This window comes from Mauremys reevesii, linkage group 7 (genome assembly GCF_016161935.1).
Source record: "Mauremys reevesii isolate NIE-2019 linkage group 7, ASM1616193v1, whole genome shotgun sequence".
In the NCBI taxonomy this organism is placed as follows: Eukaryota; Metazoa; Chordata; order Testudines; family Geoemydidae; genus Mauremys; species Mauremys reevesii.
The window spans coordinates 9,995,954-10,284,311 of record NC_052629.1 but is presented as its reverse complement, the minus strand read 5'-3'; the positions used below and the strand labels follow the sequence as shown (position 1 = coordinate 10,284,311).

At 43.4% G+C, this 288,358-nt stretch overlaps 1 long non-coding RNA gene across 2 annotated transcripts; it reads right to left on the bottom strand.

Annotated features, from left to right (window-relative positions):
- Nucleotides 1-37,861: 37,861 nt before the first annotated feature.
- Nucleotides 37,862-43,621, bottom strand: LOC120369433. Of its 2 annotated transcripts, XR_005583161.1 has the most exons (4): nt 43,558-43,621; nt 42,522-42,682; nt 41,246-41,322; nt 37,862-38,049 (listed from the first exon to the last, which is right to left on the bottom strand). It is a non-coding gene; the product is annotated as an uncharacterized LOC120369433 (long non-coding RNA). The 2 variants fall into 2 exon arrangements; XR_005583160.1 differs by lacking the exon at nt 37,862-38,049 and having other exon boundaries at nt 41,088-41,322.
- Between the last annotated feature and the right edge of the window lie 244,737 nt (nt 43,622-288,358).

The window sequence follows — 288,358 nt, the reverse complement described above, 5'->3', positions numbered from 1 at the left end:
TGCATAGGTCCCCCGAATGCCTGGCTTGCTGTGCTTTTCTCCAGCAATACAGACAGAGCTCTGCATGCTGCAAACCAAACTGTGGCATTAAACCCAATCAGCGATGTGTATTCACAGCAAAGGTGCTTCAAATGCCAACCCAGAGTGAGGGGGAAAGAAAAGATTCTTCCTGTGAAACCAATAAAATGATGAACCAAAGGCAAGTAGAACTAAATGACTCAGCATGACAGGTACTTCAATGACTACTTACTGAAGAGATGCAGGGGAATGAAGGGAGAAAGAGAATGGCACCTGGGCAGCGATCTATCCAGTGGTGGCTGAATGGGCTGCCTGCTTATAGAAGGCACAACAGCCTTAGCCAATGTGTCCATGCACTGTTTGCTGACAAGGGACAAAAATTACTGAAAGGGAGTTGCCTGGAACCTTTTGTGTCACTGAAGAAGTTCAAGATGAGTGGAGACGTATCACGCTGCAAGAGTTCAAGCCTCGTCCTGCAATGATCTCTGCATGGGCAGGCCCTGGTGCATGCTCACAACCACAGTGAAATTGTCTGACTTAAAATCTATTTTATGCCATGGCTTCCGTGGCACCGACTTCAGTGGGGCTCTGTGTGTGGGCAGGAGGCTGCCCAGGTGGGGTTCATTGGAGGGTCAGGGCTTTAAACTGTACACATTTGGGGCAAGGACTCTGTCTTCATCCTCATTTGAAAAACATCTAGTGCATTGTGGGAGTTACCGCCGTAAGAAGTAGTATTTTGCTGGGAAGGAGAAAACTTGTGTCTTGTCTGTAAAGTTGCTAGGGGAGCAGTTTGAAAGAGCTCCAGAGAATAAACAGCAGCAGGATACAAACATCATTTTTATTTGCATTAGATCAAATTATAAAACAAAGACCATTTGATTTCCGAAGCTGCTTTCATGGTCTCGTGCTTTGTCTCTACAAGAAAACACTAGTCTCACAAAAACACAAATTGAATCTATTTCCCCATGTTAAGTATCCTCACACCTTTTTGTCAACTGTCTAAAATGGGCCATCTTGATTATCACTACAAAAGTTTTTTTTCTCCTGCTGATAATAGCTCATCTTAATTAATTAGCCTCTTAGAGTTGGTATGGCAACTTCCACCTTTTCATGTTCTCTGTATGTATATACATTTCTTACTGTATGTTCCATTCTATGTGTCCGATGAAGTGGGCTGTAGCCTACGAAAGATTACGCTCAAATAAATGTGTTAGTCTCTAAGGTGCCACAAGTACTCCTGTTCCTTTTGCGGATACAGACTAACACGGCTGCTACTCTAAAAACAGAGAGCTGGATAAAGAAAGGGAGGGAGGGAATTCAGTTTTTCTGCCCTCTGCCAAGCTTTATTCCAGTCTTCTGCAAGCTATTAAACCCAAGAAACTTGAAAAGGCTTTCTCGTAGCTCAGAAGAACATGGCTAATAAATCTCCACTGTCAGGGACCTTGTGGATTTTTCTTGCTCTGTAGTATTATGCAGAGGTGGCAGGATATATGAGAATGCTCTTGTGGTTAAGGCATAGGAAATATGTGTTCAATTCCCAGCTGTGCCACAGCCTTCCATCGTGACCCTTGGGTAAGTCACTTAAGGTGAGGCTGGCATGTTTAGATTTAATGAGCATGAGCCTCTACTGCCTGAGTTAAAGTCAGCAGTAGACTTGTAAAGCCCTCGGCATGCGCTAGCCACTGGAGGGGGACAGGTTACATTTGCATCCGCCTTAAGGCTAAAAGAAAAATCAGGTCTGAACCTGAATGACATGGATTCAAATTCCGTGGGCTCATGTCTAACTGAAACGGTTGCTCTCAGCTATTGTATGGGCACTCCACAGCTGCTGATTCTGTTGCTCTTGTGGGCACTTGCATGCTATGGTATTTCAGAGCTTGGGAGAATAACTAGCAAAAGTGTTGGTGCCAGCTGCTAGGCAGTAGCCACGCGTAGGTGATTGAGAAGCTTGGCCTGCGCTGTTCAAAGGTCAGTGCCGTAAACAAAACCAAGGCCAGCTAGCTCTGCGCCAGTCAGCGAGAACGCTGGAAACCAATTCTCTCTCTCTCTCTCTCTCCCTGTGAGAAGCAGCCAAGGCGGAGGCTGTAAAACAAGACTTGGAAATTATGAGCTGTAAATCAAGTCCCGTTAACAAGGCTGATGGCAATGCTGAATGCCACCTGCATCCAGTTTAGCAGGCAATCAGGCATGGCTGATAGTAAAGGCTTAAAGTAATCCATCCCAGAAGCAAGAAAGGCATGAATGAGCGGATGAAGCAATGCATCCTCTGCAGAAAGGCTCCTGCTCTGGCTAGCAGAGTTTTGAGAGGTAACCGGAGCTTTTCTAATGAAGTGCTAGAAGAGCAGATGGCTGGATTATGTGGCCAGATTCTGCTATTTCATTAAACACCATCCTAATAATAATTTTGCAAGTAGCAGTATCTCTTTGCTGCGATAATGTGTGACCGCTTTACTTCCTGGTTTTCTAAGCAGCCACAGCCTGTTTCTCCTGTTGAATCTCCAAGGGGGGAAAAAAGGCTATTCTCAGTAGATTGATACTTTAAACATCCATAATTCCTTTCGTTTAAGGAACTTGGATCCCCTTTCAAACAGCCGGTAAGTTTCCCAGCACTTCTGTTCCCTATAAGACCGATAGGTATTGTCAGACGCAGCTTAAAGAGTGGCTAGCCAGGTTGAAGACCGAGTAAGGCTAACGCTTCCAAATGTGGATACCTAAAATTAGGCACCCCTAGTTAAATTCACTCCTATGCAGAGGGTAGGCAAAATCTTTCCACCTGACTCCTGACCAACGCAAACCCTGCCCCCCAAAGAATTTTGTTCCCAGAAAGGAAGAAGTCCCAGAGACTCAAGAAGTCTGGAGACTTTGCAGTTGCTATTGATTGTACATGGAAGGAACTCAGCTACTACCATGGTGGGTGGCAGAATAAAACGCTCCGATAGGTAGCTATGGCCTATACACCACTTAAGTTCTCAGAATAGAGTTCCAGTCAGAGGTCATCAACCTTCGGCACGTGGCCCATCAGGGTAATCTGCTGGTGGGCCACGAGACTTTGTTTATGTTGACCACCCGCGGCACCGCCCCCTTCAGCTCCCAGTGGCTGCGGTTCGCCGGTCCCGGCCAATGGGAACTGCGGGAAGCAGCGGCCAGCACGACCCTGCGACTAGATGATGGTGGGGGAAGGGAGCAGCACAGCACCTGTACAAAAGACAGCTGGAGGCACAGGGAAACGAAGGCAAGTGTGAGAGAGCTACCAGGCATGATGCTTTCATCTCCTAGGGTGCGGGCTGCCTAAGCCAGGTCAGCTCTTAGGTGCTGATCTCCAGGAGGGATTTGTGGTTGAGGATCCTGAATGAAGGGAAGTGCCTGTCTCTGGCCGCTCAGCCACCTAGGAGCCTAAACCCCTTTTTTCTCCCCACCCCGCTCGCTGCCCTTCTTGGCATTTCACTGCTGATTAGCTTGGGCTCCGCTGGCTGACTTCTGAGGATCCCTTCCTTAGACGTCTAACTCTCCCCATGCATTGTAGCAGGAAGCTGGGTGCCCAGCTCAGGACTGTGGATTCCATGTGCTGGCAGGTGACTTCAGTGGGCTTTGCATCGGGCTCCTAATCTTTTCCCCTTGTTCTGGAAATGAGAGCAGAGAATCTGTCGCAGGGGTATTAGGCCACTTCCGAAGGAATTATGTTAGTGAACCTCCAAACTCCAAGTAAAATATTTGAGAATGGGGAGGTACCACAGGAGCGGGGAAGTGGGAGAATGAAAATATTAACTTTGCAGTCATTCTCTGTAGATGCTGGATTATCTTTTTGGCCCCAGCATTCAGTTGAAACATTGGCATTTCAGTAGGGATGTCAGGGGAAGCATCAGGTGTGTGTGTTTTCCCTAGTGCAAGTAGCCAATTTGTTTATTTAAATGTTTAATAAGTGTCTACTGGAGCACTGGCTCCTCTACAGTCATCCGTAAATGCATGGAAAACAAACTAGATCTAAATGAACTCCCAAAGCCGCGTCCTGCCACCAGGCCCCTCCCATTCAATGAGGGAGCTGGCGTTTTACGAAGCGGAACTGATCACATCTGCAGAAGCATTGCACAGGGGAAGAGGCAGATTTTAAGGTTATCGGTTGGCAGCTACAGGCTCAATGTGCCATCTAGTCAGTGGGCAGCCAGCTGCGGTACTAATTTCAGATCCCGAATGACTTTTTAAGGTGTAGCCTTTAGCAAGGCAGCACGGAAGCAGTTAACGTTAGAGCAGCACAAGTGGCTTTTGTGTCCTCTCCCTGCCTGGGTTCAAGCAGCTTGTCTTTCTGCCAGGATTCTGATCAGTCACCTGGATGCACAAGCTGCCACATGGACGCGTCTCCCTTTGAGCCTGTCTCTTGCTGGTTTCAGTATTGAGCTGAGGATGGTTATTTCAAATCAATCCGAGTGAGAATGATTAGAGACTAAAAACAAGTCAGTGTGACCTCTCTGACATGACTTTAGCTCTCCACAGACAGCGGGAGGGAGAAAAGGCTGGTTTGCAAACAGATTTTCTTTTTAGGTCCTATTGGGCTACGTGCTGCAACATAATAGCCCAAATTTCTCAGCTACGAGGGACTGGATGGCTCAGGGTGCTGACAATGGATTAACGAGCCTTTAACTTCAAGGGTCCCAGTTTCAGTGGGGCTGCTTATAGGAGTAAAGCTAAGCATGCGTATCAGTGTTTGCAGGAGTGCGGGCGAGGTCACTGGCTCCCTGAAAGCTTAGCGGCCTGTTCTTGTTTGGACAGGTGTCCACATCACCAAGGGCCTGATCCAGAGCTTGCCGAAGTAAATAGGAGTTCTCGAAAGCCTTAGTCCTAATGGCACCATTGTTGGTCATCCCAGGAGAGCAACCCAGTACTGAATGAGCCTCGAGAATGATGAGCCCTCTCCCAGCGATCCTTGGAGGCACACTGACAGCTCAGTGTGGAGCAGCCTGTGCTGAGCCTTGTTTGGGACTTTAGAGACTAACCTATTTATTTGGGTATAAGCTTTCGTGGGCTAAAACCCGTTGTCTTTGCCAATACAGACTAACCCGGCTGCCACTCTGAGAGTTGTTTGGGACTGACTCAGGAACACGGAGACTGTAGGAATACTTGATGTGGCACTTACTATTGAACGGGATCAGCTTTCTTATCTCCTAAATGCACTTAGAATTAACTTCTACCTTGCTGTTTTTTACAGTTATTGTTTTACAAGCAGCTTCTCCAGACCCTTGACTCCACATGGTGGGTAGAAAGTTCATTACAGCTGTGCAACAGGGAGCCGGCTGCTGGGGGAAGCTTGGCATCACACTTGAAAAACCTTGTCTTTACGGAATACGAGCGAGGTAGGATAATAAAGCAGTGTCATGCTTCTGTGCTCAGCGTCTGCCTCAGGCTGTTTGCTGAATTATATCATATGCCGCTAAATCATTGCACATTAATCAGATCTACACTCTGGAGAATTCCTTCTTTCCCAGCACAGATGAACAGACACCTCCCCCTCCTCCACACACACTCTTTTTTTTCTGTGTTTTTTTTCTGTAATCTAGATGAGACTTGAAAAATATATACATGCTAGTGCCCATCTTTCCCCACTGCGTAAAATACTGTTTTTAAATATTGCCTTTATTTCCCAATTGTAACAAATCTGTGACCACTAAAGGTCTTCATTATTGTCGCTGTGATGCATAATATGGTCATTTGGAACTTCCCAGGACCAGTTCTCCTGGCTTCAGAAGCACAGGCCTCATCCACATCAGCTGAGCAATGCTTGACCACCTTGCTAGCATCCAGGGTTGTTAGAAGGGATGGAGGGGTGCAATTCAATTCCATGCAGTTTATCATGTAAGTGTCATTCAGATTCCTTTAAAAAATCCACTTTTTGTAAGAGGAGGAGGTGTCTCCTGTTGTCCTTGGCTTGAATTTCTCCACTCCGTACTAATGTGTATGGTGCTAGTAGTATGAAGCCATTGGTTACTGTCCTATACCCTACAGGTGGCAGAATTATTGTGGAAAAAATAAGGGAAGGACATGGGTCTTGGACTCACTTGAAACATCATTGACCCTTAAGATTTTGCACTTGTGTTGAGGAGGCTTTATAACAGTATCCATTTTAACAGAGCATCTTAAAATGCGGTATAAATATTAATTAAAATCTCATGCGGTTCCGGTGAATTAGGCCAATATAGAATCACTTCACTGGTGTGGAACCAGACACTGTTTAGCACTTCACTTCACATCAGTTCCATCACTGGTGTGGAACCAGAAGCTGTTTAACGGTGCACAGCGGGACTAAACTACTCTAGCTCAGTGAATGAGAGTACAGCATCTAATTGAAACCTAAGGGGAGGCATTTAAGTGGTCCGATGATACTTGGGTTGGAGTGGCACCAAGATTTACTCCCTTAGCCTTACAAAAAGTGGAATGGGACCTCTTAAGAACCATACGTTGTGCAGGGCTCTTTCTCCCTATATCTTGTGTGCGCGTGTATTGCTCTCTTGCTGTGTGTATACTTCACTAGGGGCAGTGGATTGCCTCCCAAAGGTGAGGGAGAAACGCTGCAAAATCCTATACTTCTAGCCTGCTCCCATGGAGTCTTGAAGAAGAGCTAGGCAACACTTTCTGAGCCAGGGAGCTGGCGGGATAGAGGGCCTGGAATGAAAGGCCTGTGATTCCAGGGGAAGAAGGTAAATTCCCTGTAAAGAAACGGGTAGAACTAAGGTGAATCAATGAGCCCAATGGCGGTTGGAGCTGGGTGCAAGTAGGGAGAGGGGCTGGAACTTGCATTGTGAACTCAGGCAAAAGATCTTTTTGGACAACGGTGTAGCAAGGACTGGGTTTTCCAATGGGGTGGTGGCAAAATTCTGACATCATCATCTGACTTGGATGTTCTCTCAGGGCCAGTAACTAGGGGCCCCTCAGGGTCAGAGTGTCACTCTGAGCCATGCCCCCCTCCTATTTACCCAGACCCTTATTCCTTGCTCTATTCCCACCAATGGCCACCTAAAATAGTGGCTCCAAACATTCACAACTAATTTACAGAGCAGAGTGGTATATAGGCATTGGAATGGAGCCCAGAAAGGGAGCCTGTGTGTTTCACTGGATACATACTATAACATAACTAGATGCCTTAGGTTTCGTGATGGTGCCTGTTCTCAGAGTAGCGCTCTGATGTTCATGAAAGCAGCCAGTTGCACCAGTGTTATAAACAAACTAGGGAAATGCAACCTAGCTGGAGCTACTATAAGGTGGGTGCTAAACTGGTTGGAAAACCCTTCCCAGAAACAGGGCCACCCAGAGGATTCAGAGGGCCTGGGGTCTTCGGCGGCAGAGGGTCCTTCTGCTCCGGGACCCGCCACCAAAGTGCCCCGAAGACCTGCGGCGGGGGCCCCCTGCCGCCGAATTACCGCTCAAGACCCAGCATTTCGGCGGCGGGTCCTGCTTCAGCAGTAATTCGGCGGTGGGGGGTCCTTCCCCCCCGGGGTGGAAGGCCCCCACCACTGCCGAAGACCCGGAGCGGAAGAAACTCTGGGGGCCCGGGCCCCGCGAGAGTTTTCCGGGGCCTCCGAAGCGAGTGAAGGACCCCGCTCCAGGGCCCTCGAAAAACTCTCATGGGGGCCCAGGGCCTGGGGCAAATTGCCCCACTTGCCCCCCCGCCCCCGGGCGGCCCTGCCCAGAGAGTAGTTATTAGTGGTTCACAGTCATGCTGGAAGGGCACAACAACTTGGGTCCCGCAGGGATCAGTTCTGGGTCTGGTTCTGTTCAATATCTTCATCAGTGATTTAGATAATGGCATACAGAGTACACACAAACTTTGCGGATGATACCAAGCTGGGAAGGGTTGCAAATGCTTTGGAGGACAGGATTATAATTCAAAATGATCTGGACAAACTGGAGAAATGGTCTGAAATAAATAGGATGAAATTCAGTAAGGCCAAATGCAAAGTACTCTATTTAGGAAGGAACAATCAGTTGCACACATACAAAATGGGAAATGACTGCCTAGGAAGGAGAACTGCGGAAAGGGATCTGGGGGTCATAGTGGGCCACAAGCTAAATATGAGTCAACAGTAACGCTGCTGCAAAAAAAGCAAACATCATTCTGGGATGTATTAGCAGGAGTGTTGTAAGCAAGACAGGAGAAGTAATTCTTCCGCTCTACTCTGTGCTGATTAGGCCTCAACTGCAGTATTGTGTCCAGTTCTGGACACCCCATTTCAGGAAAGAGAGAGTGCGGAGAAGAGCAACAAAAATGATTAAAGGTCTAGAAAACATGACCTATGAGGGAAGATTGAAAAAATTGGGTTTGTTTATCTGGAGAAGAAAAGACTGAGGGGGGACATGGTAACAGTTTTCAAGTATGTAAAAGGTTGATACAAGGAAGAGGGAGAAAAATTGTTTTTCTTACCCTCTGAGGATAGGACAAGAAGCATTGGGCTTAAATTGCACCAAGGGAGGTGTAGGTTGGTAACTTCCTAACTGTCAGGGTGGATAAGCACTGGAATAAATTGCCTAGGGTGGTTGTGGAATCTCCATCATTGGAGATTTTTAAGAGCAGGTTGGATAAACACCTGTCAGGAATGGTCTAGATAATACTTAATCCTGCCATGAGTGCCGGGGCCTGGACTAGATGACCTCTCAAGGTCCCTTCCAGTCCTATGATTCTATGTTCTTTATGCCATAAGCCAGTGCAGGCATGCTTGATCAATCATATAACAGAGTAATTGAGGGGATTAAGGGCTTGAAGGGAAATGGAGCTTTCACCCCAAGGTCATGTCTCAGGTCAGCAGCTGCAAGTCATTACCATCTGATACCTGTTTGGTGGTCTATGTGGGATAAGTAAACAATCTCTGTCCAATTCCTTGCGGATGGGTGATCACATCGCAAAACTGCCACCATTTGACTTTCTATCGAAGACTGCCAACGAGGATATAAAAAATGGAACAAGAAGACAGTCTGAACTAGTCTTACCCATTAATGGTCTCCCAATGAAACAGGCTGAGGAACAATGGCAGGGCACCATGGAGGGGAGCGCATGGTGCCTGTCCTGGGGATAAGTAGAAAATGGTCAAATTCACCGTAAAACTGAAAGTAAAACAAAGGGAGTGCATAAGCCTGAGATGACTTCACTTCTGTTTCTCAACTCTGATTTATTTCCTCTCCTGGTATGGTACCTACTGCATAATCCCACAAATGAGATGGATGAGGTGCGTTGCTGTAGACCATGTAAAGTGTGCTTGGTCAGACACCTTCATTTGCTCTAGGCAGGTAATAAAACATAGGAGAAAATGGCAACATATATCTTAAAGAACCTGCTCTTCCTCAAGCAGAGGCCTTTCAAGAGTCCTGTGGAGAATTCCTACTGAAAAATACTCTGAGCAGATACTGGATACTGGTGCACAAAGGCCAATCGATCCTTTCAGAGCACCATGCATGCATTTCTATTTGTTGGAATAGAGTCTCTGCCAGCTTATGCCATTGTAACTTCAGATGCATTTCTTATTGCTGAGGAATGTGCGTGGGACATGTGTTCCCATGAAACATGAGGTAGGGAAACAGTGAGCTAGTTCTTTAAAAGATATGCTAAAAGATGCAGCTTTTCTGAAATATCTGCTCTAGGAATTATTTTTGGGAAGTTCTTTGGCCTGTGCTACACAGGAGGTCAGACTAGATGATCACATTGGTCCCTTCTGGCTTTGGAATCTATGAATCTGAGTCTCTTGACGTACAGCTGGGATGTCTATGTAACACTAATACCGCCAGGCAGAAGAAAAATATTTGAGTGCTGTTGTTGAGGATAGAGGTGGAGGAGTATTAAAAAAAAGTCGTATAGAATTGATATCTATAGTTTTTTGAAATATCCTATACAATCTGAGAGAACTTCCATCCTTTCTAATATTCTATGGAATAGTTAAAAAAAAAAAAAGGACATAAATTCATCTATTAACTTCTATGGGGTTTTAGAGTAACTTCCATAGAAATTTCTATGGAACCCTGTTGGTTTTATTGCTATTATAGTTGATAGGTCAATGGCAGAGTTACAGGCATTGTGAAGGTAGAGTGCTACCAGGTGTGCCGTGGGAATGCATGAAGGATCAGAATTTTCTATACCCTTTTAGAAGATGTCGAGTGGGCTCTGTGAAATGCTGGCTCCAATTGCCACCCACCGTGGAAGGGGGATGGAGCTATGAAGCTTGTCTACACAAACATTTAGTTCATGGTAAGTGGAGATATGACTCTACCCCACTCTAGTCTCCCATGGTGTAACTGTCCTTGTGGACTTTTTTGATGCACATTAACAGTTCATTAATGTGCTTTGAGCTCGTCCTGTTTCAATTAGGCCGAGCTCAAAGTGCATTAATGAACTATTAATGTGCCTCAGCAGGACAATTTATACCTTCAAGTCAGTGGGACTGCTATGGGTACCCACATGGCCCCTCAGTATGCCAACGTTTTTATGGCTGACTTAGAACAATGCTTCCTCAGCTCTCATCCCCTTATGCCCCTACTCTACTTGTGCTACATTGATGATATCTTCATCATCTGGACCCAGGGGAAGGAGGCCCTTGAGGAATTCCATCAACATTTCAATGATTTCCACCCCACCATCAACCTCAGCCTGGACCAGTCCACATAAGAGGTCCACTTCCTAGACACTACAATGCTAATAAGCAATAGTCACATAAACAGCACCCTATACCGGAAACCTACTGACTGCTATACTTATCTACATGCCTCCAGCTTTCATCCAGACCACATCACATGATCCACTGTCTATAGCCAAGCTCTAAGATACAACCGCATTTGCTCCGATCTCTCAGAGACAAACACCTACAGAATCTCTATCAAGCGTTCTTAAAAATACAATACCCACCTGGTGAAGTGAAGAAACAGATTGACAGAGCCAGAAGAGTACCCAGAAGTCATGTACTACAGGACAGGCCCAACAAAAAAAAGAACAGAATGCCCCTAGCCGTCACCTTCAGCCCCCAACTAAAACCTCTCCACAGCATCATCAAGGATCTACAACCTATCCTGAAGGATGATTCCTCACTCTCACAGATCTTGGGAGACAGGCCAGTCCTCGCTTACAGACAGCCCCGCAAGCTGAAGCAAATACTCCCCAGCAACCACACACCACCCAACAAAAACACTAACCCAGAAACCTATCCTTGCAACAAAGCCCATTGCCAACTCTGTCCACATATCTATTCAGGGGACACCATCATAGGACCTAATCACATCAGCCACATCATCAGAAGCTCATTCACCTGCGCATCTACCAATGTGATATATGCCATCATGTGCCAGCAATGCCTCTGCCATGTACATTGGCCAAACCAGACAGTCTCTACGCAAAAGAATAAATAGACACAAATAAGATGTCTAGAGTTATAACATTAAAAAACCAGTTGGAGAACACTTCACCCTCCCTCATCATTAAATTACAGACCTCAAAGTCGCAATACTCCAACAAAAAAGCTTCATGAACAGACTCCAACATGAAACTGCAGATCTAGAATTATTTTGCAAACTGGATACCATCAGATTAGGCCTGAATAAAGACTGGGAGTGGTTGGGTCAATACAAAACCTAAACTTAATTTCCCCATTACTAATTTCTCCCTACTGTTACTCAGACCTTCTTGTCAACTATCTGTAATGGCAACTCTCTTACCACTTCAAAAGTTATTTTTCCTCCCTTGGTATCCTGCTGTTAATTGATTTATCTCGTTAGACTAACCTCACACTTGGTAAAGCAACCCCCCATTCTTTCATGTATTTATATCTGCTCCTCTATTTTTCACTTTATGCTTCTGATGAAGTGGGCATTAGCCCATGAAAGCTTTTGCCCAAATACATTTCTTAGTCTCTAAGGTGCCACAAGGACTCCTCGTTGTTTTTGCTGATACAGACTAACATGGCTACCACTCTGAAAGGACAGCTACAGTGCAGCAGGCTGATGCAGGATAGATTCACACTGGCGCTAGCTGTGAACGAAGGGTATGTCTACACTAGCACTTCATCGGCAAAACTTTTGTCATTCAGGGGTGTTAAAAACACCTCCCCAAAGGACAAAAGTTTTACCGATGAAAAGCGCCAGTGTGAACAGTGCTTTGTTGGCAGGAGCGCTCTCCTGCTGACAAAGCCGCTGTCACTCTTGCGGGGTGGAAGTTTTTTTGTTAGCAGGAGAGCTCTCCTCTGCCAACAAACAGCAGCTTTTAGCTGCATGGCTTTTAGCGCCATGTAGCAGTACAGCCATGTCGCTAAAAGTTTCATAGCCGTAGCCTAAATGTTGTGTAAACAAGCCCTTAGCTTTCTGGCTCCTAGTGCTGCTAAAACTGCAAGATGCAGTGAGAAGGACTTTGGGCAAATCCAAATTTTCAAAAGTGGCTTCTAAATTTTGAAGTTGCCCACCTTTAGACATTTAGACTTTATTTTCAGAAGTGCTCACCATCCACAACTCCAGCTGAAGTCAACAGGTGCTATAGATGCTAAACACCTTCGAGTATCGGGCCCCTAAGTTGCCTCATGTTTGGCTCTCAAAAATGGAGGACATAAATTAGTGGGCACTCTGAATACTTAACCCTTAATTTTTCTGTTTGCAAAATAAACATGACAATATTACTTTGGTCTGACCTATTTTCAGCGGTGCTGACATCCCCCAGCTTCAGCTGAAGTCAGTGCTGAAACTCAAGCTGCTTGTATGTATGATTTGTAGCATTTTCAGTAATAAACACCACCTCTTTAAGATGGACTCCATAGATCATGGCACCTTAAATGCTATAAAAAATCTTCTGTTATCAAGAAAAATTCTAATGTACCCTCTAAACAAAAGCATGGATTCATCCTTTTTATTTCCAAGTGGGGAGAGGTTGTAAAGTGAATGGCACATTTTCAAAGTAATTTAAAAGGCCTGTGTACTATACTTGAAACGAACTGCATCAGTTATATAAGTGTGGAAAACAGATTTTTATAATGAGTGCTTCTTGGTAATGGCATCAACACTCCTGATTATGTGCACTTTTGCTTTGACAGTACTTGGAAAGAAAAAACACTGTGGTGAAAGGCACATTAGAAATACCTATAATACAGACTGTAGATAGTAACTGAAGGGCGTCAGGAACTGCAGATGAATGCATCTGTCTCGCATAATTCCTTGGCTTCCTAGCCAACTCTCACAATAGCTCCCAAGTGGATTGCAGTGGAATATTTCCTCCAGGTCTCCAAGCTTTATTTATGGAGGGTAAGATCATCGGCTTTGTTCTCCCTGCCACAGGTGGGCCACACGAATTGGTATATTTCACGTTTTTTTAACTGTTATGGGCGCTCTCGTGGTCCTTGAGCAATGGGCTGTGAGTCAATGCATAGCCCTTGGAGCAGCTTTGCTCTGAGAGTCAAAAATCTAACCCTTGGTTTTCTATGGCTGCACAGGAGAAGTATCCTGCGCCAGGCCTATAACTGGCATGGCATACTGTCTTCCTCCCCCAGCTGTAAGAACCCGGGACTATGGGGGTGCTACCTTCTGACACCTCTGACTTAGGCGTCCCTGGGAGGACGCTGTGAAGCCAGGCTTGGCAGGAAGAACCACCCAGGAGGGCCTGAGTGGTGGGCCCTCATAGCCGACTGATTGGTTGGTACCCATATATAAACCAGGAAGCCATGATGGGGAGCTGTTTGAGTAACAGCATAGGCAGACAGCCTGCTTCTGCTCCAGACCCTACTTGTGATAGACCCTAGATTCTGGCTTCTGAGCCTGGTTTGTCCTTGACTTTATTTGACTGTTCTCTGTAACCTGGGGCCTAACCACGACTTCCTGGTATCCTAACCCAGCTCACTCCTGACCCTTCTACTCATCCCCCAACTGCAACTTAGCAGCTGACGAGGGCCTGGGCCTCACACCAGAATAGCTACGTTAGTCAGCAAGTTAGGGTACAAAGCTTCTCCCATTCTCCACCTCTTTCTAGTCACTTTCAGACTCTTTCCCCAGTGTTTCTACAGATCATCAGGCAGCCAGCTCCAGGAAGGAAAAGGTTGGCTTACATTTCAATTGTGCAGCCAGGTAAACTGGCCCACAATCTGGCCCCATGTGTGTTCATTTTTAATGACTCTCTCCCAGACTGCCAGGCATAAGTCTGGTTTCTTGGAGCATCTAATGATCTTCAGATATGAAAGAGAACCAAGGGATAAATAAGAACTGACCCAAAAAATGTCCAAAATGCAACTTTAGCCCCAAACTGTCAGTTTGAAAATTGTCAAATTAATTTAAGAATTATTTTTCCTTTTCAGGCACCCTCTGACCCAGCCTTTGTCTGGTCCTGGAAGCGGAAGTGCTGACATGTGTGAGACAGAGGCAGACACACATACATGATGTCCTTGCAGGACTCCCCACCTGGTTCTGAAAACAAGTGGTTCAGAGGCTGCAGCACAGAAAGTTAAAATGAATTGTTCAGGTGCTGTAATTTTTTGCTAATTTATAGTCAGTTGAGAATCTGGCCCCTGGTGATCAGATAATGGCTGAATCTTGGCGCACCATGTCTGCATTACAGGCCCAACCATATGAGGTAAGTAGCACAGGGGAATTCACCCTGTATGGAAAGCACAAAGGGCGACCATAGGGTAATATAAACCTATAGTGTCTAATATGTTTCAGGAATAATTTTAAAGCTAGTACAAGCTGATGAGTCCCATGCTTGTACTTGATTCTTGGAAACGGGAGGGTTTTGTTCAAGCTAAGAAGTGGTTCTCAGTGCGAATCCTTTACGTAAAAGCACGTTAGGAATCAACATGCAAATCTCGTGCTGAGTGACAATATTGCACAGTATGGTTGTGCCCGGCATTCAAACCAGAGAAACTTTATGTATACAAAGGAGCAGACAATCCCACATAATCCCCTTTTGGCACATTGTACAGTGCCCCCTTGGGACCTGTCGATGTAACATTGTCGTACTGTAGCTTTTGTAAAGCAGCATGGTCACCCGCTGTCGGCTTTAGGAAAGATTTAAGTCTTCTTTGAAAACCTCAGAAATATGCGGTTCTTGTACCCCTTTATTGCTGTTTAGCTTCATTTCTTCTCTGCCCCCAGAACCACCAGAGCTGTTTCATTATTCTAAAATTAAAATTATACATAAACACACAAACCACTTCATATTAATAGTAATAGCCTTTGAGGAGAAACTCAGTGGGCCAAATTTATCCATAGTGTAAGACCATTGCAGCCTATGATGGTATACCAGGGATGAATTTGGCCCATTGACTTTAATACTGATCTAAAATAAAATGGCTTGGAAGAGCTTCTCTTATTTCACTGTCTCATGCTACATCAAAGTTCCTATTCAGGGAAGGCCCTGTGATCCATTGCACAGGACAGGGAATCAAGCACATGGGTTTTATACCTGACCTGAGCTGCTGGATTGATGTGTCTTTGGATAAATCCCTTAACCTCCCTGAGTTTTGCTCTGTAAATGCCTACCGCTGCGAGATGTATGAGGCTAGTCAAGCACTTCTGAGCTGCTATATAAGTGGACAGCTATATCATTCTGGTCTGTTTCCAGAATAAGTCTGTAGTTAAGAATTTTTTAAGGGTGGGGATTTCTTTTCTTGCAATATTGCTTAAATACTGTATTAGATAATCTCCAAACCCAGGCATGAATCCAAGAACAGGATAGGAGTCGAGGCAGATCTTTTTCTATAGATGCATGAGACAGAGAAGGGGTACGAGTCTACCCCTGTGTTAATGCCATTCTTTAAATACAGTGCTCTTTGGAAACTTCTACATTAACAAAGGAAAAATGAATTCTCTGTCTCTTTAATGGGATCCCGAAACATATCACCATTCTCATGAGCTCCCACTACATCTCTGAGTATTGGGGATCCAGCCCTTCTCTCCTTTCCCCAAACAAACATTCCTGAAGTTCTGGATCTTGATGCAAACGTTGTGGTTAATCCCTGCCCCTTCAGTAGGCCAAAATGAAGTCCCACACCCAAGCCCCGCACTCTTTGAATCATTTGGATTAACATCTGAAGGCAGCAGCTTGGGCCCATCTCTGAGAAGCACATTTCTGATCTATGTTTGTGCCACCAGTTGATTCATTTCTAGAGACAGTTTATCTGGCAAAATGAAACAGAGGGAAATGAAGATTCAGGGACATAAATTGCTTTGTTCAGGATTTAGTGAACCTCAGCAACAAACAAAGCCCTCCTATTTGTCATAGGCTCACTGTTTTTAAATTCCTTAGCCTTGTAGAGTTTGTCTCACTCCTGCAGTCTTTGAATCCCTCCTCTCATGATTGTTAGGGGGCTTATTCCTTCACCCTCTCATTAGAATATCCAGTTGGTTAGTGCACTCACCTGGGATGTGAGAGATAGAGGTTGAAGTCCCGTCTGAAAATTGGGCAAAAACTCCATCCTGGACCTGAGAAACCTTCCTGACAAAAGTGTCACCAAAGTGAGATGCTTCTATGGAAACTTTTTGTTCTGACAAATCAGCATTTTCCAATGGAAAAAACATTTTCTTAAAAAAATCAAATCAAAGTAAGGGTCTGATCCAAAGCCTATGGACATCAACCCTGTTGACTTTAGTGGACTTTGAATTAGGCTCTAAATGTGCACGAGCATGTTCTCCTGTGTCTGTTTCCAGCATCTCTCCCCAGCCTCGCACACAGCCTGAAAGCCAGTAGCATCACAAAATAGTTTCTCTGGATTCCAAGCCTTTGCTCTAAACACTACCCAATAAATCCTTGGCTTCAAGGCACTCTGGACTGCAGTTTCATTATTAAAACTCATTTTATATACTTTCTGGGTAGCACTGCTTGAGAGAGTCCAGGGACCAGTTCCTCCACGGGTGTAAATAGGTGCAGGTCCAGTGGACTCAATAGTGCTGGGCCCACATAAACCAGCTGAGGATCTGTCCCTGTATTTTTTTTTCTCCTCGCTGGTGGCAGTTGCTCAAATCACATTATGACGAACGGCACAAAGGGAAAGGAACAGTCCTGATGAATGTTTGGGTTTTATTACTCTTGTGGCTGTGCAGTTTCTACACCCGCTTTATTAAAGACACTAGATGGAGGAGCAATTTATATTTAAATAAAACTACCCAGGATGTGCAGCACCAAGTCCTCAGGCTGTTCTCTGCCTGGAAAATTCCAGACTTACTGCATGAGAACTTGGGAATTAGTGACACGGGGAGGGTGCAGGGACATGTTTCCTTTAAATTATCCCCCCCGCCACCCCAGAAGGTGCAGAATTAAAGCAGGAGAGATGCTGTAGTAATCAGGCTTAACAATAGGTCCTTCTTAGCCCTCAAGTGTACAATGAAGAAACCTAATAGAAAAGCTAGCTAGATGAGATTTTAAATTAGAATATAATCACTCCCCTTAATAATAAATACACTCTCTTCAACAGCAAGTAGTGCTGTGCCATAAACTCCATTGATTTACCCTCCTCTGCAATCCCTGGTCTTTGTGCTGCATGCCTTACTTTCCCAGGCAAAATTACTGCTGTCCCTTGCATAATGCAAACAGATGCATTCAGCTGACTTAGAATCATAGAATATTAGGGTTGGAAGAGACCTCAGGAGGTCACCTAGTCCAACCCCCTGCTCAAAAGCAGGACCAACCACAACTAAATCATCCCAGCCAGGGCTTTGTCAAGCCAGGCGTTAAAAACCTCTAAGGAAGGAGATTCCACCATCTCCCTAGGCAACCCATTCCAGTGCTCTTAGTGAACTAGTGTGACTTCTAGGAAGTCACATTGTATAATTGCTCAGACCAAAGGCCAGGTCCTGCCTTGTGCTACATGAGTGCATTAATGTGGGCAGTGGGGCCAGGGGGCTTTCCCATTCACTCCTGCACAAGCAGTAGGGCAGCATTCTAACTTAGGAAGATGGCTGGCTCACTTGCTATCATGTAGGCTGGAGCATCATGGACCCAAAGGAGCATGGAGTACTGTCGAGTTGGTCGGCACGGAAAGTCTATTTTCTATGGCAAATTGTGATGCATGTGTTTCCATTCTGGATCAGAGGGAAATGTTTAAACTTTGAAATGTCCTGTGGTATGGAGATTCTGAAAATTAGGTGTAACAACACTGACATGTTAATATCCCAGAAGTCTAAATAAAACAAGTCAAAACTAAACTAGAAACCCCAAACAATTATTTTTGACCTTTTCTCATTGAGACACAGAATAAAATATTTTGATTTTGACAAGACTGCATTTTCCAATGGAAAATTGTTCCATCAAATATTTTTTTTTTCTTTTTGGACCAGCTCTATTCTGCTGGATGGGTAGTGCGGGCCTGTCCCAGCACACTTGCTGGCATCCAGGGCACATGATATTTGAGAGAGGAAGATGTCAGGGAGCATGAACTGCTGCTGCTTTGCAAAGGAGCAGCAATATGAATTTGCCCTTGTTCTGAGCCATCCTGTCCTGGTCCATCCCTAAGACGTGTCCATCCCTCTTGCTCTCCCTTTCACACACACCTGGCTCCTGCATTTATGGGTAGTGTCACAGGGTTACTGGGCCCTTTAAGGGGAGTTGGGGCCTATGCCACAATTAAGTCATTGCTTCCCAGCTTGAGGCGGTGGCGTTAAGGCCAGTGACAGATTCATGGATACCTGGGCCTTATAAAAGGACTGAGAGTAAAATCAGCAGGTATGTTCTCTGAGCTAGGGTCTGAAGGAGGCTGGGTACTTCAGAGGAACCAGCCTTGGGGGCTCAGCGCTCTGTAACAGAACAGGGAATAGAGCCTAGAAGGGGCTGAGGATGGTATTCCAGGGGAACCCAGCCTGGGACCTAGCACCCTATCCTTGAGGCAGAAGGACTTACGCAGATGGCCTGGAAATGGGATGGGCCCGGGGCCCAGAAGGTGGGCTGGAGAGAAGCCCTTGAAGGGCAGAAAGACCTCTGTTTGTTGGGACTTTTTAGTTTGGATGTTTTTGCTACCCTGGAAGGGATTAAATCTGTGTGACTTGGCTGTAGGGCAGAGCCATACCTCCAGCACACACTGGCATGTGGAGAGCTGAGGAGAGGCGCCTAGGGGAAGGACATTCAGGCAGGGAGCACTACTGGCAATGCCATGCTGGAGCAGTGGCAGTGCTATGGTCGGCCATGGTCCACAGCAGGCAGGTTCTCCATTTTAGAGTGACTGGAATGAGAATTTTGCACATCACGCTTAAGAGAACTTGTCAAAAACCCAACAACAGAACTTCTGTTGCCCTCTGCTCCCTTTCTTTGCTCTAGCTTTGCCATGTCTTCAATGAGCTGGCAGCATGTGAATTTCAGGGAAAATAAACAAAGCATCCTGGAGTTTTCTGTGTCAGTACAGCCAGTCCCGTCAGAATATCTTTAATCATGTCCTAGAGGCTTACCATGAACTCCAAAGGCTGTTCTCTGTGTGTCATCTGGCTCTTTTTTTGTTTTCTTTACTTGTCAGGCTGAGCTAGCTTGAAGAGATCCTTGTGCTATCAGGAGCCTTGTATTGTTGCTGAAACCCCATACTGATGAGGGGTTTGGAAAGATAAAGATGCCACATATCTAACACATCATCCATAATGACAAGAATGGAAATACTACGCAATGTTCAAAGACAGCTGGTTGCTCACATAGTGTTTGTTCCTTCCCCTTGCTGTTTGCAGCTACCAAATATCATTTAAAGGGAGTTAAATACACACAAAGTACTTTCTATTCTACATGTCTATTTTAGTGAGTGTGGTAGATGCAATGGGGCTATTAAGAGATAGGGAACGCAAGGGGAAGAGGTCTAGGAGATCCTGAGTGGTGGTGGGGTGGAGGTGCTCATTAGACTCTATTGAACGTGAAGTACTCTTTGAAAAAGTTTGAGGAGCCCTGTGCCAGATAGCCCCTGGTAACTGGTAATAGGGTACGGAGCCTTTCACCTCCCAGTAGCCTATATAAGAACAACTTGTGGTGTCTGTACAGTTCCTGATGAGCATATATCCATTACAATCATCACCTTCAACAGAGTCTACACTGGCACTCTCACTTCTGCTGATAGACCCACTGAGTCCAAACTGAGGCACATTAACTGAGTATCTTGCACAGCTGCTGCCTGTGATGTGTCAACTCTCTGGAGAGATGACAGCAGTGTTCAGCCAGCTACTCTGACCAATAACTAGCCTTTAAAAGAGACACTTTAAGAACAGAAACAAAGGCTAAAGCATTCAAGCAACCTAAGGTATTTGGACATTCAATTGCCAATTAATTATCCCTGAGATGGCTTTGAAAATCCCATCCCAATTGTCTAAACTGCTCAAAATTTGTCATAAAGGCCCAGGTCTGGCATGGCTTGGTTAAGTGCTGGCAGGAGCTATGGGGTTTCAAGATCTCCGAGTCAGGTGGCAAGAAGGAAGATGATAGGTGGAGGTGTTTCACTTTTGTGTGTGTGTGTGTGTGCGTGTAAATGTAAGGCTGAATTTTCAGACTTGCCAAGCCACTGAAATCAAGAGAAGTTTCAGGTCCAGTTATGAGAATGCAACACCTCTGAGAATCCGACCCAAAGTGTCCTTTCATATGTTACTAACATCTTTGATTAATACACTAGAAAAGTTTTAAAAAATATTTTTCATTTCCTTTGTAAAACTCCCCTTTCTACCCCAATACATTCATTTTGGGGGATGGTGGTGGGGTGTTCTAACTACTTTCCTAACTCTGGCTACGTTTCCTTTGGTGAACTTGTGTCATGAGTAAAGTCCATTAATAGTGTTGTGGTCGTAGCTGGAGACCCCAATCGCATCTGGGACACTGTTATGCTAGACACTGTTCACTCACATCAAAAAAGACTGTCCTTGCCCCAAACAGATTATAAGCTAAGTATGAGATGAGAGATAATTGGTGACTATAACGCAGATGAGGGAGCAGAAGCAACAATGAGACCATTAAAAAGTGTACTAAGCAGTGGCTATAATTTAATGCCAAACTTTGAATGACAGCTGCAATATGGAATATCTGGACATCCTATTACAATTTTCTTGTTGCTGTTGCATAATCAACTAAAAGACTCTAGCAATTAATATTAAATACTCCAAGCCCTCTAATGTAGTAATGGTCATGCTCGTTAATTTAAAATGACTGCTTTACTGGAATAACTGAATAGATAGTCTCTAATCTGACCTCCTATTGCTGGAGAAAGCAGGAAAAATAGACATGTTCAAAAACACTCAGCCTAACACAGAGATAAAAGGGGAGAACAAATCTTGAGAAACTTCCTATAGAAATTGTGGGTTTTCCCCTCTAGTCTGCAACACAATTTAATAGGTACTTCTAAAGGTATATTTTGCATTCGATCTTGAAAGACTTATTTTTCTTATGAAAAATTGTTTCTGCAGATTTCAGACTGATCTTCTCTCAGATAAAGTTTAAAAAGTGAAATTGTTTCCATTATTGTATTTGACAAATCTGACGTGCTGTTAGTAAAAACAGAAGAATAAGCCAGCACTTAAATAAGATTGTGCCATGATTGACAGGCAGGGCCGGCTCCAGACCCCAGCGCGCTAAGCGCGCGCGTGGGGCGGCATTTTCCCGGTAGGGCGGCAGGCGGCTCCAGTGGACCTCCCGCAGGCATGACTGCGGATGCTCCACCGGAGCCGCGGGACCAGCGAACCCTCCGCAGCTGCGGGAGGTCCACTGGAGCCGCGGTACTAGTGGACCCTCCGCAGTCATGCCTGCGGGAGTCCGCTGGTCCCATGGCTCCGGTGTACCTCCCGCAGGCATGACTGCTTGGGGCGGCCAAATTCCTAGAGTCGCCCCTGTTGACAGGCCCTAAATATGGCCACCTTGTCTTTAAAAACCAGCAGACTTTTAGGCACACTGACCTCTTGATCCTGAAAAGTCTAAATATCCCCCTATCCTACAGTTGGAACATATTCAATGTTGAAACTACAGTATTTCTTTGTAGAACTTTATAACAACAATCCTAGAATGCTAGATTTTCCTCCTTCAAAACATTGTGAGATGACTAATCACATTGCAAGGGACTGTACAACAATTCCTCTCTAATAAAAATACCCAGCTCCAGATAGCACTTTTCCTCTGTAGATCTCAGAACTGTGGCTTTCTTGTGTATTTCAGAGTAGAGAAGAATGAATAGCATAATAATACTTGACACTTCATTTGCACCATTCATTTCAGGATAGCAAAGTGCTTTGTAAACCTTAGTTGGGCCTCATAACGTGACTTTAAGTGTTTCTATCCCTGTGTTGTTATTTGGGAGCGGAGACACAGAGACGTCAGGTGTCTTGCCTGCAGCTGCACATTAAGACAGTGACAGAGAAAGGACTAACCCAGGCGTTCTAACTTCTAGTCCCCTGGCTATATATCCTCACTAGCTATAGGTCTACCAGCTCTGATAATGTTTTTGTACCTGACAAGTGATGGCTACACATTAGAATGGACAAAACCAATTGGCAGCATCTCCCAGCTGGAAACTGGATGTGTTGTCTTAAAATAGCCAAGACTTTGCAGTCCTTCGGCATCGTCCTAATGTAGGGGGAGATTTTGGCAAACCAGTAAAGTGCCTGAAACCACTATGGCTTATTGGAAAAGCAGCCAAGTCAGCAGGCCATAAAGTGGCCATGTAGCAAACTCAGCTTGACCAAGGCAGGAGGGGAGGGAGTTTTGGGTGCCACAGAAAGGGCAGCTTGACCCCGCATCCTTCCTGATAAGAATTGTGTTGAAGTTGCTGATACATGCATTTTAGAAGAGCAGGAATATCTACTGGCACCTCAAGGCTGCAAACTCTGGGAAAACCCCACACCTGGTTAATCAATAATCAGAAGGAACCTCTTGCTTGACCATTGAAACTACTTGCTTAACAAGTTTTCTTTAAGGGATATGGCATTCTATTACGAATGTATAAATAAGGGGAAAAAGTTTGAGGTAGGGGGACTCTTCAGGACTAGACTCTCCCTCTGGATGCATCTTGTGTTCCCCACCAGCACATGGGCTGCTGCTGTGCCACTCGAGAACCACACTCAGCTTCGGTAATTATCAAGGGTTGGGGGTGTTTTACTAACTTTTGCGGACGTGTGTAAGTGCTTGAGACTAAGTAAAATTTAGCTTTAAGTGAAAGCACTCTCATGTTGTATTGTTTGTGCCAGCCATCTATCGGTTGGGCGGCTATGTCTCCCCTGATTTATTTCCTGACACCACCTCGCGTAGAGTAAAAGTTATCAAGAGCTTTGGGTTGAAAGAACCCCGGGTAACACTAATTAAGCTAGTAGTCACTTTGTTGTGCTTGGCTCGGGTGGTGTTGCACTACGCAAACCTTTCTGAAGAAAACACTTGGTTTAAAGGTTACCGAAGTCTACAGCATAAGAGAAGAAGGATGGGATTGTGGTTAAGTCACTGCAACAGGACTTGGGTTCAGTTGATAGCTCTGGGACAAACTTCCTGTGTGACAACATCTGTACGATCGGATAATACTTAACAAGTCTTAGGTGGATAAATCCACAAAAACTTGGGAGATGCTTAAGTACCCAAATAGGAGTTTCTTGAAATACCCAGAAAAATATTAGAATGAGCTGACAATATATTACAAAGAGGATCTCCAAGAATCTGCCTATTGTGTACATAATATTCTATGATGTCTTATGTTAAAGATCTTGTAATTAATGCACATTAATTCAAGCAGCTCAAAATATACTGCAAGAGCTAATCAATCCAAATACCCTCATGAACAATAATTCAGTCAACTGGCGAACTAATTGAGTGTAGACAATGAAAAATGAAGACTCCCTCCTTTTGTGAACTATTAGCCGGGTTAATTTGCTTTTAATTATCTTTCTCTATTGATATAGTTTAAAAAACAGCATATGATGAAATTCCGGCACATCAAGCATTTATTTATATTAGCGAGGTCTCAGAGTTGCTGTGTTCCTAAAGTTTAAGGTCATTTGTCTTCAGCTTTTCAGCTACGTTATCATCCTTAACATTTCCTTTGTCAAGCAAAGGGTAGAGTCGCACTGTATTGTTATGACTGGCAACACCTTGGGACTATCACTGAGAGGGTTAGAAAATAATAGTTCCAGACACGACATTCTATTGTTCCTTCGGGCCAGGTTATCCCTGCATCAGATACAGTCCCTTGAGCAGCTTCCTTGGACTTTAAAGAACTTCTGCTCTGTTTCTAGCCCATCTTGTGGCTTTTGATCATGAGTCGGGCTTGCGGGGAGAAACAAACGTTAGCTTGGTGCCCCTGTGCAACTGTAAAAAGCTATTATAATTCTGACTTGTCTTCCCATTTATTTTTCATCTAGGGGAAAGCCATGGGCATGGAAGAGGTCTGAATTGTGCTGTGTATCTTTATAACCATAGGCCAAATATTGTTTCATAACCAAGAAAGATAATCTCCGCCTTAAACGTAATGACAGTCTGTTCATATATATGATTAATTACTTGACTCACGGCTCATTTAATTGGTGTACTCTGCTGTAGGCTTCATCATCCATTTTGGCACAATCCATTTTAATGTCTTATGCGGGTAGTTTCTAAAACAAATCCTATAGCTAATTGTTAAGGATTGTTTTCTGGGAGAGAGCTGTGTATGTGGTACCAATTGTGATAATACAGATACCAGCTAATCCCTACTTTATGCACAGTGTGATAATTACCTCTGAAAACAATTTCACATTCTATTGAAAGAGACACAAAGAATTGGTTTTAGATTTGCATTAAATGCACATATTGGGCAGAGAGAGGAGAAGAGAAACGAGCAATTGGCTAGTAGATACAAATGAGCCAAATTAATCCCTGGTGTTGTTTCAGTGACATCAATGGAAATTGATTCCATTGGCATTAGGAAGCTGAATTAGGTAACCTAAAGATGGAGAACAGCTTTTTAACTTCTGTGATTCTTGCACCAGGGACTAATCTGGTCCAAACTCTTCATTTAGAACCTTTGGTCAGCTTTAACTACAGCACATCCTCCTAATTAGAGCACATTATTATACAGGCGAGTCTCATCTTACGCGGGGGTTCTGTTCCACGGTTAGAGCGAAAACCGCGTATAGTCAAAATTACATTGAGTTGAATGGTGGGCGGAATCACCCGCACTACAGGCACAATATTAAAATTGTTATTTTTCTCTTTTTTTGTTTTTGTTTTTGCCGACCGCATAAAGCTGAAATCGCGCATGTTAAATGCACGTAAGATGCGATAGACCTGTAGTTATTAATTTTCATTAAAACAATGCTGAAACCTTACCAAGACTGAGGTCCCTTTGTGCTGGACACTTTATGAACACATAGGGTGCCCTGCTCACAGGAGCTTACAGTGTAACTAAATGAGACATGAAAAGGGAGGCAAAAAAGGGAAAGTGAGTTGCCCAAGGTCACATAGCAGATCAGTGGCAAAGCCAGAAGTAAAACTAAGGTCTCCTGACACCCAGTCAGGTGCTTTGTCCTCTAGACCAGACTTAAATGAACTTAAATGTGATTTTTAATAATCCGCGTATATTTTTTAGAACAAGGCATAGTGGGCTAGTTAATTCTTGTGTCAGGTTCAAGGAAATATAAGTTTCATTATAAACCCAGTCACAAGTAGAGCTGATAGAAATATTTGTTGACCAAGATATTTTCCCTGCTGAAATATTGAGTTTAGTCTAACGAGATTTTTTTTGTATGTGTGGAAAAATTACAATTAAACTTTTTGATTTTTTGTTAAATGAGAACCTTGTAAAGGAAAGATGAAATGTTTTGTTTTGACATGACCAGCTTGAATGTCTTTGAACTTTTTATTCTGGAAATGTTTCTGCATCTCAATTTGTCCCAGTTTGAGATGAAAACAAATGTCAAAACAACAGATTTTTCCCATTAGATGGAAATTCCATTCTCCAGATAAGTCTAGTGGTCAGAGTCAGAAAGGTGACTTGGGATACATCTCTAAATCCAGTGATGTCTGAACTGTTTGGATTTATCCAAGATGTCCCACACCGCTGAACATGAAAGCATGTAGACAACTGTGTCCCTGAATCAAACTAAACCTGGTTTTGGGGTTTCAAAACCTGAACCATCAGTGGACTCTCCCCTTCCATTTCAGTGGCATATCTGCAGTTCTGAATGACTGAGAGGTTCACAAACCTTCCAGCAAAACTGGGCTGAGTTGCAGGTTTGTTAGCCTGATTTCACTGTACAAATTGATTAGTTTAACATACGAGTATCTGTGAGTTTCCACATATGGATATGCACAGTCAGTTCCAGTGTCCATGATGTACACAGCTATTGTGGCAAATAACGATCCCTAAAGGGTAGCCTGAGATGTTATGTGAGATCAGGACTACACCGGGGCCAGGTTATCCACTGGTGTAAATCAGTATCATTCCATTAAAATCAATGGCACTATGGAGATCAATGGCACCAGGTGCGAAGCTGGCCTCCAGCACTGGCCCGGGAGCTGGTGTGGTTAACAGAGCACAGAGATACATTCCCCTTGCCTTTGCTTGTTTAAAAGGACCACTGTGTGCTGTGTCATTTGGAGCTGTGGTTTAATGTATCCCAGCAGACAGGCTATTGCAGTAGTCAAGTTTACAGGTGACAAATGGGTGGATCACTGCAGCCAATCTGCCTCTGACAGGAAAAAGGCGGCCAAAGATGATGCTAGGCATTTGTTTGTGAAAACTGTGCAGCAAATGGAACCATAGTAACTCCCCACTGTTCTGTGATTGATTATGTACTATGGTTTGAGACGTCGTTATGAGAAATGGGCTCAAGCTGCAAAATTCAAGTCTTCATCTGGATACCAAATGCCCCAAAATCCAAGCGTATTTGGATCCATTGTTTACAGTATGACCCATTATACAAACAGGGACCAAATGCAACATTCTGGGGTGTCTGTGAGTTTGTAATTCCAATGTTGCCTCTCCTATCTCAACCCCTAAAATTGGCGGGCAATCAGATGCATTTATGTATTTTGAAACATTCAGTTTTATTTAAAACTTAAACAATAAGAAATATATATAAAAAGAAGAAACCGGAAATGCAAAAATCCCAAGTCAGTACATAAGATGTAAAAGCTTTTATTTATAAGTCGCTGTACTGCTGTTAATGAGTTTTGTTAGAGCTTCAGCCAGTTCACTTTAATTCTCAAATTGGTTTTACAATTATTAAGTGAAGCACACCTTCACCAGGTAATAGACAGAATACAGAAAGCTATTTAGCTGAAAACAGCAATAAAAATGTACAGTAGAGCTTCTGTTTCTTTAATTAGGCAAAGAAAGAACTGTGCAGAACATAAACTAAGAATTCTGGCTGGAAAAGACAGCTGAAACATTTAACGCTTCTCTTAGTGTCAGCGATTCCCAAGGAAGAAGCATGTGGGGCTAAGATTGGGCTACCAGGGTAAGCCCTGCAGCAAGTATAGGGAGAATTTATTCATGTTAATAGGAAAAGTAATTTTAAAAAAGGGATGGGGGCAGCATTAGAAACCAGAGGAGGGATGTGTGTTGAGCAGTGAAAAGAAATGCCATGGTTTATTGTGCTGTAGACTTTCTAACACTATAGACAAGATTCTCCTTCTGCACTATAAAGTAGACAAACTAACCCTAGCTGGCATGGAGTTCCAGTCTTTGGTGGATTGTTGCCAGCTGCTGCAAACTAGAGCAGCCCCCAGGCTACTCCAACTTGCACCCAAGCCAGGGCTGAGGCAGATAATGAGAGCTATAATGAGCTCCCTGATGCCCTCCCTTTGTGTAAACAGCATGAAGTCTGGCCCTGTATCCCTTTCTCCCACCTTTTCCCATGGAGAACTATTTGGAATGTGGTGTATTGAGAAACAAGATGAGCAGTAGCACATTTGCCTCAAGGGCATTCGATTTTGTACTTACTAGTGAGGCAGAAGAAACCTGATGGGTTTTTGTTTGGTGTCGGGGAAAAAACCTTTGTGTTGGCGTAACTCACTTTGCCTTGCCACTGCTACATCTCCAGCACAGAGTCTCTTTCTGCCTCTTTCTGCCCTAGGGGTTCAAAAAACTCACTGGAGTAGGTCAGAAAACATTTTGCAGAAAGTTTTGAGTTTTTGGCACTTAAATGTTGGATTTAGGTATCTAAAGTGGCAGGTAAGCACCTAAGTCCCTCTTGTGAGTCGAGCCCAAATTATATTTGTACTTATGCATTATGGAACTCATTCACACACACGTGGGGAAAAATAACTCTAACCCTACTCTGCTGTTGGAATTAGAGGCTCAGGAGAGTTTCAGTGAAGCACTTCTGCAAAACCAGCAAAATCCACAGGGCTTGGAAATTCTTTCATAAGGGACCAAAGCAAAGGAAATATCTAGCCGCTGTTGTGTTGTTTCTCCAGGCACCTTAGACAAAGCTGACCCTCCTTAAGTATTGTGTTATTTGAACCTTCCCTGATGATTTGTTGGGAGATTAGAGGCAAGGGGAATTGAGAAATGGAGGTGCTAACAGCTGATAAGTGTCACAGAAAAGTAAACTACAACCCTGGTGCTTCTCTAATTATTAGATCTGAGTATTTAATTCATAACACCATTACCAGTGAATGTTGCTACTTTCCTTTTCATTGGGCAGACACAAAAAGTAATTGTCAAGTGCATTAGCTTTTCAATGTGTTTTTAAAGTGAATTTTGTTTACTTTGTGGCTTGCTATTTGAAATTAACCCCTCCGAATGCTGTCTGGTGCTTAATTGTGATTGATTCCATGGTATTGTTTCTTTTCTTTGCCGTCCTTCTTAGCTGCTAAAAATGCCCCTTTAAACTCCAGCTCTTATGCCAATGGTGCCTACCTCAAGAACCTATGTGTCTACTTCTCCCTCTCAATTCTTGGCTCACAGTGTCCATTGTGCTTCATACCCTGAACTAGCAGTAGTAGTGATCAACGGCTTGATGTCAGGTTGGCAGCTGGTATCAAGCGGTGTGCCCCAGGGTTCAGTCCTGGGTCCGGTTTTGTTCAACATCTTCATTAATGACCTGGATGATGGGATGGATTGCACCCTCAGCACGTTGGTGGATGACACTAAGCTGGGGGAGGGGAAGAAGTAGATATGCTGGAGGGTAGGGATAAGGTCCAGAGAGACCCAGACAAATTGGAGGATTGGGCCAAAAGAAATCTGATGAGGTTCAACAAGGACAAGTGCAGAGTCCTGCACTTAGGACGGAAGACTCCCAGGCACTGCTACAGGCTGGGGACCAACTGGCTAAGCGGCAGTTCTGCAGAAAAGGACCTACGGATTCCAGTGGATGAGAAGCTGGATATGAGTCAGCAGTGTGCCCTTGTTGCCAACTGTGGAGCCCTAGAACAGTCTGTGCCATCAAGGCACTCTCATGGGAGCTTTGCCATGCATTGCAATGGGTGCAGGATCACTCGCTGTATAAAAACGGCAGTACCAAGCCCCAGGAATGCAAGGGGGAGTTTCATAGGAAGCTGAGACTTTTCTCTCTCAATTTTAGTTAAAAATGGGTAGATAACTAGTCAGATTTATACCCTCAGCCTTCACCTTAAGAATTGTGGCCCCATATAATTTGAGCTAAAGGATCCAATTCCTTACTTACAGTGACTGTGCTGTTTATATCCTCTTCATAATCCCCCAGCGAGAGACTCTGTAATATAACTCTAATTACAAACTTCATTTTCCAACATATTTCACAGTTTAATCCTGGTGAGAAGATCTATTCTATCCTAGAAGTTTTCAGTCCATTGGGCTGACAACCCCGCACTATTTCCTTTGGAGGAGGGTACGGGTTGGGAAGGTGTCGCCTTTTTTTTTTTTAAATTAATTTTGTTTTATTTGTTTGCATGAGTGATAACTATGGGGATATGCCAAGGAAAATCGTATTCATTCAAGTCCTTTTTAGGAACTATCTGTCTGTTTTGTTTTTCTTTCCATCCTTTATGTTCAGGTGGATGAGAGAACTAAGAGTTCTAAACAGTCTATGTCAAATGCCCCATTTTCTAACTAACTGCTTGAGCAGCTAGCAAAATGAAAGGAGATTTTAACTAGGACATTTTGAGCATTTAATCAAATGGTCTGACCACAGAACACGTGGTTCATCTGTTTCAGGAGTATTCTAGGATTTTGTGGAAAGTGAAAAGAATGCAAACTAGAATAAGAAGTAGCAAAGAATCCTGTGGCACCTTATAGACTAACAGACGTTTTGCAGCATGAGCTTTCGTGGGTGAATACCCACTTCTTCGGATGCATGTAGTGGAAATTTCCAGAGGCAGGTATAAATATCTGCTTGCATCCGAAGAAGTGGGTATTCACCCACAAAAGCTCATGCTGCAAAACGTCTGTTAGTCTATAAGGTGCCACAGGATTCTTTGCTACTTCTACAGAACCAGACTAACACGGCTACCCCTCTGATACTAGAATAAGAAGAGCACCTTAGATAAAGATGAAAGTAAAACCCATAGTAGATATATTATTATTTATTTGTTGTGTGGTAGCACCCAGGCCTTGATCAGAGCTGTGGAGTCTTGTGTTGAGTGCTATACTAAAGAAGTGTTTGCTGTTTAGAGCAAAGTACAGTATACATAGATTAAAACTGATTGTAAAACTTCACACTGAACTAAACTGGATGAAGATGTGGGATGAGCTTTGGGCTGAAGGAGGTTCAGGGGGAACTGAATTGATCTCTGTGGCTTAACTTGTTAATTCCAAAGACAGAATGTGAATTATTTTATGTGAATGCAATATCCACAGTGGGTACATTTGAGTGTTTCTATAAAGCAAGAAATATTTGCTGGGTTAAAAAAAATTGTGAATAAATTTGACTAACACAGCCATGAATTTTTTCATGTATTTGTAAGCAGAAGATGATGCTAAAACTGAATATCTTTTTTGCAAATTGTTCACGCAGCTGTAGCATGTAAGTGTACATGTACAATATGAGAAAACACATTCAACAGTACTGAATATAGATATCCTTCTCCTCTCAAATTGTCAACTTATTCATGAAGCCTTAATTTAACATATTAAAAACAGACTATTCAACATGTTAGTTAAAAAGAAACCCCTGGCCATTGTCCTCATTTGTGAAATGTTTCTATCTGTCTGCAGCAAAAATTCCCTTAAACAGAATTTAATATGTTTCTCAATTATGTTTTGGGTTATTAGAAACATTCAGATGCATTAATATCTACTAGATGAAAAGGAATATGTTAAACATTAGACATAACATATTGAAACACTATATTCTGAGCAGTGGGAGGATGGGTTGTAAGGACATAACAAGCTTACCTAGGGCTTAAGAGAAATAGGATCTGTTCCCCAATAAGGAGCAGTTGCTTTTTTGGGGGTGGGGGGAGCAGAACCAATTTTATGAAGGGGGGGGGGGAATCTAGTGATGAGAGTGGTTTTAATCAAATAGTAATTAGCCTAAGACATTTTTGTAGACCTCTAAAATAGATACACCAAATTATCTGAAGCACACCAGACTCAAGCCTTGTGCATGACCTTAAGAAAATCCTGTTTTAGGCCTAAATAAAGAAATATAAAGTGTGATGGGGGGTTGGAGTCACCTGGATTGGCGAATTCAGTGTGAAAAATATGCTTTCTTGCTAATGGAAAAATATAAGAAGTGTATGTGAGTAATGTCCATAAAATGTACTCAAGACATAATCACTCAGCAAGATTTGAAGAGTGGGAGGCCTTGCTAAGCTGAGTGGTTCAGCAAAAATCTCCCATGGGCTTACTGTGCTGCAAAGAAGAATCCTAGAAGTGTAGGACTGGAAAGGACATCAGTAGGTTATCTAGTCCATTCCTCTGCACTTAAGGCAGGACTACGTAAGAACTAGACCATTCCTAACAAGTGTTTGTCTATCCTGTCCTTAAAAACCTCCAACGATGGAGATTCCAAAGCGTTCCTAGGCACTTTGTTCTAGTGCTAAACCACCCTGACAGTTAGGGATATTACCCGGGCTCTTAGTCCAGATACATGGGATGGGGATAGAAACTTGGCTAGTAGAGTAGCCTACCTGGACTTTTATGCTCCAGCAGTGGAAGGGAGTACTCGAGTATCTAGGCTTTCTGGGTTTGTCCCATTGTTCCCTTAGTTCATCCATGCCAACTCCCACCTAGCTCTTGTCTTGGATGGAACCCCTGGAGATACGTAACACTTTGTGCAGCTTATCCAGATCTTGTAGTGCAGAATCCCTGGGCTGCCAGAGGGACTCTCCATGGTTGTGGATGAAAGGGTTAAATTTGTCTCTAGGTTAAGTTTCCGCTGCACGTGTCTCCCATTTCTCAGAGTCACAATTAAATTACTTTTACCACGTTTCAAGAAAAAATGTGTCAGAGGGAGTGTCCACCCCACACAAGGCCTGGAAGGGTTAAGATGGCTATGTGAGCCAATTAACTGCCCGGGCTGCACCTGGAGAAGGAGACAGGGAGCAGGGATTTAATTAGAAGAGGCTCAGCTGGATGGGACCAGGCAGGGCCTATAGCAGCCAGGGCTGGCAAGGAAGGAGTGTGCAGGGAAGGAGTCTGCAGTCACTTCCTGGGAGAAGGGAGGTGTGTCTGGGGATAGAGGCAAGTAGCCTACAGTTACTCCCCGGGAGGATGGAGCTTGGGCTGGTAAACCCAGAGAAGAGGGAGAGTCAGAGAGGTGGGCAAAATCAGCAAGGTAAGGTTGTCTTTGGAAAGTCTGCTTCCATGGATGGGGGTGGGGTTCATTTCTTGCCTAGGCAGCTGATTGGAATAAGACATCTAGAACAGAGACTAGTCTGAGAGGCGGTGTCTTCAGTGGAAACCGGAGTCTCTCACGAGTGATACTAAACATTCTGGGTGGAATCCTGGAATCAATGGGATGTTGCCTTTCCCCTTCAATAGGGCCAGGACTTCATCGTCTCACCAAAATTGGAGACAGAGCCTCAGTTGGTGTAAATTGTGATAGCTGCTCACTTAAAGGTGCTCCACTGATTTTTATACTAGCTAAAGCTCTGACTCCATATTTAAAGTAATGTGTAAGGTGCCTATAACAACCACCAGACAGGGAAACCTTGCTTCACTGTTCTATCCTGCTTTTGTCTTATCCAAAAAAAGAACCGTGTTCTTGAGCTCAGGTACTGAAGTTTAGAGCCCAACTTTCTGAAATGCTGAGCATCCACTGCTCCCAATGACATTCTTAGCCTCTCTGCAAATCAGATCCTAATGGAGAACACATGATTTGCATTTGAAAAGGAGACACTTACAGGAGTGCTGGAACAACTTGTATAGTGGGGGTGCTGAGCACCATTGAACTAAACTGGAAACCCACTATATGATGGAGACCACCTCAAGCCGGGGGCGCAACAGCACCCCTAGTTCCAGCATCTTTGGAAAATTATGTTTTCAGGATAACTTCCTGGGTTTTCAGACCTGGAAATCTAAACTCACTCACACCAGGCTCCACACACAATTTCTGCAGTGTAATATCCTTTAAATATTAATAAAACAAACCCTTTAAACATCTTATTGGCAATATGCAGAGTCTCAGCAATGATTATGCTATTAAGCTATAATTGCAGTTAAAACTCTACATCCAGATTGCTCATTACTTATCAAAGCAAGCCTGTGCTGATGGTAGACAAAGTATTTCTGCTTATATAACCGCAAAGATATCAAGCATATGTAATTTTGCATGCTGAACTGAATGGGAAGACATCAGCATGGGCTGAAGAAGCCAAATTACTAGCCTCAGATGACATAAAACGTTACAGAAAAAGAATAACTGGGAAAGTTACTAACAGCTGTGAATCATTATCACCTTAGTCGTTCTGGCGTGGGGTGTGTGTGTATAGGATGGGACATAAAGTTTCTCCCTGGTTACCTGCCTGGGTCCACAAAGGTACTTAGGTGCCTCAGTGCCATTGTTTGGCACCACTGCGATCCACCGAACTCTTGCTCGACTGCTGCCTAACCCTGTGGGTGCCAAAACTCAATAACTGAGGTTTTTCAGTACAAGTTCCCTATGTGTCTAAGTTTCTGCCTGGGGGTGTGTGCACTGTTGCCTCCTTCTAGGCATCCAGATGCCCCACAACAATGCACAAACTGGGGGAAGATAGGTGTAGGTATTCCTCTGCCTATCTTCAGTGCCAGGCCTGATCTGATGGGCATGCTCAGAGGCTGTCCAACTCCACACAAAATAACAGGCATTGGGGAAGAGGAGCCCCTCTCTTATAACCTTTAGCCTAGTGGTGCGGGAGATCCCAGGTTCAAGTCCCCCTTCTGTCTGAAGAGAAGGGATTTGGATAGGGATCTGCTGTCTCTCAGGTGAGTGCCTGAATCACTTGGCTAAGGGTTATAAGGCAGTGTGACCCAGGGACCCCTCAGTGTCAGCTGGCAGAGGGGGTCCATAGGGTTTTACAGGAATCACCTGGGCTGGATATATGCATAATAGTTCATTGAAGGGTGTCATGTGCAGCCAATTAATGCACAGATAATGTTTAAGGAGGTTTGTAATATACTAAAAATTGTGTTGTTAAAGTCTTGGAGTTAAGATGGGTCACCAGAAGGTGACCTACCCCAGAGGCTGGAGGTAAGACAGCTATTTCCCTGCCTGGTGGTTTGAGCATGCTGCGCTATACAAACTGTGGGTCAGGACTGCAAAGTGTGTCAGGGCTGGTGTTAGACTGCCCGGGGCCAAAGACGAAGCCCGAGGCCCAACACCTGAGGCCGAAGCCTGAGGCCCACCGCCCGGGGCTCAGGCTTAGACTTCAGCCTGGGGCTGTGGGGCTCAGGTTACAGCCCCACAGCCGGGGATGAAGTGCTTGGGCTTTGTCCCCCACGCCTGGGGCAGTGGGGCTCGGGCTTTGGCATTTCCTATTGGCTAGTTTAGGCAAGGAGCTGCCTAGCATGCTGGCTTTTGTAGATTGTACTTCAAAACTCTTGTCTCTCCCCATTCATTGTACAGGAGGCCTAGGTACCTAACTCAGGCTTTGTGGATCATAGGGTGGTTCTGGTGACTTTTTTTTTTTAAAGCACCTAAAAGCTAGCCATTGCCATACTCAGCATTTCAATACCCATGTTCCTTTGTGGATCCTGGTCAGAATGACTTGCTGAACCCTCTCTAAATGGGTCAGTTTTGATATTAAACCATCATTCCGATTGTATTGTATAAAGTTAGGGAGAAGGTGGAAGGATCTCTATGGGCCAATTTTCTCTCTGTTGTGCCTAATCTTGCTCTGCATCTTCCTCTGTTTGAGTATGAATGTTAACTCAGGAGTTCAGGGCCTAACTTTCAGCAATAAACACCTGTGTCTTGTCTGAAAATAATAAATGTTATTTGTCGAGCATCAACAGTAACGCTTGGTGCTTTGCAAACGTGAGAGAGGCAATGGATGTCTATGTTACCGGCAGTATAGTATAGAGTCTAGGATATTCAGATGCACTGGGTTCGTGATTGACACCAGGAATAAACTATGGATGAAATGGGCTCCTTGGGACATGTTCCATCCTTATGTGAATGTACATTACAACATCGCCTGGAATACTTCACTCAGTTCTGGTCAACCAACCTTAAAAACGAAAGAGCAGAAATAGATGGGGGTTTTGAAAACAGTCCAGGAAGAGGATTACTGACGGGGAAAGACTGAATAGCTTGGGACAGCTCAGTTTACAGAGAGACTTATAAGATGGACCAGGATAGAGGTATATGAAACAATGAAAGGAACAGAGACTGTAAATCAGGCACTTCCGTTTACCTTCTCCGTAGTACAGCAATGAGGGATCCCTTGTTGAAATTGAAAGGCAACAGATTTAAAAGCAATAAAAGAAAGTACTACTTTCCATCATGGATGATGGGCTGTGGAAGTCATTTCCATAATATTTCATTGGGAATTGAAAAATATTAGACATTTCCATGATTATACATTCACAGTGGATAAATACAAATTAAATCTTCATGATTTAGAGCACAAACTGATCACTAATTAATGAGAATTAGGATGATTGTCCACTAGTGTTTTTTGCATCTTCTTTTGAAGCATCTGGTTCAGAGGGGGACAAGATGAGTGCCCTGGTCTGATAGCCATTATGAGATTCCTCAGTATTGTATTAAATTAGTAGGTTACATTGATCTCTGGCAAGTGCCTATTCGTATCAATGGCAGGATAAATCTAGCCCAGTGGCTCACGGGATGGGGTGGGGCAGGGGGAGGGTATATGTGGGCAGGATTAAATCCTGTTAGAACAAGAGGAACAATTGTGAGTCTGAGGGCTGTGACCTGTAAAAGTTGTTCTTGAAACAATGTCCATGATGATTGGATGCACAAGTTAGTTAGCGAAAAACCCCCAGGGCCTCTGCCAATCTGCCCTGGAGGAAAATTCCTTCCCGACCCCAAATATGGCGATCAGCTAAACCCTGAGAAAATCTCAGATTAAAAAGAAAACAATCATGTTGATGCTTTGTTTTCTTCTGGTTTAAGATGGAAGTGGCGGCACTGGGATACATGGGCCTTTCCACTGTATTTCAGCTAAGTCAGAACAGGAAATAGTGTAACTGTCGTAAGCAAATCTGCTTTTGGATGGATCAGCCCAATTTTGCAGCATATTGATGGCTTTGGGTATTTCAGATGAGGTTCATCTAAAACAATCTGAATGGAACCTCTGAAGTCTGCCCATCACTAATACACTTTAAGCTACCAATGGTTATAAATTTTGACACTACTCATAATAGCCATATTCCAGATTTTATAAATGATGTCCAAAAACTGTGACCCACACAGTTTCTCCCACCCCCGCTTTACCATTAAATTAGCCAATTCTAGTTTACATGTAACAAGTAGAGTTTGTCAAAAGGGCAGAAAATAAATCTTTTTGAAAATTGCCATGACCATATTTTGTCAAATTTTGACTTCTCAGAAGATGTGACTACTCCATAAGCTGGTTGCAAAACACCAAATGTTCTCTGCCATGGTATTTTTGAAAATTTAGCAACATTTTTTTTGTTATGTTTGAATTTTTCCACCAGCTCTAGTAATAAGTAATAATAATAATACCTAGCGCTTAGATACCTAGGGCTATATGTGCTGGCATAACATGAGGCACTTACCAAGGAAAAAAATAATATCTTTAGTTTATGTGCAGCATCTGCTTCCCATAGTTTAGATCATTCTCTTCATAGTTGAAGGGTTAACAATCTGAGGGGCAGAAATCCTTTGTGAGTAATAATACCTGGCTCTTATATAACACTTTTCATCAGTACAATCACAAAGTGCTTCATGATCTTTAATATATTTATAACTAAAGTGTTTCTGAATAACACACAACTATTACGTAACCTTTTTCATAAAAGCTATCAATTCCCTTTGTTAGCTAAACACTCTATGTATGGAAACAATGGGTAAAATCTTTGCCTCGTTGAAGTCGGTGGGAGTTTTGCCAGGATTTCATCCAATATTTATTGTGTACCATTTGCGTAGTTGGCAAAAGAAAACACGATCATAAAGGCAGACCTGTTTTCTGCCCCAGGTTGCTTATGTGATGACTGCCATGTTGCTCCACAGCAGGGATAGAATCAGCGACTCTAGAGCTAAAAGTCTTTACAAATTGGGAGTTAAAGAATCAACCTGTGAATTATAACAGACTCATATCTGAGGAGTGTGGGCACAGGGGGGTACACACATGCTGGCCAGTTTGTTATGCTGGAAGCTCAGCCTGAGCTTCTGCGTCCCACAGTCCCTCAAATTACAGGTGAATCGGTTACACTTTACACTACAGAGACCCCCCTCTACTCTGCTTCTGTGATGTGCCATACGCAGGGCACTGTATCAATATTAAACAATAATAGCAACTTCCAGACTATTCCTGTGTTGATGTGTAAATTATGTTATTAAGACTGTGGGGACAGATTGAGAGGTCACATTGAGGCTCATCTGAAAATTCCCAGAGAAAGGCTTCAGGCTTTTATCAATGGGGATGATGAAACATACTACAGGTATAAGGCACAAAATGGATGTTTAGATATAAGGCTCTTCTCCTCCAATGGGACTTGGGTGGGCACAGTGATCCATGCTGGTAGATCTGATTGCAGGACCGAGGCTATATCTTGAGTAAAGATGCCCAGAAGTGAAATATAAAAACATCTGAAAGATTCAGGTTAAGTGAATTAGCAATTAAAAAGAGAGCAATCCCCCACAACCTTCTAGGCAGCAGATAGGATGAAACATTAGATTAAATATAGCTCCCTTGCTTCACAGCTCCAAAGCAAGAGATCAACCTGACCTGCTTTTTGAAAGAAGACATCTGCTCAGTAATCTCATGGCATGGGAAATGTGCTGTCATCCACTTGTGTTTACTGTCATAGCTCTGTTCATACCATGAGAATGAAAGTGTGTTTAGTAGAATCGTTGGCTATTGATTAACTAAAAGTACAGGGACTTTGTTAAATGCCCCTTTATGAAGGGAGCCCAGTCCAAGTTTTACAGTCACTGAAGTATTTGTATCTTAGTTGTATATCCTTTGATATAGGCTACATATGAATCCATGAACTATATGTATGCCATGGGGATAGCTATGAAAACACGTCAATTATATGTGCTCTGCAAAAGGTCTCGAGTGACATCTGTGGCAAAATGGAAAGAGGGTTAATTAGGATGCTTGTAATGGATTTCTTTTACTGTTTTTACAGTTCCCTGCTGTTGTGTTTAAACAGGTGAATTCAAAGGACAGTGAAAAGAAGAGAGATATCTTATCTGAAAAGATTCACTTGAGATGAAAGTCAGTGTATGTTGAGAAACAGTAACTTTTTTTTTTTTTTAGGGCACTGTACTTTAAAGCTTTATGGTCTGTGCTCTGTGTAGAGGTAGCTATTCTGTGTTCAGGTGAATACAGACAGTCACAAGCTGGGACAGGCTGGATCCGAGCCAATCCTTAACTGCTGTGGTTTTGCCAGATCTAAACTATACCCAGGATTTTGCTATGTGTTTTTTTCTTTGTTTGTTTTGGAGGGGAGAAGTGCAGCAGTTTAAAATATAAGTATCCAAAGTTAGCTGTGATGTAACTCGATTGACTTTGAGTCAACCAGGGATGATGGTTAAGATAACTGATGGTATCCATTATCTGATAGACACTTTTAGACAGTAGAATGTTAGTGAAGAGTAATATAATACTTCTCTGCTACATTTCTTTCTGGCAGTAGCTAGCTAGCTATTTTAGCCTTTTGAAGTTGTGTAATGTAAGCATGTTTATGAGCTCGTGAAGTGGTGAGCTGAACCAAGCATCCATATTGTGTGTATGCCAGGCACTTCATCCAACCTATCTGTGGCATCCCTGACTAACTTTTCCAGGATTTGCTTAGACTAAGCTTTAATTCTTGATGTCCTCTCCCTCTATAGAGCTACGTCCAAGGATTGCAAGCATTTGGTTCTGTAACAATTTATTGAAGTCTATATGTAATAATGTTATGAAACTAACAATAATGTGATCCTATATGTCACTACTCTAAGGTAATTAAGTCTTATTTAAAGCAAAAATTAAGTATAGATTTTTTTTCCAGGAGGTATAATTAAAAAATGAAGCTTATTTTCAATCCCTACAGCCATCTATTTTTCTTTTACTGCTTCCCCTCATTAAAAAAAGAAAACATGCCCCCCAAAACTTGTAAGTTACACTGAAGACAGATATTGGATCTCATAAATATTTCCTTTGCATTAACAATTGTGATGTGTTTAAATGCATTTTCCTTTAAGAAAAGTCCTTTCTTCATTAACTCAAATATTGCAGTCCTGAGGGGGTCTTAAACATTCCTGGTGTATACCCAAATGTATGCCTGGCTTTTCACTAAAGTATGTTCTACTCTGAAAAGTGACACCGTACAAAATAGAACTGTGGAGTCCTAGGTTTACTGTCTCACTGGTTTTGTACCAATATGGAAATAAAATGATGGTCCTTTTTTAAATAGCTGGCAAGCCTTCAAATTCTAGCTCAGCCGTGAGAGTCGCACTAGGTTCTTTGCCTCTTATGCATCACAATCAGTAAATTAAATTAGTCCTAACTTTTTTCTCTAATAATATTTGACACTTATAACCCTTCCCTCCCTCAGATGGAAGTTTTACATATTCCCGTTACCGGAGTATTCTGTTTTTATAATGGTACTTTTAAATTGTGGCAAGAAGTGCTGAGAGCTGAGTCTAACTCGTTATTATTTTAGGTTTCTTGGCAGTTCTGAAAAATAACTTCAGTTCAACCCGAATTAAAAAAAATAATTGGCAAATTGAAAAAAAGTTGGAAAAATGTTGTTTTGACTCAGTTCAAACGTTTTGTTTTGGGTATTTTTAATAAAAGCAAATGCAGTAAAGAGCCTGAGTCACAGAAAAGGAACTGGTGCTGCTGCTACTCCCCTTCCATCTCACAGCCCAGCAGTTGGGGAACTCACCTGGGATGTGGGAGGCCCAGATTCAATTCCTCCTCCTGCTTTACAGAGGGGAATTGGACTCAGGTATCCTGGGCGAGTGCCCTAACCATCAGGCAATAGTGTATGCTAGGCTGACCAGACAGCAAGTGTCAAAAATCAGCACAGGAGGTGGGGGGTAATAGGTGCTGATGTGAGAAAAAGACCCAAAAATCAGGACTGTCCCTATAAAATCGGGACATCTGGTCACCCTAGTGTATGCTGGGGTAGGGCATACTCAGTCTCTCTTGTTGAAGCAGTTCCACTTGTGTAGTCATTGAGCAGAGAGAGAGAGAGGATGTTGTCTACACAGAGAAGAAGAACCCATCGCTGACCCATGCCAGCTGACTCAGGAGCAGGCTGCAAGGCTGTTTCATTGCTGCGTGGACTTCTGGGCTCAGGCTGCAGCCTGAATTCTGGAAACCTCCCACCCTGCAGGGTCCTAGAATCAGAAGGAGAGATTGAGACCCACCACAGATCCGAGTGGTTGGACAGTCACTTGGGAGGCAAGAAGCCTAAATTCAAGTCCTTACTCCACAGTGGGGATTCAAGCTGGGGTCTCCCACATCCCAGGTGAGTGCCCTAATGACTGTGCTAAACAGCAGGAAGGGGATACCACTTCATTCTCCTCTTCTTCAATCCCTCTGTGAATGGAGTCCCAAAAATTAAAATGTGTTTTAATGTTGTCCAAATGGTACATTCCGATACTTTCAAAATTTTCTCTTTGTTTTGGCCAAAACAATTAGCTGAAAATGACACACATTTGTTACTTGTTTCGGTCAACCAGAATCTGCCTTTTCTTTTTTTTTTAAATGAAGAAATATTTTCATCCAAAATTAATTTCGTTCTACCCGGAGCAAAGGAATTAGTGTACAAATCAAAATGCTCACATTCAGTTTTTCATGTCAGCTGTGATGCGGAAACGCTAAGTGATTTGTTCTGGGCCACATGGAAGTCTGTCGTGGAGCTAGGAAAAAGAAATTAGATCTCTACATTAGCCATGAAACCATCTTACCCCAGTTTCTACTTTCCCTTGCCAGCTCCCATTGCTAACTCCTGTCTACTCCAACATTTTCTGTCTCTTTGGAAATGGGAATTATTTGACCTTTGCTATCTTATTTATTTATCTTTTCATACCACCTAGGAGCCTTAGTCATAGGCCAGAACCACGTGGTGATAGGCCAGTGTAGCGGGGTCGTCACCCTGCTCCTGCCCTGAAGGGCAGAAAACAGCCCTGGGAGAGGGCTGTAGCGGAGAAAGCAGCTACTAGGCTGATTGGGGAAGGCAGCCACAGCTGGCCCTATAAAAGGCCAGTGAGCCAGGAGCTGGTAGAGACTTACTGTAGCTTTGAGAGGGAGGGACCTGGCTGCAGGGAGCTGAGAGAAGGTACCTGGAGTGGAGCAGGGCTGGGGGAAGGCCAAGGCAGCTGGGGAGCTCTGGCCTGGAAACCCCCCAGGCTGCGGCCTAGTGGAAGGCCAATGAGGTACTGGGGTTGCAGGGGGCAGCCCATGGGTAGGCAGACGCAGCAGGTCCAACCCCCCCTGATGAGTGGCTATGATGAGTGGCTTTTACGCTGCAGTCTGCCCCAGTGAGCGGGGGCTAGGTGGTGACTGGCAGTAGCCCACGACTGAGGCAAGGTGGGAATAGAGGGTTGGGGCACTAGGTCCTGGGAGGGACACGGGGGCCAGCGGTGCGGGACACTGGCCTGCAGAGGGTGCTGCGGAGGCTGGAAACGCTAATTCCCTGAGATGACCAGCAGGCGGCACCACGGTGGTGAGTCTTGCCCCATCACAGCCAGTGGTTCTCAAACTTTTGTACTGGTGACCCCTTTCACATAGATAGCCTGTGTGTGTGACCCCCTTTAAAATTAAAAATGCTTCTTTACATATATTTAAAACCATTATAAATGCTGGAGGCAAAGTGGGGTTTGGGATGGAGGCTGACAGCTCATGACCCCCCACCATGTAATAACCCTGTAACCCCCCACCCCCGAGGGGTCCCGAAGCTGTTTGAGAACCCCCGTGATAGACACTGCATGAGCATGTCTCCATATTTAGTTATGGGCTTTTCAAATATATGCTCAGTTTCTTTGTTCTCTCCTGGCCTTTAAGGTTTTGTCTAGTTTTCATGATACGCTTTAACTAGACTTGAAATGTTTGTACTTACTTGTGCGTGAGAAGTCTGTTCCAATTCAAGTTTGCAGAAAGAGTGAGAGTCTCTGTGTTTGTAGTGAAGTTTGCTCTCTGCTCTGATGGGGGTTTTGTTTGATGTATGCTTCTCTTATATTCCTCTGTTGGCTATGGGCTTTGTTCTCCTTGTTCTTTCCTCTGTGAGTGTGCAGTCAAGACAAACACAAGGGGAGTTTTTTTGCTTTTCTCATTAGTTTCTTTCATCTATATCACAAATGCTATATGATTATTCAGATACTCCGTTGCCTGGGCAGATACACTTTTATGTCCAATGCAGAGTCGAGGGAGCTTTTTACATGGTTGCAAAAAAAAGAAAAATAAAGCATTTCAAGCTGAAAGAAAAGAGCTAAAGTGGTGGATATGCATAGAGAGAGTAAGTCAGAGAGACCCTGGTTTGTACAAATTACTTCAAAAAGGGTGGAACTGGACCATGACTCACTATGTGGTCACTGCCCTGGTGACAGTAAAGCTATTTGAACATCAAACTGCTGTGGTCAGAGGAGATGGTTTTTCATGTCTGAGTATTTGCATTTCAGAGTGTAAAATGCCAATGACGATGTTTAGAATCATGGGCCTTTCACAGTGAAGTGCTTTATTAAGTTGTTAGGTTACTTATCTGTCCTGGATATATACCGATGTGTCACAACACGGGACTCACTGCTGCGGCGCCTCCTTCTGGGTGTCTCAGGGAATTAGCTCATCCAGCCACCAGAGCGCCCTCTGCAGGTTGGTGTCCCACTGCTGCTAACCCCCATGTCCCTCCCAGGACCCAGTGCCCTGTTATCTGGGGTGCAGCCCCCTGGCCATACACCCCTCAGTCTCAGGGTTTACCCTCCCAGGGGAGCCCCTACCCACTATCCCCACCTCACCTCAGTATACAGCTACTGCCAGTCATTGTCTAGCCCCCGCGCCCTGGGCAGACTGCAGTGTCAGCCTACTCATCACTGGCAAGGTTGGGTTTGGACCTGCTGCCTTTGCCTACACCTGGGCTGCCCTCTGCAACCCCCCAGTACCTGTTGACCTTCTGATAGGCTGTAGCCTGGGGCTTTCCAGGCTGGAGCCGCCTCAGCTCCTCTGCCTTTCCTCAGGTCCCTGCAGCCAGGTCCATCTGCCTCTACAGCTAGAGAGGCTATTGAACTCCTGGCTCCCAGCCTCTTATATAGGGCCGGCTGAGGCCTGATTGGGGTGTGGCCCAGCTGCGGCTGCTTCCCCAGTCAGCCTAGTAGCTGCTTTCCCTGCCACAGCCCTCTCCCAAGGCTGTTTTAAGCCCTTCATGGCAGGAGCGGGGTAACCACCCTGCTACACCATGGCTCATAGATCTTGTCTGGTGCTTTCCATTATTTTCTATGCTTAGCCAAAGCCAAGGAAATACTGGAAAAGGTATTTTAAAAAAAATTCCTGATATAATGAGATGTTCAAATCAAAGATGAGCGTTGAATCTTAATGTTTCTCCAAAATCAACCTCCAGATTCTGAACTTTGGCTATCGCTGCCTGTCGATGCTGATTCTCCATTCTGGTACTTCGAGTGTAGAAGGTGGAGCCTGCAAGGATTCAAAAATTAATACTGGCAACTCCAGGCTGGTATTAAACTGCCAAGGTTACAGCTTTTCTCTGACCTTGGAAAGAAAATATATTTGGAACGTAGGCTTTCTGCTAGAATTAAAAGAAAAACAATTACAAAAATTAAGCATCAAGAGTAGCTCTCTTGAGGTCCAGCTTAAAGGTTACAAGCAAAATAAAAGCACCTGGGTTTAGCACAGAGGAGTCCACAAGCCATAAAGAAATAAAAGAGATAAGTCTAGTTGCATTTTCCTAGACATTTCCTGATCTATTTACATATCTGGGGTTTCAAATGAGTAGTTTCTAGACATGATCTGATGATTTTCAATACCTGGCTCAAAGCTTCTTACAGCATTGCTGCTCTGTGTCTCCTCTCCGGGAGACAACCACAGACAGACAAAAGGGGAGTCTTGTTTCAATTTTTAAAAAGTTCTAGCCTTCCCATTGGCTCTTTTGGCCAGGTGCCCATTCACTTCCTTTTAATTATGCATGCAGTCAGACTTTTTAACCCTTTATAGGTAAAGCAAGTAGAAAACAGCTACCAAGAGGGATTTTATAGCTAGCTGGCTGGCTGGGTGTCCATAAAAGGGAGCTATCCCCCTCCACTTCATTTATCACACTGCTAAAGTAGTTTATATACTCCACGGCACAGAATTTTTAGTTTAGTAGGGAAAACACTTCTTATGGTGACTAGATGTTTTGATGGTGTTAATCAAGTCCTTTTTTAATTAAAACACAGCTCAATACTGTGGGCCAGATGTATATGACAAATAGAACAGATTTGTATCAATGTAACAGAGCAGAATTTTCCCTGTTTATCCGTTTCTGTTGTATCTATTAGTGATTTATATTTTTATAATCATGTGTGGGTAAAAATTATAGGCATACTGCAGATAGAGGCCAGTGAATCACTGAGTATAGGTACATGGTTCAGATGACCAATATAAACGTAGGCTTGTATGCTGCTAAGCATTACATATGTGGATTTCCAAAAGTGCTGAGTTTTAACCTGATTCAAACCAATGATAAACCTTCATCAGTTTTAGTGGGAGCAAATTAACCAACACTGAATGTTTTTTGAAAATCCCATCCAACATTTTTCTTATCCTTTTCTGTTCTGGTTGGGTTCCTATTCCATACCTGTTACTGTGCTATTTGAGCCTCTTCCAGTGATGTATTAAGCAACATGACAATCAATTAAGCAACCTGGTAATGCACGTGTGTAATCTAACCTACACTGGGCAGACAACTGATCTGAGTCATTAGTTTTAAAAAAAATTCCCATCAAGCGTCACTCTTGTTTTCTAACCAAGGGATTTCAAAGCACTCGGTCCTTCTTCTGACGAGCATCCTGAAGGAAATGTTCCCTTCACAAAAGGGTCTTAAGCACATCCTATTGTATATTCGTTCTATGTCTCAATCCCCACTGCAAACAAGGTGGTGCGAGCTGCCTTCTGGCCTGCTCCCTAGAGACTCCCATGTAGAGTTATTGTTGAAATTAAATTTGTTTCAGCAATCACGAATTAAAAACATAGAAAGCAAAGAAGAGTGTCTTGCAATTATCTTTGGAGTACAGAGACACGGCAACACCTAATTCACTTGTAAATTAGAAAGGAGCCATTCTACCGATGAGAAACATACCCGCATATTCCAGCAATATGATGAATTGCTAAGAAGTCCTCAGTGTAGTGCATTTGCAACGTCAACTCAAACTGCACAAGGTACTTTAATTAGCACAAAACAATTATTAAATGGTAACTATGAAAACTTTATTTAACAAGCATAAATCTGTATATAATTTATATGCCTTACTATTTTCCTCCCTGGGAAATGGTGCAGAAAATTATCTTACTAACTGCTTCAGAAAAGAGTCACTTTATATTTCTATGTAAGCTTGCCCATCTCTATAGGGGGAGGTATATTGCTGCCCCCTACTGGATGGAACATATCAGACTGGCTCATACTTAATAGATTGATAGATGCAATCGGCCAGATTGTTCATTCGCGGTGCATTTGGAATAGAAGGTAGTGTCTCTTCCCAAATGCTGCACATGTACAATTAGCAGGCAACCGTTCATGAATGCAGCTGCAGACTGTTGTGATGCAAGTATAATAACTGGGCTGCCTCTACTGTAATTTTTGTTCTGCACAGAAAACACAAGGTGAGGGACCGTGTTCCCTAGCAGTGATGCTTTAGTTGCTTACCACATTTACAGTTAAAGCCCAGCATCTGACAGCTCTCCTTTTTAAAATAGCGAAATATCATTTTTCAGTTTTTGTGGCAATAGTGCAACTGGGTAAAATGGGGAGCTGGTTAGAGAAGGGAAAAGAAAAGTGCATGGGGAAGGGGAGAAGGGAAATGTATCTCCAACACAGATAATGCATGTGCATGAATAGTCTCTCTCTGCTATGTTCTCCCTCTTCATCTCTGTGCTTGCAACTCCTATTCAGATACAGCCTGATGCTGAGAGATGCTGAGCACCTGCACCTCCCAGGACTCAAACCCTACCAGCTATACATCACAAAGCCCTTTAGAACTAAGTCACTTCATCCACATCTTGAGGGAGCTAAACCAAGTGCTTAACACAACACAACGAGCATTTAGGATGTAGGTAGGTAGAATATGATACTCAATTGCAGTTTGGCCAGGACACTTGTGTTAGCAACCTTACTTTTTTGAGAACTCCTGTGGGGTCTTTAATAACCACAAAAAGTTCAATTTCCTGTTTGCCATCTCACCAGAAAGACAGCACCTTTTAATAGTGTGGTGCCCTTTCATTACATGTGAGGACACTGGTTCTGGACTGACTCAGAAGAGTGTCACCTAATGAGTCACTAACACCATTTCTTGCAGGATACACAATTTTTGTTTAAAGTCTCCCAGGTGAGAACTGAATCAGCCCAATACTGCTTAGTTTGTGAGGCAAGCCAGATTGATAGTACAAATACTCAATTCAGGTTTACACTAAACCATCCCACCATCAATTCTTGAAATGTTGTAAGATCTGCTTCTGATGATCTCCTGTACATTTTACCTCTATGTGAAACTGAAATTCCTTTTGGAATAATTTGTTTGAAACCAGCTTGGTCATTCTTTTAGTTAGCCCTGGCCTACACTACAGGGCTAGGTCAAATTTAGCCGCATTAGGTCAATTTTAAAAATGACTGCATCCACACAACTAACCCTGTTCCGTCAACCCAAAGGACTCTTAAAATTGACTTCTGTACTCCTCCCCGACGAGGGGAGTAGCGCTAAAATCAATCTTTCTGGGTTGCATTTGGGGTAGTGCAGACGCAAATTGACTGTATTGGCTTCCGGGAGCTATCCCAGAGTGCTCCATTGTGACCGCTCTGGACAGCACTTTGAACTCCGATGCACTAGCCAGGTACACAGGAAAAGCCTAGGGAACTTTTGAATTTCATTTCCTGTTTGGTCAGTATGGTGAGCTCAGCAGCACAGGTGACCATGCAGTCCCCCCAGAATCATAGAGCGTAGAATGTTTCTATGCTCCCCCTATCATCTCCGTCCCTGAGGTTATCACAGATTAGAAGGTGAAAAAAATGCACTCACGATGACATGTTTTCCGAGCTCATGCAGTCCTCCCACACTGATAGGGCACAGCTTAATGCATGGAGGCATTCATTGGCAGAGGCCAGGAAAGAATTAAGTGAGCACGAAGAGTGGAGGCAGGACACGATGCTGAGGCTTATTGGGGAGTAAACGGACATGATGAAGCATCTGTTGGAGCTGCAGGAAAGCCAACAAGAGCACAGACCCCGCTGCATCCACTGTATAACTGCCTACCCTCCTCCCCATGTTCCATAGCCTCCTCACCCAGACACCCAAGAATGTGGGTGGGAGGAGGATCCGGGCACTCAGCCACTGCACTCCAGAGGATGGCCCAAGCAACAGAAGGCTGTCATTCAAACAGTATGATTTTTAGTGTGGCTACAATAAGCAGTGTAGCCTTGTCCTTCCCTCCTCCCACACCCCAGCCGGACTACCTTGTCCATTATCTCTCTATTAATTTTTTTTAAAAAAGCATGGTTTCAAAACAATAGTTACTTTATTTCAAAGTCAGGAGGGTGGTTGGCTTACAGGGAATTAAAATCAACAAAGGCGGTGGGTTCGAATCAAGGAGAAACACACACAACTGTCACACCGAAGCCTGCCCAGTCATGAAACTGGCTTTCAAAGCCTCTCTGTTGGCAGCACATCCTGCTGTGCTCTTCTAATCGCCCTGATTGTCTGGCTGCTCAAAATTGGATGCCAGGTGATTTGCCTCAACCTCCCATCTTGCCATGAACGTCCCCCCCCTTACTCTCACAGATATTATGGAGCACACAGCAAGCAGCAATAACAATGGGAATGTTGGTTGTGCTGAGGTCTGACCTAGTCAGCAAACAGCACCAGCGCGCTTTTAAACGTCCAAAGGCACATTCTACCACCATTCTGCACTTGCTCAGCCTATAGTTGAACTGCTCCTTACTACTGTCCAGGCTTCATGAGCCATGAGAGCAAGGGGTAGGGAGAGCAGCCTGAGGCAGAAGCCTCCAGCTCACATGATATTCCCGGAAAAACAGCATGAAAGATTGTCTGCCGTTGCTTTCATGGAGGGAGGGGCACCTGACAACATGTACCCAAAACCACCAGTGACAATGTGTTTGCCCCATCAGGCACTGGAAGCTTAACCCAGAATTCCAATGGGCAGCGGAGACTGTGGGAACTGTGGGATAGCTACCCACAGTGCACTGCTCTGTAAGTCAATGCTAGACATGGTAGTGAGGACACACTCCACCGACTTAATGCGCTTAGTAGGAACATTCGCAATCGACTGTATAAAATCGGTTTCTAAAAATCAACTTCTATAAAATCGACCTAATTTCGTAGAGTAGACATACCCTTATTGTGATCAAAGAACATTAGAAGGCATTATGTGCAGTAGAGAACATGTTCATCCAGTGATTAGGGACACCATATGAGACGGAGCAGCTTAGGGAATAATTTATAGAACTGACAAACTAGTGTACTTGCAGGTAACGCTGAAGTTTAGAAACACAAATGGCTTTGTGGGAAACTATAGATTTGCCTCTTCAAGAAAAGGCACCAGAGAAATACAGTAATTACTAATCCCCCATGTGACAGCTATTTCTAAGGTTGAATTTGAATTACGAAGAAACAATACCTGAGCATAAATAAATCTTTAGACTTATAAAGCCACGTCTTGAGCAATTTAAAATAAAAGATATAATACTTAGTTCCCAGTTTCAAAAATTATACAAACCTTAACTAATTTTCTTTCTCATCATGAACTTAATACTGAAGCATTTTCTTCATATCCACCTCTGTCATTCTGTCTTAAGAATTTCAATTATGTACACAAGCAATACGTAAGCACTCAAATTGTAAGTAGAGTACTGAGATTAATTGTTTGATTGCTTGGAAGAAGTGGCTTAGGGTAAATAATATTGTAAACCCAAACCAAATATGTACATAGTCTTTCTGTAAAATACACCATCTGGAATACAAGGATATTTGCTCTAACAATTTCACAACATATTTGTGTTTTTAATATTCATGATTCTACACATTTTCCGTCTAAAAATTCAGATTTTGTTTCACACTGTTCTTACCACTGTAGATTTAAAAACATAGGACGTGAGTCTCCTCTTTCTTATAGCAATTTTACACCAGTGTAACTCATTAATGGGCTAGATTCTTAGCTGGTGGAAACTGATACAGCTCCACCAAAATCTGGTTTACATCAGCTGAGTGTCTGATCTATCAATTTCAATGGAGCTACTGTTGCCATTGTGAGAAGGGATCAGGCCTATCCAGTGCTCCTGTCAGCAAAAGGTATGTCTGTCCCTTTGAGCCACACAGGCTGCCAAAGGCCATGATACCAGTTCCACAACTGACTGATGTGTTCAGGAGAAAGAAACATGGAGCTACTTTGCATGGAGACATGTGCCAAGAAGTATTGTAGCTGTCCTGATGGGCAGAGGAGGGACATGAGCCCTTCACCTTTCGTGCCCCACTAATACTGGTTCTGAGGTTGCTTCTTACCTTGTTCCCTAGCAGCCTGCAAGAGCTCTCGGATGAGTGAGGTTGAGTGATCTGAGCCAAGGCCCAATTTCTCAAAGAAACAACATCTTATTATAGGAGTGGGAGACCTTTCTCCCCTTCAGGTTGCTGAAAATGAGTGGTTAGACTGCCTCTATCACTTCCTTGGAGAGAGAAAAGGAGAGGAACAGCTTTGGTTTCACGTAGCAATTTGGACTGACCTCTGGACTTGTTTCTCCCCGGTTATAGTTCACAAACTGTCAGGGGTTGTTGTAGCTGTTTTCATCCCAGGATACTAGAGAGAGAAGGTGAGTGAGGTAATATGTTTTGATTGATGAACTTCTGTTGTCTCTCCCACCAACAGAAGTTGGTCCAATAAAGATATTACCTCACCCACCTTGTCTCTCTAAACAAGGGTATGATAACCATTTAGGTCACATTATCGGAAAATCTTCTCCTGCCTGCCTTGGTGTTAGTGGGCCTCTGTCTGTGATAGCCACAGAAGAGTTAATCAACTTTCAGGAGTTTCTCAGTATGATGAGCTGATGAGATCACATAGGACCTGCTCCACAACCCACTGAAGTCAATGGGAATCTTTCCACTGATTTCACTGGGTTGCATCAGGCCCATAATGCTTCTACCTTGTGTTTCACTGGACAAAAAAAAAATCATTCTCTTTCCAATTTGCTTATGTCGATGCATTAATTTAACCTAATAAGTATACCTCCCCTTTCCCTGACCCTAATATCCCTCTGGACTCTTACATACATATATGGTCTTTGACAGCCTGCATGTATTTTGTGGTGTCAACAGGAACCTTGGAAAGAGGCTGGATGTTGTACTGTTGGTGGACGTGTTGCTTGAAAGGAGTTGGAAATTGCAGTAAGAGCTAAGTGACAACTAGTCTATGGTTTGAGTTTGCTGCTGTTTCTGTGCAGACAAAGACCCACTAAGATTCCACTGTGGAGCAATTTCTGAGGAGGATGTGGTCAACTTCTTTCATGGCTTGTCTAGTGTTTGGAATCCTGGTCCAACAATGGTGGTTGAGGTGCCTAAAATAGGAGCCCATGACAGACAAACCCTCAGCGGCGCAGAGTGTCAAAAGCTGAGTAGTATTGTCATTTGGGGAACCTGGACCAAAGGGACCTATCATGGTTTCATCCCCAGTTTGATCCCAGCCAGTCACAACATCTGAAAACTTGGAGCACTAGCAGTGTATCATGCAGTAGAGATGACTAGATTTTTGCTGCTAGCTCATGGTAGAATGCATCCTTTACCGCAGTTGATGTGTCTTCTGTTGGCATGTAGGCCACTGTGACACTTCACCCCATATTAATTATATTATGATATGATTATGGCATAATTATAATGCATTTTCTACAAGATGGGTCATGTAATGTGTCATTGGAAAAGTTATGATTTGCTGAATATGATTACCCTATTTTATGCATGTATCCTTTTTGGATCTGAAGTTATGAATACTGACTATGTATCTGTATTTCAAATGTGGTTACATCTAGGTAACACCCACTAGACAAAATGCTTCCAGACTAGACAGCTGGGTGTGAAGGGCCTATTCAAGTTAATGGGCCATTAGGGGAACAATAAGCCTTAGGAGAAGCATATGCCCCCACCTGGTGAACCTTCCTGAGAATGCTCCAGACAGCCTATGAGTAATGGCTGCTGTGACTCAGCAGGGCATGTGACCAGACCACATGACACTGATCTCCATTTTGGGTACCTGTATTTTTCTACAGACTGGGCTGGGAACTGTTTTTGGAACAACGGGTAAACGCCAAACACCATATCATAAAGCTATATGACGTGTGTCTTTAAGTGAAATGTCTGGGGAAAAATATATAAACTTGGTTATCGCAAGTTTGCTGCATATTCCTCTCCACATTGAGGGGGGAGCAAATCCGATAATAAATAATAAATTCATACTAGTCGGAGTTTTGACTAGGTCAGGGCGGTACAGCTCTGGGGTCCTAGGCTGCGGAGTGGGGGGTTATTTTGGCTGCAGCCTCTCTATTGTTGGTTCATGCACTGGCCGGTCAAAGCCTGCATGCAACTCCTGCTGGGTGTGTCTCTGCCTGTGTGGATGCTGGTGGGAGTGTAGGATTGGGAGCAATCTACAGCTTATCACAGCAGCACAGTGTGAGAAGGAGCCCAGGCTGGTGAGTCAGAGAGCTCAGTGGTACCCCAATTCCAGGTGGCACCCTGGGGCGAAGCCATCACAGCCACAATGACAGATAAGTCCTAGATGGTGTTGAAGCCAAGCATAAAATAGGCATGGAGAGATGGCATTCCATTAGATTAAGGTCTGGAAGAGGTTGTCTGATAAGTTACACACTGTGAATTGAGTGGAGTGGAGGAAGGTTGCTTTATCCACAGTGACTTCCGCTTTATGGCAGGTGAGCCTCTGTGATGCTGGTGATGATAATCTTGTAGCAACTGAGCTCTTGGAATGGCACTGGATACAAGACCATGTCAACACATCCCATATAGTGACATGGAACATACCTCTGAGGTCTGGTTTGGACTTCTGAGGACTTCCCCCACCCACCCTCCAGAGTGGGTTTGAGTCATGCCCATCATATGCATGCAAAACACATCCCTCCTCATGGAGTTGGTGACAACTGGCTTTAACCTTGCGGCTGTTGTCATGGTCTGTCATAGCTGTTTATTCCTTCATTTCACTCTGCTTCCTCGAGAGTGGAAAGATGCTGAGGGATTTTTTTATTTTATTTTTTTTCTGCGGGAGACCAGCCCCCTTCCCAGGAACTCTTCTGTCAGATGCTGTTGGTTCCTGAGGGTATGGATGACCATTTCATAGATTTAGCTCCTCTTCTGGCCTGTGTGGGGCATCCTCCCACAGCCATAGCTCATCAAGGTTCACCACCACTGAAGACTTGGCCCTTGTTTGCTGTGTCGCTCGTTACCTTGATCATATATGTAACCTCGGTATCCTCTTGGACAACACGGAGATTACCTGTGGTGGTGCGCACAAGCTATATCACTCGCTGCTGCTGAAACAATCTGCTTTAGATGGTCATGCAAGAAACCTTGTCTTCTTGAAGAGGGCTTTGATATGTTAGCAAAAAAGTCAGAAGCATACAAGCGGGGAGATGTACAAGAACATAAATGGTTGAAAGGCATTCTCTGGCGAAGGCAAAATGTGACCGTGAGATATACCTCAACTTCCTGGCTGACAAAACATAGAGGATGACCTAAAGCACAATGATTTGCATGCTGCCTACAGAGCTGTTGCACACCTGGCTGGGAGCTATAAACAGCCTTCTAATATTCCCATCACAAAACCAAGTAGCCACCTCTACTCATCAGTGGAAGAGGCCCTACACAGATGGAAAACATACGATGAAAGCATACTGAATCCTGCACCTCCTGATGATGGTCTTGAGCTATGTAAGCTGGCAAACCATAGGGCTATAGACTCGGGGACAAACACTGATCCTCCATTACTCAAGGAAGTACAATAACTCCTCACGTAAAGTCGTCCCGGTTAACGTTGTTACGTTGCTGATAAATTAGGGAACACGCTCGTTTAAAGTTGTGCAATGCTCCCTTCTAACGTAGTTAGGCAACTGCCTGCTTTGTCCACTGCTTGCAGGAAGAGCAGCCCATTGCAGCTAGCTGGTGGGGGTTTGGAACCAGGGTGGACTGGCAGCCTTCCTATCAGCTCCCTCTATCAGATCCCCGCTCCCCTAAGTTCCCTGTGCAGCAGTTGCCCAGCAGGCTATCAATTGCCGGCAGTTCAGTTGTCCCTCCCCCCCACTGTCATGTGCTGTTCCTGCCCTCTGCCTTGGAGCTGCTCCCCGAGACTCCTGCTTGCTGTGTGGGGGTGAGGAAGAGGGGGGCTAATGTCAGAGTGTCCCTCTCCCCACTGCTCCGCACCCTGCTTACCCCATCTTCCATAGATCAGGGGGGATACACGACAAGGCTCAGGACAGAAGGAGCTTGCTGGCAGCAGCTGTGGTCTCAGCAAGCTGATCTAATTAACAAGGCAGTGTTCTTAAGAGTCGGGTCAGCGTACTTAAAGGGGAAATGTGCATCTCTCTCACACACACAGTGTGTATCTCTGTCTCTGTCTGCGATGCTGTCTCCGCTCCCTCCATTCCTACTGCCTTGTGGAGTGTGAGAGTTAACCTTTGAGGGCTCAGCCAATTGCTAGTTCACCATTTAGCAGTAAGACATTCCCTGGGAAATATCCCACCCTCTGACTCCTCCACCTCAACCAAGCTTCACAATCATCATCACTGTGTACCAGTATTAATTTTTTTGTCTAAAACTTATTGTGTGTGTGTATATATGTATATGTATATGTGTATGAGTGTATAGATAGATAGATAGATAGTCTTTTGTCTGGTGAAAAAAAATTCCCTGGAACCCAACCACCTCATTTACATTAACTCTTATGGGGAAATTGGATTTGCTTAACATCGTTTCACTTAAAGTCGCATTTTTCAGGAACATAACTACACTGTTAAGTGAGGAGTTACTGTATGTAAGGCCAGCTGGAAGTTACAGAATGGATGCACTGCTGGACCTGATGGTATTGCATTGGAGCTGCTCAAAGGTGCCTTGGGACCACTGAGCATTGGGCTGCATCAGTTGTTTTTAAAAATGTGGGCATCAGGCACAGTGCCAGCAGAATGGAAAGATGGCATCTTAGTGTCCCCGTAGAAGGGAAAGGATCCTGCACTGAACGTGGCAAGAATAGACCTGTCTCATTGCTATCAGTCCCTAGAAAGCTTTTTTGCTCATGTTCTGTTTAGTAGAATGCAGTTGCTCTTCAACATTGTCGTCCACAGTAATCAGGTTTCACTGAGCGATTGACAATGGACACTGTCCTTACCTGCTGGCTTCGGGCTGAACTGCACTGAGCATTTAACTATTCATTTCACATGGCATATATTGACATCAAAGTGGCTTTTGACCAGTATTGGGTTTACAATGGCACCGTGGGGCCGGGTCCACACTCAGGAATGGGCCCATAATCCTGGGTCCTGTGTGGGGTTAGAGCGGCAGCTGTCTGTCCCTCAGTTAAAGGCAGAACGTGCAGAGGCAGGAAGCGGGAGGCGGCGTTGTGTGTCCAGCCCCACCTCCCCTCATACTACTTGGCAGTGCTGGGCGGGTGGGGCTTGGCAGGCCCAGTTCAGGGGTTTCTGGCTGCCGGGTGGACAGCTGAGCTCCCCTCATGGCCCCCATCTTGTCCCTGGGCTCTCAGGCCCCCTCTGAGTCTGGGGCAGCACTGGCAGGAGGGTGCTGGGCACACGGCTCCACCATGCCATGCGCATGTCCCGGCCCCATCAATATACAAATGCAGAGGCCGGGGAGCACGGGGGTCCCAGACCATGCTGGGCAGGAGGTGGCTGTGGTGCCCAGCAGATGGGCACCCTGACCAGTGGGTGCTCATTGCACCAGGTAACCCCCGTTGGCCAGGGCCCCACGAAGCAGCTGGAGCCCCATCATGCCATCTCCGCACCAGCTCTCCTGCGAGAGGCCCAGTGCCCCCTGCCCCATCCCCCCACATTGCCCCAGGGGGAGACTGGACCTCCCCAGCTCCCCAGCTCATCCCCTCCACCAGCACCCCAGGAGGAGATTGGGCCTCCCCCATGCTCCATCACCCCACCAATGTCCATGGGGGAAACTTGAGCCCCATGCCTCCCTGAGCTCCCCTCGCCCACCTGTGCTCCAGGCCCAGTGGGGAGCTGTACCTGGCCTAGCTGCAGGCAGGTGAGGCTCTTCCCAGTTCAGTTTGGAGAATGGGGCGAATCAACTGCAGGGGGTGGCTCTGGAGTAGGTTGTCCGAGAGTGGTCTGGCTGGGGATTTGGGGGTGGGGTCTGGTTTGGGAACAGAGGAGCCCTGTTCTGGTAGGCAATGGGGAGGTTTGGGTCAAGAGGGGTTAGTTCATAGAGGAGTCTGCTCTAGTTCTGGCTGGAAGGGGGCCTGGTCCAGCTTGGGGGTTTTGATCTGGGGAGGGATGCAGATCTGGTCCAGTTTGGGGGGGTCGTTCTGCAGAGGGATGTGGGTCTGGTCCCATGTGGGGGGTTGGCCCTGTCTTTTGGGGGCACAGCTGGTCCTGATCCTAGTTTCTGTGCCTCTCCGCCTGGAAGGAAGGACAAGCAAGGCTAGTATGAATAATGACACTGTAAATAAAATGAAGGGTTTTTTTCATATTTTTTTATTTTTAAACTGTTTTAAATCTGCCCCAATTTCATACAAAAATTTAATTCAAACCCTGGTAGTTCATATGAGAAATGTGAAGGGTGAGATAGTGTGAAGGTTCCCTTTTTGTGGCAGCAGCGCAGAGCTGGTGTTTTTGGCGGCTTTGCTTTTGTTAGCTTTTTTTTAACCAATTGTGTTTTATTTTGTATTTTCTCTTATATAATTTATTTTATGTGCATTGTGTGTATTCGTTTTGCCCTTGGGCTGCCATTGCTGGTACCCTAGTGGCAGCCACCTCCATCTGCAACTTAAACTTGTAAATGTTGTAAATAAAATCTGTGCACCTGTGTGTTGTGTCAAAGACAACTTTTACCCTTGCTCCCCATAGGGGCCCACAAATATGTTTGGCACTGGGCCCACAAAAGGGTAATCTGGCTTTGCTTTTGACTCAGTTGACAGGTCAGCATCTTGGCTTGCACTGAAAGGAGATGGCATCCCAGATGTTCAGATAAATCTAGTGCACAGTCTTCATCCTGGTACCGGTGTTAGATTGTGTTTTGGGTCATGTGTTTCTCTATAACCTCAGCTGTGCAACAAGATGCATTTTCACCTCAGCACTATTCTGTTGACCTATCAACTGGATATTAGGACTTGCCGCTTCATGTGTCAGAATCAAGGTTAGTCAAGAAATCTTCACTGACTGAGACTATGCTAACAATGCTGCCTTCATTGTGGAGAAGTGGAGAATTTGGTCTTTGTCCTTCAAGATTTCCAAGATTCTGGCTGGACTACGAGGTTGAACATTTCATGGCAGAAGACCAAGATCCAGAACCTCCGAGCTGGGCCCTCAGAACCCCTGTTGGAGATGGAGTCAAGTAGCATGGAGGGCATTGATGTGTTTATCTACCTACACAAGAAGCAGAATTCAAATGTTTGCAGCAAATGGGATGTCCTCCAAAGAATATGTCTCACTACCATCTGTCTTGCTAATGGATGCAAAAACATCTCTGCACTGAGACTGGTTTGATAGATCCTGAACTTTGTCTGTCAGACTGGTGTACTGCATGTATTGCTTCTTACAGACAGACTTGGAGTATCTAGGGGAATTCCATATTTGCTGTCAGTGCCAAATCCTGACCATCAGGTGGTTTGACTTTGTGTGAAATGCCATACTCTTCCTCCAGTCACTCACCAGGTTCAGGAGCAGCTTTGCATGCTCTTTGGTATTATGTTGCCAGGATGGACAAAAACACTCTAGCACATCATACTCTCAAACTGTCCATTGACACATGCAGGGGTTCACACCTTCACTCTACCTGGCGTCACCCATGGGGCTGCCCCAGAGATTTGTGGATTTGCAGGATTGAGCCAGGTCTGGGAACTCCACTCTATGAAGCTTGGCGTGATGCCATCAACGCTGGTCACTCTGACTGGTCCCACGGATCTCAGTAGACTGCACACTAAATTATGAGTTTACATACCCTGCTATTTCTCCAGTCACAATAGGGGAAGGTGTGGTACTGACTAATGCCACCCACTGTCATAACATCCCTGATTCCAGTTGTCCTACACACGACAATCAGGCACAGCGGACGTAGCTGCTAACTAATGTGGTATTTAGCCACTATCTGCCAAGGAGTGTGGACCAGAGGTGCCCTGCACAGCTCTAGAGATCAATGAAGTCTGTGAGGCAGAGGTCATGGGAGCTGCTTTTCCCTTTCAATTTTGACAGTAGGCCGTTTCCTGCTTTGAGTGATATCTGAAACAGAAGTGGCTATAATTTGGGTTTGGGCCCAAGCCCAGAAAGATTCTTTCCCTCAGCAAACCGATTGGAAATGACACTTGGGTGCAACATTTTGCTGTGCCAGAACATCAAAGTGTCGTTTCCATGAAAATTGTTTTTTACTCGAGACATTTCAGATGTGAAGTGAAAGGAATAACCCATGTGGAAAAATAGATCCAGTTCTGGTACAAGAAGTCCTTAAAATAAAAGTGAGAGGAAAAGCGTCTCTCCCCAGGTGGAGTAATAGACAAAATGCTCTCTTGATACTTCTGTCAGATCAGTATTATGCCGTATTCTAACATCCTGGAGGATAAAACCATTTTCTCTGTGATTGAGACTTGAGTGATGTCTCAAGCACATGCTCTCAAAACATGCCTCCGATTTACACCTCCGTTCTGTTGACTCAGAAGTTTCACTTGCTGCCGTGTTGCAGACCTGAAATGAAACAATACCACTAACCCCCAGCAATGGGGTGTATAGGTGTTCTATGCAGTACTACTGCCAAGTCTTCATGTAGAGTCTGGCTCGTTCCTTTATTGCCCTGTCTACGCTAGGGGGATAATGAGAAATTTCCCCATTGTTGGTACCAGTGGTTCAGCTCCTCTGGAGGTACCTAAGTTGGTAGCCCCAGACTAGATTGGGTGCCATCTGCCACTGGTGTTGTAAACACCACATCAATAAAATCCACTTTGAGCAGGGTTAGGTGACACGGAGCTTAAAATGCCAGCAGCAGATGGTGATGATTGTATATGGCTCTCATTGTTGTTAAACAATGGAGGAAGATGAACTGGTGTTGGCAATGGCTTGAACGTCTAATCTTTTGGGCTAGCCTCAGGTATTTCTTAATCGGGAAAGGGAAGGAACTAATTCTTTCCATCTCTTAAGACACTGTGGCCAAGACTTCCATAAGTTACTAGTGATTTTGGGTGCCCAAATTTGGATGCCTTTAAAGAAGCCTGGTTTTCAGATGTTTCCAAGCACCCATCCTCTCAATCTTCTCTGTAGTTTCCTACCAGTTATGGAAAGTATTTTTTTGGGGGGGAGGGAGAGGATAAGAAAAACATTGTTTTATTTGATCTACTCTCCCTATACTAGTCCCCTGAAAGCTCCTTTCAGACTGGAATCCATTCATCCATAAAAATAAATAATGGATTTCAGTCCTTCAGAACTTCTTATTTCTTCATTTGGGTCTCTCTAAATCAATAATGTAATTTACACTGAAAATACATCTGCAAAAGCAGGGTCCTTGCTTGTCAGAGAGACTAAAATCCCTCCTGTCTCTCATTAAACTAAATTAATGTTTAAGATTTTGGGGGGAGGGGGTTAAAAAGTTGGACAAAAATTCAAGGATACCCTTTTAAGAAGTCTCCCTCTCTCCTGTTAAGTCTGACAAGAAGCAAATGGCTGAATGAGCTCAGTAGAAATGAGCTAACTGATGAGCAGGATAAAGTAAGGATTATTCTAAACCTTCAGGCACATTTTGAGCTGAACCAGAATATTTCTGAGGTTCCAGCTAAAACTTTTCACACCTGTGTGCCCTTCCTAACTTCATCCACCAGGAGAAACAGAAGCGCCACCAGAAATGCTAGTCTAATGATACTGATAACCTGTTAGAAATTACTAGCCATTTCATCCAATAGCCTGAGCTCGTGAGCAAAAGAGATCTGAATAAGCACCCAAACTTTGGGATGTTTTCTTTGCTGGACCATTGAACATTTTGAAGACTATTATCTATTGCTAATGCTATGTGAACTGGACTTTGGGGCCAAAATGGCCAGATGACAGTAGCAAACTACATGCTTATTGCTCATTATTGTAGCAGGTGCTGATTCCAAAATGGGGATAACTCTGAACTACAGTAGGTTTAGGTGGTGTAAAGCCAGATGATTTACAGTCTTCTCAGTTGTCCTGTTTTCACTGATGACAGTACGTCTCAAAAAAGGGGAGATCTTACAAACTGTATAACAGGAGTGGCCAAACTTACTGACCCTCTGAGACGGGGTAGGCAACCTATGTCACGTGAGCTGATTTTCAGCGGCACTCACACTGCCTGGGTCCTGGACAGCGGTCCAGGGGGCTCTGGTAGGTGGAGAATGGGGGGTGGGCTCCGCGAGCCGCACTTTGACTGTAAAAGAGCTGCAAGCAGCTCATGAGCCATGGGTTGGCCACCTCTGCTGTATAAGGTGCTTGGCATCTACAAAATGAGGTGGCAGTGACATGAGAAGAGTTTCTGTGACTAGATATGCATTTGTGGGTTTAAAACAGGCAGATTTAGCTGAGTGTCACTGGGTCATAGAATGAACAGCTTCTAATATTGAACGCTTCTGTTATAGGGACAAGCATCATGATGCTTGATCTGGATCCTTCATGGGCTTAATCTGTCTGGTTGAGCTGAATCATTCATGCTACTTTATTACAACTTTCTTATGGACTTTGATTATAGACTCATAGACTTTAAGGTCAGAAGGGACCATGATGATCATCTAGTCTGACCTCCTGCACAATGCAGGCCACAGAATCTCCCCCATCCAGTCCTGTAACAAACCCCTAACCTATGTCTGAGTTATTGAAGTCCTCAAATTGTGGTTTGAAGACCTCAAGCTGCAGATAATCCTCCAGCAAGTGACCCATGCCCCATGCTGCAGAGGAAGGCGAAAAACCTCCAGGGCCTCTGCCAATCTGCCCTGGAGGAAAATTTCTTCCTGACCCCAAATATGCCGATCAGTTAAACCCTGAGCATGTGGGCAAGACTCACCAGCCAGCACCCAGGAAAGAATTCTCTGTAGTAACTCAGATCCCATCCCATCTAACATCCCATCACAGATCACTGGGCATACTTACTTGCTGATAATCAAAGATCAATTGCCAAATTAATGGCCAAAATTAGGCTATCCCATCATACCATCCCCTCCATAAACTTATCAAGTTTAGTCTTGAAGCCAGATGTGTCTGTTGCCCCCACTACTCCCCTTGGAAGGCTGTTCCAGAACTTCATTCCTCTAATGGTTAGAAAGCTTCGTCTAATTTCAAGTCTAAACTTCCTAGTGTCCAGTTTATATCCATTTGTTCTTGTGTCCACATTGGTACTAAGCTTAAATAATTCCTCTCCCTCCCTAATATTTATCCCTCTGATATATTTATAAAAAGCAATCATATCCCCCCTCAGCCTTCTTTTGGTTAGGCTAAACAAGCCAAGCTCTTTGAGTCTCCTTTCATAAGATAGGTTTTCCATTCCTCGGATCATCCTAGTAACCCTTCTCTGAACCTGTTCCAGTTTGAATTCATCCTTCTTAAACATGGGAGAACAGAACTGCACACAGCATTCCAGATTAGGACTCACCAGTGCCTTGTATAACGGTACTAACACCTCCTTATCTTTACTGGAAATACCTCACCTGATGCATCCTAAAACCGCATTAGCTTTTTTAACGGCCATATCACATTGGCGGCTCATAGTCATCCTGTGATCAACCAATACTCCGAGGTCCTTTTCCTCCTCTGTTACTTCCAACTGATGTGTCCCCAATTTATAACTAAAATTCTTGTTATTAATCCCTAAATGCATGACCTTGCACTTTTCACTATTAAAATGGTAGGTTTCCAGGCAAATTCCAGAGATCCAAATGTATATACCTTACTATGTAGGGAGGCTGCATCTTTCAATGTCCATTCGGGCTAGGCCAGAAAATCTTTTTGTACTAAGCTCCTTGGGTTCCACTTTGTAGGTAGGGCTTTTTGTAATGAGACAGTATGTCTTTCCCCTTAAAAAAACAAACAAAAACCTACTGAATTATTCTACAGAAGAAGCCTCAAAACACTCTTTTAGGGCTAGTGTAATCTGTCATATCCGGAGCCAGCCATGTAAAATACTTGAAATTTCTCTCATTTCTTGAGTTGATCCAAAACACAGCTGGTGCTGCAGGTCTAATTGTAGATCTACCGCTTTTGATAATGTCCCTTCTTTAAAAGGGGGAAAAATAAATTGAAGTAATTAGGAACAATAGCTGGCATGCAACAGCACAACTTGTTCAGCATTATAACTAAAAATGGAGGATAATATTTCCTTGGAAACACTGAAACGCTCTGATATTTTGCTGATCTGCTATCTATCATCCCACAATAAGGTATTCTCTCTCACAGACAGCGCATAACCACTAGATACTCTAGTTACCACGGTGACTATCCTTTTTCTAATAACAATAAATAATTATGTGCAACTGATCAAATCATCGGTTGCTATTGTTTCAGTTTTGTAGAAGCTCTAAAGCTCTCTGGCCTCTTCTATGCAGTCTTGTTTGATAATGCTCAGGTTGTGCCCTCTCTGGAATCTATATCTATATCTCCAGGAGAAAAATCCATTAGGTGAGTTCATGTGGGAGATGCAGTTTAACACATCAGGGTTGTGACTGTAGGCATAGCTCTGAGCAATGTGTGGTGTGAAAGCTGCACTACCCCTAGGGTCACCATGGGGGGGACATAGTGCCTCTGAGACATCCCCTGGAGTCACAGTTCCTCTCCTGATTTTTTCCTTTTCCCCAAATGGTAGTAATTTGTTATTGACTATATCAAGAGATGGTGGAGTGTGCAGACACTTAGATTCCATCACTAGTTGGCTAAATGACACACCTCAGACTATACTGTTCCTAGCAGCATTTGTATAGCACTGACAAAACATTCCCAGATATGTTAAGTTTCCTAGAATCATAAGACTGGAAGGGACCTTGAGAGGTCATCTAGTCCAGTCCCCTGCACTCAAGGCAGGACTAAGTATTATCTAGACCATCCCTAGGTGTTTATCCAACCTGCTCTTAAAAATCTCCAATGATGGAGATTCCACAGCATCCCTGGGCAATTTATTCCAGTGCTTTACCATCCTGACAGTTAGGAAGTTTTTCCTAATGTCCAACCTAAATCACCTTTGCTGCAATTTTAAGCCCATTGCTTCTTGTCTTATCCTCAGAGGTTAAGGAGAATAATTTTTCCTCTCTCCTCCTTGTAACAACCTTATATGTACTTGAAAACTGTTATCATGTCCCCTCTCAGTCTTCTCCTCTCTAGACTAAACAAACCCAACATGCAACATAATAGCAAATAACTGCACCTGAATCCCGAACGAATAAATGTGCAGAGATGTATTAATTATTATTTTATTTTATTATTTAAAACCAGTCAACATAATGGCTTGTGTTTCTCACGGTTACTCCAGTAGAATGTTTATCTGGCTATTTCCAGCCTATTTTGAAAGTGTCTGATGCTTTGAGAATCTTGCATTGACTGAGCTAAGTGACTTCTAAAAAAGGAGACTTTGGGGAGGGAGAACGCAAACAAACTTTACTTGATTGGTAAAATTTGTGTGCCACTTAAGTGTAGGAATTCCCATGAATGACCATATATAATGTAAAGATAGAAGTAGTACATATCATTAGTGGTTTTGCATTTTGGCATTTTTTGCATGTTTGGCCCATCTGAGCGTGGCCAATCACAACTCCCACTGAAAATGTGGGCGTTACAGCCACTTATGCCAGGGCTGAATTTGGCCTTACATGTGGAGGAACCAGATCCTAAGATGGAGTAAACTGATGTGGCTCCTTTGATTTAAGAAGCTACACTGATTTGCACTAGCTGATGATCTGGCCTCAAGGATCCAAGAAGCAAACATTTAGAGCATTGCCTGGCATTTTACTGATAATCTTTCTCAATATTTTCTGAGGGTTTCTCTTGTGTTTCCTATGCATGGCAAATTAAAATTACAGACAAAAACACAAGCTGGCATGCATTGTTTCCCTGAACCGGAGTAGAACACGTGCTCAGTGAACCAAGAACAACATCACCTGAGAGGATTCTAAGGCAGTTTCTCACCTGGATGCTCTTCAGATGCAACTATAGTTTGTCCTGCTGTTGACAGGGTGACTCGTTTACTGAAACTGTGCAAACCAAAATCTTTTTAGTGTTTCCTTCTTTCTATTTTTTTGTCATTACTACAGAACATTTTTCCTGCCCTGGTCTTTAATGACCTCTTCCAACTTTCCAAGAGACCTACCTAGACTGTGTCATAGAACAGGTGGAGAAGAGCTATATATATTTGCATAAAATTTGCATGGTAACAGTATGGAATTTTTTCTTCTTTCACCATTTTGAAGGCACAGATGGTAGCTCAGTCCTTGAGGTAATGAACCTCCCACTCCCTCTAAAGTTCCAGTCTCTGGGTCTCCCCTTTTCTTCCCAATAGCTGAGCCCCACAACATAGAGTTTTTCCTTCTTTTTTTGTCTTTTTTTTTTCTTTCTCCCCTTCAGCTTTCTCTCCTTCTCAGGATCATGCTCCCACCAGAGAATGGATCCTCAGGGTTGATTTTGCTGCTTGGCTCTGCTATGGACAAGCAGTGACTTCCAGGAGAGGGTGGTAGATGATCATTTAAAAATACAATCTTTGCAGCTAGCCAAGAAAATCCAGAGACACGGATGCTGGGCCAGGGAATGGGAGAACTATGTGGAAACCTGGGTCTTCCTGCCAAAAAACAGAGATCTGCTTTTTATGGTCTGTTTTCACATTGGCCAAAGAGAGGCTTGGATGGATGGAGCTCTCATGGACTTGAAACTCATACCGACATTAACAAACAGATATGCTTACAAATTTTACAGTTGCTTTGTTAATGGGATCCCAGGAACCTGATCTACAGAAGCCTTTGTTGGTACCAGGCTTCGGTGCCAGAATGCACTTAGTTCCACTTGAAGCTGGATGAGGCAAAGAATCAGCCCAGCGGGCCTGTTCAGGGTGATAAGGCCTCGGGCCTGTGGTTTAGCAGAGTGTGGAGACTGGTAACTTTTGTTGTTGTTTAATGTCTATCTTTCCAGGGAACAAAATAAGCATGGTGAGTTGCCCTTAAAGTAGTGTTCAGCTCTGCTGTGATGTGAAGGTGATACTAATCTCCAGCACCTGGCATCAGTTGGAAATTAAACTCTGTGTTTTGAGACTGAAGATGGCTGGCTGACTGAGTTGCAGACCCTTTCTGAGTACTGGCAAATGGAGCATTCAGTGTAGAGTCCCTACTTATAGGGACCACTGAAGGAGTGGGATCTCTGGGAGCAGAGTCCCTTTTTGGAGTCTTTCTGAATTGGATGCTTTCCTTCTGGACTGCTCCAGTAGGTGGAGCTTGGGCCGGGTAGCCTCAGAGCAGCAAGTTCTGGTGGAGAAGGAATGTGACTGGAATGTGGCTCTTGACCAAACAGAACTGTGTCCATAAATTAAAGGAATAGGTCAGTCACAAAACAGCCATGGCTTGAAGCCGGAGAGTTTAGGCTCAGGCATTAGGTGAGAAGGTGCCAAGCTGTACTTGGATGAAGGAAAGAGAGAGACTCATTCAAGAAAATGAAAGAGGGGCTGCTAACAAAGCAGAAATGTCCCTAAATGCATGGGCTTTAGCAGGATTACTTACATGCTTAAAGTTAGGCACATGTTTAAGTGCTTTGCTGAACTGAGGTCTGTTTAAGTAGAACAACACATGTCCATCTCAACTGGTATTCGTAATTGTCATGAATAGTTAGTAAAGGGTTAAAGCATAGTACCTGGTGGGCACCTGACCTGAGGACCAATCAGGGAAGAGAATTTGAAACTCCTAGGAGGGAACTTTTTTTCTCTGTTTGGGTCTTTTGTTGTGGCCGGGAGTTGTTCAAGAGAGAGACAGACGAAAGTCAAGTCTACCCTACCACCTTCCTGAAACTAATTTCTTCTTCCTAGAGTAGATAGTAGAGATAGAGATACTTTGTGTCCTCTAATAATCTAATAATTGTGTTTTCTGTGTGTGTTATATGTTATTTTTTATTTCTTTTTGTACTGGTTGTACTGAGGAAGAAGAGGAGAGAGAGAGAAGAACTTAGATACTATACCTTATTATGTGCTATGGGATTCAGAGATTTTCTGATTTTTTTTTCTTTTATTTCTCTCTTTTTTTTTTTTTTTTTTTTTTTTTTTCTCTTTTCCCTTCCTTGGAAGGGGAGGGGAAGGGGGGGGGGAAGTGGGCTTGTGGTGTAGTGTAGAGATCAAAGGCGTCTCTGTCCTCTGTCTCTGGCTGGGGAGAGGGGAGGGGAGGGGAGGGGGGGGGTTCCTCCCTCTGTGTTGAATTGTGTGTTGTGGGGGGGGGGGTGTGGTGTCCTGCCTGGTGGTGGTGACCGGTGGTGAGGGTGGGGGAAGGAGGGATTTGGGGTGGGGGGGGGGGGGGGGGGGGTGCCTCACTTTCAAACCGCCCGCCTCAGGTTCAAGTGAGAGTGTGCAGACCAGGACAGTAATAAATAGAGGGGACTGAATTAAATCTATGGTGTAACACTGAATGAATGATGATGAGTGGAGAACGTGATCATAAATTAAGTGGCTCTGTTAAAAGTGGAACTAATGGAACCACAGTGGTTTAGAATCAGTGTAAGGGAGATCACAATCAGGCCCCCCCAGTGACTTACACAGGGAGCGGCAGAACTGCAGCCTTTAAAATAAAATAGAAAAGATGGGTGAACAAAGTGGTGTGTGTGTGTGTGTGTGTGCCGGGAGTAGGCCCCGGTTTGCAATTCAAATGAACGGTTCTTGGCATCTTTGCTGCATGTTGCCCTGTGCCACACGTTGTTACTACTTTCAGTCATCCTAACGACAGAACAGGCAAGGCACAAATTGGCAATTCCTGGCAATGTTACTCTTGATCATGCTGCTTTGAATTCTTTTCTCAGCCATTTCACCTGAGATTTCATCTGTAATAAGTCTGTTCACAAGTAAAGCCTTGCATTCAGAGGGGTTTTGTTTGTTTTGTTTTGATTTAAATCTTTGCCTTTGCCATTGCCGGGCTGTTATTTCAAGGCAGAGGTTTTAAGAGATTTCTGTGATCAGAATCCAGCCCCACTCACTGGCCATGTCTGTATATTGGAAAGGATTGTCTTAGGTGGATACAGGGCGTGTAAAGGCAATCGAAGTATCGGTTCAATCACACTAGGGACAGATACTGTAGATTTGGCAGCCTAACTCATTTACAAATACCTAAGAAGTTACTGTACATGTCCTTTAGCCTTGAAGCATGTGTTGAGTCAAAATATTTAAAAAAGAATATTCCTAGTACTGATTATATAGTTTCTCTGCTTTTGACAGAGCACACGAACAGCTTGACTCTGAATCTGTTCTGCTGTGTGAAGCTGTATTTCTGTGGGATGTAACAAAAGTTTTAGTGGGAGGCTTCCGGTAATGAGAGATCAAAAGGAAATGTTGATAAAGGGCTAATTAGTGAAACAACTATATTAGTGCTACAGAAATGACTAGTTCTACTGCGCCTTTTAAAAGAACATGAATTTAAAAAATGAAGGAAGGAGGATTGGCTTGAGGATTGGGATTCAGGAGATCCAAGTTCAATTCTCTGCTATTCCATAGATTTCCTGTGTGTCCTTGATGAAGTCACTTAATCTTGCTGTATTTGTTTCCCCCTCTGTAAAATGGGGATGATGGTATTTCCTTTCTCCCATTCATTGTCTTGTTTGCTTAGTTCTTTGTGTCGCGGCCAGCTGCGTGTGTGTATACATGTGTACAATGGCTAGCACAATAGGAACAAAGGTTGGTACCTCTAGAGAATACTAGCATGCTTATACTACACAACAATCAAAATGATTACATTGCAAAGTAATATATTTTGGAAAGGGTTTTAGTAGAAAATAGTTAACCAAAAAGCATTTTTGCCATTTAACAAGCAGATGTACTGTAACTGCTTGTAACACAAGGTTTGACAATAACTATAATTAGCCACTTTTGCTAGAATAGACCTTATAATTTGTCTGATTTAAGTGCTTTTCCTCCAAAAAGAATCCCTGGTGAATTAATGAGCATAGAAAATAGAAGTACCTCAAAGAGGTGACTCTAAATTACTGTAATGGAGATGGTAGCAGCACACCCTATGTCTAGTCTTGAAAGAAATTAAGGTTTATTTTCTACAGCTGACAACCCATCAGCTCCCACGTTGAATACATCCATCATGTAAAAGAAACCTTCAGCCTATAACAGCTGTGAAAATCAACCCGGTCTTTTAGGCTTGGCAAATTTGTTGATCTAAAGTCACAAAGCAGAAATAATTAATCTAAGAGATTTTTCTCTCACTTGGTGACTTATTGTCGTATTGAGGCTGAGACTTTTCCTGTGGTTTTAAGAGGCATAGACCGTTTGACTAATTCTGAAGCTCAATCATATGTCTACAATCTACACAGCTTGAGTGATCCCTGCAGACGTGCACCCTTCACCCTCCCCCATGATCTGCTGATTGCAGCGTGCTCAGTATTTGGAAAGCAGACCTGAAGGAAAAGCCTTATAAGCCTTACTCTCTGTATGTACAAAAGCCATGCTCCGGTATGGCATTGGGGACATTGCTTTGCTGCAAGGTGCTTGATGAAATCCTGACTCTACAGAAGTCAATAACAAAACTCCCATTGAATTAATTGGGGCCAGGACTTCACCAATTGTGTCTCAAGGAGATGCTAATCCAAGGTCCTGCGTGCTTATAATTGAAGACCACATGGGTCTTTTCATAAAGCTGGGCCTGTGTTAACCCCAGAATCCTGGCCAAATTCCAAGTCAGCCTCTCTAAATTCCTCCTGCAGTTTTATTGAGACACAATATTCAGCTTAACTTACCTTTAAGCTATTGTGTAGTTCTGTTATGCACTGTCAGCTGTTTTGTTCTGTCCCAGAAATGGGTGAAATGATTTATTTCCTTTCCTTTCTTAAGCACTTATCCCAAATTCAGGGGATACAATCCTGGCCACATAGATATGAATGGCAAAACTCTCTCAGATTTCAGTAGGGCCAGGGTTTCCCCTTAGAAACTCCACACCAACTTAATGGGAATAAATTTAAAATCTCTTTACACATTCAAATTTTAATAGACTGCTGACAGGGGCGGCTCTACAAAGTAGGCTGCCCCAAGCAGCGCGCGCGCCGCGCCCGCCCCCCCCCCCCCGGTCCGTCCCGTCTTCCTCCCGCTTCCGCATTCGGGGGGGGAGGGGAGTCATTTGAGCTCCTGCCCGCATGCCCGCGGCAGGTCCACCGGAGCCGGCGGCGGCGACGGACGCGCTGCCCTGCCGCCAGCGAGCCGGCGCGGCCCGCGGCGGACCCGACCGCGCGCGCATGGCACAGGCAGGTCCAGGTCCGTCCCTCCGGTCCCGTGGACCGCCAGCAGGGGCGCGGGAGGAGCCAAAGAGCGCCCTCCCAGGATCCCGGATGCCGCCGCCGCCCGCTGGGGCCCTGGTGCGCTGGTGCCCCCTGACTGCTGAGATGAAGACAGAGTTATAGGCATTAGAGAAAAACCTAAGAAGATAAATATCCCCTACCAACAATACCTGTTTCTTTTGTGTGCATGTGCACAAAAGCTTGTGGGGGAGAGGGGGAACACCAAAATTTCCATCCTGGGGGAAATTCAAGATTTCAAATTTTGGTTTAGTCCCAAATTAGGACAAAGTCAGTCTTGGAAATTTTTGGAACTATTCTGAAATGTTTCATTTCTACCTTATCAAAATGTTTCATATTTTATTCTTGCTATAAATTGCAGTACAATTAAGTCAAAAGAAAACATTGTCACCTTATCACTATTTTGTTTCGATCGTTTCCCACAACTTTTTTTTTTACATAGAAAATCAGTACGTTCCCACAAAACATTTCGATTTAGTCAAGTCAGATTTTCAGATGGAAATGTGTTCTGTTGGAAAATGTTTGACCCACTGTAATGTGGACCCACTGGAATTCAGTATAAATGGGTGGGGTGCACCATTCAGTTCTCTAGTTTTCTGTTTGTACTCAGGGATGCGGCCCCTTACTTAGGACTCGCCAGGGAATGCAAAATTGCACATTGGCTTTAATAGTTAAAATTTTGCAAACAAAAAGTCCATACAAGAGAGGGATGGGTGGGGAATGGTGGGGAAAGGACCTGGAAAGGCAGAAGGAGCTAAATAGCTGAAACCAAAATGCAGTTAAGGAACTATAAAGCTAATCTCCAGCTCTTATGCAAGTCAGTTTAGACTCCTGTGTAGGCAGGAACTCAGTCCAAGTAATAGCTTTCTAATATAACCAGTTCTGTGGACTTCCTCCCTTCCTTCATTGACCTAAATGAGTCTATGACTCATAGTCCCCATGTTACCGTTGTCTTAGTTCATGTTCAGGGGTTAATTGCTGTCGCAGCAGGCCAGTCACTCCTGTAGTGGGGGGAACAATGAGGGCTGTACCTCAAAAGTTTAGGGTGAAAAGACTGAGTTCTTTGTGCAGGCAAGGCTCCTGTGGTAGTCCTCTGGTGTCCTGGGGGGAAATATGAAGGCTGAAAGGCACTTGAACAAATCCACTTCTGTGAAAAAGAATGTGCAATAAAAATAGAAGCCTATGCCTGTACCTCCTGACTGCAATTTTGTGATCTTCTGTCCTGATATGGTCTCTGGCCAGTATTGAATCTGAAGGGAAGTGAAGGAAACAGACTTTAAGACCAGGTGAAAACGTTTATCACCGCCTTGTTCTGCCTCAGGCCATGGCTTTAACAGGAACTAGAGTGGAGTTCTCCAGCTCCAAGCAATACTTTGTTTGCTTGGCACCTCTAACTATCTCCTCTTACTAGACAATCTAACTGTCACGCTACAGTGGCACTTGCAGTAAAGAATGAGTGCACAGAACAAAGTGATAATCGACTCAGCAGGAGTATAAATGGACAGGAAACTTAAAGCTAGTCAAATACCATGAGTCATATAATTATATGGCCATTGAACAGTTTGTCCAAGCTGTTTTGGTCATTACCCAGCTTCAGGCTTCAATTCTCTAGATGTGCCCAACTGGTGGAAAGTTGATGGCAATGCCGGCACCTGTGGCAAATGGTACAAAATCTGTGTGCTTAAAACTGAGGAAAGATGGAGGGCGGGGGAATCAATATACTTTTTTCTGTTGTTTTAAGTATATTACAAAGAAATAGAGGAAGTTAAAAATAGGTACAGAGAAACATAGTATGAGCATGCAATTCCAGATGTTAGTCCAGAATTTAAATGGAGCTCAAGGTTTCTTGCAAGCAGAGAATTTATCACTGTTTTCAGTCAATCTTGGGAAGTTGTCTCTGGAAAATGTAACCATTTCCACCAGAGCAGGAGATCGGAATAGAAATTGTACTAACTGTGCAGCAATTTTATTTTTAATATCTATATATTCCACTTACAACAGCAGTAATGACTGTGATGCAGGGCAGTTACTTGAAATGAATAAGCAGCTGGATTTTTGTGGCATAGCCTAGTGAGTCACAAATCTCCCGGGAATCTCTTGTCATCTTGATGATTATTGAGTCAGTCAAGGGCGACTGCAGGAAAAGTACATCTGCCACCAGCAGCCTAACCAAACTCACATGGGCCTGCCTCATTTACACAAAGGCCCTTTAAAGACCACTTAAGACTCCTTTGTATTACCAGGGACCTTGGTATAAACAACACTCAGACTAGTGGTATCCCCCATGGGTCTGTACTAGGCCCAGTCCTGTTCAACATATTCATAAATGATCTGGAAAAAAGGGTAAATAGTAAGGTGGCAAAATTTGCAGATGATACAAAACTACTCAAGATAGGTAAGTCCCAGGCAGACTGCAAAGAGCTACAAAAGGATCTCTCAAAACTGGGTGACTGGGCAACAAAATGGCAGATGAAATTCAATGTTGATAAATGCAAAGTAATACACATTGGAAAACATAATCCCAACTATACATATAAAATGATGGGGTCTAAATTAGCTGTTACCACTCAAGAAAGAGATCTTGGAGTCATTGTGGATAGTTCTCTGAAAACATCCACTCAGTGTGCAGCGGCAGTCAAAAAAGTGAACAGAATGTTGGGAATCATTAAGAAAGGGATAGATAATAGGACAGAAAATATCATATTGCCTCTATATAAATCCATGGTACACCCACACCTTGAATACTGTGTGCAGATGTGGTTATATGTGGAATAGACGACTAAGGTGGAATATGATTGAGGTCTATAAAATCATGACTGGTGTGGAGAAAGTAAACAAGAAAGTGTTATTTACTCTTTCTCATAACACAAGAACTAGGGGTCACCAAATGAAATTAATATGCAGCAGGTTTAAAACAAACAAAAGGAAGTATTTTTTTCACACAATGCACAGTCAACCTGTGGAACTCCTTGCCGGAAGAAGTTGTGAAGGCCAAGACTATAACAGGGTTCAAAAAAGAGTTAGATACATTCATGGAGGATAGGTCCATCAGTGGCTATTAGCCAGGATGGGCAGGGATGGTGTCCCTAGCCTCTGTTTGCCAGAAGCTGGGAATAGGCAACAAGGAGTGGGTCACTTTATGATTATCTGTTCTGTTTGTTCCCTCTGGGGCACCTGGCATTGGCCACTGTCAGAACACAGGATACTGGGCTAGATGGACCTTTGGTCTGACTCAGTATGGCTGTTCTTATGTTCTTATAGTGCTTCCAAGATTCCAAGCATTTAAGAAGCAATGCCGAGACCATTGCATGCAATAGGCTGGAAAATGAGGACACCCTAGGCATGCCCAATGTGAAGAATTTTAAACTGAAAGATAAACATTTTTATTTAACATGTAGGCTTTTCTGTAGCCTGTAGTATCAGCATTTCAGATCCTCAGGGTTCTCTTTTCCACAGCTTACTCCCAGGCCTTCTACCCCTGACAGTCTCAGCAGCAATCATGCCCCCCTTTACTGCAACCTACCTACCTTTCTTTCTTTCTTTCTTATAGTGGAACAGCCTCAGCCAATCTGGCGTCTTGTAATGAGGATTGGCTATACATAAGCCCTCCAGCCCCGAAAGGCAAGTCTCCCTCCCTGTTACATGGAAGTATTTCAGATGTGAAAATTGGAGGAGGCACAGAGAGGAAAAATAGAAGAGGAGAAAAGAGCACCGACAAATGATTTTAAGGTAGTATAAAGCTGAAATGATGGCAATATAAAGGGAGAACAGAAATGAAAAGGACAGAACAATCTGAAAATGGAAGCGGAGTACATTAAAAATCCACAATTTTCTGAGAACCAAAGGCAGCACCTAGACATTAAGAACATAAAGGGAGAGGAAGAGGTAGGGTGGGGGGAGGGGAAACGAGAGAATTAAATTAGACAAAACTGCTCTAAAATAATGTTAATGGTGTAATCTTCCTAGTCCAGGGAATTCAAAGTTCATGTTCAAAGTCTTTCCAAAGGGCGTTGATTGGCATGAATGGCTCCTGCTGATACGCAGGTAAAATTCAGCAGACTAACAGGTATCAAGGCAGCCACTGTGTAATGAAATAAAATAGCTGTATCACCGCACCAGCGGTACAGTATATAGCGAATTAGTGTGCTCAGTACAAGACTTGGTTCAGGCTTTTATCAAAGCCCATCTCTATTTTTATGAGTCTCAGTTAACACTGAAATATCTTCCGATGAAAATGGAGTGTAATCGATGGGATTAAATTTTGGCAGTACAGGGCTTGATACAAAGCCTGCTGAGTTCCATGGGAATCTTTTTCCATTCGCTTTGATGGGCTTTGGATCAGGCTCACGATTGGTTTATCAGACTGGCGTGAATTGGGGGAAAGCAGGGAGGGAACCTAGCAACCTCGTAACTGGAGGGTTACCAGAAAGCTGCTTTATTCTGGAGAACACTTCCACTAACATAGGTTATTTATCCCATTGTGATAGTCTTGGCACCTTGTTTGCACTTAACCCCAGTACGGTCCTGTTGCTGCATGACTGACCTTTTTCTTCACTAAAGTTACATCCACCAGAAATCAATTTGTTGGTAAAAATTCATGATACTTTTGAAAGCATGTACTTTTATGGATAACCTGTTTTCTGAGTTGCCAAAGCAGCTCGGTAATGATATGAATCACAATTATTACTCTACATCTTTCAGAGAAATGAATAACTCTGCAACAATGATTTGACATGATAGAAATAACATAATTGTCCCTTAAGTTCCAATCAGGAAGGGACTTTTCTTTCTTTTCTTTTTTTTAGCACAGTTAATCTTGTATGTGGAGTGAGAATTTTTACAGTGCTATATATATAATAAATGCAATAGAATATTGTCACAGATCAACATCGCCTGCAATGAAGATTGACAGCTCTTGCATGGACAGTAAATCAGTTGTGATTTATTAATAAGCCAGATCATCAGTTGCCAACCAGGAACTCTTGCTGAATTGGAATTGGGGAGGTTTGGGAAGTTGGACACAAATGTTCCCAAATCCCAGAGCTGTTCTGTGATGTGGCTGGTGCCAAAAGTATATAGAAGAAGAACCTTCTTATTCTGGAGTGATGTCCCTTTCTATCAGTGCCCTGAAGTCTGAATCTCCACTTTGAGATGTCGGTAAAAATTGTGCAGCTGGAACACTGTATCATACACTGTTCACACATCAGTACAATCTAATCTTTGTTTCTTTTCATAGAATAGACCAGATCTTGGGCCGTACTAATTCTTTTTGTATTGCTCTGGTGGTTAAGCACCATCATAGGTGCTGGAACTAGGGGTGCTCAGGGTGCGGCAGCACCTCTGGCTTGAAAGGGTTTACAGGTTTGTTCAATGGCTTTCAGTGCCCCCACTATAAAAAATTGTTCCAGCCCCTCTCAGCACCACCAAGGTGACATAAGTGTTTAAGTGCTTTGCTGAACTGGGGCCTTAAACCTGCCCTTTGGGCATGTCTACACCTCATCTGTGAGCAAGTCTGCTAGCCAGGTCCACAGATGTGTGCAAATGCTCTAAAAGTAGCTGTGTAGATGCTGAAGCTGGAACTCAGGCTCTGAAGCATGGAGGGGAGGAGGTAGGCTTGAGAGCCTGAGCTTCATGCCAAGCTGCAAAGTCATAAGCAACATCCACACAGCTATTTTTAGAGTGCTAGCGTGAGCCCTGCTAACCCAAGTCTGTGGACCCAGCTGGGAGGCTCACTCCCAGATGCAGTGTAGTCATGCCCTTAGCAGCCAGCAGATTCCCCTAGCTGGAGAGAAGTTTGACTAGTATAGAGGTGGCTTAATTGACTGTGTGGCCCCACTGGCCCTCTGGCATACAGAGCATGTCAGGGCAGGAGGAATCAGTGACTTCTAGTGCTTCCAGCTAAAGTAATGACCCCTAGGCAACTGTTCCAAGCGGGCGCAACTTGGAGCTACCTTAAAGTGTCTCTAAAAGTCACACAGGAGACCCAAGCAGCCCCTGGCCTGCTGAACCCTGGGGCTGGGGGATTTGCTGGAAGGTGGTATACTCTTACTACAGTCACATTTCCTTCCCTTTCCCCCTATTCTTCCCAGTCCCTGTGAGAACTCAGCCCAGTGCATGTGGTGTTTGTCTGTAAATGTAATCTTCATCAAATCTTAATGATTTAAGAAGAAAATCCTCACGGAAATGTACACATTCATTTTGGATGATCTTTGAACCCATTTCCTTCTGGCAGTGGATTTGATTGTGAAATTTCCTTATCACAATTCACTTTGTTTGTTTATTTGTCACAATGATATCTGAATTCTTTGGATGAAAACGGGAATTGGAAATCAGACACCAAATGTACGCTGCTTATATTTTGGGGAAAACAGTCCATTAATTTTAATTAAATGCCAAAGCCTGTTTCTCTTCAATGTCAAGCAATAATCTATTCCAGCAAATTAAGATGAACCTAGTTTTACATAACCATGAGGCTAACAGGAAGGAGCACATCACTGAGCTAGCATTCCAGAGCCTGCCTCTGCATTAATATTCTTGGAGACGGGTTCCATTCCTCCAATGACTAGACCAGCCTAATTTCAGTTTTGATACATTTCTAATTACCAGCTACTTTAAAGCTGAAAATTGCAGCAGTTCCCTGGAGAACTATTATTTTTTGTTAAATTTCTGTGAAATTCCTCAACTTATTATCTCACACTGATCTTTTGTTCTGTGAGTACAGTGAAGCTTTTCCCTGCATGCTAGGAAATAAGACTTTGATAACTAATCCAACTTACTTTTGTCAATTATGTTAGTGCCACTTACATGCCAATTTTGTTTTAGTCAGGTTGAGCCAATATGATAAGAGGATATTTATGTAAATAAGCTTATTATTTAAAAAAATAGGGCATTGTGTTTTTTTGTAGCATTTACCTGTTTCCCTAAGGTTGTATTGGCTTGTTTTTTAAGTACCCGGGGAATGAGGGGAGTAGTACTTGACATTCAAGGTCGTGTGATAAAATTGCATAGAAATGTAGGCTGCTAATTGAAACTAGATCAGGTTCATTCAGTGGTCAACGAAATAGAGGACTTACAATTTTCCATTAGCAACTTGCTAATAGAGAACTATAGAGCAGTAGCTCAATGTTGACCTTTGGAGGGATGATGTAGAATATGACAGCCTTCCATTTACTCTTCAGAATCTGTTGTTCTCCCTTCTAATTATAGGATATTTATTGGTAATCCACCCACTAATGCATTTTCATGTGAATGAAATCAGAGGTAAATTTTTACCTATGGATAAAGAGAAGTTCTTAGTTTCATATTTATCCTCTGCACCAGCTGATGCTCCTGATATCAGCATTAAAGGATGGATAATGTATGGTAGTAACAATATTTGATGGTGCCCTAAACTTTAATGCAATGAGTTGGGATAACGCGGATGGCAGCCTTGTTTGAGTTTGGGACCCGGTCCTGCATTCCTGCTCAGGTACAATTCCTATTGAAGCCAATGGGAGCTTCTCTTAATGACTGACCCGTATCTGTTTAGGTAAAGCGAGCTGGGCCAGACTGTGATAACCTTACTCCTGCTGAACTGCGAATGCAGCCTTGAACTCAGCAGCTGGTACTTTGGACCCATCCCTGCCATGTGCTGAGCAATCCACACAAGGTGCTTCAACCCTGATTCAGGGCATGGGTTTTATGGGCATTTAGTACTTTACAAAGCTGGGCTCTTAGACACAGCCACATTAAAGGTAGGAAAGAGTATCATTGCTATTGCATCTTTTCATTGTGCTGCTTGTCACAGTTCAGGGCAGTGGCCCCTGTATTTCTCCTCAGTGGCTCAGCAAGGGCATTCAGCCCTCAGGCTTCCAGCTCCTCTTTTGCATGGAGTTGTCTCTCTCTGTGTATCTCTCATCTGCCCATGGTATTTCCAGTATGGTCAGTTCCCTGCCTTCACTGTGTAATTCCCAGCACAGACAATCTGGCTAACCAGATCTGCTTGCTTTCTCTTCAGAGAGGGAGAGCAGTTTAATTGCTACAGATATATTACCACAGAGTTCTTTCTAAGCAAGCCTACATTATTATTAACAAACAAACATTAGAGAAAACGTATTAAGAACAATAAAAGAACCTCCCCGCCTGCTAATAAGCTTACCAGGCATCACCCCACCCTAGGGGTTTCTTTCAGAGATTCAGTTCAGAACAAACACACAATTTATGGGGCCTCTCCAGGCCAAGTCTTTCCAATCCTCCTGTAAAGACTGGGACCCACTATGGACCCTCCAGGATTGTCCTGGAGTCTCCAGGAGTTTTATTGATTCATATTAGTATGCATCTAACGTATGTGAAAAGTGCGTGTTAAACTTGACTATTTATCCAAAGAGAATTTCAGAAGGCAACTTTTGCAATCTCCATTATGTTCATTACATATCCTCCAATCAGGAATCAGAAACAATACTATGTGACTGATGTAATAACAGTATTTTCAATCCCAGGTGTTCAAAAATCATAAAAACATGAGGAACTGGTTACCAAGAGGCAGTATGCTGGACTAGATGGACTAACCTAACCCATGGTGGGAGAGCTTATTTTCCTTAAGAAAATCTATAGATGTTGGAGTTTAGTTACAAAACTCTGGAAGCATTTCATAGGAAAAAAATTATTGCCAAACCTGGAGATCCTTCTCTGAAGCTCTCACTAAGGGTGTGGCTACACTGCAGGATTTATTTGAGGGTGTGTAGCATACATACATGCATAACTCCCTGTACCTATTGGGTTCCAGGATTCCTGATTCCTCCTAAAGGATTCCCCCCCCCCCAGCCTAAGGGGAGGATTTATAGGACCTCAGAAACCCACTAATTTCGGGGGACAACTAATAAAAGAACAGGGACAGGAGTGCGGTCAAAGGGTCATAAGAAGGGAGCCTGACGGGGACACCGAGCAGAGAACCCCGGACAGCGCCCACTGCTCCTCGAAGGCGTCAAGGGAGCCAGTGGACGCCGCCCAGAGGAACTCTGCCTGGATACGTGAATGGACAGAGGATCAGAAACAAGCCCCACAGTCACAGGGGTCTCCGTTGGCCAACCGTCTCTCCCTGGTAGTGTAGATGGCCATTTTAGCCAGGGCGAGGAGGAGGTTGACCAGGAGGTCCCGCGACTTTGTGGGGCCACGGATAGGGAGTGCATGGAGAAGGAGGTGAGGGGAAAAGTGCAGCCAGAAACGTAACAGGATATTGGTGATTAGCCGGTATAGGGGCTGCAACCTGGCGCACTCTAAGTAAACGTGCGCCAGGGTCTCCCTCACACCGCAGAAGGGGCAGGTGTCTGGGACAGGCATAATTCCCTGTAGCGGGGTAGTTACCCGCTCCTGCCCTTCGGGGTGGAAAAGAGCCCAGGAGAGGGCTGTGGCTGGGGCAAGAAGCCTGGGCTGATTAGGGAAGGTAGGCTCAGCTGTGGCCAAGCCCCAATCAGGCCCAGCTGACCCCTATAAGAGGCAGTGAGCTAGGAGCCCAGGCAGTCTCCCTCTGGCTGTAGAGGGGGAAGGGCCTGGTTGCAGGGAGCTAGAGACAGGGTACCTGAGTGGAGCAGGGCTGGGGAAAGGCAGAGGAGCTGGGGAGCTCCAGCCTGGAAAGCCCCAGGCTGTGGCCTAGCATTGGGCTAATAGGTACTGGAGGTTGCAGAGGGCAGCCCAGGGGTAGGCAAAGGCAGCAGGTCCAGGGCTAGATGATGACTGGCAGTAGCCTTATACTGAGGTGAGGTGGGGATAGTGGGTGGGGGTTTCCTGGGGAGGGGAGACCCTGAGAGAAAGGGGTTACTGCCAGGGGGCAGCACCCCAGCTAACAGGGCACCGAGTCTGGGAGGGACACAGGGGCCAAGTGGTAGCGGGACACTGGCCTGCAGAGGGTGCTCCTGGCTGGAAAATGAGCTAATTCCCAGAACAGACCAGCAGGAGGCGCCACAGGGGTGAGTCCCACACCCCCCTAGCCTGGGTATAAACAGCAGTTAAGATGGTGAGGCATGTATTAACACAGTAAAGTTACACTTGAAGGGTGTGGGTATGTACCTGGAGTTGTCTGCTGGACCAAGCCTATCTCCCATCTACTATTTTTAGCAATGTAGTAGTGTCCTGTTACCTCTCACTGCTGGACCATGTTACCTCCTTAGGAAAAGAGTCCAGCAGTGGGGCAGGGCTGCCATGTCCCTGGTCCTGGAGCCCTTCTCCATCATAGGGAAAGGCTCCGGCAGTGGGGAAAGGCTCCTGCAGCTCTCCGCTACTGGAGCCCCATCTCACCACAATAAAAGGCTTCGGCAGCAGGGAGCAGCTAAAGGCTTTCCTTATCGCCTCCCCTCTCCCAGAGCCTTTCACCGATTATGTGTGGACACAGTGTGCTTTTCACTGCAGCATGTAGCTACACAAACGACATACTGCCAAAAGCGAATGAGGCTAACACAGCTAAATCCTAGTATCTTTTTTAGCAGAAGTTACCTAATCCGAAAGCCATGAAGCTTTTGCACAGGATGACAGCCTCCTGTGAGTGTTTGGTGTGGGCTAGGAAACCATTTCATTACTTCCCTTGGTTTAACAGTGAAACTGGAGAAGTAAACAAATTGAGGAAAAAATCTGTTTCACTCGAGGCCCCTAATCAAGCCCTTTATATTCAGTGAACTGCATTTGGAATGATTCTCCAGTCTGATTAAGAAGTCACTGGTAAAAAGGACTTAAAAATGACTATAATTACTCAGTCCAATGGTTCATCTAGCCCAGTATCCTGACAGTGGCCAGTGCCACGTGCTTCAGATGGAATTAAGAGAACAGGGTAATTAGCAAGTGATCCACCCTCCTCTTGTCTAGTCCAAGCCTCCAGCAGTCAGAGGTTTAGAGACACCAAGGGGATGGGGTTGCATTTTGATCATCTTTGCTAATAGCCATTGATGGACCTATACGCCATGAATTTACCTAGTTTTTTTTTAATCCAGTTATACTTTTGGTCTTCATCCCCTGACAATGAGGTCCACAGGTTGTGTGTGTGTGTGAAGGAGTACTTCTTCCTTGTGTTTGTTTTAAAGCTTGGTCTATTAATTTCACTGGGTGATGCCTGGTTCTCGTGTTATGTGAAGGAAAACACACCACTCATGATTTTATAGACCTCTGTCATATCCCCCTTAGTTGTCTCTTTTCAAAGATGAACAATCAGTCTTTTTAATCTCTCCTCATATGGAAACTGATAATCTAATCATCTCTGTTAATCATAGAATCATAGAATATTAGGTTTGGAAGGGACCTCAGCAGGTCATCTAGTCCAGCCCCCTGCTCAAAGCAGGGCCAATCCCCAACTAAATCATCCCAGCCAGGGCTTTGTCAAGCCTGACCTCAAAAACCTCTAAGGAAGGAGATTCTACCACCTCCCTAGGTAACCCATTCCAGTGCTTCACCACCCTCCTAGTGAAAAAGTTTTTCTTAATAGCCAACCTAAACCTCCCCCATTGCAACTTGAGACCATTACTCCTTGTTCTGTCATCTGCTACCACTGAGAACAGTCTAGATCCATCCTCTTTGGAACCCTCTTTCAGGTAGTTGAAAGCAGCTATCAAATCCCCCCTCATTATTCTTTTCTGCAGACTAAATAATCCCAATTCCCTCAGTCTTTCCTCATAAGTCATGTGCTCCAGCCCTCTAATCATTTTTGTTGCCCTCCACTGGACTCTTTCCAATTTTTTCACATCCTTCTTGTAGCATGGGGCCCAAAACTGGACACAGTACTCCAGATGAGGCCTCACCGATGCCGAATAGAGGGGAATGATCACATCCCTCGATCTGCTGGCAATGCTCCTACTTATACAGCCCAAAATGCCGTTAGCCTTTTTGGCAACAAAGGTACACTGTTGACTCATATCCAGCTTCTTGTTCACTGTAATCCCTAGGTCCTTTTCTGCAGAACAGCTGCCTAGCCACTCAGTCCCTAGTCTGTAGCAGTGCATGGGATTCTTCTGTCCTAAGTGCAGGACTCTGCACTTGTCCTTGTTGAACCTCATCAGATTTCTTTTGGCCCAATCTTCTAATTTGTCTAGGTCCCTCTATATCTTATCCCTACCCTCCAGCGTATCTACTACTCCTCCCAGTTTAGTGTCATCTGCAAACTTGTTGAGGGTGCAGTCTACGCCATCCTCCAGATCATTAATGAAGATACTGAACAAAACCGGCCCCAGGACCGACCCCTGGGGCACTCCACTTGATACCGGCTGCCAACTAGACATCGAGCCATTGATTACTACCTGTTGAGCCTGACGATCTAGCCAGCTTTCTATCCACTTTATAGTCCATTCATCCAGCCCATACTACTTTAACTTGCTGGCAAGAATACTGTGGGAGACCATATCAAAAGCTTTGCTAAAGTCAAGGAATAACATGTCCACCGCTTTCCCCTCATCCATAGAGCCAGTTATCTCATCTTAGAAGGTAAATAGGCATGACTTGCTCTTGGTGAATCCGTGCTGACTGTTCCTGATCACTTTCCTCTCCTCGAAGATCTGCTCCATGATTTTTGCAGGGACTGAGGTTAGGCTGACTGGCCTGTAGTTCCCCATTCTGGCCTGTTGCTGCTCTTCTCTGTTTTGTTTTTTTTTCCAGTTCTAATATATCTTTTTGTGAAATGGGACAATCAAATTGCACACATTATTCAAGGTGTGGGCGTATCACGGATTTATAAGTAGCATTATCATTTCTGTCTTCTTATCTATCCCTTTCCTAATGGTTCCTAACATTGTTAGTTTTTTTTGACTGCTGCTGCACATTGAGCAGATGTTTTCAGAGAATGATCCATGATGACTCCAAGATCTTTCTTGAGTGGTAACAACTAATTTAGACATCATCATTTTGTGTGTATAGTTGGGATTATATTTTCCAATGTGCATTACTTTGCACGTATCAACCTTGAATTTCGTCTGCCATTTTCTTGCCCAGAAATTGTAAAATTACTCAAATAATTTTGTATCATCTGCAAATTTTCCCACCTCACTGTTTACCCCCTTTTTCCAGCTCACTTATGAATATATTGAACAGCACAGGTCACAGTACAGATTCTTGGGGGACCTCTCTCCATTGTGAAAACTGATGATTTATTCCGAACCTTTCTTTCCTGTCTTTTAACCAGTTACTGATTCATGGGATGACCTTCTCTGTTATCCCATGACGGCTTACTTTGCTTAAGAGCAAAGCAGGACCTTGTAAAAGGCTTTCTGAAAGTTCAGATATACTGTATCAACTGCATCACCTTTGTTCACATTCTTGTTCACTCTCTCAAAGAATTCTAATAGATTGATGAGGCACGATTCCCCTTTACAAAAGATGTGTTGACTCTTCCCCAACAAATCATGTTCATCTATATGTCTGATAATTCTGTTCTTTACTATAGTTTCAACCAGTTTGCCTGGTACTGAAGTTAATCTTACTGGCCTGTGATTGCCAGAATCATCTCTGCAGCTCTTTATAAAAATCAGCATTACATTATCTATTCTCTAGTCATCTTGTACAGAGGGGAAGGTTACGTACCATAGCTAGTAGTGCTGCAATTTCATATTTGAATTTCTTGAGAACTCTTGGATGAATATCATCTGGTCCTGGTGACTTTTTACTATTTAGTTTATCAGTTGGTTCCAAAACCTCCTGATGCCTACGGATGCTGCACAATGGCTCTGAAATGGCTGTGAAGTAGTAGAGTGGGAAAACGTGCTTTTAGTGATATTGGTGCAAGTCGTGAAACCCTCTTTAAACAGGCACAAAAGATTTAAACCTATTGAAAGAAGAGATTTTTAATCATCATCAGGGCTTTGTGTTTTAGAATCTTTACATGCAGCATTCAGTAGAGCAGTGCCCATATCAAAGTCAAAACCTGTATATCCCCAACCAGAGGGTAAATTTGGATCTAGATTATGCTAGCTCACTAGAAATAGTAGAGAAGCTGTGGTGATACAAGCCAGCTGCCCGAGTAGGTATCCAGATTCCCATTTGGGCTTGTATTCAGGCAGCTAATGTGTGCTGTTGCTTGTGCTGTTCTGGCTTCACTGCTGTTTTTAGTGAGCTAGCTTAATCAAAGCTAGTTCAGATCTGAATGAGCTTAATCAAAGCTAGTTCAGATATGCCTATCTGAGCTGAAATCACACCTTCCCATTGCAGTGTAGACATAACTTAAGCAACCTAGGGCAGGAGGGGAAAATGAATTATATAGGATGGTTCAAGAAATCTACTAAAAGGAATCCATTCTCTATTCAACTATATGAGGTTTTAGAATAATTTTATAGAACCCCATTGTATTAAATTCGGTATGAATTCTCCATAAGGGTAAAGCTAAACAAATAATTAGCAACGAACAACTCAGCTCACAACTCTAGCATCTCTTATTCTGTTCATGGAATTTCTGCAGCTGAATCAGTTTTTTTCAATTAATCCAATATTGAAAAGTATTCTGCGAAGTTCAGTTTAACTTTAACTCTATAGCTTGACTGAAAACACTTCTCTGTACATACACCAAATTCTGCATCGGCTATGTTGGTTAGTTGTGAATGGTCAGTAGTCAGAGAGTTTTGATATTTCAAGTTCATCTGGCATAAATGCTGGCATGTACAATTCTCTCTCTAAACATTTGTACCAGAAGATCTTGTTTATGCAAATGCCTCTAGAAAGAGAACATGATAGGAGGAAGAGCATGGCTGAAACAAATGTATTTAAAAATTAGTGTATTTTGTGGCTCTTTCCCCCCCTTTAGTATTTGCTGGCTCTGTTGATAAACTATCCAGAGAGATGCAGCTGTTAACAGACAAAATGACAAGTGAGAATTCAACTTACTGACCGGAATCTCCTGGACCTGCCAATGGGGAATCTTCCATAACAAGTCATGAAATTCACTTTGGGTTTTTCTTTCGAACTCCATAAATATTTTGCTCTTGAAGAAGAGACCATTAGAAATGTGTAGTGATGTATGGAAATGCAGTGAAAATAGCATGTAGGTTGTTTAGGGAAATGCTCACTGAACCTGAAACACCCACATTCAGTTCTTAAAACCGCTGCCCAGAAACAAACCACATTGTTCTCCATTATATTTCCTTTTTTTTTTAAATGACACTGGCTCACAGTAAAGCCAGGTCCATTAAAACTTCACTATTTTCATTACAAGGCAGAAAATCTCACTTTTTGCCAAAGGCAATTGCACTGGAAGCTTTCAGCTTCTTGAAACTGTAATAGGTTTGAATTTCAGTGGAGGTGGAATGGATGATCAAAGTGCAAGCGCAGCATTTTCCTGATCTAAATGTTACCCTGGAGGTCTAAATGGCTTGTAGCCACAACAAAGAGACCTTGATGTAGGAGTGAAGTGAATTATTCTGGAACAACATGAGAAAATACAACTCTGATCATCAGAAGAAAGGATGGAAGCGGGGTGTGGGTGAGATGAGATGGGAATCTTTACAGAGGGAAAAATACTTTTCTTTTTGAGGATGTGAAGTGACCAGAGGAATGTGGAAAGAAAGGAAATTGAAGGATGTGGGGAGAGATTGAAAAAGGAAGGAACAAAAGCCACCCAGGAAGAAAATAAAAACATTAAAGAACTTAAATTGTTCTCGGTGCAAGGAAAAAAGCAAGAGGCATGAAACAGATTGGGCATCAGAGTTGACTAATAACACCATTAGCAAATCTGTACCCATTCTTGTCTTGTATAGCACTCTCTTCTCTCAGCAATGACATGGAGCTATGGGTTCAAGGCAATGGCAGCACAAGGTAGGAGAATGGAGTTGGAAGGAATTCCTGTTAAAGACATGAGGCTCCCTTTGAAATGAATGGTTCCATTCGTGTGTATGGGAGTTCTGCATTAGATTTTCAACACCCATCCCAGTTTATAGGCATGCATACTAAGGCTCTGACTTCATAAGGAATTTCCTTCCTTAGAGGTTTTTAAGGTCAGGCTTGACAAAGCCCTGGCTGGGATGATTTAGTTGGTGTTGGTCCTGCTTTGAGCAGGGGGTTGGACTAGATAACCTCCTGAGGTCCCTTCCAACCCTGATATTCTATGGTTCTATGATTCTATAAAGGCAGTCTGCACTGGTATAACTACGTGACTGCAGTTATACCACTGTGAATTGCCTCAATGTAGGCAGGGCCTAACTATCTTCATTATAAAAGGTAGATTAACCCCTCTTTGTTCAAACACGTCTTAATTATTTCTGTATCTATAATTCTGAGGTAAGGATAACTGGAGAACCTGGGGCTTGGGCACATGAGGCCTAGAGTAATGTTGTCCTTGGAGAGGGTAGAGAGTTGAGAAAACAACAAATACTGTCTGTTCTTCTTTTAAGGAAGATACAAGTACAAAGAGGGCCGGCTTTAGGGCGATTCCCCTGATTCCCGGGAATCGAGCCTCGCAGCGTCCGGAAGGGGAGCCCCTCACCCTTTGCTGAAGTGCTGCTGGAAACAGCGGCATCTGATTGAGCTGCCGCCGAATTGCCACCGCTATCTTTGGCGGCAGCTCAATTGCTGCTGCTGTCTTCGGCGGCATTTCGGCAGCAGCTCTTTCGAATTGGGCCTCGCATGTCCTAAAGCCGGCCCTGAGTACAAGTAAATGCTTTGGTACATTTGTATTATTTTAAACTCAATGGGGATTTTACTCTCAACTTCAGTGGGAGCAGAGTTAGGCTGAATACTTTTGAAAATGCCATCCGTGGTATTTAGCTTTAACCACCCACAGGCAATATTCAAGCACAAAAAGGATAACAGGTTGTCCATTGATACTCACCCTAACAAATTACAATGCATTAGGCACAACTATTTTCTGCTCTCTAAAATAGAGAGGATTTTACTAAATGAAATAAACAAACAAAAAATAGGCGGAAACACAATTACTTTGGGCAGGGATTTTGCAGTTTTGTTTTTTGTCTCTCAGCAGCTGGCTGTTGCTTAGCTCACTTCCATTTAAGCCTTTCATCAATACATTAAGCAATGAAGCTGAGGGAATTTTGTCAGAAGTAATTGGTTGACAAAAATGAAACATAGTCATTGATGATGATGTATTCCGATAATGCCACTCTATGATGAACTACACTGGATTCTACCAGCCATCACTCAGTTCACTGGACTCATACATTTTATTCTGATGAATTAAGTGAGCGATATTCCCCTGTGACCTTGGAAATAATGCTGATTTTATATCCAGAGAGTTTTCTGTGCATAAATGTGAGAAGCACTCACTTGTTTATGACAGAACACTGTCTTTAATGTGTCAGAATTTTTTCTGTGTAGAATCGTTAGAAGACTAAACAGCATGATTTAAAAAAAAAAACTTCCCCAAAGTAGAGATTGTAAAGTTACAAGCTAGCCCAGAAAAACTCAATCTTCCCTGAGCAAGGGCTGATGGGAGATGGGGAAAGGAGGGGCAATTGTACAGAGGCCCCAGGTTCAGCCTCCTCCTCCTCCTGCCCCATCCCTGTTTGCTTGCAGGATGGGTATACTGAGCGGTAGCCCTTGCTCTTCCCCTTGTGATAAGAACCACAATCGTGGCCAAACGGGGAATAGGGCAGGCTTTACTCCTCTTACGGTCCTGTACAACTGAGAGAAGGCCCAAAGAAATGCAATGCACAGAATGTTTTTGAGGCAGGTTTGGATTTGTTTGGGGGTATTTTTGTTTGTGATCAAACCCCTACATTACTGAAATGAAAAGCGAGACCGGAATGTAAGTATAAGTATCTTTGAATAACACCATTAGCAAAACTAGGCCAACAAACTGTAGGTCTGCTCCTCCACGGGCTAGGTGCTGTCTTAGACCGTAAAAGGGCCTAACTTCAAAGTCCTCATCTGAGGGGAAAACTTCTGTTGACTGCAAGATTGGGCAATACACTATGTGCATAATATCTATTAATGTGACGTATCTGTAAATATGTGAACATAACCTGTATGCATTGGCTACCAATATATTTTAGAAAAACCGCCGCTCTTGATTTAAAAATGGTCAGTGCTGGAGAATCCACCTTGACAAGCTCTGCACAAGTGGGCACCTGCAGTCACGTGAAGCCCCAATTTACTTCAGTGGAGACTTTGAACTGGAGAGGAAGGATGGTCTGATGGTTACAGAAGTAACCCAGAACTCACAGGAAATGCAGATTCAGTTCCCTGCTTTGCCGCAGACTTTGTGTGTGACCTTGGGCAAGTCACTTAGGCCTGGTCTACACTAAAAAATTAGCTCCGTATAACTACATTGATCAGGGATGTGAAAAATCTAACTTCCTAAGTCCCTGTGTAGACAGCGTTAGGTCTATGGAAGAATTCTTCTGTCAACGTAGCTACAATTTTGCTCTCATAGACTCATAGACTTAAGGTCAGAAGGGACCATTATGGTCATCTAGTCTGACGTCCTGCACAACGCAGGCCACAGAATCTCACCCACCCACTCCTGTAACAAACCCCTAACTTATGTCTGAGGTATTGAAGTCCTCTACCAAAGTGTTGATTCTGATTTGTTCATTCTCTTCCCAAGAAGTTCTTTTGGGTCATGAACTTAAAGTTTTGATATTTCTGGGTTTCTTCCTGCCTGAGTTCTCATGTATAATATTGAATTATACACATCAGATTGTTCCATTTAGCCTTTCTCTACAAGTAATAAGCTTCTGTTGCTATGGTCTCTTTTTTCCATTTAATCTCTCTCCGGGCTTGTCAAAAGCACTCTGTTAAAATCCCAAATCCCTGGAATTTGACAGTTTTGGACTTTTTGTAAATTTCAGCAAAAGTTCAAGCGTGTGTTGCAACAACAATGAGGAATCCCAAGCCAGTCCGGACAAATGGATGCGGGCGCATGCACACGCAACGTATAATATCGTTGCCTCCGTGGCTGAGGCCATATCAGAGTTAGAGACTGGGAGAAAGCTAGGGAAGAATTGCAGTGAGATTAAAATCAAAATAATAATAATATAAATGATTACTAATAAAAACCTATGTATATGTGGCAAGAGGAGCAATTATTTTGGGAGGGGTGCTGCAAAGCCTCATACCTAACATTTGGAGGGCCATTAAAGGCAAAATAGACAGTAGGCATTTTACCCCGAGAAGCCCCCAGGTGTGGGATATATTGCAGATAGATGCCCCTTGTCTTTGGCCGAAGATGATAAATGGAATTCCAAAAAATTCAGTCCCACCCTCATTTGCACTGTCATTGCCAACTACTATTTTTATACCTACTTGAAATAACTCCATATACCTCTAAAGTTCTAGCAAGATACAATAACTTGTGATTTGGGCCTTACACCGCACAACATATATGAATGGTCATCCCAGCCCTTTCTTCTGAAGTGCAACCATACTCTTCCAATCAGGAACTCCCCCAGCCCCTCCATTAGTCAAAAACTGGACACCTGGCAACCCTATGGTGAGGATGTTAACTTTTGAGCTACTTGCACGGAATCTGCCTTACAGTTTAAGTGTTGAGTCAGTTCCAAATCCAGGTGCAGCCTTGATTCTCAGATCCAGGCTGGATGTGGCCCAGAATGGCAGAATCTTTGTAAGAGCAACTGTTGGGTCAGCCTCTGAGATTTTTGCCCTGGTGTGGCCTTGAACCCAAACCTTGAATCCCTGCCAGAGCCTCATTCAAACCTTTGTCCCACTTCAAGTATTTCTGAATGATTTGGATTCATCCTGTCCTCCTGCTGTGGCTATTTAAAGAGTCAGGCCAGGTATTTTCTTCTCCTTTCTTTCTGATATTTCTTGAACTCTGTGATAACGATGGGGTATAGTAAATTGCTGACAGATGTCATGCTGTTGGGTCCTTATTTTACTGAAATTCACTTCTTTACCACCCCAACTCTGCCATTCTGCTTGACTGTAACCTGAGGGCAACTGTCATCCTAATGCTATCCTGTCAACGGTATCTGTGTTTCTATCTGGGATATCAGACTAGGAGCCTGCTCCTAGAGTCCTTTCTTATAAAATCCAGGGGAGTTTTGACTATAAGTAATGCAGAGTTGATACTGGACTGTTCTAACTTCAACCTCTGTAGGGGGGAGGATTAAGAGAATGCAGGAGACCAATAAAAATGGCCTTAGAATTACATTACTACATAGGAAGCTAGAGATCTGGGTTCAGTTGCAAGCTGTGCCATAGATTTTGGACAAACCATTTAATCTCCATATGTCTGTTTCCTCACCTGTGAAATGGGGTAAATAATACTTCCTGATCTCACAGGGGTGTGGGAGGATGGTGGTCGTGGGGTGCTCAGATACTACAGTAACAGGGACTAGAGATGAATTTAGATCTGATGCAGAAGAGGATGCAGAGTACAAATGAGTCAAAAAGCAGGACTATAAATCTAATGCCACAGACCTCTTGAGGACTAATCTAGGACACAGACAGGGAAGGGTGGAAAGACCGTTCCAGAAGGAGGATCTTCTCTTGGCAGAAATAACTGAAGAGTTCAACCACAAACAACGTTATATTGCAGAAATGTAGTCTTTGAGAAGTTAATACATTTTATCAGCTTGCATGCTCAGAGAGTTTAATAGGAATTTTTCCACCATCTCAGGAAAACAATTAGGAATTGCTCTCAAGTGTTCCTACAATTGGAAACAGCAGACACCATTTGTTCTGGCTTCTGTCTGGCTAGCTGGCAGGGCTGGCTCCAGGGTTTTTGCCGCCCCAAGTGGCACCAAAAAAAAAAAAGCCACGATCGGCGGCAGCTCCATCGCGCCACTTTCTTCTTCGGCGGCAATTCGGCGGCAGGGCCCTCCCTCCGAGAGGGACCAAGGAACCTGCCACCAAATTGCTGCCGAAGAGCCCAACGTGCCACCCCTTCCCCTTGGCCGCCCCAGGCACCTGCTTGCTGAGCTGCTGCCTTGAGCTGGCCCTACTAGCTGGTCTCTTGTGTCAGCGTTTTAACTATAGGGTAATATTTCTGTTCACAAGGTGTTTCCTCCTGGCAGTTACATCAAGTCTAGTTAATATTTAAAATGAAAAGGAGGCATAATAATTAATAATAATAATAAAGGGAGCTCTAGACATGGTATCTTGATTTTAGTTAGGCTTTTGACGGCAGTCCCACGTGACATTGCCATAAGCAAACTAGGGAAATGTGGTCTAGTTTAGACGACATTATAAGGTGGGTGCACTACTGGTTGAAGAACTGTACTCAGAGAGTAGTTATCAGTGGTTTGCTGTCAAATTGGGGAGGAATGTATCTAGTGGAATCCTGTAGGGGTCAGTCCTGGGACACACATTATTCAATATTTTCATTAGTAATTTTTTTGGATAATGGAGTGAAACACATGCATATAAAATTTGTGGATGACACCCAGCTGGCAGGAGTTCTTAGCATTTTGGAGAACAGGATTAGATTTCAAAATGAGCGTGACAAATTGGAGAATTGGTCTGAAATCAACAAGACAAAATTCAATAAAAATAAATGCAAAATTAGGAAGAAAAAATCAAATGCTCAAAATGGGGAATAAGTGGTGAGGTGGTGGTTCTGCTGAAAAGAATCTGAGGGCTGTAGTGGATCACAAATTTAATATGAGTCAACAATGTGATGCAGCTGTGAAAAAGACTGATATCATCCTGGGGTGTATTAACAAGAATGTTGACCGTAAGAGATGGGAGGTAATTGTCCCACTCTACTTGACACTTGTGAGGCCTGGGCTGGAGTGCTGGTTCCAGTTCTGGGAGCCACATTTTAGGAAAGATTTGGACAAACTGGAGAGAGTCCAGAGAAGAGCAACAAAAATGATAAAAGATTTAGCAAATTTTGACCTATGAGGAAAGGTTAAAAAAAACAAACCCTGGGCATGTTTAGTCTTAAGAAGACTGAGGGAGGGGGACCTGATAACAATCTTCAAAATGTTAAGGGCTGTTATAAAGTGGACAATGATCAATTGTTCTTCATGTCCACAGAAGGTAGGACAAAAAGTAATTGGCTTACTCTTCAGCAAGGGAGATTTAGGTTAGATATTAGGAAAACCTTTCTAACTATAAGGATAGTTAAGATTTGGACTAGGCTTCCAAAGAGGTTATGGACTCCACATGTGGAGGTTTTTAAGAAGATGTTAAACAAACACCTAGCAGGGATGGTCTAGGTCTATTGGTTCTGTCTCAGTGTGGGGAGCTAGAATAGATGACATCTTGAGGGTTCGTCCAGCCCTACATTTCTGTGATTCTATGTAAAAACAGTGCAGTCTTTGGGTACATCCACACTACTATTCTCATCTAGATGCGATAAATCGATCCCCGAATGCACTCCCCGTTGACTCCGGAACTCCATCAGGGCAAGAGGCAGAAGCGGAGTTGACAGGGGAGCCGTGGCCATTGATCCCGCGCCGTGAGGACGGGAGGTAAGTCAAAACAAGATATGTTGACTTCAGCTACTCTATTCTCATAGCTGAAGTTGCGTATCTTACATCGACACCCCCCGCCCCCAGTGTAGACCAGGTCTTTGTATCTTGAGATTTTTATAGCAGACTCTTTAACCTATCGGGAAAAGGTATAACGAGATTTAGCAGGTGGAAGTAGAAACTAGACAAATTCAGATTAGAAATAAGGTGCATTTTTTAACAGTCAGGTTGTTAACCACAGGAACAACTTGACTAGGAATGTGGGGCTAGATTTTCAAGATATAGGTGCCCAAAGATGAAGATAGGTGCTTAGTGGGATTTTCTAAAGTGCCTAAAGCAGGTTAGGCACCTATCCGTATCTTTAGAAGGCAAATACCTTTGAAAATCTGGCCTATGGTGGACTCTGCATCAAAACTGGATGTCTTTTTAAAAGATATGCTATATCTCAAAAAGAAGTTACAAGCTTGAGGCAGAAGTCATTGCGTGGGGTTCTCTGGCCTGTGTTATGCAGGAGGTCAGGCTAGATGATCAGAATGGTCCCTTCTGGTTTTAAAATCGGTGTTCCAGCCCTACTGCACAGCAAGGGTGTTTTTCTTTATTCAACAACATTTGGTTAGCAGGACAAGTGACTGACTGCACATACATGACCACTTCCATCTGGAATTTGGTTGAATAGTTGTTGAGAGGAGAGTTTCATTGCAGTAGTGAGGATGGCAGGTCAGAAATAGTTTGAGGAAAAATAGTCCTTAGGAACCCAGAAGAGCAAACCATGACAGGGCCTAAGATAAGGTTCCTCCACAGTCTTTTCTCTAGATCCCTATCTGGAGGTTATGAGTGGAGTTGGAAAGCCTGATATCATGACTTTGCTGGCCTCAAACCTGGGTCTGTGGGGTTCCCATTCAATTGGCTCCTCCCTGCTCTCTCTCAGTATCTTGCTACCAATTGATGGGGTGGAGAAACCATGAAAACTGAAAATACATTAGGGAGGCCTCTCTTGGGCTCTGATTGGAGGAACACTGGGATATCTGATAGGTTAGGGATTCCTATTTAAACCCAAAGAGAGGCACAGGAAGTTGTCTGCACAACTGGTCTCTATCTGGCTGCTGCTTGTATGCCTTTGCCAGAGGGAGAGAGGTGTGTGTGTGTGTGTGAGTGTGAGAGAGAGAGAGAGAGAGAGAGAGAGCGAGGTGGTTGGGGAGAGTCGAAGAGCTGATTGTGAAAGAGAACATGCCGGAAGGCTGACAAACTCTTTGGGGAGGATTCAGAGTTGGAATGAAGAACCTGATTGGTAGGCATTCCTGATTGGCATTGCATACAGTTTTTTGGATGAATTGTTTATTAGCTGAAAAATGTAGTTTTGGGTTCACTGATACTCTTCATGAATTCACCATGTAGTTTTTTCCGGGGGTGGGGGCTTCAGGCTAGATTCAGAAAAGGACTTTAGGCACCATTCACAAAACTGGAGGAGATGATAGTACCACCCCGTGATGCAACCATATAGCCCTGTTTTAGAGCACTCACTTGGGATGTGGGCGACCTAAGTTCATGTTCTCACTGTCAGATTCAGAGCAGGGACTGGAATCCCAGGGTTCATTTTTCTCTCCCCCACCACCCGCTCCCCAGATGGGTGTCCTAAGCACCAGACTATAGACTCATTCTTTCTCTCTGACCCAATCAATGTTTAATTAGTTATACAGATTGAAAAAGCTTCAGCAGAAGAGATTGAGCCCTACCACACAATACCCTACAGCCTAGTGGTTAAAGTGCTCACATGCAATCTGGGAGACTAAGTTCAAATCCCTGCTCCAAATCAAGCAAAGGGGAACTTGAACTCTGGTCTCCTACACTCTCTGTGAGTGCTTCAACAAGAGACTTGAGGCAGTGGATGGTGGCAACGCCATCACTTGTTTTTGTGAATGGCCATTCCCAAATTTCCTTTGCTTTTAATATACAAGAAAATAACAGTTAAAATGTTCAAAATTTAAACACTTGTTTTGGGTTAAAAAATAAAGTTTCAGTCAACCTGATATAATTTTTGTTTCACCAGGAAAACTGTACAATTTATTTCAGGTTGATCTGAAATTAACTTTTTTTCATTTTTGGGGCAGTCTGTGGGGGTGGGGGCAGGGAAAGACTGATGTGGTGAACTAAAAAAATCAATTATTTGCGCAGCCCTCTTCCTGAGAGGAAGTTGGCAAAGGGATTCCTGATAAGACCAGTAAGGGAGGAATTTTGGCACTATTTCACATTGCTGGCATCCTTTCATCTGTGAGAGATGGTGGGAACTGCAGTCTATGATGTAGATGGGTTGCAATGTCTCATGTGACTCAATGGGTCAATCTGAGATTTGCATGTATGTATGCATCTTGGTTGGGAGCTGCTTGCTTCCTATGGACTCTTTTCTCCTTAAGCTGTAGGAGCCAGCTCCTGTCATGGACTTTGATACCCTGATGGAGACGATGCGCCACTTGTTATGACCACTTGCCAAGATTTCCCATTGGTCAGGATCAATTCCAAATTCCTTCATATCTCACTCGATGTGTCTTTATAGCGAAGCTTGGGATGTCCTTTTGTTCTTGTTCCCTCTGATAGCTCTCTGTATAGCATGTCCTTGGGTATGCGTCTGTCTTCCAACCTACTCAGATGGCCCAGCCAGCGTAGTTGTCTTTGCTTCAACTAAATTTGGTAAATTTGGTAATTTGGTAAATTTGGTAAATTTGCCCTTTGAAGAACCTCTGTGTTGGTGACTTTATTTTGCCGTTTGGTGTTGAGTATGCAGCATAAACAACGTAGGTGGAAACTGTTCAACCTTTTCTCCTGATGAGCATAAGTTTTCCATGTTTCCTCACCATACAGGAGAGCGCTGAGGACGCAAGCTTGGTACACTAGCATTTTGGTCTTGATGGTAAGCTTTGAGTTGTCCCATGCTCTTTTAGTTAGTCTGCTAAAGGTGGTGGCAGCCTTTCCAATGTGAACATTTAGTTCTTCATCGAGTAAGAGGTTGGTGGTCACAGTAGAACCTAAATAGCTGAACTTTTGGACTACTTCTAGCTGATTTGCATGTAAGGTAATTGAAGGATCTTGTGGATCCCCCTGTCCCAATACAACTAATCCATAGCCAATCAACATTAGCCAATTCAACTTGTATTTTGACTAATGGATACTGGCAGCCAACTACTCACACAGTCTGCAGAGCAATTATTATTACCAGAAATTATACTTCCAATAATTGTAACCAATACATTTGAGAGAGGAAAAACAAAACAAAAAGATTACGTTCATTAAATAAATTATTCACTGAGCTATTGGAAGCAGGGTGGGGCTTGGGCTGTTGGCCAGCCTGATATGCATAGACACTGAGGTTCTTCTTGACATAGTGCCTAAATGTCCCCCTTTTCCTGCTTGCCTGCTCTTTATATTGCCGTCCTCTCTTCCAGCACTACCTGCAGTTTCAGTGGTGAGTGCAATGATTTTGGAATATATAAGTTGCAAAGCACTTTGAGAATTTTCAAGTGAAAGGTAATATATAAATGTAACTACTTCTTCCCTCACAATTTAAATTGGATTTGGTGGCATGGATACTGGTATAGCGCTATTCACTACCCACTCATCCATTAGAGCAGGGGTGGACAAACTTTTTGGCCTGAGGCCACATTGGGGTTGTGCAACTGTATGGAGGGTCGGGTAGGGAAGGATGTGCCTCCCCAAACAGCCTGGCCCCCGCCTCCTATCTGTCCTCTCCCACTTTCTACCCCCTGACTAACCCCCTCAGAACCGCCAACCCATCCAACCCCCCCCGCTCCTTGTCCTCTGACTGCCTCCTCCTGGGACCCCGGCCCCCTATCCAACCCCCTGCTCCCTGTCCCCTGAGTGACCAGACCCCATCCACACCCCCCCCTTGACAGCCCCTCTGGGACTCCCACCCCTTATCCAACTGCCCTCTGCTCCTCATCCCCGACCACCTCCTCTCAGGACCCCCCGCCCCTATCTACCCACCAGCATCCCACCCCCTTATCCAAGCCCCCCTGCTCCCTGTCCCCTGACTGCCCTCCTGACCCCCTAACCACATTCTCGCCCCCTGACAGGCCCCCCTGGGACTCCCACTCCCAACCCTCCCTATTCCCCATCCCCTGACCGCCCCCCCAGAACCTCCACCCCATCTATCCACCCCCTCCTCCCTGACTGCCCCCCAGGACCGCCTGCTCCCTTACCAGCAGCAGGAGCTTGCAGCCGTGACACCAGGCCAGAGCCAGCTGCGCTGCCCAGCGGGAGTGACGGGCCAGAGTGCGGCCCGCGTGGCAGTGTGGCTTCAGGGGAGGGGGGACGGGGAGAGAGGCCAGGGACTAGGCTCCCCGGCTGGGAGCTCAGGGGCCGGGCAGGACAGTCCCACGAGCCGGATGTGGCCTCCGGGCCGTAGTTTGCCCACGTTTGCATTTAGAGCATTTAGAAGCCAACTTTGAAGTACATAACTAGCAATATTATGTATTTATTTTGGACAAACAATTTCTTTTGTAAATGTTAATTTATTCCAGAGAAACTTGTCCTTGGTATTTAAATTTCAAATTGTTTGTTCCTTCCTCCCCACTTCTTTCTGTCAGAAACCATGAGTGTTTGCTGCTCATTTTGACATCCCACAACCTTTTTGTTAAACGAAATTTGCGACCAGAAAGATGAGGAAATATGGAACAAATGAGGCAGAATATGAAATCAAAACACTATTCTCCATTTGAGTGTTGTAAGGAGTTCTAGTAGAGCTGCTTAATTTTTTTCTCATTAAATGTATTATTAGTGGGTATCTAGGGTGACATGATCACCTTGTTAGATGATCGAATGAGTAAAAAGCACACTTAGACATCAGTATTAAGTATAGTATTTGCCTCTAGAGAAGATGCATTGCATTTCTGGCTGTTCTCCAGAAAGGAGTGTATATAATGGTTGCACATACTGTATTTGATGGTTAAGAGGCAGTCAGTTTTATTTAGGACCATGATTTTGTAGAATCACGCATGATATTCTCAAGCATTTTTGGACAAATTTCTGTGGTATGAACAAAGTTTGGGACAGCAAATGTCTGTGAATATCTATTTGAAATATCCATGCATTCCAGAGATTCTCCAGAAGTCCTTTTTTTTTTTTTTGCCCAAGGTCTTGATTTTGTTACATGGCTGAAACCTGAGTCCAAGTGTTTCCTTAGCCTGGAGAACCTGTGTCTACAGTTATTGCAAAAGGCTCAGTTTGGTTGGGACTTGAGGAGAAATAAAGTTACTGACCTGCTTAATGAAACAAGGCTCAGTGCTCCTGTTTCAGTCCAGGTGCACGCTGCTGGCTTAATTAAGAAAATGGAGCAGCACTTGGAGGTTCTAAGAGGCAGAGATGACCTGTGTCTGCCAATAGTGGGGGGTAGAGTGAGGGCAGCTGGCTTCAGCAGAGTTACTGAGCATGCTCAGTATAAGCCAAACAGCAAATCCCGGGGGCGGGGGAGGGGGCAGAGGACACAACCCTGCATGCCCCGACCCAGCACATCCCCTTTGATAAGAGGCCTGGTGAGCTGGGGCTGCCCCAGGGAGTCAGAGTGGATGGTTTCAGTCAGGAAGAGCAGGAGATGAGAGCTGTCACAGGGAGAAGATGGTTCCTGAGGGAGGGCTGAAGGCAGGAGAGCGGCAAGGGGGTTGTTGCCCCAAATCAGAGAGAGAGGCTGGAAAGAGATGAAGGCTGGAAGAGCAGCAGAGGGAGATGCCTGCTGGCTTTGTGCTGGAGAGCCAGAGCGAAGGGCCAGAGAGGGCAGAAGGAAGAGGAGCAGTGGAGGGGCTTACCTGCTGGGTCTCCTTGTCAGAGAGCTGGGTCCCAGAGGAACCATGAGAAGCTCCCAGTGGAGGGGTTGGGAGAGTTCCTGGTAGGAAGAGTGGGGTTGCACTCCAGAAGAAAGGGCTGGGATGGCCATTCTGCCAGAAGGACAGAGGAAGACTGAAAGACTCCAGGTCTGGCAGAAGACACTAGAAGGCTGAGAACGGAGCTGGTTTTTTAAAGATTGCTTGCACAGGGTTGATGTGGACCATGCCATGGGAATTTTGTGCCAGGTCTTTTGCAATGAGTTTTTGTTAATGGAGGATAAGCTTGTATGGATTTATAGGAACCCAAAAAGGAAAAGTGAGGCAACGGGCCATGTGCAGGGCTGCCCTGAGGGGGTGCCATTTGTTTACATTGCCCTCTATGCTTTAACCCCTAGGATAGGTATACCCTACGTGGCTCTCTTCATGCCCATGCAGTTTCTTACACATCTACACTGCTATTTTTATCAGTGTAGCGTCCTGCTGCCTCCCTGCTTCTGGAGCCTTTCACTGTGGCGTATAGCTACACATGTCGTGCCTGTACTCTGTATGGCACATAAGCATAGACATAACCTTGGAATAGAAGCCTTTAGACCTGTGTAATTCTCCACTCTGATCAGTGCAATGCATTTAGGAATCAAGAAGCTCTCAGTTTGTCTTAGCCGTGAAATATCCAGTAGAAAGAACTGAAATAGAATCTTGGAAGTAAAGCCGGTTGAAAATTTTCTGACAGAATGTTTTTTCCAGCAGAAAATGCCATTTCCTGGAAATAAAAACTTTCTGTGGAAACATGTTGATTTCAGTGAAATTTCATTGGGTGGGGGAAAGGGGGGAATGCATTTTGATCTTATTGAATGGAACATTTTGGTTTTGTTTCCAAATGACTTCACTTTGAATTTGATTTAAAAAAAAAAAAAAAGTCAAAATCTAAGCAAAACATTTCAATTTCATCAAAATGGAATGACCTGTTTTTTCCCCAAAAAATTCTCTTTTGCAGAAGATTTCAGTGTTTTAAACATTTTTATTCACAGTTGGAATGAAAACATAATCTGAAATCTTGAAACTTTTCACAGAATGGAAATTCCAGTTCTCACACAGCTCCACTTAAATCATAGATTTCTGGGCTCCCTATGCTACAATCCACAGACATTACAAAGCATGCAAATGCAGGTATAGAGTTTGACTCTAGTTTATTATATTATTGTGATATGGTCTTACCATATTCCTGTTAGTCCAATGCAAGAGAAGTTGTTACTGCATAGTTCCCCATAGCAATGATGTGATATTTATAGTAGTAAAAGACTGTATCATACAGCAGCATCATGTTTCCATTAAGCATTTTGAAATCAGGACTTCAAGATCGGTTCCTAATGTGGTCCATAATGCTGATCTTCTTTTAATAAGCTAATTTACTTAGGGCCCAGAACTACAAACACCTATTCACTTGGTAGTAGATATGCGCAGAATTGGACCCTAAGTAGGTTGGATCAAATCACAATGTTCTCATTCTATTCTCTTGCTTTTTCTTTCTATTGTCAGTTAACAAGCACCTACAGCTGTATTTGGAAACAATAAAAATCTAGATGTTGAGAAAAACAGTGTAAGAAGCTCTCTCAGCTTCTCCTACATGATGACAGCAGGAAATGACACAGCTTTGTCATCATCCATCATGTAGTCCTTTGGTAAAACATTGTACATGACATGACACTGCACAATAGGGGAAATGGTGCTAAGAAAACATGTCCCTGACACACAGCTCATACTCTATAAACACAAATAAAAGCCATGTAGTGCAATGCAATATGCAGAACAAGCAGTTATTCTAGCTGCACTGCTTTATGGAGCTGGACTAACAAACAAAGCTCACTCTATACTTACAAGTTACATTCTTTGACTATTTGCTTATGTCTTGCTTTGTCTCTACCTTTTTGTCCATCTTCGAGCTTTCATGTGGCAGCTTTTCAGGGCAGGGATCATCATCCATTCAATGTGTAATGTCTATCACAATGGTGCCCTGATCCCTGATTGGGCTTTTTAGATGCTACTGTAATATAAAATAATTAAGACTAATGCAGAAAATGGTAACCTCCATGGAAAGAAGTGAAAGCCATGATTGAGCTAGGAATTCCGAGGGCACTTTTTCAAAATAATCTATTTGTGGGATTAATTAAAGCCCTATTTATTTACCCGTTATGTGTAAGGTCTGATTGCAGATCACTGGAGTTTCTTCTTTAAAGTTTGTACAGTTTCACTGAGAATGAAACAGACAGTTGTTGGTTTGCATCTGGTATATTAGTATTGCAATGTAATGGTATATTGTAACATTCGTGTGGATTATAACGTCTTAGTGGAAGTGAGATTGATCTTGTACATTGATCTTGTACAGCTCCCTAAAGTGCAACTTCCATCAATGAATTTTAAAATTGCTAAGAAAGGAATTTTTTTTTTATTTTATGCCCGGCTCTAACAGGGTAACAAAAGTGACAAAGAAAACATCTCCTGAATTCCAAGTAGCTTTTGTAAGTGCCTGTAAGTGAAGCACCTGAAAAATAGAAAACAAGTTAATATTTGCGATTTATCCAAAAACCTGAAACCAAGCCAAGACATTTCAGGGGAAAAAATATCCCAAACTATTCCGGGGGCCCCGGAAAACTCTTGCGGGGCCGGGGCCCCCGGAGCTTCTTCCACTCCAGGTCTTCAGCTCCGGGGCAGAAGGACCCCCACTGCCGAAGCGGGACCCGCCGCCGAAGTCCCGGGTCTTCGGCAGTAATTTGGTGGCAGGGGGCCCCCGCCACGGGTCTTCAGGGCACTTCAGCAGCAGGTCCTGGAGCGGAAGGACCCCCCCGCCACCGAATTACCGCCAAAGCGGGGGGCTCCCCACCACCGAAGACCCAAGGGTACCCTTGAATCCTCTGGGCGGCCCTGCTTCAGTATATTTGCAGCCATAGCTGTATGTTTTGGCAGCAGACAATAGTGATCCCAGTGATGGACGCTCCTGTAATCACCTGTTTGAATGATCGTAGTGTTTGGTGTCCCGCTGTGCTGACCTACGGCATTTAAAAAGGCAATATGCAAAGGCTACACTGCAGATAGAAGAAAGTCCATTCACCTTGTTATTTATTTGTATTGCATCAGAGCCTAGAAGGCCCAACTCGGATCAGGGCCCCATTATGCTAGCCACTATACTACCACATAGCAAGAGACTATTCCTGCCCTGAAGAGCTTCCAATCTAAATAGACAAGACAAAGATATGGTACTTGTGGCTAAGGCACTAGACTGGGACTCAGGAGATCTGGATTTGGTTCCCGGCTGTGCCACAGACACCTTATGTGACCTTGAGCAAGTGACTTAACTACTTTGTGCCTTGGTTCTTCATTTGTAAAAGGGATGCAAGTGTGGAGGATGTTTCCTTTAAGCCTGATCCAAAGCCCATTGAAATCAATGGCATTTTTTTCATTACCATACACTTCTTATTAGCTCCAAGTGTATGGATCTCCTGAGTCCCAGTCCAGTGTTTTAGCCACAGGTATCTCCATTATCCCATTTTCATTTTTTATTAAACCATAAAAATGGTCTGATATCCATATTATTGACTGTAGTTATTGCCACTGCTATGTTTTCTGGGGTCGTACCAAATGTGAATCTAGCCTTGTAAACATTTCACTAAAGCACAGGAGCAATATAGTTGCAGAATTTAGGCCTTTTGTTAGCAACAGATGTGCAGATTCTCCAAGGCTTCTGGACAGAACCATGTGTAATAAGTGGGTTCTTGTTAGATAATTAATTACTGAGACATCAGGTGGTCAATCCCAATTTGGTTTATTCAAAAAACCTACAGATATGACAGCACGTTACAGAGGCAATTACTTAGCCTGGTGACCCCAGAAGTTGCTATCTGCTTGCACTGGGCCGAGTGGTGATTCACAATCTACAGGTCTTTTATAGCTCCCCCCTCTTGTTTATTTCATATTACAATTTGAAGCTAACTGCATAAATTATAATATAGTCCAATTACAATCAAATGTCTACATTGTAGTTAATTGTCTAGACAGTTATTTAATGCACTCCAGATTTCCAGCATACAAAAGGGCACAACACCTTTGGCCAACAGAGACGATAAAACTTCTTAATTACTTATTTTCCCTTTTGCAGTTTAGAACATTTTATGCTTTTGTGAGACTTACTCCTTGTGGCATTCTGCCCCATATTTTTCGTAGAAATATTGTTATGATATGAATATGGCAGAACTAAGATATGTTTTATGCAAGATGGGTCATGTGAGGGATCATTGGAAAGGTTATGACTTACTGAATGTGATTATCCAATGTGTATGCATGTATCATTTCTGTATCTGCAGTTAGAAATATTGACTATGTAATAATTACAACTGTGTTTTCACCTGGGGAACGCCCACCAGAGAGTATGCAAACAGCCTGGATGGGCCATTACGAAGGACAATAGGACTTTGAAAATGCGAATCTCCCTCCTTCCTGAGAAGTTTCCTGGGATGCTGCTTTAACACAACTGAGTCAAGTGATCATGTCACCTGGTACTGGACATCATTTTGGACTTCTAGTGTTTTTCTGTTAAGAGGGGGGATCAAACTAGGGGGAAAAAAGGATTCCTGCCATGTGCAAATCCTATTTAAGATTGGGGTTAATTGAGTTAATCTTGGCTCTTCTCCACTACCTTCCTGCCCAAGAAGGAAGACTGCTGAAAACACCTGAAAAAAACAAAGGAATTTAGGTGGGGGATGGGGCAGGGCCTGAGCCCAGGTGAGAGAGGTCAGCCTGTGAAGTATACCTGGAGATTTAACCTGCAAGAAGTGCAGTTTACCTTCAAGAAACTCTGCAACCTGCATAAAACAATATCTAGGTGAGAAATTACTATTTGTAGCCAATCTCTTGAATGTAATAAGCTTATTTTGCATGTTCAGTTTTATTTGCTCAGTGATCTGCTTTGTTCTGTTTGCTATCCCTTATAATCACTTAAAATCTACCTTTTGCAGTTAATACACTTATTTTTGTTTATTCTAACCCCCAGTTTGTGCAGTTCATAAGAGGGGGGGGGAAGCTGTGCATATCTTCCTCCGCATTGAGGCAGGAGGCAAATTTCATGAGTTAATGCTGTATTGATCTCTATACAGCGCAAGACAATATCATTTTGGGTTTACAGTCAAGAGGGTGTGTGCAGCTGAGTACTGGGCAACTTCCCGAGCTGAGTCTTCCCACACAGAACTGATTGCAGAGAGAGAGAGAGAGAGAGAGAGTGTGTGTGCGCGTGCGCAGCAGGACAGGGTGAGGGAGCCTAGGCTGGTGGAACAGGTGGGCTTAGTGAGACCCCAGCGCATCAGGTGGCACTCCAGAAGCGGGGGGGGGTCCAACCCATCACACTCCTTTCTTGTGGTTTTGATTACAATCTTATTCAAGTTATTAAAGTAATTAGAACTGATTACAAGCATTTATGTTTAACCTGCTGAAAACTAAGTCTGCAAAAATAGGTCAGCCTAGGGGAGGGATAGCTCAGTGGTTTTGAGCATTGGTCTGCTAAACCCAGGGTTGTGAGTTCAATCCTTCAGGGGGCCACTTAGAGATCTGGGGCAAAAATCAGTACTTGGTCCAGCTAGTGAAGGCAGGGGGCTGGACTCAATGACCTTTCAAGGTCCCTTCCAGCTCTGTGAGACAGGTATATATTTTTTTGACTTCATAAAAATGTTAGCAAGCAGATTTTAACATTGCTTATATATATTTATTAGCCTAACTTTGCAAAGTTTCAAGGGAGTCTTGATTAAGAATTCTTTACCATAACTTAGAGCTTCAGGCCTATGTGTTAACACATGCAAAAGATTCACAACGCTAGCATACCTGGCAACAACAATGTATTTTCCTTTGTTTCCTAAAAGGTGAAAAGGATGAGCTCTGACCTTTCTTGTTTTGTTCCCCACAAACCTGAAAGGTGGCTTTTTTTTCGGTCAAAAATACAAAAAAGTTCATGAATTTTAAGTCCAGAAGGGGCTGTTATCATCTAGTCTGATCTCCTGCGTAACACAGGCCAGGCCACAGATAAACTTTCTTCCTGACATAGCAAATCTTCATCCTGTGATGAGGATTTCCAGATAATTACAAGGGGTGATTTTGCAATGGGGTTTTGCTATAAACAATTGGCTAATTGACAGAAAAAGTCATTTGACTCCTTTGGAAAAAATGAATCCTGGTATATGTTCACAAAAGGTGCAAACGTGGACATATTATTAAGGATGAATACAAAAGAATAGCGCAAGCCTGTAGGGACAAAGTCAGAAAGGCTGAGGCACTAAATGAGTTACACCTAACAAGAGACATAAAAGGCAAGAAGAACAGGTTCTATAAATATATTAGGAGAAAGAGAAAGATGAAGGACAGTGTAGGTCCTCTGCTTAGTGGGGAAGGAGAGCTAATAATTGACATCAAGAAGGCTGAGATGTTTAATAGCTTTTTTCTTCAGTCTTACTAAAAGGGTTAATGGTGATCAGATACCCCATGCAATTAATACTAACAACAAGGGACAAGGAATGCAAACCCAAAACAGGGAAAGAATGAGTTAAAGAATATTTAGATAAATTAGAGGTATTCAAGTCAGCAGGGCATGGTGATCTTCACCCTATGGTACTAAAGGAACTAGCTCAGAACCGTTATTAGTCATCTTTGCAAACTCAGGGAGAATGGATGAGGCCCCAGAGGACTAGAGATGGGTAAACAAAATACTTGCCTTTAAAAGGGGGAACAAAGAAGACCCAGAGAATTATACACTAGTCAGCCTAACTTGGACATGTGGAAAGATACTGGAACAAATTATTAAGCAACCAGTTTGTAAGCAACTAGAGGATAACATTGTAAGTAACAGCTAACATGGATTTCTCATGAACAAATCATGCCAAACCAAACTAATTTCCTTCTTTGACCTGGGTACTGGCTTAGTGGATACTGGAGAAGCAGTGGCCATGATATATCTTGATTTTTAGTAAGATTTTTTGGCCCAGTCCCACAAGACATTCTCATAAGCAAACTAGAGAAATGTGGTCTAGATTAAATTACATTAAAGTCATTGCTATTCAAAGGCCATAGAATAGTCATCAATGGTTTGCTATCAAACTGGATGTGACATATCTAGCTCTGCAGGGGTCTGTCCTGGGTCACTATTTTCATTAATGACTTGGATAATATAATGGAGAGTATGCTTATAACATTTGTGGATGACAGCACCCAGGGTGGGGTTGCTAGCACTTAAGTGGACCGGATTAGAATTCAAAACGACCCTGACAAATTGGAAATTGGCCTGAAATCAACAAGATGAAATTCAATAAAGACAAGTGCAAAGGAAGAAAAAAATTAAATGCACAAAATGGGTAATAACTGGTGAGGGGGTCGTACTGCTGAAAAGGATCTGGGAGTTATAGTGGATCACAAATTGAATATGAGTCAACAATATGAAGCAGCTGTGAAAAAGGCTAATATCATTCTGGGGTGTATTAACAGAAGTGTTGTATGTAAGACACAGAAGGTAATTTTCCTGGTTGTCTTGGTACTGGTGAGGCTTCAGCTGGAGTACTGTGTCCAGTTCTTGGTGTCACATTTTAAGAAAGATGTGGACAAATTGGAGACAGTCCAAAGGACAGGAACAAAATGATAAAAAATTTAGAAAACCTAACCTATGAGGAAAGGTTAAAATGAAACTGGTCAAGTTTAGTCTTTAGAAAAGAAGACTGGAGGAGAGACCCCAAAACAGTTTTCAAATATGCTAAGGGCTCTTATAAAGAGGACAAGTATTAATTGTTCTTCATGCCCACTGATGGTAGGACAGAAAGTAATGGGCTTACTGTGCAGCAAGGGAGACTTAGGTTCAATATTAGGAAAAAATTTCACTATCAGGATAGTTAAGCACTGGAATAGGCTTCCTACGGAAGCTGTGGAAAGTCCAACATTTCAGGTTTTTAAGAACAGGTTAGACTAACACCTGCCAGGGATGGTCTAAACAACTTGGTCCCACTTAGCACAGGGGGCTGGACTGGATGAGGTTCCTTCCAGCCCCCTATTTCTATGACTCTGTTGTGTGTCATCTTGTGTCAGTTCTTTGTGGGTTTGGGAGTCATCCAGTCAGACCACAAAAACAATACCTTGTGACTTAGGCGACCAATCACACTGAGCAAATAGTTGAATTCCAAAGAGCAAATGACTTCAAGTCCGTGGGCTGAAATATGTTTGAAAACATGTCAACAAACCATTCCAAATACAATTTGTAAAAATCGAAAGGTTTTAGTGGATAATTCATGAACAGAAAAAGAGATGCGGTTTGTGGCATAGACATGGTATATTTTCAAAGCGACTCATAGATCATAAAGCTAATTACTCCTGGCAGTTGCTAGAGCAGTCCAGCTTGCTTTCACTTTTCCTGACAATGAATCGCTCTTATCTTTGCATGCTGTGAATAAAGCCATGTTGCATCCAGTCTTGGCTCAAAGTTTTTGTAGCTTTGAAGTCTCCATTAAGTCATGACTGAAGAGGTAGTGGAATGAGCTAGTGGAATATCCTTTAATACTATTAAATTCAAAGAAGACATACATAGCCAAAGAAATTGAGTAGGCTCAAGTCAAGCTGAATCTCCCAAGGTGAAATGATGTCAAGAGACTATTCACGTTCTCACTAATCCTCAAAGTAGAGATGCTACTTACTTGGCGTGAGTTGTACACAGAGCAAAAGTCTCTTCTTACATCAGTGTGAGTCCAAAGTATCTCTGCTAAAGTCAATAGCTGGCTCATCCCACCCAGATTTGTACATGCAGGGGATGCTCTGCATACAGCCCTTGCCCTTTGGGGACGTTGGGATAGTCCAGCCATACTCTGGTACTCTCCCACAGTCCCTGTGGAGGGCAATCTGCAAGTCTAGGCTCTGTGCACGGAGAAGAGGGGCGTAGGCTGGGGGTCGGGGGTAGGAAAAGGAGCAATCTGGACACATATTGTCTGCCATAGGGAGTTTCCTCTTGGCCATGGAGGATTTGCATACAAGGTAGCAGGGCTGGAAGAACCCTTGTAGTTTGAGCAAATCTTCTGTCTACCCACAGATGTTTAACTGTGGACCAATGGAGGTTGATCATGTAGTTATGGAGTTCAAACATGTCTGCAATCTGTAAAACTAAACAAGAGTGAGGCTTCCTAATGCTGTTATGGAATCCATCATGGGTGAATGAATGAGATTCTTCAACAGACAGCAATTTGCTGGTTCACAGACTGCAAACTGCTACCCATTTACTCCCCTTCTTTTTGCCACGATTAATTCTGCTCAGGTGCACGTGTTTCGAATAGATAGCAGCACTCAAGTCCCAGCAATATCAGACCAGTACACAGAAGCTAATGGGGTAACAAGTCAGGATTCACCGTAAAGTGAGACATCAGCATTTCAATGAAAATTTCCTAAAAATAAAGACATGCCAATTCTTGCGAATTTATCGCAAGAGATGCAATTTCTTAAGCCTCGCTCATGAACTCTCAAATGTCAGGATTTTTTTTTTCAGTTGCTAAAAAAAAATCCTGAGATTTGAGAGTTCTGTCCAAGATCGTGAGCAAGGCTTAATTTTACTTAGAAATCGCTGGCAGTGGCTCTTGCTCTCTGCTCTGGGCAGTGCAGCTCCCATTGTCAGGTAAGCTCCTCTGCCTCACCTCACACCACTGCCCTGGCTCAGCCCTCCATCCCTCTTCCCACTGCTCAGGGGTGCACATTGTTTTGGGGATCCACTTCAATGCACTTCCTTTGCCATGGGAGTACATTGCCTCCCCTGGCAGCTGCTTGGAGCAGTGCCTGGATTGCTCAGCTTCCACCAGCACCTCCTCTTTTCCCCACGGTTTTCCTTCCTGCATTGGGCATGGCTGCTGCTTCCGACCAGGAGCAAGGCAGAGTCAGGATTCCATCATCTTCCTCTGCTTCCCCCAATCCTCAGTGAGGACTTCTAGCAGGAGAGCAGCAGGATATAAGGCAATAGTAGGGCCACAAAAGTTATGGGGCATTCATTGACTATGGGGGGTGAGTAAAGTTTTGTGCAGCTCCATGTGCGATGTTCCTCATCAGTGAGCAAGTCTTTAATGTTCCTCATGTGGTTGTCCCCTCTACAAACAATGGCAGAGGACCATTTAGTGAAGACTAGTGACTTTCACACTGGTGCAAAATGTCCTGCATGGAGCTGCACAGACTTTGGCAGCTATGGGAACAGTTAACTGCCACAGCCTGGGAAGGCAAGAGATAGAGATAGGTACCTGCAGGCTCTGCTCCATAATTGCATAAAGGTAAGGGCTCTTTGCATGATTGTGAGAGTTCCTGAAGCAGGAGCCCAAATCCTCTTTGTTTCAATAACTATGCCAGAGTAGGCAGTACTGTGCCAGTCACACACATACTGGGAGTAGGCGGGGGAAGATCAAAAATCAGACTGAAAAATTATGATTTAATCTTTTATAAGAATCTCATGATTTTTAGTCCAATCTCATCATTTCTTTTTGGTCTGACTCATGATTTTTGAACTGCTGGGGTTGGCAATACTGAGATTAGATGTCTAGGATTAGAACCACACTCTGAATCACTCTGTCTGCTGGAAGTAGGGTGAACAGATGTCCTGATTTTATAGGGACAGTCCCAATTTTTGGGTCTTTTTCTTGTATAGGCTACTATCAGGACGGGGGTGGGGAGTGATTTTTCACACTTGCTGTCTGGTCACCCTAGCTGGAAGCTGGTGGATTTGAAACAAACAATCCGGTATTACTACAGCTCCTACATAAAGAGCCTGATTCCCTCTAATACCGGTGAGGCTAGTGAACTGGTAGAGTTACAAGAGTGTGAGGGCTGAATCAGGCACAGTAGCCCACATCCTCAAATATATTTAGGCTCTTCATATCTGTTGATGTCAGTGCAAGTTAAGAACCTGAATAACGTTGAAGACCTGGATCATTGGGGGTAGTTATCAGCATCTCTGTGGAAAATGCTAAAGGGCACAGAATAACTTCAGTGGAGTTAACCCAGTGGAAAACCGCCGTAGCAGTGGAGAACTGGGCATACAGAACATTAGACAGCTCCCCTAGACTGGCTGACAGCATTTTGTTTCCCTGTTTCGAAGTCTGAAAACTTCCCTACCTGAAGTTGTGCTGTGTGTGTCTTGCCACATGCGACTCTCTGCTCCTTTTTACCAGAGCAGTCTTGATTCATACTTGTCAGGGCAGAATGGCCCTCGGGGCAAAGAACATAGGGAACAGCAAGGAAGGGACCTGTCAGCACACAATGCTTTCTGCATATAAAATAGCTGTTTCCAAGTGTTACCTAGAAACCACCCGTGAAAGCAAAGTAGGAGAAAAGGCCAACATGTTTCAGTATTATTTATTAGGCCTTACTAAGCTCACAGAGAGCTTTGCTTATATGGTCATTAGGTTCTGGCAACTATCAGGGTAATAATGACATTTGGGGGGATGGTGAGCATCTACAGAGGTTGGGTTGCTGTTGCAGGTGCTTAGCATCTTTTAGGATTTGATCCAGTAATACTTAGGGAATCATGGGAGATCTAATCCAGCCAGGAACTTTGCTTTTGGTTTGGGGGTGTCCTGTTTTGTATTTTTAGCTGAAAAATCAATTTTCCAAGGAAAGCAGGAACTTCTCTTTTTACAATAAATGTCATTTAGTCAAAACCCCAACTTTTCATTGAAAAACAGCTTTGCCGGATAAATTTTGACCATCCCAAATCTGGACCCTGTACCTAAATATCAGTCCATATACGTTGTGAGGAAGGACTGTTAACCTAGTGTGACACGTGGCTAGAAAGGGTTAAACATCCTGCAGCATTAAATGACCCACATTCAACCATTAGAGACATTTTGGTAGATAATGTTTGTTTTTGTGTGTTTACACATATATATAGTTATAGGTTAACAATGTAGTCAAACAGTCCCTGTCTATGCTGTAGTCTATTGATTCAGAGATCAAAAAGAAATATTAACATTTAAATGAACTGTAAACATAGTAATATCACTATATTCATCTCTCTTTGAAATGTATGGCAAATCACCTGAGAATGGTGGAAAATGGGCAATTGCCTTATTTCAATCCATATAGCTAATTACCAGTGATGCATAGGAAATAGGTCTACTTCAAAGTATCCATGATTGCCTATTGTTCACCTAAAGATGCCGAGCTGTCAGGGAAGACCTGGAACTGTATAAGGAAGTATGGGGTCCTGATCCTTTTTATCTCAGATCTGCTTGATGCTTCATGCAGGGGAAGCTTAAGGCAAAAGGTGGAGATCTCCATTCCTAACATGGAATCACCCTGAATATAAAAATTGGACAATAACCTATGAACTAATTCTGAAAGAGCTCTTTGGAACTACAAAGCTCACCGTCTCTACTATGAATCTAAATCTCAAGAACTGTACTTATGTCTGTATGTATACTCATCTTTTAGCCAATACTCTCTTTTCTTTTTTAATAAATTTTAGTTTAGTTAATAAGATTTGGCTGTAAACATGTATTTAGGTAAGAGCTGGAATATTCATTAACCTGGGAAGTAATGTGTCCATTCCTTTGGGATTGGTAGAACTTTCTTATATGATAAGATTTTCAGTAATCCTCATCATATTTGACTTGGGTGTCTGGGTGGAGGCCTGAGGCTGGGTTGCTTTAAGGGAACTGTGTTGGCTTCTGGGTAACCAGTGAGATATTATAGAAGCTGCTTTGTGCTGGTTTGGTAAATCTAAGTATTGGAATCGTCTGCCTCATTCTTTGCAGTTCACCTTAATTGAGTAATTCCAGTGTATCCCCCTGGGAGCCCAGTCACACCTAGATTTCCAAAATCCAGTGGTTTAAGTTCTTGGCTTTGTCCCAGTCCTCATCTTTGGCGAGCCATGATGGTATTTCAAAGGGGCCTAAGGGAGTTAGGCACCCAGTTCCAATTGACTTAATCTATCCATACCTGAGTTTTCCATCTGTGTACTGGGGATAAGAGCACTTCTCTCTCCCACCATCTGTCTGTTATTTAGATTGTAGGCTCCTTGGTGCAGAGACTGTCTCTTGTGTTTGGTCAGGGCCTAGCACAATGCGTATATCTCATGCCATCATTTCTCTGACACTGCAGGGGCAGTGGTGCATCTTGGTCCCTCCTATTCTCTTCTTGTGGTATGTAATAGTTTTTTAGACTCCTGTGGGTTTGTAATACTTTGGTCTGATTTTGGGTATTGGGTTTAGTGTGTTGGTGGCCTGTGATCTACAGGAGGTCAGACTGAATGATCTGGTGTTCCCTTCTGACTTTAGACTCTATGACTATCTCAGCTGGGGTCTGTAGATGCTGCTGTAATACAAATAATGGCAGTAGTACATCCATCCCTAACCAATCAGTTCTTCCCTAAAACGATGAAAAATGACTCAGCTTTAACTTCATGCTCCTAAACCTTCTTATCTTCTAATACAATAATAGAACCACTAAACTCTCTGTATCTGGCCTGTTACTTAATTAGATGCCACTACAGTAGAGGGGTGTGTGTGGGTGTGATGTATTTAAACTACCCAGGGCTTAATGTTCTCCCCCCCACCAAAAAGAAAACAACATATTAAAAGTGGAATTAATCAAAGCCAGCTGGGTAATCAGTGCAAGGAAATACCAAAACCTCTGTTTGATTGAGGTTATGTCCAACAGCTATGAGTAGATTTACATGCGAACAAGAAATCACAAATTATATCCTTCTCAGGGATGGTATAGCATGGCCCAGTAATTGCCTATTAAACATTTTGTAGATGGTATTAATCCCCAAAGTCTTTTATTATCTGACCAGTGATACTTTTTAGCTGGTAGTCTGTTTAAATTGAGTCAGCATCAGTAAAACTTGGGAATCAGCATCTGTAAAACATGCTCTCAAGGGAGTTTTCATCACTAACTAAAAGATCAGCAGCGGCAGTAACAGGTCAAGTACTAAACTCCCTGGTCTCCAACTCTAAGAAGCACCTGATTGCATTTGTGGCAGCAACAAATCCCGGTGTAACTGTTCTGCTATCCCAGTGTTTTTATGTGCCCCTGATGGCTAAACCTCAGAGCTGAGGGTAAGTCACACATCCCTGGGGCCTGAGCCAAAGACCATTGAAGTCAATGAGAGTCTTTCCATTTACTTCAATGGAACTGTCCTTTCACTCTTCTTGGTGGAAGACTTGACAAGTTAAGGGTATATCAAGGGTTCATTCAGGGCTGATGAGAGAGGGGGCAATTGTATCAGGGTCTTGAGCTCAGGGACTGCTCCCAAAATGTCTGTGACTGGGGTGAACTGGGACATTGTGGGGACCCACATTTCTCTCAAAGGGCCACGGTCTATTTTAAAGACCATGTTATCAAGCAGAAGGACTGGACAAGTCATTACTGAAGGCACTGGAGGATTCAGTAGGTCTCCAGCTTGGGCTGTCTCTCACAATGCTTTGCTAGTGACAAGAAGCAAACCCTTCCAGGAGCTGTTATCACTCAGCACAGCCACATGTGAAGCCCCACACCCAGCTAGATTGCATGAACACTCCCAGAGCCACTCCTGAATCACACAGAGAAAGGCATCAGTCAGATCCCCCCAGCTCCCAGCTTTGTATCTCAGGAATATACCATCTGGCACTGTTCAAGACCCTTTCTTGAGCAATGCAAGTTTGTTAATTGGGTCATCACTTCTTCAATGGAAAGTGGATATACACCAACCTTTGTAAACCTGAGCGGATTTACCAAGCATTTCAGGCAAACTCACTGGTAAAGATAAATAGTAAAACAAGTTTATTGATTACTAGGGCTGTCAATTAATCACAGTTAACTCACGCGATTAACTAAAAAAAACATGATTAAAAAAATTAATTGTGATTAATCACAGTTTTAATTGCACCGTCAAGCAATAGAATACCAATTGAAATTTATTAAATATTTTTGGATGTTGTTCTATATTTTCAAATATCTTGTTTTTAATTATAACACAGATTACAAAGTGTACAGTGCTCACTTTATATTTTTTATTACAAATATTTGCACTCTTAAAATGATAAACAAAAGAAATAGTATTTTTCAATTCATCTCATACAAGTACCGTAGTGCAATCTCTGTATTGTGAAAGTGCGTCTTAGAAATGTAGATTTTTTTTTGTTACATAACTGCACTCAAAAAATAAACAATGTAAAACTTCAGAGCCTACAAGTCCACTCAGTCCTATTTCTTGTTCAGCCAATCGCTCAGACAAAGACATTTGTTTAGATTTACAGGAGATAATGCTGCCCTCTTCTTATTTACAATGTCACCTGAAAGTGAGAACAGGCATTCACATGGCACTTTTTTAGCCGGCATTGCAAGGTATTTATGTGCCAGATATGCTAAACATTCATATGCCCCTTCATGCTTCAGCCATCATTCCAGAGGACATGCTTCCATACTGATGACACTCATTAAAAAAAGTGTTAATTATATTTGTGACTGAACTCCTTGGGTGAGAATTGTATGTCTCCTACTCTGTTCCCATTCTGCCATATTTTTCATGTTATAGCAGTCTCAGATGATGACCCAGCACATGTTGTTTGTTTTAAGAATACTTTCACTGCAGATTTGACAACACCAATGTGAGATTTCTAAAGATAGCTACAGCACTTGACCCAAAGTTTAAGAATCTGAAGTGCCCTCCAAAATCTGAGAGGGATGAGGTGTGGAGCATGCTTTCAGAAAACTAAAAAGAGCAACACTCCGATGTGGAAACTACAGAACCCGAACCACCAAAAAGAAAATCAACCTTCTGCTGTTGGCATCTGACTTAGATGATGGAAATAACCATACGTCAGTCCGCATTGCTTTGAATCGCTATTGAGCAGAACCCGTCATTAGCATGGATGCATGTTGCTGGAATAGTGCTTGAAGCATGAAGGGACATATGAATCTTTAGGGCATTTGGCACATAAATATCTTGTGATGCCAGCTACAACAGTGCCATGCGAACACCTGTTCTCACTTTCAGGTGATATTGTAAATAAGAAGAGGGCAGCATTATCTCCTGCAAATGTAAACAAACTTCTTTGTCTGAGCGATTGGCTGAACAAGAAGTAGGACTGAGTGATCTTGTAGGCTCTAAAGTTTTACATGGTTTTATTTTTGAATGCAGGTTTTGTTTACATAATTCTACATTTGTAAATTCAACTTTCATAATAAAGAGATTGCATTACAGTACTTGAAATGGGGGAATCTGAAAAATTTATTTTGTTTTTTACAGTGAAAATGTTTGTAATAAAAAATAAATAGAAACTGAGCATTGTACACGCATTCTGTGCTGTAATTGAAATCAATATATTTGAAAATGTAGAAAACATCCACAAATATTTAAATAAATGGTACTCTATTATTGTTTAACTGCACGATTAATTGCGCGATTAATCACAATTAATTTTTTATTGTGTGATTAATTGTGATTATTTTTAATCACTTGACAGCCCTGTTGATTACAAAAGATAGATTTTAAGTGATTATAAGTGATAGGCAAAAAGTCAGAGTGGTTACCAAAAGAGAATAAAATATAAGCACACAGTCTAAACTCTCAACCCTATTAGACTTGGTAACATCTAAATTAAGCAGTTTTTCTCACCCCACTAGATATTGCAGTTCATATGACACAGGTTTCACCCTTGAAACCTGGGCCAGTCTCCTCTGTTGGAGTCTTCAGTCTTCTGAGTGTCCTTGTTGCTAGTTGCAGAATAGGTGGGGGGAGGAGAAAAGGCAAAGCATGGGGCCACAGTCTTCTGTTTTATACTCTTAGCACATCTGCTTGGAGAACACAGGTCCAGGCATGTCTGGTGGGCATTGCTGAGTCCCCAGGCAAGGTTGAGCAATTCCCCATTCCCCTGGTGTGGCCTTGTGCAAGTGAGTCATTGCATTGTAGTTCCTTTACTGGACAATGGCTGTTAATGGTTGTTCGACACCTACCCGGGTGTTGGTCAGCTGCTTTGTCCTTTTCTCTGGGGATCTAATATCTGGGCAATTCCCCAACTCACAGCATGTTTTAGTAACAGCCATACAACACAATCTCATTACTTCATATGCACTTTCCTGGTAGTCCATCGATCCGATGATTGCAAATCATCTATTGTTGGTCTCCTGGTGTGCCCTCTGATGACAGTACAAGCCGATTCTAGAGGTGCACAATGATATACACATTTAGATAGAACAATGGCTTTCAGTGGATCATAACCTTTCCTCTATACCTCACTTGGTATGCTTTATATCCAAGATCACAATTATATATAAATGACAAATATGGGGGTTACAGGGCGCTCCCCCGAGGTATAGAGTGTCACATTAGTCATGTTGATTAATGCAATAGTGGAAAGTGCACTGATACTACAGTGATGAGGGCAGTATAAGAACTTCTATAGAATAGAACACAATAGATCCTCAGATGTGATAGGTCAGAATATCCCACTTGGCTTGATCTTTCTACTACCTTGCACCTTGTGTCATCATTCACAGCTGTGTAACAAACAAATGTGCAGAGTCAGTGTAAAATGCTAATGCCTCAGGCCTGGTCTACACAAGGAAATTAGATCGGGATAACTACATCACTCAGAGGTGTGAAAAATCCACACCCCTGAGCCATGCAGTTAAACTGACCTAATCCCGGCATAGCCAGGGCTAGGTAGATGAGCGAATTCCCATCAATTTAGCTACCAACTCGAGGGGAGGTGGATTCCTTATGCCAACAAGAGAAGGCCACCTATTGGCGTACATAGTGTCTTCACCGAAGCGCTATAGCGGCTGCAGCGTTTTAAGTGTAGACAAGCCCTCAGCATGGTAGATTTTTAGCTGTGTTCCAGCCTCTGTAGGCCTCTTCCATGGCATAAAGGGGCTGAAAGTAGCCAGATGCTCCCAATCAGGAATTCCCACAGCAGTGAGGGGTTCCCCAGCCAGCATAGGGCCGGTGCAGCAGTTTAAGGGCATGCTGAGCAGAGTGCTCTGACTCTTTGGGCTAGCGGATGGACCTTTGAGGACAACTTTAGCCCAGCAGCTCCTGGGACTAATCTAGTTTACACTGGGGGTTTTACAAACCTCAAGTGAATTTTGGTAGTGCACAAGTAGCATAAAACCACCTTTTGTCCCCTATTCCAGGGCTGCATCACCTAAGAGGTGGAGCTGAATATTGGGGCTATCAGGGTTAGTCCCACTTTGCACAAGTGTAAATCAGGCTCCATGCCCTGACTGAGGGCTGTAATCAGGCTCTTTCAGAATCCTGGCCTTGTCCCTTAGCAAATTGGAGGGAAGGTCTGGGTAAGAAGCAATTCCCTGTTCACTTTTCTGCAGATTGTTTTTAAAATACTCCCTATGTCGTCTTCTCTAAACTCTCCTCCCTCTATAAGAACACACAGGCAGCCCCTTCTTTGGTTCCCCACAAGGTAACACTTGCAGTTTTGTATTGGTTTTAGTTATGGATTTTCCACTCCAGGAGCTGCCAGAATAAAAAGAAAAGGGAGATGTCAAGGGGCAGCCAGCTTCCGTCTTGGCTGTTCATGACCTTATTGCAGTAATGATCGTGATAAATCTGTGTGGTCTCCTGTTATTGATCTCTTCAGGCAGCAATGATACCCCTGCCAAGTCACTAGATCCCAGAACTTTATCAGGAAGCTGGTGGGGGAGAGGGCAGCATTTGGATGTTGTATCTATAGAAATTCCCTTGCTTTGTAAACAACAAAGATTTCAGAGGAGGCTAAACTAGGGCCTCAAAAAACTTTAAAAAACCAAGAGCACTTCAAAGTAGTTTGGCAAACCACTTGTATAAAATGGAACGAAACCCTCACCAGGTCACTAACCCAAAGACAATGTTGATTAGGGTGGGATTTTAAAAAAATACCTAAAGGAATTAGGGGTATTTTTCAAAAGTGCCCAAGTCCCAGTGGAAATCAATACGATGTAGGCTCCTAAATCACTTAGGTGCTTTTGAAAAATAGACCATAGGAGCCCCAGTTCCACTGAAAGCTAATGGGTTTGGTGTGCTTATCTTTCCTTAGGAGCGTTGGAAAATCCCACTCAAAACTGGCACCGATTTGTTAGTACCGCAGTTCTCAACCTATAGTCCCTGGGGCTGAGCCAGAGAGTCACTGGGCTGGATTATGGCACCAGGACATCCAGGGGTTAGCAGATATCTGCACCATGGCAGGAGCATCCCGGGGAAGAATTGTCTCACATGGAGTCCCAGGATTCATAGGGCTGTGCATGGCATTGGGCCCCGGTTATATAACACCAGGATGTCATATGTATAGAGTCAGTGCTCAGAGTACAAACCTCACTTTAAGTGTTTTGCTAGTGAGAGCAAGTTTACTGTGCAGCCAGTGTTTCAGATGTGCAGAGTACCAGATTGTTTGTTCTTTTGACTTAATGTAGATGTGAACACCATCCAAGTGAAAGCAAAACATTCAATAGCCATTATGTTCAGAGTTAAACTCCAGGGCACTGACAATCAAGTTAGCAATACTGCAGCTTTTCTGTGCCTTTGTCTCTGTCTCCACCTCGTTGACTTTCCATCTCTTTTCAAATTAGATCTTAAAAACATATCTTGTCTTCTTTGCCCGTGCCTCGTAATTCCTCTGTTAATGGCATCATGGCTGAATGCTTTAACTGGTTCACTATGGAGTATCTTTGTATCACATTTATTATGATATGGTATCGCATACTACATGCTGGAGTGTCTGAGTTAATTCTGTGTGATATTTTTGGGGTACACATTAATGAAACACACTCCAGAAAACAGAGCTGGATTCAATTGTTGTGATATTGATTATATGACAGTATGATCTTAAGTACTATAAGGCAGTAGGGAAAGGCAAGTGGAACTTGTATTGCATCTAATCATGCCAAAACGTCTCAAGGCTCTTCAGAAAAGATGTACAAGCGTTCAATAACACGATGTTCGAGTGCAATTCCAAGTTAACAATTGGAAGCAATAAACAAAAAAGAAGAGCAAGTCTTCAGTTTTCATTTAATGAGTGCAAGAGAGACAATTGGCAAGGTTTTTGATAACTTAGGGCAGGAGTTGTAAAGAAATGGCAGATGCACCGACTCTTTCTCAGTCCTCAGAGAAGGAATAATTTTTTTTAAAAGGCCTGTTATCCTTTTGAAAAACTCATATCCAAGTCATTGGAGCTACGGCAATTACATCAGCTGCCCCACAAAATATGATAGAGAAGGATACTATTATGATAAAATATGAAAACCAACCTATGTGCTTCTATAGCAGGGCTATAATTATTTCTCAGATTCTACTGGATGGCTCAAAAACTCTTTGGAAAGGAGATCATTCCCTGGGCAAATTGTGCTGGGATTAGAATCCTTTCTGCAGGACCCTTTTTTATTTCTGTGGAACTATTGGTTTTATCCCCATTCAAGTCTCTTGCACTTATTCATAGAAACACTTTCAGTGACATCTTTAAAAATCATGTAAGCTGTTAGTTTGTGCATTTAAATTTCTCCCCTTAGTGTTTCTAACTAGCGCTTCAGCATTGTGCTAGTGAAAGGGGTCTGGAAAGTGAAACAAACTACACAAAACAGTGGAACCGAACAATCTATTTTCATTGTCTAAACTTCATGCAAAATGAAAACAACAAACATGCAAAGTGAATTAGATTTTTAATATCCAGTTTTATTAGTAACACATAAGGAAGTTTTCTTTTTAAACAACTGATTTTGACAGTGTTGCCAACCCATGATTTTATTGCATATCTCATGATACTTGATATTTTTCTTCATATCCCACCTGCTGGAATGAAGAGATGGTGTGAGAATCTCTACTTTCATGGGTATATAAAAAAGCAAGTTTCTAGACCTCATGGTTGAGGAGAAAAGCTTGCAAACTTGAAGCCCGTGCACTCTAATGTTGTGAAAACCGGATAAAACCAAATAAAAGAAACCCCAATGTAAAAAATAGATTTTTTTTTTTTTAGGGGGAGAGGGGAGACTCATTATTTTTGAATGCATGAAGTTGGCGGTATTACAATGGTACATTGGTATCTATTTTAGAACGCAGACATGTTGAATAATTGTACCAATAACCACGCAGTTGAAAGTCATCATGATTATCCTCTTGTCACAAGGGCCAAACTGACAACAAAAGGCCTTAATTTTTCGAAGATATAAGCACACGTGTAACTTTACACATGCAACTTCAATGCAAGAATTCAGCCCAAAGTGCTCTTCAAAGGCAGTATGAAAAGAAATATGCTTCTGTTGGGGGGGGAGGACCCTAAAATAAGTGAGATCCTAAATTGGAGAAGGCGTGATGGGTGGGACTCAGAAGGGTGCAACAACAGTGAGAGGGGTTTGGGGCTGCAGCGAGGGGAGGGAGGAAAAATGGGGAGACGTAGTAAGGAGGGGAGTGGGGTTTGGGGTCTCAGGTGCAGGGGTGGGGAGAAGTAGGACACTGAGGATGTGGCAGTGAATGGCAGGCAGACTGGGGGAGAAGAGAGTAGCTCTGAATTCTCCCCTCCCATATTTGTGCCAGGATTTGTGTTTGTGTGTGTGTGTGTATGTGGCGGGTGGGGGAGGAAGGACTGAGCCCCTCTCCTTACCTTTGCATGTGTGCAGGGGATGGGAGGCCCTCTCCATTTATGGGGGACTGACCTCCCCTTCACTGCCTCCTCTCTTGGAAGCCAGGATATGGGGACCCCTACTCATTTACAGGGCTCTGACCCCGGCTCAGGTAAGTCAGCTTCTGGGGAAGGGTCTTGCCCTTCTGGAGTATCTGAGCCCCTCTTCTTACCTCCCTCATGTGAGCTGGGATCTGGGGGGCATCAGGCCCCCATCCCTGCCAGTGTTTGGGGAAGACCTGCCCTTCTAGGCTGGAAACTGAGGCCACGCATACTGAACACGCTCCAAGAACACATTGATATTGGGGTGAGGAGTTAAGAAAAGGGCACGCTTAATGCATATCACAGGCTCTCCAGCATTGGGGAAAGGGGATGGAAATGCCCTCTGACATGAGAGGATTAATTCATACATCTCTGAGCTATTGTGTTAAGCTGTGTTCATCTCCATGGGGTATTCTCATGCAGCTGAGGCCATCCTATTGAGATGGGTGGGCCACTTCGCACCTCTCAGAGACTCCTTTGCTGTCAGGGTTATTTTGCGCTGGGGATAAGGCTATGTCTGTGCTACATCTTATGTCAGCATAATTCATGTCACTCAGGCTCTGCCTACACTGTGCACCTTACAGCAGTACAGCTGTGCCACAACAGCTGTGCCGCTGTAAGGTATGCAGTGTAGCTGTTCTTTGTTGGCAGTAGAGCATTATTTTAACAAAATAAAACCACTCCTAACAAGGGGCAGTAGCTTTGTTGGCGGGAGAGCATCTCCCACCGACAAAACACTGTCCACACCGGCATTTTTTAGTCAGTAAAATTTTGTCTGTCAGAGGGGTATTTTTTCACACTCCTACCGACAAAAGTGCAGTGTAGACATAGCCTCAGGGGTGTGACTAAAGCACCCCTCTGAGTGACATAAATTACACCAACATAAGCACTGGTGTCTTTGGTATATACGGTAGCCGACATAGCTTCTGCCATTCACAGGGGCTGGAATAGTTAAGCTGATGGGAGAGCTTTCTCTTGTCAATTTAGACCGACCACATTAGAGAGCTTGTAGCAGCTGTGCCACTGTAAACACTCTAGTATAGCTGTGCCCTTGTAAAGCAGTTGCTTTGCCTTCCCATGCTGCACATTGCAGAGGGCATTTGCTGGTTTGAGTTAGGCTAAATGGTGGATTCTCTGTAATTTGAGGCCTTCAGCAACCCAGCCAGAGGTTATCATCTATTATGGGAGGTGGGTGAAGTTCTGTGTCCTATGATGTGCAGGAGGTCAGACTAAATGATCATCCCTTCTGGCCTTAAAATGTATGAGTCACTACAATGGAGTGCCAGTTTTGCTACAGTTAACGTTGAGAAGATTTTCTGTTTGAAAGGACAATTTTATTAAGTGCTTCCAAATTCATATGTGTACCCAGATTGTCTTGACATTTGCTGTGCCACTGGGGGCCAGAAGGTAGGGTTAATGAGCCAAATTTTAGGTCACTTGATTGTGAGGTTCCTGAGATACAGCCCCCTGAAGTCCCATTCCCCCAGCTTTTCTTAAGGGTCACAGATTCTACCACTGCTTTTTGTGCACACCTGGCTTCTAAAATGTTAATGGCTTAATGGGACACGAAGGGGAAGGTGACATGGAGATAGTGGTGGTGGTGGGAAGCTATATGTTCCAGGGAATAGTGGGGAAGGAGGAGAGAGAGAGAGAGAGACACCAGTCTTCTCTCACATTCTCAAAGTTACTGTAACCATCATGTAATAAAAAATGTCAGGTTCTTGGGGCATAGACTGTATGTGCAATTTCTGTCACTGCCTCTGTTAACAACTACATAAACAAAACATTTCAAAATGTGAGCAGTATCCCCATTCCACTACAACAAAGGGGCACTTAGGAATCTCATGGCAATGGTATGGCGTATGGGAGAGAACAGTGTACCAAAACTCAGAAAACCTAGGCTATGTTCCTAGCTCTGCCACTGGCTTGCTGTGTGACTTTAGACACATTACACCACCTCTCCGTGCCTCAGTTTCCCCAGATCAGAGGGAACAACTCTGTTTCTCTCCTTGTCCACAGGAGCATCTGAAATGCACAAGTACATGATAATTACAATGGCCTAAATGACCATACATTCCTACCAACAACATTTTCTTTCCATTTAAAAAGATTGGCAATTAAATGGCAAAAAAATCCATTGTTAAAGTTGTCTGGCAATAGTTCATGCCCTTCCAGAACACTGAGTTCAGGAAAACTGAAACTTGTGAAAAACAGGAATTATAGAGTTACAGTAAACAGCCACACAACCTTAACTCCACCTTCCTTGAGCAATGCATCAATAAGCCCATAATACATGCTCACACTCAGTCTTTGCCCTATACTGAACAGAAGTTCCCCATGCTCATATACTTAACCATCTCCACAGAAAGAACACTATATCTACTAAATTTTACAACTCCTTCAGCCCTTTCATGCATATGATGCAGTCCTTTCATTCATCAATGCAGTCCTTTCATTCATTAAACTCACACACCACATGCATCTCCCACCTAACTGCTAACAATCCCCAAAGCAAAAAGATTCCTGTGTCTTCTTGCTGACACATCCCACACAATGCAGTTCTGAAATGAGGCCTATGTGGCCTTTCAATGTAGGCATCCTTTCCTTTGATCACCCACACAGAAGGGTCAGAGAGAGGGGCTCATGCATGCAGGGCCACAGCCCTCCAGATCTCCTCAGATCTCAACTACAGGTGTTGTAATCTGCTCCAATTTATTCCACCACCATTCAGTACAGCTACACTTACCACAGTGAATGCAGCTGGAGTTCCAAATAGTTCCCATTGGGTATTGGGAACCCCAGGGGGGCAGAGTTAAGGTTGCCCAGGCATGTATCTTAACTCTGTATTTCCTGATTTTCACAAGTTTGAGTTTTTCTGAACTTGATGTTCTGGAAAGGCCTGAGCTATCAATGGGCAACCTTAACTTTTCACATCTACCTGAATGATAAATGGGGTTTAGAGTCATTAGCTCCAAGTTACTTCAAATGTGATTTTCCTCCCCCCTCCAGTTGCACCCCAAAATTTTCCATCGTACATCTTTTACTTTTCATTAATTTAATATCACAACCTCAGGTTTTCAGAGAGATTGAGAAAACTACCCAGGCCTGCCACAGTCAGGTACCCCCAAAATCCATTTTGTTTCTCCAGTTTCCAGACAAGTCAAAAGATGTAGGAGGGAGTTACATCAATGTTAATGGGTATAAGAGTGGTGAATCAGGCCCAGAGTTTGTTGTATATAAACATACACAAACCCCGCACCCCCCACCCTACTATTTCTCAACTGTTCTGGGAATTCCATGACAACCAAAGTCATTTACTTAGGAGTAGTCTTATGATTTCAGTAAAAATATTATGGGGCAAAATCACTCCTGATACAACTTCACTGAAGCCAATGGAGTTATACCAGGGATGAATTTGGGAATGATGGTGGATAATATCTTATCTACCAATGCCAATTGGTTTTCTACTTTGTCCCTGTTTCTTCATATTCCTAGAGTCAGAGTCTCAGCCCTGCTCTGGCCCCTTTGCATCAGGTGAAAGGGCTGAAGTGGTATAAAGGGCCCCTAAAAAGTCTGGGTCCATCTGGGGGAGAAATCCTCTAGTTCAGGAACTTCTGAGGATTCCTCAGAAACCCAGTGTATGGGCCATGTATATTTAGTATTGTTTCCAGCTTAAGAGTGGTGCCTATCTGGCTGAGATCTGGGACACTTGGAATGAGATGCTTGTAATATTTGTTTACTCTATCAGTTAGATTCCTCTCAGAACTCTCTGTAATTAACGTGGACTTTAAACTCTCCGGCAAGGCTTAGATGTTCCCCTCTTTGGCTAAATACCTATACGTATGAGTTGTGAGTACAGTGGGAGTGGCAGCTTCCTCTGCTGTAGGAAAAGGGTGATAGTTTCTCTCTGAGGCTGTGGAATTAATATTTAATAAAAATTACTATATGTAGTAAGGCAAATTTGCACTGAGTTTTACAAATATATGGCTCAATCCTGCCTTACTGATAAATCCCATTTACATGACTTGAACAGAATAAAGGAGACTTAAATCTACTTTGTGGAGGAATATTTCCCTGCTGTAAAGCAAGTCATGGCTTTTCTTTCCCTTAAAAATTCCCTACCTCTAATATGCTCCCTGATCTGGGAAGGGGGTGGGGAAGCACACTGGCCCAGATACCTCAAAGGTATATTGAGGATCTGGCCCAGAGCTCTTATGCTGGCTCTTAGCAGAGTAAAACCAGTTGGGAATTGTTTGACAAAACATTTAGTCATTAAAAACATGTGATTAGTCAGAACCAAAAAGGTTTATGAATCAGGATCTGTTTCAACAGATCTCCCGACTTGAAGAAATGTTAAAACACATTTGAAATTGTCAATATATTTTGTTTTCAAAATTCCAATTATCAAAACAAACCAAACAAATCTTTTCCAATTGGAAATGTAACCTCATTGGACTTTGGAAAGGTTAAAGCGAGGTCAAAATTGAAATGAAACATTTTTAACCTTTTGAAATTAAACACTTTGGCCCAAAGCAAGTTTTGTTCATGTTTTTGGTTCACAAAAATGGTTGAGATTTGGACTTTTCATCCCAATTTAAGATGTGGAAAAAATTTCAAAATCTTAAAAATATTCAAGGAATAGGTAAACCATTTTCTGCCCTATTCTGCCAGGGGGGTCTGCTGAGGTAGGGCTATTTCACTAGTCTGTATCTCCTGTGTGATAGTGAAGCAGTGTACTGGGGAGAATCAATGCAGAGAGGCCCCCAAATCATTATGGCATGAACATGTTCTGAGGCAGATGTTATACCCATTCAAGTAAACATAAATTTTGGCATTAACATCAGTTTGGATTGGGCACTATGAGTATAAAATCCAACCTTTAAATCTTCATGCTTTCACTAAAACCCAAGTGCAAACATAAATAACAAAATAATGTATAATAATGCATTAAGCTCTAGGAACTGACAGTCTTAATTCTGGTGCATTATATGTTTCATAAATAGTAGCAAAAAGTAGCCATACATTAATAAATTTGAGACCAAACTGCAATTATCTCAGAGGAAAGTTTTAGTGTCATCATGGTTTAGGCTGATCAGGTAGCAAGTGTCAAAAATCAGGAGAGGAGGTGGGGAGTAATGAGAAAAAGACCCCAAAATCAGGACTGTCCCTATAAAATCAGGACCTCTGGTCACCCTATCATGGTTGTTTATATACGCAACTTACTGTACTACTTACTTAGGGTAACTTTTTATTATTATTATTTACCAGTCATCCCTTTGCATATCACTTCCAGTAAATTAGGTCTCTAAATTAGTTTTACATCTTAGAAAACTCTTTATGGGATTAACATAAATCTAGAAATTCAATGCAAGATTTAGTGTTGAATTTTGTACAGGATGTAGCTCAATTGCAAAGCAATGCTGTGCAGCTGACCTTTAGATAACATCCTTCATGTGAGGCTCTAAGTCTTTTATGGGGAGATTGACAATTGTAAATCAAGTTGAAGCTAGTGCTTTTAAGAGGAGATATAAAGGGCTTGATTTTTAAAGGGCACTTTACTCAGCCCCTCTTTTAGTCGCTCATAGATTATAAAGCCAGAAGGGACCACTGTGATCATCTAATCTGACCTCCTATATAATACAGACCATAGAATTTTCCCAAAAATAATTCTTAGAGTAGCTCTTTTAGAAAAAAAAAATCCAATCTTGATTTAAAAATTTACCAGTGATGGAGAATCAACCACATCCCCTGATATATTTTTCCAGTAGGGGTTGTTGCAAATTTGTGCCTTATTTCTGGTTTGAATGTGTGTAGCCTCAAATTCCAGCAATTGGATCTTCTTGCACCTTTGTCTGCTAGACTGAATTGTTCATTATCAAAGTTTTGGTACCCATGTAATTACTTATAACCTGTGATCAAGTCACCCTTTAACCTTGTTTGGTTAAACTAAGCAGATTGAGATCCTCGAGTCTCATTATGAGGCATATTTTCCAATCCTTCAACCACTTCTGTGGCTCTTCTCTGAACCTCTCTGATTTATTAACATCCTTCTTAAAGACACCAGAACTGGACACAGTATTTTAGTCGTGGTCACACCAGTGCGGGGGCAGCACAAGGAGCCTCTTTGGCCATCCCTGTGCCTAGGAGCTGCAGGTACATGCCAGCTGCTTACGGGAGCCTCACGGAGCCAGGGCAGGCAGGGAGCCTGCCTTAGCCCCACAGCACCGCCAACCAGACTTTTAACGGCCAGGTCAGCAGTCTGACCTTTTGCACATTGCAGGCCATAGAAACTCACCCACCCACTCCTATAATAGAGCCTAATCTCTGGATGAATTACTGAAGTCCTGAAATTATGGTTTAAAGACTTCAAGTTACAGAGAATCCACCATTTACACTAGTTTAATCCTGCAAGTGACCTGTGCCCCAGGCTGCAGAGGACTGCAAAAAACTCCCAGGATCTTTTCCAATCTGTCCTGAGGGGAAATTTCTTCTTGACCCCAAATATGGTGATCAGTTAGACTCCTGAGCATGCGGGCAAGACCCACCAGCAGGGGCAGCTCTAGCCATTTCACCACCCCAAGCACGGTGGCACGCCACGGGGGGCGCTCTGCCGGTCGCCAGTCCCGCGGCTCCGGTCGACCTCCCGCAGGCGTGCCTGCGGATACTCCACCGGAGCTGCGGGACCAGTGGACCCTCCGCAGGCACGCCTGCGGGAAGTCCACCGGAGCCACCTGCCGCCCTCCCGGCGACCGGCACAGTGCCCCCTGCGGCATGCCGTCCCAAGCACACGCTTGGCATGCTGGGGCCTGGAGCCGCCCCTGCCCACCAGCCAGACACCTGGGAAAGAATTCTCTGTAGTAACTCAGAGCCCTGGATCTAGTGTCCTGCCACCTGCCATTGGAGATATTTGCCGCTAGCAGTGGCAGATCAGTTAGATGCCATTGTAGGCAGTCTCATCATACCTATCCTGCATAAACTTATGAAGCTCAGTCTTGAAGCCAGTTAGGTTTTTTGCCCCCACTGCTCCCCTTATATCCTCTTAGGATATAAAAAGAACTTTCTCCCGTAATCAGACAGTTGCTTACTTGGGATGATACCTGCCATAAACCAGAGAGTTCTGCTTAAGCAAATGCATTCCATTGCCTTTGTAGTAGTTTGCATTCCATTGCCGCAGTAGTTTGCATTTAGTCTCTGAGAACTATTATTCTGTGCATTAGTCATAATACAGGATTCGGGGTTCTTATGTTCATTCTGAAAGAAAAAAATACTTATGAACACTTTTATTGAACAAGATGCCTGTGGCAATTATTGCTGCATGGAATAAATTTGCTGAGGTTGAAATACAACAGGATAAGAAACAATGACTGGGAGATACATTATGTTCCTGTTAAATTTCCAGTGTGCTAGGAATGAATGGGTGAGAGCTGCCATTGCTGCTTCATTGCCAACTTAGTCATCTTCAGTACAACTTGTCTTTGCTTGCAAGCGTTTGAATAAAATATTTCAAGATGGGCAAACATAGATTATGTAATGAATATTTAAACGGGAGGCATTTATTACAACCATGGTAAAAGGTTAAAACTCTCAAAAGGGGAGGAAATTGCTGCATTCTTGACTGGAGATCTGCAAACTTCAGGTTCCTATCCATACCTTTTGGTCCCCATCACTCATTTTGATGTCCTATTTTTTTTATCCTTCCCTAATCTCACCCCAAATCTGACTATGGCTGTTATTTGTATGGCAGTATGCAAAATAATGCGCTGGATGCTGTACCAATACATGGGAGGCATTATCCCTGCTGTGAATTGCTTAGTCTTAAAAAGACAAAACAGATGAAAGGAAGAGGAAAGTGGCACAAATGCAAGATGATTGGCTGGAACACTGATTGGCAAACATCTTGGCACTTCCAATTTTTTAAGCAGAGAGTCTATCCTAGCAAATAGGGTAAGATACAGGCTATCAGGATTCTATTCCTGGCTTTTTGACTGGACTTGCTTTGTGAGCTTAGGTAAAGAACTTAGAAGTTTAAAGTTGAGCATCCATAAACTGAGGCACTTAAAACTGGAAATTAGTTTTGAAAATGTGGGTCTGACTTCCTCAGGCCTTAGTTTACACATCTCTGAAATATTTATACCACTGACTTCACAGGGCTCTTGCAGGGCTTACTCATTTGATCTCTATTAGCAGCTACGGAACTATGTCTGTGTTAGCACCCTGGTCTTAACCACATGCGCAGCCATAGAAATCTCCTGACTTACTCTGCAGTCTGCCTGGTTCACTGGCCTCACTTAGTGCCCATTTTCATGCCCCCAAATGGAAGATCCAACTGAAGATTCAGCTTTGCAGATCATCATCTGCCTGGAAAATCCCAAAGGGATAGTCTCCTTGCAGATTGCACACTGCTGGGATGGATCTCTGGCTAGAGCCTTCAGATAGACTAGCTGGATATTCAATTTGGTGATCTTATCACACCACTGAAGCTTTTGGCAACCACTTGAATGTGAGCCAGCTAGTGCCGTTCCTTGGTAAACAGGCTCTGTAATTAGTCTGTCTGCCATCCTAATAATGTGTCTGTAGTGTAGGCACCCTTTACTAGAGGGGCCTCTGAACTTTATTGGGAGTGTTCCAGCTGGGAAGATCCTGTGTGCTACAATTTAGCCTTAGAGACTACAGCTGCCATGATGCCTTGGAGAAAGAGTCAGATACTTTCTCTTCCAGGCAGTGCAGGGAGAGCAGGCGGTGGACTCCATTTTTGGGGAAGAGGAGTGAGATTGCTGGTGTGAAGCTCTGTCCCTACCACGACTTGCTGCTAGGAAGCCAGAAGCTGCTGCTGAGAGCCAGCTGAGGCTTTGATTGAGCAGGGAGCCTCAGAGGCTGTTGGTGGCTTCACTGGAGCCAGGGCGACAGGGGCGGCTCTAGACATTTTGCCGCCCCAAGCACGGCGGCACGCCGCGGGGGGCACTCTGCCGCTCGCCAGTCCCGCAGCTCCGGTGGACCTCCCGCAGGCGTGCCTGCGGAGGGTCCATTGGTCCTGCGGCTCCACCGAAGCCTGCGGGAGGTCCACCGGAGCCGTCTGCTGCCCTCCCGGTGACCGGCAGAGCGTCCCCCACGGCATGCCACCCCAAGCACGCGCTTGGCGTGGGCCTGCGGTGAAGCACTGTGAGTAACCCCCACTCTGGTTTGGGAAAGTATTTGCAAGGGAAAGGGCACAGCAGAGAGATTAAGTCTGAGGAGAGGCAGAGTGATCTTCCCACCGAACCAAGACCCAGAGCTGCTGACATTTAGTGAGGCCAGCTCCAGTCGTCAGACGGGTTGTGCAGCTTGTTGCCTTGGCTGGACTGATGCACAGACCCAACAGAGCGCTGTCTCCCGCTGCAGATCTTCCAGCGCGCCTACGCAAGCGTCTAGGACTCTGCAATCCAGAGGCGTGCACACTCCAGGGTAGGGTAAATGGTGGCATTTAGTACTGGAGACTATATTTGTTAATTGATGTTATTCAACGGCGCTCTGTGGATTTAAATTAGTAGTGACATGTAATCTTAGTCTGTTATATCCTGTTTCTTTAAATTGTTAAGTAAAGGTATCCTAACTCTAATTTAATTATATTGGATGTAGATTATTTATAATTGGTATTTTTGAGTTACACCCATGCCACAGATTATATTATTATTATTATTATTTATTATTAGAATAGGTTTATTCCTGGACGTTCCCAAGGCTTCCCATTGAGTGTGTACAGGGGCCAGCCAGGTGAAGGCACCACCAATTTTAAATTCCTTAGGAGTAAAGGGACTGCAGCAGAGGGGTGGATAGAGGATTCCCACCTATCCAGCATCACCACTGGGATACTCAGGATCTCCGTTAATGTCAACAACAGCAGGCACACAGGTGAGTGTTGCCTGCTCTCGAGTAACCCAGGGAGGAAAGGGGAGTTACAATAGCAAGAAAGCCACCAAAACTGAACCAGTGCTGATGGAGGCACTTGTTGATTTCAGCTAGGAATATCCTCAGTTCTGATCTTGTCCTTCCTCTTAATATGGAGTAGGTGAACGGATCATCATCTCAAAGCCAACTTCTGTTGGGACTTACGACCCTAGCAAAGAGATGCATGACAAAAACCAGAGAACCTTACAGTCTGGCCTCCATTTCCTAGTTCACTAATGCCCCCATGTACACATCTCTGATGACCCAGCTGCAGAAATATTTCATTAAAACTCCTCAGGCACTTAACATTTTTTATATTTCCCTGCATTTTAAATGACTTTTTAAAAACAGATCATTGTTCCAGCTTGTGTTTGCAGAAAATGACTAAGTATGCGACAAGTAGTTTTAAGGGCTATCATTAACACTTTTTTGTGCTATTAATCTTAATGCTGCGGGGTTGTTTTTTTTTTTTTGAAAGCCTCTGTACAGACCCATTAGTACCCTCTGATTTGATAAAGCGCAACAGACACTGTCTTTTGACTGATTATTATTGTCATGCTGTGCAAGTTTAAACTTTCTTTAAAGGAACATCTCTCTGAACTCTGACAGACAAGCCCCGGGGAGCAAAAACTCTGATCATCTGTGACTAGAAAGAATGACTGCCCTTTCCCAAATCATTTTACCCTAGCCCTTTTTGCTTATAAAATTTGTTTCTCTAAGTGTTCATCTTCTCTTTTGTTCACTGGCAATTAAAAAGAGCTAGCAGACTGTATTCCTTGCTTTAGTTAACATTCTGCAGGCTGTAAAGCATTCCACGAGTCAACTCAGAACAAACTCAGAAGATGTCACTTCAGTTCCAGGTTTGTCTGTTCTCCCATGGCTATATTAATATAGTTAGTTTGACTTTATAATTTAGGAAGTTGCAATGATGATGATGATGAAATACAAACCGGGGCAAAAAAGGGTCAGAAGGAAAAGACATATGTAAATATGTATTAACCTAGATACAATGATGATCTTCTGGTTAGGGCCCTAAACAGGGATTTGGGTGAACTAGGTTCAATTCCTGCCTCTGCCACACATATCCTGAGTGATCTCAGGCAAGTCACTTGATCTCTCCGTGTCTCTTTCTCATCTGTAAAATGGGAGCATGATGATTTAGTATATATCTGTATGTGTTAATATCAAACTACAAACTCTATTTTGTTTTGTGAGCACCCATTAGATTGTAACATTGTCCTGTGTCTTCCTTGTTGTATTTTTACCTCCCTCTTGGACTGAAATTCCCAGGGGTGTCAACACAGGGTAAACAATGCCGAGCAACGAAGGGTCATTACTACAAAATGACTTTGCCCTGGTAATAGACTGGTTATGTGAAAGAATGTGGCCAAAGCTGCAAGAAAATAGTTCTTCCAGTCTGGACTCCAGGCGGGAAGTAACCAAGCAACAGATCACCTGATAGGGAACCTTGATCACCTAATAGGAGGCTTTGCAGCTGCCCAGGTGGCTCACATGACAGATGGGACTGAAGTTTTAAAAGGACAAGGTCCACTCTTATTTGTGGCCTCACCAATCAGAAGAAGGTGGCAAGACTAGGCCGGAGAAAGGAAGGGGGAGAGAAGCGTCATGCTTGGGACCCTGACCAAATCCCAAAGAACGCTTGAGAGTGGTTGGGAAACGGGGTCAGGTTTTTTGCATACAATTGTTTACTATTTTTGTATGGATCTATCAGTCCCTTGTAGTTTGTCTATAAGTAAAACATATTTAATGTAGACATCCTTTTGCAAAGTCTGTGCTTACTTAGTTGCTGTAAGCAATGATCGCATATTCCTGAAAGGTTAAACTATGAACCAGGATACTCACAAGGGTGGAGCTTTGCAGACTGTGTCCTTAAGCCACTGGGGAGATATGACAGGAGGTGTGGGGGTCAGTGCTGGTCCTGGGGCCTGGGGGTTCCAATTTCTTAGAAGCGGTAGGAGACAGATACTGCACCCAGGGCTCTGTGGAGGTCTGCTGAAGGCAGAATGCCTCCAGACTCAGTAGGGAAAGCATAGAGGAGCACCCTGTGACTTTTGGCCCACAAATGGCCAGCCGGTGTGAGAGGAGGGTGGAGCCATAGCCTTGGTCCTGAAGAGCAACATCTCTTTTGAGGGGTGAAGTTTGGCAGCATCTCTAAGCAGTTTGATTTCCCAGCACGTATACACTCGAGTAGCAAAAACTCTAGGATTCTGGCTTCCCACTACACTGGATGTGCAAGGGGAGTATTTTCTCCTTCCCATTCACCTACATAAAGAGCAGCTGCAGTCTGTCCCTGAATTTGTAGTTATAAAATTGCTGTTTTCTTAACAATCTTGGTTCAAGCTATTGGGATGATTCCTTATACTGAGGCATGATTCCATCTTACGTTTCATAGCATATACCCGTTCAAATGAGAATGCCATTCAAATTCATCATTGGACACAGTCCTCAGCTGTGTTTACATCCTTTTTGCTTCCTTAAACCTAGGCCAACGTAAACTGGAGCAGCCTTAGGACTGCCCTAAGTTACACACTCACTGCAACTAGCCGCTGAATCAGCCAAGGATTTGGTGGAATACTGTGTGTGCTCTACTCTGTCGCCTGCTGCCCCTGCTTGGAGGGGTAGAGGTGGTTAAATGAAAGTTTTGCACCACTCAAGGACTGGCCTAGGTCAGGGAGAATCCTCAGTGTTCCATGATGGCCACCAGAACAAGGGCCCAGAATTCAGTGTTTTGTGCTGACTCATTTAGTCTTAAAATGGTATCCTCAAGTATTTGGTGTGTCTGCAAAATAGTGAGCCCCGAATATACAGAACAACTTTCCACTTCTAACCCTAAACCACATTTTTCAATTTTTTTCTTAGATTGTTTCTCAGTTCCTAAATTGTCGCATAGAAAACTAGACTTTCAGTGTCTGCTTCAATTAAAAAAGCTACTATCTTGCATTACACTTGTACATGGTATAGTGCCATTCATCCTGGAGGATCCTAAAGCTCTTTATCAAGAATGACCCTGCTTCTGCTCCCACTGAAGTCAACGGAGTCTTCTATTTCTTCTAGACAGCCGTAAGCTTTGGTCAGCCATGCTTCCACGCCTCTTTTCTGTCGTCTTTATTTCATGAGTTAATTTCCGGGGTTGGCATAACTAAAAGCCCCTATGGATTTAGCCAGGGAGAACACTTTTAAAATGAAATTAGTGTGGGCAAAAGGCATTTGGCTACCAGGGTCACCTACTTATCTACCGAACTGGGACAGCAGCAATGAACAGCATCCTTGCTACAAACCCCACATTTGAGACTGCCCTGAATGGATGTACCACTAGGGATTAGTGGATGGTTCACTCCTTATACTCTCTCGTTAGGATACCCAAGGGTGCAATGATGTAGATATCTTTCTGCTAGGAACAGGACTGAGCCCACCAACCTGAGCTAGATTAAAACCAGTGACCTAGTGGTTGTATCTCATTACCATTCACCAGGACCACAAATAACCCCAGGAAAACACTTATACAAGAGCTGAAGCAGCAGCTGAATAATATATATATCATCAGCATTAAAGTTCTGGAAGTTTGTTTTAACAAGTGTCTGTTTTCAGAACTGCCTCTTAGCCAGTCGGTCCCCAGCCTGTAGCAGTGCATGGGATTCTTCCTTCCTAACTGCAGGACTCTGCACTTGTCCTTGTTGACAGGGCTGGAACCACTGATCACTACCTGTTGAGCCCGACAACCTAGCCAGCTTTCTATCCACTTTATAGTCCATTCATCCAATCCATACTTTTTTAACTTGCTGGCAAGAATACTGTGGGAGACCGTATCAAAAGCTTTGCTAAAGTCAAGATATATCACATCCACCGCTTTCCCCATATCCACAGTGCTAATTATCTCATCATAGAAGGCAATCAGGTTGGTCAGGTATGACTTGCCCTTGGTGAATCCATGTTGACTGTTCCTGATCACCTTCCTCTCCTCCAAGTGCTTCAGTCACTTAGTCTCTCCATACCTTATTTCCCCATCTGTAAAATTAGGGTACTAGCACTTCCCTACCTCACAGAGATGTTATGAGGATAAAGATTGTGTAGTGGTCACAATATATGGTAATGGGGACCATATAAATATCTTAGACGTGGCTAGCAACACAGCTTCTCTCCCTCCATGCTTTTATTTTGGTAATTCTGGGCTTTCTCATCATCAATAGTTGTGTGATTGCTTGCAGCTGCCCATATAGCTGCTTCCTAGGCTGACTAAAGGAATTTCAGACCTGAAACGGGCTGTATGATGTATGAAAGAGAATTTGGGGTGAAAGGAGTATGCCACATTCTTTGATTATTTTGATCAGCCCATCAGGAAGTAAAAACAATAGCCTGTGGAAAGAGGGATGTGCTTGAGGAAAACCCCAGATGGGAAATAACTTTAATCCCCTACATCAGGGGTGGCCAATCTGAGCCTGAGAAGGAGCCAGAATTTGCCAATGTACATTGCCAAAGAGCCACAGTAATACATTAAGAGCTCCCCCATCAGCTCCCCTGCCCTCACTCCCAGCACCTCCCGCCCACCAGCAGCCCTGCTAGTCAGTGCCTCTCCCTCCCCACACCTGTCGATCAGCTGTTTTGTGGTGTGCAGGAGGCTCTGCAGGAGAGGAGTGAGGGCATGGCAGGCTCAGGGGAGGGGAAGGGAATGGGTGGAGTGGGGACAAGGCCTGTGGCAGAGCCAGGGTTTGAGCAGTGAGCACCTCCTGGCACATTGGAAAGTTGGCACCTGTAGCTCCAGCCCCGGAGTCGGTGTCTGTACAAGGAGCTGCATATTAACTTCTGAAGAGCCGCATGTGGCTCCGGAGCCACAGGTTGGCCACCCCTGCCCTAAGTTTATGAGACTTGGAAAATTAAAGTAATTGGGGAAACAAAATCGATGCTGCATGTACCGTATTCACTTTAAAATGCTATTACTTTCATGGCTATATGGATCTACATATAATGAGCAAAATTCAGAGGTGATGTCGAAGATGGTGCTAGACATCTTTAAAATATTACTACTTACATTGCTGTGGCATCTAGAAACCTGTGTCGTGGAGCAGGACCCACTGTGATATGTACTGCACAAATGCAGAACAAAAAGATGGTCCCTAAGATAACTGCTGAATTAAAAGTAGCTTCCATTTAAAAACTGCATGGCCAAGGCGTGGCTACTAGACAAGGGCAGCTTTCAGCTGGTTGGAGAGATCTCAAACGGAAGCAGACGGCAGTGTAGATATGTTGGCACTCCTCAGGTTTCCTTTCCTCTTGAATGTAATGGCACCTTTCCGAGGGAGGCTAGGCCGTCGCGTGTTTTACACTCTGGGAAATGTGCATCTCTGCTTGAGGGTAGCTAGCAAATTGTGGGTAAATGCTATGGGGGTAATTTCAATGACTGAAAAGCAGTCAGATTTTGTATACCTGCAGCTTTGATTATTTGCATTGCCGCGGCAGCTACAGGCTCTATTTAGGGCTCGGAGCCTCGTTGTGTTATACACTGTACAGACATATAACAAAAAGACTGTCCCCCACCCCAGAGAGCGTACAAACTCTGTGTAAGACAAAAGACAATAGGTGGATGCAACAGAGGGCGGCAGGAGCATAAGGAAATGGGCGGGGAGAGGGTTAATTTATCTACACCAGTGGTTCTCAAACTTTTGTACTGGTGACCCCTTTCACATAGCAAGCCTCTCATTGCAACCCCCTTTATAAATTAAAAACACTTTTTTATATATTTAACACCATTATAAATGCTGGAGGTGAAGCAGGGTTTGGGGTGGAGGCTGGCAGCTCACAACCCCCCATGTAAGAACCTCACAACCTCCTGAAGGGTCCCGACCCCCAGTTTGAGAACCCCTGATCTACACATAGAAGTTTCCCTGGTTTAACCTAAATTGGTTTAAAAACTGCTTTCTTTAAGTGATATGCACCCTGTATGGACAAACTTATAGTGGTGTGAAACTAGTTTATAGCTGGTTTCAGAGTAGCAGCCGTGTTTGTTAGTTTATAGCTGTTTAGCTTGTACCTGCTAGTTACAAGTATGAGCTAAACCTAGATAAGGCCGTTTTAAATTAATTTTAGAGTGTCCACAGACAAAATTGCTTTGTTCGAATGGCACTAGCACTATTAGGATCAGGGTCTCCTTTATACAGTTACACTATCGTTGACCCCTACACAAGAATGCCAGGCCCTTCCTCCTGTGAACCTGTGCTGGACCAGCACCAACAGGCGAGTGCCAGATGAGAATGGAAGAAAGCAGCCCTTAATCCCAACTCCTACTCTGAATATCAGACTATACTAGACAGTACAAGAGTAGGGATACATTTGGGTCAGAAATGAAAGACTTTCTTTACAGGGAGGGAGGGTTAAGGGGTAGGAGGGAAAGGAAGAGAGAGTGCACTTAAAACTACAAGGAGTACTTGTGGCACCTTAGAGACTAACACATTTATTTGGGCATAAGCTTTCGTGGGCTACAGCCCACTTCATCGGATGCATGCAGTGGAAAATACAGTTGGAAGATATATATACCCAGAGAACATGCAAAAATGGGTGTTGCCTTACTAACTATAACGAGACTAATAAATTAAGGTGGGCTATTATCAGCAGGAGAAAAAAAACTTTTGTAGTGATAATCAGGATGGCTCATTTCCAACAGTTGGCAAGAAGGTGTGAGTAACAGTAGGGAAAAAATTAGCAGGGGGAAATAGTTTTACTTTTCCACTCCCAGTCTTTATTCAGGCCTAATTTAATGGTGTCCAGTTTGCAAATGAATTCCAATTCAACAGTTTCTCGCTGAAGTCTGTTTTTGAAGGTTTTTTTGTTGGAGTATTGCGACTTTTAGGTCTGTAATTACTAAAACTAGTTACTGTTATAGAAGAAATGTCTGAACTGGAAAGCTCTTGAAGTGCCCCACGGGAGAAAAATGGGTTCCTTTAACTCTATAGATAAGCAAACGGCTCTGATACCACGAAATGCTTCATGGGTAATGAGCCTCAGTCAACAGACCAAAGCTTAGAATTGGGGAAACTCATTTCAGAAGGCCCAGTCTTTTTAGTGTCTTTTGTTTCATCCTGTAAAGTTAAATGATATAGCTCTGGACAGGAGAGAGCTTTAGGAAAGTTTCATAAATCCCATGATAAATGGTTTGGAGGGAACCTTGTTAGTAACAGAGACAGAGGGAAATGACTGAAAGGTTATAGAGGCAATGATGAATATTCTTCATAAAGGGTAGAAAGGATTCCCTATTACAGAGGCAGCGAAAATGGAAAATAGCTTAACCAATGACAGAAAGATATTGTCTGATGGGGTTAAAAAAAGAAGCAATTTCACTCAGGCTTTTCACTACTTATAAAATAATCTTCTCCATCCTGACAGAGCAAGATAAATGTCAGTGAAAAGTGCTTTGTACTGGTGGACAGTAACAAGGCAATCAGTGGGACTGAGAAAATTGAGATGTAGTTCCTTGAAGGGAGATCTTCTTCAGCTTTTGCAATGTGACATGATTTTCTGCCCACCACATCTCCAAAGCCGAAGGGTGTCTAAAACATCAGACTGAAGAAACTCTTTCAAGCAAAATGTCTCACTGAAATTTTAGCAAGCCATTGAAGAGATTTTGGTGAAAGTTTGTTGGAAAATTCATAGACCATCCAGTCTGACCATTTGCATAATACAGGCTATAGAAAAAACAATGAGGAGTCCTTCTGGCACCTTAGAGACTAACATGTATTTGGGCATAAGCTTTCATGGGCTAGAACCCACTTCATCAGATGCATTTCCCTGAAGTAATTCCTGTTTGAACTACAGCATCCTATAGACAAAAATAATCCCAATCTAGATTTAAAAAATCTCAGTGATGGAAAATCTACCACAACAATTGCAGCAGTTTACCAGTGGTTAATTACCATCGCTCTTAAAAATGGGTGTCTTATTTCTAGTCTGAGGTGGCAGCTATGGTCCAGTGAACTAAGAATCTGGCTTGAGCATTGGGAGATCGTGGTTCTATTCCTGATTCTGCCAAAAATGTACCATGTGAACTTGGGCAAGTCACTTAACCTCTCTGTTCTTCAGTCACAGCATCTGCAACATGGGGATAATAATGCTCATCCATTCTTGTGAAGCATTACAAAACCTACAGGTCAGGGTCGGCTGGGGTAGCACTGTCAGACTCAAACTGTGAACCAGTTAGCCTACATATCCACACAATCCTATCACTGCTACCCTTGTGCTGCCGCTTCTTCTACCTTGCACTGATTGTCAACTCCAGTGGCTGTCTTGTACAATTAGATTGGATCACTTCGGGACAGGGACTGTCCTTACTATATGGCTAAAGCAATGGGGTGCCAATCCTGATGGGGGACTCCAAGCAATATATTATTAAAATAATCAAATTCTATGTAATAACTAAATATTATATTCTCTTGCTTGCATGGCTAATTAAGAAAAATGATAGACTACAGCAACACTGGCTTTGAAATTTTCATTAACCCCTTTCATGTTTTATGAATATTAGAGCTGGTTGAAACTCCAGGTTTTCCGCGGCACCGAAGGACCCCCCCCTCCCCCGGCCGCCGCCGAAATGCCACCGAAGACTCCCGGACTGCTGCTGAGTATTCCAGTTGGGCCCCGCGGGTCATAAAACCGGCCCTCCATAAAGTCTGGAAACTTATTCTATGTTAAAAGAAAGTTGAGATTCTCACCTAATTACCGCCATATTAAGCTGGGGCTTTCAGGGAAATAACAAATATGGTGATTCTCCTGCTAAAATTTGCCAGAATGGCAACACAGGAAGTTCAGAAGTTGCCTGCAACAATGTATTTGAGGTTTTTTGCAGGGTATTGTGTCTGAAATGCTGAAGAATTTATATTGTTTGAACCTTCTGCTTTTGTTTTGCTTTGTTGGTCTTTGAGATGAATTAGCACTGTTTGACCATGACACCGGAATTGTGGCGATTGCGTTATTGCTAGACAGCTAATATTGCAGTGCTGCCAAAAAGCTGTCATCTCGTTGGATTTCTGACATTATTCAGGCTGCAAATCTCAAATACCCACTCTCAGATTTGCAAATGTAATGGCCACTCTTTTCAGCTCCCCCACTGCAATCCTACTGTCCTTCTCTCATTCTTTGTGCACAAAGAGCTCTCAGTAGAAGAAGCAATTTTTGCCATGTGTGAAATAGGTATTTGATTTCAAGCTGCATATTCAATTTGACTTTTCTATAATATTGTAATGGATTTTCCCGGTCATGAGGGTGGTATAGGATTGGAAGAGAAGACTCAAGTGTGTTAATGGAGGTGCATTAGGGAAGCTTGCACAGTTCCTGCTTCTATTATGCATAGCCCATCACTCTACCTGCCCTGTATTCCTAGGAGCTCTACGTTACACCTCCAGAATTTGAACAAAAGAGAATCTGCTGAGCTATAAGCAAGGCCTTAGTCTCAAAGTGCACTGGAACAGATTTTAAACCTGTCTTTTGCAGTAGAAATGGACTGACACAAACGGTCCTCCCTTTAAATTGTATAGCTATCTTTTGTTGACTCATGCTGTTGTTTTAAAACAATCACGGTAGATTCCACAGATAAGCTCCTGGCCTGATTCACTCAAAGTTCTGTGCTGTCAGAAGATGGTGCAGACATTAGCACTAGGCTCCTGGGGAAGGAAAGACCCATTATTGCAGTGGCACAAGGAACTTCAGCTTTCCCTCCTTGGGCCATCTCTCAGCTGCCCAGTGCAGACCCAGAGCAAATAGTGCTGGCCAGGGAAGGGGGGTGCTTAGGATGACTGGAGGTTGTGTTGATTCTGTGCCTTCCATACAAAGCTGCTGCCAACAGGACAGCTATGGGAGAGGTCCTCTTTCCATGGCTGCCTGAGGTGCAACAGCCCAGGGTGAAGTAAAAAGAATAACGGCAAATCTAGATCTGTTTAGTCCATGGTGAGCATTGAGGGCCCAATCCAGCTTCTAGTCATATCACTAGAAAGACTCCCATTGACTTCATGAGAGTTGGATCAGGCTCTTAATCTTGTCTAAGGTGGCTGTCTGCAAGTTTTAACGCTAGCAGGTGGCACAGCCGGTCACTCACGTAGGTAGAGTGCTGTGTGTTATGCAGCGTTCAGTGCAAATTGTTTTCTAGGTTTAAGGACCCTCTGGGAAGGTGCTTGGGGACTCTTGGCTTGTCTGCCCCCCCAGCAACAGAGAATGTAGCTGTGGAAGTGGAGGATAGAAGAGAGGGGACAGTGATGAATTCCCCGGTGAAGTCTGTCCCAGCCAACAGGCTCTGCAGAAACAATGGGCACCATTGAAAACGGCCCCTCTCAGTTGACTGAAAAGAAATCTGGCAGGAGCAGGAAAGCTCCAAGGAGATATGGATGAGAGCAAGACTGGTTGAGATGGCAACGCGAAAAAATATCTTTGACAGAAAAACACTGTGTGAAGAATGAAATGTGTGGTGTTTATGCTGGAACCTGTTAACGGCTGCCATCAACCCCAGACCCAGTTAAAACTGATGAGTGTGCCTCCATTTCCCCCCATCCCATTCCCCTCTTGCCATGGACTCTAACACCCTCCTAAACCTCCTTCCCTCCCACCCCACGCCAAGGGCTCTGTGTGCGGCCTCTTCTCTCTCCCCCACCCCCCAGACTGGAAGGAACACATAAATGGCTGGTGTACATGCTCATACTCTCTGTCTCCCTCCCGCTCTTACCATGGAGTAGGCCAGGGCTAGGAAACCTATGGCACGTGTGCTGAAGGTGGCATGCGAGCTGATTTTCAGTGGCACTCACACTGCCCAGGTCCTGGCCACCGGTCTGGGGGACTCTGCATTTGAATTTAATTTTAAATGAAGCTTCTTAAACATTTTAAAAACCTTATTTACTTTACATAAAACAATAGTTTAGTTATATATTATACACTTACAGAAAGAGACCTTCTAAAAACATTTAAATGTATTACTGGCACGCGAAACCTTAAATTAGAGTGAATAAATGAAGACTCGGCACAGCACTTCTAAAAGGTTGCCGATCCCTGGAGTAGGCCTTGACAACACAGTATGCTAAGACAGAGGAAGGCATGAAACCTCCCTCACTTTTCTTTCCCCGCTCCTCTCCCCACTGCTGGCTGGGTGTTATGCAGCTCGCCAGAGAGAGAACAAGGAGCATGTTTTTAAGTGCTAATGGCTTTTCACCCAAATCAATAGGGCTCTGCCAATTGAAGCTGAGAACATGCGCTGACATTTTGGAATTGATCGGATGTGGTGTCTAAAAGTTATTGTCACATTCAGATAACCAGATGGACGGAGAAATGCCACCAAGCTGAGTGCAGCACCTTACTTGGGCTCTGGCTTTTTCTGTAGCCCCCTAGAAACTGCAGGAAACAGAGGTGATGACTTAAAGATGCTCCTCAAAATGAATGATTTTGCAAAAATTGCAAGAAACTGACCAGTTGCAGAATATTTGTTTCAGGGCGGATGGATTTAATAAAACAATTTATAAATAGGTCATTTCCTAGGTACTACCATAATGTAAATTAACAATAAATTCTTTAGCTCATAGTATATTTCCACATAAGTGGCTGTCATTTTGTATTAAGATTATTATGTTTGCTTTTGCGGTGAGGATATCAAACTTACTGCAGTGTAATGGAATGCAATATTTATTGCCTTAATGACAATAAGTTTATTATTAAGGATTTTGTAACATCAAAATTGGAATCACTCTATATAGTGAAGTAGCTTTCCATAGGAAAAACTACTAAGGTCATATATACTGTGAGTTCCATACTGCAATAAAGTTTACATTAGTGCCTCCTTTTTAATCAAAGAATGCAGAATAGATAGTTCAATGGGCAAATCATTTATAACTTTTGTATTTTGCATGAGCAAAAAAGTGAATTTCATTAACTTAGTAATGATCTAGATATCTCATGAGCACCTCAATTCTTTTTACAGACATGGCATATTAGGTTTTAAATAACCACTTTTGTAGAACATATTAAAACAATTGAACATTTTTCCTCTGAAAACCCGAGGCTATTTTTTTTAAATGTCCAGCGAAAGGTTCCCAAATTTAATAAAAACATTGTTGCCAAGCGCATGAACCAGATTTCAGACGCAATCTCAGCTCAGCATTTTGGAAAAAGCAGCTGCTGCAAGTAAGAGGGTGGTGTGTTCATAAATAGCACTCTTTCCTCCAGCTCAGCCTTGAATTCAAACCCCTCCACGATGCTTGCATGGGGTGGGGTGGTGGGAAGGGGAGGGTCTGCACTGCTGGAAGTACCATATTTTTGCAGAGACATAAGCCAAGATCCTGATCCAATAACACCATCATTGGAGGATTTGAGAAAGCACAGTGTTGCCTCCTGCTGCCTTTACAACAAGGATTAGACGTGCACATCCCCCAAATGCCATGTGAAGAGGCTGTCTTCATGCTATTTCAGCAGCATCAGAAGCAAGAAGCATTAGAAACTTCAAAAGGAAGCTTAGTTTCCCAAGCCTTCCAACCAGCTCTGTTGACTAATCGTGTTGGGTAGTTCAGATGACATCTGGATGGGTATCTAAACTCTTCAGTCCTTATCTGCATTAAAACCTAAATCCTGAACTTTATGAACTTCAGAACTCATTCATAGAATCATAGAATCATAGAATCTCAGGGTTGGAAGGGACCTCAGGAGGTCATCTAGTCCAACCCCCTGCTCAAAGCAGGACCAAACCCAACTAAATCATCCCAGCCAGGGCTTTGTCAAGCCTGACCTTAAAAACCTCTGAGGAAGGAGATTCCACTACCTCCCTAGGTAACCCATTCCAGTTCTTCACCACCCTACTAGTGAAAAAGGTTTTCCTAATGTCCAACCTAAACATCCCCCTCTGCAACTTGAGACCATTACTCCTTGTTCTGTCATCTTCTACCACTGAGAACAGTCTAGATCCATCCTCTTTGGAACCCCCTTTCAGGTAGTTGAAAGCAGCTATCAATCATTAATTTATATTAAAATTAGGCATTTCCATAACACCTGAGACCACAGCCCCATCATGCTAGGCACTGTATATATACTCAGTATGAGAGAGAAACTTCTCTGCAAATGGTTTACAATCTAAATATGCAAGACAGACAAGCAAAGGGTGGAAGATAAGTGACTAACCCAGGCACACAGGAAGTCTGTGGAATAACTAGGAATCAAACCTAGAGTTTCCTGAATCCCAGTTCAGTGCCTTAACCACACAACCACTTTGCCTCTCTGAAAAATATGGGCCATTTATCCTAAGGAAATGTGGTCCTCTTCTATGCACAGTACATGCTGAAAGGAAACTATTTGCAGGAGTGAGATATGCCCCACAATAGCTAATCATTTGAAATGCAGGCAAATTGTCACATAAGTGGTAATTCTTTACAGTGAGAGAGCCCTACAGGGCCCTCCTGCTTTGTTGCCTAGGATATTTTACAGGCAACCAGGCAGTCTGTTTATTGCCTGGGAATATGTAGAACAGCGAAACAACAAGAGGAAAAATAGGAACCTGATCTGGGCTGCAATGTTGGCGGTATCTTGGCCACCACAGGTTTGGGAATGTGCTTTCTGGAAGCAAAATTACAGCTCTAAATTAAACAGCAGCTGCTATATGTTAATTGCCAAGTCTGGGGGGCAATAAACAAAACCACAAACATTTGCTGATGTTGACCCCTGCGTGGAAACACAATTTCCTCCTTCACCCACAGCGAAGCTATTCATTGATGAGAAACAAAGAAAGAAACATTTCTGAGGGTTTTTTCCTCTCATGAATGGCTCTGGCAGTCTATTTTGCATGTTAAACCATAGCTGGTGGGGGCAGCGAAGGGCTGAACCATACCAGCGGGAGATCTTTGAGGCACTCGGTGAAATCTTGGCCCCATTGGAGTTTTTCTGTTGACTTCAGGATTTCCTCCGTTGTGCCTGAGGCAGATAGTTTCTAGGGAAATACCCAAATCCTTGGGTCTACTTTTCAAAGCAGCCAGTATGAGCTACAGTCAAGTGGTAGGTAAATCAAGGCCTGCTTGCCCCATCCCCCTTTATTTTGTATCCTTTCCCCTCACCTTTCACTTGCCTGTTACTTTATTATAAGCTATTCCAGGCAATGACCATGCGTTCTTCTATTTCTTACAGTAGAATTGGCTTTCACAGAGAACTTTGAATAATCTAAAGCATGGTCCCTCCTAACTGCAGTCAGTCTACTGCTTAAAAAGGGCAGCTGCATGGTGGGTGTAAATTCACTCAGTGTAATTTCAATAGCTACAGAGCAATGAGGGAAGGGCATGGAGAGCAAGAACCATTTGTCTTTCAGAGAAAGGCCTGGTCTACACTAGGGGGGTGGGTCGAACTAAGGTACGCGACTTCAGCTACGCGAATAGCGTAACTGAAGTCAAACTACCTTAGTTTGAACTGCCTACCTGTCCAGACACCGCAGGATCGAAGTCCGCAGCTCCCCCGTCGACTCCACCACCGCCGTTCACGGTGGTGGAGTTCCGGAGTCGATGGGAGCGCGTTCAGAGTTCGAACTATCGCGTATAGATTAGACGCGATAGTTCGAACTCCGAGAAGTCGAACTCTACACGTCGACCTGGCGGGTAAGTATAGACCTACCATAAGTTAGTGCTTACAAAAGGTGCTGGATGGGGAGCCCTTGGGTCTGAAGTCATCTGTCCATCTTGGGAGCCTTTGCTCCCTGCTGAAAGCCTCTGTGGAACCAAGCTTCCCAGCACAGAGTGGGCTCTTCAGAATCTGCCCGCTAGCGAGAGCTGCATTTGTTCAGGTGCAGCAGAGGTGAGGGAGCGTGATACGTGCTGTCAACATCTCCTCACCCCCAATGGCCAGGGTGCCTAGGCACTGCCTTTTTAGGAACTTGCTGATTTCAAAGGTAGTTCAAACCAATGCCCTCTTGGGGGCCAATTTATTGAGACTTCTGGTATATTCTGGGCTCCAAGCAGTTCAGGGTCTGTCTCCACATTAACCCAAACAAACTCTCAGTCTCCATCCAAGTTGGCCTTTATAGGTTCTTCATTGCTGCGTCAGGGCTCTTCCTGCCTGGAGAACTTTCTCCTATTCTCTCCTGCCTTTTTGGCTTCTCCCCTGTTGGCTCAAGGCCCTGCAGGAACCTTCCTACTTCCCAGTGCATTTACAGACCAAGCTGCAGTCTCCTTCTTGCGTTACACCTTCTTGCATTTTTTTTTATCCTGCGATCACCTGCTTCAACCTAGATGTGGCTCATCCTGTAATCAGGGCTCTGCAGCCCATGTGGCAAGGCCCCCTGTTACAGGGAGGATGAAGAAAATCGATCCCTGAATGATATAATATTTCTTCTTTTGGTCCTGTATGGAAATGACATTCTTCTATGCAGCATTCCCTGATCCGATAGGCTCTAACGCAAAAGCTGCTGGTGCATGAGTGCTCTGAGACCTTAAAAAAAACATTTGTATGTATGTATCTAAATTTTTTTTAGACTTCCACTGATTCTGCCTTTGCTAATGATTAGACTGGAGACAAATGCTAAAGTAATCAGCAAAATATAATTACAACATTTCCTCAGTTCAGTTGACTTTGCAACCTGAATAGATTTGGCACCAAACATCATCTAATTCAAAAAGCAATGTTGGAGGAAGTAAACTGTGGGTTTTTTTTGCAAATTAAAAAAAGACAGTTATTTGCATCATCAGTTATTTAATATTATTCTCATTAACTGACTTAGACTTTATATTCTGCTAGTTGCCAGAGAAGCTTTGAAATAATAATAATCATAATAAAACCTGTAGGTATCTGGCTGTCTATGCTCAATAACTTCTTGATAGGAAATGTATTTAGATGTAAACTACTCTGTAATTAATCAGCTTTTAAATGGGGAATGAAAGTTTTCAGGAAAAAAAGCAAATTCAGTATTGAGATCTCGCTAAGGACATCTAACAGTTTACATTGAATAGCCTGAGAAATTTTAGTCCCGGTCCTAGAGGTGATGACACTTATTTTATAGAATCATAGACTGTAGGACTGGAAGGGACCTTGAGAGGTCATCAAGTCCAGCCCTCTGTGTTGAGGCAGGACCAAGTAAACCTAGGCCATTCCTGACAGGTGTTGGTCCAATCTGTTCTTAAAAACCCTCCAGTGCTTGGGCTTCCACAACCTCCTTTGGAAGCCTAGTCCAGAGCTTAACTACCCTTAGAGTTACAAAGTTTTCCCTAATATCTAACCTAAATCTCCATTGCTGCAGATTAAGCCCATGATTTCTTGTTCTTCCTTCAGTGGACACAAAGAACAATTGCTCACCAGCCTCTTCATAACAGTCCTTCTTATTATTTGAAGACTCTTATCAGGTCCCCCTCTCAGTCATCTTTTCTCAAGACTCAACATGCCCAGTTTTTTTAAAACCTTTCCTCCTAGGTCAGGTTTTTCTCAGCCTTTTATTTTTGTTGCTCCCCTCTGGACTCTCTCCAGTTTGCCCACAAGTTTCTTAAAGGGTGGTGCCCAGAATTGGACACAGAGCTCCAGCTCAGGCCTCCCCAAGGCCGAGTAGAGCGGGACAATTACCTCCCATGTCTTACACACAACACTCCTGTTGGTGCACCCCAGAATGATATTAGCCTTTTCCACAATAGCATCATATTGTTAAAATAAAAAGTGCCATAATTTTCCAATCCTCCAGACATAGTGCCACTAGGATTTGAACTCAGGACATCTGCAAGCATAGATGAGAGCCATACCACTACATCATCTCTTTTCCTTATGTATAAAATATTTTTGGGAAAATAATCTAAAACAGCATCTGGAGTGGATGGCATGGGAGGTGCAACCTATGCATACAAACAGACATTGTAGATGTGTATTTCAGCCAGTGGTGTAATAATTCTTTCCAGCCGCCTCACTTCCCTAATGGATTAGGGATGTCTACCTTGACAAAGTGGCCTCATCAGTGTAAACCTTGTGAACTGGACTGCATGAGCCAATCATTCAGTTTTCCTTTGTTAGCATCTTGCATAAGTTCTAATACACACTTTTCATTCTCTAGTCAGCTGTAAAATACAAGTGGTTACCATGGCAATATGAGGTAGATGTGGTTATCATGCTGCCACATAAAGAAACATGTCAGTCAATTCATACAACTTTGGAAGACCAGGAAAATAAGGGAGGCAATCTCCATTAATAGACCTACAATTAGACCTACTTACCAGACATAACAATTACAGTATAGAAGTGCTGAGGCCCACATATTGGTCCCTGGAATTGACATGAGGTTTAAAGAGCCCTTATGGGTCCATTGTGACATGTCCTGTTTATTGGCCAGTGCATGTCTCTCTTTGAAAACATTCCCCTCCAGTCTCATTAATACAGGGATAAGTCTCTGAAAGATTTTGTAATAGCTGGCATGTACGTCTAATTACCCCCCAAAGAGTCTTGGGTTCATTCATTAGCTTGACAGTGTAACTCACATGAGGAAAACCTGCTGTTCTTAATAACGCTGTCAGCTATTAATCAAAGCCTTATTAGTTTTAACCATATCAGCCTGGTAAGTCAGTAATGAATACAATATGTTAGCACACATGAAAATGCCTTCCTTGTCTCCCCAGAGTGTTTCAAGTGTACTGTTCTGTTTTCTAGCAGCTTAAAAGTACCTAGAAGTGGCCTTAAACTTTGAAGATTTCCAATGGCCTCTGCCACCGCTTACCTTCATCCTTATATACCATTATTGTTTCCATCATCGTCCATGTTTTTTCCATAACTTCTGATAAGAAAGCAGCACAAACTGATGTGTTTTGGAGTCTTCTTTGAGCAGGCTCCTTTACTGTTGAATGAGAGGCTCTGCTAGAACATGTCCAGAGGATGTGCACCTCTGCTAGACTTCTAAGCCACTCAGTGACGTGTCTCTGAGAGAACTCCCTCCTCTTGCTTCCCATACTGACGTCCTTAGTCATTCTTTAATCAACCCGAATGCCCATTGACTTCAGCAGTGGAAAACAGAGCTTAAAAAGTCTACCACTTCTGGGAGATAAATTTAATCAAAGGAACTTGCTCATTGATTGCATTTTACATTTTAAAACTAGCGCCTTTCATCACACAGGATGGGAAATCACTTTCAAAGCTATGGCCATTAGGCACCTAATGTCATGGCCTTCAGACCTGGGCCTACAGGAGCAGCCACACTTCAACTACCACTTTGCAGCCTGCTGACAACTACTGACCCAGGAAGCCCAGCCCCAGTTTTAGGCACTGCCCCGGATGTCTCAATGGTAGAGTCCCAGAGCACTGAATGTCCCACTGGCCCTACTTAAGTTGGGAACAGGAAGGTGTCTGAACAACTGGGATCCACCTCATTCTGGACTGTGTACCTTGTGCCTCCTGCTCCTCAGCTTGACTTCCTGTCACCCTGGCCTCGCTTGGCTCCAGGCCTTTGACTTGTGGTTCTGGTCTCCAGTTTGCTTCCTGCTTCTGCCCTCCCAGTATCCTGAGCCAGCTGACTCTTGAGTCCTGACTGTGGAGTCTGGCTCTCATCAGTAGGTGTAGCGGTTCACAATCTGGCCATGACACCCAATTACACAGGTACCTAAATAAATGGGGCCTGTTTTCCATAGGTGCTGAATGTGTGCAATTTCCATTGACTTCAAATGGAGCTGTGGGTACAAATTCCTTTCCAAAGAGGCTGCTTTTGGACCCCAATTCAGCAAGGTACTTAAGCACATGCCTAACTCTAAGCATACGAGTAATAAGCACATATGCTTTAAGTTGGGCATATGATTAGGTATCTGACCTGGGGCCTTATTTTGGTGCCTTCATATGGATTTAGGTACCTCCTATTCAAACTTTTGGCCTAGAAACACAATAATCACTTCCCTACCACTTCGGAGATGGAACATGGCAGTTGTTTAACAACACACTGTACTGCACAACAATTTAGGTTGTTGAAACTGGCCAGTGTTCTTTCTCAGCGGCCTTCAACCTCTCATTCTTCTGGAAATTGTTTAGGAAGAGCATCTCAGATGGAAGTAAGAAGGGAATTCTGCTGGTTTCTTAGCAAAAATGTCTTAGTTTATGGGAAATCCCCTTTTACAGCTTCTTACTCAAAGAAAGCTTTTCCTTAATGGACAGTAGGTCAGAAGTTCCCGATGCCCTCCTTTCTCAAACATACTAGAAGTAATAAGTCATAGTATTAAATAAAAGATACTTTAAGTCAATGGTATTTTGCATAGACAGAAGGGTCTATAATTGCGAATCCATTTGCAAGATAATGGCCTAACAATGCACAGCTTAGGATACAAATGAAAGAATATAGTATTCACCTGAAACTCCAGAAGTAATATTAGGTAATCAATAATGACCAGAGATGGAATTTCACCAGGACCAAAGGGTTAACTCCACTATGCTTTCCAAAAACGCTCAAATACTATGGGTAACGTACACAATGAGTCAGAACCCTGGTTTTACATTTAAAGCTAAAAGATGGAAGAGCAGTTCAATTAAGAACCTGACTTTGGGAATCTTCACTGCTTTTTAAAAGGAACGTTCTCTGAAGTACTTTGTAGGGTAAGTAAAACCAACACTTTCATTGTGACTGAGCTGGAGAATACAGCTGAGGGATATGCTTTGGGAGATGACATTAAAATACTGCACTGTGTCCTGAAATCCTTGTCTCATACACAAATGTAACTCAGAAAGGGGGAAAAAAATCCCATTCATTTCATGGGAAATTTTGCCAGAGTAAAAACTGAGGGAGTCCTTCAGGGTTTATCCAGTAGACAGACATGCATGCACACAGCAAATCTGTTAGTCAGGTCAAGCTCTACTTATGCCCCTCATCCTGGAGCTGGCCACAGCCCACTTCCACCCTTAGCACAACTTAGAGTAGTCTCTAGGTTGCTCTAACTTTTACCCGGCTGAAACACTCCTACAGGAAGCACTCCAATACCCACATTCTTGGCATGTCCCCAACTGACCGTATAAGCCAGGATGGAACAGGGTCCAGGAACAAGCCCACAGAGTGTGGGTATCAGGATTAGTTTTTAGCATATGGAGTGCAAAAATACAGCTATCAGTTTAGGTCAATTAACAACAACATGCCCCATCCCTTAAACAAGAACATGTAAAAGCTGTTATAAATTTCAATCAGACTAAATAATAGAAAAACCCTACTTATGAGCTTTTGAGCATGATGCCTTTTCAATAGAGTATTCAGCCTCTGTTTAAATGCAAATTTTGACTCATCACCTGGGATCATCATGAGCTCCAGAAAAACACTAGAGACAACTGAATCTATCCAATTCATTAAAATGTATCCTCTTTTAGTGAAAAGTACCATTCTCTCAGGAGTGGTGCATACCTGAGTTCACTCAGTGAAGAATTATTTGTCAGGAATATTTGATTTTTAGCTACAGAAAGAAGAATGAAAGTTTCAGGAGTCAAAAGCCAGCTTAGTCCTTTTTACAATCTGCATATATGATACATCTCTCAAATTAAATTCTTTATTAACTTTTAGCAATAATTATTCAGGAGGGGTGACTTCTTTATTTTTAATTGGGAAAAGAAACCTGATTCTGTGACGTATTGTTGCTACTAAAGTTAGATTTGGAAGCAAAAACATGAAATCTGATGTCACATTTGAAACCCTAGCTCTGGAAATTAAAGCTGGCCAGAAAATGGCTTGTTTTGTGAATTGTTTTTCTACTTAAAATCTAGAGAAAGATGAAGAAAAAAAAAATCAAAAAGTTTTGGGGACCTTCTTACTTTTGTCAAAAATAACACAATTCCTCCAATCCCAGACCCCTTGGCAATCAAAAAAGAGAAAACGTTTAGGTTTTCAGCAGAACAGTTTTGGTTTTGGGTTTTCTGATGAAAAATTGAAGGTTGGGGGACATTTTTTGCAAAAATGTTTAATTTAGTTGAAACCCCAATATTCCATCAGAAAAAGTATGAATGGATAAATTTCAACCTGCCCCACTGGCTGGATATACTTTAAAAGCACTCAGTATTGGTCTGCATTGTTGGGATCCAAACGCACTTACGTTTGGTAGTTGGACACATTTTGCATAGGGTCAAATTATTACCCTTGCTGCATGCCCATGCAGGGGAGTATGGAGACATAAGGAGCATCCTTGCTTCTCTGAGCTCACTACTTATAACTCAGGCAACAGTACGAGAAGAAATGCAGTCTCCATGTAACAACATGAGGATGGCCATCTAGGGTTATACCAATGATCCATCTATCCCAGTATCCTGTCTTCCAACAGTGGCCAATGCTAGGTGCTTCAGGGAGAATGAACAGAACAGGCAATCATCCAGTGATCCATCCCCTGTCATCCACTCCCAGCTTCTGGCAGTGAGAGGCTAGGGACGCCGAAAGCATGGGGTTGCATTCCTGACCATTTTAGCTAATAACTAAATAGCTAATAACTATTGGATCTATCCTCCAGGAACTTATCTAATACTTTTTTGAACCCTGTATAGTTTTGGCCCTCACAACATCCCCTTACAACGAGTTCAACAGGTTGACTGTGCAGTGTGTGAAGTAGTACTTGCTTTTGTTTGTTTTAAACGTGATACCTACTAATTTCATTGGGTGTCCTCTGCCTTTTGTGTTATGTGAGGGGGTAAATAACACTTTCACTTTCTCCACACTATTCATGATTTTATAGCACTCTTATCACCTTTAAGTCATCTCTTTTCCAAGTTGAAAAGTCCCAGTCTTTTTAATCTTGCCTCATATGGAAGCTGTTCCAGACCTTTAATCATTTTTGTTGCCCTTCTGTGAACCTTTTCCAATTCTAATATATCATTTTTGAGATGGGGCACCCAGAACTGCACACAGTATTCAAGGTGTGGGCGTACCATGGATTTATATAGCGGCAATATGATATTTTCTGTCTATTATCTATCCCTTTCCTAATGGCTGCTAACATTCTGTTCACTTTTTTGACTGTTGCTGCACATGGAGTGGATGTTTTCAGAGAACTATCCACAACGACTCCAAGATCTCTTTCTTGAGTGATGTCAGCTAATTTAGATCCTGTCATTTTGTATGTATAGTTGGGATTATGTTTTCCAATGTGCATTACTTAGCAGTTATCAACATTCAATTTCATCTGCTATTTTGTTGCCCAGTCACTCAGTTTTGTGAGATCCCTTTGTAACTCTTCACAGTCTGCTTTGGACTTAACTGTCTTGAGCAATTATGTATCATCTGCAATTTTTGCCACCTCAGTGTTCACCCCTTTTCCCAGATCATTTATGAATATGTTTGACAGGACAGGTCCCAGTACAGATCCAGGGGGGACAACACTATTTAGCTCTCTCCATTCTGAAAACTGACCATTTATTCCAACCCTTTGTTTCCTGTCTTTTAACCGGTTAATACAAGGAGTCCGGTGGCACCTGAAAGACTAACAGATTTATTTGGGCATAAGCTTTCATGGGTAAAAAACCTCACTTCTTCAGATGCATGGAGTGGAAATTACAGATGCAGGCATTATATACTGACACATGAAGAGAAGGAAGTTACCTCACAAGTGGAGAACCAGTGTTGACAAGGCCAATTCAGTAAGGGTGGATCTAGTCCACTCCCAATAATAGATGAGGCGGTGTCAGTTCCAGGAGAGGCAAAGCTGCTTTTGTAATGAGCCAGCCACTCCCAGTCCCTATTCAAGCCCAAATGAATAGTGTTAAATTTGCAAATGAATTTTAGTTCTGCTGTTTCTCTTTGAAGTTTGTTTCTGAAGTTTTTTTGTTCAAGTACAGCTACTTTAATAAATCTGTTAGTCTTTAAGGTGCCACTGGACTCGTTGTTGTTTTTGTGGATACAGACTAACACAGCTACCCCCTGATAATTAACTGCTTACTGATGCATAGGAGGACCTTTCCTTTTATCTCATGACTGCCACTACTCTAGCTCCTGCATAGGTGGAAGGGAACAGGGAGGGGACAGAACCTTAATTCAATCTGCTAGGATTTGTCTTCATTGCATAATTAACTTGAGTTATAACTTGAGTCCCATCTATACACAGAGCCTTGGCTTGAGTGTGGTCGTACTATTATCGCACATTGGCTGTCCTGAGAGCGGGTATACGGTAAAATTGAAGAACACACAATTTCTCAGCTGCTAACATGCCTTCTCTGTAGTATGGATGCTGACTGGCACCACTTGAGTGCTGCAGGTCCTCCAGGGCCTTCCCACAATTCCCCCTGTGTGCCCACAAAGGACAGATGTGCTCTCCCTCAATTCACTGGGGAAAAATTCCTAGAGCGGATCATCTTATTACAGTGCTAAGAACCATGGGATGTGCCCATGTCTCAGTACCACACAGGAGTGAATGCAGCACCAGTGTAGACAGAGCTGCGGGAAAGTTATTTGGTAGTGCAGCCGCTTTCAGTAGAGCTCAGCTAACTCAAGAGGGGTAACTAGAGTGTAGATAAACTGAGCTGTGACTGCGGCAAAGGCTGGCACCTGGTGTATCAGCTGGTGTTGTCGAACTGGTGGGGCGGGTGAAATAATCAGTGCTAGGTATAGGACTGGTGCGGATCGCTTGAGGAAAACCGAGCTTCTGGCCTGTTCCTGGGGCACTGCAGCTACGTGCTCCCCTTTACTTGGGGCTTCAAAGCCATCAGCTAGCCATGCCCAGAGCTACAGCACTGAGCTGTCACTATTCCGCCTGCCTGCTGTGTTTGCTCTTTGCATCTTTTGGTGCAGTTGTTTGGAGAAGGATTATTCATCATTAATCCTTCGGGCTCTGGTGATTTCCAAGAGGGCCTAAGGGATTTAGGCACATAAGTTCAATTGAAAGTCATTGGATTTCCTAGTCAGTAGAAGTTGGGTGTCTACCTGCCCTTTGTGCCCTGGAATATGAAGAAGACAAATAGGAAATGATGACAAAATCACAGAAGGGGAATTTTCAAACAGTAGAAAAATGTTAAACATGCGTGTGTGACGCTCAGGAGCTCTCTGGCCCTAGTTGTGGTCCCTTTACACGAAGTAGGAAAACTGTACTACATAAGTCAAGAAGACTTTGTACTATTTAACCTAAGAGCAGCACAACTGGGCCCTATGAAAATAAAATAGGGCAAACGAGAAGTAGAGAGCACTGGAATATAGCTCATATATATGGACATTGAGCTGGAGCAATTGGGTTTCTAAGAGAGATTTGAAGGTGGAAGTCGAAGCTTTGTGCGATATGGGTGAAATTCACTCCTGTGCTGAGGGCCAGCATCAAGATTTATGTATCACATAAGTTCAGGAAGGAGACTAAAGTTGGGAAGACTGAGCAGAATATAAGGTCTGCGGCAGTGAAAACAAGGCCTTAGAGGTAAGGAATCAGGGTAGGCAGACTGTGCATTGAAAGTGCCAAAGGATGTTTAAACTTCATGCAGTAAAAAACAATGAGCCAGTGAAGAGATTTGGAGGATGGGGGTGGTAAAAAAAAGAAGACTAGGAAGAGAAGAGGAAAGAAGTGACAGGGGAGTCAGAGAGGAGAAGAGAATGGCTGAACTAGGGCTGATAGGTTACTGCTCTTCCTGGAGCTACAATTCTGCCTACAGTTTCAGCATGTCTTCATCTCATGTTGGTCTCTTTCCCTTTCAGTGACAGGAGATGCTGCAACTTAACTTCCATTTGTGCTTATCATTCCCTAATATTATTCTAACCCCCACCAAAACTGCGCCTCTCTTTGGTAAGCTTTCTCCTCCATCCTTTGCCGTAATGGTTTGAAAACCCTGATGTCCAAAACATGTATTGGGCCTATAGATTCTACATATATTGTATCTGCAGCTCTTTAATCCTGATCTCTTTTACAACCAAAAGGGTAGAAATGCTCCAATAACAAGGATATATCTAGAGAGAGAGAGAAAGATTGAAGTTATGGTGTCCCTTGATGCATCTGTTCCACACACAATTGCCGTAAGTAATTACCTGTCTGAAGTTGTACAAGCACTTCAGTTTGGCTAGAGACTGCTATTGATCATTTATTTAGAAATCAAATGTTCTTGGTGGGTGGAAAAAAAACTTTTGAAATTAATTATTTTCTGAACCTGCTGTGGCCATGAATAAGTATAACACATTTTGTGCAATTTCCGTTTGAAATATCTTTGTTTGGGGAATTTGTTTACCACTTGTGGCCTGCTAGCCTGAAAATTGCTTTTCTAACCATACTGTCTAACCATACAGGCATTTTCAATTGCTACATTAAAATTTTGCAGTTTTTTTGTGATAATGATAAACTCATTGCAATATTATTTATTCAGAGACGTGGAGGGTAGGATTTTCATGCTGTTTTCCAGAAGGGTTGTTCCAAGTATTATTAAGGTTGTACAGTGCTTTGGTGTATTTTATATAAGAGCAGTGATTATCTTAGTAGTTAATGTTTTCAAAATTGTGATTACTGTAAAAAGTTTCATCATGAATTATACACGTTCCCTCCTCCCCTTCCCACCTTGGTACCATTTTATAACTAATTAGATGATTAGATGAGCAATTTAAAAAGCTCTTGACAGAAGACCTTCTATATAAAATCTTTACTAAATGTAATTTGTTACCCAAGAAGTTACAAAGACTAAAATAAAAGACAACCATACTTACATAAAAGGTACTAGAGTAGATCCAGTGCTACATTCAAGATAATAGTTGGAAACTAACAAATGAATATAAACCAGGTTGGGAATGCCTTATTCTAATTGGTGAGCAAATGCTCCCATGAATAGTCCGCTTGGTTTCATTTAGATTACTTGGGGGATCCATGGGAGAAAGGGGTTCACAATTTGGTCCTAAATGTACAGATTGTCTGAAGGTGAATAATTAAGGTCCCTGTGGTTTTTATAGCAAGAGACTATGATGCTGTGGTTTAGCAGTTTTATCATCGTGAGTTTAAGATGGCTGCATTATTCCTGAGAGGCCACGGCAAGAGTGAATTATGTAGATCATCCCAAATGAGTCCCAGTAGCACTTTTGTACAGCCCCACTGAGTATTTTGTGTATGACACGTTTTACAGCAACACTGTTTTTTAGTGAGTTCTTAAAAATATTGGAATTATTTTTCCCAATATCCCTGCCCCTGGATGACCATGCACCTGTTAGGCCACCTACTCGAATTTTCCGGCCAATGTAAAATCATTGAGCAATCTGTTCTCCAGTATTCTGTACAGTTCAGTTTTACGGGACCAAGTGAGTGAGGATTCCATATTAACTGGAACCTACAGGCAAGTTCATCAGTGCTAGTTTAGAATACTGACAAAATCCAACATGAAACCTTTATGTTCTGGATTTGAGAAGTATGGAAGCAGAATCAGGAAAGACTCCATGCTAGTTGGACCTAAAGAACTAACTTATGGGAGGGTGTGGTCTGGTTTGTTTGTTTTTTTTCCGAGGGGAGATTGTGGGGTTGTTGGGTTTTTTTGCTGTTTTTTTGTGGGTTTTCTTTCCATGGATTAAATAGTTTTAGGCCTGTTTCTTTCTCAGAAATTCATCAAAAGAAGGCATTTTGTTTCCAAATGTACTTCAGTACGGGCTTCACTTCACCCCATTTCAGTAAAACATAAGTGATGAATATTAAAATGTGTGGTACTTAAAAGATTAAGCATTCTGAGCATTCTCCAGCAATTTATTCTAATTGACCCCTTCAATGGTATTGAGATCATAAATGTGTTATGATTAATGGTATTAAAATCATAAGTGTATCAAGAGAGAGTTTATACTGAATTAAAAACTCTTGGACTAAACATCTTGCAAGTTTCATGCATATAAACACGTGTGTTAGCAGCAAGGACAGACAGTTGGTCTAACACATCTGAAAATTATGAAGAAGGGCCAGATTCTCAGCTGTGTCCCATATCTGCAGGGCACAACCAAGGAGGGGCAGAGGAGTCTGTTTTACACCAGCTGGTAGCATGATGTCAGGCAGGTTTGCGGCTGCTTTAAAGTGCCCCCGTGGGCTATGGCCCTAGATGCCAGTACAGGAGCTAAGAATAGCTGACGTGCCTCAGTCATGCCCCTGAGGAGTGTCTAGATAGAAGCCAGCTGTATATCATCTGGGGACTGCCCCATTTCTGAGACAGAATAGGCGCTGGGGTTTTTCTAGGGTTGTTGTTTGTTAATATTAGGGTAGTACCTAGAGCCCTCAGTCAAATTTGGGGCTTCGTTGTGCTAAGTCACAGAAAGAGAGTCCTTGTCCTGACTAGCTTACAGTCTAGACAGCAAGAGACGCAAAGGGGGGAGAGGGGAAGGAAATATTATTATCCCCACTTTAATATAAGGAACTAAGGCACAGAAAGATTAAGTGATTTGCCCAAGGTCACCCCTAGGGGGTCTGTGGCAGAGCTCAGAATTGCCCCCAGATCAGATCTGGTGTCTTAGGGTATGTCTACCCTGCAAACCCTCCCCTCATGGCAGCGAATCTGAGACTGGGACATCTTACCCAGACTCACACTATGGGGCTAAAAATAGTGGTGTAGACGTTTCCACTCAGGCTGGAGCCTGGGCTCTGAGACCTTCCTTCCTTGCTGAGTATCAGAGCCCGGGCTCCAGCCACAGTGGAAATGTCTACACTGCTATTTTTAGCACTCTAGCACGAGCCCAAGTCAGTTGACCGGGGATCTCAGTCTTGCTGCTGCTGGTTTTGTGGGGTTGGGTTGCAGTATAGACATACCCTTAAGCACAGGATCATCCTTCCTCTTTCTGGCCTGTCCAGATGCTCTAATGCAGGGGCTCTCAAACTTCATGGCCCCGCGACAAAATTACTACACGACCCCAGGAAGGGGGACCAACGCGTGAGCTTATCCAAGCCCTGCTGCCCCAGGCAGGGGGGCCAAAGCTGATGCCTGAGCCCCACCGCCCTGAGCAGGGGGACAAAGCCAAAGCCCACAGGATTCAGTCCCGCTGCCCAGTGCTGAAGCCAAAGTCTGAGCTCCGCCACGGAGGGCTGAAGGCCTTGAGCTTTGGCCCCAGGCGGTGGGGCTCGCGCTTCGGCCCCAGGCCCCAGCAAGTCTAACACCAGCCTGGCGACCCCATTAAAATGGGCTCGCAACCCACAGTTTGAGAATTGCTGCTGTAATGGAATTCTTTTGGGACATCCTTTTCTGTGAGATTTCCAACCCAGTTCAGCCACTCTAAGGGGATCAGACATGTTTATGTAAGTATTTAAACTTCAGTGTCTATATTCTCGTATTACTATTTGCTACTCAAATACTGCTAAGGACTTTATAACTTGGTGAAGAGTGTCCTAATTAGCCCATGTGCCCTCTCTCCCAAACAAGAATTAAAATAATGTGGTCTGTGTAGCTATACTATGCCTGATGTTTGTCTTTAGTGAGGCTTCTGGATTAACTATTGCAATTTGTACTGAGAATATCTTCTGTATGCTGTAGGTAGGCTCATTAATTCTGCTGCAAAACAGACTGGATTTATTATTAACAAACTGCAGTAGGAAACGTGGTGATCATTTACTTTTCCTGGGAGAGAAAAATACATCAGCTTTGGTTTTTACTGTAACTTTTTTTTTCTGCTTCCATTTTTGCATTTATTTAAACCACAGTTGTTATTCATGGAGGACAATTTGGCTGGCACTTGTTATATTTGTAATGTTTGTCTGCCAGTTGTAGAAACCCTGTCCAATCTTCTCCATGCATTTAAAGTGGTTGTGAATGGAAAAACCTGCTGGGTCTAATCCAGCCTCACTTTCAGGGGCCATCTACAAGAGGCAGCTAGCAAGTTTCGCTGCTCATTTCGGAAAGGGTCCTAGCTAGTGACAACTGAAACTCCAAGGTTGCATAGGTTTGGTCTAAGCATTTAAATATTTGGATGATGAGCCAAACGTTAACCAAACTCTAAAGCAACCACTCTCCCTGAGACCCCAATCCTAAAATAACCCCTGCTTCTGTTGTTCTTTCAACAAAAGGCTCTTCAAGGTGAAACAGGGACCACTTAGCTGTGCTCACCCATTGATAGGACACTTTCAGGGTAAGGGAAGCTACAGAATCCCTCCACTCCCATAGGCAGCTGTGGTCTTCCCACTGAGTCCCATGCCATGGTGGATGATCATGTCACACCTTTCAGACACCAGAGTGTGCAAAATCTGCCTCCCCCCTGCCCCCCCAGAGAACTGCCAATTTGGCAGAGAGGGAGAGGAATCTTTTGTATTCCATGGATTCCCAGTGTTGTGAGACGCACTTTCAAGGGGAAAGCAGACAGGCTTGATTAGAAAGACTTCCTGCCTCACCTCCATGACTTAAAGAGGGTGAGGGGACTATTTGAGCAGGGGGTTGGACTAGATGATCTCCTCCAACCCAGATATTCTATTTAGAGGTGGAGGTCAGGGAAAGAGATGAAGGCCTGTTTGAAGACAGAGTAATAATTCTAGCCTGTCTGAGCTGGGTCTTAGTTCGCCCAGATCATTTGTCCTAGTCTGTAGCCCTGTTCTACATCCAGAGAGTCAGAATAGGCCCTCCACAGCCCTCAGAAAGGATCCCGTTACTTAGTTCTGGATTTGTGAATAAAGATAATTGCTCTATTCCAGGCTATTCCTTGTTCACATTGTTTGGACAAGCTCATCCCATCACCACTGCTACAGACAAGATACCAAATGGGGGCAGAGGCTTACCTGATGTAGCATCAGATCCAGCCACTTGCCTCCTGTTAGGGTTTCCCCATGACCTCTTCCACTTGGCTCCCCAAGAACTCGGTTCAATTCTGGTCTTGTCACTCAAGTTCCTTTATTTGGCATACAACAAAGCTATGCTGCGTTGCATCAAGATGTGGGCTACTCTGTGGAAAAAATGGAGAACCTCCAATTTAGCTCAGAGGAGACTGCACCTTTTTCATATACATGGCAGGGCTTGTCTACAGAAACATTTAATTTGTAGCAAGCTGGGGTGAAAATCTACCCCGCACTTGTGTGTCATGCATGAATTATGAATTCTGCTAACACATCTTAAAAGTTCTCTAGTGCACTTTGATCTACCCTGCTTTGAAACGGGAGTACATCAAAGTGCACTAACAGACTGTTAGTGCATGTCAGCAGTGTGCGTGTCAGCAGTATCCCTATGGACACATTGTGCACAAGAGGCTACTGTGGGATAGATTGACACCGCTGCTTGCCATGAAATGTTCATATACACAGGTGCCAGTCTCCAACTTTCCCCAGGAATGCTCAACCCCCACTCCTCCCCAAACCCTGCCCCCACTTTCACCCTTCCCCCAACACCCCACCTCCACCTCACCTCTTCCTGCCCCCGCCTCGCCTCCCCCACCTAGTTCCACCCTTCCCCGAGCATGTTCTGTCCCCGCTCCTCCCCTCCCCCCCAGCACCTCCTGCAGCTGATCCGCGGCAGGCGGTAGGCACTGCGAGGGAAGGGGGAGCTGGCTGCCGATGGGTGCTAAGCACCCACTAATTTTTTTCTGTGGGTGCTCCAGGCGCTGGAGCACCCATGGAGTTGGTGCCTATGTTTATGGAGACAACCCCTAACAAACACTTGCTTCTTAAAACACATTTTCTCTCTTAAGAGGCCTTCCAGATGATTAGCCAGTCATCTGTTGAATATTCAACATGAAACTGATTTAATAAGTCCCACAGCTATTGTGAACCTGACAAGGAAAACCATGCCATACAAATATGCTCTTATTGAAGACAAATATTTCAAGGATCTTGAACTTATCCCTTTCACCTATCCACAAAAGCTTGCTTTTCTTAGTCTGAAAAAAAAATCACAAAACCTGGAGTTGGAAAAGAAGTTCCAAGGGCAAACAGTTAATGTTCTTGTGAGTGCAGGATTGGTATCAATCAGAAAAATCTGATCATACACTCAAGTAATTAAATGATATACCAGTAGTGTTCAGATTTACTCAGTTCATGGAGTCAAATCATCCCATATACACAATAAAGGCTATTGTGCTGGCAGCAGAGGGATGCAATGGGTGCATGCTGAGCCCATAATCCAGAGTCAGTGGATGCGAGCTATGCTCTGTTAGATTCTACCCATCAGGAGACCTCCATGAGAGAGTAAAAGAAACAAGTGTTCAACTGTTAACCAAAAGCTTGGTGGTTTAAACCTATGCTGGGAAACACAGAAGATGAGCAGATTCCATGGAAATTGGGAATGGTACAAGGACCACAGTAGGGGAGAGCATCCTTTTTAAAATCCTGAGTTTGCAAGGAGATGCACTGGATTATCTAATGGGCTTTCTTTGATCTCTGACTGGTATGAGCAGAGAAAAGAGATACAGCCTTCACTGCACTTGTTTCTAACGAGTTGGTTTAGATGCACTGTACAAAATTCATGTGCTTTTCTAAATCGTGTCCAAGGTATCCTCAGCTCCTCAACACTGGGCTCGGAATCTCACAAGAACAGGCTTTCTGATACTCCCCTCTGTCTGGTCAGTCTAGCAAAATAATAGGTAGAGTTTCCTTTGAGGTAATTAGGCCATTGTAATTGTGCTGTTGGCCGGAGCTCAGAAAGAGAAAGGCATCCTCCCCTACCTCACAAATATGATTAGAGGGACTTTTTCCTGTCACTGATTATTTTCTCTAATTATACTTTTCAAAACAAAACTTTTTCTGCCTTTGGGGAATTTATAGACATTCCCCAAAGTCAGGAAAAGAGTAGTTTGTGATTCCCCCACCCTACCAATAAAAACTTCCAGTTGGTTCTCATTGTAACCCCAGCCAGCTAGCAAGCTTTCTAAGACAGGGACCATGAGTCCACTTTATTCATCCCCAAGTGCCCTCTTTGTTACTCAGTAAATAATATAATCAGTAATTAATAATAATAATAATTTTGCATGTCTCTGCTAAATACATTGCATTAAGGAGAAGTCTGAACCATAGACAATTCTGGGAGTTCTGCTCACCAGTTATTATCCGCGATGTTAGCAACTGTCAATACAACAGCTAAGGCAGTAAAATACTGTACATTAAAGGAAAATATAATAAGAGAAAACAGTCAGTGACAGGAGTAAGTCCCCCCAATCATATAGACTCTCTTATTACTGACTTCTGCACTCACTGTAATTTCTGAAATAGGCCCCTCTGGGTCACTGGCTTGTTTTTGCTTCCATCCAATTTTTCTTGCTATAGCATTTATTTTAACAAGGCCACGTCTCGTCATTTCAATTTCCCCTCAGCCCCAGAACTAGACTCCAGAATCATGTTTGCTAAAAGCTCTGCTCATTCAACCCTCACAGCAGGTATATCTAATTATAAGCTACAGCATATGATAAATCTGTTCAAAAACATGCTTTTAGGGGTTGAGTAGTGCTTCAGTGAGAGCTCAGAGTGGCCTGCAGTTCTGGCCCACAATAACAGGCAATGCCAGGTGTATTTTATCTAGTTAGTACAAGTGAACCTCAGAAGTTTGAGTTTTTAGGCTGCAACCCAACTTTAAAGTGCTGATTCTGAGTTCAGATAAACTTTTGGATGCTTGTTCGAACTTCTCTGATTGGGGAATTAAGCTGGAAAGATGGTTTAAGGAGGGGAAAAAACAACAATTTCAGAAAGGGCTCTGAATCCGCTCGCTGGAAGTAAAGCCCTTTGCAAGGTGGGCACCCCAAAACTGAGGCACCCAGAATGACCAGTCACTGTTGAAAATTTGGGCCAAGTTCCAGCATTTCCTGAGTTTGGTTGAGGTGCTGCATAGTCCAGTGGGCAAGGCACCAGACAAGGAGAAGTACTCCCTGGGTACACAGACCCTCCCTACCAATATTGTTGGCTGCTCATATTGTGGTAATATTTATGTGTGCAATTTCACCTTGCGGTGCACTCAGCTGCATCCTTCATATGTGTAGCCTTTCTGATTACTACCGGAGTTAGTCAATAGGCCTGGGATAAAGGCTAATGAAATACATGGATACCACTGAGGTAGAGACACTAACAAGTCTCTGATTCATCTTCTGGGCAGGATTCTGAAACTGCCAATTGGAATTTCAAATGTAAGGAGTTACTGTCAGACATGCTGCTGTTACTAAACTAGAACCACTGCAAGTAGCATGAGGCAGAAGAAAGGAAGGGTAAAATAAAGAGGACCTACCTAGTTATGTATCAGAGGGGTAGCCGTGTTAGTCTGGATCTGTAAAAGCAGCAAAGAGTCCTGTGGCACCTTATAGACTAACAGATGTATTGGAGCATGAGCTTGCATCTGACGAAGTGGGTATTCACCCACGAAAGCTCATGCTCCAATGCGTCTGTTAGTCTATAAGGTACCACAGGACTCTTTGCTGCTACCTAGTTATGGCTCAGCAGAAGAATAGCTGGCACCGTTTCTAGTTTAGTGGAAACTCCAAGGCCTCACCTGGCTGATGACGGTTTTTCCTTGAAATGTAGGGGTGAGTTCAAAACAAGCCTTTCGACAACACAGAGATGCGCGGACATGTCTCAGGATTGGGTGTCCCAAAATGAAGTTGTCGTTTTAAAAACAGGGCACTCATATAAGGGGCCTTTTAAGGTGAAATCTAAAAATTAGCTTATTTTGGAAGGGTCTGTCATCATGGAGACTGTGCAGCCTGCTCTCTTTCAGAGATGGGTGCCTCGATTTGGATGAAATAAGAACCCCCCCTCCACGCCCTGGTATGGTTAAACTGCAGTAATAGCTGTTGTCAGACTTGATGCTGAGCTTTGCATTTGTATGTTTACAGCAGGTTATTTTGCCATGATCTCAAAATCAGAAAAAATAGTGGACGTTGGAGAGCTGGCCACAATCCTTGGCACTCATTCTCATTCAGCATGAGTTAAGGAGGGCACCTGTAATTACACTTACATCCAGCCCCACACATTTTCTTGCAAACAAAATATTTTCCAGAGGTGGCTTCCTTCCTCCTTCACAACTTGAGCAGTTTTTCTGTCTCTCAAGGATGTCACAGCAGCCAGACCATGGGCTATTTTGCACTTGCATCTTAGAGAAAATTCATTGCTTTTATTTATTACTTTTCCTCCTCAGTCACTCACCTTTAAATCAGGCCCCTTACAAGTGCCATCTGTTAAGGGATGATCTAAGACTGGTGAAATGGGGGAGTAGGAGACCTGAGTGCTGGTGGAGAAAGATTGGTTTTGAATCCAGTCAATAGTGGCATATGGAGTTCATACTGCAACAAAGAAGGCTGAGGTTATTCTCTTGCTCTGCTATTACTTCTGTCAAGTCCTGGCCAGAGGAACAGGACAATGGTCCATCTAATTAACCGGCAGTGCTGCCTCCTGATTCAGACTACACCACCACCTGCTGTCAGGTGTTCTCATCCCACTTTGCAGAAAAGACCAATGTCGCAGGGCAGAAAAGGAACTGCCCCCTTTGCAGAGTATGAGTCACTGCAGCTTCAGGCAGCGTTGCAGAGAACACAACTTCACTAGGTGCAAACGGTACCCATGTTCCTAATGCCCAGCGAAACAAGTTTTGGAGTCAACTGCTGGTAGAGTTTGTTAATGTCTCTCTGCAAAGATCTTGCCAATTACGACCCCCTGCTTCTGGGAAAGTGGTGTCAGCACAGATTTCATCACTACCTTAGAACCCTCTTTGAGGCTTCAGATCTGGAGAGACTGCACAGAGACAATAGTGACTACTCTGCCTGATGCTTCACCATGGCAGGGGAAGTCAAGCATCCATGTTAATACTGCCACATCTATTGGTGGGCTTTAAGCACATACTTAAAGATGAGACATAAACCTTATCCCTATTCAGCAAAGCAGTTTAGCATGTGCTGAATCAGGGCCATAATAAGCTTTTTTTTGTTAGTAGCTATATAGATTTCTTGTTTCCTATAGATTATGTGATACATTTTTATCTATGCACAAAATTTGTGTGCATACACACACATATATACTGGTGCTCCTGCAATTTGCAGGTGCACACACCTGCTGAAAATGCTAATGTTACACTTACATGTCAACTGGGACCTCTGAAGAGTAGTGTAGGAGCCTCTACTGCATGAGCTAAAAGTCACATGGTGCTTAGCCAAGACTGCGGCAAACTCATCAATCTCTAGCTGTGCTAGGTGCCACTAGAGGGGGACAGAGCGCCACACCACGCAGGCCTGGCTTACACTAAATCATGTGTGGGTGCAGAAGTTACACTATTTGAAAGGTAGAAATTAGTGTGTGCATAGGTAGACACCTGCAAACATAGGTGCAGGTTTGTTGTGTGAGCACAACTTGTTGCAGAGGAATGAAAATCGGAGCCAATTTGTCTTGGAAATAGAGCTACAGGATTGGACTTGTTTTCAGTATCTCAATTTACAGCCTTAGCTGGATCTATTACACTCCAGCTTTGTGTATAATTTCAGTATTAGCCCAGCACAGGTTACCTAGCTCATTTCATCCCAGCGTACCCCTCGTCTGAACTTGTTCTCTCACACCTCCCACCAAGTCGTTAATACTTTCATTACTACATGATGCTGTTGGGCACAACGGTAATCAAGAATGCAATAAAGACAATTAATGAAGGAAAATAAATACAAAGTCTACTATGGTCAATATGCATGTAACCTAATCTCCAGAGCAGGGCTGGGCAGGGCTCTGTCAGCTCTGACAGCTTACCCACAAAAGTAAATAAAAGCTGGTTTGTACTTGTGAAGAAGTCTTATTGTTAGGGTTTTATATGGTACTCATTGCTGGAGAGCCCAACTGTCTCAACACCTGGGGAAAGCGGTGGACATGATATACCTTTACTTTAGCAAAGCTTTTGATACAGTCTCCCAGAGTATTCTTGCCAGCAAGTTAACAAAGTATTATTTGGATGGATGGATGGACTATAAGGTGGATAGAAAGCTGGCTAGATCATCAGGCTCAATGGGTAGAGATCAATGGCTTGATGTTTAGTTGGCAGCCAGTGTCAACCAGAGTGTCCCAGGGGTCTGGCCTGTGGCCGGTTTTGTTCAACATCTTCATTAATGATCTGGATGATGGGATGGATTGCACCCTCAGCAAGTTCGTGGATGACATGAAGCTGGTGGGAGAGGTAGATATGCTGGAGGGTAGGATTAGGGTGCAGAGTGACCCAGACAAATTGGAGGATTGGGCCCAAAGAAATCTGATGAGGTTCAACAAGCAGGGCCGGCTCTAGGCACCAGCTGACCAAGCACGTGGTTGGGGCGTCACCTTGTAAGGGGCGGCCAATCTTGGCGTGGCGGGGGACGCTTGGGTGTTTTTTTGTTTTTTTTGTTTTTGGTTCGGCGGGGCAGTGCTCAAGGTTTTTTTGTTGTTGTTTTTGTTTCGGCGGCTTGGCATGGTGTGGCGCAGCGCCTGGGGGCAGTTTCGGCAGCACAGCACTCGGCGGGGTGTTTCATTGGGGCGGTGCGGTGCTGGAGGGGGCGTGTTTATGAAGGGTGTGGTGGTGCTGGGGAGGGTGTTTCAGCAGCGTGGCGCTCGGGGGGGATGTTTCGGCAGCACGGTGCTCAGGGGGAATGTTTCAGCGGGGTGGCGCGGCGCTCAGGGGGTTGTTTCGGTGGGGTGGCGCGGCGCTGGGTGGGATGTTTCGGCAGTGCAGGGCAGCGCTCAGGGGAGATGTTTTGGCAGGGCAGCACGGCGCTCGTGGAGGGGTGTTATGGTGGGGGCAGCGCTCTTTTTTTGCTTGGGTGGCAAAAAAATTAGAGTCGGCCCTGTCAACAAGGACAAGTGCAGAGTCCTGCACTTAGGACCGAAGAATCCCAGGCACTGCTACAGGCTGGGAACCAGCTGGCTAAGCGGCAGTTCTGCAGAAAAGGACCTGGGAATTACAGGGAACGAGAAGCTGGATATGAGTGCACAGTGTGCCCTTGTTGCCAAGAAGGCTAACAGCACATTGGGCTGCATTTGTAGGAGCATTGCCAGCAGATCAAGGGAAGTGATTATCCCCCTCTATTTGGCACTGGTGAGGCCACATCTGGAGTACTGCATCCAGTTGTGCAACACCCCCTCCCCCCAAAAGGATGTGCGGAAATTGAAGAGAGAACAATGGAGGGCAACGAAAATTATTAGGGGACTAGGGCACATGATTTATGAGGAGAGACTGAGGGAACTGGGCTTATTTAGTCTGCAGAAGAGAAGAGTGAGGCCGGATTTGATAGCAGCCTTCAACTACCTGAAGGGGGGTTCCAAAGAGGATGGAGCTCGGCTATTCTCAGTGGTGGCAGATGACAGAACAAGTAGCAATGGTCTCAAGTTGCAGTGGGGGAGGTCTAGGTTGGATATTAGGAAACACTATTTCACTAGGAGGGTAGTGAAGCACTGGAATGGGCTACCCAGGGAGGTGGTGGAATCTCCTTCCTTAGAGTTGTTTAACGTCCAGCTTGACAGAGCCCTGGCTGGGATGATTTAGTTGGGAATTGGTCCTGCTTTGAGCAGGGGGTTGGACTAGATGACCTCCTGAGGTCTCTTCCAACCCTGATATTCTATGATTCTATAAACACTATGCTGAGTTCTATTATCCCCATTTTATAGTGGAAGAAAATGAAGCCCAGGAAGGTTAAGTGACCAGCACCAGCTCTCACAGGAGGTTAGTGCCAGAGGTAGGACTTGAATGCAGATCTCAGACCAACACAAGGCCATTCTTCCACTCGATGACAAAATAACAGACAAGAAAAGATAAATATTAATGAATTCATTAACACACTGAAGTCACTTTGTTTATGCCAGAGCTACAAATGAGCATTCAGGCCTTCGTTAGTAAATATTGGTTTCAGCAAAAATTTAAGAATGAGCCTGTAGAGCTTCAGTTGTCCACATGCCTGGCCCACAGCTGGGGAAGAGACATATAGGAAGACAGGACTGGAAAGGAACTCCTGGGTCATTGAGTCCCGTTTCCCGCTGTCACAGGCAACCACATCATATGATCCTGATTTTAAATGCATCACGCTCTAGCTGAAAACTGGTTAGGTTGTTTACCTCCCACTACGCAGATAGTCAGTGGAAGGGGAGTAATGGCCAGATATTTTAAAGATATTTAGGCATCTAAATACTTTTAAAAATCTGTCCCTCTGAAACTGGAAATCAGTAGTATCAAAATGATAGCAGACAGCAAATGAGTTAAAAGTGTGCAAGGTGATTCTTTGTCTGGTCGATCTATGCAAGCTTTTCTAATGCATCAATCACCTTAGTAACATCTGAGTACCCTTCCCTTCCCCCAGCCTCAATTTACACCCTGCCTACTGCCATTTTTTTAAATGTAAATGAGCTGCATGGCCTCCTTCTATTCTGAAATGGGACTGATTTTCTCAAGTCAGCAAAGGAAAGGAAGTAGAAGCGGAAACACTGGCAAACACACTTGCCTTGGGTATTAAAAATATGTGTTCATATCCTGAGCCTGCTTCTCTATTTTGTTCTCCTGACCCAGGCTTATTGAAGGAAAAGTTGGAATTGATGCAGCTGCAGTTGTCCTGGTTTTAAGTAATGCTCCTCTCACATTTCTGCCTCCAGTGTGGTAGGAGAGTTCTGCGGGGGCCAGGAGGGGAAGGTCAGACCTCCTTGGTGAAAGGCAGTGCAATAATTTGTCCCTAGCACCTGCCAAGTGTCCACATTTCTTTGGGCTTGGTATGCTCCCTTCTGGAAGAGAGCCTCAAGAACTCTACTGACTCAGAATAAGAATCATACTTTTCTGTTGATAGTACAACCCGAGCAAGGCCCTCTGGGCTCAGTACAGCATAGCAAATACATCAGCGCATTCAGTTAGAGATGGGTTACATGTGCCACAATGGACCAAATTCAATCTGTCTGGATCTCCTGTGACACCAGGGATTCGCTTGGCCCAATGTCTCTGTGGTGCACGAATCAGGCACTTCAGCATGTCTGGATCCCCAGGAGACACTCCTGATTGGAGCCAGCAGAGTGGGACTCTCAGACAGGTTGGGAGGGAGGTTTCTGGAAATATCGAGCTTCCACATACATGTGGAACAAGCAGATGCCTTGAGGGACCCTAGCAGAGGTGGGCTAATTAGAAGATTAAGAATAATCCTTCAGTGAAGCACTAAGGGTATGTCTACACTGCAATGCGTGTGCCTGCTGACTCGGGCTAAGGAGCTGTTTAATTGAGGTGTAGGCATTCAGATTCGGATTGGAGTCCAGGCTCTAGGACCCGGCGAGGTGGGAGGGTTTGAGAGCTCAGGCTGTATTGGAGCCTGGAAAACTACACTGCGATGCAACAGCCCCGCAGCCCGAGTCAGCCAGCATGGATCAGCTGCTGGATTTTAACTGCAGTGGAAACATACCCTAAAAGAGAAGAAGACTCATTTTGAACGTGCCACTCAATGCAAAGGCGAGAGGCTTAGTTTGTCTCTCATGTTTTTCTTTGGTGAAACGTCCTCTGTTGCATTTCTCACTGAGCTGCTTAAAAGTGAACAAACACATTTGTTTGCTGAGTGATTGCTACGGTACTTCCCAGAATATAGTTTCTCTTCCAACACATACAACTGAAAAAGATAGTGGAAGGCTCTTTGGGTGATGAATTGGAAGGAAACAATCCTGCACTGGAAGGGGAATGGACCAGGTCATCTAATAGGCCTTTTCCATTTCTAAGGCCTGAATGTCAGCCTGATGTTAATCAAGCCTCCGGTTTTTGCACTTGCAATTTTGTGTGTGGAAATAACTGCAGGTGCAGTTTTGCATCTGCAATTATTTGTGGGTGTAAATCATGTGACCTAGATATCTAGGTAGCTCAGGGATCCCCAACGTGGTGCCTGCAGGGGCATCTAAATGCGCCTGCGTCCTGGACGGCAGTGGAGCATCTGCCAAAATGCCGCCGAATTTCTGTGGCATTTTGGCGGCGATGCCTCTCGATGTCATCACTTGTCGGCGGCAAGTGACGTCATCGAGAGGCATCGCCGCCGAAACGCCGCAGAAATTTGTCGATGCCTCTTGATGATGCCACTTGCCGCCGACAAGCGACGTCATCGAGAGGCGTCACCGCCGAAACGCCGCAGATATTCGGCGGCATTTTGGCAGGTGCTCCACCACCACTACGGTCCTTCGTCTGGCACCCGCCAGACGAAAAGTTTGGGGATCACTGAGCTAGCTACTTGCTTGTGAACAGACACCAAGTGACTTGGCTTCTTACCTGTGGAGAGAAAAGGTGGAGTTTTAGATGTTTCTTGGGGAAAAAAGTAATGGTAAGGGCATTGTTATGACATGGGGAGGCGTGAGGTGGTAGAGGTGAGGGGGTACTCAGAGAGAAGGTGAGGAATCAGTGGCCCAGGAAAATGTTGGATCTCTGGGATACACTCAAAAGATCTGTTGCTATGTGGATCGGCTGATCCTCTGCACTCTCTTTGCCGGGATGGTGCATTAATGCCCACACAAAGGGTTCTCTACCCATTGGGCTGCAATAGTCTTCACACTGCTGCTTCTCAGCCCCTGCCTGGACTTTAAGAAAGGAGTCCCTTTGTGCATCTGCGTAGCAGCTGGCTTAGATGCTCAGGCTGGCTGACAGGGTTAATGATTTGCTTCTTTATGTGGGAGAAAGAGAAAGTGGGGTGGAGAGAGAGGAAGTCCAGTGCAGAAGTTCAAAACCACAGAGAGATGGTCAGAGCTGTAGGAAACAATGCTGCATTTGGGATGGACAGGCGGAGGACAGCAAGAGCCCAAATGTGACTTGCAGAGCGGGGAGCGGGACGGAAATATGTATTGGGAAATAATTTGAGTTCATCTTGGCTTCTGATCTTTCAAACCACCACTCACACGATCACTCCTAGGCATTGTCATCATGGGTCAAACAGGCAATTCTGCGGCTACGGGTTGCAGCCTCAGGCCCACCTGTTATAAATGAAAGTAATTTTGTATAGGGCTGTGTGGAGGATGGAACTTATATGTCTTTAAAGGATGTCAAAATTCTGAAATCTGGCTTCATTCCAAATCAAAACAAATACCCCAAAACTTTGAAATTCTCACAGGAAGGAAAATCCCTCCCCCAAAATCAATTTTAGATCTATCAAAACTCTGTTTCACCCAAATCTCCTAAGATTTGGTGAAACCAACATCCTTCCATGAAGTATGTCAATGTGGATGGAACTGCATTCTCTGACAGAAAATGGTGGTTCTCAAGTTTTTCCAACCGGCTCTTATTGTGTATAAATGGGCAGATTCTTTCCACATCCAAGATCTGCTGGGCATAGGAAAATGGAGGGCCCTTAGGGAGCCACTTACTGCTCCCTGATTTAGTGGACTGGTCTGTGTTCACTCAGTGTGAGTTAAAAGGCATAGTTTTATAACTTGTGTAACAATGAATGGTCCTTATGGGACCATATGCCAGTTCTGAATAGGCAGAACAGAGTCCAACACTGCCCCTCTCTCCATTCCCCCTGTGACATGTCCCCTGTGCTGGGGCGAAGTGAGGGTGTTGACTCCAGATCCAGCTACCCTACTTTACACAAGCTGAGATCTCCTCCAAACCAGCAGAATTCTCATCTGCTCAGATTCCAGCTCATTTCTGCGGCTTGAAATCTGGCCCAAAGTGCCCATAAGAATTACAGCCTGATGCTTGCCGCAGATCTGCTCATTAAAATGTTTAAAACTGTTGGTGTAAGATTCTACCCATAATTAGCTCCTTAGCTAAGTAAATACCAATGGGTCAAGAGGAGAATTTCCAGCCTGTGTAATGTCAGGAGCTAATTGGATCAGGTGAGAGAATTGACTAATTCACCATGACTTGGTGGCAAAAGCAATTCCGGAGTTAAAGATGTATTGTTTTTGGTTCTCAGCTTTCTTTGCATATCTCCAGCAAATTCCCTGTTTGAGCCACATATTTGTCTCCAATGATAATGCCTATGAGCATCTCATTAATTTATAATTTACGTTCTGGCCCAGACATGAAGACAGTCAAGTGCTGTGTAATCAAGCTGAGAGGGAGAATTCTCTTTGGTTGCATGTTTAGAACATGAAAGGACAGACTTGCCAATTAGCAGTCATTGCTCGCAATCCTCAACTTGTTGGTTGGCTGTTTGGTGTCCTTGCTTGGGAACTGTTAAATATGTTAAAAAGAGTGAGTTAAACCTCACTCATTTATTATCCTCATTTGATAAATTGGGAAAACAAAGTGCAGTTGGAAGCAGTGGTTCTCAACTGATTACACATTGTGTTACCTGGACCGCAGGGGCCGATGGCAGGGAGCGGTAGCCCCGACCCCAATGCCCCTCACAGCGCGGGGCGGCCAGCTGCATGCCTCGGACCCGCGAGCCTGGCCGGCTGCCCCATACTCTTGCCGCGTGGCTGCCCTGGACCCTGCAGGGACGGGTGGCCGCGCCAGACCCCGGACCCCACCATGCGGGCCGGTTGGCTACCCCGACCCTCACCATGCGGGGTGGGCTGTCTGGCCCTGACCCAGACCCCAGAGCTTGTGGGGCCAGTCAGCTGTCCTGGACCCTGCGGGGCCAGCCGGCAGCCCCAACCCCCGCCATATGGGGTCAGCCAGCTGCCCCAGATACTGAAGCTCGTGGGGCCGGGCAGCTGCCCTGGACTCTGTGGGGCCAGCCGGCAGTCGCGATCCCCACCATGAGGGGTGAGTTAGCTGTGGGCCGGCTTCCCCGGATCCCGGACCTTGTGCGGTCAGGTGGCTGCCCCGGAACAAGAGCTTGCAGGGCCGGGCAGCTGCCCCGGACCCTGTCCGACCCTGTGGAGCCTGCTGGCAGCCCCGGCCCCAGACTCTCACCATGCGGAGTGGGCCAGCAGCCCTGACCCAGACACCGCCGCGCTGGGTGGTGGGGCAGCCCGGCCAGACCTCTCTGCACCGGGCAGTGGGGCAGCACAGACCCCTCCGCACCAGGCAGCTGGGAACCCGGCAGACCCCAGGCACTTGAGCACAAAGCTGAGTGGGCCACGGGTTGAGAGCCGCTGGGTTAAGGGCTGCCCTACACCCAGTTTTTGCACAATTTTAATTATATCTATTTAGAAACCAGAAACAAACCCTGCTGACAGGGCCGGCGCTTCCATTAGGCAACCCTAGGCAGTCGCCTAGGGCGCCAGGATTTGGGGGGCGGCATTTCGTGTGCTCCCCACGGGAGCTTCCAGTTCTGCTCCCGTCGCGCTGCCGAAGAAGGACCTTCTGCCGATGTGCCGTGGGAAACAGCGGCAGGCAATTGAGCAGCTCAATGACTGCTGCTGTCGCCTGCGGCATTTCGGCGGAGGGTCCTTCTTTGGCGGCATGATGGGAGTGGAACCGGAAGATTCCGCGTACCCTGTGGGGAGCGCACAAAATGCCACCCCCCGAATTCTGCCTAGGGCACCAGAAACCCTGGCGCCGCTCCTGCCTGCTGATATAAGGACCATTATACCTGTGTCCACATAGGAAGCTGCATCTCTTTACTTGCATTGTTAAACTAATATATTTAAAGTGGTACAAAACCTGGTGCCCTAAGTGAATTGTGATGCAGCAAGTTGGTGACAGACCCATAAATAGATCCACGGAGTTCTGAATCTTAGTTCTCTATTCTAAGTCCTGGATTCTCTGCACCTTAAGGTCTTTAAACCATGATTTGAGGACTTCAATAACTCAGACATAGGTTAGGGCTTTGTTACAGGAGTGGGTGGGTGAGATTCTGTGGCCTGCATGTGCAGGAGGTCAGACTAGATGATCATAATGGTCCCTTCTGACCATAAAGTCTATGAGTCTAGAACAATGTATCTGAATGACTTACTGTTTTGTCTATAGAATCCCCTGGAATAGCTCAATCAGTTCAAGACTCCAAGACAAATGTGATTAAAACAATCAATAATCCAATTAAGGTTCTATGTACATAATTCCCTTTGAAACTTCAGGTGTAATTCCAAAGAAATTCAGTAATAATCAGTACAGCTACAAAGATCTGGGAGTCATTTCCTTTAGTTTCACAAATTTCAGTCATTTATTATTGTTGAACAAAAGTAAAGTCCAAATACACAGATCCTGAGACAAAACAAAACTGTATTTTCTCATTTATGGCCTGATCCTACACCCACTGAATTAAATGGGAGTCTTTCCATTGACTTCAATATATTTTGGATCAGACCCTTGGGCTGAGATTTTCAAAACTGCCTGGGGGATTAATTTTAGTGGGAATTAGGCATTCCTGTCCATTAGGCAGCTTTGAAAATATTAGCCATAGTGTTTTCTTGCAAAATACCTTCCCCTTATTTGTTCATTTCCTCCTAGTCATTAATCTAAGTCAAACGATGGTTCGCTACACTGTGCGCATATTATTGACTATTCTGTCTATTATGCTCTGTCAGTGGTGCCTTCAGATTCCTATCATATGGCCCCTCACTGCTCTCTCCCTCTCAGTGCAAAAGCTGAGCCATTGCAGACTTTTACTATTGACAAACTCAACCAACAAGCAATTTCTATTCACCAAGAGCTTGAGCCACAGCCTAATGAAGCCAAGGGAAAGATGCTTATGACTTCAGTGGACTTTCAATCAGGGCCTCAATTATGAAAATATAGATGCAAGCAATGATCATAGTTGTGTCTTTAACACAATTCTGGGCTTCTGAGAAACTTCTTAGTGTTGAAACTTTGAGCACGATAGCTCAGCCAATGGAAAAGCACGAACAACTGAAGTCACTCTGCAGTGCAGTAAGGAGGCGGGGGGGCAGGGGAGTTGAGGGTAGTGGTCAGGGGGCAGGGGTGTGGATAGAGGTCGGGGCGGTCAGAGGGTGGGGAACACAGGTTGAATGAGGGCAAGGGGCCCTGGGGGGCAGTCAGAAAGGAGAGGGGGTGGATGGGGCGGTGGGGGGCAGTCAGGGGAAGGGGATCTGGGGCGGTCAGGGAGAAGGGGTGGTTGGATGGGGCAAGGATCCCAGGGGGCAGTCAGGAATGAGAGGAGGGGTTGGATGGGGTGGCGCAGGACAGTCAGGGGTGGGGGTTTCTGGGGGGGTCATGGGACAGGGAGAAGGGGGTGGATGGGGCAGGGGTCACAGGGGGGCCATCAGGGAACAGGGGGGTTTGCATGGGCCAGGAGTCTGGGGGGGCCAGAAGCGGGGGGTGGGTGGGCCACGCCCCCCTCCCCTAACCTGCCCTCCATACAATTTCCAAAACCCAATGCAGCCCTCAGGCCAAAAAGTTTGCTTACCCCTGGCCTAGCACAATGGGGTCTGTGTCCATGACTGGAGCTCTGAGGTGCTATTGCATACGAATAATTAATGCTAAATAGGTAATATCTGTAAAGTAGTTTTAAAATCACAAATTCCAAATATTGGGCCAGATCCCCAACTAGTGTACATCAGTGTCGTTCTGTTGAAATGCAGGGAATGCTACCAGTACCCACCAGCTGAGGATTAGATCCATGATTCTAATATTATTATTATCTTTGAATTAAGATTGGGTGGGGGAGGCCATCCCTGTTATACTCTAAAGAGGATACTTATGTTCTGGAAGCTACCTTTGACGTCAGGTATAGTTTTGTGGGATCAGGTATTTGTATACAGAGGGGGGTCAAAGGAGAGAGGCCATTGTCAGCGGCAGGGTACCAGACTAGATGAGCAATTACGCTTTTTCAGCAATTATTATGCTCAAAGTTCTGGCCTAACTTACATACAGTGAGACTGCGCTGAAGTCAATGAGATTTCATGGCATTTAAGCAAGAACTCTCCCGAATAAAGGCCTTAAATCTCAATTAAAGTTTCTATCACAATCGCTTGTTTTTTTTTATTTAAAAATTATTCACAGTCATTGCGAGATATGCACATCTGGCCTTTGACTGGTGGTGCTGAATGGAGGGCTGTGTTTGTCCTCTTGGAAAGGTATGCTAATGCCAGCCTACTAAATGGACGACCTTGTGGCATTTGCTGTTCCTTAAACATCCAGGAGGTATTATTTTTAAAGACATCCTCCTTCCTTGAAATTCAATGGCAAGATGGAATAATTAGTAAAAGGTCAGAGATGGCTCCTGCTAGATTTGTAAGCAACTGCAGAGCTGCATTTGTACATGATATACATTCTAATAAATATCCTCATTTAATATCATACCTTCAGTATTAAAAAATTCAGAATAAGGGTGGCAGAAATCTCAAGTTAGAGGAAAAGGCTTGAGTCCACCAAAGCACTGAAGCACATGCTAAACATTAGTAGTCCCACTAAGGACAACATTAGTAGTCCCACTAAGCATCAGAACATAACATAAGAACTGGGTCAGACCAATGGTCCATCTAGTCCAATATCCTGTCTTCTGACAGGGGCCAGTGCCAGATGCTTCAGAGGGAATGAACAGAACAGGGCAATTGTGGAGTGATCCATCCCCTGTCGTCCAGTCCCAGCATCTGGCAGCTGGAGCACCCAAAGCATGAGGTTGAGTTCCTGACCATCTTGGCTAATAGCCATTGGTGGATCTATCCATCATGAAAGTATCTAATTCTTCTTTGAACCCAGTTATGCTTTTGGCCGTGACAACATCCCATGGCAAGGAGTTCCACAGGTTGTCTGTTGTGTGTAGAAGTACTGCCTTTTTTTGTTTTAAAGCTGCTGCCTGTTAATTTCCTTGGGTGACCCTTGATTCTTATGATATGTGAAGGGCTAAATAGTACTTCCTTATTCACTTTCTCCACATCACTCATGATTGTATAGACCTCTGTGATATCCCCCCTTAGTCATCTGTTTTCTAAGGTGAACAATCCCAGTTTTTTTCCTCTCTCCTCATATGGAGAGATTAATTTTGTTGCCCTTCTCAGTACCTTTTCCAATTCTAATATATCTTTTATGAGCCTGTAGAGTGGCCAGAACTGCATGTAGAATTCAAAAGTGTGGGTGTACCATGGATTTATACAGTGGCATTATCATATTTTTGTTTTATTATCTATCCCTTTCCTAATGTTTCCTAACATTGTTAGCTTTTTTGACTGCTGTGCTACACTGAGTGGATGTTTTCAGAGAACTATCCATGATGACTCCAGTCAATTTAGAGCCCACAATGTTGTGCGTGCAGTTGGGATTATTTTTTCTATTCTGCATCACTTTGCACTTATCAACATTGAATTTCATCTGTCATTTTCTTGCCCAGTCACCAAGTTTTGTGAAATCCCTTTGTAATTCTTCACAGTCAGCTCTGGACTTAACTAACTTGAGTAATTTTGTATTATCTGCAAATTTTGCCACCACTGTTCACCCCCTTTTCCAGATTATTTTTTGAATATATTAACAGCACTGGTCCTAGCACAGATCCTCGAGGGACCCCGCTATTTTCCTCTCTCCATTGTGAAAACTGACCATTTATTCCTACCTTTTGTTTCCTGTCTTTTAACCAGTTAGTGAGTCATGTGTCAAGGCCCAAAATCAGTGGGGTTTCTCATGTGCTTAAAGTTAAGAATGTCCTTTGCTGGATCAGGGCCTAGCTGACTGTCAGAGAAGGGCTCTTTATAAGCATTGCTAGAATATACATTATACTTAATAACTTCCCTTTTAAGTTTCATAGCTGGGCACTCTGCACTAAGATCCCATGGTGAATGTTCTCATTCAACAAAATCTGAATGAATTATCCTAGGAAATCTCTTCAGTAGGTTCCAAAATGGAGTAAAAATACTGATGGAGGATTGGGCTCTCTCTCCAGTTCTGTTGGTACCCATTTAGGGTATTAGTTGTGATTATGCAACGACAGTTTGTCCTCAAGAGGTGAGAACCGCAACTGGAACAGCAGGGGTTTTCCAGGTCTTGGCTGAAATGTGTTAGCTTAATGGCTTGTATACTTCACTTGGCTTTCATATATACATAACAAATTAATGTATCCTGATTCCTGTCAATCCCTGGTTAGGATTACCTACAAGTAGGGTGACCAGACAGCAAATGTGAAAAATCAGAACGGGGGTGGGGTAATAGGAGCCGATATAAGAAAAAGACCCAAAAATCAGCACTGTCCCTATAAAATCAGGACATCTGGTCACCCTACCTACAAGGTTCTCTGTCACTGTAATAGTTAGTTACAGTGTTGTTGTAGCCATATTGGTCCCAAGAGGAAGCACAAGAAGTGCTTTGTGTAGCTTGAAAGCCTCTCTGTTTCACTAACAGAAGTTGGTCCAATAAAAGACACTACCTCACCCACCTTGTCACTGTAGTAATCATTTGATGTATGTCTTTTGTTTGCAACAGATTGTTTCTGGATTCATGTAACCTGGCAACATCCCTCATATACCTCCTTTATATGTCAGGATAATTCCTCGTAACTAAATTATATTTATGCTCTCACTGATCCATATCTATCTATCTATCTATCTATCTATCTATCTATCTATTGTATAAGCCATTAGGTTCATGCATTTGAGTCAAGTCCTGAAAAACCCTCTGGTATTCGAGCTCTGGTTCTCTCCTCTTGAGGGAAAAATGGTCATTAAATTCCAAAGTAAAGATGAGATCCTGTTTTCACCTGATAGAGAGGCCCAGGGCGATGGGAGAAAAGGAGATTTTCATCATTTATGGAATCATAGTCCATTTTATAAATGTATTAGAGAAAACAACTGTAGACAAACAGCCTTCCACACAGCTTGAGTTCCAACTTTGTCTCTCTTGTTTATCAGGGATCATGTGCTCTTTGAATATCTGTGCAGCACACAGAGATAGCTAGTAGCTGAATAATATACTGCAAGTAACGTATCATAAAGATCTGTACCGGCTGCATAGCTGGAGCAAGAATCAACCTCCTGGCACAGGGAAGACTTGCTCAGAACAGGCAACATTGAGAGTCTATCTGCTGGGCACACTGCAACATGTACAGTAGCCACCTGGGTATCTGGATGTGTGTGCTAGCCACCAGATGAGTCACAGAGCACCAACAAATGCAGAAGCAGGGAAGACAATTAGAAATTCCCCCAGAGCAATACTGGATGTCTGGAAAATGGATGGGATACTGAGAGAAAAAGAGTCTTGGAAAAGGACAGAAGAAGAGAAGAATGCTATGAAAGAATGGCAAAAATAAAAAATGGATTCTGGCCCAAATTCTGCTCTCAATTATGGCCAGCCAGCACTATTGCCTTAGACTCATAGACTCATAGACTTTAAGGTCAGAAGGGACCATTATGATCATCTAGTCTGACCTCCTGCATAATGCAGGTCACAGAATCTCACCCATCCACTTTTATAACAAACCCCTAACCTATGTCTGAGTTATTGAAGTCCTCAAATTGTGGTTTGAAGACCTCAAGCTGCAGAGAATCCTCAGCAAGCAGGGCCGCTCAGAGGGGGGGGGCAAGAGGGGCAATTTGCCCCAGGCCCCGGGCCCCACAGGGGCCCCCATGAGAGTTTTTCGGGGCCCCTGGAGCGGGGTCCTTCACTCACTCCAGGGGGGCCCAGTAAACTCTTGTGGGGCCGGGCCCAGGAGCTTCTTCCGCTCCTGGTCTTTGCCGGCGGGGGGTCCTTACGCTCGGGGGCGGAAGGACCCCTCACTGGCGAATTACCGCCAAAGTGGGACCCGTTGCCGAAGTTCAGCTCGGTCTTCGGCGGTAATTCAGCGGCGGGGGGCCCTTCCGTTCCGGGACCCGCCGCCGAAGTGCCCCGAAGACCCGTGGTGGGGGCCCCCCGCCGCCGAATTACCGCCGAAGACCGGGCTGCACTTCGGCGGCGGGTCCTGCTTCGGCGGTAATTCGGCTGCGGGGCGGCCCCCACCGCGGGTCTTCGGGGCACTTCGGCAGTGGGTCCTGGAATGGAAGGGCCCCCCGCTGCCAAAGACCCCAGGCCCCCGGAATCCTCTGGGCGGCCCTGCCAGCAAGTGACCCGTGCCCCATGCTGCAGAGGAAGGTGAAAAACCTCCAGGGCCTCTGTCAATCTGCCCTGGAGGAAAATTCCTTCCCGACCCCAAATATGGCGATCAGTTAAACCCTGAGCATGTGGGCAAGACTCACCAGCCAGCACCCAGGAAAGAATTCTCTGCAGTAACTCAGATCCCACCCCATCTAACATCCCATCACAGACCACTGGGCATACGTACCTGCTGATAATTGCCTTGACTCGTATTGTAATTGACCAAAGCAAAACTTCAGTCACAAACACCCAGGAACCTTGAAAAGGTTTGGCTCCAGATCTGAATTGAGACTCAAAACTTGCAGCTCAGATCCATCACTGTTTAGACTAAATCACATAAGGGAGTTGGGGATGTTGATTGGGCTTGTTTTTGACTCTGTGTCGTTTGATATTCTAGCAGCAAGAGCCTATAGATATTAAACCAAGGCTTAGATAATTTACTACCCAGCTATTCAATCTCATTACTGCTGGCATTATTAAAAAAGGAAATAGATGATATTCTCTTTCGCTACTGACTTTTATTTATTTTGCCCTGGCTGACCCTGTAAGATAAAACAAGCAGAAATGGAAGCATATGTCAGTAGGCTTAAGGCCAGTCACAATGTGGTATTTTGTGACCGCCATACAATGAGATGGGTTTCAGGGTAGTTTTTCTTTTTTACGCTCATATCAGGCTCCGTTTGGGGGTTAAAGCCGAGGCCAGTTTAGTTCAGTGCTGGAGTTCTTATTAGAAAATTATCAATTGCAGAGAAAAAAGCATTTGATGAGCTGTCATGTCTTCGTCTCTCAAAGGAAAGGGCAGTATGTATTTAATCTACCCAAGGAGCTTCCCTTCGAATCATTGGCAGATTTAATAAGAAATTAGAGCCAGCCAAAGACAAGGAGCACAACTGTATGTTGCCAATAGGTCTTGTGAACCTGTCACCCTTCTGTATAAGCCCACAATCATATTTTACAACTTTAACATCCATTTTTGAAAACCTCATATGACTGTGCAGATGAGCTTCAGTCAAGTGTGGTGCTTCCTAGTTCCAGCTCCCCTATTACTGAGGAGAGAGAACCTCCTACATTCAGAAGCTGGGAGAGATGTAATTTTCATCCACATCTACTCCACTTCCATCCCCCCCAATGTGTATGTTACACCAATTTAGAGGTTATCACCTACCTCAGTGCAATATTTATTCCCTTCAGAGCCATCTAATGTTTTAGCAACAGTAACACTACTTCCTCACCATGAAGGACAGACTTTACAGAATAGCAAAGTTGGGTTTATTTTTCAGTCAATGCCCAATAGAAGCAAGTAGGAAAAAAAGACAGGTGTCTTTTACGGGAAAAGAGGCAGGTGTACTGCATAAAGTGGGAGGAGGATGAAATGTATTTTGGGTTAGTCTTGTTTAGGATGACCAGTACTTCCATATATATGGGGCAATCTTTATGTAGTGCTGGGTGCCTTGCATCCTGTATTGTCAGTATAGGATACGCTTTGACATATTTCAGCAATAATCATACAAATGTATGATTTTATACCATGAATCAAGTGTTAGGGACAGGGCTAGTCAAAAAAAAAATGAACAAAATATTTTCCCATTAGAAAATGGGTTTCATTGAAATAGAAATTTTCCATGGGAAAAGAGAAATTTTGGATGAATTTTCTAGGTTGACATTTCTGAACTCACATTTTTAGAGCTTTCTGTTCCAGGAAAAGTATTTGCATTTTGGCTTTTCATCCTGGTTTGGGACAGAAACAAATGTGAAAATATTGGCATTTCCTTCAGGAAGTAAATTTCCCCTTTTTTGATCAACTCTAATTATGGGATCCTGTTGTTTAGAAGTAATGTTGCCCTCTCTTTCTCTGTAACCTTCTGCTTTAAGGGAACAAAGAATAAGTTCACAAAAGCTGTAACATAGTTGTATACCTCAATTAATGAATGATAAGATGAGCCTGAAGCACGACGTTTGGATCCTGATCTGAACTCTTTCAAAATTCAGGAGTATTTTCACCCAATGTTTTGGTTTGGTCTTTAGAGAAATGAGGTGATAGTCACAAAGGGGGAGCTGGATCTGAAATTTTCTATTGTTTGGGGGTGGGTATATTGGAATTTTTGTTTCAATCCCATCTCTAATAACTCTATGCCAAGTTCTGTTAGAAAGATCTGTATAAATTGGAGAGGGTTTAGAGGAGAGCCATTGGAATGATTAAAGGATTAGAAAATGTGCCTTATAGTAATAGACTCAAAAGCTCAATCTATTTAACTTAACAAAGAAACGGTTAAGGGGTGGCTTGATTACAGGCTATCAGAATATATATATGGGGAACCCATTATCAAATATTTGTTCTTCAATCTAGCAGAGAGAGGCATAACATGATTCAATGGCTGGAAGTTGAAGCTAGACAAATTCAAACTCGAAACTCGGTGTACATTTTTATTACCAAGAGTCATGGTGGATTCTCCATCATTGTCAATTTTTAAATCAAGATATGACGTGCTTCTAAAAGATCTGGTCTACAGATTATTTTGGGGGCAGTTCTCTGGCCTGTGTTACGCAGGAGGTCAGACTAGATGATCACAATGGTCCCTTCTAGCCTTTGAATCTATGAATCTATTTGTATAGCCTTAAGAGCTGGACAGGATTAATATCACTGAGGATGCCAAAGGATATAATAAAGGCCTGGCAGTACAAAGTGTTTCCATGAAAATTGGAACTTTTGTTTCTGTCACAGGTATTTACCCCTGTTTTTCTTCTTTTCTTTCAATTCCATATCTATGGAATTCGGCAACAACAGATGTCAGCAGGACTCTGCATATGGGCAAGGGTTGGCCACATGAATTCCTTTGACAAATCAGAAGACCTAATTGGGCACCCAAAAACCATGACAACCAATAATAGTGACTGCAACAACTGTGTGCCTCAGTTTCCCTGCCTATGAAATGAAGATAGTAATACTTGCCTAATACACAATTGTGTATTGTAGCATTTTGTGAGGCTTAATTCGTGAATGATTGTGCATTGAGATACCTAAGTAGAAGAAAAATAATACTTAACCCCTCTTTCCATTCATAGATGCCGAAGTGCTTTACAAAGTGTGATAGACCCAGGCCAGTTGGGTACAGCAGAATAGCAGAAGGCAGATATACTGGCCACTAGATTAACAGTTTTCTGTTCCCTGACTGACCAGAGCAGGGGCTGCTCCAGGCTAATGAGAACACCTGACTCTAATTAACCTGTAAAGAGTCAGGTGAGGCCATTCAGTTAATGTGACCACCTGACTCTAATTAAGGCCCTGCTGTTACTATAAAAAGGGCTCACTCCAGTCAGGCAGGGGAGCCAGGGAGCCAGAGGAGAGGAAGTGCGGCTGAAGGGCTGGTTACTGAAGACACCCTCAAACCATCGTTAAGGGAGCCCTAAGGTAAGGGTGAAGAAGGGAAAAGCAGGAGAGCTGTGGGGAAGTGGCCCAGGGAAATGTAGCAACTCTGGCAGTGAAAGGTTGGCTGCCAACAACTGCTACCATTAGGGTCCCTGGGCTGGAACCTGGAGTAGAGGGCGGGCCCGGGTTCCCCCCAACCCTCCACTACAGGAACAGCTCCTGGAAGGGGAAGCCAGGTCCAGCCAGGACAGGAGGCTGAACAGAGACTGTGGGAGTTCTCTCACCAAACGCCTTGCAGCCTATGATGAAAAGGGCTCAGTAGACTGTAACCCTGGCCCTAGCGAGAGAAGGGCTACGTGGAGGGTCACAGTGAGCCACTGAGGCTCGCATACACCGCCTGGAAGCGCAGGAGCAAGGTCAGAGCTCTGCCACAAAGGGTTATATTAGCAACCCCATTGCACAGAAGGGCAAACTGAGGGACACAGACATTAAACATGGGGATTTAAGTCAGTGGGAATGAGCACCTGACTCCCTTAGGGTCTTTTGAGACTCACACCCTAAATGACTTGCTTCAAGGTCACACAAACGACACTAACAGATAACACCCCCGCCTCCCGACTTCCAAGATCTCCCTGCCTCCTTCCATCTATTCAGGGACTGCCTGACAGATACGCACTGTATTATTATTACATCACCTCGAACTCTGTCTTTTATCAGTTTAATACAGACCCTGAACATGATTTTTACGTAGTGTTTCTTGTCTGAATTCTAGCATCACATAAAAGGCTAATCTGTCCGGTGGATTTGTCTCCCCTTCTCTCTCTCCATATAGAAAGAGCTGAGGATTTAGACACACATAGGGGAGAAGGAAAGCGCTTTAATTTAATGCATCACTTCAGATTCTGTGCTGCTCAAATACCATAGCAATAGCAAAAAGCATGGAGAATACTCTATACACCAAGTATCAAGGCATGGAGTGGCTAAGCTGATGTGCTCTGTATCTCCACCAGAGTATCTGGAAAGCATCGACTCCCCGTCAGTCCTATCTTCTGGAGCCGAGCTGCCAGCTTTCTATCCTGTTTAGTGAAAGCTGAGAAACCCTGGCCTATCCTTGGAGGCATAAACTGTGTAATCCCGATTCCTACTGGGAGTGAGTGAAAGCAGCAAATAGCATGAATTCCACGTATTTCCAATGCATGAGAAAGGTGCTGAGTGAAGCAAGCAAAGTTCAGCATTCGTATCTGAGTTATGACAGCCAACCACGTGGCTGGGCCATCCCTGTTCAACAGGGGAAGAGACTTGTATGAGCGCGAGCCATGCTTAGAGCCCCGTTTGAGCCCTGATTGCCTCAGGTAGCTGGAGACAGATGCGTTACTGAACCTCGGGGAGGAAATGACAGGGAGATGCGTCTATGTGAGGCAGAGAAGGAAGAACGTTGAAAGAAAGAACAGGCAGTGACAGCAAGCTGTAGCACTCATACAGTCCTTGGGGAACAGCATGACAGATGGCTGGGAAGCAGTGCAGCCAGGAAAACTGTATTTCCAACGTGTCAATCAGCTGTAATGATAAATATCAAGCAACATGCAGTAGGTGCATAACTGGGGATATTCAAGGATGATGCTATGATGATAATGTGAAGAAATCCAAGGCAAACCAACGAACAGCAGCTGTGTGAATCCAGTGCTAAAGCCCATTTGAACTTCTCTATTAATGAATCAAGAACTACCCATTGCTGATACAGTATCAAGAAATAGAATGATTCAGTTATTTGGGTGATACAGAACCGGTTGTCTTGTGCTCACCTTTTATTCCAAGAATTGCAATAGTTGCATGAACAAGACAAACTGCATCAGCCTCGTCAATTACTCACAGTGGGCCACATCAAATTTCAGTTCCTGAATGTGAACATAATGAAAGTAACATAGGAGTTGCCATTTCAGACCAGAACAAAGGTCTGTTTAGTCCTGTAGCTTATTTTTGACATTGGCCACTTTTAGATGCTTCTGAGAAAGGAATAAGAAACTCTATGGTGGGTAATTAAGCTGAATTCTGCTTCTGTTGAAGCCACTGGAAGTTGCACAAATGGTCAAGATCAGAGGGAGGATCCTGGCCCCAGTGGAGTCGATGAGAAAACTCCTATTGTGTTTAATAGGCCAGGATTTCATCTCAGGTCTTTATGGAATAACTTACTCATAAGGACTATTTTTTCTAACCTTCTCAGTTAGAGGTTTTCTTGTGCCCTGGAGCATGAAGATTTATATCCCTTATTTTTTTATCATATTTATCCTCTATTATGTAACAATGGATGTTCTCATTAGCCTTATAAATGTGTAATCTTTTTCTGAATGCTACTAAGCTCTTCCATTCATTAGTAGCCAAAGGGCAAAAAAATTCTTTTAGCCAGCAATACAGATTAATAATTCCAAATCTCCTTATCAGGATTCAGCCTTATAACATTTTACTGCTCGATGGTTCACAAATATATTTAGTTCCTTCCATCATAGTTAAGACTGATTAGGGAAAAGTCTCAACTTTTATTTTATTTATTATAGCAAATTTGTCTGCTGATTTAGTCCGAACTATTCTACTGGAAAACAATGTCTCACAAGATAAGGCCAATGAAAGAGTTTACAATATACCTGCCAACTGTCCCTCATGTCAAGAGATGTCACTCATTTCAGTCCTAAAGTTATCTCTGTCCCCCACTAGTTTGGCCATAAAATGATTTACACAAGAAATACAAACTCATGTCTGAGGTAATATAGTTAAGTATCAGAGGGGTAGCCGTGTTAGTCTGGATCTGTAAAAGCAGCAAAGAGTCCTGTGGCACCTTATAGACTAACAGACGTATTGAAGCATGAGCTTTTGTTTCCACTAAAGGAATCAGTCTCACAGCATTATTACTTTCCTGCACATATATTTTTGTGTCCCTCATTTTGAATTTTCATCACACGTTGCCTTCCATATGAGAAGTCTGATTTATAATGTATGCGGTGACTATTTTGAGCTGTGAAGCATCTGTTGTGGTAAACGGAGCTGGGTGAACGCTGCAAAACACCTTCCCCAACTAGTCTTTCCAAGTTTTAAGTGAGTTTGAGAAGAAGGGTAGTCATGTGATTAAGACACTGGATGGGGATTTAGGAGATGAGAGTTCTGTACCTATCTCTGCTGTGTGACCTTGAATAAGTCACTTCAACTCAATTTACCTAATTCCCATTGATTTCAATGGGAGCTAGGCACCTAAATGCCTTTGAGGATCTAGGCCTTCACCACAGGGCACTTCTGTTTCTTCTCCCACCCTTCGTCTCTCATCTATAGATTGTAAGGTCTTTGGAGCAGCGACTGTATGTTCGTACAACGCCTAGTGCAATGGAACCCTGATGTTAGTTAAAGCCTCTGTAATATAAATGGAAAAAAATTGGGGTTTGGCTCCCTGTTTGCCCAAAGACTTCCTGTGTGACTTTGGGTAAGTAACTTAGGGTGGTATTCACAAAGGTATTTAAGCATCTAATTCCCATTGATTTGAATGGAAGTTGGTGCCCAAATACTTTTATGAAACCCATGCTTAGTTTTCCAGTGCTGCTGTTCCACATCAGTATAATCGGGATAAAAGTATAATAAAATGACACTGAAGTATATGATCTGGAAATAAGTAGTTTTTCAAAACTTAAATAAAATAAAATCAATGTCGCTGCTATTATTGAATCAATATAAGCCAATTTTTAAGGGAATTTTTTTCTATCCCTCTTACTTAGAAGTTGACGTGTACCCTGAAGCATGAGCATTTATATCCCTGTTTTTAAAATCATATTTATCCTCTTTTTGGGTAGCCATGGATGTTCTCAATAGTCTTATACATTTCTAATCTTTTTCTGAGTGCTACTAAGCTCTTCCATTCATTAGCAGCCCAAACCAATTGACTAAGTGTAGGCTTCTAAATCAAAATGTAAACACCAAAATACGTCACTGTGAACACCACTCCCCCCATCCTCCTCCACTTCTGTGTAATTTGTAGGCCATTAGCAATTCTGAAATTCAAGCTATTCCTATTCAGGTGCCTAATTATGGATTTAGGAGCCCTAATGCTAGGCACTCTGGTTTGACAGTTCTGGCCAGATATTTCTACGTGTGCTGTGCTGGGATTCAGTGTGTGCTGGACAGATTCTCTGCGCCACAGTCTTGGAAGAGAGGTGAATGTTTCTGAAGAAGGAGCTGTGCTTCTGAAGCTTTGTGCATGTTATGAGACTGGAGAGCATGAGGAGGTATCTGAGCAGCCATTCTGTCAAAATCGTAGAGACCATGAGGTGTCCTTAGCTTTGCCCCATTTCTCAGAGGTGCTCACTCAGTATGCAGAGATCACCACTGCTGAGGCACTATGGGTAAGATCCGCAAAGGACCTAAACCCCAGACTTAACTCTCAGTTTTGGCTGCACCACAATCCACAAAACTCCTGCCGAACCCCGCAGGTGCCTACGTTTTTCCAAGTAAAAGTTCCCCAGCGGCCCATGTTCCTGCCTCTGGGCATGTGCACTGCTGCATCCCTCTAGGTGTCTAGATGCTTAGCCCCTGCCTAAGCCCGAGCAATTTACAAACCAGGGAAAGACAGGTAAGTGTGCTCAGAGGCCATCTACTACATCAGGTCCCACTCAAAATCCAGGAGGAAGAGCCCACCTTATAACGTTTAGCCCAGTGGTGACAGCCTTCTCGTGGGAGATGAGACACCCAGTTTCAGTTCAATGAGTCATTGGGCCATAGAGAGAGAATGGGAATGAGTGTGCAGGAGCTTCCATAGGAGAGACTGAGGGAGTCCCCCAGCAGCATATCCTAGAGCTCAGTGGATCGAGCACACTTGTGAGAGTTGGGAGACTCCTGTTCAAATCCTTCCTCCCTCCCCCGCCCCCCGGCAGAGAGGGAGGAATTGAAGCTTCATCTCCGACATCCCAGGGGAGTTCTGTAACCAGTGGGCTAAAAGTTAGAAAGTAGGTGCCTCCTCCAGCAGTTCTGTGTGTGGAACAACTCATTCTCTCGAAAAGCAGCTTAGCCACCTGATTCCAGACAGCAGGTTCCCATTTGTGGATTGCTAAACAGACATAGGCGCCTCCTTGCAGCCTGTATTTAGATGCCTATCACTGAGTTAGGGGTGAGGCTTAGCAAACACCCCTCTTGTTGGCACCTCTCCTTGGATAGCTTAGGTGGTGCCCCACCTGGAGTGCTGGATTGCATTCATAGGTGTCTACTTCTCCCCATTTTACAGGGGAGGGATGGCTAAGTGGTTTGAGCATTGGCCTGCTAAACCCAAGGTTGTGAGTTCAATCCTTGAGGGGCCGGGCTGGACTCAATGACTTTTCAAGGTCCTTCCACTTTCTAGGAGATTGGTATCTCCTATTATATGGACTCAATGACTTTTCAGGTCTTCTTCTCTTCTAGGAAGTTGGTATATCTCTATTTATTATAACTCAACTTTGTGCATCACAGTGTTGTTCCTGTTATTTTTGTAGGTGCCGTGACACTCAGCATTGCAATACCCAAGTCCCTTCATGAATCCCATCCTATCTTGTGACAGCAAAGGAAGGCCGATGACAATGGGAGAGGGAAGTTCATAGATCTCAAGGCCAGAAGGGACCACTTGTGATCTAGTCTGACCTCCTGTGTAACACAGGTCAGAGAACTTCCCCCAAAAGAATTCCTAGAGCAGATTTTTTAGAAAAACATCCAATCTTCATTTAAACATTGTCAGTGATGGAGAAAACACCACAACCCTTGGTAAGTTGTTCCAACGGTTAAGCACACTCCGAACCCTCTCCAAATTATCAGCGTTCTTCTTGAATTGTGGGCACCGTAACTGGGGACAGTATCTCAGCAGCAGTCATACCAGTGCCAAATACAGAGATGAAATAACCTCACTACTCTTACTCAGGATTCCCCTGTTATGCATCCAAGAATTGCATTAACTCTTTTGGCCACAGCGTCACACTGGGAGCTCATTCAGCTGATTATCCATCACCACCCCCAAATCTTTTTCAGAGTCACTGCTTCCCAAGATGGAGTCCCCCATCTTGTAAATATGGGCTACATTCTTTGTTCCTAGATGTATTCATTTGCATTTAGCCATAATAAACTGCATATTGTTCACTTGCACCCAGTTTACCAAATGAACCAGATCGCTCTGTATCAGTGACGTGTCCTCTTCATTATTTACCAATTCCCCAATTTTTGTGTCATCTGCAAATTTTATGAGTGATGATTTTATGTTTTCTTTCAGGTCACTAACAAAAATGATAAATAGCTTAAGGCCAAGAACCAATCCCAATGGGACCCCACTAGAAACACACTCATTCAATATTGGTTCGCTGTTTACAATTATATTTTGAGACATATCAGTTAGCCAACTTTTAATCCATTTAATGCGTGCCATATTTATTTTATATCTTTTTAGTTTTTTAATTAAAATGCCATGCAGTACCAAGTCTTAAAGACGTTTAAGTACATTACATCAACATTATCTTTATCAACACAACTTGTAATCTCATTGCAAGAAGATATCAAATTATTTTCCATAAACCCATGTTGATTGGCATTAATTATATTACCCTCCTTTAATTCTTCATTAATTAAGTCCCATATCAGCTGCTGTATTATCTCGCCCAGGATCGATATGAGACTGACAGGCCTATAGTTACCTGGGTCATCCTGTTTACCTTTTTAAAAATATTAGCACAACATTAGCTTTCTTACAGTCTTCTAGAACTTCCTTGGTGCTCTATGACTTATTGAAAATCAACATTAATGGTCCAGTTCACTCCTCAACCAGCTGTTTTAAAATTCTTGAATGCAGGTTATTTAGACTGGCTGATTTTAAAATGTCTGTCTTTAGTAGCTACTGTCTTTGGCATCCTCCTGAGATGATAGTGGAATGGAAAAAGTGTTATCACATGATCTGACAACACCATCTGTCCCCTCCCTCCCAGAATACAGAATAGAAATATTTATTGAACACTTCTGCCTTTTCTGCATTATTACTGATTATTCTACCATTTCCGTCTAGTAACGGATACCATTGTTAAGATTCTTTTTGTTTCTGACATACTTAAAAAACTCCATCTTATTGTCCTTATCTCTGCTGGCCCATAGACGTTTAGGTGCCACCGGACTCCTTGTTGTTTTTGTGTCCCCTTGCTTCCCTTATCAGTTTTCTACAATTCTGATCTTCTGTTTTATATTCATTACTATCAACTTCCCCTTTCTTCTATTTGTTACATACTTATTATATATAAAAATTATAGCTATCTTTATTTTCCCTCTAAAACCAGTTTTTTTTAACCAATGCAACTTTCTTCCTGGATTGTGGGATTGTGGATTTTGGGGCATCTAGTAAAGTGTTGTACAATTTTCAATTATCATTCACATTTTTCTGATTAAATTCTTCCTCCCAGCTAATCTGGCTCATAATAGTTTTCAGCTTTGTGAAATTGGCCCTTTTAAAGCACCAGGAATATGTGTCGCTGGTCTGGACTCTATTCTCCTTTGTTCAAATCCTTTGCAAACACTAGTACTCCATGGATTCCATTAGGCAGAATGCTCCAGATCCACCTTTTAACCATCTAGGGCAGTAACAGATCTGGGGCAAAGCTTTAGGTGCGCCCTGTAACTATATTTAGTTTCACATAAGCTTGTTAACTACAGTCACTAGCAACTGTCCTCCTGTTCTCTGGTGTGGCTGATGAGTTGTTCAAATGAAACCCAGGAGCCCTGCCTGAGGTCCTGCTGTTGCCATATCACAGAAGATGCCTAGTATGGATTCTTCCTCTATAATATGTAGAAGGCGATTCAGCCCAGGTAAATCAGGTGGAGAAAATTTCCCCTGTACTGACATCTCAGTGTGGCAGTCTGTCCCCTCTAGTGGTAGCTGGTCTATATACAGAGGTTGATGAGGCTGTTTTAGCCATAGATCTTTTAGCTCTGGCAGCGGAGGCTCATCCAATTAAAATCCAGAAGTCCCAGGATCAATCCTGGCTGCCAGTGACTCACCCACCCAGAGGGGTGCTGATACAGCCCTCCCAGCACCATTAGGGACAATTCTCCCCTTAGCTAGAGCAGGCTGCGTTACCACCATCTTCTCTTGCAGGGTATATTATACTTCAGTCAGACATATTGAGGCTGTTTAATTCATTATGGTTCCCTAGAGTTTTCCCACTAACCATAACAAACTGTTCATTAAATAATTTAACCATTTAGAGCGTGTGGCCTTTAAACACATTCCCATCCTCATGCTTCCCCGTTACATCTTCTAGCATGTGTGATGGGAAGAGAGATGATGCCTTTTTAAAAAACATCTTTGAGCTAACACATTACTCTAGTCATTTGAGAGAATTTGGAAGAGTCATTTGGGATGACAGCTTGTATTATTTCCTCTTCCCGTGATATAAAGAGAGAGGGGGAGAAATACAAGTGATTGAGCTGAAATAAGAAATATGTTTCTATGTGTTTGCAGACGACATCCTAAATCACTCTCAGCTGCGAGCAGGTTGTTGTGCAGCCTTCCACTAAAAGATAAAAAAAAATGTAGTTATATGATGCTCCACTGCACTACTCTGATGTGAGCCCATTGATTTCACAGATTTATAGTTTCTAAGGCCAGGACCTATACAGCATAGGCCATAGAATTTCCCCAAAATAATTCCTAGAGCATATAGCATTTACATCTGGCCATCATGTCTGGATTTTAAACCTATCCCATCGATTTATAATAAAATCTAGTTTATATTTGAAAATGTAAAGCTGAAAGCCTCTTGGGTCTTTCTCTCTAAGACCTTCCCAGCATCTCTTTGCTGCTTTCTTCTTGTGCTTAATTATAATGTCCCTGAAATGGCTGGTTATATTTATAACCATTTCCCTCTCCTTTTATATCCTGGCACTCTGGGCCTTTTTCAAGCACAGTATTTTTATACATGTAGTTTATTTTCCCCTATCTGCTTTTGTCCTTGATCTTAGAATTTGCTTAGCAGCATCTTGTTTATGGCTTTTAGACTGGGTCATAACACCTTTTTCAAGAGCTGCCTGTGTGAGCATATGTGAGTGGATCAGCACTGGAGACACTCAATAGCAGCATTGCCATTAGGAGATAATGTGATACTATCAGTGTAATCTCAGTGCAAAATCCCGTGTCCAACAGTCATAATGGCTCATGATTGTAGAGTTTCATATTCATTTAGAACAGTCAGGTTAGTGAGGGCAATAAAGACCTTTATTCATCCCAAATAGGAGATGGTGTTAGAGAGTAGAGGTTGGTAAATGATTCATAACAAATTATTTATAATTCAGTGCATTTTGTCTTTTTTTCTTCGCAAATTTTTCACAAACAAATCATTACTTTCTCAAATTGAATGTCAGTCAGCATTACTGGTGAAAGAATTTCCTCTGGCTAAAAGCCTGTAGATTGATTGTACATGAGCAATTTATTGTGAGTAGTGTTCTATTAATTTAGATGAAATAAGAGGGCCCACAGAGGATCAGGTGTTAACATGACCCTAAAACTGTGTTAAACAAGGTTTGGGTTCAGTACACAGAGACCTCAGCCTGCTTGATACCATGGCAAACACTATTAAAAATCATTTAAAGTTTTTATTAAAGATACAGAAAAAAGAATGAAAACATGTTAAGCACTTAACATGTAAAATATTAAGCAAAGCTTTTATTTTAACAACACTTCTTGTTCTCTTTCTTTTAGAAGGAGAGAGTTTTTAGAAGGAAACCCCCCCTTGTCTCACAATTTTTTAGATGGTATTAAAGATGGTAATAATTGTCCTTTTTGAGAAAAAAGAAGATGTTAGCTGAGATGGGTTGGAGCTGTCATTGTTGCTGTTATTAAAATCTGATCCTGTTTCCTATAAGGCAAAACAAGATAAACACACTCAAAAGGGGAAAGAAAAGAACAGCAAAAATAGAAAATTCTGCTTCGGTCTCTGCTGTCAATTTTTATTTGCTCGAAAAAGACTTGGCAAACTTGCACCCGCGTCAGGTTTTCCAACAGAAAATTTGATTTTTTTTTCCATTAGGAAAATCAAAATGAAATATTTTGGTTTGGATCAGTTTGATCAGAATCAGAATATTTCATTTTGTTGAAATGACCCAAAACATTTAGTTTCAAATCATTTGGAGAAAATACGAACCTGCATTTTCCTATGAGCACATTGCCGTATGGGAGTTGTAGTTCGGTCTTTCATTCTCTCATGGGCCCGGCTCCCTAGAAGATTCCATCTCCCTTAATGAAATGTAGATTTGCCCACAGTTGTCCACAATTGTCCTCTAGGGGTTCTTGCACCTTCTTTGGAAGTACCAGCCACCATCAGAGATAGGATACTGGACTAAATGGACACTGGTCTGATCTGTTTCAGTCCTATGTCTCTTTTTTGCACATAGTATGTTTCTGGTCTCTGAGTAGATGGATGTAAGGGTGGATTCTTGCAACTGCAGTTTGCAATTCAGTGCAATATTTGCTTTATGGATAAGCATTCCTGCTGGGAAACAAATTTGCTAGAACATTTCAGAAAAGAAGCAGGAAAGGGTCAAACACCATTGAAGTGAATTTGCTAAAAAAAACACTTTTTCCCCTCCAAAAATCAGTGGAGATGGGCTTTGTTTTATTTTTCCCTGTACAATATGTTTTTGAGACAGACAACAACGTAATCTGAACCAAATATACAGCTATTCCCACCTAAAACAACTTGGCAGAAGCGAAAGACACATATCAGTGGTCTTGAGTACATATTACTGTTCAAGATTGTGAAAGTTTAAAAAAATCTTTGAAGTGCTAGAATATGGGGTGGGGGGAGTGCTAGGGGGTGGATGAGTGGTTTACCAGACGGCATAGTGAGGCTCTCAGCAGCATGGATATCTGGTTGGGAAGAGTGGTGCTCTGGAGCCACAGAAGTCAAGAGATGGGGGGAGAGGCATTAGTGCTTCTTCATCCTCCTCACCCAACAAACATCCCATGGTTCATTGAAAGTAAGATCAACTTTGCCACTAGAGCTAAACGTGTCTATGGGTGGAGTCTGCTTCTACAGAGGAGGAGGACCCTCAACACTGCTACTTACTTTCCCTCAACTCAGAACTGTTGATCTTTAGAGAATGTAGCCAGGCTTATGTGTTTATTACCCAGGGGTGGATTGAAGGCCTGAGGATTTAATTCTCTGGGAATAGGGGGCTGTTCCTCTTCAGTGACAGTGCCATCTGGCGTTATTTCTGTGATGTGGTTTTTAAACAGTGAGTGGTTTGTGAATATAGAGATTGATGAGAAGTGTATTGCATAATGAGAATCTCGACAGTAACCCTTTATGAGTTCATTTAATAATGGTTTACTGTTTAATGGCAGGTTGTAAGGTACAAGTGGAATTTATTATGGAGGAAGTGCATTCAGTTCATCTGGCACTGGGTGTCCCGTTGCTGCTTAATGTTTTTCATTGTCACCTTAAGCATCCAAACCTGTCCAAGTGCTTGGAATATTAAAATATCCCAACTCTCCCACTTGGCAATGTCATATGCTGCAACAAGGCCGCAAGGCTGCATAAATGATCGTTTTCCCATCTCTAAATCATCTTCTTTCTGACCTCTGTGATGAGAAAGATCCCAGGAGCCACCGGATGGATGCATTAAGTGGGGCCCTTGATGCAAATTTTGTGGCAGACAATCCAGTTAAGTACTTTGAATCTGTTACTAAATAGCAATTGAAAAGTTTTTCTTTTTGTAGAGTGTCTGACTAATATTCAGAGCAACTTTGGAGTATAAGATTTCATGCAGTACTGATGTTACTTTATCCTAAGTGCAAGAAAAACTATGTAGGCTGAGATTTTCAAATGGGTGCTTCAACTTTGACCATTCATGCCTTAAAGTATTATTTTGTCCTTAAGATACATTTTTTAAGAAGCAAGAACCTACTTCTATTCCCTCTGACAAGTATTTTCTGTAAGTGTGCATTCAGACCCCAGTGCAGTCTGAAGAGAAGCATCCTGGTGAGCTCTGAATAGAAATGCTTTCCCATGTAAATGCCAATTGCATTAGGAATATCCTCATCCAAAGGGCCAGATCTCCAAACCAGTTGCAGATGAAACAAGAGTTGCATGTTAAAAGTTGCCACTGGAATTGGTCGTCTCACTCATGGTGCACATAAATTAGGTGTGCAGTTGCCCTTGTATCTGCACACAGATTTCAACATTTCACTTTCTTTGACAAAATTTGGCTCTGGCTGTTAAAGAAAAAGGGGCCACCTGTTTGCATCACTATGCCGCTGATTAGCAGCAGTTTGTTATAATTTAGGGCGTTACTCAAGTACATTTTTCTTTCCCCATTCCAGTAAGATATTTTGGATGTTGAACACATTCTAAAGTAAGAGTCATGTGAAGCAACAAATGTGTCTGCTTTTTAAAACTGCTGAAAATCAGTTTACAGAGGTCTCCTGGTCTTTAACATTAGTCAGTTGTTATTATTTCCCTTGACGACTAGTAGAAAACCTCTCCAGGCTACTTTTGGGGGTTGCTACCAGTGGCAGATTAAAGAAGACTCGAATGCATCAACCAGTCTGAACTCAATGATTCCAAGAGGATACGAACATTCTCTGAAGAGGCCTCACATACATGAAAGCCCCAACCTATAAAACAACATCCCAGCTTTGGGATTCCACTTATTTTTGTCCATGCCCGTCCTGTTTCCACTTAATCTGTCCCTGCCCCTAGCTGCTGTTGATCCCAGTGTCCTCCTGTTCCATTCTCTTTTGGTTTTGGATCAGCATTCTCAAAATGTGGTTGTTTGATGAGTTTATTCCACCAGTCACTGAAATTCCCAAATAAAATAAGAAGTAACTGTTAAGCTGAAGAGTGGCAGGGGAGAAGGGAAGGGGAAAAAAATGACAATGAAAGCGGAGAGACTGCTATCTAAGTGCAATATATGTGAAGAGCTGGTCTGGTAATCACTGAATAGATTTTTCAGTAAGGCTGCTGGATGTCATCATATTGTGCTTGGTAAACAGGATGAAGATATAAGAAATTATTAGGTACCTAGTCTAGCAACTGTCTGGTTTATTGTGTGGCATTTATTGGACTGGTTTAGAAGCCTATCATTTGCAATGAATTTTGACTCTGCAAGAATTTTTCTTCCTTTGGAGGAACAAATTCAATAGATCTATTTTTTAAAAGCGAGATTTAAAGACCCCTTGCCTGTGTACCCAGGTGATGCAGTGTTACCACGTTCAAACAGGAGTAGGGTTTTTTTAATTTCTTCCTCCCGATAAATAGGTGCTGTTTTCTGAATCCCTTTTTCAATGTAATGGGATTCTTTAAGAACTTCTCAGCTCATTAGCAAGCTGTTAACATAACTCTTCTGGCTGGCTTTTCTTATGATTTTTTTTTTTAAAGAAGAAACCCAAATTTCCTCCTTATAGCTCAGACCAATCAAATAGCAATAATTAAGGCTGGATGCAAAACAGCAGCTCCATTACCAGAAATTTTTCAACATTTTGGAATTTGTTTTCATTTGAACATGGAACAAAACTGAGACCTGTCAAATTTTTTCACAATAAACCACGACAGATAAAAAGTTAGGGCAGCATGGTTAGGGCAGCAAGAGACTCAGGTTCAAGTCTGTTGTGTTCCTTGCATACATACAGAGAAGTTAGATAAACACATAAATATTCTCGCTGGAAGGTTGCACTGTAGCACTACTTTTATTTTTAAATCCTGAACAGTAACACACAATAATCAAAAACAGAGAGAGAGCAAGCAGGCTGCTCCTTAAGTCAGAGAGGCACAACTCACCCCACCTTGTTCTGGACTGGTTCTTTCAGACTGATTTGGATCACATTTTCCTACAGAGGCCTGTTATCTGCCAGCAGGACCAGGAACCACTCCCTTCCCCCAACTACTCTCAAAGTGATAGTTTGATGCATTTCCAGCACAGTCCTCAAAACACCACAAAGTCCCTGCTCCAAATAAGAGAGAGCAGGGACTTGAACCTTGGTCTCACATATCCCACAAGTGTCCTAACCACGAGGCTTAGCGTATGTCTTTATTTCTCTATCTCTTCCCTCACCCCATCCCAGACCTGAAAAACCTTCCAAACTACATTTCCATGAAACATTTCTGTTTCAGTGAAACAACATTTTTTTGACAGAAAAACAGATTTAATATTTTTTTCAACCAGCTCCAGTAATAACTCACTTTATATAATATCTTTTATCCCAAAGCACTCCCAAAACTGTGAGTAATAGAGATCACTTCACCCACCAGTGAAATGCAATCACTGAGATGGGGTAGAGCAGATGGAGGTAGGCAATCAAAGAACAGCACGCTGAATTGTAGTGCACAGGGGAGCAGGGCAGACTCAGACGCACACAAGGTGCAGTGGCATCTTTAATGTCCAGATAGGGCCTAGGGTTTTCTAAAGTTCTAGCTGAAAGACTTGCAGTATCAATGGGCTTGGATTTGGTGGTTGAGGTTAAGGGCATGGTGCAAGGGGCCTTTTTTTTTTCCTGTGAAAAGGGGTTCAGTGGGGTTTATTTTTGAGTGGGTATTGGAATAAATTTGGTTTCCAGCTGGAGAGGTTTCTTATGGAATATTCTTATGTGGTAGGTGATAGGTGGGTGTTACAGGCTGACTGACTCTTAAAGGGGAATCAGGTTCAGCCTTGCCTGTGACGACCAGCTACTCTGGCAGCTGTTCCTAACTGGCTGGGAATCAGGTGGCCTTGAGTAACTGGACCCAGCTGAGAGAGTGAGAAGGTTTGCACAAAAGGCTGAGAGAGCTCAGTTGGTGGGAGGAGTTTTGAAGGAAATTGATAATCTGGGACCAGCCCTGAGGGCATCAAAAATAGAGGAGACTTGGGAAGTGGGTCTGAGAGAAAGCAAATCCATTGGCAGATAGCCTTTGGGATAGACTGAATTTGAGGATACAGAGTAGGAGAAGGGACAGTAGGGAAGAAACTCAAAGTGTCAATGGCTTGGTAGGAGCTGAGAGAAAGACCAGGGAGGTAGAGCTCTGAAGGAGAGCAGAAAACAACTTGGCAGAGCCTGGGAGGAGGGAAGAGTCTGGGGAGGACTAAACCCAGGAAGGGGCTGTGGGAAAGGTTGAGAAACAGGTCAAGGTAGGAAATGTTCCAGGGTGGAAGCAAGGGGTCTGAGTAGATGGACCTTGGCTGCTTTCTACAGGATCCCTGGACTGGGACCCTGATGAGAGGGAGGGCTTGGGTTGCCCTACTGCCCACTGAGGAAGGCAGTGTGAAACTAGGGTGAGCAGATGTCCTGATCTTATAGAGACAGTTCTGATATTCAGGGCTTTCTCTTGCATAGGTGCCTATTACCCCCCATCCCCTGCCCAATTTTTCACACTCGCTGTCTAGTTACCCTATGTGAAACCTCGAGAGCTGGGGGCTGGAGATGTGATATAAGGACAATGCACCATTGTTTGTGGGACTGTCTGTTACCCTGGAAGGGGTGGGACTAAACATGAGATGGCCAGAGAGCTGAGTCACGAGAAGAGGCAGACTCCCAGCAAAAGACCAGAGCAGCTGTTGGCAGTGGGTGCCAGAAGAGGACAGCCTACTATGCCGCACCCAGCCGTGAGGGGGATTTCTGCTTAAGGGGGTTCAAAAGCCTTTTCACTGATTTCATCTGTTTTGTTTTTCACTCTGAGTTTAACATATTTGGCAAGAGTTTAGAGGTTGTTGGCAGGCACAGTACATGATAAATGAACAACCGGCAGATTATCCTGTCATACACTTGAAATGATCAGGCTAGAATGTGTGTGCATGCACCACTGCCTCCTATTGGATGGAATCGGTACTGCTTAGCTGTGTGTCACTGGGCCTGGGAAGTAGAATGTGGGTTAAAAGTTAATGCCTTTATTCTGCCTTACAGGGTAGGGATCTATGGTTGTGGAGTAAAAGCACGTGGCTTCTACCCTTCCTGCAACTGGAAAGTTCTGAGTGTCCACAGTAAGCAGCATGTGATGGTGGGTTTGTTGCAAACTGCATGGAACTCGGTGTTCTTCCCTTTAGAAAAATGAAGGGCTGAACTGGCTTTACCAGAATTCACACTTGCAGTTCTAGGGAAACAAGCTATTTGATCTCTAGCACTGAATATGCAATAAGGATTCAGTTAATAAAGAGTTAATATGGCTATTTTACAGTTTAAATATGCTGAGAGTGAGTTCACTTCTTGCCTTACCTTACACGTTCCAGTGAGTTCTAAATTGAGGCTGCAACAACTTCCTGTTTGGAGGCTAATCCAGGGACAGATTGTACCTGGCTTTTGCACAAATGTAAGGGCAGGCACTAGGAGCTTTCTTCACCACCTAGTGCTGACCCAAAAGCACAAGGGGCTCAGTGGCGGCTTCCTGCATGCCCCATAGAAAATCACAGCGTAGAAGAAGTGTCCCACACTACTTTGAACTCCATCTGTAGGACTGTATCTCAATCCTGTAAGAATAAACATCTCAACAGCCAGATTAAACTCACAGGAGCCGCTAAGCCATCCCAGCCAGCTGCACTCTCCTCACTTGATTAAAAACAGACAAACAGCAAACCTTTGATGGATCAAGCTAATGTGAATTGCATTCAGCTTCTATCCCACTCAAACCATTATCAGAGGGTTGGTTCTGTGTATAAATGATTATAACTCAGTTTTCAGAGGGTGGATGAGACCAGGCAGGATTTGCTCCAGTTTAGTCATCTTAAAAAAACCAAACCACAAAACCAACAAACCTTAATCTTCATACAGCCAAGAAATCAGACAGCAGCCAGGAAATTAAATCAAGAATCCACCTGCTGGGCCCTCATGAATTCATGACAGCCATGATCTCAATAGGAACACACATTCTCAGAAGAAATGTCCAGTGAACCCTGAAAAATAGAACCTTGTCCAATCACCACCCTCCCACCCCAGTTCAGAGACCATCTGCTGTATCCCCAAGGTAGTGAGTTCATTTCTGCTCTGCCTTTATTAGAAGAGAATTTCCATTTGCGTCATATGTTCCATGGCACTTTTCAGATGGGTTTCAGTTATATATCCCCTTGACCTCAAGCACATTCACAGGTATCTACATCCTTCCTCACGACACAGCTACTACTACCTTGCCAAAGAGAAAGGAACGTGCAGTTACACGTAGAATGTTGAGGAAAGCAGCAGCCACTGGGAGAAAGATTTTTGTGGAGTTTCTTGGAGGTGTTATAATAAATTAATAATATAATAAATTATAGGCCACAGAAAGCTGGGGTTGGTAGCTGAACCGCATACGTGCAAGTCAATGTCTTCTAAAGAAACCCTAAAATCACCTTTCAAAAACTGTTTAAAAAGCTATGACGTTCTGTTACATTAGAGCAGAGAGAGGGAAGCAGGAGGAGGTATAGATGTGCGAAGAAACCCTTGGTAAGTCAGTCAATGGCTTTCAGAGTTTAAACTGAATTAAACAACCACTGGAGTACACAAATCCCAGTCTGGCAGGGAGATAGACTGGAAGACCTAATTAATATTATTAATATTGGGTCAGATTTTCAAACTAGCATTATTTGATATTTTTATTGCAATAGTACACAGAGGCTCCAGTCAAGTTAATGACCCCATTGTGCCAAGTTTTTTCCATTTGTAACTTCTTGAATTCAGTGATGGTACAAAGGCCAGACACACTGGTCTCCACTAAGCAGCCAACATTTACCATGTTACCCTGTTGGAGTATCTGGAAATATTCAGAATAGAGAAATACTCTGTCTCTCTTGGTACTTTTATTGTCATATCTGAGCAGCCCTAGATACCACTGGTAAATGTTGCCTATTTCATGTCTACTGTCTGTTTACTGAAGTTGTGTGTCAATGTGAGGCAGTGTGGTCTAGTGGATATACACTGGATTGGGAATCTGTTCTATTCCCTACTCTGCCAATGACCTTGGGGAAGTTCATGTGGCTCCATTTTCCCTCCAATAATTTGTTTGTTTTGATCTGTAAGCTTTTTAGTACAAAGATTGTCACTTTATGTGTGTCTGTATAGTGCTCGGTACAATGGATTCTGACCTCAGCTGATGTCTCTAATATTTGTTTGGTACAAATACTTGGCAATAATAATATCAGTGAAAGCAAGAAATCGAACACCGATATCCATTTTAATGCCTGAAATATGGTGGGGGGGAGGGCAGGGGAGTTTCTGGCTCCATTAAAGAATGCAGAACTTCACTGCTTTCATTTGCATTGTGCTAAAATGAGAGTAAGTCAGCAGCTGAAAGGTGAGAATGTGAGGTGAAAATGTGAGTGAGAGAGGTGATGAGCTCTACATTAACATTTGCTAAGCTACATCTCAATCTCCAGACATTAACATGATAAGTTGGCGCCTTTGTGGGTTTTTTTTTTTTTCGTGCTGGTCTTCCCTTTTCTGCTTCAAATTAGACAAACCCTGAAGAGCTACTTTATAGTGATGAACTGGAAATGTGCAAATGACTTTATCACAGCTGCAGTAGTTTTCTCTCCAGTAGCCCTGCTGTAATCATGCTGACATGTTCAGAAAAGTTTTTCCCCTTCCCGCCTTTCCTGAACTATATCTTTAACAGGGCCTCCAGCCTTCCTGCTTCACCCTGAGGAAGTTCTGCCTTGCCTCCCCTTAACCCAGAGTCAGAACGTCCTTTTGGCCAGGAGTCTGTCCTACTCTCCTTATGAACTCAGATTTGTGACTGCTTATCATGTTGACTGTAATCACCACATTGTTACTTTGCACTCCTGAATTTGGTCACTTGTTGCCTCATCTTATACTTCCATTGGAAGCTGTTTAGCTCAGGTCCATCTTTTCGTTTTCTCTGTAGCACACCTAGCACAATGGGACCCTAATCCCTGGTTGGATCCCTTGAGCGCAACTGCAATTCCAGTAAATAATAATAAATCTCCCAGGCTAATACTCATCAAGACGTAGGGATAATTTTGCAAGTTGCCAGCTGGTATCATAGCTGGCATCACAGGTGTCCCAGCTAACTCAGTCAAAGCAGGAGATCTTTAATATCAGGGTTTGGTGTCCCATGTTAGAGGAGTGGTTCCCTTCTCTCCTCAGATTTTAAACTGCTCTGGGCAGGAAGTGTCTTTTTTTCCCCCCACTCTGATTTGTACAGCATTGAGCACAATGGGTTCCAACTCTGTGTCTGGGGTCGCTAGATGGTCCTGCAATACAAAATAATATCATCACCTTGGTTTAAAATTCATCTTTTGATTAGCGCTGGTTGGAATATTGTGTGAGATAGTTGTTTTGTTGCTTAAAGTTTTGACATCTTTTTTTCCAACACCCACTTTCTTGTAATTCTGCCACTCCCCCCACTCCTCTTTCTAACTAGCTGGTTGGGAATCTTTCATTACAAAGGAAGAAACATTTTTCAGCTAAAATTTTGCTGGTGATTTTTTTTGTCTTCTTCAACCAACTCCGGTTTTAATGTTAAAGTGAAAAGGGAAAACTGGAGACTTGTCAAGTACTTGCATAGCTGAAGGCACACTGGGAAAGACAGATGAGGAGCTAAGAGGTCTGCTGGATTATCAGAGGACCCCAAAAAGCAGTAAGTAGGGTCAGAGTTAGAATTAAGCTAAACTCAATACTTTCCAGCCTAAAGTCTTGATCCTACAATGAATTCCACTATTGACTTCTGCGGGGCTCCAGGCAGGCACAGACAGGGGCCATCCTGCATGGATCTCATTGCAGGGTCAGGCCTCGTTGTCCCTGTCCAACAAACGGTTATGCAAGTTCTTAACTTCAGGCAGCTCCATTTTCCCAGTGACCTCAGTGGGACTACTCCTGTGAGCAAAGTTTAGCACATGCATAACTGTCTGCAGGATTGAGGCCCAAGTCTAGAAACAAAGTAGAAAGTCAAGGCCTCAGACTGCGCAGTTCTGCTGTATAATGTGTCTGTTTTGGCTTTCCTTGCAATGAAGAAGTTATCGCCCTTCACCTTCTATTAAGAAGAAAAAGCAATAAAAAAGCACTAACATAACATTGGGGTTCAGCCGTTTAACCTACAAATGTCATGCCATAGGGTCAAGTCAGCGTGGAAAGGTTTTGTGGAAAAGCAATACCTGCTGTTTAAGATCCGGTGTGATTAACAGACTACACCTTCATCCTGGAATGGGATCTTCACAAGCTGAAGCCTCCTGTGGTGTGGAGCCCCATTGAAGTCAATGTGCTGTGTATGGGTGCCAGACTTTGCCTCCAGTGGATCACCTTGCTGGCTCCGGACCTATGTACTGATCACACAACACTTACCTAGTTAGTCCCATTAAAGTCACTGAAACTATTTTCATGTTTTATTCACTTGAGTAAGGGCTGCAAGATATATACACTATAGAGTTATAGTCACTGTTTTCTTCACTTGCTTGCCGGGCCCTGGATTCTGTTAGGTGTCTTATTTTGCAACAGCTGGTAACATAGGAGACATCTATGGCTTGCTGTACTAGTATTTCCCATCATTGCATTGCCACTGGTGGATCTAGTTAAGGTAATATCACTAGTGTAGACATTTGGCGTTGGCCATCAGTGTTTTAACCACAGTGTTGTCTAGATCTGTTCTGAGTAGGGTTGTGGTTAAAAAATACCACGGGACAATCTACACTGAGCCCCCTGCCATAGAGCTGCACTAGTGATATTAAGTATCAGAGGGGTAGCTGTGTTAGTCTGGATCTGTAAAAGCAGCAAAGAGTCCTGTGGCACCTTATAGACTAACAGACGTATTGGGGCATGAGCTTTTGTGGGGGAATACCCATGCATCCGACAAAGTGGGTATTCACCCATGAAAGCTCATGCTCCAATTCGTCTGTTAGTCTATAAGGTGCCACAGGACTCTTTGCTGCTTTTACTAGTGATATTGCAACAGTCGTAAACTTGCAGAAAATGCTAATGTCCTCGAGTAGTTTGTATGGGTTGAGCACCATTGGTGTAAGTCACGCTCCAGGGAATTGTTCATTGATAAAGCCAGCATCTCTCAGTAGTTGCTAAGTCACAGATTTGCTCGGAATATAAGTTTGACTTGTGTAAGTATTCTGACGTAATACTTCTCATGATGTCATGCTTCCATCTTGTGTTTCATTGGTTGGGTGTGCTGTCCCCAAATAGACTGATGTGTGGGTGGAGTTCTAGAACGAGCCAGCCCTTTTTTAGCTCCATTTTACTTGTGCAGTTTGAATTCAGCTCTCAGGCAAGTAAACATCTGTTTATTAACTTGCCTCCACATTATTAAGAAATTGTTATTCCAAGCACAACGCTGACTCTCCTTGGCAGGAATAGTGTCTTCTGGGGTTGCTATAATAAATACAGCACTGGAATACCTGCCACAGCAACGAAATGGGAGCATTTTTACCACGCATCGAGCATACTCCCATGCTCAGAAAAATTATACATTATTTTGCTTGTTGGTATTAAGCACTGAACATATTTATTTTTCACTTTCATGAGCACAGTCTGCCACAGCTGGAAGGAAGAATGAATAAGAGACCCTTTCACCCTGTTTAGCTATATTGTACACAAGTGCTTTTGAGAGAGGGATGATGGCAGATAGGATTAGAAGTGTTTATGGTAAACAATGGAAGATCAGCATACATTTGTACTTATCATGGGGCTGATCCTGTGAGCTGTTATTAGTATTACCACTGGTTCAGCTCCACTGGAAAGCAAAAGCCACCAGTCTTCTGTGTCCACAAAGCAGCTCCTACCCAATCCCTCACTTTGCTGCGAGCCTAGGGGGTGTGGCCAGGCAGCCGCAACATCCCTCTAATCCCTGTCATGGACCCTACTGCAATTTAGAGTAGCCTTAAGGCTTCTCTAAATTGTGCCTTGGAATTGACCTGGCATCTGGTGACCACACGAATGGAGATGTGGAGGGGCATGAACATGGCATGAATTCTCATTTGCAAAGCCCCAGCAACTCCAAGATGTGTTGGGTGCAGAATGACCCAAGTTCTTGCCCTGGATGCCTAAACTATTCATTGATGCTACTACTGGTAATACCTGCTAACATCTAGATCCAAAGGTCTAAAAGGATAAAGGTTTTTTTTTTAAGACAGTTTAGAGATAGTGCCCAAACTAAAGCCTTGGATCCAAACACTGCCTCCCCCCTGCCTAATAGGCTCAGCTGTACCTAAAAGTCTTTAATTCCCCATCAATTTGGGGAAAGTTTGGTTTTGAACTTTGCAGCTCTGGCCTCGTACTAAGCTAGAGCATGGTCAGCCCTTATGCAGCCATGTTGGGGAGATAGAGGGAGTAAGAATTCCCCTTTCCCCCCTATTCTGTCTGTCTGTCTGTGTGTGTGTCTCTCTCTCTGCTTCCCTCCCCCACTCTAGCTGAGTGACTGGTTCTTGGCAAATAATTTTGACAATGAACACTAGGCCAGAGCCTCAGCTGGTGTGTTTTTGCATCATTTCATTAACGTCACTGAATTGACACAACTTTACACCATGTGAGGATCTGGCCTTCAGCGGCTAGGGAATTTTCTGTGAGCAGCATGTGACTTTGCCACTCTATATGGGTGTAAATGGCTAGAAAACGTACAAGGCAATGCAGAATCGGGTCATGCAGCATGTTTCTGTGCTCTGAGCCAGACTCTTAGACTCAAGGGATTCTAAGTAGGAATTTCACCTTTTGATAGCAATTGGAGAAGGATCAAGTCGGTGGTGTGGATTCTCATCATTCAGGGTTAGATCCCCAGCTGATGTAAATTGCCATAGCTGTCTTGGTGGCAGAGGAACTACACCAGCTGAGGACCCGAACCTCTGAGTTCCAAATGTACAGTATGAAACTATTTATGCATATGTTCTTAAAATCCACTGTTTCCAGGACCATTCCTGCCTGTGAGCATATTTGCTAGAACATTTGTGGATAATGAACACAGCCTGACCTAATTCAATTTCTCATCCAAGCAAATATTATGGGGGAAATGAGCCATTTGCCCATCTCTAAATATCATAATGTATTGCTGCTGTTACTGCTGCTATTTGTTTGCCTTTTTAAAAACAAGAAATATATATGTAGAATTCAGGCCTGACTGAAGACCCATTGAAGTCAATGGAAGTCTTCTGATTGAATAGGTTTTGGATCAGTCCCTTTAATATATTGAAAACATCTTATAATCCTGCCTGTCTTGATCTATGAGCTGTGTCTTTCATATAACTTTCTCTTCTGAAGCTGGCAAGCTCTGTATGCATAGAACTCATGCCGGAAATTGGAGTGGGACAATCCAACACTCCCCATGTGCTGTTTTGCTATGAAATGTGGGACACTTTCCCCCTCCCCTCACTTCTGCATCTAGCAAGATAGAGTTTTTAAATGTCAAGTCAACCAGTGTGAACTGCACATAGCAATGGATCAAAATTTGACCTTTCTTTCCTTGAGATCCCTGCATCCTACAGCATAAGCATTATTTTTCATCAAGCAAATTGCTACAAACCCCACTTCAATATCATTCTCACAAGGTTCCACTGAAATCCTTCACCTTGTAGCAGGTTAATCCCATGTTGCCAATGACTTCAGGCAGTGACAAGGTGCAAAGCAGACAGGCTTTGCTGTGCTCTCTCTCACATATTTGTTTAAAGTCATATTGCCAGATTTTTGCCCTTTCAACGTTCCGTTGCTCTTTCAAACAGAGGGTGTCAGTTTGCATCTAAGCCCAGGTATGGTGCGGAGACTAGCGTATGTGGTTGATGACTTGCTTCTGGCAATGGACCGTGATCAGCTGTCAGTACAGAGGCTATCAGATGTCAGAGCTGGCTTTAATACTGTTCATCATGGAGTGTTTCTGACTTGCCTGTGGACTACTAAGTGGCTGAGGTTGCTCTAATGGTCTCTGTTTTCCTCCCGAGATCTCCCATAGTATAACTGAGAAATAGCTCTTATCTCTTATCCCTTATCTCTGCCATCTCTAGGTTGCTTGCATCCGACGAAGTGGGTATTCACCCACGAAAGCTCATGCTGCAAAACGTCTGTTAGTCTATAAGGTGCCACAGGATTCTTTGCTGCTTTTTGAGAAATAGCTCATCTTCCCATTGGGCTCTTTTGTGCACGGTTTTTGCATAGGCCCATTCTTTGACCCCTCCTTTAAAATGTGTACGTGTGAAAGACTGCCCTGGGGTTCATTTGGACCTTTGTCTGCTCCTGAAGTATCAAAAGGAGCAATGACCAAGAGTCCCTTATTCCAGTTGTCATTAGCTAGCAGATTATGGCCATTTCCCTTATCTCTGCCATCTCTAGGTTGCTTACTGCCATGCCTTCCAATCTGAGCAATGCTTGAAGACCACCAGGTGGCTTCATCTAATATATAATGTAGCGTTAGTGGTGCCAGTCATTTTAAGTTCTTGCATCTATGCTCCACCTTCTGCCTTTGGCTCATTGGCACAGACTGGAATGCCGTTCAGGATGTTTGTGTTAATGTATAAGGCTCCAGATAGTCTGGATCTTGCTGTCGTAAAGACTAACCACCCTCCTCATGTACCCTCCAAGAGAGGATATCAGCTGCAAGACTGAATGTTTCAGAGGCTGTTGGCAAGGCGGTTTTAATGCAGGTTCCTTGACTCTGGAACTGGCTTCCCTTGCTGGCTCATCAGAACCTAATTGGGCTTGTAATCCTTTGGGTTACAGTGCAAGGTTCAGCTGTTTGCTCAGGCATTTATCCCAGTCTCAGCTTCTGGTAATGCTGGTATATTTTTGTTAGTGCCTGTGATTTATGACAATTATTGATATTGAATCTGGCAATTGTTAGAAGCGTATAATAGCCAGGGCATATATAAATGAAATAAATGGGGAAGTGGCCAAAGTACAGAGTTTGAATCCGGATCTGAATGTCCTCAGGGGTGGGGGTGATTAGACCAAAAACTTTTGTCAGGACCATCACAAAAATAAGTATTTAATGGCATCTATGAAATAAGACCCTAATCGACATGAGCCATCCAGACAACATGCAGCCTGTCATCGTGGAGTGTGGTCAATAACGTGCTGCCCCATCCCTTCCTGAATACTCTGCTACTCCCAGCAGAGTCCAGCTCTATGCTAATCTTTGCCTTGACTCTTAAAGCTTTCAACCCCTTCTCTTTTCCTGCTACTTTGCTTGCTACAATGACTAATTTTGAAGTGAGCTCATTTATTCACAGTACAGCATGAGAGCTTCAATGTAGAGCTGTGAAACCTCACTCTGTTCTCTTATATGGATTCTCAATGCAAGGGTAATGGACAAACCTCCAGGGAGAAGTCACAACAAACGTATTCTTCCCATATGAGTGGAGGTCCCACCTAGAGCCTGGCTAGATTGGAGGGATGAATCCAGGAACCCTAGTGTGTAAAAGTTTGAGAGCCACTACTCCAACTATTTCAGCCTAAAATAATTGAAACAAACATGAGAACAATTGCCTGTGGTTGCATCTTCCTTTGTCTGCTTTTTTGGACTATGCAAATGAGAACAAGTCACATTCAACATCCACCTCTTTGTCACAAGCGGCTGAGCAAGGTTGATAGTCAGTTCCATTTTCTAAATAACAGGCGATGCTAACAATTTCTTCATCCATTTCTACAGGCAGGGCAATTAAAAGGTGGTGCCAGGCTAACTTTGGAAACATTTCCTCAGCCCTTCTGCTATTTCATATTCCAGGCCATGTCCATGAAACTGAATTCACTGCATACAATGTTCTGGTTCATAGTTCAGATCTTGTTTTTCTGAGTTTCCTGATCTGTCCTCTTTTTGACCTGGAGAGAAAGAGCAGCTTGCTACGTGGTACTAGGTTCTCTCTCTTCCCACACCATCTTTGTCTTTGACTTCATACTTTCAACTGTCTCCTGTGGGAACTAGTCTGTGTGTCGTTTTGATGGAGCAGATTGTAAAAAGCAGGATATGTGAAACAGTGAGGAACTTTTCATCTGTAGCTTCAGGAAAAAATGTTTGATCAACAAAGACATTTGGCAAGACATGTGGGTAACTAACAAGGGCTTTTGTATTCACAAAAACTATCCATCACAGCTATCTGTCTTAAACACATCTTGCTGTTGCCTTTGTGGTTTTTCAGCTTGTTGGACACATAGTATTTTGCTCAACCTCAAACATTTAAAACTCCTAAGAACCTGAAAAATGCTTGAGGCATATAAAAAGGCCATTGAAATTCACAGAAAAACTTTTACTACCTTTTTTTTTTTAACAGAGGAGATTAGTAAAACAGGGCACTTTCTCCTTCTCACACATACAGCCTGACACCAATATCCTAGCCTCTGTGTTTGCACCCAAGGAAACTCCTCAGTCTGTACAGCTTAGTTCTGGCTTGCCATGAGACCTAGTGCCTTGAGCAGTAGGCCTCCAGCCCCTACGGGTCTGTCTACTCTGCATAGGAATCCAAGCTGTGACTCCCATATAAGCCCAAGCGTCTCCTACACAAATCAGTCTGACCTGGACCTGAAAGCCCTCAGGACTCAGCCAGGGTCCATGTCCAAGTCTCAGTGTGGTGCAGTTCCAAGCCCAGGCATTTTGCAGTGTGGATGCAGCTCAAGTCCAAGTCATCAGACTCAAGTTGGAGAGTCTGCCAACGCTATCAAACAGGTCCCGGGGCCTGCATTTCCCAGCCCTTCCATCCCAAAGCTTCCCACTCGACTCCCAGGAACTGGAAATAACCTCCTGGTTCAAATACAGCTGCTCAGCATTTCACCCTTCACTTCCATGTGGACTGCTCAATTAGAAACACAGTTAACCTTCATATGTGTGCACTATGGTTGGCATTAACCAGAAAGTCCTGTGTCAAGCATGCTGCTGCCAGGTCAGAGAAATGCAGCCAGTTTCTGGTTAACCTCTGGTGTGAGGCAAGTAAGACAGCTATCTTCATCTAGAGCACAAGAAATCATGTCTACAAAGCTATATCAGCACTGGACAGCACACAGAACAATGCAGAGAGCAAAGTAAGCAGCTGAAACCAGACTACCACAAAGTTAAGAATGCTAACAGCACCTGTGGGAACTCTCTGTCTTCCTGCCTCATTTATGAGAAATTCAACTAGGTGCTGGAAACCTTAGTGATCAGCGAGCCCACAAAGATATATAGCAATCTGCAGAGCTGAGATTATAAATGACAGACAGCATCGGAGGACATGAGCCAACCCCTGGATGAAGGGCAAGAAGTGACCCTGGTGCTGAGACTGGTCATGGAGGAGGCTATGCCTCTGGAACAGCTGCAGCACATTCTGGGTTCATAGAGGAACTGTTTGGGGATGGCCCTGGGAAGCAGCCCGCAGCAAAACCAGCAGAAAAGGAGGAGCCACCTGAGTCATAGACTGGTAAATTTCTGAGGCCATGTTTGTTAATATATGGATGGGAGGCATTTCTGGCTTATGGCGCTATTCACTTATTAATACAAGCTGGGTGTATGCTGTGTTTCCATCCATGGTGGAACCCACGCCATTCCCTTAGGCTCACCCCCTTTCCCTGTGATACTATGGATGCCAGGAAATGAGGGGCGGAGGGGGAGTTAGACAAACAGTGATGATTAAATTTGTACTAGTTACTCACTGATTGTTAGACATGGATTGGGGCACTATAATTATGAGCCTCACATACCCGTCCCTGCTAAACAGTGCACCTGTGAGTAATTAGCTTACAGTGAGAGTAATTAACGATTGGAACAATTTACCAAGGGTCATGGTGAATTCTCCATCACTGATAGCTTTTAAATCAAAATTGGATATTTTTCCAAAAAATCTGCTCTAGGAATTATTTGGGGGTTGTTCTCTGATGTGTGTTGCAGAGGAGATCAGACTAGATGATCACAATAGACCATTCTGGCCTTGGAATTGATGAATCTATGAACCTTATCCATCTGCCACACCCACACTGTCCTGGTCTGCCAGTAAACTGTGTCCAAAAAAAAGCTAGCTGTAATGATTCCAAACAAAACCAGACTGCCTATTTGGTCCATAGCTGGCTGAAATGAGTCCCAATTACAGCAGAAAGTGGCCACCTGTCTGTGTTAGGCATCCCAATGGCTGGCAGTCAGTCAGGGCTGTCCATGGATGTAGGATGCTTGTGAAGGGGCTCCATTGTTTCTCCATGCTAAATCAGCATCTCATTGGTTTTAGCATGAATTTTCACCCATTGCTGGCTTGTGATGAATGCAAACTTCTCACGGAGTAGGAACTCCAGATGGTTGGTTTACGTTCCAGGCAGCATATACTTATTAGGGCCACCTCTGTAACCTATGAGGCCCCTCCATTTGGAGATGTGCTGGTCAGTCACCAGCTACCTAAAAATCTCCTTGGTGTCCATGGATGATGGCCTGAAACAAAAATTTACACTTCCACTCAGGGACCTCCAGAAATTGCAATGCTTTCTAGAGATTGCCCTGCATGGTTTCATAATCCTATAGCTAGTGAAAACACCCCTTATGACACTAGGAAAAGTGGTGGGGATTTATAAATAATTTCAATTGACTTTTGTATGTGTATCTTACCATGATGTGTGATGGCGTTCAGTGTTGTTCCGAAGGACATCTGCAGTGGCCAGTGTTTTTGTGAGAATAATATAAAGCTAATTCTTTAAAAAAATATAATCTTTTGACCTTGAGGTAAAGCCAGGACCCCATGAAACAGTAGAAAATGTAATTTTTTTATTGTGGTGAGACAATAATGTGTTCTTTCACTTTCCCTGCAAGGCCTTTCCACCTCTGCAGGGAAAATACACGGTACCAGCAGCCTGGGGCAGCAGACCCACTACCTCTGGGGAAGGAGAAAGAGTTTGAGATGAGTTACAGGAGAGAATCTCGATTAAAACCGATCAGCAGAGTGAATACCAGATGGCTATAGCGACCTGCTTCTGGACTGGCCTGGCCTCCTTCATGTGTGTCCTGGAACTGAAGGGTAGAGGCAGGTTAATGACAATTCTCCAGGAAGTCTGCTTCTTCATGCAAAAGTTCTGGAGCCACTGCTGGTCATACCAGGTCTGTATGACAATGTGATCCCATCAATCTGCTTGTGACCCTTCTCCAGAAGTGCAGGTCTATGTATGGGAAATGTGTGACTCTGGCAACAGGCATGAGCAGCATCGGGGGATCACACCTGATGTGCCAGTGCCCCCTTCTGACAGGTGCTTTCAGCAGCTCAAATACCACTGTGAAAATGTCCGCCAGTGTTTCTCAAATACTCTGCCTGAGTCCCGAAATAGGACTGACAGTGTGAGCTGGAGAGGTTCTTCCACTGGGTTGGGCTCCATGCTGGTGATTTAAAAATGGCTCAGCTGGAAGTATTGGCAGGCTCAAACCACTCCTAGGATTCCATCAGGCGGGATGGACAGACAGGTTCTCCCACAATCTACTACGAACAAAGTCCTAGAGTGGCTACAGTTGACAAGGGCACTAGGAACCCTGGGATACGCCCCCAGAGGCAGAAGCTCTGACTTGGGCCTGCATAGTGCAATACAGATGCTTCAGTACAGTTGGGAGCCGAGGTTTACAATGGAGTGCGCATTGCTCAAGTGCAGACTTGGAAACACCTACTCTGCAGGTGTGGGTCCCGTAGGCCCAGGCTTACTATGCAGTGTAGATGAAACCTAGATATTTTTACTACACAAAAGGACTTGATTGCTCCTTCTGTTGATTCTGAAGGAGCATGCTTGGCCTTTACTGAGGTCTTGTGAGTGTTTTGGATTCACCTGCTGGTAGCCATTAGCTCATTTCAGCATTACAGTATTTGAAAGTATCGTCTTGTCTATTCCAGTTCCCTATGGACTATCTCTGAGCTGAAAGCATGGCTTCATCTTACCTGGATGGATGGCCTATGATTTCCTTGGAGCCAACTGTTGTTAGCCTGTCGCACGCTTTCCTGGCTCCTCTGTGGCATGGCTGATGGCAAAATGGCTCCTCTTGACCTGAAGGATGGAGTATCAGTCTTCATTTTTTAAACTGCCATTTGGTATTGTCTTAAACCGAATCCATGGAATTAAAGGGCTCTGTGCCAGGATTAACACATTTACCCTTGGTAAATGTCCACCTGCACTGGATTGTTTGTAAATGGTGGGGTGTCTCATCCCCCAAAAGAGGGGTTATTTCAGAACATGACATAAAATATGCACCATTGTTATTATTTTCTCCAGTAGAGAGAATACATTTGCTGAACCTGAACAAATAATTCATAATGAATACATTTGTCCTTGGAGGCTTTTTGATAAGGGCATTCCATACCCCTGACATGTGTACACTCCTTCTAAGTGTGTCCTTTTGGCACCAGTTATAAAGGCTTTTTTCCAAAGGCTCAATTACACATGCAGTGTGCATGCATCCTTATCTCTTGCCCCCTTTTGCCTCTTAATGCTGCCAGCTACAATTCCTGCCAATCACTTTGGTCAGCAGAACAATTCATTATGGGTATTTGGGCTCTAGAATCTTTTTATCTGCTTTTCCCCAGCCTCTGTCATCAGCTGGCAGCCAAAACAGCCACTTCCTTATTGCTTTATAAACCCTGCAATAATTACATTAGTGTTTCAGAATGCATGAGCCTTTGCAAACTTCTGAAGCTCTTGTTTGGACTTGCAAAAGCAATTCAAGTTCATGAGCATCTATTTATACATGGGCCCATATTCTGCTCTCCATCACTCTACTGTAACGCTCCACCAGAGCTGTCCTCTCTATCAAACTCTCCTCAGCTTCCTTGGCCTCATCGATATCCTCTCTGGGTGTAAATTATTTGCATGGGATGTTCCTCTGCCACATCCTCCTCTTTTGATTCCACCAGGGGGCACTGGGTCCCCACTGCATATTTGACTGCTCTTATGCTGCTCCTTACTTGCAGATGTTTTCTCTCTTCCTCAGAATGGTTTCTCCTTAAGGCTCTGTAATCGCTAATCCATACTCCTATTCCCCTTCTCTGAATCGTCTTAACAGCCCCCTGAAGCTGAGCAGACTACTGAAGTGTATAAGCAGGGGGATAGTGAGTTGAAGTCGAGAGGTGCCATTACAACTACACATGACATTAGGGACACTACAACTGGAATACTGTGTCCTGTTCTGGTGCCCATGCTTTGAAAAGGACATTGACGAGCTGGAAAAGGTTCATAAAGAGCTCCTAGAATGATTCTAGGTCAGGAAAACATGCTTTACAATGAGACTAAAGAAAGTCTAACTTTTTAGTTTATCCAATAAAAGGCTACAAAGGGACTTGACCACTGTTTTTAAGTAGCTGCATGGGGAGAAGACTTCCGATACTAGAAGACTTTTAACATAGCAGATAAAGGCATAACAAAGTCCAGTAACTGGAATCTGAAGATAAATAACTCAGAGTATCAATAAGTTGCAAATTTTAATAGTTCGGGCAAGTAACCAGTGGAACAACTTACCTAAGGATATAGTGGATTTTTTTGTCGCTTCAAGTCTTTAAATCAAGACTTAGTATCTTAATAATAGTATCTACTTAATAATTAATAATAAATGCTGTAGCTCAACTAGAAGTTATGGCCTTGTCTTATTCAGGAGCTCAGACTAGAAAGTCAGAGTGGTCCTTTCTAGACTTAAAGTCTATGATAATGGCTGGTTTGGTGGCTTTCATCTCTCAGATGTCTTGAAAAGGACCTGGCAGAGAGATCCCTAATTGATACTGGGAGAAGTAAGAGGCTATTGTATTTAACAATAGACTTTCTGTATTGGGAAATGGAGTCAGGATTGCCATTCCAGCTGTTTATTGAGTAGGACAAACCTATTGCATTGTCATGTGGTGACAGGTATTCATCACATCACTACTTCATCATGTAGCACATTTTGATGAAATCATGGACACACCATCATGTTGCACTGTGAAGTTGTTGAGTCCACCAAACATAATTTTCCAAGACACGCCGGTGGTCCTACAAGCTTTGGAACTGCCCCATGTCAAAATCAAAACAGTCCTGAAAGAACTGGAGTGAGGGCAGTGTAGAGTTACTTACACAGCACTGTAATCTCTTTAGGGTAGGAATTCTTTCTGTCTTTACGGTACTTAGCACTTAGCGCAGTGGGACCTTGGCCCTATTGTAATACTAATGTAAGCAGAGTCAGGATGAGCCCCACCCTGACATCTGGTGGTAAATTATGGGGAGTGCGGAAAGAAGTTTCGGTTATTTGCATTGGCACTCCCACCCCACTTAGCATACCGCAAAGCAGCATGGGATGAGTATTTTCACAGCTGTGGGACCCCCAATTTCGTTGTTATTGGGGCAGGAGCAATGAAATGTTGTCACCCTGATTGGGTAAATGGGGAACTACAAAATTGTCTTGTGATGGGGGGTTTCATTGTCAGCAGGATAGCGCTTGCTAGACGGGGGACATGGGTTCCAAAACCCATTGGAGGAAAGAGGCTGGGGACAGGTATCTGTACTTGGTGGTGCAGGTGCCTTGTGTGAGCCAGAAGCACCAGTTCCACCTATGTTTCTCTCCACTGTGGAATGTCAGAGTTAATTTTTGATTCCCTTAAGAATCTAAATGCAGCTTACTGAGCTGAATTCACTGGTACTGGGGCTCCCCTACTATGAGCTGAAATCACTGAAGAGCTGGACTTGCTGAGCTGAGAGCACTGTGCTAATGAGTGGGGGAGCCTGAAGCAATACTGGCAGAGCGGAGTGGAGCAGTTTGTGCAGCCACTGGGTGAGTGGAGCTGAGCAGCTCGTGAGGACGGCTGGAGCGGATCACAGGACAGCTGGTGGACCAGAGCAGCTGGCAGAGTGGAGCAGCCCACAGAGTAAGCGGAGCTGAGCTGTTTGCGGGGACGACTAGTGGAAGCAGAACCCCACGAAGAGGCAGGGCAGTTGGCCCCGAACCACGTAAGGTGCCCCTTTCTACCTAGGCTAGGGAGGGGGACCTCTGCAAAGAGACTCTTGAACTCTGGGCTGCCTGACCCGGGACAGAGACTTTTGAATTGTGGGACTTTTGGGACTGTGGGTGATTTGGGGGGTTGCTGGACTCAAGGGCCCAGAGAGAAGGACACGGCCCAAGTTGCTGGGGTGGGTCTTTGCTCACGGTTTGACCTATGAACTCTAGTTAAGGTATTTTCCAAATTTAATGCTTGTTGTTTATCTTATGTAATTAAACCTTTTCTGCTACACCAAGAGTCTGTGCTTGCGAGAGGGGAAGTATTGCCTCCTTGAGGCGCCCAGGGGTGTGTGTAAGATTTTCCCAGGTCACTGGGTGGGGGCTCGAGCTGGTTTGCATTACGTGGTGGGGACGGACCCCTATGTATTGAACCTGGCCCTTGCTGCTATCGTTTCAGCCTGGCAGAGGGGTTACACTAATAAGGCTGAAAAATTGAGACTTATATGTACTGTAGGATTTCCTGGATTGAAAATCTTGGGTGGCACTTGGCGGACAGATAATTTTGTGTTGCACATTGTGACTTGGAGAAAAAACAGATCAACACATAAAATATGCTTTGTCTTAAAAAGAAGCTTTTCTAAAAGCTACGCGAAATTTTGACAAGAAAAGAAACATTAACAGCTTCTCACTAAGAGAGAACAAAAGTCATGATGATCTTTTCTTCCCCAGAGAGAGCAAATCCTTTTAGTAGTAAAGAATGACACTTCAGATGCCAGGAGGTTGGCTGTTAGCCAAGATATACCCATTTCCAGAAAGCACTGTCAGGTAATTGATGCAAGGTGAATGGTCTCAGTGGATATGAACAGCAAGATGGGGAATAGCCTGATGAGTTAAGAGGCCCAAGAAACTTGAGGTATGGCTATTGTCCCCAATTGTCCGGGTATAATACACTCATTGTCTGTGTATAACAAATAGCATCTTAAACATATAGCAATATCAAGACTGACTAATACAATTATATGAAACTTCTGTATATTTAAAAAGTATATGCTTGGGGACAAAATGTTAAAATGGCTTCAACTTGGCCTCTAACATAGCACCAATAATCAATTGTGAATGGGACTGCCAACACAAATGGGAGCATTTAGACATGTAGCTAGAGCCCTGCACGGATACAAAATGTGTATCTGCATTCAATCCACGAGCTGCAAAAATGGTCCGCGGATATTCACAGATTTGCAGGGCTCGACATGTAGCTAGATGACTTGCAATCTAATGTTATGATGCTATTATTTACAGTCACAACTAGTTAAGTATGACTGCTCTTTTCTGCCTATGATTGGTTAGGGGCACAAAGTTAGGAACTGTTCTTTAAACATTACCCTATCATTAAAAAATATATTTTTCAAAAAGTCTAGTGATTTAGTTAGTCCTTAGCTAAGAATTTGTCACATGATATAATGTCTTCGCTTGAAATCAGTTTGGTACTTTTTTCAATTTTGCTTGCAAAAGAAAATAACAAATCTAACTGAATCCTGATAAAACCAATTTAAAACTTATTTACAAGCGTTTTACAATAGTTAGCTGGTAACTGCTGATTCCAGCATTACTGTTAGATGAAAAATGAACATAAGCCGTCTAATTATAACTTCTAGTCTGAATTTCTAGATCAAATACAATAAATCATTAACTAAAATTGCTATAGATTTTTGCGTATCTGAATCTATTCATCAGTAGAATTGTCTTGTGAAATTCAGAGTGTAGGTTTATGCTACCATTCCAAATGAGATTCCATCTGATTATATTAATCACCACAATGGTTATGTCCATCATCGTTCAGATAGGAGAATTTGTTTCGCATGTCTAATCTGATTTTTCTCCCTTTGCTTGTCTTTCTTTTAAACCAAGTAGGGAGTTTTTCTGCATTATTACTGAAGCTCTTTCTGATAATTATTGCCTGCGGTCCACCGAAGCCGCGGGACCAGCGGACCCTCCACAGGCAAGCCGCCGAAGGCAGCCTGTCTGCCGCCCTTGCGGTGACCAGCAGAGCGCTCCCCATGGCTTCCCGCCCCAAGTACGTGCTTGGTGTGCTGGGGCCTGGAGCCGCCCCTGACTATTGGTCCATACTTTCACCAGCTATACAGAGTGGGTGCAAGGATGTTTTGCGCCCTAGGAGAAACTTTCCCCTTGCACCCCCCTACCCCCCCGAGCCCTGTGGCAGCCCTCCGCCCTAAGGCGCCCCCCCGTGGCAGCTCCCCCCCCTCCCTAAAGTGCCCCCACCACGGCAGCTCCCCACCCCGCCCTGAGGCGTCCCCACAGCAGCTCCCCCCAGCCCGGGGAGCCAAGCAGCAGCTCCCCGCCCCAGCTCACCTCTGCTCCGCCTCCTCCCCGAGCACGCTGTCGCCGCTCCACTTCTCCCGCCTCCCAGGCTTGCTGTTTGGCGCTGCAAGCCTGGGAGGGCGTGAAGCAGAGCAGGGCGGTGTGCTCAGAGGAGGAAGCGGAGCAGAGGTGAGCTGGGGCGGAGAGTTCCCCTGTGTGCTGCGCTCTCCCTTACATGCGGCAGGCGGCCCTCCCCTTCCCCCCCCCCGCCCCAGCTCCCTCCGCCTAAATGTCGACGATGACCAGGGCGGCCAAAGAGCCAGCCGCCGCAGTCGCCGCCGAAGGACCCAAAATGCCGCCCCCCAAATGCTAGTGCCCTAGGCGACCGCCTAGGTTGCCTAATGGGTTGCACCGGCCCTGCAGCTATAGTATGTTCCTGTTAGAAACAGTTCCACATTACTCCAAATAACATTCAGTTCAAAGTCCCTCTTCAACTTCTAGTGAATTTTAGAGCATGAGTTTCTCATGAATAAAACCCTGGGAGGTACGTCTACACTACCTGCCGGATCGGCGGGTAGTGATCGATCTATATGGGATCGATTTATCGCGTCTAGTGTAGATGCGATAAATTCAATCCCCGATTGCTCTGCTGTCGACTCCGGAACTCCACCGTGGCAAGAGGCAGAAGCGGAGTCGATGGAGGAGCGGCAGCGGTCAACTCGCCGCCGTCCTCATGGCCAGGTAAATCGACCTAAGATACGCCGACTTCAGCTATGCTATTTGCAAAGCTGAAGTTGTGTATCTTAGGTTGACACCCCTCCCCCACTCCCCCAGTGTAGACCTAGCCTGGGATTCAGGAAATTTAGGTTCTGTATCTGGTTTTCTTACAGATCCTGTTTGACGTGGGGTTATTCCCTAAGGTAGTGTAAAGTGCAGTAAATGCCTCTGGGCCTCTGACAATTTACATCAGATGAGGATCTGCCCCATAATCAATCTGTGCCTCTGTTCCACATCTGCTTCCTTTTCCCTATCCTTTGTCTTGTCTCTTTAGATTTTAAGAGAAGGGATTGTCTCTTACCTTTGTACTAGCCACTGTAGAAACATAGTATCCCCATCACAGCTGGGGAATTTATTACAATACAATTAATAAAATATGGCCATCCTCCATTATTATCCTAGCCTTTCACTGATGTTTAAAGGTGAACTGCCTCTTGTAAAGAAGCAGTAAGACATGTCAAAATCAATAGTGACGCATGAGCCAAAGTCATCGCCGAAGTAGCTCCATTGGCTTCAGTGAAGATATTTGGCTCTACATGTTTGATTCTTTTAATATTTCCTCATAACTCAATCTTTCCAGCCCCTGAGTCATTGTCATCAATTTAATCTGAATTCCCTAGTATGGCCTCAGACCCACTGATGTCATAAGAAAGTTAGTTTTCACCTTGTTTATAACCAAATAAGCCTACAATTTTAATGACATTTTCCCCTACCTGCAATTTACTCACATCAGTAATAGGAGCCTATCGCCAAAGGCAGTCTTGGTAATGCTATTAATTCTTATACAATAAATTGATGCCATTGACCTACCATACGTGACAGAATTTGGGTTCAAAGCAAGATTCTGCAACAGACATTGCCTTTGGACTTTCCTAAATCACATGGGGGTATGAAAAAGCTTCCAGTCACGTCTAACAAATGTTAACGATATTAGGCCTTTGTTCTAAAAAAATCAAATCTGTCTTTGGTTTGTATGGGATTTAGTTACAATTTTTTTTCCACTGAGCTGTGTAGTGACTTTGTTTGCAGGCCTTTTGGGGTGCATTTGGCATTCCATCTGTCTGTTGCAAAACACAAAGAGTAGGTAAAACCAGAGGCAGACGTAATATCACATGACACTTTCAAAATAGTAGACAGATCAAGATCCCATAAAAGTCTGTGGAAGCTTTGCTCCACATCCCAGTGGGAGCCAGATTGGGACTCAAATTTGCATTACCGTTGAGTAATCTTCAAGAAGATTTGATTTGGATAAGCACCTAAAAATCTGAATGTTCATCCGAACCTTAGCCAAGCAACTGAACTTTTGGAATCTTCAAAATATGGCCAAACAACTCATGAGGCTCTTTCCTATGTCTCTTTTTTCTTCATTCTAACCAAGTCAAAATCAATTTTTTTTCGGTATAGTGGCTTTATTTTTCAGTAATTAGACACTTCCAATAAAAAGCGAACCAATTTAGAACAACAACAAAACAAGTGTTGGTTCCAATTTTGGGTAAAGGACACTGATATAGAGGTCTATGGAGAATCAAAATTCCATTTCATGATGGAAGTTGAGATTTTGAAATATGTTTTAATTCTGATTTGGAACCAAAAAACCCAAACTTTGAAATTCTCCATAAAAGAAAATTCTGAGGGGATTTTTTTTGATCGAACAAAGCATTTCCTTTCTATTTTGATTCTTTAAAATTTTATATTACTTTATGATGAAAAGTAAAAAATTCTAAACAGTCATTTCAGAATGAAAAATTGAAATATTTCATTCCCAAAATATCAAAATGAGATGTTTTCACAGTGTTAGAACTTTTCCCTTTTTTTTCGCCTAAACAAAGTTTTGGTGAAACCAACATAAATTCACACAGTTTCAATTTCAGTGTATTTTCTGATTGAAAATTGTTCTAGTTAAAAATTTTCCTACCATTTCTACTCTGGTGTTCTTGTTTTATCTGAATCGTCTCCTCACTGTGAGAAAGAAAGCACGGTCTTGTAGCGAAGTCATTGGACTAGGACTCAGGAGTTCTAGGTTCAGTTCCTAATGGGTAAGTCACTCAATCACTCTATGCTTTATTTTCCCATCTGTACAATGGGTATAATACTTCCTTTCTTCCACCCTTTGTCTTGTAAGTTTTCTGGGATGCAGTAAGTCTTTGCTATGCATGTGTCCAGTGCCTGTGGGACCTTAGTCATAGTTAGGTCTTCTTGCTGCTAATGCAATATAGATAATGATAATACTACCCTTATTTTTCAGATATTCTGTATGCTTTTTCAGACAGGGCACTAGCAGCAAGAGAAAATTACTTCTGCATCCAGGGGCTGGTATCTCTTTCTGAAGCAAAAAATAAATAACCATATAGAATAATAGCTTCTATTTGAGCATCTCAAATCACTATGTCAATAGTAACCATCAACAACTTGCCTAAAATTATACAACAATTCTGTGGATGTGATGGGAATTTAATTGATTCCCAGTACCCTGCTTTAAGAACTAAACCAAGTTTATTTGGAAAACCTGATGAGTAATAAATGAGATATGGCCAGAGAGTTCAGTGCCTGATAGTTGTCTCATGGATGGGCTGATAATAATTTGATTCAGGTTTCCGGGTGCATTTCCTGCCATGTACAGTGTAATTCAGTTTTACATATCAGTTTTACATGATAAAATGACTGTTAGTAGGGCACGGTGAAGTTGTTCCTGCTGTTATTCCTAGGAATATCCTTCCAGGAATAATGTAATTAATTATTTTGATGGCAATGCAAAACTGAGCAGAGTATTACTGTAGTGAGGTGGAGTGGTCCCATTCTGGTGCTCATCCGATTGGGCTCAGCTAACTCCACCCCTTTCTCCTTGCAGGAAGTGCAGGGGCGGAGCAGGAAGTATAAGAGCAGGGCCCGGAAGCTCAGTTAGAACCAGACCAGGGAAGGAACCAGATGTTCTTTCCAGGGACCCAAACTGCCAGTGGAGCCTATGACTGGCTGTGGCAGGCGACAACCTTCCCTAGTTGCTTGGAGGGAAGGCAAACCAGTGTCCCGGCAGACTGAGACACCCAACGAAGGGGTGGAGAGCGAGACACCCAACAAAGAGACCGGGAACCAGGCCACAGATCAGCCCCACCAGATGCCAGCAGGAAGTAACCCTGGGGATAGGGACATTGGTCCTGTTGGGTTGCTGGGAGACAAGACAGTGACCCCATGTTCTCTCATCAACCCTGTGACCGGATCATCCATCACTTCTAGGGCCCTGGGCTGGGAACTAGTGAAGCAGGTTGGGCTTGGGTCCCTCTACCACAGTGCTGCACTTGGGGCTGGATTAATGCTAACTCTTAGGCCAGGAGGCCGGAGCCACTGACTCTCTACCTGTTCAGGCCCAAGCTACTGCATGCTCAGTTGCGCAGCCACAAGCCAGGATGCCTGAGAGACTAACCAGCTGTGAATGCTGATTCCCTGATGCTGCCAAAGGGGAGACCCTGGGCCATGAGACATAGGAACACTACAGTTACCATTGTTCAGAACTGAGTTCTTTTGTTAGTGACTGCAAAATAGCATATCAGTGTTTATCACTGGACAGTGGCTGCCATTAGAAAATCAACATTAACACACAATACACAATGGTATCTGGTAGGCCACACTTACTCCCGTTTTTCACAATATTTGCATTATTAATGGCAACTGCTACATCTCTGCAGTAACCTTGTCTGAACCCTAAAGGTGGGCTGAGAGTTTCAAAAAGTGCTGCCTCAAGTTAGTGAGATTGATGATGGGAGTTGATGATGATGTCACATTTGAAAATCAGTGACCAAACATGGACTTAGCAGGTTAAAATTAGCCAACCATTTTTGATGATCTTGGCCCATGCAGTTCACCTCCTAGTCTGCATGGCACTCCAAATGCAGAGGATATTCTAGGTTGGTTTGACTGACCCTCTAATTTACTGTACATTTATAAGTGATTAGGGTATATTTCCTCAGTGCACCTATTGTTCTGAGACACAACATAATTTTGTGCAGCACATAGTGCCATTATTGCCTGTATTGTAACTCTGTTGTCATCATTGCTATTTCTGTAGCAAGTGGTTCCTTTTTGTTCTCCATTCATCCCTGTCAGAAAGAAATCTGCGGGAAGGGAATTTAATGGTATTATTTTGTTCTCAAGAATACAATAACTAATCATGAATATTAGTTCATATTATTAACCATCAAACTAGAACATACCCTCAGCAAAGAAGTACAAAAAAAATTAGTTTTGAAGCAAATGGACCGTTCTTTAAGGTCACCTCTGAAGAGGAATTTTCTAATTACAACCCCCCATTTCTTTTTATCAAAAGTTATTCACTTTCTGAGGCTTTCTTTGGTGTACCTCCTACTGTTCTGAAAAATGTACATCCGAATAAGATTATTCACCTTCAAAACCCAATCTCTTTCTTCTTGATCATGTAATAAGATAATTCTGATCTCAGTCTGTTTCAAAGGAAAATAACTTTGGATTCAAAGCAAGCCTTATTCTGATTTACCTACAAAAGGTAAGTGGAATGGATTTAAATATGATTTTGCTTGATAGTTTAGGGAACCTTCTTTGCAAACACTGCAAGGAAGTCTGTGGCTTGGTGTAGGATGAGCATCTCAAATATCCAGCTGAAACATTCAGTGGTAGGAGAAAGCAGCTCTTGCCATGGGATTGAGATATTCGGTTAAATTCAGCCCTGAGTTACTCTGATGAACACCTCCCCATATAACACCATTTACTTCAATGTGGATTCACTGAGGATGCACGGGGTAGAATTGGTTGTCTTATTTGGAATATGAGACTTAACAGGTTCTTGGTTTAACTTTACATGCAAATATAAACCACATGGAGTGTGAACATCCAATTTTTCAATGGTGTTTATAATGAGCCACTTACTATCCAACCTAGGCACCAAATCCTACATTAAAACAGGCATTGAATTGAATTCATAATGAAGTCTACTCTTGCCATCTGTAGGCTCAGCTGCTTTTACTTGTCTCATTATTATGTGGTTCTTATCAAAGTATCTAACCTGCAAACATTTGGCAGAAAAAAAATAATAGTCAGAAAATACACAGCGGCTATAAAAGTAATTACCACTGAGAATAAAACGAATAACCTTGAAGTTCCTGAAAGCATCCCATCAATGTGCCATCCTTTCCTCTCCATCTATTTCTTTACTTTTCTACAAGTAAAACAAATACAAAAGGATAACAGGATAACACAGCTGGGTTCTGAGCAGGTTGTAAGCATTGTCTTTTGTTGTTGTTGTTTGTTTTTTAACATGCGCATGCGCTATGTGCCACAACCTGATAATACCATGAGATGTGAATCTTCTTAATCTATCGTCTAAAAGTTCAGCTTCCCTATTTCTCTCCTCAACCTTTGAGGTTCCAACAGCTACCAGATGGCAACTCCTTACTTGAAGAGACGTGTGCCAGAAAGCTGAAATTACCAGACAGTGATTCTGAAGTTGTTGCTGTGCATTGGATCTGGGCCCTATATAGTAAAGAACACCAGATGGGTTTCAGATAGCTGTTAAACCACTTACCTCTTTGCTAGCAGCACAATGAAGAAAACACTTTGCAAGTTTCTAATAGCCCTGAGAGCTATGAGACCTTGACTTCCAGACCAAAATACAAATATGCATGAAAAGACATACTTGCTGGAGTGTGACATGTAACCTCAGATATCCGAACCTGCTATCCACTGGAGAGGTTAATTATTAGCAGCGTACTGCCTTTCATGTCTGCTACACACCAGAATGGCCAGAATCTCTTTCCCGTATTGCACTGAGAGCACCTCATGTAACAGCCTGGATGAATGCCTCACAGAGTTTGTTCTTACTACACGGCCTCTTGATTTTTGTTGTGGCTGATAATAATTTCTAATATAAAGCAGACGTAGTGGAGTAGTGTCTTTGTGCAGACACAGTTCTTTTCCTGCTGCTGCAACTTGATGTATACATTCACTGAAGAGCAGACACTTACGTAACTAATATGAGCATGCATTGCGGTGTTTACAACTTCAGCTACTCCAGTCAGGAGTTGTCTGGTCAGTCTGGTAAAGTTTATCACATGTCTAAGTCAAGCAATGAAGGTAGGGTGACCAGGTGTCCAGTTTTCGACCTGGTCGAAAAGTGATCCTGGCAGCTCCAGTCAGCACCACTGACTGGGCCATTGACAGGTGTAGGAGGGTGGTCCGGGCTGGGACTGAGGGGCTCGGAGAGTGGGAGGGAGATCAGGGCTGGGGTAGGGGGTTGGGACCTGAGAAGGGTTCAGGTACAGGCTCCAAGTGGTGCTTACCTCAAGCAGCTCCCGGGAAGCGGATGGCATGTCTCCCCTCCAGCTCCTATGCGTAGGAGCAGCCAGGGGGCTGTGCACTCTGCCCCTGCCCCAGGCATTGCCCCTGCAGCTCCCATTGGCCGGGAATCATGGCCAATGGGAGCTGCAGGGGCGGCGCCTGCAGATGGGGCAGTGTGCAGAGCCGCCTGGCTTCACCTCCATGTAGGAGCCAGAGTGGGGATATGCCTGCTGCTTCCAGGAGCTGCTTGAGGTAAACGCTGGTTGGAGCCTGCACCCGAACCCTTCTCAGGTCCCAACCCCCTACCCCAGCCCTGATCTCCCTCACACTCTCCGAGCCTGCACCCCAACCCCCTCCGGGTCCCAAATCCCTACCCCAGGCCTGATCCCCCTCCTGGTAGTGGCAGGAATGGGATACAAGTGTGTGTTTAGAACTGAGCAGCTTTCATGACTAGTAGCGCCAGCACAGACAGCCCACGCACTCTGCTCGCCCGATGCCTGGGTTCCATCCACTGGGGGTAATCCGTGTATCTCGGCCTCATGGCTGAGGGGTGAAAACATTATCTAAGTTGTATCTGGTTACAGCACTAGGCAGTGGGTGTACAGGCTCCTGTACTGATACTCCCCCATCTCTCTAGGCTCCTGGGTTCTAAACCAAAATCGTACCCTAGTAGGGCACCCATTACCTTGTGGGCCCTGGTATGACTGTACCATTTACATAATTGTAGTTATGCCACTGTCCCTTTAATCCAGGAAGTGGAGCCTAACATCATGCAACCACTCCCTCTGGAATGTCTTCATTTGTTTATCCTCTCTCTGTACCAGCAGAATCTGGTGGGTGTTTAAAGGCACATCGTCAGCGTGACCAGGCCGCAAATTTAGGAGTGATATTATAAATTCTGATGTTAGCAGGAGTGGTTTCAATATAAGCCAGTGCAGTCAGCAATGCAGGAAATAAACATTATCTGAAGTCAGATAAGGGACTCCTGGACTTTCACCTATATTGACCCAAATCCTACTTCCATTGTGTTCAGCTCCCTCTCTCACTCATGAAAGGTCAGAATGTGCGTAGGTATAAGAAGGGAGGATGGGCTTAAGAAACCATATTCTCATTATTAAACACACAGTAGCTGCATACAATCTCAGTTGCTTTCAGTGTCTCTGTGATTCTCCCATAAACAGAGAGAGAGACAGGCCCTGATCTGAAAGACCATACAGTCAAATAGACAAAAGATGGGGAAAGAATTTATTATCCCCATTTTACAGCTGGGAAACTGAGGCACAGAGCGATTAAATGCTTTGCCCATGGCCATACTGAGAGCATGTGGCAGAACTAGAAATTGATTTCAGAACTCATAAGTCCCTGAATTCAGCCTCCACCACAAAAATCCTTCCTTGCTTTTTATGCTTCTGAGCATGGTATCTATATTGCTCACCCCAGGCATTTAAAAAGCATGAGCCCTGCCTCAAAAATCATTATATTTTATTTAAAATCCTAAGGGTTTTTTTTTACACATACATTTTGGGCAAATTTTATTTGCCTACTGGTTTTAGAGGCTGTAGGGTGCCCCGGGTTACCTTTTCATGCCTGCCATTATAAGGGCTAGAAATCAACTCTGATGTTTTTTAAAAAAAGCTGAGATTCGTCTGTATTTATTGAACTGCAGGTGTGGGGCCTTTAAGGGAAATATCAGATGCTGCAAGGCTCATGACAAAAATCACAAGAGTTGGCAACACTGCTTACTATATGATAAATCCTTTTCATGCCAATGTACCTTTTGTCTAAGGAACTCCAGGTACTTCACAAATCGTGATCACGCCTCATGCCATTTATTATGGGAGCCAGCTGTTACACATTAAGCTTCTGAAAGTCACCATCATGTGCACAGTCATTTCACTGCAAGAGTTTATCCTAGGGTCAGTGGTGGCGTGATGAGAGTTTCCAAAGCTCTGAGAAAGAGCGTATGTATTGATTTTAGCCTGTGTTATTGTCACAAAGTATGGGGAAGTCAGGGCCCTGCACCCCCCACTTCCTGCAATTCACCGTGATTCTCAGCCAGCCAGTAAAACAGAAGGTTTGTAGATGACAGGAACACAGTCCAAACCAGAATTTGTAGGTACAGACAACAGGACCCCTCAGTCAGGTCCATCTTGGGGGGCAGGGAGCCCAGACCCCGGTTCTGGGTCTCCCTCCGTTTCCCCAGCCAGCTCCAAACTGAGACTCCCTCTAGCCCCTCCTCTGGCCTTTGTCTCTTTCCCAGGCACGGAGGCCACCTGATCTCTTTGTTCTCCAACACCTTCAGTTGGCACCTTGCAGGGGAGGGGCCCAGTTGCCAGGAGATAGGGTGTCAGCCATTCTCTGGGCAGACAGCATCACCCCTGCCCTCTAGGGCTCTGCAACAATCACATCCCTTTATCCCACCACCTAGATACTTAAGAAATACATAGGGGAAACTGAGGCACCCACACAGTATTCAGAGAAAACATTAAGAACAGTCCCACTTCATCACAGTTATGAAAATAGACCTGCAACTATATGGATTGCACAGTGAGTAAGGGTAAGGTCTTGGGAGTATTCCTCTAAGAGAATGTGCTGCTTGTACTGCACAGAAAAGAATGTTAAAGTGAAAACTTGTATTATGAATTAGATTTGAACAAAGCATGTCATGGTGTAATGACTCATGTAAGAGTATGCACGATGTGTCTGACACAGGTTAGTTTCAGTGCTGGCATTGGTCTAGGCCAGGTGTGGCCAAACTGCTGCTCGTGAGATGCATGCAGCTCTTTTACGGTTAAAATGAGGCTTGCAGAGCCCCCCATGCTCCCCCCATTCTCCACCTGCCAGACTAGGGGAGAGAGAGGAGCTTGGGGCTTCTACCCTGCAGCGGGGTGATGGGACTAGGAGCTTCTGATCTGCAGAGGGGAGGGAGGGGCTTTTGATTTCAACATAGAACTATACAGTGGATGGGTTTGGCAGCTTTCTTCACCCTCATCTGCAGCAGCCAGTTCATCTTGTCAGTACAGTAAAGCAAGGCAATTTCTCTTCTTTAAAACAAATCAGAGGTTAGGGAAATAGGTGAGTGTTAGCTCTGAGAGGACAAAGGCCCCATTAAAGCCAAGCTGACTTTCAGGAATGTTAACTTGTCCTGTATATTTTGTTAAACTCAATCAGTGAATACAAATATTATGTCTCCAACTTTAGTGAAGAGTCACTCCCTCATAAAATGAAGTTATTCTAGGTAATGGGCAGCATTGCTCCAAAGTGATTAATAAACAGGGTTGCCAATTTTGGTTGGATGTATTCCTGGAGGTTTCATTACATGACATAATCTTTAATTAAAGATTGATCTTCAATTCTGGGAGACTCCAGGACAATCCTGGAGGGTTGGCAACCCTATTAACAAATCTTGTGGAAATTATACCATTCAAGAACCTACAAACCATGATTATAATTTGGCTTGAACTTCCATTGAAATCCCTTGTATTGCTTAGAGAGATTCAGCTTAAATAATATTCTACGGCCAAGTTTATGCCTGGTCATGTGTAGCTGTGTAAGAAGTGCATACAAAGTGCTTTTCTTTCACTTGTGCATCCAAGCAGGGACGCAGGCGCAATGGCCCTCTGCTCTTCTCCCCTCTCTCACATTGTCCAGCAGAGATGGCAGGCTACAGAGCACAGTTCACACAACACCTTTGCCAAAGGGCCTAGCAGGTGCTGCATTTCTTATTCATGTCTTAGAACCCGAAGAAGTGAGCTGTAGCTCACGAAAGCTCATGCTTAAATAAATTTGTTAGTCTTTAAGGTGCCACAAGTACTCCTGTTTTTTTTGGTAGGTATTGTGTCTGTCTGAGTCACAGCGCCTCCTGCAGCTCATGGGCAGACAGTGCATCTCTTGGTAATCATGGGTAATTTTATAACATTTCATTTTGATGTTGGTCTTTTTTTTTAAAGAAAAAAAAATAACGAAAAAACTTCAAAATAAAAAAAAAACATTTGGAATAAAAATCCCCAAACTTTTCGCTTCAGTAATGTCAAAATGGAACTTATGACAATTTCCAAAGTTTTTTTTTTAATTAGAATCAGATGATTTGTCAAACTCAACCCTTTTATGTAAACAGTTTTGGCTTTGACCAATCAATATTTTCCAGTGGCCAAATGACCAGATCAAATCATATGCTGCTAGAATGACAGCATATCAACCTATAACTCTAAGACATAATAATTGTGACAGAGAAAACAAGTTACTCTTTAAATGATCAGTCTGCATGAAGCATCATGTTTTTGTGCGGAAAAAAATCACTGAAGATAAAAATAGGCCAGCTTGCTTTGAAAACACACAATTTATGGGGAAAAATGATTGAGGAACAGGGTTTTAACCTATTCTTTAACTTCTGGTATTTTATTAGTGTCCTTTATTCTCAAGAAAAATGGTGATTATTGATTAGTGTGGTAGAAGTTGCAAGATTAAAGCACAGAACACTAAGCAGAGATTTTAGCTTAAGATCACTAGAAGAGGTTAATGCCAACATCTTTCAGCAGTCATTAACCTGAACATTGATGCATACAACTTTATGCCCCCGTCTCAATGCAATCTGTATCACAAAGATGCTGCACATGCCTTTTAGGTCCTGCTGTAGTCTGGTAACAGTAACAGTGCTGCCCTTTCCCCATATTCTTTAATTTTATTGGCTGTCCGTTCCACCTCTTCCTTGAAAGCAAATAGAAGAGAACGGGAATCTCCAGCGAATCAAATTAGAGAACATTGAAAAGGTCAGTGTAATATAGTTTGCGATTAAAGAGGAGGCATTAACTGTCTCCACAGCTCATTCTTGTCACAAAGATTATAACAAGAAGAGAAAATGGCAGAGCCTGAATCAATTTTGGAAACAAGACTAAAGCCTGGTACAAACTTAACCCATTCTCATGATGATATGCTAGTTGTTTCATGCTTGTGATTCTTTTCGGGTATCATACCAAAGAACCATTCTTCATTCATAGGGTGCAGAGAAAAGAAAACCATTAAGCTCATTTTGACCATATCCTGGAGTTAATGCAGGACTCTTCCCTATTCTCAATTGTTCTGCCTGGTTCAATTTCAGATGTCGCAAGCTCTGAAGATTCTATCACTTCCCTTGAAAGACTCAGTTTCAATGGGCCCTAAAAGCTCTTCTCCAACACAAACCCTTTTGAGCTCAGTTTATGTTTAACTCGTGCACAATGTGGATGCAGGAATGTATGCCTGTGTAGAGTTGTATGTGTACAAGCAGAGGGCAGGTTATGAGATTTTTGGCCCTGGGTGTTAAAATAAAAAGTCTGAGTGGTTTCTTTGATCTCTAGTTACCATGTAGGCTTGTTAGATTATCCAAGACACACCTAATACCTATTACATTTTACTTATCCACAAAGATGAAATATGTTCTTCAGTTTCGCACCTTCTTCTAGCAGCATGTTATAGTTCACACATGCCTCTCAGCTCCGGATCTAAGGAGAAATAAATCCATTGAGGAGGTGGTTTTTTCTCACACAACTAGCCTTTGGAACTCATTGCCACAAGATATCTGTGAGGCCAACAACTTAGTGGAATTTTAAAAGGGATTTGATTAGAGTTCATCGAAATTCAGGTCAGACTAGATTATCCCAATGGTTTCTTCTGGCCTTGAAATCTATGAATTCCCCTCTCCCATTGTCACCAGCCTTCCTTTCCTGTCACAACAAAGGGTGGGATCCATGAAGGGACTTAGGCATTGCAATGCTGAGTGTGACAGCACCTAACTTTTAGGTGCCTAAAAAAATCACCGGAACTGCACTGTGATCCACAAAGCTGAGTTACAGGTTTCTCTAAAAGATATACTCTGGGAATTCTTTTGGGGAAGTTCTATGGCCTGTGCTGTACAGGAGCTCAGGCGAGATGATCAAATATTCTGACCTTGGTATCCCACTGCTACATCTGTACTAGTGCACTTAGAACCCCTGTTTCATCATTCAGGTTACCCTTAAAAACTCACATCTTACGCAAGACAAGAGTGAGTTTATAATTTAAAAAACTCCCCAGTAATTTCTCCCCAACTCTAAATTTCCTAGCACGTCTCATTTTCTATGTGACTAGCTTTTAGCTCTTTATGATAGGGACTGTCTTTACGTTGGTGCATTGTACAGTGTAGTGCAGGGTTTCTCAAACAGGGGTCGCCGCTTGTGTAGGGAAAGCCCCTGGTGCGCCGGGCCGGTGTGTTTACCTGCCCTGTCCGCAGGTCTGGCCGATTGTGGCTCCCACTGGCCGCAGATCGCTGCTCCGGGCCAATGGGACTTGCTGGAAGCAGTGGCCAGTATGTCCCTCAGCACGTGCTCCTTCCAGCAGCTCCCATTGGCCCAGAGCAGCGATCCACGGCCAGTGGGAGCCGCGATTGGCCAGACCTGCGGACCGGACAGGTAAACACACCGGCCCGGCCCGCCAGGGGCTTTCCTTACACAAGCGGCGACCCCTGTTTGATAAACCCTGGTGTAGTGCACATTCTCAGTGACAAACAAATTACACACCAAAAATAACCCCCATCCCAGTCATTCCTGAAGGTCTGTAACTGCAGCAGGACATTTTGCTTCTAAGAGCCAAAAGAATAAACTGTAGAGACCTAGATATAATGTGCATAATAGTGTATGGCACATTGTCTTCTAAAAATACAGAAGAGTCTAAAGCAATGGATTTATATAATAAGGAAAATGTAAAAGTTAATTTCACTCACTATCTGCAGATAAATTTGTCTGATTGACCCAACTGTGCTGTTAAGTAACAGAAAAACCAGCTAATGTATTAATATGAACTTGGGGAATGAAAGGCCATTAAGCCAGGTGTGAATGGTTTGCATGAGTAATGGACTGTAATTGCAAGCGTATTTAATTTCTCTAATATTGAATTAGAAAAGTTTTAGGGAGACGTGGTACAGCAGGCCTAAAAACGAGAGCTGCAATGGGCTGATTGTTCTTTGAACCAAAGGGAAAGGAATAGTTTAAATGCTGATTCTAATCTGCAGGGCCAAACGGGAAGAACAGCAGTTGAGCTGCACTAGTTACTGTTAACTGCAGTGTAATTACATTCATTTGGGGGTCTTTTTTTGGTAAACATTGCAATCAAACCGATGTCCTATTCTAACCCCTCTTCTCTGCCTTCTTTTACCTTTTACAAAGATAGTCACATATTCCACCACACACTGGCCAGTGGGTAGCCCCTCAGGAGCAGGTGGCTTTTAGATTCTTTCTCCTGCAACCCAGCCTTGTTATGGATGAATGGGTCACATTCTGAACTCTTCAACAGGAGCTTTTTCTGTATAAGGCCTGAATAAATATTTTTGTTTTTAGCTTAATGAATCTGAACTCCATCAGGACAGGCAGCCAGAGACCCGCTAGAAGGATTTGGTATTGATAACACTCATTGTTAAGTATTGACTAGCCAAGAGCAGCTCTTGAAGAAGAGTTCCAGGTTGTTTGTGCTGAACGCTAATCTGGAAAACATCATCTAAACTGCTGGAATATGTTTCATGCTGAGCCTTCCTCTTCACTGGGCAAACCTGTAAAATACGATGGATGCTTTACTTCTTTACTGGGCCAGTCCCAAGTGAAGCTACACTTTAAAAACACTTCAGCGTGTCATGTGGCCAAATACTGTCCTTAGCACTACCTATCGCTCCAGTGAAATTAATGAGAGCCGCGTATGCACCCATGTCTGAAGACACAATTAGGTCTCTTTTATTCATTTTAACTTTTTAAGTGTATTTCCTGCTTGTGCAAAGCAATAGACAGAGGACTTTGGAGTAATCTGAATCTGAAGTGCCTTCCAAAATCTGATCGGGATGGGATGTGGAGCATGCTTTCAGAATTCTTAAAAGAGCAACACTCCAATGTGGAAACTACAGGACCCAAACCACCAAAAAAGAAAATCAACCTTCTGCTGTTGGCATCTGACTCAGATGATGAAAATGAACATGCATCAGTCTGCTCTGCTTTGGATGGTTATCGAGCAGAACCCGTCATCAGCATTGACGCATGTCCTCAGGAATGGTGATCTAAGCATGACGGGATGTATAAATCTTTAGTGCATCTGGCACGTAAATATCTTGCCACTCCGGCTACAACAGTGCTATGTGAATGCCTGTTCTCACTTGCAGGTGACATTGTAAACCAGAAGTGGGCAGTATTATCTCCTGCAAATGTAAACAAACTTGTTAGTCTGAGCAATTGGCTGAACAAAAAATAGGACTGAGTGGACTTACAGGCTCTAAAGTTTTACATTGTTTTATTTTTGAATGCAGTTATTTTTGTACATAATTCTACATTTGTAAGTTCAACTTTCATGATAAAGAGATTGCACTACAGTACTTGTATTAGGTAAATTAAAAATACTATTTCTTTTATTTTTACAGTGCAAATATTTGTAATAAATAAATATAAAGTGAGCACTGTACACTTTGTAGTCTGTGTGGTAATTGAAATCAATACATTTGAAAATGTGGAAAGCATCCAAAATATTTATATAAATAGTATTCTATTATTGTTTAACAGCGCGATTAATCGCGATTAATTTTTTTAATCGCTTGACAGCCCTAATTCAAACCATTTGGACTTCAGTTTGATAAATGGAATTGCTCTGTGTATGAGCTCACCATAATCTGATTCCACTGTAACTTTAATTAAACTTTTGCAAGACACCGCGTTTTTAAAATTACAATGAAGAATAAATATTTAATTACGATTATAAATAATTAATAAGAAGAGCAGTAAGTGTGGGCTTCCCCCAACTCTCTCTAGTTCTGTTTTAATTAAGCCCATGCACCCTATTTGCATAAATGAATGAATAACAGGGTTTTTTTGTATCCTAATGATGCCTCCTGCATTACCTTTACTCGGAGAAAGTTTATTAAAAGGAATTGAGTGATTCTCTAAGATTTTGGGTATTTGGCAAATGTAATCTGTTCGTTCAGAAATCTAATTTTCTAGATTAGTGAATCACATCTGATATTGCAAATGAGAAACTGTTTATTACTTTGATAGTATAACATGGAAAACAGGGTGCATAACATTGATACTTTTGTCAGGTCAGCATTTAGATCACATTAGTGCCTCATACAGCTGATTGTAAATTATACCAGGATTTAGTCAGCCCTTCGTTCTCTCAGCTCAGGAGTATTTCTAAGATATCAATACTATCAAGCTATACATTGCAGCACGTAATCTTCAAATGTGAAATATTTATTCCATTTTTACTTGTTTCATTACAAAGCCGCTTACAGAAAACAGTAGCTGGATTATCTGAATTTATAAGAGGGATGATAGAATCAGAGAATCATCAGGGCTGGAAGTAGATCATCTAGTCTAGTGGTTTCCAATTGGAACTGGCACTTCTGGCTTTTGTTAAGAGCTATGTAAGCTCTAAAGTTTCAAAAGCGATTTATGATTTTGGATGTTTCCATTTTTGGGTGCCCAGACAGAGACACCTTAAAGGAGCCTGATCTTCAAAAAGTACTGAGCATCTGCCCTCTAAAATCAGGCCTCTTAAAATGTCGCAAAATGGGCATCTAAAAAGCAAGGCACCCCAAATCCTGAGTCACTTTTGAAAACTTAACCCCATTTCCTCACCTTAACAATGAGACCCTGTCATAGGTTTATTCCCCACTTTGAACTTTAGCGTTCACAAGATGGGGGGGGACATGCTCTCTCTCTAAAAAAAAACTAGTTTAGATCTGGTTCCTGCCCACACCAGTCAAGTTAAGTAAGTGTCACACACCCCCCCCCCCAAAAAAAAAACTTCCCCACAGACACACACACAACAATGAATCAGCACAAGGAAATAATCCATCCCCCCCCCCTCTTCTTCCCCCTCTTCCCCTTGTCCTTGAGAGATAAGATTTGATTCAAAAAAAAGAAAATCAAACTTTCTTCTCCACTCCTTCTCCTCCACTAGAGAAGTGCTTATTTCAAACTCCTCTTGAAAAAAAAAAAAAGATTCACTTCCCCTCCCCCTTCCCCTCCCCCAAAAAAAAAAAAAAAAAATCAATCAAAAAAAAAAAAGAAAAAGAAAGAAAGAAAAAAGAAAAGAAAGAAAGTACACTATCTCTGTAAAAAAAGGATCATAGGTATGACACTTAAAAACTGATACTTCCCCTCCCCTCTCTCCTCAGAATAATCAAAGTAACAGCAAACAGGAATAAAGATTTATTCCAAACAAACACACACAAAAACAAAAACAAACTCAAAAAAAGAAAGAAAAATTTTTAACTAATAGCCTCTTTTATTTCTATTAGTGAGTATTTCAGGAAACTTGGAGAAAGAGAAGGAAGAGGAAACTACTTGAAAAAAAAAAAAAAAAAACTCCAAAACCAAAAAAAAAGACACACAGACAAGGCTTCCAGACCTTGATTTTTCCCTTCCCCTGGTCTCTTGATCCTCAGGTGGTGTTAGTCAGGTTACTGAGCTAGTTAACTACAGGTTACTAAGAAGAAAACTACCTTTAAAACTCTTATTATGACCAGACCCCAAAGTACTTTCACTATATGCTCCCTTTTCAGCTGGTCCTGCTGCCGTGCATATTTCAGCTTCCAATTGCTATCTGCATGCAAAGCTGAGAATGGAGAGTGATGCAGAATAAACTGTATTGTGACTAACAGTGCACATGAATGAATGAACTGCAGCATGAACTGTAGTATGACCTGGCTGTTACAGTTGTCTTACTTTAGTGAGCTGGAACAGTTGCACAAAAGAATTGGCTATCACCTTATTAGTCCATGTTTTGCTTTGTTAAGTAATGGTGATGGGACAACACCAGAACCCTGAATGGTTCTAGATGCTCCTGAAACTTGGGGAAGTTTGACTCTGAATTGTGACACAAACTTTGCCGTTTTAGCCCATCTTTAGTTATTTGGTCATCCCAGCAGATGGACTAGGTTTGTAGAAAAGCTATCGGTTTATTTGGTTTTCCTAACTTTCCAAAGTATTTATTCATTAGTTAATCTTTACAGAAGGAAACCCAAAAATTTAACTGAGGAGTCAATGCTCCAGAACTTCTGAAAACATAAAAAAAAACCAAAAACCTCATTGGGTCAATAGAACAAAAGCTGGCACAGACTAAGGTGAAAAATGACAGGGAAGGAGATGGTCCCTTAGGAGCCTGAGCTGCTCAAAGGTGTCTTTTCATCATGAAGATATGGATGGACCTCTAACCTGTGATTTGCAGATCAGTCTAATAACAATGAAAATTCTCCTAGGTCTCCTAAAAGTGGACATGATTCAATTTTTCCCCGCCTTCTTGCACATATAAAATGGAAAACTCTCAACCAGCGAGTTGGTGCCTTGGTCTTCAATCATTCTTGTTTTTCTTTTTAGTGATTTTCAAAGAGCAAAAGTTATCTTCCTACTTCTGCCACTTTCTTTATTCTTTGAGTTCTTCTTGTGTTGGCTGTGTTTCATAATGTACCAAGGGCAAGTCATGCCTGACCAACCTGATTGCCTTCTATGATGAGATAACTGGCTCTGTGGATATGGGGAAAGAGGTGGATGTGATGTTATATCTTGACTTTATCAAAGCTTTTGATATGGTCTCCCACAGTATTCTTGCCAGCAAGTTAAAGAATTATGCATTGGATGATTTGGACTATAAGGTGGATAGAAAGCTAGCTAGATCATCAGGCTCAATGGGTAGCGATCAATGGCTCAATGTCTAGTTGGCAACCAGTAACAAGCAGAGTGTCCCAGGGATTGGTCCTGGGGCCGGTTTTGTTCAACATCTTTATTAATGATCTGGATGATGGGATTAATTGCACCCTCAGCAAGTTCGCAGATGACACTAAACTGGGGGAAGAGGTAGATATGTTTGAGGGTAGGGATAGGGTCTAGAGTTACGTAGACAAATTGGAGGATTGGGCCAAAAGAAATCTGATGAGGTTCAACAAGGACAAGTGCAGAGTCCTGCACTTAGGAAGGAAGAATCCCATGCACCACTACAGGTTGAGGACCAACTGGCTAAACAGCAGTTCTGCAGAAAAGGACCTGGGGATTACAGTGGCCGAGAAGCTGGATATGAGTCAGCAGTGTGACTTTATTGCCAAGAAGGCCAACGGCATATTAGGCTGTATTGGTAGAAGCATTGCCAGCGGATCAAGGGAAGTGATTATTCCTCTTTAATCGGCACTGGTGAGGCCACACCTGGAGTATTGTGTTCAGTTATGGTCTCCCACCACTACAGAAGGGATGTGGACAAATTGGAGAGAGTCCAGCGGAGGGCAACAAAAATGATTAGGGGGCTGGAGCACATGACTTATGAGGAGAGACTGAGGGAACTGGGCTTATTTAGTCTGCAGAAGAGAAGAGTGAGGGGGGATTTGATAGCAACCTTCAACTACCTGAAGGAGGGTTCCAAAGAGGATGGAGCTAGGTTGTTCCCAGTGGGGGCAGATGACAGAATGAGAAGCAATGGTCTCAAGTTGCAGAGGGGGAGGTCTAGGCTGGATATTAGCAAACACTATTTCACTAGGAGGGTGGTGAAGCACTGGGAGGTGGTGGAATCTCCATCCATAGAGGTTTTTAAGGCCCGGCTTGACAAAGCCCTGGCTGGGATGATTTAGTTGGTCTTGGTTCTGCTTTGAGCAGGGGGTTGGACTAGATGACCTCCTGAGGTCTCTTCCAACCCTGATATTCTGTGATTCTATGATTCTAAGGGAAAGGGTAAGGCCTGTGCCCACTATGTGATAACTTGTAGTGACTAATTGCACAGGGGAAAAGTAGGGAAGGGGACCTGTTCTCTCTTAGCTGTGTGTAAAGTAGTGAGTGATAGTGATATACTGAAATAGCATCTCTATTTTACCCTCCTCCTGCTTTATTAGAAAAGGGCCAGAGCCACACATTTTGCATCTGAACCTGAACTTTCCCAACACTGGGGAGTACAATTACCATGTTTTGGGTGGGACCCATCTTTGCTCTTTGTGGACCAGATCCAAAGCCCACTAAGTCAATGGAATGATTCCTATTAACTTAACTGGTCCTTTCCCCCCTCCAAGTCCCTGTTGTATCTCAACTGTCCTTCTGTCTAAGACACACATGGCAGAAGTATTCAGCATACATGCTACTTCTAATACGTAGACAGATTAGATCAAATTAGTTTCTCTACATAGACAGCTGTTCAGTCATATGGACAGACATCAGGGGATGAGCAGGTTTCAATCATCAGTGGTCTCTTGTTGGTGATGGGTGAGCTCCAAGTGTCCATGTTGAGTCTCTTATATTGTTGACATCAAGGCATTACAGACACAGTTAAGGCCCCTGTCAAGCCTTCCATAGATGTATTTTCTTTCTTGCTGAAATGAATCAGAATCTGATGTAGGTCAATTGCTCATCTGCCCCATGAGTTCTGTCTTCCTCTCCCTCTGGTACAATGTGTTTGTGAGGCCACTGGGGAAGATAGTCAGCAAATACCAGCTGCAATGTCTCCAGTCAATAAGTACCAAGATAGGCATTGACTCCATGGATGCTCTAGGACTGGAATCAATTTAAAAGGTTAATGTCCAATCAGCAGTCCAGGTGTAGAGTCTGTTCAAGTTCTTCCATGAGAATTCCAGGGTAAACCTGGAGACCCGGGTCCTATGGCTTAGACCGTCCCAGTTAAAATTTAAGCAGATCTGAGTTGAAAAGGATCAGGCCCAAAGTTTCCTTGCTAGTGAAGCAGGCTGGGCACTGACAAGTAACTCCGCCACCAGGCTATGATGAAAGTGAGCCCACAGGTTGTGATCTCTACTCAGTGGGTCCTTTCTCCGACAATACCTTTAGCAATAGCCATTCAAACTATCATGACAGTTCACAGGTGGTTTTCTACATGGAATTACAAGCTTGGAGGAAAGATGAGGACAATAATAGTATTACACCACGAGCCCCATCTAAATGCTAATACCCCCTTTTGTTCTCCGAGTCAATAAAATACAATAATGAAGCATTACAAGACAGGAACAGGATTTAGCATCTACAAGCTCATTAGATCACATTGTTAGATTTCTAATAGGATGCAGGTAAACATAGACACATTTAGCACTTACTCTTTGATTCTCTAATTATACAGGCAAACAGGTTAGTCTACGTGGCTTTGATGACTATCTGCAAGGAATGGCCCTTTTTACCATTGCAATACCCTTTTTTTATGTGCTTTAAGGGTTGCTTGCAGGTCACCCAGCTTCCTGATTGTTCAACCTTCCCTGGCCCAGCATTACAACAGGTTTGTCACAAAACTAATCACTGCTTTAATAAAAAGTATGTGGCAAAAGTAATACATCCACTGTCCGGTACAGTCATGCACAGCACGCTGCTAGGATTTGCCTGTCTGTGTCTAATGGTCTCCAGTAATATCTAATACAAGTCTTTCACCTTGCTAAATTGCTCCGGGCAAAACTCAGTATCACTGCTCCCAGCTCAGGCTGAGCCCACGGAAGACAAAGGTAATGCTGGTAGGGAGAGAGAAACACTTGAAGCTGGTTGTGACACTGAGTTCAACCTCTAGCAAGATCACCCCCCCTTGAGTAGTTTAGACAACGATTTATTCTGGGATCCTATGGAACTTAGTACTTGCTCCTGGGATGCCCCAGGGGAGGGAAATGCTTTCTTCCATGTAACACAAGCAAAAGGCTGCACCCATTCCTGTCCGATGAGAATTTGGCCCTTCCAGGTTAGACCACTGCAGTGCACTGTATGCTAGGGACGACTGGACAAGCAGCACAGAACCTACAACCAGCTCAGCAGTCAGCAGCCTACATTTTAAAGAAGACGGACTGACAAAAGCACTTTGCACCAGTGCACCATGGCCTCCACTGGCTTCCACAGCATTAGTCCAAGATGCACTTTGAGGATCTAGTCCTTACCCTTTAAAACTCCAGCCATGTAGGACGCACCAAGGCAAAAGACTCCTTAGCAGGCTATGGCCTATATCACATGCTACCAAGTTGGACCCAACAAGGATGTTGCAGTTGATGGATGCAAAGGTAAACGAAGGAGCCAAAGATGAGAGGATTCTTTAGCCTTGTTTTAACTAGGGAATTTTTAGAAAGTCCCATTGTTACTACCACTGATTCAGTTGAACCACTATTAGCAGTGGTAGCAGCCCTAGTGCAGACAAACGTCTGGGTCTGGGAATGTTTTTACCACCCTATCAAATAAACCTGCTTTCCAGAAGGATTCACTAACATGGAGGTGAAAATGCCAAGTGCAGAGAAGGCTTAAAAATATTCTGACTTCATCTCCTGCAAAGAATAATACAACCCCCTTGAATAATCACAGAGTGAGCCTACCACATTCATTTACCAAAATATTCCCAAATCACTGTCTGTACCATGCAACCAACTGCGTAATCTTTAATTGTCAATTGCCAATGACTTAATGGTAAAGAGCAGGTAGCAGAATTCTGGTTTGATCAGTGAGGCAGGGCACATTCTATGTTCAGAAGAATTCATAGTTTGACACAACTTTTTAAATTTCAGTGTTGTTGTAGCCCTGCTGGTCCCAGGATACTGGAGAGATAAAGTGGGTAAAGTAATATATTTTATTGGACAAGCATCTGTTAGTGAAAGAGACGCGCTTTTGAGCTTACATAGAGCTTGAGTCTCCTCTCATATACACCACCGAGTGCCACTCCCAGATGGCAGTGGAATTCCTCCTTATTTATACCGAGAGAGAGAAAAATAAGGCCCAAATGTTAAAGAAAAATGAGGGCCAGAGTTTCAGCAGGTGTAAATTAGCCTCTACATATAGCTAGGCTGATTTACAGCAGCTGAGGATCTCGCCCAGGGCATTTTTCTACTTCCTACTTTTAAGCAAATATTCATATAAAGACTCGGAGCTTCACTAAAAAGGTGCATTTGTCTTTATTCTGGACTTTTATCTAATAACCTATTCTTCTTAATCGTATTACAGGAAGACATACAAGGTTTAATCAAACCATTAATCACAACTGGGTACACAATGTGCTAGAATTGAAGCTTTATTGCATTGTCTCCAGCACCCATTAATGCAAATAATTTTGACAACTAGGAGATACTGTTATTTAGGCAATTAGAACATTATTGCTAGTGCAGTTCTGCTCATATTAGCATAAGTAAAATATCATTACTAGCCCAATTTTGTGTGGGCTTTTTTAATTATATGAGTATCTTTAATTTTTACAACAAAAGCAGTAAATGAATCCCATGTTTATACTCTTACTTAACAGCAGATGAGACAAGCCTAATTGCAATGGGGCGGTTATCATTAAACAAAAATATGCCTATATGCAAGGAGCATCTGTTTAACTGATGAACGTCTGCTTATAACCACTGACTCTCTTTCACTTCAGAGCAAACAGAAGGTAGAATAAGATTTCCTGACTCACTGATTTAATCAACAGATTTGAGTGTATTAAAAAAGGGTGGGTTTTTTTCTTTATTTCCTTCAACTGAATGCTCAGGAGTTGCAACACTTGAAACAATAGGCTCCCTGATAATGCCGGCTTGGTGGCAACAGATGTCTCACGTAGAATTTGTACATTTTGTTGATGCCGTATTTCATACTGTTATAAGGATCTCATTAGGAAAAAATAAAGCTGGAGCATCTGTTTGCTAATTCCAGTGCAGTCTAATAGGAAATTCACTCCCCCCTCCAAAGAGAAACTGACAGTAGCAAATGTGTGCATGGTTGGTTCAGAGATACATTTTGACTCAGAGTGATGAGACCAGCAGAATCTCAGGCTGCAGCTTCTAATGAATCGCGGAGAGTCAGTATCTCCTAGGCACTGTAAATGTAGGCTTGGCAGAATTCATTTTTTATTATCTCAATGGATAATATCAATGTTTATTTTTAAGCATTTTTTTAGATCTTAATTGGTTGACATTTTCACAGTTGCGTGAAGTTATGGGTCTTAAGTATTTTTTTTTTATTTTTATCAATTTAAGTGTTCACAGTTGTAGGAAATCATGGAGGGATCAGACAGTGGTTATTTAATGATAGTAGATATTGCAATTCAAAAAGTTGCATTTTTATAATCCTTAAAACACAAATTGTCAACATGCTATGTCAAAATGTACGAGGTAAATAGCCTTAAATCAAATTGTAATAAGTTATTAAGCAGTGTTTTCCTTACTTTGCCTATTTGCAAATTTCTGTTATTATCAATGGACATGTTCTTTCATCAGTTTGTGTGGGTACAGCGCAATTGATGTTTGCCGACACACACTGATAAAATCAAATCCTTCCAAGTCTATGTATATAGGTCAGCTGCAAAGATGCAATCTGGATATGGATCCAGATTGAAATTGTACATAAATTCTGGATTATTCTGATCCAGAGGGTTGGTTTGGGTTTATCTCTAAAGCAAAGTATAAAAACATACATAAAGAGAGTCAAATTTTTGTGTATTACCTTTGCAAGAAATGACAGTTTGTTTGCCAGACAATTTTTCTGCATTTTGTTCATACAAATCCTGGTATAGAATGGACTTCACACCCTTCGATTAGCACAAGGTGAAGAAAGTGCTGTAATTTGTTAATGTCTGTCTCCTAGCAAAGTAGAAACTATATAAAAAAAACCAAGTGAATTAGCATTGTAGCTGTGTATAGCCACTGCCAAATGAATCCATTATCCTGTCATATTTACCCTTTCAGTGGGGCATAATGAGTTGGTCACACTGCAAATATAAAAAGCTAGATGTTGAAGGTGCTGATTTATAGGCCAGTGGTTTTAGCAAATGCTCCAATTTCTAAAATGTGATAATTGGGGAGCATAAGTAGTAGTACGCATGAGGCAATTTTCTATTATCGTTTCATCTGCTTTGAGACTGTATGGTTGCCCGCTTGATACCTCCATTACAACCAGACTCTGGGAGCCCATTAGCCTCTGGTTTTCTATAGGATAATTAGATAAAGAGTAAGACTGTTATTTCAGTTTCAACAACTTACTTTCATATTTCAGTCTCCATAGATGTCTGTCTTCTATTGACTAAACCTGGTGCTGTCTAGTATACATTTCCCTGTATACTGGTGCCTTACACTGTCAATAGCCAAGGTTTCAGACCGGCAAAATACTCCACATGCATAAATCCTTTTTTAGATAAAGGTCATATTGTGAGAGAATTGGGCACTTGGCATCTATGAAAATCATACATAATAGAATGACCAGGCTTTAAAAAAAAATCTATAATTTAGTCTCATAGTAGTCTCATGATTGGCAAACATTGTTTATTTAAAAAAAATCCAACTACATTAACAAAAAGATGCTCTGCAGGAAAACGTAACATACAGTACATAATCTAGGAGAACTTTATTGAGTAAATAAGGTCTAAAGGAGTAATTGTGAGGAAAAGAACAGCTCTGCCTCTATGTGCTACATGCTACCAGTGAAAGGTTCAGGGGCAGATCACCATGTTTGAAAAGATTTCATAGCCGGCAATAATTAATTCATTCTGACTTTTTAGTTGCAGTCAAAATGGATTTGAAAATGACGATATCATTATATAGTGTAGGAATTCAAACTAAGGAAACAAAGGGCCTGATTCTGATCTAGCCTTACACTAGTGGACATCATTTGGCATTACTGAAGTTGCGACACGTTTACGCTGGCATAAGTGAGATCAGGAGCAGGGTCACAAGCTTGCTTGGGAACAAAAAAGTATTAGTTAAATGGATCCAATATATGGACTTTCATAGGATTGGGACTATGAGATTATAACAAATCCACCAAGATAGCTAAACTAACTGAAAAATCTTCTATATGATCACTTTCCTTATGAAATGCTGGAAAAACTCAGAATCCATAGCCAACTTGAAAGTAAAACGGAAGTTGAGTTTTCCAGCAGTAACCAGGCCAAGTTCTCGGGTGATGTAAATTGGCAGAGTTCCATTGACTTCAAATATGACAATTGACACAAATTGAGGATCTGCCCCATTGTATTTTCTGGTCATTTCTCATATTGCTCTGTCATGACATGGAGTGTCGGGTCACCCAGCATGTGTGGTTAAAAGAAAGAGAAGAGGCTTTACTGCAGCTGGTTAGGACCTATGCTGATTACCCTTACTATAAAATGTGGTAGTATGACCTAATGGTCAGAGTCAGTAAAGCCACCCTTTCAGTCAGAATAGTGTAGCCTAATGGCCAGAGTCAATAGAGTGCCCCTTCCACTCAAGGCAGCATGGCCTACTGGCCAGAGTCAATAAAACAGCCCTTATAGACAGGGTAGCATGGGCCTAATGGCCAGAGTCAATAATGCAATCCTTACAGTCATGGCAGTGTTGCCTAATGGCCAGAGTCAATAAAGTTGCACCCGTATGTAGGATTGTGTGGCCTATTGGCCTGTTGGGGAAGTGTGGCACCACTCAGGGGTATGTGGCACCCAGGATAGGGGAACTCGGGCCCCCCCTGCTCCTCTGAGTCCCATCCTGGGGCCCTGGCGATGGTGAGGGTATCCACCACCGAGTCAGCAGGGATCGTCCCTGGTTCACTCACCAGAGAAAAGTTTAAGTCCCCTGGGCTGCTTCCTACCCTTTCTCCCTCAGCAAAGCTCCACGGTTCCCTGGGGTCTCTGGGGTCCTCAAGTGGCATAGCTCCTGTTGGCACAGTCTTTTCTCTGAGCCCCTCAGGCAGCCTGCAGTGCATCTGGAGCTCTGCGTGCCGTGCCTTTGTAGTCAGGGCCTGTAGCAGCTCCCTGGAGAGAGCCTGCAGTCTGCATCCTCCCCCTTCAGCGGCCTGCCCAGAGTGAGCTGGATTGCTTCCTTTTATATCTTGCCTCCAGGCTGAGCATGTCCAGCAGAGGCGAAGGGGCACTGCTTCCTCCACCTACAATGCACAGTTGACCTGTGTGGCTATTATTTATACTATGGAAGCACCTAGAAATCCCAACTGAGATCAGAACCAGAACTGTACGTACATATATTAAGAGACTGTCCTGGCCCCAAAGAGCTTACAGGCTAAGTAGGCAAGAAAGAAAGGGGTAGGGTGGAAAATCACAGCATGTTTCAAAACAGGACAAACAAAGTGTAGGGAGACTTCACAGGGAGGTTCATAGATTCCAAGGCCAGAAGGGACCATTGTGATCATCTTGTCTGACCTCCTGTCTAATACAGGCCATAGAACCTCTCCAAGTAATTCCTAGAATGACGTGCCTGAGGCCAGTGACAGAGCTGCAATTGGAGTGCAGATCTCATCGCTCCCAGTCCACTGTCCTCTCCACTAGACTATACTGCTCCTTGATTCTGAAACTTACAGGATCCCATTTCTGTTGACTTCAATAGGCACAGAATGATGAGGATTAAATTCACCCAGTCCTTCCCATACAAAGACCAAGTTGATTAGACTTTGTTTTGGGAACACCATCGTAGTATTAACCCACACACAGGGACTGATTTTCAGAAGTCCTAAGCACCTGCAGCTCTCACTGACTTCAGGTGAAGCTATGTATGAGCATTATCCCCATAGTGTCTTAATAAATTTCCTCTATTTTATATCTGAACTCTTTAGTAAACACTCAGTACAAGTATCACCATTCCTCTGGCTCTGTATATTTTCTCCAGATGAACAGGGATAACATTTCCACTGGGTTTTTTTTGTTTGGTTGGTTTTGGTAGGATGTTAGAAAGGAAAAATGGAAGAGAGCTTGTTAAACCAGACCGTAGGTCCATGACAGTGAGTTTGTTTTTGTTAAATTTCTTTTATCCGTATCAAACTTTTCCTCATATTCTCCTGTCATTCCCCTGCCCTTGCCTGTAGCTGAGTGTCCTTGAGATGCCCTACATCTTTTATTCTTCTTCCTAGTCACTCAGTGCTTCAGAGGTTACTTTCAAGTCATATGCTGCACATAGCACAATGTCACTACCTGTGGTTCCTCACACCTGAGGTGCTCATCCTGTCAGATCTCATAAGTGAAACAGAATTAGACTAAGTCAATTCTTGGGTGAATAAAAAAAACTCTCAAGAAAGGCCAGTATGCAACAGGAAGAGATGTTGCTGAATCAGTAAATTAGCATTCTCCCCTCTGAATCATTGCACCAAGTTATCCGGGGGATAGGTGATGCTACACGAAATGTAAAATCTACCACCGCTAACGGCTGCAGAAGGATGGGCTTGTAGATATATCAGAAGGCCGGGAGGCCAAGAGATCTCAAGCCTGAATCTCTAAGTCCCTTCACTTTATGCAATCATTTACACCAGTGCAAAGTTGTCACTGGAATAAATGACCACTCCACAAGGTGCAGGGAAACAGAGATTCAGAATCCTGGTTTCTATTCCTGATTCTGCTGTGGACTTCTTGTATGATGTTAGGTGAGTCTATGCTTCATTGGGAATAATAACAGTAATAACTAATGCACACAGGTGTTGTGAGTCTTTACCCATTAATGTTGTTAAATATTTTGAGATAATTGTATGCAAGTGCGGACTTCTCCTAACTCGTATTGCAGCCAGTGAAAACTGAGGGTACTCAGTACCTTACAGGATCACTGCCTAAATGCAAAGTATCATTGCAATAGGGCTAAATTATGCCTCGCCCTAAGGTGGTGTGCAGGGAAATGGAAGTACAGGGCTGGATGGGATCTCATAGGTCATAGTCTAGGCCCCCAGCACTGAGGTAGGACTGTGATGGGTTGGACACCTTAAGGAGTCACCTGATGTGCTGAGATACCACTGAGCCTACCTGTTATGCCAACCCGGGCACCTTGTTTACCTCTCTTGCTGAGCCAGGCCATTAAGCTTCCTCCAGCCACACCCAACTGCAGAACGAAACAGCCATTGAGATCAGTTCTGGAAAGGCTCAGCTTAAGTGACTTGCCCCCGCACTCAGCTGTCCACCTCCCTTGGAGTGCAGACCCAACGGTATATTATGAAATCCACCTCCTCCCTCAATGTGGAGGAAGGTATGCACAGCCTCCTCCTCCCCTCCCAATTATGAATTGCATGAACTGGGTTATATTATAACCAAGAAATAAATTTATTAACTACAAAAGGTGGATTTTAAGTGACTATAAGAGATAGACAGAACAAAGCAGATGACTAAGCAAATAAAACAAAACACGCAAGCTAAGCTTGTTTCACTAAAGCAATTGTTTACAATAGTAATTTCTCATCCTAGATATTGTTACAGGCAGATTACAGAAAGTCATGAAAGGCGGTCTCCAGCTTGAGACCTCAGGTATTATTACTCTCAGGCTAGACGTCCTTCCAGCGTGGGCTCAACCTTTCTCCCCTCAGTTCAATTCCTGCTTCCAGGTGTTTTTCAGTGTCTCTTTGGGTGGGAAGGCAGAGGAGAACCACGATGATGTCACTCCCCTGCCTTATATAGCTCTTGTGCATGGCGGGAACCCTTTGTCTCCCAGTGGAAGAACACAGGCATTCCAAGGGGTGGGTCCAGTGCCAGATGACTCAGACCCATGTCTCTGCAGGGCTGTGGCAACCATTACTCTAGGCCAGGGGTAGGCAACCTATGGCATGCATGCCAAAGGCGGCACGTGAGCTGATTTTCAGTGGCACTCACACTGCCCTGGTCCTGGCCACTGGTCCGGGGGGCTCTGCCTTTTAATTTAATTTTAAATGAAGCTTCTTAAACATTTAAAAAATATTATTTACTTTCCATACAACAATAGTTTAGTTATATATTATAGAGTTATAGAAAGAGACCTTCTAAAAATGTTAAAATGTATGACCAGCACGCGAAACCTTAAATCAGAGTGAATAAATGAAGACTCGGCACACCACTTCTGAAAGGTTGCCAACCCCTGCTCTAGGCTGTCTGGAGCCTTCACAGGAAGACTAAACTTTCAAAGACCATTGTTTTTGCTAATGGGCTTTTCCTGTCTGGCTTTTCCGTTGTTGTATCTGAAGGGCTAGTTGGGGGTGACCCCCAAACTAACACATTTGAAATACAGATACATAGTCACCCTATAACAAGATATTGCGTAATTACACCTCCCACAGCTTAACAGGGTACCCCAAGGAGGAGCTGTGCTGCAGATGGATGTCTCAGAGGCACAGTGCCTCTTGGTGTACCCCCTCGTTTTGGGCCATGCCTAAATGGCACAAGTTAGCCCACTATCTGCAAACAAAGAAGCAAACACAACATTTCATTGAAAAAAGTTATGATTGAGAGAGAGTTTCACTGGAGTCCAACAAACATCCCCAAAGCAAAAGGACATTTTTGCTCCTAAAACCCCACACTTCATTAACAAAAAAACATAAAATGTTAAACAATGAGGGAATCCATCCAGCTCTCCACTGTCATATAATCCTTTGCCACACATTCTCTCCCCATCCAAATTGCACAGCCCACACAAACTTGACTTTGCTCCCTAAAACTTGGAAAACAATGTGAGCAGTGGTGTCTAAATAACACAGGAGGAGGAGATTACCCTTAAAGAGATCTATTTCTCACAAACAGCCGCTCACATGTCTTCTTGGCAGCCATGTGCTAGCAATGCAAAAATACACTCAGGTCCTCTGCCTCAAAGGGGAGCTGCTGTGAAATATGTAAATAGCCTAAATGAATTCATGTTTCACCTCGGCAGAAATCAGAGAACTCTATGATGCAAACCTGGAAATATTTACTACAGGATCATTTCTGAGATTTTCATTGATAGACATGGTTTGGCTCAAATGACCTTGTTGTAAGTGTGAATCTCTGAATGCTGCCTCTGGCTGGATATATGCTGAGAAGGCTGCATACTTCCTGCGAATGCAAAAGAAAGAAAGAAAATCTGAAATGAGACAAATATCTGTGACACTTGAATGAGCCAGAAAAAGTCAAATCCTCCATGCTTCCACAAAATTAATTCTTTGTAATAATACACTGATGTAGCAATACCTTGTCATTCTAACCACTGTGTTTCACTTGCAAATGGTATTTTGACAATATAATTTACACCTCAAGCCATTCTCCTTTCCCCAAATCAAGAGCCACATGGGCTGTTTTCAAATAAAGATGGAGTCTGTTGATCCCAGTGAAACAGGGACTGCTGCCCTGTTTTGGTGAATAGTGTAGATTACCTGTGCTAAAGGGCTATTGCAAATCATTATTATTATTAATTTGCACCTAGGATTCCCAGTCATGTGCCAGGACCCCATTGTGCTGGGTGCTGTACAAACACAGAACAGAAAGATGGTCCCTGCCCCAAAGACGTTATTTGCCAAACTTGTCCTGCTAAGATTACGTTCACATTATACCCCTCTGTATGAATGACACTATCTGCCATATTATCAGTGAATTAGGCAAGAGGTGGCTGTGTTAGGCAGAGTGCATTTCTTTGCTAGTTCATGTATTATATGATTTGATATTCAGATAGGAAAGTGTCCTCTTCAGTCAGCGCTATTCAGTTTTGATGGGTAATTTGAGATCATGCTCTTAACCTTCAGTGAATAACACTCTCAATTAGAATCTCACAGAATCTTTACTTTTATGTGAAAGTATCCCTAAATCACCTGTGCTAATGATCCATTTTTCTGAACTCAGCTTTTTGCAGGGAGTGAATCAACTATTAAAGTTGACTGAACCCCTCACCTTCTTAGTCCCCCCCAGGTCTTGATACAACAAGGAAATAAATTGGATCAGACATTAAATAAGGGAAGGTCCTTCGGAAGGATTAGGTTATCTTATTCATTTCTTCATAATTGCAGGATTCTGCCCAATAGTACTAAAAAAAATTGAAGGGTTTCGAACACTGTTCAATTAATGCTCACATGAGCCCTAAGAGGCAGGAAAATGCCAATTTTTTAATATGGACAAATGGAGGCAGAGGTTAAGGGCAGAGCTGGTGAGTGAAGTTTTTTGAAATTTCAGAGTTGTTTCGGTTCTGCAGAGTTCAGAAAGGAGACTTTCTTTTTTTTTTTTTAATTTTTGGCAAAAAAAATCTTTGAAAATTTTTGAATAGTTGAAATTTTGAATTTTTGCCTCTCCTCTTTTCCATGTGCTCCCTCTCCTCTTTTTGCTACTGAGTAAAATCAATTGAAAAATATCCAGGGTTTGTTTTTTTCTTCAGTTTTTCCTCTTGCTTTTTAGCCTTTGTCCAATGTGCAAATTTTCAAAATTTTGCCAACTCTGGAAAAGTTGCAAATTGGCAACAGGCAAAGCGAAAACTTGCAACTCTCAAACTTCCAAACTTCTCTGACTTTGGAAAAGTTTACAAAGTGGAAAAAGGAAAAAAGCAACACTATGCATTTAGTGGCAAAAAAGAAAAATCCAAAATGTTGAAATTTCACAGATGTTTTGCTTTATGAAATGAAAACAAAAGAAAAAAATCAATTTGAAACAAAATTAAACTAAAATGATTGTTTCACTTTGTTTAAAATTTCCCCATAAATATTGATAAAAATGACATTTTTCTGATGATCAAACTCTGTTTTTGATCAAGCCCCAGTTTTCAGCAGGATTCCCAACTCATGACAAGGGGGGCATGATGATTAGGGAAGCTGGTTGTATTATGGAAGTCCATGGACTTGGTGCATCATGGGAGATATAGTCCAGCCAGTGTGCCCAAACCAGAGAGGAGAATGGGGACATGAGGTCAACTGAACTGCAACTCCCAGGAGGCACCATAGCAGCATTTCAAAATCAACATATTTTGAGGTTTTGGAGTCTCCAGGGATATTTTTTTATGAAAAAACAAAAATTTCCATGGAAGGCAGACATATTCACAAGCAATATATATTTAGATGAAAACCCAGTTTTCTATTAACAAACAATTTGGAAGGAAAATTTTCAACCATCCCTGTTCGCAGCTCCAACTGGCTTTTTTAAAAAACAGTAAAACACACCCTGGTGATTGGAAACAAATGGACATTCTGTGGGCTGATTCAAAACACAGTCCAATGTTTGAATCAGCAAAGAGAAGAAGCAACTGCTTCCCTCCTAAACATGGTCCCTTCAGGTTTTTGTTAACTGGCCTGTTCGTTCCCTCTGAAGCATCTGGCACCAGCCACTGTCAGAAGACAGGATATTGAGCTAGATACCGGGGTTCTCAAACTGGGGGTCATGACCCCTCAGGGAGTTGTGAGATTATTACCTGGGAGGTTGTGAGCTGTCAGCCTCCATCCCAAACGCCAGTTCACCTCCAGCGTTTATAATAGTGTTAAATATAAAAAAGTGTTTTTAATTTACAAGGTGGAGGTCGGGGAGGTCCCACTCAGAGGCTGGCTTTGTGAAAGGGGTGACCACTACAAAAGTTTGAGAAACACTGAGATAGACCATTGCTCTGAGCTGGTAAGGCCATTCTTATGTTTTATGGTGTGCATGGGCTTAATGAATACAGCAGGGGATGGTTCATTCTTAGGAAAATATTAGCCTGTTTGTGTCGGTAGGAACTGTGACACTGTGGCGATGAGTCATGTAAGTGAAAGCCTCCTGTGGCTGCATTTATCCTTGTGTATTCAAGCTGAAAAATAATTAATAAAATATGCCCAAGTGCTGTGGGTAGTTGGTAATTTGTTTGCTTTTTGTTGTGGTTATTTCTACAAAACATAGTATCTTAATTACAGGGGAATAAGTGCAGATAGAATTTTCCCTTAATGAGAAAGTCTTGCTTTTCCATGAAGTCCTGTTTGGTGTATGGAAAATGCGTTTGCTCCCATCGCAAAGATACCAATGGTGATGTCACCAAAACAGACTCTTACCCTATTTGCATAAGAATAGCATTGTTATTTAAACTGTAGGCTTCTTGGGTCAGGGATTGTCTCTTCTTTTGTGTTTGTATAGTGCCTCACACAGTGGAATCCCAGTCTCCATTGGGAACCCTGGGCACTATTATAAAAAAGAATAGTATACCTACTAACTCCGAGCTTAGGAACAATGGCAATACTTTCATTAAAGAGGCGCATTTATGCTTTATGTTTAGAACCATGTTGGATGATCGTTTCCCACAAACAGAATATGCACAAGAACACAGATCCCACAATCTCTTCCGCGTGCTTTAGGAATGTCTGGGCGGATAGTGCAGCTCAATGCAGGACTATGCTTCATGCCCCAAGGGGGCCCTTAAGAGCAGAATGATGAGTTTGTGGTTAAGACACTGGCCTAAAACTGAAAAGATGTGAGTTCAATTCATAGTTCTACCCTAGTCACCCTGTGTGACCATAGGGAAAGAACTTACTCTCTCAATTCCATCATCTGTAAATTGGGGATAATAATTAGAACCAGTCAAACATTTTCAACTAAAACAAGTCAGGTTTCCTCAAAAATGAATATCTTCATGGGAAAATTATATTTTTGTGTGAATTTTTATGGGAAATTTCAAAACAAAATTTCAAATGTGTTGTAAAATTCTTTCCCCATTTGTATACCCTTCTGTAATAATGCTTCCTTTGTATGTCTTCTTCCTTTGGAGTGTAGGTTCTTCAGAGCATGGACAGTCTCTTCAGGGATGGCTCCAGGTTTTCTGCTGCCCCAAGAGGTGCAAAAAAAAAAAAAAGCCGTGGCAGCGCGATCATGCCGCTCCACTCTTCGTCAGCAATTCGACAGCAGGTCCTTCTCTCCGAGAGGGACTGAGGGACCTGCTGCTGAATTGCCCCCAAAGACCCAGACGTGCTGCCTCCGTAGTGGCCGGAGTGCCGCCCCTTGATATTGGCTGCCCCAAGCACCTGCTTCCTTAGCTGGTGCCTGGAGACGGCCCTGAGTCTTTTGCACCCAACACACTGCTCTTTTTCTTTATACCAGGGTGTGGGGGGGAATTGGGGGAGGAGAGTGGAGATGAGAATAAGGTTAGATGGTGAAATTGGCCCCTATGCTGAGGGTCAGAACAAGAAAGAGAGGAGGGGAGGGGAGGAGGAGCTGTGGTGGGGGGCAGATTAGTATATGTCGCCTGTAATTAGGAGGAGGTGGAGGAGTAAGAGGTACTGGTGAGATGAGATTCTCAAGAGCAGAAGGAAATAATAAAGAATTCAGAAGGATAGGAAGAGGCCGAATAAGTCAGAGCAGGAAAAACTAATGGGAAGGGGGAGATGATGAAGCTTGTTTGTATGTTTGTGGGGGCAAGGGCTTAACACATACCTGGTTCCATAATGAGATCTGTGAGCCCCTGCACCATCATTGACTTCAGGTGGGGTCTGCCCCACAGATTTCATTATAGTATCTGGCCCCAACTGTAGGGAAAAAAAGGAACCAAAACAGAGACATGCTAAATTCAGATAATGTCAACGAGTTGTTAGCAACTCTTCCTTTCCCAGAGAAGTCTGGTGGATGATGGTGAATGCTGTGTGTCTCTAGCATTTAAGGAACTACACAGACAAGCATGACATATGTTTACTAGCTTGTCTTGTATTTGCAGTAGAACCAGTAAAAGCAAACTGGTGCCAAAGGGGAATTTGGGTTTGAAGACAGATGGATCGTTAGATAGAAAAGCTGTTGAATACCAAGTAAACGTTTTACTCAGGAAGCTTCATAAGCCATGCTCAGAAATACTGAATAAATATTTAGCTGATGACAAGGAGATGGACAGAGCTGTAACTAGGCATTTCAGCACCTGGATGTGCAAGCATATTTGTGCCTCTTACCTGGGTTTTTTTAGATGATATAGAAAAATGCTAATGCAACGAGTAAGGGTAGGTCACTGTAACAGGAAAACACAGTTTTACCCCTCCTGAGTGTTGACTAACAAGGTGTCTTTTACTTTCTATTGTTGCTTCCCCTAAGTGTAAATCACAAGCAGCCAGGGACTTCTTCATTTTTCTTGTCTGAACCCTTCCTCCTAAACATGGAAGCCCCTTCCTCCCCCACAGGTGGCGTAGCCCATCGGGGTAATTGTTACTGCCTCTTCCACTCCCTCTCTCTGGGGTTTGCCCTCTGCCACCATCTGGCAGTGCCTCATCCCTGGGCTGAACCCCGGCTCCTACCCGCCTCCAACTTTGCTCCTCGGCACCTCTCCTGCCCCTGCCTCCAGCTGCTCCACCCCTGCTCAGACCCTGCCCATTCCCTCCTTTAACCCTTTTAATCCCTAGTGAGTGCAGCAGCTTCAGCAGATGTTACTGAGCAATGAGCATGCTCAGTAGGAGGGCTTAGTGCCCTGCCCACCTGCCACCCATCCACGGTCCTAGTGCCAGGGAGCCTGCTCCAGCCATGGTCACTGGGCCCATGATCTTCCAGGCAGAGGGGGCTCTGAGCACCCTGAGCACTGGCCAGATGTGGCTAGGCCTGATCCTGTGCGGGGGGTAGGGGTGGCACTGACACCACTGGGCCCAATCCTGCAGGCCACCCCATTTTTGTGCCCCCCGCAGCTCCATGCCCTGGGTGGCCATCCCACTCGCCCCATCCTTCTTACAGCCCTGGAGATGGATATTAAACCTAAATCCACCTGCCTCCTCCCTCAATATCACCAAAGAATGGAAAGACTGAGGGTGGAATTTCTTGTTGTCTTCATGGAGGGTTTGGAATAGGACAAGACACTCTCATTATTAGGAAGGCAATGCTGTGTTGGATAAAATAGCTGACCTGAAGCTTGACATGTTGTAAGCAGTGTGGTCCAGTGGCAAGGTCACTGGAATGGGAATTAGGAGGCCTGGATTCTATCTCTAACTCTGCCAGTGATGGCCTCAGTGACTTTGGGCAAGTCGCTTCTCCTCTCTGTGCCCCAGTTTCCCCATCTGTAAAATGAGGTTCCCTTGTAAAGTGCCTCAGGATCGATGGATGAAAAGTACTGTTGAAAAGGGAAGCAACATCATTAGCAGTGGTTCACAGTAACTCCCTGAGTTGTGCCAGTGGATGATTGTGGACCTTCGGCACGAATAGGTCTGTCTCAAATGGGGACACGGTGGTACAAACCACCTACAACTACACTGAGGGGTCCAGAGAAACCCCCTAAATGAGTGAAGTCCATGAGAGCTGTGTGTTCAGCCCCTTTATAAAACAGGCCAAGCCCATTTAGATGCCTCAGTATGGATTCAGGAGCCTAAACTCAGGTACCCAGGTTTGAAAATGCCTTCAGCTATGCACTGGAACCTGCTCTGGTAGCTCTTTTTAAAGCCAGACTTTTTCTTGCTTAGCGACCTGATCCAAAGCCCATTAAAGTCAATGAGTCTTTTAAGAATAAAAGAGCCAACCAGTCAAAATCTGCAGGCAAGTTTCCCCAGAGATTTGGGTGCTCAACACCTCTAAAATTCAGGCCAGTTCTTTTGGGGCTTCACTCTAGGCACATAGGTCTGAAAATTTCAGTACTGCCAATTCCAAGCACAGGCACCAACTTGCCTTGGCACCAGAAGGTGCTCGTGCTCACCCCACCCTGACTCTGCCCCCTCCCTGCCCCTATTGGACCCCTCCCCAAATTCCCGCCCTAGCCCTGCCTCTTCCCCGAGTGTGCCGCGTTTCTCCTCTTCCCCCTCCCTCCCAGCGCTTGCCGCGTGAAACAGCTGTTTCGCAGCGCAAGCGCTGGGAGGGAGGGGGGAGAAGCAGGAGGGGCGGCATGCTCAGGGGAGGAGGGTGGTTTGGAGAGCTGCTGGTGGGTGCAGAGCACCCCCCAATTTTTCCCCATGGGTGATCCAGCCCCAGAGCAGCCACAGAGTCGGTGCCTTTGTTTCCAAGCATCTAAAAATCATGTGTGAGGCCTCGAAAACTCATGATATTGGCCTTTTTCCTTGCCTTATGGGTTTTGAGCCTCTAGGGTTTCATTTCCAAGCTTTTCTCTGCAGCCATGTAGGCTAGATGAAAAATGAAAAGCTGAGATTCTCCTGTAATCATGTGACTTCAAGGCCTTTAAAGAAAAAATAAGAAAAACGGGTAATTCATTTTAAAACTGTGAGGGCTGCTAATACTGAAACTTTGGCCTAACTAACACTCATCATACACATGCACCTCACTTAACTTTGGCCTGCCCATCCAAAAGAAATCCCGGCAACAGCAAGAATTTATGCGAGAGAACAGAGATTATTGACTGAATTCTGCTCTCTGTTTCCTGGCTTCAACTCTCATTCATCTGTTTGGCCCTTTGAGTTTGACTGCGAAATGTTTTTCATGATGATTCTCCAAAGGGGCATTTTTAATATGTAAAGATTGTTGCTCACCACAGAGAAAAGTTTTCCATGCATTATTTACATCTGTTTGCAAGCTATTCTGCAACAGCACTTGTACCTTGGTTTAGGAACATTATTTTCATGTGGTTTAACTATTCCTCTATGAAGGGTTTTGTCATTCTGTTGATGGATATTGGTTCAGGTATGAGTCATGGGGATAAAGCACAACTGGTTCATTCTTTGCTGCTCTCAGGCAGGTGAAGAACAATAATGCACTGTCCTTTGTACTGTACTAGGGAATATTGCCTAACCGGATAATGTCTGAGAAGTAAACGTGTAACAGACGTTAATTACAGATAGGTTGTGTGGTGGCAGACAGCGATAGCTGCAGCTGAGAACAAGCTGACAATTCCATGTATAATCAAAGCTTATATAATTTAGCACCCACTGCTGAAGAACCTGGTTATAATAATCACCGCTCTTGTGTTTTTCAAAAAGGGAAAACAATATTTATCTGTGGTTTTTAGCCGATTGCATTTTCCTACAATCATTTCAGCAATATAGGGAGACTAGATTTCTTGAAAAGAGGGTGCATGCAAAAGAAGAGTAGATAGAAATCATCCCTTTCCATAACTACCTCAACCCCAAAGCAAGGGCCAAATGAAATGGGTGTCTTTATGCAACCCACTGGCCAGTGTGTGCTATGTGTTGTCATCTGCGTCCAATCCACAAAGGGTATGAGTCTGTTAGACATGGGCAGCAGGTGAACCCCCACTTTGGGGAGGCTAGTCTGCCGGCCCCGCCCCTTCTGCCCTAGGCCTGCCCGCCACCTGCCAGAGCCCCGAACACCTCTCCCCTCCTGCGGCCAGAGCCCTGAGCTGCCCCTCTCCCCCTGCAGCCAGAGGAGCCCTGGCCGGCCTGCCCCAGCTGCTCCAGCTGGCCCGACCCCTGGGCCATGTCTCAGGCTGTGCCGGCCAGCCCAACCCTCGCTGCGTTGGCCGGCTCAACTCCCACCAGCCAGCCCAAGCTGCTCCAGCCCTGGAGAGCCGGGCAGGCAGGCAGCATGGCCCCCATTACCCTCAGCCCAGGAGCACCAGCTGGCCCAGGGAGGGGGCCTCAGGGCGGAGTGTAAATGGGGCCATGCCTGCTGTTTGGAGAGGTTCAGCCTCCCCCAGCCTATCGTACCCACCACCCATGCTGTTAAAGTTTGTGGATTGAGGTGCTTGCGTAACCCACCAGTGATGGGGTGGGACAGGTTCCTTGGCTTCTCCAGCTCCAGTTGTGGAGCTGTGTGTTTTGTGCTCTGGAGGTGTCTTGGTTCTGTGCTGGTTGTTACACTTGCTCTCTGGCCATGCTGTTGAGCTAGTGCTGTTGTCAGCACCAGCCTCTGTGAAGGGGAAAAGAAGGAGCTGAGCTCATGGCATGGAGGTGAGCCCATACAGTATCTTTTCTAAGGACGGCTCAGCAGCCGGAGCTCTGTGAAGGCCTTCCCAAAACCCAATACCAGACCGCACTCCCGCTTAGGGGAAGCGATCCATTTATAGGTAAAGGGCTAAATTTGCTAAAGTGCACAGGCCACCTCGCATCCACTTGGAGTTTGACAGCAGTGAATTCGGCCCTGAGAGGGTAACTCTTATGGGAATTGAGTGCCAGGGTTGTCTTTGTGTGCCCAGGGTGATGGATGTATTAGAAATAGATAACCCGGCTTGCTTATATGAAATCCTTAACTATAAGCAAAGCATTAAAAAGTGATGGAGTTTACGGAAGGAAATACCTTAGTGTTGCTATAAGGTTTGCTGCTCTAAATTGGCTGTGATTATCAAAGAAGTGCATGCTAACACATGATCTATTCACAAAGTGAAACAAGCAATAGCTGCTTTGACACTAACGAGTTATAAAATATTTCACCTGGCAGCCACCGACACAAATGAGTCTCAATTTTTCTCCTGGCAATATGAGGCTAAGTCAAGATTTTATTGTCTCCAGCTTTATGTAACTGTGGGAGGGAGAAAAGTGAGGCCCAGCAGGTTCCCCCATACGTTATAAATAAGTTTAACTATGTAACAGTTAAGGAGATTGTCAGTGTTGGCGCTGTTGTCAGCAAATGAGCCATTGTGCAAGCAATAAACTCATAATACATGGCACTTCTAGGCACACATTTCTGCTTTGCTATTGCTGTCTTTGCCGCAGTCACAATTGGAACTGAACACCTCTCGTTTCTACAGATCTTGAATCTCCTCTCACTTACACCAGAGTAAATCAAGAGTAACTTGATAAAGTCATTGATACGCTGATATAAATTGGTGCAAAAGAGTGGAGGAGAATTAGCCCAGTATTTCCCCCCATCACGCTCTCAGATGTTGATCAACGAAAACTTAATCACACTATTTTCAACTCTGAGATTCTAAATTAATCCTACAGGAGATATTTTCCCCCGCAACTTATTTCAAATGATCATATTTTGGTTCTGTTTTAGTTTGATTTTAAAATTCACTCATTTTAGAATCTCTGGGATGGATTGCCAAGGGTGGCAGGTGTGTTTGTTTACATACATGTTTTTAAAATACATTTTGCTTCATTGTTTTATTAATGAACTGGTGTAATTTCTCTGAGCAGAATGAAATATGAAAGGGAAACAAGCAGAACAACTGGAGAGAAATAAATCAAATCCTTTCAGTTTGATCATTAAAGACAAGGGTTCTCACCTTGGAGGTTGTGAGTCCTCAACAGGTACCAGGGGTTGCTATCACCTTACCTTTCTCATATTGCTAAATGGGATATGGGTCCCAGCCAGATGGGAGGGACCCTGGGTGATATGGAAAAGGAGTTGCAGTATGGGAATCCCTGATCTGAGGCATTTTCTGTAACACAGAAAAGGAAAACTTTTTTTTTAAAAATATATTATTTTCCCCTTGGTTGTAATCTGGTGAAGGGGCCCCATTCTAGATCTGGAAGACAAGGAGTTAAATTCATGCTCCAATCATTGCAGATCTAAGCTCACACAGGTGGAAATGTTTGGGTTAAATAAGGCCCTATAAAAATGGCTCACTTAGCAGGCAGCTCTCTATAGTGGATTATCAGGGAGGCTGGGCTCTTTTTCTTTGTTAGTTAAAACCTGTGAGGTTAGTTTCTCTGCTTTCTTTAAGCCTCTGAAACTCAGCTTGTCTCCCAACTGTTTTTGCTTAAACTATTATAAGTTCTCTTGATAGGAACCCCCTGTACCATCTTACAGTCCCACCCCTGTTTTTTATTTCTGTGTAGCCACAGAGGTCAGGCCAGTTCATGGATATTCCAGGATTTGGGAGAGTTTTGATAAGGCCCTCTTTAATACCAGCTCTATTTCTATCTGCTTTCAAGATTTGTATTTAATAGAGCTTCTAATACAAATGTGAGCTGCAGGGAGTGGCTCTATTACTGGTTTTGTGCCGTCAGTAAGTCCAGTGCTTTACAATCACAGAAGCCTCTTCTCTAAGGAAGACCCCCTGACATGTTGGAATTCAAAGACCTATGATACCTCTGATGAAGTTCTGTATTTCAGTCACATTTAGGGAAATCTTTATTGAAAGTCTTTCTGGGGACAAAAAGAAGGAATTTTAATAGAGAAGAGCTAGTTCTGAGCAGAAAGGATGGTCTGGAAAAAAGAAATTAGTGGGAGAAAGTAACAAAAAAATGGGGGTGGTAAAAAGGGAAGCATAGGAATAATTTAGGTGGGAGGAGGAGGAAATAGCATCAGGGATGTAAGCAGAGGTAGATTGGTGTACAGGTCTTGTAAGGTGAGGATTTACACACTTCAGTCTCTATGCCTATAAAAAGCCATGTCTTTACATTTGTGCTGGCTTTCTGTTAGAGCTGGTTGGGGATTTTTCAATGAAGTGCTTTTCTTTGGAACTGCTGATTTGTTGAATAAAGCACTCAAAATGGCATTACCTGTGCTGCCTTTGAGTGTGCCCCAGAGCTTGAAACTGGCCTTGTTTAAAAGGAACAATGGTGGTGGTTAGCAGGCAAAATAGTTCAAGCCACCTCAGTTTCACCTGACTGGTTGCTTTAATCACGGAGGGTGAGTAGGTGCTGGAACAAAGGCTGCTGTGAGTTGGATGCATTCTGTGAGCAAGTCCAGCTTTGCCCAGCAATTAAACTGAAACCAAAGTACAGTCACTAGGATACAGTTGGTCATAATTCAAACAAATATAGGCTTCACGCTCATCTAATCAAAGATGTTCCCTCATGATAACAGCAACATTAGGCTTTGTATGCACACACATATTGTACCTGTATAGTTAAAGCAGTGCAAACCCCTAGCAGTGATGCTCTTATTAGTATGAAGGTGCTTTGAACTGGGATAGTATTCCCATATGGGAAGGGGAATACAGCACCTTTAGGTGATATATCATTATAACTGTGTCCACATTAGGGATTATACAGTATAACTATACTGGTCAAAAATAACACCTAATGCTATAGTTACAACTTTACAAACACTGTGTGTAAAGCAGGCCTTAGAAGGGAGATAGCACAAGTGCCTGGGAGAGCTGGGCAGTCCAATAGAAAATCATTCCCTACAGCTTCAGTTGACCATGTGCCATAAGATGCTAGGGAAACCTGTTACCCAAACAGAATGACCCACTATCAACTTTGCTCTGAGTCGCTGGCTTTACATAACTCTGCTGCAAGTAAAACAGTCTTTGGATAAAACTAATATTCAGTTTTAATTTAAAAAAAAAATTCTAACAACTTTATTCAATATCTCACTGCATAGTTTGTCAGTCCCATAATGTGTTTCCACAGCAACAAATAGAGTAATACAATTTCCTGTGCACCCTGCCATCAATCCTTTGGCTTATTGTTGGCAAACTGTCTGTAACAGGAAAGCTAGGGAAATCTAACTTTTAAAGCAATTTTCTGAGACCCCAAGATATAAAATTCAGCTAGGGAGATTTCCCTGTGGCATTTTGCACAGCTGGAGATGTGGCTGTGTCTCTGAGATACCCTGAGCTGCTTTTCTTTTGTGCTTATATAGGTACATTCACTAGTAGTAAATCCTGCCTCTGCTCCACTGATGTAAGGAGTCCCATTGCAGTGGAACTGGCCATTACCACAGTGGCAGCCAGGGGCGGCTCCAGGCCCCAGCATGCCAAGCGCGTGCTTGGGGCAGCAAGCCACGGGGGGCGCTCTGCCGTCGCCGTGAGGGCGGCAGGCAGGCTGCCTTCAGCGGCTTGCCTGCGGAGGGTCCGCTGGCTTCGGGCAAGCTGCCGAAGGCAGCCTGCCTGCTGTGCTTGGGGCGGCAAAATGCCTAGAGCCGCCCCTGGTGGCAGTTAGGGTGCAGACTGCACAGGGGTTGTTATAACCTCTCCTGCCCATTTGGGCTCCATACCCAACCAATATTGGAACAGAGGACTTGGCCAATATGATGCCTTTTCGTTTCCTGGAACTCTTTCCTGCCTGGACAGGTGGTGGCACCGGCTATAGGGTGTCCATCTCCAACAGCCTCCCAGGTCCCCACGCACAGCTTGTCCTTTGGGCACGTTTGACTGAGTGAGCATAAATTCAAACTGAGACACTGGAAAACCCTGGCAGAGTCCTGCCTGTCTGTAGGGAGGAGGGAGTATGGTACAGTCAGTCTCTGGAAAGAACAGAGAAGTGGGAGTCAGCATTCATGAGGTCTGTTTCCAGCTCTGCCCTTCAGTGCCTGCCTGAGCTTGTTGTCTGAACCACTTTACAGTCAATTAACTAACTGAAGCTCTCTGCCTGCCCCCTCCTCCCACAAGCAGATAAATCTTGTTCTGCTCTTGTATAGATGAGGAAACCAGTACCCAATCTGTTGCAAAGTCAGGAACATGGCCAGAAATCTGAAATTTTATGGCAGCTTTGCCAGTCACTTCAGTGGGACTGGGATTGCACCCCAGATTCTTGGCTTCTACTCCCAGGCTGTAACCACTGGTCACACTGCCTCTGTCTAACAGGCACATCAAACTCTCCTCGAGACAGAGAGTCACTTTGGACTATGTAACAGAGGGGTTGAAGAGGACACCTGCATCTGATTTGAAGTCAGTCTTATAATACATAAAAAAATAATATTCTGCTTTTACTGTATTAACCTGTCTGCTGACCTGATTATTAAAATCCTGTCTGGACGTTGGTGCAGATCATATCGAGCAGGGCTTAATTAAAGCAAAAGCTACATAAAAAGCACAGTCAACTAACTAGAGAAATGCAGGGCTGATCATTTTAGATGCAAGTAAGTGTCTGTTTGACCTGAGGTGAAAAAAATGAAACGTGCTCAGTATCAATAGGTTGCACATGTCGGCAAGAGTTAAACATTATCCACCTTCTTCCAACTAAACTTAAGTACTTGATTCAAGCAAACACCTACTTTCAAGTAGCTGCAAAGGAAAAAACAACCTGTTTTGTTTCGTTACACAACATAGAGCCCAGAAAAAACACAGACCTTCAGTTTATGTTTGGGTTCATGCCTTTATTTTCCCTGGAGATTGTAGCCTTTAACTCCCAGGTTCAAAAGAACTGAATCTCACAGTCCAATTCAAGAAGTTGAGTTTCAGCTGATTTCTTGTCCGGTGTTGTCAACCCCCAGCATTCAAAAATCTTGAGATTTTAGAAAGAATATGTTTTTATTGGGTTTCCTCTTTTCTTGAGGATTCACGTTTTCCATTTTTTCTCCACAATGATGAGGGTTAGATTTTTATTTTTAAATTAAAGCTGAGCCTCTTTCATAATCATATGGCTGCAAGAAAAAGTGCTTTAGGAAAACAACTACATTTTGCAAGACTTACTGGGGGCGGGGGTGTCTCTACAATGGCAAAGGGGGGTACTGCAGATGGTCGTAAGCCATATATTCAAAATCTGGATTTCAAGCATGCACAAGCTCTGGATGTTTGGTTATGGTTTGGCCCATTACTTGACAGTGGCAAATTTAGCCAAATATCAGCTCTGATAATTATTTGAATTTTAAATGTCTCTCAAGTTCGGGTTGTTCCGATGTATGGCTGAGCGCGAGCCCATCTCCAGTGGAAACCATGACTTAGTCCAGATTCTTGCAACAATGGGGCCAACTTCACTCAAAACCAGGCCACGGTTTGCAAACGTTTTGGCAAATCCCAGAATGACTTTAGACAATCCTCAGACTCGGCAGCATAGAGTCCAGCACAGCTGAGGGTTGAGGGAAGAGGATCAAAGCCACCTTTACCCCTCTCCTGATACAGGGAATGGCCAAAAGCTGCCCAGACTTGCACTGGCTAGAAACAGTCATGAAGGGACAGTTCTGCCCATCAGGGATCAAGAGGGATATCATAATCCACTCTCACCCCCTCTTGCCTTCTTCATTTGCAGCCTGGAATGCTCACTACCTCCCCTCAGTTGCCCACTGGGCCCAGCGAAAAGAGGGCCTTGCAGGCGCTAGTGTAAAGACAGAATAGCTATCTTTAGACCAGCCCAGGCCCCTGATGGTATGAAGTGACTAGGTCAGAGTCCCAGATCTGGCCCTGAGTGTGTAGTGAACATAGAACCCAATGGGTTCAGAACAAGAATTCAGCCCATCTCAGTGATGTGCTGCCAATGCATTAGCAAGCCTCTTCCACAGAAATGTTCCCAATTTGCCTGTGACAAAACCCTGCATGTCAGGGTTCTATGCGCTCCCAGTGGAAAGGTGAAGAACTGGGGGATATGTAGCCGCAATGAAATCATCTAAACTCCCTCTTCAATTTAGTGGCAGAGAATTAAATACGGGCACCAGGAGCTCCCACCAGCACATCTATAGCCACAACATATATTGAGTGACACACGTTTCTTCCTACCACCATCACCCCACCCAATAATTTTTCAGACTCTCATTTCATTTACTTATTCTGGTGTGCTGGTTGGGGTGGAGAAGAGGGATGGGGCTGGCAAAACGGCACGGTAATGAGCCTGGTGGAAGTCTTCCCAAAATCAACTTCAATCAATCCTTTTTTAAATGAAGAATAAATTCACATGAGACTTTCTCCCGTGTAGATGAGATGAGCAGAACTAGCCAAGATGATCAGCACATAATTCTTGTGCTTCATGTGTATCCATGCACAGGATATGTACAATGGGCAATCCGTTACCATGGGAAAGAATACAGTGTAACTAGTTTGCGTTATTGTAAATATAGCTTGTCTGCCTGAAAACTCTTATCAATGTCCTGGGATTAGGCTATTTATACTTTTACCCATCCTTATGGTATATTGTTACTCAGTCACCTTCCAGTTTGTAAACAAAATACAACCATAAAACAATCTCAGCACTAATGTCATTTATATAGCCTCAGGGAGAACATGAATATCAATTGGTATTTTTATTGGCTTGTTATTTAAAGATCAGTTGAAGGCCTCATGGCAGACTGAGAAAAGCTCTGCTTGTAAACAGGCCTGCATAAGTATATTTGCTCCATTGCTCATCCCTTTTTTTTTTTAGGGTAGGTGGCATTTGCTTAAAAATGGGCCCTCTCAGCTGGATCTTCAGCTGGGGTAAATGGATGAAGCTCCATTGAAGTCAATGGAGAAGCTCCCATTTATACCAGGTGAGAATCTGATTCTATGTTTCTAAATTCTCCTGTTTATTTCTCTCATCTGAAGTCAGAATCCTTAGCCATTGGAGTTGGATTATGATTTCACAACCTAAGGATTTAGGGGCTAGAATCACTCCCAGGTCCAGAGAAGCAGAAGCTGGCATAAATCCTCAATGAAGGCAGAGGAAATTCCATCAGGTATTTGCAGCAACCCAAGATGCTAACAGCCCACCCTCCCAACAGGGAAACCAAGGCAGCTACTGCGGCCTCCAAAGTAAATTAACTAGAGGGTGGGAATATGCTGAATCTGCGTATCTTCAGTAGAACTTCCACTGGAGTGAGTTCTGTAGATTCACCATTGAACCTTAGGCCTGCCCAGATCTGGTTCTGTGGTAAAGCTGGTGACTCCTCTGGATCTATATGTTGTTAAATAGTAATTCTTATTAAAAATTCATTATACCGGAAAGGAGAGTGGGGAGGGCTTAATGGAGACTATGAGGGTACGTCTACACTACGGGACTATTCCGAATTTGCATAAACCGGTTTTGTAAAACAGATTTTATAAAATCGAGTGCGCGCGGCCACACTAAACACATTAAATCGGTGGTGTGTGTCCATGGTCCGAGGCTAGTGTCGATTTCTGGAGCGTTGCACTGTGGGTAGCTATCCTGTAGCTATCCCATAGTTCCCGCAGCCTCCCCCGCCCCTTGGCATTTCCGGGTTGAGATCCCAGTGCCTGATGGGGCAAAAATCATTGTCACGGGTGGTTCTGGGTAAATGTCGTCAGTCACTCCTTCCTCTGGGAAAGCAACAGCAGACAAGCATTTCGCGCCTTTTTTCCCTGGATTGCCCTGGCAGATGCCATAGCATGGCAATCATGGAGCCTGTTTTGCCTTTTGTGACTGTCACCGTATGTGTACTAGATGCCGCTGACAGAGGCGATTCAGCAGCGCTACACAGCAGCATGCTTTTGCTTTTGCATGACAGCAGAGATGGTTATCAGCCATACTTTACCATCTACCAATCCATAAATTGGTAATAAGATGATCATGGCTACCAGTCCTTTTGCACTGTTCCATTTGCTGCTGTCATAAGTGCCCCTGGCTGCTCTTAGCCAGGGGTGCAAAAGCCAAAATTGGGAATGACTCCCTGAGTCAATCCCTCCTTTTTGGTATCTAAAAATAGAATCAGTCCTGTGTAGAATATGGGCAAGTGTACTAGAGAACCACTGTATCAGAGAACCAGAGAGCACAGCTGCTCTGTGTCAGATCCTGCAGAAATTATGAGCTGTATTCTATTCACATTGGGTGCTCCTGCAACAACCCCACCTGTTGATTCCGTTCTTCCCTCAGCCTTCCTGGGCTACCGTAGCATTGTCCCCCCACTTGTGTGATGAATTAATAAAGAATGCAGGAATAAGACACAGTGACTTGTTAGTGAGATATGAGTGGAAGGCAGCCTCCAGCTGCTATGATAGTCCAGACAGGACAGTAAGGAGTGTGTAGGAGAGGAGCCCAGCATCCCTCTGCTAGTTCAGGGGCACTTGAATCTTTTCTTTACACATGAAGGGTGGGGGCTGATGGAGCTCAGCCCCCTGTTGCTATGACGACGATGGTTATCAGCCATACTGCACCATCTACCAGGAAAAATTAGGACCAGGCGCCCTTGATCGACCTAACAGATGCTGGTCATCATGGTTACCAGTCCTTTTGCACTGCCCCATGTGCCAATAGGCTGATGACGAGGACAGATACCAGTCATTTTGTACCATCAGCCAGCCATAGTGTGGGGGGAGCAAGGATGTTGGTGTTGAGTGCTGCACCATCGCGTCTATCTGCAGCATTCAGTAAAGATAGGGTGACATGTAAAAGAGTCAAGAGAGGATTGTTTTCCCTTTCACTTCTCGGGGTGGGGGGGGTGCGTAAATTGCCGAGCTATGCCCTGACCCACCGCGGACACTGTTTTTGACCCTAGAAGCATTTGGAGCTCAGCCAAGAATGCAAATGCTTTTCAGAGACTGCAGGAACTGTGGGATAGCTTGAGTCCTCCAGTCCATGAGCGTCCATTTGATTCTTTGGCTTTCCGTTACGCTTGTCACGCAGCAGTGCGCTGAGTCCCTGCTATGGCATCTGTCTGGAGATATTTCAAAAATGATTTTGAATTTCGTCTTCTGTAACGGAGCACTGATAGAACAGATTTGCCTGCCCTTACAGTGATCACGTCCGCATCGTCCATGCGGGAGCTCTTTCTTTATTTTGATTTTTAACTGCATCACCACCCGTGCTGATCAGAGCTCCACGCTGGGCAAACAGGAAATATTCAAAAGTTCGCGGGGCTTTTCCTGTCTACGTGGCCACTGCATCCGAGTTCAGATTGCTGTCCAGAGCGGTCAGTGGTGCACTGTGGGATACCGCCCGGAGGCCAATACCGTCAATCTGCGGCCACACTAACCCCAATCCGATATGGTAATACCGATATTAGCCCTACTCCTCTCGTTAGGGAGGAGTACAGAAACCGGTTTAAAGAGCCCTTTATACCGATATAAAGGGCCTCTTAGTGTGGACGGTTGTGGCGTTAAATCGGTTTTACGCTCCTAAAACCGGTTTAAATGTGTAGTGTAGACCAGGCTTGAGTGTGGTTTCGTTAAATATGAACCAGGATGAATTTTCATCCCTTTTCAGTTTGTGAATTATCCTGATACAGAGGTTGACTTGCATGAATTTTCATCCCTTTTCAGTTTGTGAATTATCCTGATACAGAGGTTGACTTGCATGAATTTGTTTGCTGTTCACATTTTCCAGTGGATGGTTGAGGTGAATGGATTTCAGTCTACATATTGCCCAACAACGCCCTGTTCCAGCTGTTACTTTGAGCATTTGTTGGACACATTGTGTGATTGGTTACCTAAGTCATATGGTATTGTTGTGGTGGCATTGCTGCTGGTCTTTCCATTTTTTTATAAATTCGTTTTTACCCTCAGTATTTAAGGAGAAAAGCTTGCAAATGTGACTCCTGAAGGCTCAGAAACAAGAATGGCAATAAAAAGAACCCCAGATTAATTACTGATGAAAAATCTTGTGATTCTGAAGACACCTCTCTCTTTTTTTTGGCGCGGAAGGGCTCACTCCTGATCTTTGAACAGTTGCCTTTGGCAGTACTACTCATGAAACACATCTTGAAATCTTTATGAATCCTTAATTGTCACAATTTTGATATATTCCATATACACTTATCCTAATGAATAGAATAGATCACTTCGGAGCCTTGTATATGTATAAGCAGCAAAGAGTCCTGTGACACCTTATAGACTAACAGACGTATTGGAGCATGAGCTTTTGTGGGTGAATACCCACTTCGTCGTATTCACCCAGGAAAGCTCATGCTCCAATACATCTGTTAGTCTATAAGGTGCCACAGGACTCTTTGCTGCTTTTACAGATCCAGACTAACACGGCCACCCCTCTGATACTTGTATATGTATGTGTCACTTTTTTGATGGTGTTTTCTCTTAGGGACAGAACTTTCATATTTCTTATGAATTATGTCTGATAATTGCATCTCTATTCCCATGGTTGAGGGGCATGTTATTTTGGGAGTTCCTGTTCTTAGATCCCTGATGACCTAGAATGGCTGGTGTAAACATCTATATATGCCAGCAGGGTAATTGTTTAGACTGAAATGTTCATGACAATATTTGTACGCATGTAACTCTGACGGGAAGCAGAACATTGACCATGAACAAAATATGACTTTTGGATTATAATAAAGGAGTTGGTACAGGGCTAGCTCTGCAACTGGTGTAAATCTGTGTAACTCTACTGAAGTCATTGGAGCTATATTGATTTTCACCAGCTGAGAGTCTGGCCCACAGTATAAAGGCACAGATTAAAATAGCTGTGCAAAGCCAAGGATTATCCAACCAGATGGTTCACAGAGTACAAAGCCTATGGCACAGCCAAGCCAAGGACATGGTATGGCTAGGGTAGGTCCCCTGAGAAAAATGTGGCCTTTGCAATTAAGCTGAAAATACACTTTTAAAGGATATAAATATCATGCTGGCTGCCTTGCGTCTTGCTCTAGCCAGCTTGACAGTTAAAGAGTTTCATGTGAGAAAGCTAAAGTGTGACTCAGAAACTGGATTATTACTGTGTAAAACTTTCCATGTAACCAAGAATCAGATTGCAAGTCACCCCCAGCTTATCACACAGCGTTTTCTCTCCTCCAGGGCCAAAAAAACTCCTACACAAATTTCAGATCGCCCCTGTCAGCATTCCACCAAATTAACTCTTGAGTCCATTGACGTTGGACTGGGGGGAGTGAATGATGACCGACGGGGGCAATTAGGAAGTTGCTTCTATTTACAAACAAGGAAGATGGATGTTCCTGGTGCAGGAGCTGCACCGTGGTATTGTGTCTTTTAGCATCCTACCGACTTATTCATAGCGCATACCGAGTTCAAAAAGAAGCCTGAGGTTGCAGCATGAAGATTTTTGACACCATTATGATTCAGAGACTCATGTTACCCCTCCAACCGCTTAAAGAACAAATCAATAAAACATGAAGCACCTACATAATTAATGACTTAACACTATCAAGCTCTGGTCACGTTTTTATTAATACATTCACTGGGACTCTGGGCTGATTGCTAGATGGTTCTTTGGCATTTGATTGGCATGTGTAACTTCTGTAGCCCTGGTACTTTTTGAACTTTTGATTTAAATATTAATTACTGGGGCGGGGGAGAGGAACAAACAAGTGTTTCTTTATGTCAGTAAAGCTGTTACTAGGCCTCTGCAGCACCCGAATCACTCAAGGATATAAGATAGGCATAAAATGCACATTCCCTGACGTGAGCACAGGTTCAACCTCTCAAAATGGTGGATGACTATGAGCTACATAGTCCTCTTCCTACTTGAAAGTGTGTGGAAGGTGGGGAGGATTTGCCTCAAAAATGTGTGGCTCCTGGACACAATCTACTCCTTCCCCCACCCCAATCGTCCATCTTTTGTCTTCTTTTTGCATTCAAATCAGATGGCTTCCTCCTCCACGCTGCCTGGGTACCAGTAGGGGAGGAGAGCAGGGTATCTTGAGAGTACAGGAGAGACAGGATCACTCCTCTCAGTTCCAGTGCCCGGCCCCACCCCGCCCTGGAGCAGCCTTTACAGGGAAAATCCAGGTCACCCCTTGTTGCTTCCCCCCATAGCACTGGTCTAGAACTTCCTCAGCTGCTCTGTGGGGATGCTGCATACACTGGGAGCTGTGAGAGGATGGAACATGCTCAGTGAGGATGGAATCATCAGATTTTAGCTGCTAAAATCCAAGAAGTCTCTCCCGAGCCTGTGCAAATTGTGCTTTTCCAAAGACTTAAAATTTGGCCAAATTTGGATGGATTTTCTCAGGGATGGTAAAAGGTGCCTCCCTGAGACAAAGGACACCTTTGCCCCACAAATTTCAAGCATCTCCAATTCATGAGGGGCACTCAACCTGCTCAAAGGAAAGGTCACCAGAATTTATTTTTTTAAGAGGGACATAACAATGTATATTTCCCTAGCCTCATTCTTGGAAATGGCTGAACTCTTTTGGATGAAAGGAAGAAAGAAAATAAAAAAAGGGCAGACTGACACCTGGGATTTGAAAATTACATCCCAAATGGTTAAAGTTTGGTAAAGCTATAAACTCTTGAAAACAGGAGCTTATAATTGGAAGTGTCAGGGAACCTCATTAATAGGTAGTGCTACCAGCACTGTCTATAGTTAGTAGTAGGGCCTATCATGGGCCACCCAGTGGAGAGTAACACCACTTCTCCCTACACACAAAGTTCAGTACATTCTACAGTCACTCTGTGACATGTAGCCTCTAGTGGTGGGTATGAGGTAACAAGCATGGAGTGTGAGAAGAGAAGAGACCAAGAATACGCAGGATTAGCAGAGGATAGCCCTAGGTTTAACAAGCCACCTATACTCCCTATTCTGCTCCTACTATGTCAGCAACATCTGTGAAATTATGCTACCATTGGCTGCCACAGAAACTCCTATGGCTACACAAGCTGTCTTGTTGGGTTGTGTGTGGCACAGAGGGTCTGTTTCTCAGAGCCATAGTAGCTTACATGCCTTTTCTGGAAAGCGGAAGACTGGTTTCTATGTGGAGCAGCATCTTTCCTAACTTCTCCCTAGTTCTGACCTAGCGTAGTCCGAACCTTAAGTCTAGAAATAATGGACAGGATCAGAAGAACTAGATCCTCAAAGTGAGGCACATGCACCTGTTTGTATGCATTTGCACATAACTAATATTTGCTGCAGGAAGTACAGCAGCTGCTTTTTGTTTCCTGGTCGTGGTGCCCCAACGTAATTAATAATGTCAGCAGGAACATACTCACCTATTTTTGGTCTTTTGTTGTTGTTTTTTCAGTCTCTCATTCTGCCATGGAGTAGAAAAGGTGAATCTCCTGATTCTGAATTAGCAACTGATTGGATGATATCATGGGCCAGATCTTTAGATGATGTAAATTGGCATAGCTCCACTGGCTTCAGTAGTGCTATGCCAATTTTCACCAGCTGAAGATTCAGGCCCAGTATTCTGTGCTGCTTGTGGTATGCAGAGGAGAGCTGGTTGGAAAATTTTTATGATGATATTTTTCCTATTTCCCAACTTACTCTTTTGCAGAGTGTAACAACGAGGCAATGCAGTATGTTTCAATGGGACATGGAGTACTACTTCATTTTATATCACAACAATTCATTCTGCAGCATAAATGTCAGGTTGGCCACAGGGTTCTGGATTTTAAGAACACTACAGATTGCTTAGGATTTGTAATATGGCAACTGATAATATTTTATTTTATTTTATTTTATTTTCCATCTTCTTGGCTTGCCCTGCTCCATGTGTCAAGGCAGATGTAAAAATAACTCTTTTCCAAGCAGACACAGCACTTAGTCTGCATGAGATTATCCAGTCTTCCAGATGTTCTCCGAATCCACTATGGATTATTGAGAGAAGCAGGTGTCAGAGAGCTGACTGCTCTGATAGAGGACCATCTCTGGAATGAACTGAAGCATTCAGTCCTGAGAATTGCACCTCACCTGGAAAAGAGAGAAGGAGCTGCAGGACTAGCCTTCCTAGGAGAAGAATCTGAACAGTGATTTTGAGTTAGTTGGTTTCATTAGCAAATTCAAGTAAAGAAGGGGATATTTCTCCTTTGACAGAGGCACGTCCATCTTTTTGTGTCCTGCTGCAGCTGATACCCAAACGCTCCCTTAACCCATTTGGAAATGGCTTCAGTGCTGGTGTAGACTGGACAAAACCATTTCTAGTAATTAAGAAAGTGTAATGGAGAACTGCTTCCACCATTCAAAAATTAAAAATGGGCCCCCTGTGCATTAACCACTTGGATGCAGTTCAGTGTAACTCCATGCAATTGTCTGTATATCCATCAGTTTTATAAAAGAAAACACAAAGACCATAACTTTCAAACCGGGATGCCTAAAGTTAGACTTTTAAATTCATATTTAGGCCTAAATGAAAGAGTGGCCTAATTTTCACAAGTTCAGAGAACCCCCCCAATCCCATTGAAGTCAATGGGACCTGCAGTGACACCATTTTGAAAAGGAGTCATTTTTATTTAGTTGCCTATCTTGACACATCCAGGTAAAATGCATTGTGACGTACGTAGTCCATAGTTCTGGATCTAGAACAGAAACTTCCTTCATACACTGGATGCGCTACTCTAGAAGTGCATCTCATCCAGACAAACAGGAGAGTGATATCCGAGTGTCCCCCATCCTGAACCTGGGACTATGTCAGAGTCCCATAGGGATGTTAGAATTGATCATCAGAATTAACTGTACATGCATTTAATCTCAGCCTGGTTTAGCTATTGGAATTTTTGGTCCATTCATTTCATTGGGGACTACAAAGTAAAATACTGTCACAATGTGTACAAAGCGTGATCCTGTGTGTATTTGATTAAGGCGAAGTCTAACATTGTGTACTGAGTCCATGCCATTGATTTTCTGTATGGAATTAATTAATAGAGAATGTATTTCTTTCCTGTGGATTTGTCACTAGAGACCATTGTTATGGAATAGAAGTTATTTTAATAGGGGAGAGGACATAGGTGAGGTGAATTGTTTTGTACAGCTGCTAAAACAGTCATTGTGGCTACACTGATTTAAACACATTATGTTACTGAGAATAAAATAAATCACCTTTTTGAGTGATCACTATTACAAAGAAGCATTTGGGGTCAGAATATTCAAATGGGGTTATTGGAGCTAGCTGCCACTCCCTTTAGATTTCAATGCCATTGAGGTCCTGATGCCCTCAGGCTGCTTTGAAACGCTCGGCCTGGATGTCCACAGAGTTTAAAACCCTTCCCTGGCCATAACTGTAGCACAGTGTTAAAAGGAGGGTGTACTTTTCTAAAGAGAAAGTTTCCTCATTAAAAAAACCCAGTGAGATTCTGAAGCAACAGGAATGCTCTGTATCAAAGAATCCCAAGGCACCCGTTTGATTTTCCTCAACAACCTGGCTAGCTTTGATCAGACGAACAGCCAAGCCCACAGAGCGGGAAAAGAGTCTAACCAGCACAGGTTGTTGTCACCACGCTTGTCAAAGCCACTCAGCTACACAGCTGTGTCTCCAAGACAGGTGAAGATTAGAACATTAGTCACAACAGTGTACCACGTTGCACATGTTCCCAGCCACTCCAAGGCAATAGGAATGTGGAAGGCACATTGATATCAATGAGAGTTAGGAGCCTAAATACAATTGAGGACCTGATCCTGGGTGTCTTAAATCACTTATGCCACTAAGGCAGGGGTAGGCAACCTATGGCACGCATGCCAAAGGCAGCACTCGAGCTGATTTTCAGTGGCACTCACACTGCCCGGGTCCTGGCCACCGGTCCGGGGGGCTCTGCATTTTAATTTAATTTTAAATAAAGCTTCTTAAACATTTTAAAAACCTTATTTACTTTACTTACAACAATAGTTTAGTTATATATTATAAACTTATAGAAAGAGACTCTCTAAAAATGTTAAAATGTATGACTGGCACGCGAAACCTAAAATCAGAGTGAATAAATGAAGACTTGGCACACCACTTCTGAAAGGTTGCCAACCCCTGCACTAAGGGTCTGAACCAATGGCTACTGAAGTCAATGGGAAGAGATCCATGGGCTTTGAGTTGGGCCTTCTAAGCAGAGATATTTAACCCTATAATTAGTGACCTAAAATATAACATTGTCCAAACCATATCTATCAATTATAATTGTTGTTAAGGGTTGAAGGTGACTGATAAGTAAGGTCATGGAATCTGTGACTTCCAGAGACCTCTGTGACATTTTCCGCTTCAGCCCTGGGTTAGTTCTCTGCTGTTACCAGATGTGCCCGTTACTTTGGGGTATGCTCATTTATTAGGGTTACTCTTCTGGGGGGGTGGGGTTCTGTAATTATATCAATGTACTGCTTGTGTCACTTGTGTTTTCATACGGAGCTCTACTTCTCCCTGCTCCAAGTTCCCTCCCAATGGAGCCATCCTGCAGGACCTAAGTTCCCCAGGGCCGGGTTCTTCCAGCCCCAGAATCAGACAAACACACACACGTTAACAGAGTGTGTCTGAGAGGGCCGGGTTAATCAGCATGCCCAAGCTGACCCCTTATATGTCCCTGGACTCAGCAGGCTGGGTCGAGCAGCACCTTCAAGCTGTCACCCTCATCTGCCATGGGCACCACACTGGAATAGAGTACTCCTGAGCAGGCTGGGTCGAGCAGCTCTTTCAATCTGCCACCCTCATATGTCCCAGGTTCAGCATGTCCCTATCCCCACTTTCACGTTACACTTGTTTTGCTAGTAACCCACTTGATGAGCAAACCCCACAGGATTTTTGGGCACTGCAGGAATCTTTAGCTTAGGTACGAGGAGTGTTGCTGCAGAGTGAATGAGGAATCCAAAAAACACCCACGAGGCGGAGAGAGAAGCAACCAGCTTAACCATGAAAGTTATTTATTGCCAGGTAATAACCAAAGGGGAGCCAAACAAACAAAACAGCGATAATAGTAAATCTAACTTAAATTTGATTATAAAAGTCAGGTTTAGAAAACTATAACTGATCACACAGGTCAGGGTCAGAAGGTTACTCCTGGAGAAGGAGACAGCTGGGTTGTCACCACTCTGTGAAACTTGAATTGATCGGGGGTCCCAGGTGGTGGTGGTAGCTGAGGCTCCGGAGTGCTGGAAACAGGCAGAGGCCCCAGCACAATCAGTCAGGAGAAGATGAAGTCCCAATGGAACTGATGCAGATTTTGGATCCAGGCATCAGAACACCTACTTGAGTATGGGTAGGGGTTTGTAGGGAAACAACAATGGTTGAAGGGAGAACACTAGATTTGTTTAAGGGTGAACTGATGGCTCCAGGGAGTATACCAAAGTTGTTTTGTTCAGGCTACACAATAGGAACTGATTGTTCTTGGCTATTTGGCCGTGTTCCTTGGAGGGAGCTCGCAATGCAGTTAGGCAGCTTCGGTATTTTGGATACCAATAAAGGATTTATTACTAGAATTGGTCTGATAACTACTGAGCTGGGTGTGTGCAGGCGTGGACTCATTAACATCTGGAGCAGAGATCCCCCATGATGCAGTGCTTCCCTGCTTTTCTGGTCCCAGAATTCCGTGTGGTTCTTGCCTTAGAATCTCTGTTCTCCAGTCTATATGCTAATAGAGATGCCTCCCTGTCCAATCTTCGATGCAAATGAGGCTAGGGAGTTTCCTTAATCCTGTCACCCTTGTCCCAGGGGTTTAGATGTGTCTCCCACTGCCTTTTCATTGCTTTTTGTAAGTCTTTCTTCTGATCAGCTTTGATGATGTTTCTGGCTATATCTGCACTTTTGTTCAAACTTTTGTTGCTTAGGGGTGTGAGAAAACGCCGCTGAATGACAAAACTTGTAACAACCAAAAGCACCAGTATGGACAGCGCTTCATCAGCGGAATGAAGCTACCACCCCTCCTTGGGGGTGGTTTTATTTTGTCACTAGGAGAGCTCTGGTGACAAAGAGCAGCTACACTGCGTGCCTTACAATGGCATGGCTCTAGAGGCACTGTTGTAAGGTGCAGTGTCCACATAGCTCCGTCTCGGACTCATTTTTGTTTTTACTGACTCTCAGGTTAAAAATGAACAAAACAAACTGATCCCTCATTGTTTCAATGGACATTTCAGCTCATTACCTCTGGATTTGTATATTCCTGTCCCTGTGTCTTGGTTTGTGAGTTGGAAGCAAGTAGTGTCAAATTTTATGCAGTATGTTTTTCGCACAAACAACCTTTTTTCCCAGGCTGGGTTCCCTCAGCTTGCCTGGAGTCTGCCCCTTCCTGTTTCATTAGTGGTAGTGGGTAGAAGGAAATTGCATGTTCACTTTTTAAAAATTCCTAACTCGAAGAAATTTGAAATCCTTTCCCAGCCATCAGGACACCCCAAATGGAGGGTATGTTCTATCGTTACATTTCACCAACCCAGTAACAAATGTGAACTCCTAAAGTACTATAACAGTTTGGTGCAAATGATAAATGGCCAGTTGCACCAAAGATCACAAAATATTCATGTTGCTCCCAATCCCAAGAGACCAGTTACTCACGCCAGGTTAATTTGTACCTCATATCTCACACCTGAGACAACGCTTGTAGCCAGTCCTATAGTGAACTAATTAAGGATTTGTTAACTAGGAAAATGAAATGAGAGAGTTATTTACAGGTTAAAGCAAACATATATACACAAACGTGTTACAGTCTATGGTTCCAAAACAGTGACAGAGTTGTAGCAATCTGTCAGCACTGAATGTATTTTAGGACTAACCCAGGTTGACCCTGGTGATCAATGCTCGTGTTTCCGAGCTCCAGCCTTGTGAGAGTCCAAACAGCAAAAAGAAAGGGAGTGAGAAATGAAAATGTTCTTGTCCTCTAGTTTTATTTCTGTCTTCCAGAATCCAAGCTGATGGTATAAGCCCTATGCATAGAGCCTCTTCATGAGTGTTATGGGGCGATTAACAAAGCCTTTGTGTTCGGATGTCCCACAATGGCCCATTTGGATTCAGTAGTGCTTCCTGAAGGGCAAGAGGTAACACCTTTTGTAAGAATTCAGCATTTTGCACTAGGTGAAGCTTTTTCTCTGCTTGGTGAGTTACATGGTTCAGAACAAACATTTTACAGTTATGGCGCAAATATTTAAATATTACCTTATAGCATGGGATACAGACATTATAATTAGGATAAATATATGCGGCAATTTACAAGCATTTCATGAAGTCTAAACACTAACAACATTGTTATAAGTCCAGTGCCCATCTTAACCATGCTAACACATAAGGGAACTAGACTGGTTCCCAGCAATGCGTTTGTCATTGCTTGAATGAGGCATAAGGCCTCGGCATGAGCTGCTCTGCCAGCGTCACACCAACAATCTCTGATTTCATGAGATTTCTATCCAGTTTTCCAGATGGAAGAGGTCCAAAGAGTCCAGATAAACATCTAACCTTCGGTGCCTATCCAAACACAACTGAAATTCAACCTTCTGCGGTTCACCCATCTCAGATTTGTACATTTCATGTTATTCCGCAGCGAAAATTGGTGATTCCTAGAGAAATCCTAGAGTTTATTATTGAGGTCCAGATTCATCAGTCAGGAGTTTGGCCCTTGACCAGAGTTGAATTTCCTCAAAGACTTTGGGAAACAAGGGTTCATTTTCACCCAGGCACAAAATGTAGATCCAGAAATGAATCTGAACTTCACCAAAATATTGGGGGTTTTCAGCTCCAAAATTTTAGTTGAAGCTTCATTTCTAGAGTTGTTTTGCAAGCAGAAGTATTTCAATGGTAACCTCATGCTATATGTAGCAAAAACCCACGCAAAACAATTCATGGACACTATTCACCAATAATTGGAGAGCTGTATTAATGGCAGATGCAACAAGTCAGCCTGATCATGAGTGATCAGATCTGTAGAACTTTAGGCAAAGTTGGAGAGGGGATCAGGTAGCTCAACAATTAGTCTTGATCAGCTAGTTTTGATTATTTTTGTATCCTGTTTTCTTCCAGCTGAATCTCTAATTTGACAATTTTGGCATCCCAACAACTTCAGGGATGGAAAGAAGCAGATATTCTGCTTCAAGGCTCCACCACATTTATTAATATGCAGCCAAGCTCAACTGAGGATGATATTCAGGGAACTAGAGTGGCCCTGAACACCTGAGATGAGACACTACCAATCTGCCTTCTTTGTGTCATTCAGTTATTCAACAGCAGCACAAAGATTCTGTCTGGTAAATTGTGGGGGGAGCAAAAGTCTCATTTTGTGGTTACATCCGCACACTTCTCAGTCATATTCCCATAGATTTCCCAGCTGTATCGCGTAGCAGGGACACATCGGTATAGTCAGAATTTAAAATCAAGTGGATAACAACTACTAGCAATGTTTGCAGCATTTCTGTCTGGATTCTTCCCCCAGATTCTGTAACTTCCAGGGAGCTTATGCAAATTAATTTTCCTCACAACATACAATTTGGCCAGAGATAATTAATTATTCTGATCAGAGGCAGTCTGATTCAGTAAACTGAGCACTGGGCTAAAAGCCAGGAATTCTAGTCCTGTGTCTGCAAAAACTGGAGGTGTAATGATAGATCAAGTAGTTTTAAACTCTGCTTCTCAATTTTTTTCACCTAAGGAATGGGTAGAATAATGTTTACATACCTCACGGAATAGTTGTGAAGATTAAGTACTTGATGTTAGGGCTGGTCAAAAATTTTCAGTTGAAAGTGTTTTTTGATGGAAAATTAGTTGACTTTTTTGTGAAAAATATCTGCTTTCTGTAGAAAATTTTGACTTTTCAACAATAAAACAAATGCCAAAAACTGAAATACGTAGCTGAAAGCTTAAATATTTGAGTTAGGACATCCTGTCATTGTACCTCATGGAGTTGTAATTTGATTTCCTCATATCCCTATTCACCTCTATGGACCAGGCTATTCAGCCAGACTACATTTCCCAAGATGCACCAAAGTAAGGGACTTTGAATCGGAAGCAACTGAAAGGTGCAACTGCCTCCCTCACCATAAGTGGAAACCATGGTGTATCATGGGAGATGATATCTGACCAGGGAGCCCAGCTGACAGAGAATGGAGCATGAGGCATTGAAACTAGAACACCCATGCGATACAACAGGAACATTTCCAAACAGAAATATTTTGATACAGTTGAAATATTTTGGCTTTCAATTTTTTTCCATAGAAAATTTTAGACTTTTTAAAAAAAATTTAATCTAATTTGTCCTCAGTAAAACAGTCTGGTTTGTGGCAGGCTCTAGTTGATATCTGTACAGTGCTCTGGAAATATAAAGTACTATACAAATGCTAAGTACCATTATTCATTTCTAAGTACAACTCAAAAGGTTTGTAGTTCAAGCCCAGTTTGGATGAATATCCAAAAGTCCAGAATTTTATCCAAGTTACCCAAACCTTACAAGTTCCCCAAATTAGACCAGCAATTTCACAAGAACATGCTTTCTCATGAGATTTCCAGCACCTCTGCTCCCAGACAGAAATACCCTCAGCGTGAACTATTTAGCAGTATCTCAGCATTTCTGGTTCCAGTTGGAACACAGACATTCCAAAAGAACACAAAAATAAGGCAAAACCCCCACCAGTATCAGATATTTACTGACGTCAGAAAAGGTTCCCTTCAGATTCCCTTCATACAGCATGTTGTATAGGCTTTTACTGCTGAACATAGGGTGACCAGACAGCAAGTATGAAAAATCGGGATGGGGGTAGTGGGCAATAGGCTTCTATATAAGAAAAAGCCTCAAATATCGGAACTGTCCCTATAAAATCGGGACATCTGGTCACCCTAGCTGAACATGTGCATCTATAAGACATTATCCCCACAGCATGCTGTGTATGACAGCTTAAATAATCAAAGAGTCCTGTGGCACCTTATAGACTAACAGATGTATTGGAGCATGAGCTTTCGAGGGTGAATACCCACTTTGTCGGATGCATATAGTGGAAATTTCCAGAGGCAGGTATAAATATGCAAGCAAGAATCAGGCTAGAGATAACGAGGTTAGTTCAATCAGGGAGGATGAGGCCCTCTTCTAGCAGTTGTGCCACAGGACTCTTTACAGATCCAGACTAACATGGCTACCCCTCTGATATAAAATAATCAAATTATTATTCCATTCAGTTTGTTTAAGCTCTTCATCAACTGAATGTGGTTTTAATGAACAGAGGCTCTCCACTGAGCTAGTCCAGATTGCAGATGAAGAACATTGCAGTGGTATTGAGAAATGTTTACATTTTTGTCAACCCAGTTTGATTTTCACGCCCCTTCATTTTCCGGCCTTCTATTTATTTGTGTTTCCCACATGGAAAGCATTTCAGTGTCTCAGCGGTGCCTTACAATGTACAGCTTATGAAATGGTGGATCTGATTATAGTCTCAATTCTATAGTCTACCTGTGAGACAAAGTCTCAAACAGATCAGGCGGTTTCCTTTCCTCCCCTGGCTAAAGTGGAGTTCCAGCAGGAATGAGTTTAGCCCACTACATTTCAATTTAGTTAGATGTTCCTCTGCCTAGTCCAGCTTTTCAGGAACAAGTCTCAAATAATGCTTCAAAGGGATTTTTTTCTTAGTTCTTACAATTATTCTATATCGAGGTACAATTCATTACAACGCTGCACTGTACTGTTCCTATTAATGCTCTAACTCTATATAGTATTTCCAGATACACAGAAGAAGTGTATGAAGCTTCAGTATTAGTTCATTGACCATTAACTGTGTCGCGGATTGGTCCCACGTACTCAATCTGCCTGCCTTAACAGTCAACGATGTTTATCTTCACATGGCCTACACTTTGCCATTGTTACACTGAAGCAGACAGAGTTTTTCCCATGACCTCTTTTGGAATGAAGGGCTTACCAATGCTAAAGCTTTGTTACCAAACCAAGCTGATAATAGAAGAGAGTTCTAATAGCAATCCACGTTGGCCAAGCAAACAGGGAAGCTAGAAATACAAACACAGCACCTGTGCCAACAGCTGTTGCAAGGGGTTATCCGATCAGCATAGATTAGATCTGGAACCATTTCACATGGTGTACACGCTGTATGTTCCCTCTAGATTAGAGGAAGTACATTTGCATAGGCGGCATCTAATAGATTGCACTGAGGTACTATAGCATGGAGGTAGCTTAAGGTTAGATCCCAGGCCACTAAAATAGATAGAATGGCTTCTATTGACTTCAGTGGGGTTTGGATCAGGCCTTTAAAGAGATGCTCTGAAGATATTCTTCTTGAAGCATCAACTATTCTAACACGGCACTGTTTAAAAGATGTTCACCTAAATAACAACATCTAGGGCATGAGCATAAGGAGTATAAGCAAGAAAACAACGGAACTAGCTAGCGGTGCGCTCATTTTTCTAGTTGTTTAAATTTTGTCTCCATTTCCATAAGTCTATCTTGTGTTACTACTCCAGAAAATTAGCTCCCTTTTTTATTAATTTGTCTTAGTGAAGGATTTGGTTTTTTTTTAATAGACAAGGACATTTAAATTGTGCACCCCTAACAGTGGGTGCAAAGTGGAGTGAGAATCTAAGTTTTGTCTTTATGGCACAATCCAGTTTCCAATGTGCATCCTCATTTCAAGGGCAGAATCTAGGCCATAAAACAGAATAGTCACCCTCCAAGCAGCTCTCCTTACTATCTTTAGTGTATTTGTCCTCACAACACCCATGCGAGGTATGGAAGTGCTATTAGCCCCATTTTATAGATGGGAACCAAGACACAAGGAGGCTAAGAGACTAAACCCAGGGTCACATAGGAAGTTTGTAGCGGAGCAGGGAACTAAACCCCTAAGTCCTAGGCTGGTGCATTAACCACTAGACTATCCTGCACATCTACCAATGTGATATATGCCATCATGTGCCAGCAATACCCCTCTGCCATGTACATTGGCCAAACCGGACAGTCTCTATGCAAAAGAATAAATGGACACAAATCAGACGTCAAGAATTATAACTTTCAAAAACCAGTCAGAGAACACTTCACTCTCCCTGATCACTCGATTCCAGACCTCAAAGTTGCAATACTCCAACAAAAATAATTCAAAACCAGACTCCAACGAGAAACTGCAGAATTGGAATTAATTTGTAAACTTGACACCATTAAGTTAGTCTTGAATAAAGACTGGGAGTGGATGGGTCATTACACAAAGTAAAACCTATTTCCCCATGCTAATTCCCCCCCCACTGTTACTCACACCTTCTTGTCAACTGTTGGAAATGGGCCATCCTGATTATCACTACAAACATTTTTTTTCCTCCTTCTGATAATAGCCCACTTTAACTGATTACTCTCGTTATAGCTAGTATGGCTGCACCCATTTTTTCACATCCTTTATGTATATATATCTTCCTACTGTATTTTCCACTGCATGCATCCAATGAAGTGGGTTCTCGCCCACGAAAGCTTATGCTCAAATAAATTTGTTAGTCTCTAAGGTGCCACAAGTACTCCTCATTCTTCCTCTGTTTGTATTCCTTGTCCCTGTTCGTTTGGTTAAGAATCCCAAAAGTAGGTGCTTCTCTAAACCTTATCAGAGTTAGTCAGTCTTCTTCTGTCCACTGTAGCAAACTGCCTTTAAAATGTGATGACAAATAGGATTTTAGTTGAAAATTTTCCAGCCCTCCTTGTTTCAGGCGGGGCTGTACAATATTATGAGAATCGACTTCTTTGCATTGTTCACTTGCTTTTCTTCCTGATCTGCAGCATTTAGGTTGTTACCATAATTGGAATGTGGCCAATGGCACTGGGGTGAAAGCCTGCCCTTTGTGAAAAATGCCCTGGGCTATTTAATGGTCAGTATGTTGGTTTTATAGCTCACCTGGAAGGCAGCCTCTCCTGCAGCACACCACTCCACACTGAGGTAGCGGCTCAAAACTGATTTAGAAGAAATTCACCAATATCACCTACCTCAACACACTAGGATTTTCCATGGTGGGCCCTCCTTAGGTTGCAGCCATTTGAGTGGCCAGCCATTAGTGCAGCTGCATGATGCATCAGTGCAAACTCATAGTGAACGCAGGATAACCTGCTGCAAGCCAGCATTTTCTTAGTTATATTGAACTGTGTTTCAAGCAAATTGATGCAAATAGTGGCTTTGACTGTCGACATTAGAGGTTTGCTGCAGCTACACCATTGGCTGAAATCAGGGTAAATTCCCACATAAATAAAAGCTTGAGATGGGATCTAAGCATTCCAGTGCCAAATCACAGGCTGGGTCAAACAGGGACTCTGTCCTTCTGTACAGTGCCTAGTACCTTTTGGGTGCTTCTGTACTACCAATGTTAAATAATTAACACTTCAATGCATAGTCCAGGTTCGGCAAAGAAAACTGTTTCAAAACTTTTAGCTGGAAACAAACTTTCAGTAGGAGCTAGAAAACCATTTAGGGAAAATAACAGCTCCGTGCTATGTTTCTACACAAGCTCAACAGGCAGCAATATCATTTTTATAATCTGCTTGTCTGGTTTAGAAACATCTTTACTTTGGGGTTTAAAGCAAGTAATTAAGTTGCGACATTTGGCATCAGAAAATAGTGCAGGAAGCAGAACATTTCCAGGAGGAGGTTATATTAATGTAAAGAAAATCAAAGCTACAACCTTATATGGGTAATTTTCATTGTGTTTGTCTGGAAAACCCTGGTGATTTTTCTAACTCAATCTTTAAAGGGAACATTTAAATTGATCAAAAAATATTTCCACTTTGTTTCCTTTTCAGACCAAAATTACCATCTCTGATGTCTTCATGCTATTCAGAGAATGGTATTAATTAGCCCCTATCATTAGAAATTATATCTCCACAAGAAAATACATGGCAGCGGTTGTTTCTTTACATCAAATTTCATGTTTGTTAGAGATGTGAACATAGTAAATTATTCTGTTTTTGTGAGGAATCATATAGTTGTCATCTGATATTTTTACAGTCTATTCACTATTATCTGAAATAGATGAGCAGCAGCAAATAGCTCTAGTTGAAAAGATTTGACTTTTGAGACTATCTTGTGTTTTATTTTGACTATTCTCTGAGTAATTGTTTCTGTAACCTCTTGCTCAGATACACTTTCCTCTAATTTTCAGTCATTGGGGACAAAAAAAAATCCCAATCAAAAGATGAGCATGGAGTGGACTGAATGGCTGGGAGAATTAATACTGGGAGCTTTGCAACACCCAACAAGAATACTTTACATTTACACTGTATGTTTCCAAATTACTTTACCTGCTAGGTAAAACTTAAAATCAGTTATTCAATGTAAGCAATACAAACCCCAGGAAGTGTTTGAAATCCAAAAGCCAATAAATATTATTTAACATCTCTCTCCTGTTATTTAGCCTATGTGAAAGGTGTTGATGGTCACATCTAATTCCTGTGGATATGTTTTAAAGATGTCCACTCTATAAAATCCATTATCAAACTTGGCAGTCTTTGCAGAAAGGCCAGTGACTGAATGGGTAATGGAAATTGGGCCACACTCTCAGATAAATGGACAAAAGGATAATAGAGAGTCGAGATGAGTGAGGTAAAATCTTTTATTGGACCAACTTCTGTTTGTGAAAGAGACAAGCTTTTGAGCTAAACAGAGCTCTTCTTCAGGTCTGGGAAAGGTGCTCATGGTGTCACAACTAAATACAAGGTGGAACAGATTCCAAGAGACCATTCAAGATGAATTGGCCATTACATCTCCAGTCACAGGACAAAAAGGGTTAGTAGGTTACAGATTGTTGTAACAAGTCATAAATCCAGTGTCTTTATTAAGAGCATGATTTTTAGTGCCCAGAAATAAGGTGGCCCATGAAGAGGTTGCAGCAACCCAAGGGAAAGGGGTACCGGGGCCCAGGAGGGACACAGGGGCCTGGCAGGTGAGACACCGGCCAGAAGGGGGCACTCTGAGGCTGAGGAGCTAATTCCCAAGACTGACCAACAGGAGGCGCCGCGGCAGTGAGTGCTCGATTTGCTACAGCAAGTAAATGACCCAGAATACACCACCCACTCTGTGCAGGGTCAGATCCTCAGCTGATGTAAATTGATGTTGTTTCATTGAAGTAATCTGCAATTAGTTACATTGAGTTCTGTGAAACTCTGCTGACTCACACCATCCAGGGATTTGCCCTGCCTTTGTAAAAAAGGATTGCAGTCTCCAGAGAGAGGACTGTGATTCCTGCACCTTTCAAATTCTTGCAAATGTATTTAAAAAAACAACCCAAAAGCCTGAAAAAGAGAGTTTCAGCTGCTGCTAGAATGATTAACATTTAACCCTCTGCACAGTGTTTGATGTGATGTTTAGCCTTGTGCTGCTGAATTCAGAATTTTGATAGAATTCTATTTGGCAAAATGTTGCAAAATGTAATAGAAAACTCTTCCTTTCAGCATGGAGTTTTTGCCCAGCTTTCCTCTTGAGGTGACCAGATTGCTTACTACTCTATTATTATCCAGGAATTCAGGGCCAGTTAAACCAATGGATTTTCCATACAACAAGATACCCATTGGTTCATCTAATTTCTGAGAATGGCCAATTTCAGATGGTGCAGAAGAAGATGTAAAATTCCAGACATGTCACTAAAAGTAAATTGGCTAGAATAAAATTAAAAGGTTGATAACTCTGCTTGCCTCAGCTCATACATTTACTACGGGTGACTTTCTTCCTGACTCCAGCTGACGATCAGTTTATGCTGTGAAGCATGAAATTTGATAACCTTTAAATTTTATCCTAGCTACTACCACTGCACGTGTCCAATCCTTTTTAACATAACTACGACAGTCTCAGATACCAGCACTCTCCCCATCCTTCAAACTAGTTCAGACAATCTCCCCACTCCAGGTCTATAGCCACATGAAAATTTACAGTGATTTGACTCTGAGTGTGGCACAGCATGAAGCATAAAAGTTGTCTCACTGGAGGAAGTATTGTCTAGTGACTAGGGCATGGGACTGCCAGATTATTTTCCTGATTCTACCACTGACTTCCTGTATAAGCCTTGGGCAAGTCATCACAATCTTTGGGCCTCATTTTCCTCTGTCCAATGGAAATGAAAATATTTTCTCCACCTTACGAACTCTCAAGGGGATGTGAGGCTTAATTTATAAATAAAATATACTAAGAGGAATTGTGAGCAGCAGTGCGGACAGAAAGAATATAATGGAATAGAGCAGGAATTGAATCGTAGGTATAAAGGAACAAACTGAGATTATATAAGGAAAACACACGGCATACACATCTAGAGGAGAAAATCCAAACCTCATAGACCCAATGGGAAGCAGTGGCACTGAAACAAGAGGTTTGGACAATGTGTGCAATAGGCTCATGGCTGTGAAAAAGGCCAATGGAATTTTGGGCTTCAAAATCTGGGGGGAGGGATAGCTCAGTGGTTTGAGCATTGGCCTGCTAAACCCAGGGTTGTGAGTTCAATCCTCGAGGGGACCATTTGGGGAACTAGGGTAAAAATCTGGGGATTGGTCCTGCTTTGAGCAGGGGGTGGGACTAGATGACCTCCTGAGGTCCCTTCCAACCCTAATATTCTATGAATACACAGAGCTAGCGCTGAGGCTCTGTGGAGCTCAAATCCAAGGGCTGCCCTCTGCTAGGTGTAGGGCATCACACAAGGGTACAATCAGAGCCTATAACCCATTTAGACTCACTTTGCCCAAGAGAGGAAATGCCACCATTTCTGCAATGAAACACAATAGGCAGTTAAGAGCAGGAAGTGAAGAAGAACAGAATATCCAGGTAAAGTTCAGCAGCCTGACCTCCTGATGGGTAAAGTACCATGAGGTCCACTAGGGCCTTTGCTATTGATTTTATGTGGAAGGCACTCAGATATCACAGTGATAGTTGGCCATACAAACCTCCAAGATAGGTAGATATTGTGCTCATGCAAATTGAAATAGTCTAAGACACTCTGGATGACATATCTGAAAATTGCCATTAGAGCCGGAAATGTATAGGTGAATCTCAGCTTTAATTTTGAAAAATAAGGAGCCTTTAGCTCTATGTCTTTGGGAAGATAGCAACTGGAATGGAGATCGATGCAAAGCATGTCAGGAAAATGTGGGTTTGGCCCTCCTGCAGCGTGTCTCTTCATTTAATGAATGTGGACAGAAATTGCTTAATTTTGAGGTTGGGGGTTGGCAGCAAATTATTGCTTCACAGGGTGGCCTAAAGGCTAAAGCCAGCTCTCCACATACAAAAAGTGTCCATGTGACAGAACCAGTGAATAATATGACTCCGTGTGATGGTACGTGGCATACTGTGTTCAGTTCCCGAAATAGACTGATAAATTGGAGTGAGTTCAGAAGAGAACTGAAATGATCAGGGGGACTGGGGGACTGACACACACACAAAGGTTAAATGAGCAAAATATGCATACTAAATAAATAAACAGCAATTGAAGGAGGGGAGGGACATTAGCAGGGTCTACAGTTATCTGAAGGCTGTGAACACCAACTATTTCCTGGGGATACATGAAGGTACAACTTGTAGCAAAGGGCTAAAGTGAAGAAAAGGCAAATGAAGGCCAAATACATTGACAACTTCTTGATAGTGAAACGTGTTTGTCTGCGAAATAGTCTCCCAAGGAAAGAGGTGGAAATAGTGACCAAGCCCCATCATTTTGGATTTTTAAAACTAGACTAGACAAAACTGTGACATTGCACTCCATATGTTTTATGGAAAGATGAGTGTGAATATGATGTAACTGAAATATGCTTTATGCAAAAGGTTTCTTGTAAGGTATCATAACAAAGGTCATAACCTACTGAATATATTCCTCCTATTTGTATGCATGTATCATTCTTGTATCAGAAGCTAGAAATATGAAGTAGAACTCTGAGGTCCTATTGTACTTATGCAAAGTGTGGACCATTAATGGTGGTTTCGAATCTTGATAGGACAATTGGTTGTAAATGGTTTATTTACCTGCAAGCCTTCCTGTGTATGTGTGAGCCAACCCAGGAAGAATGGAGACAAGGGGTCTTACAGTGACATGAGACCATGTCGCATGATACCGGAATCCATCTTAAATCTGATACTTTTCTATTTAGAAGGAGTGGTGGGGACCCAGAGATACAAAAGATACCTGCCTTGTGCTAAAGCTATAAAAGGGAGTGGAGCAGGACAAAGGGGGCTGCGAGTCATGAGAAAACCCCTGCTTACCACCTGAGATGTTTGCTGGAACTAACAAGGACTGTACCAGGGGAAAGGATTGGGCCCAGACTAGGAAGGAGTCTAGTCTGTGAAAGAAGCTTATTGGAACATCTCTGAGGGTGAGATTTACCTGTATTCAGTTTCTTAATGTATTAGGCTTAGACTTGAGTGTTTTTGCTTTATTTTGCTTGGTGACTTACTTTTTTTCTGTCTGTTATTACTTGGAACCACTTAAATCCTATTTTTATACTTAATAAAATCACTTTTGTTTATTAATAAACCCAGAGTAAGTGATTAATACCTGGGGGAGCAACAGCTGTGCATATCTCTCTATCAGTGTTATAAAGGGTGGACAATTTATGAATTTACCCTGTATACGTTTTATACAGAGTAAAAGTGATTTATTTGGGGGTTGGATCTCATTGGGAACTGGGTGTCTGGGTGCTGGAGATAGGTAACCTGCTGAGCTGTTTTCAGTTAAGTCTGCAGCTTTGCAGGCATGGACCAGACCCTCGGTCTGTGTTGCAGCAGGCTAGTGTGTCTGGATCAACAAGACAGGGGTTCTGGAAGTCCTAAGCTGGCAGGGAAAATGGGCTCAGAGGTAATTTCAGCACATCAGGTGACAGTCCCAAGGGGTATCTGTGACCAAACTCATCACAAAAGCCCTGGAAGGAAAAAGCTTGTCTAGGCTAGAAGAGTCCATGCATCAAACAACACCATATTTCTCTTCAAAAATTTGTTTGCAAAGTTTTGACCAGTTCTAGTAATGAGTATATGAAAATCTGGTTCATTTCATTTGAACAGCAGCAGCACATAGAGACGTGACTTTCTCCGATAACTCGGAAGATGAGTAGCAAAGCTACAGTTTGAGAAGAGGCTCTCCTTTAAGTTGTTCAGTTTTCTTCATATTTAAGAGCACTTAGGGCTATGGTAGTTTTACAGGGGAAGGAAGGAAGGGTGCTGTGCTAGGAGCAATTAAGACTTGGATTGAAAGCCAGCAAAGTCAGTGGAGAGACTCCCATTCACTTCAGTAGGTTTTAGGTCAGGACATAAGTCCAGAAATAAGTTATATAAATATCTGAATTTAGTAACAGCTGTACTGAGCTGCATGTGGCTGGGAGAATCTTCCCAAGAAAATGTCATCCTCCAACCCTCCACCACAACTTAATAAGCCAATGAAACACTAAGGGGAGGATTTACAGGTACCTTGCATTATACAGTGGTTGTATACAGTTTTGCGTTTTGCTTGGAGCATGTAATATAAATAAAATAAAATGAAAAAACCCACTGCCGTTTCTGTGCCACTTGGTCATTCTTATCTTGAGACTTCAGGGAAAATAATTACATTTTTTTTTTAAAAATTCAAGCAACATTGAAATA